The 259466-nt window shown below is 40.8% G+C and overlaps 2 protein-coding genes and 4 long non-coding RNA genes across 15 annotated transcripts in view; 3 read left to right on the top strand and 3 right to left on the bottom strand.

Annotated features, from left to right (window-relative positions):
* Positions 1-42649: 42649 nt before the first annotated feature.
* Positions 42650-43972, bottom strand: LOC147757552 (uncharacterized). The gene is made up of 2 exons (XR_015321865.1): positions 43390-43972; positions 42650-43263 (listed from the first exon to the last, which is right to left on the bottom strand). It is a non-coding gene; the product is annotated as an uncharacterized LOC147757552 (long non-coding RNA).
* A 4871-nt stretch (positions 43973-48843) lies between these two features.
* Positions 48844-161091, bottom strand: LOC111244675 (E3 ubiquitin-protein ligase RNF181-like). 4 transcript variants are annotated; one of them, XR_015321242.1, is made up of 3 exons: positions 160587-161091; positions 53144-53230; positions 48844-51803 (listed from the first exon to the last, which is right to left on the bottom strand). XR_015321242.1 is itself a non-coding variant. In XM_022791997.2 (3 exons), the coding sequence occupies exons 1-3, from the start codon at positions 70316-70318 to the stop codon at positions 51660-51662; spliced, it is 261 nt and encodes an 86-aa protein (XP_022647732.1). In that variant the 5' UTR covers positions 70319-70501; the 3' UTR covers positions 48844-51659. The 4 variants fall into 4 exon arrangements, 3 of the variants coding, with proteins under 3 accessions (XP_022647732.1, XP_022647731.1, XP_086836425.1); XM_022791997.2 differs by lacking the exon at positions 160587-161091 and adding an exon at positions 70289-70501; XM_022791996.2 differs by lacking the exon at positions 160587-161091 and adding an exon at positions 54265-54841.
* Positions 84332-98441, top strand: LOC111244876 (uncharacterized). 3 transcript variants are annotated; one of them, XR_002671100.2, is made up of 5 exons: positions 84332-84461; positions 92723-92890; positions 93072-93600; positions 94532-94678; positions 97233-98441. It is a non-coding gene; the product is annotated as an uncharacterized LOC111244876 (long non-coding RNA). The 3 variants fall into 3 exon arrangements; XR_015321243.1 differs by having other exon boundaries at positions 93072-93275; XR_015321244.1 differs by lacking the exon at positions 93072-93600.
* LOC147757553 (uncharacterized) lies at positions 154224-159662 on the top strand. Of its 2 annotated transcripts, XR_015321619.1 has the most exons (3): positions 154515-154801; positions 155643-156090; positions 156255-159662. It is a non-coding gene; the product is annotated as an uncharacterized LOC147757553 (long non-coding RNA). The 2 variants fall into 2 exon arrangements; XR_015321618.1 differs by lacking the exon at positions 156255-159662 and having other exon boundaries at positions 154224-154801; positions 155643-155782.
* Positions 161092-194213: 33122 nt separating the features above from the next.
* LOC111244221 (protein turtle-like) overlaps positions 194214-259466 on the bottom strand; it is an 81158-nt gene continuing 15905 nt past the window's right edge. Inside the window, exons 2-16 of the mRNA XM_022791056.2 lie at positions 224006-224386; positions 222186-222296; positions 220114-220326; positions 214096-214257; positions 212136-212270; positions 209128-209289; positions 208080-208285; positions 207160-207370; positions 205963-206215; positions 203645-203820; positions 203238-203268; positions 201467-201573; positions 200277-200644; positions 199362-199805; positions 194214-197490 (exon numbers count right to left, since the gene is read on the bottom strand). Coding sequence (XP_022646791.1) covers positions 197434-197490; positions 199362-199805; positions 200277-200644; positions 201467-201573; positions 203238-203268; positions 203645-203820; positions 205963-206215; positions 207160-207370; positions 208080-208285; positions 209128-209289; positions 212136-212270; positions 214096-214257; positions 220114-220326; positions 222186-222296; positions 224006-224386 — 3017 coding nt within the window. The 3' untranslated portion in view covers positions 194214-197433. The remainder of the gene's footprint in view (positions 197491-199361; positions 199806-200276; positions 200645-201466; positions 201574-203237; positions 203269-203644; positions 203821-205962; positions 206216-207159; positions 207371-208079; positions 208286-209127; positions 209290-212135; positions 212271-214095; positions 214258-220113; positions 220327-222185; positions 222297-224005; positions 224387-259466) is intronic.
* On the top strand, positions 215704-248091 carry LOC147757554 (uncharacterized). Of its 4 annotated transcripts, none has more exons than XR_015320647.1 (3): positions 215704-216397; positions 217080-217468; positions 246895-248091. It is a non-coding gene; the product is annotated as an uncharacterized LOC147757554 (long non-coding RNA). The 4 variants fall into 4 exon arrangements; XR_015320648.1 differs by lacking the exon at positions 246895-248091 and adding an exon at positions 220619-224405; XR_015320649.1 differs by lacking the exon at positions 246895-248091 and adding an exon at positions 224168-224405.

The raw sequence follows: 259466 nt of genomic DNA on the forward strand, positions 1-259466 counted from the left end.
TATAAATGCTCGGAAAGCCTCAGGAATCCTGATCTGTGCTACTGTTGCGATATACAGATGCGCTTATAGTAGCGGTCATATATGTAACTTTAGATTTCTCCACATTGTGTTACAACTATTACTCATATTAACGGATACAGTACTGTTAATTATAGCTGTACATATGGCTTATGTGTGGCAATCGTCGTTATGGCCGTCTAGCACTCTGTTTCTCAGACCCAAGATACGACTCTTATTGACGCTACTGTTGCTGCTGGCCCCCGACTACGGCTGCCCCTACAACTGTCCCTATTCATATTTCAGTTGTCGTTGATGGATGGAAAAATAAACAGCGCTTGATGGGCGATACATCTTTTTTTAACCGGACACTTCCTGTAACTTATCGTGCTATGAGTGCGAGTCTGCATGAAACGTGCGAAGTCCAGAAATTTTCGCTAATGAGCGTTCCATACATAAAGATCAATTTTTTTGCATAGGGTTACCAAAAACTGCAAGAGCCAACGATGTGATTTTCATACCGTAGTACGATAGCGCGTCTACAATAGTAACTAGGTCAAACAGTGGTACGTTAAGGAGCCCCATCTAAGCTACATATAAACATTACAAAAATATACATACATATCTATTTGTGTCCTAATAAATAACACAGGATGTCGGAACTATTTTCGAATGATGACCTGCCTAACCAAATGAACAGCAATCATGTGTTTTTTAAATCTATAGACTAAAAACCCGAAGACTCAACGGCTGGAGTTATTTGTTTTTGCATGAGAAGACCTCTTCGAGATCAAGTACCCAAAAGGAGATCTGCGTTGCACTTCAGTCCCGGCTGGAGTATGCGGTAGGGCCTTTTTTTGCGATTTGTACAGCCAGGACATTTGTACCTCGTACCACCTACGCTGAGTATAATTCTGCCAGTAACCTAGAAGCCATATGAAAAAAAAACACTGGACCAGTCAAGACTCGTCCTATCCTGGCTGCACTGATCTGTTGCTCTATGGTGGGTGTTGAAGCCCATTTTCCGAATGTGAAATCCATATATCTTATGTGCTTCCCAGTTTAAACGAGACGTAATATCCACATGGTCTGAACATTAGTCAGGGAGTCTGTTAGGCTAGTGTATATATACATACTAGGCTTTATTATCATATCCTCAAATTATATGGGGTACAACTTGTCCAGTAAATGCAGTTGGTATCGAGGCAAACAGATACAAGAAACTGACAGCGGCGCTGGCATGGGACTGTCGCTCGCGTTTACAAAAGATTCGAAAATATTCAGCATTTTGAGAACGCTTTTACATTGTACATAGGTATACAAATACATATCCGCAGGTAACGTATGCATAGCAAAAATGGAAGACAAAGTTAAGCGAGTCGACTGTGATCATAAGGCGCATATTTGTATCGCGCCGAAAAACCTTAAACGTAATGTGTGCGAATAGCGCAGTAGTTCGCGAAATAAGGCCATGTCCTAGTAGTCTTCAGCGAATGGCCACTGTTTAGTTCTTAGCCTGTGATTCTGCAAAAGCCTACTCTTTCATCACAAGTTAATTCTTCTTGCAAGCTGCTGAAAAAGATACCGAAAACAGGCAGTCGGGCTGAAGCAGACCACGGAAGTGAAAAGATGAACCGCAAGCAGAGCGTTCGCATGCCAGAAATACCTCCAGAAGCGCCCAGAATTAAATGCTGTGAAATAATTAATGCACGTTTTCCCTTCCAATTCAAATCAATATCTGTTTGATGTATTTATAAAACAGCTTTCTTTAAAGCGCTATTTTTCTTATCACATTATAAGCTACAACCGTTCCCATTACTTAGTTCGATATTTTTAAAACATCTTTCTTATACGTAACACCAGCTATCGTCACATCTTGTTCATGGTGACAGGTATAGGATTGTTTGTTCGGAAATGATCAATAAATGGCAGCTTAAAAATGGCACGTTTTTCTCCCTGATGGTCGCAGAACCTTTTCTGACATTGGATGTTTTCTGTCTCCAGAATTATCACCGGCCTAGTCGAGAACCTTGCTTGCTTCACTTTGGACCTTCTGATTCGTTGGTACGTTCCGGTTAATTATGTGCAGTACAAACGTGACTGGTAATAGGCATCCACATGAAACCACATTAGAGGCAATGATAGTGTCGATGATGTGACGAAACCATTTCGATTTTTCCCGTCCTACCCTGTGTTGCGCCTTCGTACCCGGGTCCACTAGATTGTCTGTATCATGGATGTGCTACGTGCACACCATAACTCGTACGCCATAAGGAAAATGTCTGTATATACACATATACCTACTCCGAGATCTTTATTCACTACTGGAGCAGACAAACGGTGGGCCTCCGAATGTCTAAGATTTAAGCACCAATAAGAGTCATCTGTTAAATGTCCACCGACAATCGTATCACTTTGGAAAGACTGTGAGGTAAGATGTGACGGCATAACGTGCCTAATCGTATACAGTCTTCACTCTGAGAAGAATTATGCTGATATGAATGTCCTAATGTGTGATAAAGTGTCCTATGAAGGTGCCAAATTTTCCGCCGGTTGTCCTCTTTTTTCTGTATTTACATTCCGTATTTTTACGTACGCATGTACGCTCCGAAAATATTAAGTTTTCGAAAACGGTGCCAACTTAATTTGCTTCTGTCATTAGAAATTACATACTGGCATATTTTGATAAAAAGAAGAAACACAACAGTATCATATTAAAGTGTTTCGTTGGTTGTATAGACACCTAGGTGCGTTAAGGTAAGCAGTTGTGCCCATCTTCTTATAGAAGACGCATTATAAATTGATGTCGACGTACAGCTGCTGCTCTTCAGTTATTCGTTTCTGTCTAGCCGCAAGTGCAAAGGATAAAAAGAAATATGCTATTGGCGCAACCGCCGGTATCATTTGGTTGGACTACGGATAGCTCTAGGAACAAAGCTGCTTCGCCTGCTGCTGTTTCTAAACGTCTTTCTGTTCCGGTCTCCATATAGAGTTCGGCCTTGGGCTTTTGTCCAAATATCTAGGCTAGCATGTCCCAGTTAACGAATACATGCCGAACGCACACTGACTTCGAAAAATCGGCATCTGTTCCTGCAAGCTAGGCTATATTAAAACGCCAGTGTTAGAGTTTGAAAACAAATAAAGTACAAGCGGTAGTAATAGAACTTGCGGAAAACCGTTTTTCTCTGCAATAGATTTGCGGTACCCACATACGGTACAAGTAGAAAAACGACGAAACATAAAATGTGTATACGGTCATATATATATATGCTAAAATGTGTTCCGTTTGTTAATTTTTGGTCGGCCATAATCGCGCTGTCATACGACAACCTTTCCTCTGCGATTTTTATTCACTAGTATTGTTGATATTTGCCTTAAGCGTTTGTTGTAGCTTGATCGTCAATAGATACTACCACTTTGTCCTTATTCCTCTTCCGTTGATGGTCTCCAGGCTCTTGTGTTTATACTGTAGCATTCGATGGTTTGAATGGCTGAAAAGGAAAAGGAACAAAACTGTTTTCTTTGCGACTGCAATAATAATATTATAGAAAGCCGGATCGGTCGTGGCAAAGAGAGTTGGCAGGAGAGCAGCCTCTAGAAAAGAAGTTACCGCCGCCACATCATTGCTGCTTGGGGCTCATCGGATGCTGTGTTTCTACACATTCTTCTAGTTCCAAGCATGAAACGAACGACGACGAATGAGAATCGTCGTAAAATGAACGTCTTTCAGATACCCTATGTCGCCCAAGGGTGTTTCTTCAAGCTAAGGTAAAAGTCACTACTATCACCTTCGTCCTCGCTATTATGCCTTGGCCTGGGCTATTCTTCGTTACTACTGTCCTCTGTCCGCCGTCCGGGCTGCCGCTAGTGCCTTCTGCAGAACATCGCGCTTCTCCGGTATCTATCCCCCAAGGAGACCCTACTGTTGACGGACCTCCCACCAAAAGCCACATCCGCAATTGCGTTTCACGGCCGTTGGCTAGCGGCGTTTCGCCATCGCTGTCTGCTCGTAGCCATTCCGTATCCTCCTCAACAGACAGATTGAGCAAAGTGATACAGCAATCTGCTTGGACCCCGCTTCGATGGCTGGCCCCTCTTATCCGTCGTTAAATGGAGCCACTCCGTTCGGACTCGGGCTACTTTCATGCATCCATCGCTTCCATTAGACGATCCTTTTTTCCTTCGTAAACCTTCTACTGCTCTTCTCTCTATGGTAATGTTTTATTGGTATTTGGCGTCAGAATAGCATGCCGATAGATGCGATGACGTGAACGGGGGGCGGGGGGCGGGGGATCTACAGCGGTTTACTTCTGATTGCTGGTTTTTGATCTCGGTAACGTTGAATTGTATTCGTTGGGTTTTGCTATTGCCGTTTGCCCTCAATAATGCGTGACGCAAAAGAGGCTATTTAGCAACTTGTAACATAATGTTATATTTAGTTGACTCGACTCCGACTGGTTGCTGTTGGTATGATAACTTCGCACGCTACCGTAGCATCACTCGAGATCCAGCGACACTTACCCGGTTTATTCTGTCAAATTTTTAATGTTGACTGAAAATTTAAATTGGCGACGCGGCACTTTTAAATTTTCGAGAAGAATGTACGGAGCATGGGCTGGCATGTGCTTAAGAATAATGGATTTACGTTAGTTCAGTGATGCCTGCCTATTCTTTAGCATTAAATGTTACCGTTAAAGTTTTTCTGCCATTACTAATCCATGTGCAATGAGTATGCAGATGTGCGACGATCTGCAGGATGGTTGAAGCTCAAGTATTGACTAGAAGCAGTACTTAATTGTAGCACTCAATGACCTCTTAGCTACTAGTATTTTAACTTACTACGCTCTTCTTCGGATGAAACGGTTTCTTACAACTCACCCTTAATTGAAACTATTGAGATAAACACAGAAGCGTGTTGTTGACACGCGTGAACTTAATGTTTGTTAATTGGCTAGGTTGTTTTCCAGCTTACTTCATTGACGTAGCCAAGACGTTATCTAATGTTATCTAAAAACTTTTTATGTTCAAATCAAGCATTTAATACAAAGTTTTTAGTATTTTGTACAGGTGTGTGAAAACTAACGAAATAATGATTTTTTTTAACTGTTCATTACGCTCTCAACCTCAGTCTGTATCCTGAACCTCAGCGCAACAAACATATGCCTCGTTAATCCGGCCGCAATACCGTAAGCGCAGCTTAATGTAACGTTGAGTGTCCGTTCATATGAGTCTTCGCTGCATCGATCGAGCTGAGAGCTACCTTACTATTTGCCATCGTTTCCTGATCCTTCCTACCGCTTTTAGTCCTTTTATATCAACTTCAATTCGGTTTGAGCTTGCCGCATCCAACAGGAAACCTCATGGACGCTTGACAAAAGGTCTAAGCTCTGCGTTTTTTTTCATAGGATATCCTTCGTAAGCACAATCGTAAAGAAAGGGATATACAAGTCGCATACACCAAAAGCAAGGCGGTCCGTTCCGCCTACTCTCACTTCCATTCGTCTCGAAGTTCGCTGTTCATGTTTGCCGTATCTACTTTGTGTTTTTCTGTTTTGCTCCTAGCCCTAACTTCCTCCTACCTTCTCCTGGTTTTTTGCTTGATTTGTTTGCTTTCCCGTTTCGAAGTCTCTCATTACTCCTTCACCGCTACGACTGCGCTTTGATTCGTTTTACCAGACCCTACTAGCCGCCCACATGCACTTCAATGACACCGGCCCGTAAAACACTACTTCCTTTTGAAACGAAAAAGCCACTTTACTCTTGCCTAACTTTTTATGTATCAATCGGTTCATCTTCATATAGCTTCATAGTTATGATGAAGTTGCTGAAAACAGAGGAACCATGTAGGTTTTGAACTTTGGAAGGATCCAAAGTCAGTCAACTTTGGCAAAGCTCTGGATGCCTGGAACCAATATAAAAATAGGAAATTCTTTTGATTTCGTAATTCTTTCATTCGTGCTACTAGAATGGGAATGACGTTTGTACTAAGCGATGGGGCATTTAGTGTCAGCCCTTGGAAAAGCTCATTCCAAATCCTACGCAAAGAGTTGAAGGATAACGCAAATGGCCACTTACAGTTTTAAAAGATGTACATCAGATGAAAATGTCTATGTACTGAACTTTCCTATGAGTAAGTGAAAACCATTTGGAAAGTAAACTAAATCACTTGTCGTTGCTGCTTTTCGTGCCCCGTAGACTACCATGAGATTATCCCAATTTCTACTATTCAAATTCAAACATGAGTGGGGCCTATCATAGAAAATCGGCGCAATCTGTTCATCCGGACGTTCCCCCAAGATTCGTTGTATTAGGCTGGCTGCAGCTGTGCAAGAGTCTTCGCAACTACTAGTATTGGTGTATCCAACAAAGCGAAAGGGATCCTGAAGCTCCTCGACGGCAGCTAATCATTCAGGATGGCAAAGTTCTTAACTTTGAGAGAAGGGAGTACGAACTTTACTAGAAAGTGAACATATTAAATTGAGCTAGAATAGAAGAACTTTTTCTATCTGCAACATTTACACTATGCTCTTACGCTCACTTTTCCACAGTCGTTCCTACACTCTTAGATAGTATCATCCCTTTATACTTATTTCCAAAGGTTCACAAATACACTTCCAATCAGTCACTAATACGTCTTGAGCGAGCGGGTAAGGGCTCCATCCGTAAGCTATTTCCATGATTGTTTTTGCTTCCTTTTTAGTCTTTCATCGACAATGGGCCTCCGTCAGATATAAATTAAGCGTTCATCAACAATGTGCGGCCTACGTTTTTGTTACTGATGACCTATTACTAATTAGGATCAAGGCTTCCGCTGTTTCTTTCTATACATTGTATCGTAATCATGTCTATTTGCACTGAATACGTAGGCGTAACATACGCCACCGGCAATGAGCCATGTAGCCACCTATATGCGTGCAGATCGCTAACGGCTGCGGGAGCTTGGAGAACGATGCGCAAGATCCTTCGAAATGGCTGTTCTTAGTGTTTACTGAGCAGTTACAACCAGTGTTTAGAAGTAGGAACTCAACTAGAGGTGTACTCGAGGTGAGGCCTTGCTCGTGATATTAAACAGTGCGCGTAAATGTCGATAAAAAAAATTGACAAAACCCCGCCCCCTCCCCCAAGCGTAAATCATTTAAGCCCAGGAAACTGAAGACCACTCAGGTGTACGCAGGACCACGCAAACTTTTCCAGCGCGTTTAGCTACAAGGATCACGATGTGGTTTTGGTCATACAACTAACGTGAATAGAAAACTCCTAAGTGTCCTTTTATACAAGGCTATCACGGCAATATATTGTTCCTAATGGTCCTCCTACCATTTGTGAACAATACGTATTGGCAAGGTATCTTCAAGGCCCGAGATAGCCACACAAAGCAGCATGGGCTTCACAGCGTATCCCCGGAGTCACTTAGATAGGCATTTTTTTTTCCAAAGAACACATGTATTCACCTACTTCGATCCTAAACTTGTAAATAGCCGCTCAAATGACAGGTTTATCAATTGGAAGGTCATACTATTTAAAGCTTAGGCTGGAATGGGAAATTCTATCAGATACGGTCCAAATATTGCTACCGGTCTACGCATAAGGCCTGGTTCTGTGTAATACAGATAAACTGTGTAGAAGTAAAAGTATCTATCGCGAAATCATATTGATTATTACATAATAAATCTTACAGTATAACACTGCTCAAAATTTGAATATTTATAATTGTTCTTTTTGGAGGATAGTGCAGACAATTGGCTCTACGTCCAGAAAATCTCGACTTCAACTTTAACACTCTTTTGATCCGATTTGACAATATAGTAACAAAAATATTCAGAAAGTACGAAAAACTGGTGTAAGTAGCGCACCTGTCGGTTATGCCAGCTCTAAATATCACCACCCATAATCGAAAAAGATGCTTTGGAGTCTTCGTTTAAAACCTGTAACAAGTTGCCGAAGAGCCCCATAGCTTAGACTCGCTGACTTTTTGACGCGAAAGAAAGCTCCGATTTTGGAAACATTGTATGTAGAAAATAACATGTTTTTCTGTTCGCACTTTCTGTTAACTAGCATACGATCCGATTCTAACGAAGTAGCCGCGATATCAAGCATGTCTACTTCGTTGCGAGACGGGTATCCCTCACAATTGGTCAAGGGAAAATCGAACAGTTCTGGTAAAAAGTAATCTGACTGAGTGGAATCTTGTAGGACGAGAGAAGCGCTTGTCTGACATAATAATTATAGTTTTGAATATATATATATATATATATATATATATATATTTTTTTTTTTTTTTCGAATTAAAATATAGAAAGCGTAAAATATATAAATTATGTCTAGAATTTTATTGATAATAACAAAAACTATTTCTAACGTGATCACTCCGACCATTGTTTTGCGCATGAGCTGGTACCTACCATAGTCCCACAATAGCGGAGTGCGTTTGTTGTGAACTGAATACGTAGCTGGATAGAGGTCTATTTTTTTTTGCAGGAACTGATCAAATCCTATGAGACTGTGGTCCATATGAAACTGATGTATCTTTACGCAGGTCCTCTACAGGTTCTATGATATACATGCATTTCTAAAGATTACATAATCAAAAAAAGATTATCTACAAGAATAATTTAGAATAAAGAAGAGAAAATTTTGATCCTTCGGGATTTATTTTTCGAGAATGTGCCACTGCCGAAACCAGTCGCCCTATTCCGCCGCCATTTATCGATGAACCAATCAAATCGATGTTCGATCTGAGGAAGTGTTGTTGTAAGTGAGAATTCGCTGTGCAGCATCGTATGCTGAGTGACTCATAACGAACGTCTCCAATGCAGAAAGCCTCACAGGCAATGTTCAAAATTGCTACCAAAATTACCATACACTACTAGTCGTCCTCAGTTAGTATCGCCGCTATTAATAGGCGTCTTTTGTGTACCTAACTCGCCATGAATTTTGTTAACTTGGCCTGGCCATCTGGGTTGTATTTGTAAAATAGATTTGAAAATAGCCTCAGTCAGACGTCGTTGTAAGACCTAACGTTAAGTTCGTGCAGTTAGAAGTACGACTATTATTACTGCATTAGCGCTGTCGCTGTTCTATCGTATCGAAATGATGAACTTTATAAAACATTGTAATTATTTTTACGTTATTGTTGAACCTACAATAATAGCAAGGTACCTCTGCCACTCCGGCTGATTTTTATTATGACGCAAATTCGCGGATCGCCGCAATAAAACGTGCATTACGATACAAATATGGAACGGGAATTTTTTTGCAACGAAACATCATCTTCGAAAGGATAATAAGTCAAATGGCTGGCCTATGCTGCTATATTTCATCCTACTACTGGTAGACAAGCGGTAACTATTCACGCAGATCATAGCTTCTGAATCATGAAACGTAATTCAGTTACAGCCTACCTAATTTCAGTGTTCCTCGTAGAAGCGCATGTCACTTCATTGGCTACAGGTGTTTAAGCTAATTATCAGTATGATAGCACGCAGTAAATCAAGCATGGAATCAAACAGCGAGGGAGTATTGGTCAATTTTTCCGGCCCTTATCGGTAGAAAATGTTGATTTTCTTCCATTGCGCAAAGCTGTATTGTAATCAGTCTAGGGATTGACAACGAACATTTCTTTGCAGGATTATTGGCATTCAGTCTCTAAAAGGCAAATTTAGCTAAAGACAGAGCTAGCTCACTAGTGCTCTATGTGCTCTATTGTGTTGTGCCCTTCACTTGGTTGTGGCGTTAGCTGCTAAGTGTTCACCGTTGCTATTAAAAAATAGTCAATGAACAGATGGGCTTATTTTAATAGATATATCGAGAAAAAAAATCTAAATTATCTCGGAAATTGGCCAAAAATTCGTATTGTGTGCTCACTGATAGGCGCCCAAAAAGTGCCCACAAGCCCAAAAGCACTTGACCTACATAGGGTAGGTAATTCATGTTAGTTATTAAACGTCAACTCGTGTTTAGCGTTTATATAGTCGTCTACTGCCGCTATATGAGTGGGTACTATTATATATGAAACCCAATTTAAGCCGGTATTACTATCATTGACTGTTGATCAAAGTATTGCCCAGAATATTGACATTGTGAGGCTTAATTTTTCGACGCCGACTAACAGACAGCGGTATATTAGAAAACAATTGCGGGCAATAACACCGATTTACTGGTTACACCTGCCCGTCGGGCTACTTACGGTTAACGGAAGAAAATTAGCAACCAGTCAACGTTTTATAATAATATCTCGTCTTTCAGTTCGACAGGAAATTTGGTTCACCATATAATAGCCATTGAACGCTACTGCTCGACAGATCAATTGATCGAGCGGGTCATCCGCAGAGATAACGCACTAATTCTTGTTAAATCGTACGATATATACCTGCAACTCGTATAGTCTGACTTACTAAGCAGGGAAAGATACGACTGATTAATTATCTACTATTATAGCATGTATTCACTGACTGATGACGCCTTATTCTTGGTGTATGCACCTAAGCGTGTTGATACGAATATTTTTGTTGGACTTCGCGCCCAACCCAACCCGGTTGAGATGTACCCCTAAGCTTGTGCTGGTGACCAGACACATCGGTCGAGAAACCCTGTGTGTGTTGCCAGTTACCGCTACAATCACCAGTATCACTTTAAGGACTATCTAGTTTGACGGAGGGGTCAAGATGCGACGTTTCATTCCCATAGATATCCGATATCGGCTAATCGGGATGATATTCACATGTATTTGGCTCGCTCTCACTTACTTCCTAACCCCCCAGTTCCTAAAGATAGCCAAACTTCGCTTTGTGCTTCGTCTGTATTTGGCCTTTTAGCGGATTCTGGTTAGTCGGCTAGGTCGAGTAACAGGGCAGACCGCTATGGTCGCCTTTTTCACCCCCCCCTGGCTGGTCTCGTGCGTAGAAGATGAAAGGCGAAAAAGGCTGGCAAGCCTAGCCAGCAATGAGTCCACTTAATCCGTTTATTCAGGGGACGTGAGTAAAACTGTACATGCTTGACCGACACGCAACGGTGATAAGTAGAAAGGAATGATTGATTCGATCGACAAAGCAATATATATGGAGACACTCGCTGTGACTGGTTGAATCAAGTTAGAACCGATACTTGGAGTAGGGGTTCCCAAGACACAGTCTTGATTCTAACAGAAAACAAGTCTGATGATTTTAGCAAAAAACTTGTTGGAAGCAGCTTGTAATGGCTGCGTGATACCGCTTATCTGATCGAACTCACAAACATGTAATTATTATATATTCAAGTAACAGTGCCAAACAGGCCTTGGGTCTGTTGTCCTATATAGGCATATTTAGTGACCAAGTCTAAATTTGAATTTTGCTTAAAACTTAGGTAGCGACCTCTGCGGCCAGTTTCCCTTAAATGACAGATTTGCTTGCAAAATTATAAACCTCCTTCATATCTATTCTAACTAAATTCCCTTAAACACGTGACATCTTAAGATATCCAAACGTTCCCCCAAGTCAACGTCATATTGCGTAGCGATACTCGATTAAATGTGTTTCAGCGAATTTCCATAACATATTACGTTTCAGTAGTAACTGAGTGTCAACGTAAAGCTTATTTTATTCTTTACACAAGGTCTAGAACTATGCTCTGCTTTTCCAGCAAAGATTTGAATTTTGGAGCAGGTCGTATACGACGGTTAGTGGGCAGCCATACCGAAGGACAAAATTATAACTTATTTAACAATAGCCCATAGAACTGAGTCCGCATCTTGGAGACCAGCTAAAAGTTATAGTTTGGGTTTCGGATACTTCGAGGTACTTCAAGTGTCAGACGTTCGTCTTCCTTTTTGATTAGCATAAAAGCAATTTTGAACGGATTAAATCAATGGCTATACTGCCATGCACACGTATTACTTTTAGCGAGTTATATCACGACAAGTCTTTATTTATGATAATGTTGTTTTTATTTATGATAACATTGTTACAGTCAGAAAATTCTCTTCTTTTATATACGAGTGGTTCAAAGTATCGTTTATTTCGAGACGGTACTTTGATATCATCACCCAATCTTCCAAGGCTATAAATACAAACGTTGAGTAACACTTTACCGGTAATATTGCATCCCCCTATTTTCCTCGCATTTGTTCATAACAAGCGAAACTTCGTCGACCTGATGGTCGCTTCATCATCTGAAATTCCAAAAAATCCTATTCTATTCAATGACGTAAAACAGCACCTCCAGCCACACCCGAGATACAATTTTCATACGTTGCAGAAAAGAGCTCACGCTACCATCTGAAACGAGACGTGCAACATTATTGCGCGCATAACAATATAATCTATATTTACGTAATGAAGCGGAAGTCGTTGAAAATGCCTTGAAGATCGTTCAGCAATAACGCCTTCTTCGCTCGGCTGTATTCGGCTAACTGTATCATTATTCAAGAGTTTAACCATCTAGCGCAGCCCGCTCATTGCACGCGGTCGAGCTAGAAAATTGTCGCATGAAGCGAACTTTCGTACTACTTTAAAGAGCAACCATTTCGAAGCACTTCGACGTACGCTATAGCCGCGCGTGCAGCTAGAACCAACCCAAATTGAAGTTATGTATATATATATATATATATATATATATATAGAAACTTACTGAATTAGGTTTAACAATTTTATTCGATTAACCTTCGTGTGCTCCTAGAATACTTCTTGTCAGAGGCTATTTTTTGTTGGGGAATACGATGCGTAAACTTTTCCAGCTTTATTGAGTGTGCATTTTGGCCTCGAGCAATTGAACAGATGCTGTAGGCGCGTTCTCTGGTCGTGCCGAACTGATGGTTTGGGTGGTACATGTAGATCTCTTTGAGGATTTCGCTGTATGCTGGCTCAATAGCTTAGACCTTAGCGTCAGTGGAAATTACTAGCAGATATTAATGCTAAAGGAAACAAATCTAGAATGTAAGGAATCAAAATAAGGCAGGCACTATTAAGGTTAGCGGCTGTAGTTTGACAGGTCTGATAGAAAAATCCTAGACAACTCCATAAATCCACGCCAGTTAAATTTCTAGTGGAGGCAAATCCTTGACGTCGTACGTAAAAAGAAGCAATTATGACGATTTGTTCAGACAAAAAAAAAAAACTAAAGGTGCTAAAACAACGCCATCAGGGTGGGCGAGCTCAGCAGAAGTCTAAACAATCCCGAATTCTGTTGTATCATCCATGATGTATTATGATGTCAACTTACACCGCAAATAAGACGTTTACCATTTATGTTCGATCATGTTTATATACATTGGTACGTGTGTAGATTATAAGCCTTGATTATTCAGACTGCGTGGGTCTCAAACGTGTGTTCGTTTACCTGAATGTAACCTCAAGCCTTTAAGCAGACTTATAGAGTACAGAGCGTGGGTAAGCAAAACATCGAGTAAAGCTGCGACTTTTGTAAACTATTCTTTTATCCCTGAAAGCGCTAATCGACGCTTATTTAGATAAACCAAAATTCGCTTATCGCACATAAGATCGAATCGATGATTACAAATCTTCCTTACGCTGTTCCAAACGACAACGAGGCATATCAGCACATATTAAAACCATGTTGAGATGAACTAAGCTCGGAATTACATGAGTCTCCCTCAACTGCGTTCCGTAAGTAATTCGGATTTAAATCATTATACCTAAAGCTGGAACTGCTACTACCCAATTCGTACAGACAGCATCATCGTATTAGGCGTCCGCTTTTCCCTAGTGGAATGAGCTATATTTGTACATAGTGTAGGCATTATTCTATAAGTGGCTGCTTTAGGTTGCCATGTAGGTATAAAGTTCTGATAAAGCTTAGATCAATTTTTTAACAAAAGCTACGGGATGCTCAGGACAGTTCGATGAATCAAGATTGTTGTTTAATCCATTGACCTCCTTTACATGGACGTAGTATTCTAATATGAAGATTATTGTCCAACATCATATCATTCGATCAGAGTATTGACATACATACTTAACGAACATTATTACCCCAGTAGCAGGTTTCCTCGATCCTTATGATAACCGTCCTATTCTCCCGGACAGGGAAATATCGATACATTATATATAGCTGCATACATCTTTGTATATACGTATGTGTGATGCCTTTTCTTACGTCTAGTGTTATTTAGGGCATTGATTGAAGAACTGAACAAGCCACCAATTGACCCGAGCGCATACGTGATATTTGGCTTTCGCGTCCCAGTCTGTTAAGGTTTAGCCTCTCTATATATAGTGAAATATCACTGTATGGCCTGGAGGACTTGAGTTGCCACGAGGGCAACGGCAAAGAAAAACAGCGGGTCGCTCCAATTATCCTTTCTTCAGTCTCGTATGTGGCCGACGAGGACAAGGACATCGTCTCAAGTAGTATTGCTTAGAAGAACCGATAGCACTTGCCGTTCTAATGCTGCAATTTAGTTTTTCTAATATCACAAGATGATATCGAGATTTTACTTCTATATGCGACCCAGCTAATACTTAATTAAGCATGTGAATCAGATCAATCTTGTTGCGTAGCATATAGTTACCATTTTATGCTATTGTCTTCATGAATGCTTCGTCACTTTGCCCCTTTGTCGTCTTCGGCATTCATCTGTTACTCTGGTCGAAGTACATCCTTTGTTTACGTCTCACCGAAGCGACTTTTCAGTTATATCTGATTATTCAGTGTTTTTCGCTCAACATAGCACAGTCAACAATGTGCTTCTGCACGCATCTTAAACTGGTGCTCTTTTTCGTTCCCATCGCACTACCAGGCAGCACCCACCATCTCGCGCGTACACCTGTCCAACGACAACAGCTACCACTGAGCTATACACAGCCGGACCTTTAGTTTGGCTATTATCAAACCTAAGGTTATGGTATCATAGGCACATTAGGCACGCTAGTGGTCATCAAAGCTTAATTAAGGTACGCACTGTTATTGGATCTCTGCTCGTAAAATATGGAAGAACTTTTTTACGTTAAAAATTATGCACAGCCTCACACAGCAGAGATAGAGAATCGACTATCGTGTCCCATGTTACCGGGTTATTTCTTACTGCACTATAGGTATGTGTGTATATGCGTTCGAAAGTGATGCAAATATCCTCTCCGAATATCTCCGCCTGGCAATCTAGGGAGCCAAACAATTTTTGTCCTTACTATTCAGGATTCTGAGTTTAAACTACCACCCGGCACTGTAAACGCCGGTACGTTTTTTTGCGGATGACGTAGGCCATCTTCGAAATAGCGCTACGCTAACCTCCGTATCTCCAGATAGAGAAAAAGCTGTCCCGCCATTGTTTTACCGTCAGTTTAACTGATTTGTTTCGCTGATGTTACGTTCAGCCTAAGGTGACGTTTCAAAGGGTCGTCAACACTACTAATTCAATGTAGCTTCAACCGATGACTTATTGAAGTATAGTGAGTAGGCATGCAAAGGATAGTGTTGTTGATTATGAATCAAACACGCTGTTACACTATATCTTTAACTTAAACTAGACGAAGAATATAATTTTGCTTTGTAGGCCATAATCGCATAGGTATGTATACCTGTGACTAGATGCGTCAATATGTTATCGTTGTTGGGACGCAAAGTATAATTTTATTAAAAAAAAAAAAAAAAAACTAAGGTCTTATGGTTTCTTATATTCGTATTTATAGTTAATAAATGACAATGCGAAGTTCATGCACGACGTGTTAGCTATGAATGATCAATTAATGCTATGAATGAATAATTAAAATGTAATAAACAATGATTAACTGAACATATTGCTAAGATAAGGGGACAGACCCCCCCAAAAATGTGAATTTTACGCGATGTTAAAATATCGCTCGAGGACTGTTTTTAAGTGTAGCTTGTAAGTGATAATAATACTTACTCTTTTCAACGATCGTTTCGTCCAAGAAGACTTTTCGGAGCTCAACCTTATACACCCAGGAAATAAAGTTCGAGAAGAACTAGATGAAAGATTATTTTAGAAATGTTCCACCAGCCAATATCGTTTAGCTCTGAGATAATTCGTAACAGATGATTCAAAGACATTACGTGCATGGATTGCTATCGGAGAGGTAAGAGGCTGACATCTTTGCATAAACAATCGACTTTTGTGGATTGTGGAAACTTCGAGGTATCCCAATAACGTTATTCGATTTTATACTTTATTTATCTAGTATTTAGTTCAATACGGACTGCACTAGTTGTAGGAAGCTACAGTACGAAGTCTTGTGTTTGAATGTCGAAATATTGATCGTCCTACAATATTTAGTTTGCCTTATTATTCAAATCGTTCTACGTGTACGGGACAGCCTCCGGGTTCTCTAAGCCCATTTGCAGGAGCAGAGAACTCACTCCAAATGCTTTTAGTTACTTGAGCAAATTATTAGTATAGCAATCGACAAGCAAACCTGACTCGACGCATTTGCGGACTACTTAGAAGACACCTATATATATATATATATAGTATATAGGTGTCTTCTAGATATAGTAGACACCTATATATATATATATATATATATATATAGTTTCAATCAATTGATTATTATGATAAATGTGAAAGCATCCGACGTTATAAAATTAGCAAAATGCTGAGTAGGCTCCCGTTTCTCATGAGCTTCATTTTTAACGAAATACGCGCGCCAGTAATATGTATTTTATTTATGGGTTAAGTTGATGCCAAGTTCTAGCATACCTTGCTAGGCATTCCCAAGGACACGCATGCGTATCCTTGGAAATCTCTACCCGTATTTACGGGGAAAAATATGAGATTAGAGTGAACGATTGTAATTTCTGGCTACCACTTAAAGTTGCGCACATTGGGATTTTGTTTTCATAGGCCACTTCTCTGGTTGTATCCTTACTCCTGCGTTTCGCAATAAATCATTACCTTTCGTACGTAAAACCTGTTGTACGCGTGTGAGCATGCCTTGTCCCATCGTAACATAAGCTCTAAACCAATGCGTACTCTTTCGTAACGTTATTCTGAGAAAAGATATGAGGTCTTGCAACCCACGAACGGGGAACGCTGAGGTGGCACCCAATAGTTGTTTCTATAACTTCGATTGGACTAAGACGGATTTTAAAGAGGCCATCATTGAATAGCGACTTTGTCAACTTATAATAGAGACATTTAATAGAAGTGGAAACTAAGAAACTCGATCGGTAAAACCATATGTAAACATGTAATGATGGTATTAAACTGTCGTGATCATTATCAATGCAAGTTTGTTATATTTGATATGGCTCACCATGAGTACAATTGATCCAGTTCTCTGCACGGAAAATGCACACGGCTGAACAGTACAAGGACGTGTATAGAACTTGGGAACTAACATTATAAAGAACTACCAGCGTGACCATATTGACATTAAACGGATTGTGTGCGGCTACACCATTATAAATCAGCATTCGATGATACCAGGGGCGGCCACTTGGTCGAAAGCAACTTCAGAATGACGCCAACAGAAAAATTGAATGTGTTTACATACTTTTTACATTTTATAAACTTGGTACATTCAAGATTTTCCTCAGATGGCTAGGCAGTAAAGTCGTCCCCTCTTGACCGTTTACATGGCTTCAGCCAGTTTTCTGACACCTTTTACCCCATCTCTAAAATAGCGGTACGGATATTTATCTTAAGTCGGTCTACCGTCCTGAAATTGTCGTAGTACACCTTGCCTTTTAAACACCTCTATAGAAAGAAGCCAAGCAGAAGTTTGTCACATAGTTTAGGAGACCATCTCGCCTGGAGATCAGCTGCTAACCAACGGACGCTTCAACAATGAACATCAATTATTGAATATGTGTAGGGGTAGACCCATATTATTCGAACCATATATCTTTTGAATAATTCGAAGTTCGAACGCCCGTGGTCATCTCTTGACAGCAAACGGAGTTTACAGTTTTGATGGAAACAAGGTCAATAGTGCTTAGCCGCCATATGCCGTCTGAGACGACCCTCTTCTGGGATATAAATCTGTTTTGCAGATCGCATACTAATTCCCGGTTCACAACAATGTAGATAGAACCGTATGTATGCAAAAAAGTGACCAAAAATCAAATCAAACGAATAAATGCCGCGAAATAAGACGAGAGAACTCTCCTTACTGTTGTCGTATTCATGTAAAAGCTTAAATGTATCAAGGTTGTAAAAAATAGGGCTTTATTTGAAAACTTTTAGTTGTTTCTTGTTAATGTCATCTCTAGATCAGAGCGGTGCTTCTGTACTGACGCTTTGTTTTCAGAAAGACGCAGACCTGTCGATGTGTACATTTCTAGTCAAGCTACATAATGGAACCGCTTTTAAAGTGGCGAAATATTAGTATTATCCAGTATTATGTCTACGTTCGTACGGTAAACGAATCTGATGAATTAAGTTGAAAAAAAAAACCAATAGCATTTAGCTTCGATGAAAATTTATCTGCTCGACACTGGCTCGGATATGTTGGGCATAATGTCAGAAATATTTTACGTAATAAGCAGACTATCCAAACTAACATTTGACGCTGTGCTATACGCCGCCTGGATTGATACGTACATGCTCGATCTCGTTAAATTTAACTTTCGTCGTCCAACTCCGTTACGGCTACATCATTGAAACGTCAAGCATCTGAACGTTCGGAACCTTCTAGCAGAACAGAGAAACAGCACGATACCATAGAACCGATCGCTGTTCAGATTCTTACTTCAGCTAATTAAATTTATTTAATTGAGTCACACACACGATTACTTTTATTTCGCTATGTTACCAAACACGGGAATAAGATCGATAAAAACTTCATATAGTGGCTCCGATACATAACAATAATAGCGTACTGACGCGCTAAAAACGCGTAATAACACACTGAGTCAAATGCTATACGTGCATTGTATGATACACAATCGTTACCTATATTGAACCAACGATGTTTGTTCAACGTCAAAGAATCTAAAATCTCTACTATACATTTAAGTATCGTGTTTGCTGGCCATTTACAAAGACAGCACGTCAATCTATTCGTATTAGTTTTAGCAAAAAAAAAAAAGAGCAAACGGTTTTTGCTCAATGATACATTTGAACCCATGCGACCAATCTAGTTTTGTATAGGCCGCATCCTCTACAGCCGATGTACTTTACAAAAGTTAGTGGTGAGGTGCAACTCGTCATCGACAAGCAACAATAAGCAAACCTGCGACGGTGATCTTTCTCGGTGGACTGCCGTCGCAAACGAAAATCGGAAGGCTCGTCGGTCGTCTGTCTGTGGTCTACATTGTTGTTATTGGTCATCCCACCATTGCTGGGCTACTGGAGTCGTACGCTCGCTTCCATTGCTCCAACTGGCCTCGAACAGAGAGGTGCTTGCTGCCCACTGGCGAGTGTCTAGTTTTTTCTGTTCATGCGCAACGAGTGGGGCAACGTTCCGATCACAGCAGTCGCCCCCTAATAACTCTGTTCAACTTTTTTCAACATCAAGCCCCTCCAGCCCTTTTTTCGGGCTGTCGCCAGGTCACGACGGACACGAGGTACTAAAAACCCTTTTTCGCTCATCCGTTTTTGTCCCTGTTTTCTTTCTTTAGCTCATCCTAAAAATGATCAACTCTTGTTGAAAACACTTGTTTACTCTCACATAATACACGTACGCTTTTTTTGACCAACTATTACATTCTACGTCTAGTAAAATATACATTTTGATTTATCAGCCCGCGCGGCTTTTCGGCATGCCGACCTGCGTATCGTACATTTAATGAGCAAGGAAAAATATATACATATATATGCAGCACATAGACAGTAAACAATAGCAGAGACATCTCATCTGTCAGCACGACAAGAGCCGTGCAGACTTATCTATAGATGAATGGTTGAGGGATGCAAAGTGGAGGCACAATAGGATTTGCTCGCTGTCGGCCGACACGGGATGCGTGAGTAGAGTTCCTTTACGGCTTGATTGCTGCGTTAGTGTTCATCATGATAGTGCACAGTAAAAAAGCAAACGAAGACATCACCACGCAGGTCGTCACTAAGATGATCCTTAGCTGTAGATAACGTACTTTATTATGAATGATTTTATATCGATCTTTGTAACTTGACTAGATAATAAAAACAATCATAAATTAAACATGCGAAGTGACGCTTACGTCCAGCCAGCCAACCCGCAAGAGCCGCACACGCCACGGTGTTCTCAACATTTGATCTGTCATGCCATAATTGAAACAACGTGCCAGTAGACGCTTTCGGTAGCCCCCAAACGATTGAGCTGACGTAGGCAAACAACTAAAATTGCACGGCAAGTCAAATATCTGCATGTCCCCGACTGATTGAGCCTGCACAGGCAACAGTAGCGTTAAACATTGGAATCGCTGCCGAATTTTGCCCCATGATGTTGGTCGAATAGCAATTGGTTGCCTTTATTCTGATATAAGTATCACTGCAGTAGGTCCCGACTAACAGTAACAATTGATTACACAGTACGTTACAACCGTTCTGAAGATCACGTCAAAAGGTACGTCAAGCTACTGAAGCCACATCCACAAAGGTCAATAATTCGATAAACGGATATTATAATTTTCTACCTAGAGTCTTGCATCATTATTACGGCCACAGTACTACGAGATATCTCCTGTAATCAGACGCAGAGAAGAACATGTGGAATCTGGCTAAATAAACGCGCCCTATGCGTGTAAACGTATCCAAGATGCGATCGATACCTAATTACAGTAACGTTCTATTGTAGATGACTAAATTAGAACAAAGCTATAGGTTTAGTAAAAGATCCCATTGACGGTATCATACGTCCTTAGTATCTTGTTTATCGATCATACACGACGAGTCCACTCCATTTATTATCTGAACAGCTGTTATGTTTCTTAGCTTATATTTCTTCGTTTTATATACAGAATGGACCTCATAGATAAACCAGCAATCGATTTTACACGTTCCGTACTTTAGAGATATGGCTTTGTGTTCGTTATTATTAATTCTCATCACGCTACTTGACATGCATTGACGATCTATCACATTATCTGAAGGCAGCTAAACACGCTCTGAGCTAACTTTGCATATGGCATTGGCACTATGGCTACTTTTGTTCAGCCAAATTTCGATTACGAACTCAGATCACTCAATTGCAGTACAGTTCCCCTGCAGACAGATGTGCAGAAATCCCCAAGTGGTACGGAAGAGCCGGGCTATGCCGATTTCTGCATAGCTTCCTTCTAATTAACCAGCGATTTGATCGATGATGCGTTATTATTTAGCGGCTGTGCGTGGGCCGCTAGAGCTCCTGTCTTACATACGCGGTTCTTGCTTTACTGGGCCTTTATTTATTATCTAGGTTTACGAAGAAGGTCTATTAGAAGGATTTTAGTTATGCACACCTGTCTTTGCAATTATGATAATTATGACTACGAATGAGGAGCTCTTTTGGACCACTTGTTCTTATGCATAATGCCGTACATTTGGCGATAGGACGACGCCCACTGTGCACGTTCAGGCCTCTTAAACTATTCCGAACAAGACCAGAAGCCATTCCTAAGTAGACAATTTTTGTTACAGCGCGTTATTGTTGTTGTTGTTGTTGCTTCTCGAACGCCCACGAGGTCCGTATGTTTAATACGACTGAAAAATATCTAACATCTTGGAGCACCCGTCCACTGTGTCGATGTTATGTATGTTATTAACTATTCCGCTTGTTTGATTTTTGTAGCCAAGGTAAATATCAGCGTTTTACGGCTTATTCAAACGATCGTGGGGTCAGCCTGACCCCATATATATAATTCAATAGGACGCCGTCAATAGATGGACATCTATTAAACTGTGTCGCTACATGGGTTACTCTTTCTAAATGACGATTCACTGTAATTTATACTCATATTGTGCGAATGTCATCTTCTGAAAGTTTTCGCCTAATCTACTCTAACGGAGTTCTAACGGATGCATCCCCGAACTTTTGTGGCCCCTGCTATCCCTGACTATTATCATTTAGTTTAGGCCTAGTAGGTCGCCTTTGATATCTCTTACAGTCCGTTCTACTTAGGATATTCTCCTCGTACTGCTGTTAAGTCATCTGAATTTTTCTTTTAATTCAGACTATCTTCCCGCGCTGTGTGTTGAAAGTGTGGGCCCTCTCGAACTGATACGTACTGAGGAAACGTGTTCGTCACTTTTCCTTTATCTATTCCGCCAAATTTGCATTCTGTTCCTATTATTGTAACAGCGATGCTAGTAAATGTGCTTGTGTTTTATCATGACCATCAAAAGCCTCTGGTCTATTGATTGTAGTTCTGTGAATTCTCCTACAGTTGAGGTCCGATGTACTACCGATCATCTCGATCCTTTTTGGCCTTTCGTTTCTATTGAGTAAACCACATTTTCACAAAAAATTGCATGAGAACCTCAAAAATCTGCGTGTAAATCTCCTGGGATATGTCGATGTGCCTATAAAGTCGACAAACATGGCTGATAAGCACACCGGCTAGATCTGAACAATCTATTTGTAAAGATAAATCTATAGACAAACGAAATCACATCATTAATTTGACTGTTCTACGGGCAGAGAACGAAGAAAAGGATGAACTATCAACGGAAGCAATTCAGATCTGAAGCAACCTCTGTCCTGATATCCGCGATAAAACTAAAGATCCCGACGTCGCACATGGGCCTCCTAAGTCTCTAAGGACACGGTAAATGATACTAAACTATAAAGGTGTTCAGAACCTGAAAGGAACCCATCTTTTCTGCTCAACAAAATCGTTGACAAAAAATTATTCTTGACCAAATGAAAGTCCTTCTCGTCCAGTGTAATACAATACTTGATGAAGAATAAGACGTACGGTAAGATAGAAGGAGCGAATCTGATCCTGTATTATTAGTCGAGTTCCATGTTCTCTTGAATATTTCCATACACTTATCTGAATTTCAAGTAAGACTGTGTTTTTTTGTTACTATTGTTTGCAGACATCGCATGGCTTGACTTTTTAGCTTTCAAAGCTTAAAGCTTCAACTTACTCGTTTGGAAAGCTGACACTCTGTCAATTAGGCCTGTGTTAGCGACTGTAGACATGCGTAAATACGTGCATCTCTATGTATGCCTACTTCGGAAATCCTCACTCTCGCTAGGTATTATCGAAATATTGAGAAGAGCCAACTTACGGGAATCAGCGTGGACACGTTTTGACAATGGCGTGCCTGGCTGACACATAGAGCTTCTACATTTTGCTCGGAAGAGTACACATACCGAATACAGGTAATGCCTTATGGTGGATCAGCAGCTTTCTCTATGCCTAACGACGGACAAGCGCCATTTTTTGCTGCGGAAACCAGCATGACGCATCAGCCGCATGGGATTAGGACGGACGCTATGACAAGATACATAAATTCAACATTACGAAAACTATTGACCAGGTACACGCAAAGACGTTAGCAGCATGAGGTGGAGCACTACGTATCTATCTAAGTTCCAACAACTAAATAGTTCCATTTTTATGTCCTCCTTTAGACATTCTCTCAGATGTTTGATATCTATCTAAGTGCTATAGAAGCACTTTATTCTACAAAAAATTTTCGAGAACTACTAGTTGCACGGTAAATATCAGTAAACATGTACAAAATAAATAAGTATCAATAAATGTGCATTTCATTAGACATAATTTGGAGAATATTTTTTATACGAGTGAGCACCGTCAAAAGAGGTAGAACTACCCTTTAGGTGCGGGTCAGACTATGTAAAAATGACTATCAGAGGAAACAGTTTACACTGACTAAGTTGCAGCGTTTTGGAATAACCCTGTTAGTTCATGTTTCTTATCACATACCAACGGATTGGAAATAGTTCAGATCAACTGAACGCTTAGGGTTCCGTTATAAAGCATTTGGTTAAAGCAGGGTCCCAGGTCTTCTTTATATCTCTCCTTCTTCTGTGTCTTTATTTCGCTCCAATGCCCGTCTGCTATCTCTTCCCCTACGTTCCTTTAGCCCAGTTCGTATGTCCCACCATTCGGTGATCTCTTCCTATACGACGAGGTCTGTTGTCATGTATTTCACCATTTCTTGGATCGTTGGTCCTCTAATCCCTACCGGGTGAACCTTTTCCCTTCATTTAGAGCCGCGTAACGTAAGACTGTATGTTCTACATTGTCCTCCTTTTCGATGTCGTAAGGGAGCGATACATATATTTGAGCCTCCCCTATTTTCACCATGTAGGTCTAAAATCGTCTGTAGTCAGTGTCAGATCGTCCGTTAGCTCTAATTTCGCTCCTAGGCATATACGGAAATCTGGTATCAGGCTTTTGGTCCAGCTGCCCTCGGTGGTCTGCCAGGTATTACCACTCTCCAAACCCCTTCCCAGGAGCCGGGTGGTGCCTTTTCTGGCAATAGTCTAGTCAATATCATCGTTCAGGAGTAGGAGGCCCCCTTTACCCTGTTACGAGGTCCCACGGCACTATTTTAACTAAGATGAGAAACGCTTTGCTTAGCTGCGCCTGATCGCCGGCGTCGTTTGAGCCGAACGCAGTGAGTCTCTATACTTTTCCGAATGCAATATGTACCCCCCACAGGGATCATGCATACAGTGCTATTGATTCCGCAACCGGGGCTAGGGGTTCGAAATCGCCCCTTGACGCTCCGCCGACCCTGAACAATATTCGACTCAGGTTCCAAGCTATCTACTAGGCTTTTAAGCCTGATCTAAATCTTGCCGATGTGAGTCGATTGATTGCTAGCGGCAGTGGAAAATCATTCAGTATTTTATACTCATTCCTTTGAAAAGTACGAACTACGATTTATACGAAATATCGAGCAATAATAAATTTCGTCTGATTAGTGAAACTCGAGAACTCAAAAGGCAGTCACTAGTATTACGTGCATGATAACTATTTTGCAGATAAGGTTCACGACTCTAGAACCATATTTTAGGCAGTTTATTGAACGATAATAGAAGTCATCTTAGTAATCATTTGAATGAAGAAAACCGTATTTTGGAAAAGGTATCTCTTGTTACACGCGTATGTTCTTCTTCGGTACTCCTGAAAGACTAAGACACCTTTACATTTGAATATTTTAAAACTTTTCAACGGATGTTAAGAAAAGCTCTGTTTCACCTAAGGAAACGGTTAGACACATCTGTGGTGTTAATAGCATTGGCCTGCTGTTGAAAATTGAGATAATATGTATATGTGCAAGATGCGTTGTTTCAAAAGTGGACGGCCTACTTTCTAAAAAATAGGTAAAAGTTCCCCGTGTAACCTAGTAGTGCATATATAGCACATAGGCTACATCATGGCCAGTGAAAAAATCTTGTCAGAATTGAATACAAACGACGTTATTTAATCATTCAGTATATTTTCTCTGTTTAATCACACCTAACGTACAGCATAGATGATCAGTGAGGCTTGAACACTCAATATCATCGGTAGTTGAGCGCTGTAGTTTCATTCTATCACAATAATTCTATTGCAAAATTCTAACTTTGTACAAAACCTATATTCTCTACATCCTATCAAGTGACTGTAACCCTTTGGCAGTGACGGATACGTCTAAGAGCGTTTTTTATTTGGATATCAGAGAGAGTAAGCCTCTTTGTCGAGCGGAACTGTTGTCACGTGCGCGTGCAGCGGCGAAGTCGATTGCTGCGACGTAATCGTATCGCGTGTCAACGACGAAGGCCGCAAACAACGCTTCGACTACGTTGGACGGACGACACTTCTTTGTACTTTCAGCCAATTCGTCTTCGTTGCCAGGCCAAGCCAAGCTAAGCTATTGACGTAAAATGATGTTGATCTTCGTTGACAATATTCACTTTATTTTTTGGTGGCCTGGAAACATTTCAGAAGCTGGAAATGAATCGGAAAAAGAAAACAAGCACTCAGATCACATTTTATCTACAGCCATCTCGGTATTGAATGCTTTCGCTTTATACGAACTAATGTTTAGTACGGGTAGGTGAGATCATTGTGGTTTGACTAAGGGAAAGTCTACTATGCAGTCGACGCAATCTCCGGCCCACGAATTACGAGGTTCCCAAAATGCTAATCCGTTGGGGTAATGACACACGACAATTTGAATTGATATATTTACGCTACGATTCACTCGTGTTGTCGTAGCAGAGAAATACAAGCTGTATAATTCTAACGTATAAACGTAACTCATAGCGCTACACGAAAACCTACTTCATTTTCCGATCCTTCTACCGTCAGATATATATCTATCGGCTTCTTTTGCTATCTATGTCCAATTAATAGAAAGCCAGTCCCTATCAAAGTACACATATAGAGCCTAGAAGAGAGACACCCAATGCGAACGGTCACGTTCCACAGCAAAACTCAAGCTTCATTATTTCAGATGTCATTTTTGCGATTTAAGTTATTAACTCCACTCGTTCCTACTTACTGCCAATTAGACTTTGTTAGATATCATGTAGTGTATATATACATTTTATATAGTGATCTGTTGTCTAGGTTAAACTACCGTCAAAAAAATTGGGACAACTGGACTTTATTACATATCAAGGTCGATAAGGCCGTCGAACTGAAACATAAATAAAAACAAAACTCCTTCTAACTACTATATCTGAGAAATAATGGACATATGTATGTATGTATGTATATATAGAAACACAGCCTGTCTTATGCAACTGTTTTGTACATTTGGTACCGTAAGGTCACGAAAGGAGGTCAAGAACAGTGTGTGTGATTCGAATCATTAGCCTAAATGAAACACGGAGGGTTATGGCTACTTTTAGCAACGCGTTTGAAAAGTCTGATGGTATATATGGCCACGCGTCCGTGGAACGCGTACTACAAAAAAATCTTTTGTTCTTAATATTAACACAATGTGTAAAAATATAAACAGTTACAACCATTTGCGTATGCAAGGGACATTTGAAATAGAAATTTCACTATATTTTTGCCAAGAAAAATAACATTTAAAAAAGGAAAGACCACATCTTGAGGAATAAACTCAGTACTCGCGAATTATTCGACTCGCAGATCCTGTTTGAAGAAGCAAAAACATATATATATATATATATATATATATGTTTTTGGGCGTCGATACTATTTGAATTTTACGTTTCCAGAACTCCATGATTGACGCCCGTTATAAACGAATTGCTTTGTTCACACAATTAGAAAGAAGACTGATTTGTGCAAAAGAAATTTGCCGGATTTGAATTTGGCTAGTAGTCCGCCCGATGCTACCCCCGTGCAAGGACGCAGCCGATACAGTGGGGCTCAAAACTGTATGCGGTTTCTCTTTCACGCTTGAATAACTGGGTCTAGGACGTGGGATGTGAAAAACCTGCATTGAATCTATTTTTCAAACAAACTGATCGGTAAGGCAAACACAACGATCACATAGAGATCTCTAATAACTAGGAAGGCTTCTGTGCCTCACAATTAGATGCCGTCTTGACAATCTTGCCAAACAAAATGTTTTTGAACTTGTTGCCTTCTGTTGAAAGAATCATTGTAAACAGAACACGCTCAACTATTATATCGACTAGGGGTTGCGCTAAAGGCTTTCTAGATTCATCTTTAGCAATTATGATTGGTCACACAATTTAAACCAGGGCTACCTACTACTTCGATCGAACTTTATCGAAAAAAAAAGCTTCTTTCAGTTCCGGTAATTTCTTTAGGACTAGCTTATTGTATGTATCATTAAGTTAGTATCAGCGAGCCATGGAACCTTAGGATCGCCCTTTGTTCTAAGATGTTAGCTATCTATAATTCGAAATATTTCGTTGATTTCATCGTATTTCCGCCGGACAACGGGCCAGTAATTCCAGTGGTGGACTGCTGAGCCAAGTTCAATTTGTATCAGCACAAAGCGTAAACAAACATGCTTTTCAATGCCGTTATTGGCTCATTCCCTTAGTGATGCGGTTCCCGCCGCCGGCAGTGCCTGAAGCCGTAACGATTTGAATCGACATGGCTGGGGCTGCATAACCTGTCTGTCAAACAGGCCCTTCGCTCATGCTGTGTAAATTGAAAAATAACAATATCTGAACAAAGTAGGACCAATACCGACATCGTGTCTTTGTCCTTTGAACAGCACGCGCAGTGTTCCCGAAGAAAGACCTCGACCCCACAGAACCTCTCCGATGCCTTCGAAGCTCGATAAAGTGCTGCAGGGCTTCCTTCAATCTTGTCCCTTTCGCGTTTCATCGTTTGCAATATTGTGACGTTCTGTTGTCTGCTTTATTCGCCAACACAATAGTTCATGCGACAAATTTAAAGAGTCGCACCGTACCAATGACACCCAATGGTGTGATTGATATTATGGCGTCATAGCTACGCATTGATAGACGCACGAAGAAGGCATGACGTCGCCTATGGGCAGACAGATTTCCATAGCTCGAGGAATTACTTGGAGCGACTTTTATTGTTTGGCGACTGCAATTTAAGAGTGGTGATGATATACAGTAGACAAAGACGAACTGCTAATTCCATAAAAGTTTATTTTTCAATAGTAGTGCACTAAATCTATAGGTAGCTCCGTACTACTGCCCGTTAAATAAGCTACCCACTACACAGACTACCTACATAGATCATAAACAGAGCTAACTGGGTTTCTCTTTGAGAAATCTTAACCCAAAACTATGTCTCAAGATGCTGTATCGAGGCTGAATAATGCAAGTGGCAAGATAACGTACTACATATCTAGTGTACCTACATCAAACACTTTTACAGCGCAAACTTCTACGTTGCACATTCCTGAAAAGAAAATATCCCTAAACGAATAGTGGCGCAACCTTCGAAAGAGAATTGTAGCCGATACTTTACTGAAAGCCGCTCGTGCCCATGGCGGCCTCGCTTAATCGGCGACGTTAATTCCATCTCCCCGCTCAGTCGAGACCTATCGAATTGGAGTAACTTGGCACTATTTCATTTATCGAAAGAAAAAAAACAAGCTGTACGGTACGTTAACTGCGATTTTCAGGCCGGCGTGAACGTCTTCATCAGTCGTATCAGTTGATGACACTTCTCAATGACCAGTCATCCCATGGTCGACTGCACAGGATTACATTCATCGACTCTTATCGTACGATACCAACTAGCTTTCAAAACCCTTTCAGAGCTATATAGGCACTTTTTATTGGTGGAGTTCATGGCAAAAAGATGGGAAAAAGATACTGCCTTTGAAAGACAACGTTGCCAGCGAGAGACAGCTTTTGAATGGTTGACGAATTATAATTTCGCTCACGTCGATAACACACACAGCCGCGGAAGTGACCGCTTAAAGTGAACGACCGCTCACGAACGTGGACACAGAGGAAGATCTAGGAGGATTATGTTATACGCCTTCACGTCATCAGCATCTGCGAATTACCAGAGAACGTTTCGAAGCTTTTTTGCGGCCTAGCACATTTAGCTTCTCTTCTAGAAGAGAGAAACGCAAACAGTGGATGATCTTGAAGGTACAATAAGACGTGTACAGGCTGTAAGCAATCTCTAAGCATTTCTCAGCAGAAATTACAGCAAAGCATGGTTTTGTTACCGCGTAACCGTGCTTCGAGATACTGTATACTAATGAGCGGCAGAATGATGTTTTCCATTATTATTCCAATTAAAGCCATCCCTTATAATTAGCTAAGGTCGGATGAAGCGCCGTTTTTTACTCTACCAAGATTTCAAAGTTGGGGGGTGTTTAAGAATTAACTATGCTGAGTCACATACGTTACCTTTAGGTGTACCAGCGCTTCAAGATGCGCGACATGCAACATGCTCGTCATAAACGAAAAAATAAATCACATTGTTTTTTGGCTAGAAATCATGTTTCGGCTGATACTTTAGAGGCTTCAAAGGTTTCCGCAAACAAAGATCTTTCTTTAACAATTGAACTGTTTTCGAGGACGTGAGAGCCTTGTTTAGTCCTGCTTTTGTTGTGAGAACCGATGAGGTCATTGCAATGAACAGTACTGCAAAACTGCTCAACGTAAAGTGAATTTTATATCACTTTTCCCTGTCCTTAACCAAACGAACACCTTTGCAATAGAAATGTTCGAGTCTAAAATACAGCTCAGAGTTCTAGCCTAAATTCAGATCATTATAACCGCGTATGTAAAATACTATGACAACCTGTAAACGCAATGAGCAATATGTGCGATAGAAGATGTAGCGTGATTAATATTAAGCCAGCATCAGGGTCCGCCTATGAAATGGGTCCGCATGAACCGTATCAATTGATTTACTCGTTAGTCATTAGTGTATCTCCCTGTTTGCCACAGGCCGGAACTTCGGAAGTTTCAACTCAAATTTATCATCGATTTTCTACGTATACTTGTCGTGAACTAATGGTCTTTATGCGATTTGAAAAGAAGAAGAAGCTCTAACATGCACGCTATGTCTTCCTCAACGCACGACAAATGTATGACAACTTAGCAAACCATTATTAGAGCCAAATCCTTGTATGTACTATCAATGTGAGAAACTCGACTTGTTATCTATTTTCTCATATACAGCATATTGCAAGGTATTCTAGTGCAATATGAAAGTGTTTACCGGTACCCCGATTATCCCTTTTTCGGAGCTGCCATATCACTGCGACCAGCGTCCATTGCTTTTCTCGCCAGTCCTGCGGGTACCAGTGATGGGCTTTTTGCTTACTTCTTTCCCGCATCTGTTGAGGATATTGTTAGCCTGGCCTGGTCTGGTCTGGTCTGGTCGACAGCGACTCACTTAGTGAAAATTAATCCGGCTGCACAGAGATCACTGAGCATCGCTAGACTAGCCACGAGATAGCTCAAATCGCATTCGGTCCCTGCATTCTGCTAACGCATTTGTTGCCATAGGTGATTGGCCTGATACCTATTCTTAGTATCCCTTTAGGATAGCGGCGTTCTGTACGTGTATGGGTGTACGAGCGTTGTATATTCATATGTTTGCGTCTTGCTAGCGTACGAGGGAAGCAAAATGTTGACGCCCCAAAGGAACGCGTCCAACGATTTAGCAAGGTTCTTGCCATGGCGGACGCGGCCGTCGTGACGACGCGCCACGAACAATGAGATCGTTCACAAATCTTGCTTTCAACCAAGGATAAACAAGCGGCATATTTTTCGTGATACTTGGATTTACTGCAGGCCCTGCACTCCTACAGCAGCAGGCCATAAGCCTTGCTTCCCGACAAGCTCTAAACACGGCGCTCGGAACCCAACTCTTTTATAGGTCGCGCGCGTCACACAATACGGACTGAAGAGTAGCCCTTTTCCAAGTCTTTGTATCCATCACCAGCAGCAATGATCAAGAACCTACTAAAGAGTTCGTGACTTGCGTTAGACAGACGATGTCGCCCATGGGAAGTGAGCAGCATATAGAGTGTACGAGCAACACTGGGGTCGACAAAGGGGCGAAAGGAGTTGAAGAACTGGAAATATTACACCGGTAAGAGGGTAAGCGGCTCACTGAAACCTCTGCACCAAACTTGAATATGTGGCATAGTAAATAAATTTTACCAAGGCTAAGATGCCGAGAATCAAAACGACAATCTTACTGTCCGTTGGCGAACTTTGCTATTATTGTGATAATAATTATCAAAAATTCGTCAGGTAAAATATTGTGACATTTGTGTCTACTACCTCAGATTAGCTTATTTTATAAAATAAGAGAAAACTATTATGTACACATTTAAATTAAATACCGAATTAAACATTGGTTAGCTTTCTAAGTCGTCTGGGCCTCTTTTACGCACGTGCGTATCTTGTCCCGCTTAGCACTAGTCTCTCCAATGTAGGTCATAAACATCCCGTTCCTTAGCTCGTTTGCAGAATATTACCTAACTGATACAGCCAGGCTCTATAGCGACATGTACGTTTTTGTCAAACTAACTGGTTGTGAAGAATGTAGGATTTTTTCGTAGGAACAGATTGCTATAGATTATCGAAGAAATAGACTGGATCGTTTATGTGTGGCGCGTGCACAACGATACGGAGATCTATTATCTAGAAGAATAACTTCACCGTTAAGTGTATACCGATGGTAACTTTTCGAGCTCATAGCCGTAACAAATTAGCGCTTGAACATTTACGGCCTACCGTAAAATTGAGTACGTTTAAGCTAGGTGTCCAACGGTCACTATTCTCTACCACCATATGATATAGAAGTCAGCCACTCAGGTGGATGCCGTCCGCGTAGAGCTCATTGATCCGACCAAAATGAGGTTTGCCGGGTGGCTCTAAATAAAATGCCATATTGATACTGTGCCGAGGTGGGATAGTGGGGTTTTTCTTACGTGTATTGAGGTCGTGTGAGCTGTTACTATTGCAATTTGATGTTGGCAGCGCAACCGCCAAAGTCGATAAGCAATACCTCCTAACATCCATTCTAGTATACAAGCAAAAGGGTCGTGAATTTGTTTTTTGAAACAACCCTACCGTTGTCCATATGCGTATACACGCTATGGGTGTGTGTGTGCAAAGTAAAGCGTAGTAACTCTTGTCAAAAGTAAAACAATATCTTTAATGCTAGTTGATAATTTAGACCGGCGGATCTACTTAGCTAGGTTTGAAAAAACGTAAAAGGCTTACTTACTTAGGACCGCTGTATTGGGGACAGGCGAGTGAAAAACATCGCCTAAATGAAGATCTTCCAAAAGAATGATTATAGCTACAAGTGGCTTTCTGCCTGCTCGAGCTAAACTATTGCGATTAGCTAGATACCTTGTTAGGAAATGACGCGTCATTGTATGTACAGCATCTGAGATAATATCCAACATATCCATATAATAATATGTAATCATACATCGTATGCCAATAGCCAGTGGTAGAAAAACGGTAACGAAAATTGTATGTAGGGAAATACGTGCAAGTGTACAACGAAGCCAAAGTACTTCTAGAAAAAAAAACGCCCAGGAAAATTCAACGCTAGTATCAGTACTAACTGTCAGAAGTTCCATATTGTTTTGGGTGCCGCGCATTGAATTGAGGCACTTACGGTCTTCGGCATCAATCGAACGATGCTAGCATATTCAGTCAATTGTCTCAATTACTGTTCTATTTAAACGACAACTGAAATTTGTGTGGTAGCGAAAAGCGTCGCTATTTCTTGAACTAACGCTGTTTTTGTCTAATAACAGACGTTCCTCAAAGCATATGTTTCTAGTTTTTATCTTAAATAAACTATTAATAGTTCGAATCTCTGTAGTGTATTCATGCTAGGTTAGGTTAGCGTTCGATTGCTCCTTTAGCGTTATCCTTGTCATCGCCGGCGATCGACTATGCCGTTTGGTATTATGATGCACGTCTGTATAATAAATACTGAATCGGGTATTGTTAGAATGATTGGAGAGACCATGGATACCGCCATGGACTCATGACCGATTGTTACGCAGGTACAGGCAACACAAGGAGCTCATCTCTGAGACGGCCCAAGTGGTGCGTTCTCTGAGAATAGGAGCAACGAACGAGCGATTACCGTACCTACACCAACAAAGCTTCAGACGGAAAAGTCGTCATAGTACTACTAATAGTAAATCTACACTGATCTAACAAATGTTAAAACGGACGAATAATGTTTAGCAATCACAGTTGCCAGTAACGGAATAGAAGACAAAGACATCGATAGCATCGCTAAAGGCAGATACCGGCTCGACAAACCTAGACGACCGAAACAAATATTAGTCCTTCAAGCGGCTTTACTGGCTTTTTGCTCAACAGTAGCAGCAGCAACAACAACAATAATAGTACCTTGAAAACTAATTGAACTATATCGGCTGTGGGCGACTGTGACGCGAATAGTCGTGGCTCAATAAACAACAAACGAAGCAACAGCAGTGAGGCCATATTAACGGATTCGATCGAAAAAAGTCCGCTCAACGAAACCAGTCGATGGACGCGTACATAGATCTTTCTATGTGTCTAACTGAACCTTAGAAGACCGAAATGATAATAGAAGGTCAGACCAGCGAAATCGTACACTCTTCTCTGGAGGCTTTTTCTGGTTTCTTCCTACTATACATGCAGACTTTTCTGGAGTCAGTCAGCTAACACTTCGAGAGTGATATCTACGCCATAACACCTTTCCCGGAATAATGGGCGAAAAACACCCACAGCCAGTCGCTCCGAATCATCATCATCATTCCGTAATCTTTATGCCTCGTGGAGCTGAACAGAAGGTCAAGATGTCCACTCAATTTCTAAGACTTTTAACTATAGAGCTTTTAAGCATGAATGATATGTGCGTTTTCGGTGAGTCGGAAGAGAATGAGTTGAGGATGGGAAATCAATGCGCGAACGATACTGCAGGTGGCAACAATTGCATAAGCTAAAATCTCTTCAGACCACCTTTTAACAAACTCTGTAGGCAGACCCATATGGGCTCTGTACACTGTAATAAATGCAAATGTGGAACTACAGAAGGCTAAGAGATAACGATAGTTAGTTAGACATTAATTCAAATCAACGCTAGGGTTCAAAAACACGCAGCTAAGTCACACTATGTTCTTGTTCAGTTTTTATGAACGGCCTTTTCTCGTTATTAACATCTCTTCATATACACGTTAACACTACTTGAATTAGGTCGCTGTGGTGGGTGTTGCGTCCTGTCTTCTCCTTGTGTGCCTGCTAAAACTCACCTAACTTCTAAACATAACAGTTGTCAAGGTAAGCACTCCATTAGTGCTGCTGCTGCTGCTGCTGCTGCTGCTGCCAGCTACACAGGCAAGTTAGCGCATCGCAATAGCAGCTCACAGCTCCAAATGACTCTAGGCGGCTGACGTCCTCAGCCATTTGATAGATGACCCATACACAACCGAGGACTGTTCCAAACGATTGTCCCGGCCTTGTTTTGCCGTCTTCTGACAGCGGCCTAGGCTTCATAGGATAAATCCCAACTTTGAGAGCTCGTGGTATCAATCTCTTGGCGAACTTTTTGGCTCGTAAAAAAAGTACGAGCAGGAGCTGCAGTGACCTCCTCAGCCTTCGTTTCGTCTCAGTTACTCCCGAGAAGCACACGACCTTGTGCTAGAAGATAGACAGTCGTCCTTCTTCGTTCTCCTTTTGCAGCTGCTACCGTTGTGGCTGTCAAACGAAGAGCAGATGCAGAAGTGCTGATCGCGTCGTTCTGACTACTGTTCCCAACCGCTGTTTTTCAATGACTGCCTTTACGAGCCTATGTCTGCTCTTGGCTGTCAGTTTCTCTATAGAGACACCGCTTCTGGAGGTATCGGAAATTTGTAAACTGCTAGTGGTCGTTTTTGTCGGAAGGCTATTCTGAAAATGTTTTATGAATGAACTAAATCGAAGAGATACCTTTTTACAGTAACGAGGATCAAATTTGTTAGAATGAACGGGACCAGCCACGTTGTAGCGTTTGTGAGTAGTACAATATGTGGTGTTAACCAATCACAACGAGCCAGCCTAGGTAATATCTATGTTAGCAGTTACAATTAAGCTTTTTTTCTGCTGGCCGGCCGGCCGGCCGACCGGCTGGCTGGCTGGCTGGCTCTATAGGAGCTGGCCGAAAACAGTTCACTAGCATAGCGAGAAAAAAATCCATAATTTTCTGTGATAGGTACTTAATTGAGCAATGTCTCTAAACGCTACAGATAACCAGCTTTAGCAAATAACAAAGAAATCACAATATGTTACTTAAATAACATGTTGCGTTGTCGGGTAGAAGCCAACCTCAGTAGCGCTAGCAGGAACAGTCGGTCGCTGGTAGCAGTCTGGTGCCAATGTGACGCCAAACAGCAGAAGAAAGAAACGTTATGCGCTACTTGTAACACTGTACAGCGAATCTGTACATCAAATTGCAAGCGTTAATTAGCAAGAGCGGCGATTGCCATCAATATGTTTGCTCTGATACGGTATTATTGACTGGGCCGACTAAAGAAGGGTGCTGTCCATACTACCCTTTACGCGGTCGTCGTCGCAGCACACCATTAGTTGGCTGAAAAATGGTCTTTAAATCTTCGCGACCGCGGTAATCGCAGCAGCTCCGCGACCTAGCTACAGGCGGCCACAAGCACATTACAAATAACTCAAAACGAGAAGAAGTGGTTCATGCAGATGCCCTGCGTAGCTTGCAGGGGGTCGCTGATCTGCAAGAGGCGGAAAAAGACAAAAGTTGTAGTTTAAACGGAAGTTCTGTCCAGGTCTAACCGAGAGAAGTGGGAGATGCCCAACTAGTACGTATGGGAAAGCCTGAGGAAGGCAACGAACCTTAGTGCTTGCCTGCCTGCCTGCCTCAAAGCCTCAGTGAAAACCCTAGGTTCCAAGTTGAGTCTAGTGGCATACGCTAGGGACACACAATTATTGTCACAATATGGCGACAAATGGAGAGAACAGGTGGGTGTGTGCTTTTTCGGTACGAACGTACCGCCGCGCCTCGTACGGGTCGCCTCTGAGACGAAAGGCAAGCTATGCTAAGACAGCGTGTTCCATCGTCGGCGCCTGACGTTGAACTGACAAGTGACAAAGCATTTTTTTCTGTACGATTTTTTAATGGCGTCGTTCCAATCAGTCGACATGTAGCAATTTTTAAATGCTGACACTCAACCATTGTATTTTATATAGCTTTGACTTAGAGCAGTGTTGGTTCCACAATAATAAATTGTATAACGAAGACCTTTGGACAAAAGCCTTTGGACATATACCTCGTGGAGAGTACAATATAAAAATGACGGTAAACATCCTGTAACAACTTGTCGAATTATTGAAATTTCTAAAATTAGCTCTTGGCACAGGTAAGCTTTAATGATATAAATATGATACTCTTTATTCGGAATGCATCGAAACGAACTTCTTCCGTGCCATACGTAATTCAAATAACTGATGGGAACGCTGACGCAAGGAGTTAAGGTTTGATAGGTCAGAATGTTCAGTGAATCTTTTACCAGCCAAAGACGCACCTGTTTTTTGAGAGTACAGCGAAGCTAAGGGGCATCTATTAAATAGATTTATTGATTGTTAGCCTCTGAGATGAAAAAAAAGCAAAAGAAAAGTACTTCGTTCAGCATAAAAAATGCGTATTGTCAATCTTAAAATTGCATATAAAAAGCATAAATAATAAATTTTTCGTAAAATTTTAACTCATTAAATAAATTGTTCTCATTAGACTATCCAAGCCGAAAACGAGCGATACTTTAATCAACTGTTAAAGCAGAAAAGAAATATAACAATTTCATAGGGTATTGATTTCGACTGAGTAGTACAGGCTCAGGCTTTACAGGGTACAGACTTTATCCGCACCCAGAATCGTATTAGCATTACCTTTGCTAACGTTCAAAATAACTATACATCTTCAAGACGTAGGTTAGCACGTATACTTCGGAAAGCAAAAGCGGAAACTGTGTTAAATTATATGACGGGTAACGTGTACATTAATATCTTTAAGAGTTCTGCCAAGGAGAACAATTTCATACGTAAACAAAATACATAGATATCGAATAGATCGAGTTGTTCAATATCCCACTTTCGCTAAACAATTTCTGCCTGAATTTTTATCCATTTAAAATAGCCAGTTACCGCCAAAAAACGGTTTTCTCCTAGCTATTCTTATGAGTTTTTGTCTTCCTTAACAGTTATCGAACCAATGGCTTTTAACGTCGTCATCATGGACCCACTTGCTTTAACTATCAGAGCAAGCCATTTCGAGGCAAATTTTAAGCTAGTTTTTAGCTGAGCATAATTTATTGTGCTAATCCTGTACACGTTAACCACTTAAAACTAGAACAGGAAAAAAGAAAGGCGCCCATTTCCTTTTCACTTTCTTTTTTCCTTGCAGGACCGTATCTGGCGAAAAGCGAACCTGAACTGCGGACTGAAATCCCAACAAGAAGATGCTCAGACCGAATTCAACATGTGTACGTTTGTCGTTCGTCTGATATTTATACCCCAAACGTCTTACATATGCATCTGTGCTATCCTTGAGAGCAAACTGCCCTAATCATATTAGCTGGATCTCTACCAGGCCTGACAGCTGGCGTAGTCGCAGCATACCCTTAAATGGTCGTCCACGCTTATTAAAGCTCGTCCTTTTAGTAAAAGAGGCACCTGTTAGGGTAGGCGGCGATATACACCGGCCTCTTGTCTGCATCTCGTTGAAGATTGGTCTATCTTCTTCCAGCTGAAGATGTAGTCGCGTCTACGTGCGATGCTTGCTCGTGAAATCGAAAGGCCTACCCATATTATACAAAGCTTTATTTCAACTCTAGTCTATCTCCATCTTGATCTTAATTGGGATGCATTTTTACCTACCAGCATTGTATAAGCACCAATAGATTTAATACGATTTTAGGTAGGCAAGCCTGTGCATACTTCTGCTATTTGTAGCAGCAAAACGCTGTGACAACAGTGTCTAACGAAACAAACAATGTTCATTCACGATTTCGCCTTGTGAAGAACTTCGCATGGCCTCTGTGCTGACACCTGTTGAAATACGCGAATCGCGTCCGCGTTTCGAAAGGCCATCAGTCGCCCTGTACGTAGAACATAATGGCACGATGAATACACATATATGATAAGAACACAGTCACTTACAATAGCAGTTCACAAACGAGTCCGGTCACGCATGATTAAGAAAGCTGCTTGCTAATAGCACAGATAGAAACAATAGTTAGCAATAATTATCAGCATTACTGTGAAACCCCTGTGGCGGGTTAGCGCTCGCGCGCGGACGTAGTTGCTAATGAAACGTTGCTAAAGAACGTTATAATTGGAATTGTTAATTATTGCATTCTGTTTTCATTGATTTTGCCACTGAGCTCGAAATTGAGCCCGCTCTCTTCGATTTCGTTACCAGCCTGGGCGTTAGGTCAATATCAGTCGGGGCAACGGTGATGCTAAGACCACGTCGATAATTGGGAAACCGCCGATAACAGCCGCAACGGCTGTTAAACAGTTCGTGTGCCTGCAGCACCAGAGTAAACATTCCGGCTATCGGAAGAAAAAGAACATTGGAAGGAAGCGGGAATAAGAACGAAGGCAGAGGAAGCGGGAAGAGAACGTATAAAGAGAGAAACACGACAATCGAAAACTTTGCACACGAATATTTCCAAGAACAGGCAAATAAAAAACAGGAACCGAGATTGCCAAAGCCACAATAAGCCATGTTTGCTTAATTAAAAATAGGACCTGATTAATGCTATTTTCTAACTTCCGGATGTCCAAAAAATCACAGCTTGTCTAGGTACACTGCGTCAAATTCGGCATATAAATAATCAACAGGACGTAGCGATTGGCATGATTTAATACTGACAAGTATCTCGTAATCTATACGTCGTGTTATAGGTTTTCGTAAAGCTACTGGATGGTACACCTACTAAAGCGAGCACAGAATCGCCAGGAAAAAAGCAGAAGCCATTAACCTTGAAGGAGACCTAATGCTAAGGTAGAGTGGCTAATACGCATGCCTTTACACGTGCTATAGTAACCGCAATTAGCAAGCATCATAGCTATTACTACTAGCTCAAATCTTAACGTTGTCAAGTGAATTCATTAGATCTACGATAAAAATAAATGGAACTAAAACACGTTAATAATAGCTATAGAAGCTGCTGATGTGGTCACTTTGCCCCCTTTTAGGTTTGCTGAGGAAACGCCAAATAAGTCCGTCAATACCTGTCCCGCCCGTCTTTGAAGTGATACCAAAAGTTTATTTAAATCATCTATCTTTTCGAGAAAAATAGCGAAAAGTGTACAAAAATAACATAACGTTTTGCTATGCTCTTTGTCCTTGTGGTGCCGTGCGTACGTGTCTGTCCTTAATCTTCGCGGCATGCTGAATAGCTAGTCTGAAATCGGGCGTAAGTACGCTCTATCCACTCGGTGTTGGGAGCCCCTTTTTCATAACAATGATTAAAGGCATGTGAAGAAATGGATAAAAATCAATTTTTGATCATCTAAAATTATAAAAATGGCAAGGACAACGTTTTATTACCGCCTGCTATAAATATCCCTCCACATTTCCACTTCCTAATTTTTCGCGGTCGGTGTAGTGTAAAAGGAACAATCATTATTACGCGTACTCCATATCGGCTGAAATATAACTATGGCGTAATGCTCAAACACACAGGTGTTAACTCTGGCGAAGCATGCCAGAGCGATTCGTTTGATGACATAGTGCGTGCCTACCACTGCCCTCTTTGACTTTAACCTTTGTTCTTCTATCCAGAAGGCATGTTTGTTTGATAGTTTTACGCCATGTACGGGCCTATTGTACATGATACAAACATCGATTTATATATCTAAGCAAGGGGTAACCAGCCCGGGCGAACTGCACTCCTGTCAATCGGCTCGCTATCCCGTATTACAATACGGTCGTTGTTCTATTTTGAGAGTGATTTTGTCCTATAGCTCACATAGACGCATATATACATCGCGTGAACTATTGCCATGATAATGCCTAACACGAATGGCAACAAATTAGCTTCATACATGCACAGATCTAAATATATGCGACGACCTGGTGCGTGTGTTACCTGCCTGTTCTCAAACTGATTGTACAGGTGCAATCTGCATTGCCGGCACGTCCAACACCCCCGCATCTGCTGCACTAAACGGGGTTATGGGATGTATGTTTCATCCTTTCTCCCCTTCCCTGAATACTCGGATACGATTTGTACGGATGTACACAGTGTCGTTGAAATGTTTCTAAATTTTCGATGTTCATTACCCCCCCCCCCCACGCTTTCTGCCAGATGGAAAACATTTAACTTCATTTCGTAGAGTACCCTACATTGCGGCCGGCTCTAGCCACCAGTTGCTTTACCGTTCGTTTTCATTCGCTTTCTTTATACGCCCACATCACCTGTCGGCTCTGCTCGCCCATCGGTACCGCTGTTTGTGCTACCGGCTTGAAGCTGTTTCAAGCTGTCTGCAACATTGGCACACCGTATCTCTGGTTTTTCATGCTTTATGCATAAACAATGTATGTATATATATATATATATATATATATATATATATATATATGTGAAGCAACACTCAATATAAACCTACATCGTAAACAGCCCACCGCAATTGGGTCGGTGGTATTACAGTAGATGGCTGTACGGTTAGAGGCTCGGCAGGCCCACGATATGCCGAGTGGGCTCCCATGGGCATATAGTTAACTATGGCAGAGTGAAGCTATGGGCGATGAACTAAGAGCTCCATAGTCGTTAATAGATGCGTCCAGATCCGCCAACAGCTGGCAATTCAGTGATGGCAGAGGTCGGGGCGTATGCCGCCCTTATCTTTCTTCTTCTCCGTAGCCAACTTCCATTCGAGCGAAAGTGTCCTGTGGGAAAAGACACGGCTGCTCGTTGCTTCCAGGTGGTGCTCATTTTATCATTACACCACTGATCAAGGCGATAGAAAAAAACGAGCAGAAACGGTCCGGATGTTCCCATGAATTGGTAGGTGATGAGTGTTCTCGTTTAGCAGAAAGGTGGAATCTATGCGTAGTCGAATGGCTTGTGAGAGATAGGCCAGACGAAAAGTCAAAGAAAATTCGACCTTGCTCGACCCATGAGAGCTACCGGGTTTGTTAATTCTAAGTTGAATTCATTTTTATGGAATAACTATATGGTATTAGTTGCTAGTGGAGAGAATCAAGGATTGACTTCCATAAGTTCAGAACCTTCAGTATGATTTGTTTACCATTCCGCATATGAGAAGATCAAGTGATTAGTCAGAGATTCGTAGGAAGTATGCGTACAACCGTGGACGAGTGGGTTGTCGATCAGACCATTGATCTGTATTGATGAGATTCAGCAAAAATCATTGTTTGCAAACCTATCTTTTGTTCATTTAGATAGTTTGTTGGAATAAATAAGAGTCGTCACGTTCCTTTTAGTTATACCCATAGGTGCTATAAAATTTTCGCAAAGTTTACAAAGTCTAATTTATTCACAATGCGTAACAAAATAATGATAGTGACCGACGGAACCGTCTTGCCGTTTAGGCCAGCCTCATTCTGAGTGAACTTCAACTTAAATATAATTAAAATAATAGCCCAAAGATATAACAGAAAACCTCAAGGTATAAGGATGGAGCCCATCAATCTAAGACGTCTGTAAAGATAAGTTACATCGGTATACGCTATGTACAATGCAATTGTATTAAAGCATTTTCTTTGCGGAGAAAAAAACACAATCCTTTTAGCTTTTGTTGGTCATATCGGTCGAAAAGGTAAAAAAAAAAAACTTGGTACTTGGCAGTCGGCAAACCTGGTTCGTATGACAGAATTATTTGAGTAAAATCATACGTACCTACTAAATGACATCTTATAATTAAACGGTATGATTATATAGCAGTCCTTTCATTTTCTCCTTGTCCGTTATGATTAATATTGGAGGTGCTCACCTAAACGTTTGTGGATCGCCTAATGTCGATAAACGATGCAACGTTTATTAAAACCTCTTCAAAACGACAGTGGATGTGCCAGTGCCAGCAAACCGTTCTGCTGTAGTCCCTCAGACGTTCTAGGTTTTCTAATTCACATCTGCCATAGTGCAAGATCAGGCCACTTTTTTTCAGTCTTGCCGTGACACCGGCCAGCAGCACATCAAGCGGCGTCATCATGAATGTATTTATCCTGGTCAATACAAGCGCACGCTCTTTAATTCAATTAATTAGTTTCTATTAAGTTAAATAGAAAACTGTTAGGAAAAACAATCGTTTGGATTTGTATATGTTCAAATTCAGGTTTCTCCTATAACAGTAATACGTATAGATGTAAAATGTCAGAATACGAAAAGACTAACTAGTAAAGATTCGGATAATCTTTATTTCATGCCTGATTCATCATCATCTTTATTGAGGTTTTTTGTGTTAAGGACTCCTAGAAACAGCGTTTGTCGCTGTTTCGCCTTTATACCAGTCATCATTGAAAAGCTTCTTAGCGAAATAAGCTTATATTTATCGTAGAAAATTGTATTAAAGGCATTGTACAGACTCATCGAAAACTAACGCAATAATGCTTACGTTCAAGCTTCTAAAATTAAGCAAATTCTCAAAGCCATAGTCAAGCGTCAAAACGACTTCAGCAACGCTCGAGGGCATCGGTTAATCTCTATTTTATCAGTACAATCAGCGAATCTGTGAAGAAGGTGAAATGTTTGTGCTTACTAAAGAATCGTCTAAAAACTACTAAGCATCAGAGCGATGGCTTAATGTAGCACTAAACAAAGGAACTATTTCCAATATGAAACCTTTGACGCTGCCCGCCATCACGTTAGAGCGTTCGTTCTCAGGTGGCCGATGTTTATTATGAAGTGCAATAGGCGTCCAAGCGAGGTTACTGTTACAATTGACACAGAAACACAGATGCGTAAAACGGCCCCCTGGTTTAAAAGCACAGCGCTGCTACGAATCGCACGGTTCCGGGATCAAGTTGTAATCCTTTACTATCATCCTAGAAAGAGAAATGGGCATGCAGGCATTTAAAAAATTCTGCAGCGGACATTGAAACGCTTCTATAATAGCCTCGGTTTATATACACAGGTTAAAAATGGTGACTGGCTGTCGAGGTTGCCGTTACCTGAAATATAGGTAGGAAAAGTCGTGTACTTCGGGATTCACACCCTTTGGCGAGGATTTGCAACTGGAGAAGCCGTCGATTGCAGAACGTGTCGGAGTGTGGACGCGCGATGCGGTTACGGTGGGCATGGTTTGATCTGAGCAGACAATAAGGGCACCGCAACGGCTGACGAACGGCACAAGGATGTTGTTTAGGCAACCTCGTTATGGGAAGTCTTTGACGACTATCATCGCATGTCTAGAGGTTTCGTGCGTTACAACTGCTTGAAAGATTAGCTCGGGGCGCGAATTTCTTTGAAAATCGTACGTTTAGACACATACTTAGTCCACGGGGCCAAATGTTATGGCGTGTACCGATAAAAGCTTAGATCATTTCCGTTACTATGAGACAAATAAATGGTAATTATTTCGGTACTATTGCGTCGCCGTTCTCCGTTTTCTACTCGTATTTTGCTACCTGATGTGCAACACCGAAACCAGCAGGCTGGACCACCTGTATAATCGCCACTACCTAGATATGGAAAGCCATTCCGTTAATCAGGTTTACGAGCTGAATGAAACAACAAGGCGCAACGCGAGCCGCCTTCACAACGAACTTATTTCGTCTTCCGACCTTTCAACCTTGAGCAGTACACTTAATATTAGTCGTATTGATTGTGGCCCTCCGTGCCATCATGAACAGAGCTACTCGCTCAGGTACGAGAGAAAACGTTGTTCAATTAGTCTTAGAGGAAGTATATTAAACACTGTTTAGCTGTGAATTATATGACCTGTATACACAATCTCTAACATTTACGACGATTGATCTATGACGAAAGGCCCAGTTTTTTTTTCTAATGTTTTTCCTTTTAAGTTCGGTCATTAGGCAATAGGTCAAACTGTACAACGGACCGATAAAACGGCATAGTAGCAACGGCCATAGAAATAGTTCGTCTTCGCTGAAATCTGAATTGGCCAATATCGCATAATCAGTTTGTCATACTCGAAACGTACTCAAAAAGATGTGCATCAGTCGTTCCATCGCCCCTTTTTGACCTGCTTGGAATTAGTTTTGGCTGTCACTATCGTTGTTATTATTGTTACTAAAGTCATCGTTATTTATTGTTATCATTATTACGATAACTACTATTATAGTTGTTAGTGAGAGAAGCTGATGACGACTGTTGACATTCCTTCGAGATAATTTGCTTCTGAAGTCATCGTTCTTCGTATTGCCACTTTCATTTCAACGGCATTCGCAGAGCGATGCTCTCCTCCTCAGGTTGACGTGTCAATCTGACTGTTCGCCTGTTTACCGCCCAACGACCCAGCCAGCGATACTTCTTCCTGTAGTACTCGTCCTTTCCCATATCCTTCTATACAGGCAGTTTTTCCTTATCAACATACCCATTATTATGATAATGATGATCACTCTTGCCAAGACGCCTCTGCAAAAAGCAGATTACTGCCCCACTTTCGCTTTTACCATCTCCTCATCGTCGTTGTCCTAGATGCCTAGCAGCCTTCTAGCACAGTCCATGGGGATGTGTCATCGCCAGACTATTGCCAAAGATAAATAATCATTTGGTGTTATATATGCGATGCCCATCGTTAAATGTATTTCTAGAAATAGTTAGTCGAGGGCACGTTTCGTTGGTAGATTTTATTTGGGCACCGAATAGGTACATCGAGTCTAATATATGAATGTCTACTTTGTATTGCTTGCCGAACGATAATCTTAAGCATTGGAAAACATCACGTATTGCAAAAAAAACATTGCTTATTTCGCAGCGTTCAAGGACTGATTTGTGAACATAATACACAGACCTTCATTGAGTTGAATAGACGGCCTAAAAAAGACAGAGTCACCGTATTGCGCCTAGAAGGCTTTCGCACAGAAAATATCCATTTTGAAAACCTTGCCTATAATTTATTAATTCTATTTTATAGTCTTTCCCGTAAATATTGTTCCCAAAAATAACTCTCAATCAAAAACACTATTTAACTTTTGCTAACAAGCGTAACGCTAAGATGTGATATACTTCCTTTCCTCGTGCTTTCTTGTACTCAATTGTAGCTCGCTAGACAGTAAAGTATAACAGAGTGATTTGGGCTACCTCAATAGAGCTACGCGGCACAGCTTTACCCTGGTAAGAATCCTACCTAGTACTGGCAATTCACAGGAAGGAGAGGACTGCTTTCCGTTTTAAAAGCAGGCGCGACACGATTACTATTATAACCCTCGACCTACCAGTGAGAGTAAAATCGAAGGCACATGATAGACTGGGCCCTCAAAACCGATGTCGGAGCTGCGCGATATGTTGTCGTCCTTCGTGCCTTCTGGGACATCGACGAAATCTGCTGGTAACACTAAACAGTCAACAATTGTGAGGCTAGCTAGGTGGCGGGAAGCCTACCATCCAGCAAAATTGACTATACGGCTATCTAGACCTAAGGCGCTATTCTCGCAAGCCAGTTCTGTGTAAAACAAGTATACCGTGACCTTCCTTTGAACAAGCACGGTATACGCGGGTCTATTGTTCCGGTAATGGCAAGATTAGGTAGATAGCTCGTACAGCTTGTAGCTAAAAGTTATAAAATGCGGGTACCTTAATGACAAAAGAGACTAGAGAATATTATTAATTGTTACTAAAAGAAGGTTGAAATATTTGCGGTTAGCAATGTTTAGACAACGACAGATTATAACGTTATACAAAGATGTATTTGTGGGTGTCATTATTCCAGATGGTAACGTCGTCACCCAGCAGAAAATATGAACGGCATACGTTTTAGAAGAACATAGCATAAGACCTGAAAATGCTCTTGCTATTAGTCAGTTATTAAGCTACTAAGATATAAATTAAGACTACATCCATATGTTGTTTCAATTCTAAGTTTTACCACATCGATAAGTATGACAGTGGCACATATACACTTTCTCTAAAGACAGCCTGAGCTATACGTCTGTCTACGTCTGTGGGTCTGTATGCAGCGGGTTAAAAGTAGTAGTCATTGTTAAGTTCATGGCACAGGCCCCTGTTCCATTGATTCTGCCTGCTAAATAGGAACGAGGTCATCGTACGCTGTCTCCAGAGGCACGCCATTGGCCGTACGCAACCACTTAGAACAACTTAGGTTCTTATTTTTGGGATCGACTCGAGGCCCACATCGTAATGACCAGCGCCCACTCGCGGAAACAACACTTCCTTCCGTTCGAGGTCCGCCTTTTCACCCGTCACCCTTACCACCCTCAGTTGGCCCTCTACAAAACCTTTCCCCGTACTGCTCAGCACATACCAAGAGCTTTTTACGTATGCAGCTTAAACCTGAAGTGCGATACTAATACAGGCTTGGTCACTTAACCTAGTACTGTTTTACTATGGAGCCTGGATGCGTAAATTATGCTGTGTTCTGGTGCTCGTAGGTATAGATAGTTCTTTAGCGCGTTCAACTGAAACAGGGTGGGCAAAAAAATAAATGTTACCGGATAGGAAGACCCCTGCAGATGAAACAGCGTACCTTGATCTGCCAGTCAAGTGGGCGGGTTCGGTAGCAGCCATAATGACGGCGATCGTTGATAGTTTTTTTTTTTTTTGGAGGTTAAGTGCAAATGCATTATGCAGACCGTGCAGACCGCAGATATTACTTTTTGTTGATCGATCTGTCATGATTGTTCATCACCTATGACCAAACCGGTAGCTGATTTGAAGTGTTCAGTACTTAAGCCACACTAATTTTCATTGAATACGTAAGGGACAAAAAAAAAGATTGTTAAAAACGCTTTGTATCGTTCTCATAAGAAATGAAAAAGAGTGGATGAAATTAGCTATAGAATTGTCAAAGTAGGAATACGTACTCGAAAGAAGGCTATGCTTAGTACATGCCAGCTAGAAGACAAAGGGGCAACTATCACGCGCCTTTTATAGAACGTTTAATGAGATTTGTAATGAAGCTGCCAAATACCTATAAAATGTAAGTGGTGAGAAAGTTCCTTGTGATGATATCGAAGCGAGAGCTGAAGGCGAACTATTACGCCATTTAAAAAAGCTACCTTGTACCTTGTACCGTATATGCTACAATTTTCTATGTTCTACTTGAAATCTTCAGGGCCTGTAAGTGTATGTAGTATAGACTGACACCTGTATTCCGTTGTATTTACGTGAAGAGACGAATCTTCTCTACACGCGCTATCGGCCTACAATATAATAAATAAAAGGGTCACATGGTCATATATGGGCCGTGATGGCTGTGTAAACGCATCATGTCTACCTGAAGCATTGCAGACGAACTCTATATGATGTTCCGCTCTCGACGTCAATGCCTAATAGAGATTATTAATAATCTCCATTAGCTGGTTAGTCTTAGCACGCACTATCTGCTACAAAATCGAAAGGGAACGATTAATGGCTTCTACCAAGCTCGCAGCGGGGGAAAAGCCGCTACCACCACGGTCGCAGCAAACATATATGGTAGCACCCAATAAAGCACGAAATATAATACCCAAATTGATAGTGGTTAACAGTGTGAGAAGTTTCACGCCGTTAGGTAGTCAGTGAGACGGCTGGCTGCTGAATGGGTCCCAGAACGATGACGCGAACCCATTGCCCAGAGAAACCTATCTTTCCTTTTGTCGATCCTACTGTTATCGGATCAAAAGTCTTTGTTTCCGTTTGATGAGGCGCTTAAGCGTCAATAAATACTACTAGAATACTTGATAAGGTGTGGCGTGCATGTAGTCGATTAGATCCATCCAGCTTGTATCTGCAGGCATGATTTATTTAAGTCGGCTTCTGACTATTTTCCTTCGGAGGCGGGCTCACTTCCGGGTTTGTCTGGCTCACGAGACGAGTCTAACACCAAACTTTGCCACTACGATGCGACTCGTACACATTTCATTCAGACGTGCAATAGACTATCTAACTTTATGATCTGATCCACTAAAACGAATCAGTCCCACAAGACAACGTTCATACAGATAGTTAACAGTGGGGCAAACTGTGGACTAGAAGTGACCGCGTCACGGCCACCCTCTAGACAATCAAAAAGCAAAAGGAACAGCTTCTACAGTTTGTAGTGCTGCCCTTCGCTACCTTCTGCCGCAAGCTCTCGACAACGAAAAAATAGGTTTCACATAACGACCTTGCTGCAGAGATGTAAACTAGCTAGAGTAGGAAATAAGTGAAGACGCGGGCGATCGAAATTTCCACATAGATATAGAATAGCCTCCACGATTGACGGTTAATTTTACGGTTTCGTTTACAAAACCCTGTTAATGCAATACCTAACAGCCGTAACATTTCCAAGAGCTTTGTTCTTCTCGAAATAATACAAATAAATATTTTACTGTTGAACCAACAACGACTATCTAGTGTGTTATTCGCTAATAAAACAGAGCAAGTTTTATTTTTCTAAGAATTTACAGAAAACAGAATGTCATCGAACGATTTTCAATGACTTTCATGTGTGATACCACTAACATGCAACACGAAAACTTTTTTTTCGTTTCATTCCAGACATTTCGTTCCGAGCGGTGCAGTAACAGGTCGAAAAGCGTGCTCTATTGTAATACCATCGATGATACCCTGACGGCCCAATATCGATTATTTCAAAAGCTTCCAAATCAAAGGCGGCTGAAAGCACAACGCTTATAATACTTATGGATAGTTAGTTCTATTTCTTTACTTATGGATATCTATTTCTATTCAGGTCGAATCAGATGCAATACTGAGCACAGCCTTTTCACGCGGGGTTTAATATAACCGGGCTCCTCAACCTCAGTGTATATATCTGCGTGCTCGTCTATTGAAGTGTTTGAAAAATGCAGAAACGGATGAAATCTAAAAGAGGGTACATAGACAGCAAAAAGTTTTTATCTTCAACTCGACGACTTCCGCAAATAGACGGGATTGGACGGTCGTAAGACGGTCGCTAGGATGTCCATCTTTATCAAAGAGATGAATCGTCTAAAACCAACTAGCATTTACCGCTTAAAGATGCAGCTTGCAGAATGGTCGGTGAGGAACTCCTGTATAGAGTGATTTGCCCTGTTGGCAAGCGCGTACTCTGCCGCCAGAGTTTGTTGAAGAAGTAGACGCTTTACTATACGTTCATGTTACTAGGTTAAGGTATGGTTAATGAGAGCCGATACCATGAACCAGGCAGAAAAAGTGCTAGGTTGCTTATTTTGTCTGAAAGATGAACTGGCAGTAACAGCTTGGATGGTATACTTCTACGCACAAGGTGCAAATTTGAAAGAAGCGCTCCCGTTAAAAATACATCTAAACCGATATGTAATCGACAAGTAGGTTTTGAACAAACAAAACACGGTACAACGAGATTTCATAGCTGGTTTTGTCCGGCTAGCGATCACACAAGCGCTTAAAAAGGACTCTGGTGCTGCTCGATAGGCCTGCGTAAGTATCTGAACCAAACCGAAGGTCGGTCAACGATTGAAGCTGACATGACTTTTTGGATACTCTGACAGGTTTTTAGGCTTTTAAAAAGCAATTCGTTTATCTGTATTCTTGTATGCGTTATGGCGGGGCGAGTTACGAAGCGTCATAGAGACGCTGACATTTTGAACAGATGTCCATACATTCTATAAACATACATTTCGACGTTCAGTCATGCATATGCATGCCGTTTCGAAAATGTTATAGATAATGCTCACATCTTCACGCTAAGTACATAACGTTTTTAGCTGGTAGGCGGCAGTAGCCTGAAGCATGAAGTACCTCTTGCATATTTCTTTTTGGCGTAATTTCATCTGCCTCGTTTGTGTAACAGGGACGCACGCCTCTTAACTCGTTATCAATCAAATAGTAGCTACATTATTAACGTGCATGTGCTGATAAAAGCATGTGCACTCTATACTCACTGCCCGCGGCTTGTGTCCTATTTTTCTTTTCACTATTAAAGCACTTTTGATCCATTTGGCCAAACTGGTAATGTCAGTCGTTGTCCTATAGGCAAATGATATTCTCCTATAGGTCGCAAGATACTTTCACTTATCGAAAGCGTTTCTAGCCTCTGATTTGCTTCCGTTTGTGATGTCAGAACCTTCCCCATGCTCAGAACCCGATTTCGTCCGTTCATGGACTCTATCAATTTCATAAGCAAGCCAGCTGTCCATCGTCTTGAGGCCTGCATCAAGGTCGAAACGATCTCTAACTCAACGATGCAACGAGCAGTCAGCTAAATTCTGATTGGCGTTGGAACGTCTTTCACAACACACACACACACACACACACACACATACATACATATACACGCACATGCTAATAATAACATAGCCATAAACGACACAATACAATTTCAGAGGTTCAGTTGGACGTCACACGTTCATCAGTAGCTTCTTCCTCATTACGTCGCCGTAGGAAACGGTGAAACACAGCGGGTTACCCAGAAGCATCACCTATGTGGCCTTCAGCTTGCCAGAGCTTTCGTTTGGTTTTCTCTCGCTGTCACACGTACTTTGCAGAGACCTCTTCGAATAACTCTTTCATGCAAACATATCCGCAGTTGTCCGTTCAGCACCGTCTCCTACCTCACGATAGTTCCTCTTAATAATAACGTCCGTTTCCGACGAAAGGCACAGTTTATCAACGTATTGGAAAATGCGATTTTTTGATCACATCAGCACAGCATCAGCGGCGATCGAGAAACTTATAGGGTCGAAATGGGAGCCCCACTCACATGAGATAGCTGTTCCTTGGGTCGTTGTTGGACAATCCAGTGAACAAACGCTTGTTTCGAAATTTAGGTTTTCTTACAATTGCTATTGAATTAACGTGCAGGGAGTTTCACAATGCATAAATAAAAAAATATCTCTGTATAATCCAATGACTCTGGGAGGTGTGCGCTGTTCCTCTAGGTTTGACAAAATTGAAGTATTGACCATATGCGTAGAACGACTGATCATATTAAATTGGTAGTTAACATATACATCAACAAGGACTCGACCGTTTTGCCGGATTCATATTATCACCATCAGACTCACTGACGGAAAACGATAGGGTGATGTAAAAAAAAACTAACAAGCAAGCACAATGAATACACGGTATAGTATTAAGCCCTAATTTTAATTAAACAAAAAAAAAAAAATCGCAGACCAATTAGTTACATTGTTTTTGGTCACTTAGGAACGTTGGGGGTGTTCTTTGATCCTTAGCGCAAATATCTACCTGCCAGGTTGCGAACATGGACGGTTATACATTATGGTTTCACACATACAACTACAGCTAAAGGCAAAAAAAAAATAACAGAGCATAACGTTCGAAAACTGGGAAAATATCAAGTTAGGCGTAATTGTGAGAATGGCTCTTTTTCCGGAAGAGCTTTGCGACATAGTGGGCATGTCTTCTGTTTTGCTAACCACGCGGTCAAGCAGGGGCCGCACAGGAAGTGCTTGCAGACATTAACGTTGACAAGGTTCACCTGGAAACAGAAGGAACGCGATTACAGAAAACTTCGTGCAACATGAATACACTTCATATATCTCAATCATAAACTAGTGCCCCGATTTAGCAGCAAGAAATCTGTCGCATTACATGTCGGCCACGTCCGATTCATCGTCGAAGTAGAAAATATCGTTATGCTATACCTCTAAGCCGCTGCTGTTATAATCCATCGTTTCAGCGATTTGAATTTTGTTATGAGCAGAATTTTTAGAAACCTGTAACTCGTTTTTTTGGTATTTTTTTTTTTGCATTGCGCAGCAGATTATCAGATCCACGAACTGCGCTACACTGATCCTATGGCGATCATTCCTGTAATGTACTTCCAGCCATGACATGTTATTGCTCGTACCATAAATAACGAGGGACCCACCTTACTTCTCTCTGTCCATTGTCTATCGAAAAATTCTAGGTACAATTGTTTCAAAGAAATCAGAACCTGTGCGGACTTCCTTAACGAGCGACGAGATGCCTGATGCAATAGACATACTAATCGATTTTGTCCTTCAACATAAGTGGTCGAGTGTCAACTTGAAAAATCTACCGCAGCCCTATCGCGGGTGTATTTCACGATGCTTTTTCTTTGTGGCCCTATTGTCCTGTATGACCTAGTTTCGTAGAAGGATGTCTTTTAGGTAGGTGGTCTGCTGTTGTTCTCGCTGAAGCAGTACGGAAGTACTTAAAACGGCTCGAAATCTGCTTTCAGATATACGGAAACAGGGCAAAAGGTACTGACAATAAAGGCTCTACCTCATCTGTAACGTCGATTGGAACCTTCGTTGGTGCTCTATCTGTATAAACTTCATACCGGTTTGTATTATCGAGACCATGTAGACCATGTATTATCGAAAACAGCAGTTCCGGTAATTTCAATTACTTCAGATACGAATTCAGCCGTCTACCTGTCTGGCTAGATAATCCATATTATAATTTACTTGACTGAGCGCGCAATATCGCCTTATTGTTACCGTTCGACTTTCAAACGTCTCTCAGACCGAGTAAACCCATAAAATTTGATTGTAATCATTTAGCTCTGATCTCATAATCAGTAGTTTGCCGATAGTAGCGAGTTATTTCACAAACACATACGAATCCTAACTCCAGTTAGAATCAGACGATGAAGAGAAAGTGAGCGGCCTGCATTCGTCTATATATATACACATGTGTGTGTCATTGATCAGTAAATTAATAACGTAATTAGATCATAGATTGGTATGGTAGAGTTTGACTGCAGCATTCGGAATTCAACTGTCGCATAGTTGTGAATAGAGATCCTACTCTATAGGTGATAGATATGACTTATATAAGCCTAATAAAGACCTTTTCAGATAGAAGCTCATCTAGATCCAGAAGACAGATTGGACAACGGATTGCGCTTGAGATACATTCTGTCTGTGTCGTAGCGTCCTGAAAAAGTAAATCGGAAATGAACCAAAAAGTAGCTTAAATAAAGGACCGCATAACCTAAAATAGCGTTGAGCTTACCGTAGACCAATGTTTTATTTGTTAGAAAAAAAAAAACAAAAAAAAAAAACCCGCTTTGCTATTATTTACACTGTGATTTATAGCCGTTAGCGGGACTGCAGCCCCTAGAAGAAATTCTAGAAAATTCTAGAAGAAATATAAACTATATAAATAACAGACAGTAGTAGTAATAGTAATTCTGAAGCCGTTGCTGTGAACACAGCGTTTTTAGTCTACTTTAGGCGGGTAAACATGTTTTGTTTTTTTCACACCGCTTCGTACCACTATCTGTTGCTGCACATGTTGCATTGAACATGTGTTCTACCATCGGATAGCACGACAAATCCAATGAGATGTCGTTAAGAGATCGAGTCCATAGGGTTCTTGGCTAAAACCCCACAGGCGCATACGGACCGATGTAGGCTTCACATGCTGGTTAATAAAGTACTATATATATTTTTATTCGTTGCGGTACTATTGTTGTCGTTAGCATCTTTCCCAATGAACACTCTTCACTTGAACGTTGCATTTACTTTAGCGTATAGAATAGTACGCTAGAAAAGACTATATTTACATTTGATATAACAGCTGTTTCGGCAATATTGGCTGGTAACGATTCGATATAATCAAGAGGACATAGTATGTTCACACGCCACTGGCCGTAAGTAGCAACTAGACGACTCAGCCTTGGGTTTGTTAACTCAAGCCCAGTGCCGTAACCGGTGTATAATACAAACATACCATTAGCATTGTTTATGATGCTCCTTTTTCGAGTCAAACAACAGCGTGGCGGTCATGATTAGTCGTGCGTTATGTGTTCATGTAAATGCCCGGGAGGTAATGATCTGTTTAGCGGGAAGTGGACACTTGTGAAAAGACGACTAGAAGGCTAGTCAGTGTTCGTAATAGGTCGACATGCTGACGTATAAAGGAGGAACATAAATCTCAAAAAAAACAAACAAACAAACAAACAGCACCTGCACGGAGCCTTCCTTGATCAATGAAACTGTTTTCCGGGGACGCTTGACAGGCGCAGACTTGTGCTTCACAGGCGTAGACTTAGGTTTTATGAACGTAGGAGTAGTAGTTACGGTTCTATTCGTTGCTGTCGCGCTTCGCAAGCGTAGCCTAATTGGTACTTCTTCAGTCTTTTTCGTACTCATCCTTAAATTGTAAATGCAAATGTATGAACATGAAAACAATCGCCATATACAGTATCGGCGGTGTCGAATTGGCAGCCTCACGCATGCATGTTCACGTATAAAATACGTTCATGAACGACTGCATGTGTCGTATGTCCTCGATGGCTTGTATCGTTGAAAAACTTATTTCTAACTAAAATCCATCATAAGTTGAGCGAAAAAGTCACTGATAAATTCGCCTCTAGTTGATCGAGCGACAACTGAGTTTACATCACTTCAAGTGTTCTAATTGTTGCAAACTTGTTGACGTTGTCGGACACCTCGTTGTCGTTTAATAGGCAGAGCCATGAGGATAAGTTATGAATATAATGGACAATTCAGACGACAGACTTACAATGTTTACCAACGCATAGAGCCGCTGTGGGCTACGAATTAACGGCAGCCCTGCTCAGCTTTATAATATCACTTCCCAAAGAGAAGAAAGCTAGCAAAACATCATTTACAGTCATATTGAACAACTGTATTAAGCTATTGTGCGGTGCGAATAAATAGGCAAAGCTGGCGCTGGCCTGGCTAATTCATCTTTTGCATGTTTTTATTGTCTACATATATTGCCTGTATCTGTAGTTTAATTATGTAGAGTTGGATGTTTGTCATCGGGCTGGCGGCGAAAAAAGGTCGCTATTAACTGTCAATCGTTGGTTTAGCTCCTACAAGCTTGGAATACTATTCCGTTATATGTGGATTGTTTGTCCTAGAAAAATATTGACCTATCAATAACATGAAAGAATTTTCAACATTTATCCAATAATAACGATGATGATTCTCGTATAATAACAACTTTGGACGAACAAGCAGGAATCACATACTTATTTAATACGTTCAATGGCGTATGTAAGTGCGAGGGATGTCACAGGAAGAGTCAGCTGTTCTCTAATTAATGGGAGAAATTACAGTGTTGAACTGGAGGGTACATTGAGGCTTTTGACTGTTATTGGTTGTATGATTACAGTGTGCCCCTAAGTGCCGTCAGTCTAATTGGAGAGGACTTGGCCTTTTATAGTTTTTGTCCCTTTTAAGCATGCTAAGCTAATATTAGCTGCAGAAATGTATATTCAGCTGAGCGAAAGTTTTCGCTTGTACCTCCTTCACCTAGGCCTTTTCATAGATCATTCAGTGAAGAGAACGAGTCCTGGCCAAAGATCACCCGCTAGAAAATTGGCCACCATAGCCGCTACAACTTCTCTGAAATTTTTTTATTTCCTTAGCTTTCATTACTCAGTAAGAAAACCTCCTCAAAATATCACCTGTGAAAACGGAACCCACATCTACCAGATTCGGAGGCAAGCATTTCGGAGGTTCGGGTACAGCTAAAAGGGTAAAGGCCATTTACCCTCTGAATATATATGTAATGACAGTACAAAAAAACTACTTCTTCGTCAGGGAAAGATCTACTTATCAGGGCAAGTGGATCTGAGAGCAATTTGCTGTAACTGATGAAGAAAATCTATGCTATGCTATGCTATGCATGGCAAATGAGTAACGTTCACGATTAGACATTAAGTAATATCGCAGACGTATTTCGCCTATTTATGCCGCAACCCATTTATCAGAGTAATCAGCCAGCATGGTCTTTCCGTCGAGCTCGAACCAGGCCAATAAGGCCTGGCAGCTCTATTCGAGCACATGTATATTTTACACACATTACTGACGCTTGAAGTTTTGAGTGAACGGCGGTGCCGTCAGAGAATTTGCGAGCGGCAATAAAGAATCGGTTATCAGTACAACTGCACGCCTCGTTAATCTCTACCAACTGTGCGTAAAACAAGCCTGGCGCTAAGAGAAACGACAAAAAAACGGTGTCCAGATTTCCGGGTATGTGCATTTGGGTTGCTTGTAGTCAGAAGAAAAGTCAAATGAGCTCTGCAGAACAAAATGATGAGCTCAACATTTTGTGAACTCGAAATGTGCTGCAAGTAGATACTGCGTAGTTGTCCGGTCTGCTAAAATAGGCCAGTCCTTTTATTGTTGGCCAGGTTATAGCTTAGCCCTTTGCGAAAAGCTGGTGGAAATAGGTTGCAAAATGCACGAAGCGTTTAGGTAAAGTCAATTATTTCGTACTAGATGGGAACGATCCAAACTCGTTCGGAAAAACAGAGCTCCAAGCAACCGAAGCAGGGCAAGCGGGGGCTCGTGAGCCCACAAGTATAATAATTCTATCTTTAGGTGAGACCAATTATGTCCTCACATTTTTTGAATCGCTAATTGTTACTCACCGAGTAATTACGCTTGATGAGCGGGAATATCGTCTTGTTCTTTAATCGTAGATTGAGTGAGATTCGGCTCCATCACGCTAGAAATATTGTCGTTCGTCGCAAGGCCTCATTACCGTGATGTTTCACCTCTCACAGAAAATAAGTTCGTGAGATCTGAGACAAAGTGAAAGAATAACACGGATCCTTGCGAACTGTGCATGCCGAAACAACAAATAGGAAGTTACTAGTCAGTTAAGGCGCCCCAAAGACCGTCAACGGTCAATGAAATTCTCCCAGTCCATGGGCTTCTGATAGAGTCAATTCCATTGCTTCAGCTATCAACCTGTATTGTTGAAACCTACATTAAATCAATAAGCTGAAAAAAAAGTCGTGGAGTGCGTTGTGTAGCCGGTAGTAAAGTTGGACCTGCGAGTATTTACTTGAGTGTGAGCTACTGGATTGCCGGCACCGTGACACTGCAAAACTAGGGTGAAGGTTGATGGTGAAATAAATTAGCCTTGTTCTAACATGTACTAAATTACTTTTATCAACTTCGTATGGGACGGAGCATACGTTCGTTGAAAGAACTAAGTGTTGCCTTATGGTCCCATTATTTAACATTTTTAGGTTTGTGTATAGGTACCTTTGAACATCCGGAAAGAGGACGCCCCAAATCAAAGCCGGGAAGCACTTCTTATATTTGGGAAGAGACCTGGTAAAGATCAGGTTGACGTTACTAAAAAACAGAAGCATGTACCCGCGACAGAGAAAAAGAATTGGCTCTTACTTCAAGGAAAAACAGCCTATTCGAGGTTTTTGTAAGAAACCATTTGTAAGTAATGGTCTATTTTTCACTATTAATTACAAATGCAAATTCCGGGACTGCCATTCTCAGCGGTTTTATCCCTTCAAAGCTGCATTTTAAACATTTGTATGTCTGAAACAAACTATATCGATAATACACCGTGTGGATTAGTAGCGATATATACTGAACAATTTCAGCGGACCTATACCAAATAGCACGTGGTCTAGCGTTCAATAATAAAGTATTCGAATAGATGCGCTTTTATAACGCAACTTTGGAGAAATACATCTGTTTGACATCATTCCGTTCTTCTATACACAATTCTGCACGAGGAAACTGACTAAGAACCTTAATTTTACTCACAATTGAAACCTCCTCTGGACCTTCGGCAAATCCACGGTAATTTTGTCGTCGTCGTCGGAGTGTCGAGGACGATTGCAGCAGGCTTTTGGCTGCATTTTTAACAGCTATCTTTTAGATTGTTGAGTGAATTCAGAGGTGCATGATAGCGGCCAGGGTTCATTTGTCTACACAGAGTTTACCAGAAATACGCAAACCTTGGGCCGGTGCTAACTGTATATAGGTCATATTTTACTGCTGAAGTAGCATCGAAAAATAACGAATGTCACAAATGCTCGAATCTACTTAGTTGTCAAATTCTTACAAAGGCTTCGCTGTTACGTGCCTCCTGCTCTGCTTTGCAAAAACCGAGTTTTGCCTCCTCGGCAGTCGCGCACTCGGTCACAACGCTATATGAAGCGTCGGTTTTTTCAGGTAACCAGAAAATTTCACGACATAAGTGCCCGGTACCTTTGATCAACGTTAGGGCACTGGGCAATAATTAATGTTTGCTAATAAACGCACCGTCGCTTCGGAATAATATTGCGCAGAAATCCCGTACGAGCTAAGGAGTTATAAGGCGAACAAATGAATGTAAGCTTTTTCTTGTTCCACACGAAACGGACTTTCTCCTAGGGAATAAGAAGACGGCCGTGTGCTCCCTAGGACAAATCGCTCGCCATAGTTTGTCTCACATATTATTATTTCTATCATCCTGTGTGTATTTTTCAGCGGTCCTTTCGCTTTCGCTTGATTCGTACGTGCACAACAATTCCATAAAACTAGCTTGGTTCAAACCTGAAATCGTAACACGCTACAAGATTATCTGCTTTACATTTCTAATCAGGCCCCCCAGCCACCCATCAACAATGGTCACTCTCAAAGCCATCATTGCTTTCTCTCTAATATGACCTTATTAGTTTTTCCTCATTGCATGCATGAAGAACGCAGCACAAGTTGGAAAATGGCTGTCGTCGGCTTAAACACGGCCATAATTGCCATTTTGTTGCCAACTGCCATTTATTAATGTAAATCAGTTCAGCTCAGATAACTGAGCTAGAAAAGCAAAATGCCATACTGAGTCCTCTTAACGAGGAAACTTAAATGTCCTAGTAATATATTTGGGAATTTAATGAGGCCGTCCGTTGACATGCGTTTCTTGGCCTTAAAGAGTTGGAACGATATTGTTCCTTGAAAGGCGATCAGCGATCTGGCAAGGTCGTTTCGCCGCTGACCTGGTTGAGATAGATGGCACTGGAATGGATTCCAGCTTCAAAGCTTTTTTAAGCTTATGTATGAAATTAGTTGAATTGTTACAATCGCGCCATCATTGCTTAAGATACTTCACTTGCTGCTAATTCTATATTTGCTTCCTATATTAAGGCACATTAAAAAAAACAGGCTCTGCTTTTCCGTTAGCATTACGATTAGATATGCTATATATATCGGGTAGGAATATGGATGCATCGACTATGACAGGTATCACACGACAATACACTTCTCGTGCATTTGTTTTTCCTTATCATAGATCGTGACTGGTCCTAAGATCATTAGCAGCCGGCTGTACGTGCCTCGTTGAAATAACGTGGCCTCTTGAGAGTTACAGTTAGCGGTACGTGTTTCTGTATCGATCTCTATGTACTGATTAAACTTAGCTTGAATTTAATCCCGTATCAACAACCTCAAGATTGCTTGTTTCTGTGGCTTCTTTTATTAATGAAAAAACAATATTGATGTATAAATTTGATCAGGACAGAAATTAGTCATCATTCACTAGTGCATGTTTTTACTTAGGTATGATTGATAACTAACTAAACTTGGGTGTACATTGACATACATATGAGATTGTCTGTTATATATCCTAACACGCATCCGTTATTCCTACTGAGAATAAAGCGTATCTTTTCGGCTGACGAATATTCTGGCCATTCTGGCGATGGGCTATAAAGTGTGAAACACACATTAAAGTTTTTTCGAGGACAACTTCCTTAAGAAAGGGATAGTGCGTTACATGCAGGACTAGGTAATGGCTTTTACACGTTACGTTCGTCGAACATAGCCAATCCCAGATTGTTTTATTTTTATAGAGGTTTAAAGGGCGGTAGTCGTGTCATAGTTTAGTTCGCTCAGACGGAGCATGAAAGAGTTGAATCAGTCAACTCAGATTTCCTCCATCTGCTGCCAGAACGTACATCTGCTGATCGAAATACAGCACGGATGATTGCTAGAATTTTAAGTTCACGTGGAATATTAAGATTTATGACCAAAGCAGACAGTCATCGAGGACTAGTTAAAATGATCTTAATAGATATGCTAATGAGATTGTGGCGTTGAAGAAATACGCTATTGTTTGCTTAAGCCCCAAGCTAGGATCTGGACGGGTCGAAGCTAAGGTTTCCTAACCTGTAACGAAAAAATGCATAGGTTTACTACTACGATTTAACCAATTCAAATAAGACCAATACAGATTATAAACAGTAGCGTTAGCCAGTTGTGTGCAATCCCTACTGTTTTCCTATCAAACCCAAGTCCTACACAACTCGCGCTAATAAAGCCTAGCTAATATAGTGGGTCCTTGAAAGGATAAAAGATTTTTGCATCAACTACTCATAACTTAAAGTAGCGTCTGCATTATAGCTCAAGCGTGTAATGAATACTTCGAAAAAAATTCTCGCTTCAACAATTGGGTCAAAAATTAAAAATGGAAACTCATCTAATGACGTCCTATACGGTTATATCTACCGCTTTATATTGGGTTTATTTTTACGGAAAGTCTACATAAAAGAGACTACGAAATCCGAGCTTAGGCCTACAAATATAAACATCTTTCAGCATGTGAACCATAATAAATTAGAGAGAAAGCTCTGAACCTCTGAAAAAATACTCAGAAACGTACCAGGCACATAAATGTCCAGCTAATTTACACTAGGAACGCAGGAAACCGGGTAGGCGTTCGTCTGTTTGTATGTGTTCAGTTAAAATGGCTATTTCCGGAGCTGTTTAGCGGGTCGAAGTTATTCGCAAAGCAATTAACTTTTCGCCTAGATAGGATTCTTTAAAACATAAAAGCAATCCAAGTCACACGGACTTACTTTTAAAAAAAATTGGAGGCTGAAATCATCGTTGGGACCCGTTTTCCTCCACCCAAACAGTAACTGAAGCAGGCGATAAGATCATGCGTTTTGGCGGACCTACTATGCTGTCTGCTGTCGATTACAAACGTGTTCCGTTTGTTCACGGCTCACTTTGTGAAATTATTTTTTCTGCTCATTTTCTTAATTTTCGGTGTTTCCGTTACAGTGTCTGTAGCACATGCTTTCAGAAATCTCATAGTAAATCGATACATTGTCTGTAGTTCTCTCTGGCTTAAACTCTTTTTGCAATTATAGCTACTTGTATTAGGTCTTAAGGCATTGTTACCGTATCTGTGGTCTGCAACCCTCCGGTTCCTCTTAAACTCCGTAACGAACGGTTGTTCCGTGAAGGCCTTTTTGCTTGTCGTTTTCACCGACCTTCGGTGGGTTTTACCAACGTTGTTACCTTGGGGAACAAACGTAATCAACTAGCACTGACTTTCAGCACTACACTATATGCTTGTTTCTAAGGTCATTAGATAGCCAAGCCTCAGGCTGCTTGAAGTCAATAGTACTACGGTTATTGTGTAACAAGTATACAGCTCGTGCGAATTAGGAGAAGTTATTTTTAACTAATTTTTTTTTTATAATGGCACTCAAATAGGTTTTAATTGTGAAATTTTCGACCCGATAAATCGCTCCGGACCTGCAACTCTATGGCTGTGAGTGCCCAATTGATGGGATGAAACGAGAACGGCTCCGAAGGCAGAGACGCAAAAGAAGGGTGATATGCACTCAAAAACTGAAAAAGCTTTAGCGTCGACGAGTAGATATAAAAAAGCGTGTATACCAGCATCCGCCTGCCTTGTAGTGCTAGGACATGCTTTTTCTTTCCTACTTATCACTTTCTCCATTCTTCTTATACTCGTCCTATATCTATGTAAGAAATAGAGAACTAACACAGACTGTATAAGCGTTCATTCCCCGCACGTCGATCCGATGACGCACGAGAAAATTGGTGATAAGTATTCGTCGGTGTTTCGGCCGTGCGTTCTTCCTTAGTCTGGGCCTTCGGCAGCTGTTGTCGACGTTGCGAGCGGTACCAGTAGCGATGATAGCAAGGAAGTTGTGGTTTGGGCACGATTGGTGCGATCCGATGTGTCGCGCTGACGCAATGCACGCAGTGGCTGTAGCAACAAGGGCAACGTCAACAAAGGCTAACTGACGAATTGCATAATATATCCACATCCGTGGCACGCGCTTCGTTTCTCATATGTTGGTTTGGTGGGAGTTGCGTCGAACAGATCAATGGCGACGACACGATGAGGTTTACAGGAACAGACGACTAGGATCGCTACTGATGCTATCACATGAGGCACCATTGCACGGACTAGGTAGGGGAACTGATCAATGGACGAAAGCATCTACTCAAATCCATGCGACTAGATTGAACAGCCACTCGTAGTTACGTATAGTTTCAAAAACAAACGGTCGGCAACATCACGAAGCTTTGTCACTACATGGCCATTCTCTCCCTATAATAGAACAGCCAACTGTACATATCACGTGAGCATCTCTGTCCTGCTAGCCCATATTTGAGAGAAGTTAATAAGACTGAAATTTTAAGGAAAAGCGCAACCCAGTTCACCTTTGAATAGAGTAAGAAATCATGAAAATTGTTGCTGCATATAATTCTGTATATACTAATACCAGTTCAAGCATGCGTTTTATCACCTATACATGTGCATATAGCAACGGTATACGCACAGGCGGCAGTAAAAGCAACCAAGTTGAAAGATCCATTTGTGGATGAGGCGCATTGTTCTCCGCTGCTCAGGACACTGACATTCAGATTTTACGTTGGAAGATTTAAATCTGATGCGCACTATTCCGTTTCTATTCTAACCGTCACAAAATACAGAGCTGCAAGCTGCAAGCTGCCCTAATCCCGCCAAAAACCCCGCAGTGAAAGGGCGTGAAAAGGCCTTTCGGAACGTATGATACGGTAAATGCAAGGGAAAAGTTATTCCTGCCAGATGCAGTTTGTGATCGCTGTGTAAGAAAAGAACCCTTCCTGTAGGAGGTAGTATGTTAGAGAGAAGGTGATACGATTTGTGGGACTAAAGGGCTGTGTTTCGAAAAAACAAAGAGGAGTTAGAGGGAAAGGCGGCTGGGTTTTAAAGCGTAGGGAGGCGAGAGAACAGAAAAGCAGCAAGATGAGTCAGTTGGTAGTAATCGTGGTGCTGCTGGCTATCTTCACCTTCTGATCGCGTGCAATATACTTTGGGAGCCACAATGGCGCCGTTGCGCCGGCGTTCCTTGCTTTGCACAGCAAGCATAAGGACAGCAAACGCTGAAGCTGAGAAGTGAGGGTTATATCTGTGTAGGCCAGCGCTTATGGCGACGACATCGGCTGTAGAGGTCGGCATTGCAAAGTAAGCAAAATTGCACTATAGAATACAGGCTATCGCTTCGGCCGTATATCCTATTCACCTGCTGTCACGTAGTCTAAGAGTCATGTAAAACCTACATTCTAAACTTACTCGTCCGCGCGGAAACCAAGAGTACGTACAGATTAGTAAGATCACGGGAAGAACATGAGTTCTTGAAAAGTTTCAGCGGACATCGTTAGCCAAATAGCAAGTATCGTATTAATACGTAATAAAGAGAGAAAAGAGGCTTTGCGGACCTTTACACTAGATTTGTCACGTTTCCATTTACCTCTCTTGAACCCCGTGTGGGGTTCAAGAGAGGTAAACGGAAACTTTGTCGTTCTTAATTCATTAAAAATTACACGAACTATAACGAGCGCATAAATTTACTTGCATCCTTCGTCTAATAACCTATGATTATTGGACATTTTCTTTTAATATACGTTAACTCACATCTAGCATAGCGTCAATGTCTGTATGTTTTTTTGCTAGCAGCTTTCTGCTAGTAGTCCTCCGTAGACATTATTATATGCCCATAATAGCTCGTGACGGGCTGTTGCAAGCGATCAGATTGTGCACATATCACTCCTTCTAAAATTACAGATATCTTCTACTTACTTTCGATACTTACCTATTCAATACTCTGAAAGTTCATCTTACCTTAGAATGTACATAGACATTGCAATAATTATAGTTAGCATTGTACGGAACTATGAAGTCTTCATTAAGAAGCCATATCGTGACGAGAAATGTTAACGCTAAAAATGCCGCACATGTTCATGCCTGACTACATCAACACAATTAAGTTGAAATGAGGATGAGGTTCACATAGATATTTTATTCAAATAACGCTGTCTTCACTGATACGTAAATTCATCGCTAGATAGAAAACCCATTGAATCACAAATATATGCAACCTTTCCTTTTTTTTTGGGGACTCATTTGCGAACACCAAGCTCTACCATTTACTTCATTTCGTAGAACGATGAAATTGTCTACCAGGAACACAAAATAAACGCATACAGTACTACACTGAGGCGTCCTAATCAGGACTATAAAAAATCAACAAACTACAAGCAGAACGTTTATTTGATGTCAGTTATTTTCACTGGTACCCCGTTCAGACATATGGTGCTTGGGTAATCGAACTCTTTCAACGGAGGATTTCAAGGAGATCACCAATAGGTTGAGCCAATGGTCATTATAGCTTCGAAGAAAATTGCTTTTGGCATGTCAAAACTTGTGTCCCGTCGTGGCTGATTTGGTCGGAGACACGTCTGACTAGCCCTGTTCAGCAAATCTTTTTAGTGCAATCCCAAGTTTCAATTAACAGTTTGCCGTTGGCGAATTAACCACCGCCAATATGTCCCTACGGACCAATGGAATCTGTTGAAAGCAGTATGTGCCATGCTACTTGCGAAAGTTACACACGTAGTACAAAGCAAAAGTAGAAAAATTTCATCCATATTTTTTTACCGTAACAAATCAACCAATTTTTGAAGCATTTTTACAATTAATTTGGCTTTCGAATTGTGTTTTTCCTATAAATATTTCAGCCAGGCCGGAGACTAGCTCTGATCTGACCGCTCCGAGCGTCTGCGGATTGACTGATTAATCGACCTAATTAGCGCTAGTTGTGTTGTATTTCGTTTTCTATTTTATCAAAATATCTACTTTTTACTATGCGCCACTTTAATATGTAGTAGACGCACTTGTGGGGGGTCGGCCCGCTGATCATCTCAATGAGTTTGATTCCTTGCTGATGATGAAATTATCTTCTTAACCTTTCATTTATAACATTATTGTTTCGCAATAATAGCTATTTTTTTATAACATTATTTATGTCGCTAGACAACTCTCGACTTTTTTTTTGTTTGTGATATGTTGGTTCTGCTACATTTCTACGACGACATCACTGGCTTCTCAATGCTGGTTGGCTTTAGGATGCTCGCTAGGTGGACGTCCGTCGACCAATTTTAACGGACGTATGTATGTGAATTGAATGAGCCATTGGTACTACTAACACTAAACATTTTGATCGATGGAGCTGACTAAATTATCGATCTCGTCCCGGTATGTTGTCGGGTTTTGAAAGTGTTTAATATGTAAAAACAGACATATCTACACATATTACATCAAATGAGGATTGCCTCTGTTTCCAGAACACAAACAATGCTCAAGGGCCTTCCTACCTTTTTTTTTTTTGGTCAATAAATACATGTACATATATTGCTTTGGCAGTTTGGATTACTTCCTAAAAATATATCAGGGAGAAGCTTATTGACAAACATCAATCTCACATTAGCAGCTTTAATTTTCCAATTGAAATTATTATTAAAATCGCTCAAAAAATACGCAAAAGCAATTCGAAATGTATTTTTATCTACTGATTACATAAGTAAGCCGGTACAATCAACAGAGGTATCGCTAGTTACTTTCAAAAACTGCCATTTTCACCTATTGGGGTTGTTTCGTATTTGGAGTCGGCCCGTTAGGGTATTTCCATTGTTAGGTTAAATGTTCACCTGTGAAACGCCATTACCAATCTGAATACTAATTTTTATTGCTAAGCTCGTCATCTATAGAAAGAGGTGGGAAAATATTTTTTGTTATGTTTGCTAAACATTGCTTTTCGCCACACTAACCGCTTCAACCTTCTAACTGATAGCTATCAGAGTTTAGTTTGCAAAAACATCTGATTTTTCGTCAGAATAAATATTCATCCACAGCCAAAAGAAGGATACAACAAATGCCACGTTTGGCTTTCTTCCCCATTCACGCCGAAACACCCACGTCAAATATAAATAAATATACTGAATTTGTTTGCGATTTGACAAAACATGTCGATTGTTAAGGAAAAAAATCTCTCTCAAACACGAAGCCATGCTAAACAAAGCGTAATTTTTACTTGAAAACTGATATTGAGATATCGAAACATGTGGAACTAATAGATTCAGCCGACTGAAGACCTTCTGCTTGTAAGAAGAATGACCCCTTTTGCGTAGACCTCCATGTAAACATTCAGACTGCCATCAGAAGATACTTTCTACAAGAGTCCCAACAAAATATAGCATGTCTCAGCTAGCACAATTTTCTAATGTAAGCGCGTATAAGATTTCATGCACGATCCCTCAAATTTAACACATTAGCATTCTAACCCCCATAAAAGACACGAACTACTTCTCCTATAAAAAGTAATCTCATATTTAAAGAAATCCGATTATAAATCATTTAGGTAAATATCACCGATATGTTCCTAAAATGCAAAAAAGAAGAATATCAAAAACCTTTGCCTAAACCCAATTCTGTGCCTAAAGCTAAGAAAAACAAACAAATTTTACGTATAAATGTGTTACAAGTAACAATTGTCGAGCAAGAGAATGGCTAATTTACTCAAGATAACATTACGCTGTATGGGATAGAAAAATAGACTTCCTTGGGAGAAACGTATTTATCCAATTGGCTTCACCACATGGACAAGTTTTCCCAGGACAAAAGCCTTCCAGTACAGAAAATTGGCCCAATTTGATTGTATTTGAGAAGATTCGAGTCTCGCAAATAAACTGACCAAGAGATGGGCACGAATTTTTAGTATAGACAGATAGATTTGTTAGTGAACACAAAAACTCTGAGAACTTTATCTAGGTGTTCTTTGCGTGTAATAACGAACCCTGCCCGTAAGTATTCTGTGGACCGCATTGTCCTGTTGTATAGAGGGAATACGAACGGTTGGAACGAAACTGAATGGAAACGCTTCTCTTTTTTTTTGCGTACGTAATCACTAACTTTATAAGACTGCCTAAATGGTCGCCATGTAAGTGTATTTCTGTCAGAATAATCGCAAATACTCTTCAATCAAAAATCTATTTTTACTAGCTGTATGTTAATTTTTTTTTTAAATGCATACAAAAGTCTTGTTGTTATTTTGAAATAGGTGTGGACAGACGGGCTGCGTCCTGTAATGCTTGCTGGGTAGAATCTCTTGCATAAAATTTTCGCTGAATTTTAGGTATACCCTCATATAAGCTCACCGCGAAATATTTGCTAACAGCTTGAGATTTGACCTGCTGTATATGAGGCACACCCATTATCGACGTTCAGACGTTTGCGCATATAGGCCTTCTACGAGGAGAATTCCCTATTCTTTAGAGACCACTTCTACCACGTACTTGAAAACACTATTAGCAACCTACACGGAATCGAAAGGCAGGGCCCGACATTAACAGGCCTCCAAGAAAGATACATACGACTTCAGCCATATTGTCTTGTTCACGTTTATGTGTGTAGGAACGCTGCCTACTGCATACCACAAACGGCACCATTGAATTATTCAGAAAATGTATTAGTTCTTTATCCGTTGTGTCTAGTTTTTACTAGATACAAATAACAAATAAGATAGTTAGTTATACGTAAAGAAACTTCAATACAGATAACTCTGGTAATATTTCAGCAGATGCGCCACAAACAATAAGATCCAATGTAACGATAACTCGAACTTACATTTGAAGCTCGTGTACTTGCTTGTCCTGTCCTTACTGACCAAATGGAAAAAAAAACTGATAAGTACCGTCAGGATATAATAACTGAGCTCATTGCGCAGCAGGCCTGAGTTCGAGCTTCGGTACGATTTAAAACAGAAGATCTGGACTGATTTGATACGTGTATCAGCCAGGTGTTTCTGCATCAAGTCAGAGCGAGGTCAGTAAACTGATACAGTTCGGCTCTGAGTTGGGTAAGACGATGGCAAAAGGAGTATGCGTATCAAACATTAAGGTGATCATTGTAATGCATTATGTATAAAATGGAACAATATTAGAAAACACGGGCCCATTGCAGAATTTCGAAAAAAGAATCGATCGCGTCATTACGCTACACAGTATCGTTCGAACATCTGCGTACATAGTCAATCAATTTAGCATTCAAAGCTATTTCTATCTACTGTATTTGGAAGACTGACGAAACGCGGAACCACTCCTAGTTATTTACCGTCACTACGGATATGCACAATGGCTGTCTGAAATGGCAACTGGTAACAACTGTTGTAGGTAATACGCCATGAGCGTACAGAGAAACCGACTGCGACATCAGCAAACCGGGACTGACATGCCAAATCAGATCATGCGACTAGAGAGCAGGGTACCGCAGTAAAATGCTGGCTTAAGACATAATGCTAGGTGACGTATTCTATTAGTTTATCTATTTATCTACCATCTAACTAATATTAAACCTATATGACACTTTCGAAGGAATGTTCGCTGCATGCGGGCGGATAGCACCTCACAATATGCTGCAACTGCGGGCCATCAGTTGATTGAAAAAGGCCACTTTCAATCCAATTAGGCTCTATCTACAGTTGAACGATTACGAAATGTACCGTTCAACTCTCATAAATCGGGTTTGTATATAATATCGATGTGCTTCAACGGTACGGTTCTGCTTTTCCACTTGTTCAATATAGCCAGTTACTCTGTCCTGAATATATAATTAGAAGACATGTTATATGTCGTCGCTATGGCTAACGTCATGTAACGCCAACATGTCTAATGTTCGTGTCCGATGCGACCAGTTAGATAAATTTCCGTTACAGACTACATAATTTATGTGAAATAAATTATACAGTCTGGAACAGAGCGCTCAACACATTCATATATTTACAGGACATTGCATTTACAGGATCATTGGCTTTACATCATAATCTTCGAATGAACTCGTCCGAAATTGGACGCAATGGACTCACATTATAGGTTAACGTCATCACACTTCTCGATACGGATCAGCACAAGCGGCAAAGAAAGAAGGTGGCAAACTTGAGTGTGTGTTCTACGACGATTTCGTAGCGGCGTTGGGCAATGATCGGCTGGTGAAAAAGGATGAGCCTATCTGGTCTCTACTAGCACAATTCACTGCTGCTGTTGCTATTGAAGGGTCGACCTGTAAGCTATTTCCGCCGGCTTACCTATTACCCTTACGTACAATTCAGTTTTAAATACACTTGACTAGTGACGCTGGTACGGCACGTACCAGCATGTGTGTCTAAAATAATCAAGATTTCATATTACGTTTGCGATTGCTAGTGACGTTGAAAAATTGAACAATTATGAAAGAAAAAAAAAAAAAAAAAAAAGAGTTTATTCGGGGGAGTTGTTTAACTTGAAGAGGGTAGTCATAACATAAAACTTTATTCTGGAAATAGACAAACGATAAGATTTCCTTGAGAGGAGAGTTAGGAACACAGTTCCAAGCTATGCGAAGCGGGCGATCCCGGGGCCTCGACCTGGCAATTAGTAACGGACGGTAAAGAAGAGAAAAATAAATGACGCGTAACAGGTAAGCCAGTAGAGCATATAATAAGGTTTTGTACAGTACTAAGTTTTGATGATGGATTGATTAGCAAGCTAAGGCACCGGGAACTGGTGGGAGAAAGCAGAAACCGCACCGAGAATTCAAAAAATACCACGCAGGGCATCATTCCATTGAACGAAGATGCTGGCATAAACAGAGATTTCTGAACAAAGGTAAGTTTTGACGGCAGGCTAACGGAACCGAAATATAAAAGGGCAGAAGTAGCACAGACACATTTAGAATGAGAGCCAGTGATACGGACTTATCAAACGGAACTGCAGTGTAACAGGAGACGGAAATAGGAGAGCAGAATTGCTTAACCAATCAGGGTAGCTGTCAATAACGGTTATGAGGGTAGCACCCACATTTACTAGTAAAGTCGTGTTATGAATGTATAACTAAAACAGTAAGATCTTATTTGACTACAATATTATACACTATTAGAAATTCTAGTCACAGCTCTAAAATTGCCTCGCGGAACGACGTCCGCCTCAAACGGATATAAGAGGTAAAAAAAAATTGAAGCCAGAAGCCTTTTGGGAAATGGTGGTGGTCTTTACACGGTAACGGCGCGGTGAAAATTTTAGTAGGAACAACAAAAGTTTTACTCACGAGTCGGAATAGGCCATGGCGTTTCTGCATCGTATATTACTCGTACAGGCAACCGGCGTACTGCTCGCATTTACGCTACAGGCTTTTCTGGCTGTTAGACGCAAACAACGACGTCGCTGGTCGTTAAACGGGCAATCGAAATAAGTTTCGTGAAGTCGAAGTGCGTCATTTACTCAGACATAATTTCAGCGTTCCAATTGGCGATGCGGCAACGATTTATGCCTAATTCGCACCTTAATTTCAATCAGAACTCTATACAAACATTTATCTAGGTCGCAAGATCTAGGTCGAGTGTTCCTGCAAACAATTTTATTATAACTATTGCAATAGTGTTGTGCCGACAACGAAGTCCTCTACTTCGAATTCGACAGACCATCAAATCGAAATGACGGCCGCAGTAGACACATTGAATCAATTAGATTCGGCATAAACGACACAGCTTTTGAACTACTAAGTGATCCAATTAGGAAAAATCAATGCTGAATGCTTTTATTGCCTCATTTAGTTGGTCTATTAATTTCCTTCACGTTGCCGTCGGTTCGTCTAACGCCCGAATGATGCTTTCTGTGCCATATAACGGTTGCTGTATATCCTGAATTGGCGTACTTCGCCTTCTTAGTTCCCCATCAAAAATAAGCAGTGACAAGTGTGCCACCCGTTCAAGGTATAGCGGAAAACAAATATAGCATAAGTATTTTCGTTTTAATTAAGCTAAAACTATTCGCTGTTTTGGCATATTGCGATATGCGCGAAGTTAATTGCAACTATGTAAAGGTCTTATAGTTCACCGCAATACGTCACTCCCTAGCAGCGGGATTTCGACGTGTCAGCCTGTGCTAACGTCAACACAAACCGACCCTTCTTAGGATTGCTACCTAATCAAGGCTAGCCGTCACTGGTTTTCGGCGGCGAACCTTGCGAGGGCCTGTACTTTACACAAATCCTTAGCCATCCTATTCAGGGTTATCTGCAAAAGTCAATTTACACTTGTTCTGGATCCATCTCGCTTATCCGCTCCTGTGATTCGAAATGCTTCTGTAGCCGCTTCGGAACGTTCCAGACTAAGTTTCGTGAACGGCCAGCCTACAGGTTCTGCAGGAAGTCATGATCGTATTGTGTATTATGCTCTTCATTTTATGAACTTGAACCATTCCATAACTTATATAAGATACGGAACGGGTGAAGATACTCTTTCGTATATCTCAATACGTTCGTGCCCTTCTGGCCGAATACGCGTTTTTCTTTCTTAAGTTTTCAAACGTACGCGAAATAAGACCAGCTACAATCTTTGGCGGCATAAGTTACAACGAGATATCTACATCGACCGTTGTTGCCTCTACCATTTTTCCTCCAGCCTTTTGCAATACCAAGTCTTTGCCAACAGCAACCATCAATAGTGGCGTCCTCTATGGCAGTTTTTTCGAAAAAACAGCAGCTCGGGCGAAAAAAATGTTTACCTCAAGCTACTTGTTCAATGGAACAGGAATTTCTCTCTAGTCTGTCTCTCTGCATAGCCTAGGCTAAATGTATTTTGCTATTATAGCACTGCTGATTATAGTCGAATACGACTTGCCGCCTGTTTCTGATGAGTTTGCCTCGGCATTTCCTCTTCTAAGTTTGATCGTCGCTTTGCCGTTATTGGCGAAAACCGCGGGGCCTACGTTAACAGGATTAATGAAGTCTGGATTCCTGAGTTTTTATTAATCAACGACTAAGGCCTTGTTTCGATCTTGACTTGAATAAGAAAGGCTTTTAGATTTTAAAAGTAAGCTGCGTATCGCTAAAAGAAAAAAACGATATACTGAAACCAATCAAACTAATTATAGACTAATTGAATTAGCAAAGGGAATTGAGAAATAAAATTTATTTTTGGGAATGACCATGTTTCCAACAAGTGTATACTAAACAGCCAGTTGAATGTCAATGTGTTGATTCATCCAAGATCAGAAGTTGTAGAGAGAGTATAGAAACCTGCTTCATCAAATGGCCATCGAAGGTGCTAACTATTGCATTGCTCCGTAATTTCAGCCTGTAATCTATTTTAGCTCCCTGTGATTGTGTGGACTTGTGCATACTGAACCTTTATATATGAACTGCCGTAAAATGCAGAACTGTGTCACATCACTGTGATAACTCTATATATAATCTATATATATATAGAAGCATCCCAGGACGATGCTATCTATCTAAGCTTCTTTAGGTCTTTTTAAATCGATTTGAGACGGCATACGTTAGGTATATTTTATATGAGTTCTTTGCAGAAGCACGTTAGTATATGAAGAGGTTAGGTTCTCTATATTATTATTCTCATAACGCAAGGCACCTTTCAAAAGATGTATAAGCTAGGGTAAACAAGAAAAATAATTGAGCATTTATTGCCGGGTTTTTGCCTCGAAAGAACTAAAGTTGTAAGAACCTACAACGTACCCCTGTTTATTGTGTATGGAGGGAGCTTAACGCTTCAGCATCAAGCCCAATCGGAAGCCACTGAAAAGACTGGCAGGTCACAAGCATATGTACATATTTTTTTTAATCAGAGATATATATATATATATATTAATCAGAAATTTGCGTATGATATACTTCGGAAACTGTATCTGAATAATCAGTGTGCTAAAAGCGTCAGTACTGACGTTCACATATGCTTATTTAATATAACTAACTTGCTCTCACCTCGATTATCGCTTCTTTAGGTAATTCTCAATAACGTTCCTTTGCTAATCCGCAGGTAAATGTTTTAAATTTAAAATTAAAATAAAATTTTTACTTTTTATGTGACTATAGGTCAAGAAAAATTGGTGTGTGGTTGTGTAGGTGTCGCTCAAATACACTGTGTAAGGAAACATCCAGAAGACTTATATGTTCCGGTGAAAGCGGGTCAGACGTCCTAAAAAAACACAAAAAGGTCTCAAGAAAGTTTGCCAATGAAGTTTATTTAGATGATTCATTTCTCAGTAGCGCCCTTTTTTTCGAAAATAGTGGTTCTTTCCATACCAAATATCGTGGACTATCCCATTTTTTTGGCATCTTGATCTTTTATTAAATTAAAAATTAACATTTGAAACCTTAAAATCTAAATCCTATCGAGGATCATTCGCTCTGCGTTACATATATCTTCCTCAAAGCCCCATGTGGGCTGGCAATAAGGTAACTTTGCAATGATAAGAAATCATTTGTTATTTTAGTACTTCGCGCGAAGGCATTGAAGGGTAGCTGAGCTTCGCCTTTATTCCCTTCCTGCCTCCGCCATAGTAAATATGTGGAAAAACAACTAGCTTTTCTGGCATGCCGGAAACAGCGGATGGGTAGATACATGCGCTGAAAAACAGCCTGCCGCTTAATGTTTGTATGTGATGTGCCCATTTAATTAGAATTGAAAACAATTATTGCCTAGTGAATTTAACAAAGTAGACTGCTACATATAAAGAGTGCGCTCGTCGTACATTGCCAGTTATGATGATTGGGAGTAACGGAGGAGGTCAATTAAAAGAAACTTGAACTAGTGAGGTGAAATACAACACAGCCGATGTATGTAAGCTTCAAACATCACGCCCGCCGTAGTAGAGCTGAACAGGACCAAAGCTGGAAAATTAGGCCCTTTAGGAATTTTACGACAGGATTATCTGAAGCTGTTGTTAATGCTGCAAAGCTATTTTGGCTCGTGAGGAAAGGACAGCGATGTGTTGCCGTAGTTGATACAGGGGGGGGGGGGGGATAGGGCTGTAGGACTGAATATTTGGTAATACAGGTTATGGCAGATAGGTCGTGTTGTTTCGACGATGTTCCGCTGGCCCTAGCGATCGATCATAGCGGGAATGGTGAGTTCAACATGAGGAGCCGTCTGCCACATGTAGCATAATACGCGTAGTGAAAGAGAGGCGCATGAATAGGAGTGTCTCTAGAAGCATTTGGTAGCGCTAACATTACCGTACATTTAAAGTGAAAAGCTGTTATGCCAGCAGTTTCCGGTATTACCCTGCTACCAGTAGCGTGCCAATCTATCATTACAAGCAGAAGAAACCTGTTGGTTCTTCCATAGCGCCAGCTATCCGATAGGTCAATAAAAAGTTGTGCGGGAATATGAATAATTGTATCATCAAAGTCTTCATTTTACTGTCGGCCCGCAGACGTTACTGCAACTACAAGTTTTGGGACACGCGACCAACGAACACACAGCACAGAAAGCTGTTATAGCGGTAAATTTTAAGTACTTCTTCAACGGGAGTCTAACAATTCGGACAAAATCAATCGCAGCTCGTTTCGATAGGGTTGGCCATAAGAGTCACTTTCTCTCATAGTTACTATGTGGATCTAAAAAATCTATAAGTAGAACTTTAACGATCATGCAGTGACGCTGCCCGTACCGAGCATCAGAGCGCTGCCTGACAATGGTGGTGTGAGACAACCTATCAGAACGAGATAATATTGCAAATATTACTATCAGTTAGACGAGATAGATGTACAGGGCATTTTCAGCTAAAGTAACAATGAAAACACGTGTCACACATACGAGGTTAAGTATACGCGGAAGTTTGAAATGCTACCATATCAAGTAACTGTTACAAAATGAATGGATATGACCTGTGAAGTTTACAAATATCATGGAATAGTATTGTTCATTACTGTTATTGGACCTGGGGAGTTGCATTAGTAGGAAGAATGAGGGTGTCTCACTATGAAATTAATGAGTTTTATCGGGTGTCTGTTGCTGTCTGACGGGTTGGCAATCAGGATACTTGAAGTTCATGGCAGTGCATAGTACGTAAGAATGTGGACATCCTCGATAATCTTAACAAAATAGTTAAACCGCCCCTTCGCAAGCCAGCTATCTACTGAGTCACTTTTTCCTTTTTTGAAGTGAAGCTCAGTTCTCCTTGTCTCGAAATAGATACCTCTTTGTGAAATTTCGTTCGGATCACTTAACAACTGACAACTACTAAGATCTGCATAAATAAAAGATCTACTTCTGTAACACATTCGTGTAGAAGAATCTAAATTCTTACAATTAACTATCAACTAAATTACATCTTCAAGCAAAAATGATTGTTTCATATGTAACATAAGTAAAGTGTTAAATTATCAAACAATTAAACAAATTATCATAGTGTTTAAATACTAAGTGTCATTGAGAGTCACGTTTTACAACGCAGTTGTTGATAATAGTTGCCCCATCGTGTCGATGGCGATAACTTTACGTTGGCATATGCGAGCGGCGGCCATATATAACGAGTTATGGTATTTTTACTCATTTATAATAACAATCTACATTTTTTTTTCATTCGAAACCTCCACCTATGTTTCTATATGAGACGTTGACGCTCAGTGTTGGGCAAATGAATCCAACTCGGTAGCGTTAGACATTAGCGCAAGCAATTTTAGTCGCCAGGATAATTTTATTAAGTTATTTGCTCACTATACAAAATAGGCTAGAGATAGCTTGGAACGATGCTCGTATACTTTTTGCCAGCCAACCAGCCTGAAGGTGAAAAACATTAGCCACGTTTTTTATTAGTTTATTACACTCAAATGCACGCGCTAGTGTTTGTTTTTAATTATTCTTATTATAATTGGCAGAATTTAAGTTTTCTTAATATAACAGCGCACGTATTTAGAAACCTCTGCCTATTTAGTTCACATTTTTGTATTGCTGTTTTTTAGTGCTATGCATATACGTATGTATATACATATGTGTGTATATATACCGTATATCGAGTATCCAGCCTAACATTGAAATGATTGAAGGAAATAGCGCTCTGAAATAACTTCGTTTGCAGAGGTTCCAGTTATAACGCTGACACTATGACCCTTACGACACCTAATAACTTACTTACGACGATATGCCCGGTATGGCCTCTAGTACTCGCAGTAGCACCTACAGCACAAAATAAAAAAACGTTAGCTACGACCATGAGAAGGGAAACCATTACGATGCAATGTACACAGTCAACTAGACCGCTTTTGCTGAGCGGTCCGATCAGGCCCATGAGGAGACAACAGTTATTCCAGAAGCGAACTTCTCATATTGGATTAAAGAAACTAACCATAGTATGCATCCAATATAAAATCCGCTGTTAAGTTGAATGAACTGGGTTATTTATGATGTAGGCGCAATAAAAGGTACATTCAGAGCTGTGGTTCGTTCAGTAAACTTGGTACTTGATAAAAGCCTTATGACGCTTTCGGGTGTTAATGGTTACTTATTCATTTTGGCAAAACTGAGTTATTTGAACGGCGTAATATACCCGCTACGGCAATACAGCACATCTGTGAAATAAGTGGAAATAAAATCTATTGGAAATACTCGTTGCAGAAAATAGAGCCCGTAATGTTGGGGTCGGGAAACGGAATTGATGACGGTGGCAGGTGCAGTCAATTTCAGCTCAGGAATCACAGGTTTAAATACATATTTCCTGGTCCAAAATTATGCAATGGAAAATACGTACGATGGCATTGTATTTGTACTTGGCCAGAGCATGATCTTGATTCGACGTATTTTACTGCACGTTACTTTAAATAGAAATTTTCAAATTAAAATATAGTTTTCGTCCGTTAATTAGCCTGTTAGTATAAAAGGTATCTATTGAAAATTTTTCTGCACGAAAGGTACGACTGACTACGACGTAAGTTAAAGACTGTTTGCAAGAGTCTAATTGGACTCAATCGACGTTTTCTGCTACAGTGGACCCATTCCGCTTCAATGATTTTGCCGCCTGACATGCACATTGCAACATAGTCATTTGTGACGAGTTGGGTAAGTTCTTCTTTCTCTTGCCCAACCTTAGCTTTATAAAACAGGGCATCCGTTTCTAGAAGTTTCCAACGAAATATCTTTTCACATAAGTTATGAAACTTTGTCATCCATCGATTCAAACATGGTTATATCTAACACGCACATAGAAGAATACCACGTGATGCCGGTATTGAATCGTCTCGTGTGCTTATAAGTTTTGTTTACGCATGAAGACAAAACAAAACACTTACATTATCTTTGTACACGCAATTAGCAAACATATGGCCCTTTCCGTATATCAATTATGTGCAAGTGTTAGAAACAACAACAACAACTTAGTAGTTCCCTTTGAGCTCGCTTACTCGCCTTGAAGTTGTCCTATTTAAACCTTTCGTAGTATTTAACAGACGATGTATGCTATGTATTTGGTCGTGAGCCTCACCTTGAGTTTCTTTTTCTATGCTACTTTTTTTTTACCATTCTTTTTTTACCTTCTAAATCTATTCGTCTGTGATCTGCGCTGATCAGCTCCCGTACCTGTTTCCTAAAACCAGTGTTAAAATAGGCGCTCTCATGATCAGTGCAAGAACAAAAAGCAGTGCAGATTTTCTTCGACATCTTAGCTTGTTGTCTGGTCTCGACCGAAACTGATTTACTCAGTCCTTGTTGTTTTTAACGAACAGCTGCAAGGTGGACAGAGGCGCCTACTACGTGAAATGGATTATTAAATCAAATATTCAATGAGTAAAAATAGCGTTATGCTGCAGTCAACATCACCTCATATATCAGCTAAGTTGGACGGGACGGCTGACTGGCAAAGACTGTGACCCGAATGTAATATTGAGACTGTACTAATTTTAGCAAGTAAGTTTGCTTTACTGCGCGATCATTTTCGTGTGTTTAATGATATTGTCGTCAACCGGATGTACACAGGATCTATCCTCGGTCACGCATGACGCTAACAGTCACTTAATTGTTTGCCAACCACCAAACTCTACGAGGTGCAATCAAATGTTCTTCGTAAACGAATATGGCTGTTCTTGCCTATACGAAGGTGCAGTCCTAACGGCGAGTCGATTTCGAAAAGCTACGAAAGCGGTCCGAGATAATTCGCTCATGTATGTGCCTCATATCTACTGGTTGAAGGTGATTTACTTAGTTTGATATGAGATCTTGAAACAACTGTCAAAAATTGGCTGAGGAAATGAAGTATGAGTAGCCGACTATTATCAAGCATCTTGGATTTACGAAATATTGTCGAAAATTACGATACCAAAGGTCCCGTAAACAGGGCGAAACGTACAAAAGACTTCTCGTTATATTTCGACGTTTCGCCTGCAACCGGGCGAGATGCAGTAATTGTTAAAGCTTCCCACGCAAAATACCCACGGGTAACAAGAAGGGTGTGTCAATGCCAATATGAAGCAGAGATACAGGTAAATTCAGGGTTTACTCAAACTTCTACCCGGAAAACATTAGAGATTACGTCTTGTGACTTGCTCGGGTATGCTCGACAGACGGGAGACGACCAATAACGATCCATCCTAGAACGTGTCCTAGCTCGTTCCGCCATACGAGATCATTATGCTGCCTAGTAAAAATTTGTGTGAGACGTCCGTTTGCATGGCCGTACTTTTAGGATATCGAATAAACAGATTATCACTTTCGATAATCACCGACAAATGAAGTTCACATGCCAATATGTGTATATGAGGAGTGTCCAGAACACTGACTGGACCAGTTTTTCAGCAATAGATCTGAGAATTTTTAGCAAGACAGCAGGCAAACATTAGTTTAACTAGAATTGGGAATCGTAGAAAGTGGTTGCGAGTACAAAGTAACTTAATTAAGTTTGTTGACAGGTGAACGAGTGGCATTGCCTTCGAAACAACCGAATGTAACGTCCTCTACTTACCTGCGTACTGGAAATCCATTTATTCAAGTATAATTTTGTTCCGTATAAGAAAACATTGTAAAAAGCAAATATATACCTCATAGTAGCATTTAGTAACTCTGCTAAGACGAAGGGTCTGAAGCAACACATTCTCATGAAATTAGTGAAGGTCCGATTATCAACATGGGTTTCTGACAGCCGGCAGGCAATACGGATGGCAAAAACGTCTTGTTTTTTTTTTAACACAGAAGGGAAGCGCCTTTCTCTTATCTTAAGCTGAACTCGTGATAACATGAAGTCATGAAAACTATTCAAATGTGTACCATGTGTCGCTTGTTATATTTTCGAACAGCATATGCTCTAGGGCCATTAAATAAACTATCTAAACGAATAAAAATAGAAAATAACTTGTGTAACCTGTGTGCAAAATGTAATCTTGTACATTGCAGCTCGATAAGTGTTGATAAGATATATCGACCTATTTGAGCCAGTGGGTTATCATCCTGCTGGATGTATGGTGCTATCTTTTCGTTATACGAGTTGTAAATTTGTCTACCAGCATCTGGTATCTCGTTGAAAAAACAATCTCCCGTTCCAGTGTCTGCCTCCATAGTCTCTATTCATATCTAAGAACTACACCGTATCTCGTTAATTTCCATTGACATAAGAAATGTCAATGGCAGTGCTATGCATGCATTCATCTGTGGGCCTGTAAGTATGCGACAGGTTTGCAAGCTTTTTTGTGTTCAAGCTCCTTCGTTCAAACGGCCTGGTGTCCAGCGAAGAAGATGCCAAATAATTCGCCCATTCCTAAAACCAAAATAGGCCACCGCTTTCCTTTTTGTGAGCCTCTACCATGGTATCGACTTTCTCGGACGGCCGAATGACATCTATCCGCGGTCAAGTCACGCTAACAACACAGAGAACGGTACGTAGAGATGCCTGCTCACTATGCGTGCCTGACTGCGTGCTTACATCGAGAACGGAAACAGTGGCCAACTTGTAGTCTATGTTTCCTCGAGCGTGGATAATGTCACAGGCAAGCGCATCGATACGGCAAGTATAGCATGATAGATAGCATGGCTGATTTAAACAGAAAGTCTCAAATAACGGTTCTATTGGATTGTCTTGATTTGAAGCTACGAGACGCATCGATGTAAATAGTCTGCCACATAATAGTTCGCTGTATTATCATCAACATGTGTGGCCTGTCTAAAAAGTAATCGAGGTTTTAGAGAGATCTTACAGATATCAGTTTGGACATTTCGGAGCCCCCATGTAAATTTATGGCCGGTCCAATATACTGGGTATATTGACACAAAACTTCAAAATTTGGCTATGTTACGAAGTTCGTGCCCCCTGCGAATTGCTTTTCTACGGGCCTTAAGCATTGCCTGTTGATGATGAATAGAGGTAGATTTACAAATCAGGCAGGAAGCAACCTTGTATTATAAGGTCCCATTCTCAATGGTAGAGTAACTAAGTGTTTTGAGAAATAAATACACACAACTTCTTGAAAGCAATAATATAATGCCACTCTACCTTTTTCAATTTTACTGACTATATATGTATAGTCAAGTGGTTTCTGTGTACGCAATATGCGCTGCTTTCCTAACGATACGAACATACTTTGGCTGGGCAGAACCAAATACTGTTGTACCTTAGCACGAGCACCAATGGCGTATTACCTGCTTCACTGCTCATTTCCCCACTACGTTAGCGGCATTGATTCTTATCTGGACCGGAACAGGTAAAAGCGGTAACGTTGAAAGCCCCAGCACTATCGTCCGAATAGAAGGAAATGCCAATTGGCTGTATCAGTAGCGAACCTACGTAGTAATTACTATGAAATAGTAACTATAGAGAGGTCACTGTGTTGATTACTCTAGCGCTGTTATCCTCCGCCGTTCGCTGAAGTGCATTGCCCTGAGGTCTTTGAATGCCTAAATACTTGGAAGCTCACATGGCGAAAAGGGCCTGCAATAAATTATGCTACGTGAATCTGGCCTCGAAGTCGCAGATTGGGTACAATCTTTTCGAACATTTGGATTTGTAGTAGACCCTTATCAAAATACTGTTAGACAGGTTCGTATCACGTAACTTCTACGCAAATCAGAGTTTAGCAATACACTACGAGGTAGTCGTCGGGCCAATCGTGGCTTAACTATTCCCATTCTTTTTTTTTGCTGATGGCGTTTATCGCAGTTTCAGTTCTGCCCATCCACACTTTCATTTTGATTGTATCAGTATCATCGTGTTGTATCAGCTTCTGATCTGGAAAAAGTATTGTAAAGGGAGGGCGAAATATAGAGGGCAAAAATATACGGCATATGCTATAACAGGAATCATTAGCAAAGAGGTCCTTTCTGGTCACGTGTCACTGCAGTGATTAGGCAATAATAATGACAACAAGGCCAGCATATATAAATTCGATTGGAAATATGGCTGTTACGCTTATCAGCCATGAATCAGTCCGGATATACGTACCGAGAGTGCGGGTAGATAACGGCACGCATTGCCCAACATCAGCGACAGCTTTTTGAATCATACAATGAATAAATAATAAATGAGACGCTGTTGAATTTTCTCGAGCAAATATATATATATATATATATATTTATCAACTGGATCTATAAAATATAGATTTATGTACACAAACGAAAATATCATGGAGCGCCAATACTTCAATTCAGATTACTCAGTGAACAGGTGCTTGATGCTATAAACCCTGTACGAGGCTACCATTTGTTTCGATAACTAACGAAAATCAATATCCATTTCATTTTTCCGCCTTTCAAAGGCCGAATATGAACTGAAGGCTGTAGGCGATAGGCAGGTATTAGTGGACGATAATTCGGTCTGTTCGGTAACCAAAATCCTCTCAATGAAAACGCAGGACCGAGTGTTACGCAATGCAAATTCTCTCACGGTGCAGGCAGGAACCGAAGTAATAGCGGTTAGCGCATATACTGTCGATTGCTTATGGCCAATTTCTGCCTTGTTGGCCGACTGGACAATAGCTCGTAAGGCTGTCCTTCTTCCAAAGGTTTAGATTTTCGAGATATGTGGCAAAGTACTGAAAACACTGCATCGATGGAAATCGAAGAAATAGCTCAAATGATCTTAGTGGTGACTGAGTCATCACTTGGCATCATTTTCTTACATTTCGTTGGTCGATGTAGTACAACGATATCAGACCACGACTTCGTTTTGAATCATTCTTTGTACGTAAAATAATAGCACGCTAGTACCGAAAAGGGAAATTTAGTGATGAAATTTGTAAAGATTATTTGTAAAAGAGGGCAGGAAGGAGAACAAACTTTTGTCGATAGTTCGCGAGCAAGGTTGCGAAACTTTCAAAAGCCAAGTCCAATCCGACGCATGCGATATACTAAAAATTAAACAGCATTTAAATTTAGGACATCTACAGGGTCAATGGCTATTGTTCCTACTAGAAATAGGATTTGCGTACTACGGTTCGCTTTAACACTCGTTCACACGATACTCCCGTTACGCACATTTCCCGCCTTTTCACATCACATATACCTTACTCACACAAATTTGCTTACTCATTTAGTGGATGGAATCTTCGTGAGTTTTTAATACGATCGTCGCTATTACGAACTTGCAGAAGTTCAGAAATACTTCTCAATAGAAGTCCTTAATGCTAGTGCCAACTTCTTTGTCGTGAACTATGCTTCAAGATTAAGCTACAGTCTAAACTTGACGTTTCAACATGATTTTAAGTAATGCTAAACAGGACTACCGATAATTAGGATACAGAGTTGTTCAAAGCTGTTGCTAGTACAGGCGTGTTAAGTAGACGACACGCAATGTATAATAACAGCATTCTTAGCATGCTACGTGCATACGAACTACACAGACTTATCATGCCGTGAATGCCGCAGTCCCAAAATCTGAATGTCCATATTATTTCCAGAATCTAAAGAGATCCACTAGCAGATTAGTACTGTTTTAATATACAGTTAGGATCATCTCTGCCCTCCGGTTTTTCATACTGTGATATACAGATATTCTCGAACGTGCGTTACGGCTCACTTTAGCGTCGTTGTCGACGACGGCGACGTCGCCGTCTTCGTCCTCCTCATTCCCGTTGCTTTCCATACGATACTGCAATAAAGTTTATCAATTTTAGCCAACTCCCAAGGATGAGTGGAGCTTGAGGAGCAAGGGTAAGAGAAGTCTGGCTGACTAAGTCACTGGCTGTCGCGGCAAGGTAAGCAGTAGTTTAGTAGATGGTTGAGGCCGGCGGCCGCAGGTCAGGAGCACGGCGCTGCCTGACTCAGTATAGGGTTCGCACACGCATCCGTTCTTTCCCTTCCCTCTCATCCGCTCTGCAGCAGTACTAGTCGTGGCGCTACTCATGCGACGATACGAAACTAACTTGGAGTAAACTTCCAGCGTTGTTCGCACCAAAGTGCTATGTAAGCAAAGGTGTAGAAAGCAAATCTTTCGAAAGCGTTCCTACAAGGCAAGGGAATGCTCTCATCGCCTTTATTCGTCCCACAGGCAACTGAACCCACTAAGAGTTTCATAGCAACACGACGGGCGCTCAGCTGGCCTCGAGGGCCATGAATAGATGTTTTCCTTTGGCAAAATTAGTTAATACAGCCTGGAGCTGCCCCACCCGGGCTAGGTTTATCGGGAAATAGAATGAGCTGGGCCGTACTTGTCTTTTGTACTCCCTGTCTCAGCATTAGCACTGCACGCCTCCTCAAGTTGTGTATATGAATGTATGGCTATGTACAACGCAAAAAAGGTGGCGCGCGCAGTTCGTCAGCCTTTATAGTTAATAAACAACAGTAAGTGTTTTAGCTGATTCGTCAATAAATAACAGAAAATATAATTTACTATTTACCACACATAAAGAAATAACTATCAAGCGTGTCAAACGGATACGTAAAGTCATACAATACTTTTATATCTCAATCAGCTCCTACATCAATATGGAGCTAAATTACTAGTTTTATATCCTGGATGCAGAAAGTATAGAATTGGACATGGTGCCGTTTCGCTGTCAAATGCTGAAACAGTAGGTGTCGGCCAGCTGAGCGAGGTGAACAGTTTCTTTCACTTGAGGTCTCGCGAAGAATGTATCGGTATTTAGCGCACCATAACGCGATACGATAAAAAAAAAGTCGTTACCTGGGTAAATAAAAAGAGCCACTATGTTTCATCATACGGATTATCTTTTTGTCAACTTGTTTTGATGATTTTCAAAATGCATCCTTTAATTTGCATTTCTAATCCGTCATCGAAGAACCTTCAAGCTGTTTAGATTACTGAAATTTTTGACATCAGAAACGGTGAGGATGTTACTTATTTTAAATATTTTACGGTATTTAAAACGTTCCCGTAAGAGAAAGCATCTGTTTACAAATATTTCGTACATTTAACTATTGCATAGAAGCATCTCAGCGCCAGATCAAGGGATATAATCATAGGAATAAGTCGGAGCAGACGCCTGCGCGCTCAACATTGATTGAGTTCAACGGAATCGCGACACGAATGATCGACCGTTTCTTTGTGTAAGTAGAGCCGGACAAAGCAGCTGAGTAGAAATGATCTCTTTATCCTTTTAGTTATTTACTAATAATGGTCCATGAAAGGCGACGGCATGAAGTAGAAACGTTCTACAATGTGCAAACAAAATTCTCAGTCTGTGCGATGTGCTCATTGCAAAAGTTCTTGCTAAATACTGGAAGATGCCTTGGAAGCCTGACATGTCAAAGACCGTCCTCTACGTAAATCCACTCTCCTGCCAGAGTAGTAATTTAACTTACCGTAAGTTGCTAATTTTAACTGAAATCTTTCACAAGTGCTGATTAGAGTTCGGTATTACAGTGAGCGAGGAAAACAGATTGGTTTGTTTATGCATACTGTCAACTACTTCCGATAAATCTTCCCAGTAGGCTTCGTTATGGAACGTTCTTCTCTAGAGATTATCGTCCCGTTATTAACATATACACACGGCTGTTTCTGAAAACAGCTAGCTGCGACAGGTGTTGATATATGGCCTCCAGGATTTGGCTGATGCCGTTCTTCTCGTATTATTATCTCGTTATTATTCCCGCTGGAGGGAATTTCTCGTAGCCTTCGAGTAAACTCTTTAAAGAGCCAGTTCCAACTAGGCTGTACGACCTGTTTTTGTTATGGACCTCTCTGTAAATCGAATGTAGAAAATTTAGTGGTTCGTAGCGTGCGACACAGTGGATATAGGCTCGACCTGCAAACTACTCTCCAATCACCTTTACTATGAGTGTGATAAATGTTTCGCCGTGGTCAACGTTGACTGTTCAACTTGTGATCCAAATAAGTTCGAATCGTCCTTTGATCCGCAAAAACTTAGGCGTAATGTTAACAAGATAGCATCAAAAAATGGGCACACAGCAATTTAAGACAGATTATTATGATGGTATTTAGAGATATAGAAAGGCGCTACGTCTTTCTAGAATTATGTTGTATAATCGCCAATTTATAATGCTAAACGCGACGCATTCAAATTATGGGAACTCATTGGAGAGTTTTCTAATAGAAACAAATCTAATGTGATTTAATGATCTATGTTTGATCCTAACTTTAGATATCAACTCCAAAGTCCTCAGGGTACCATTGGTGAACTTAAAAGGCACCTGGACCATTGGTTCTTCCATCCATACTTTCCTGACATTTAAATGACGTTAGGACAGAAATAACATCGATTTCAGTACGTAGATTAAGCTAAATTAGATAAAGGCTTCCAGAAAGTTTGGAAACTGGATGGGGATGCGAAGCTGCTAAAACTAGCTAGAGGGCGACAAAATGCGTAAGCATTTGGTCGTCCTCTAGCTAGTTTTCTCGGCCTTAGACACGCTCTCCTTTCCTACAAATCAAGGATCTGAAGACTGTTCCTCTATTCAAGAGCAAAGGAGGCCGTGCTAAACACCCTCTAATATTTCTGGTCGAAACAAGTTGTTTTCGAAAAACTTATGATTAGCAGACCTGACATATTTTGGTAGGGGTCGTAGGTTCTCTGTGGATGGCTCCTTTGCCTTGAACGGGCTGTTCTCTATCCGTAAAACATACAGCGTGCGTTCAGTCCCGCTTGTTTTTAAAAGATATTTCACGATTGCTTTGTTATTAACGAATCGAGTAGACATGATCTTGCTTGTTATAATAACGACGATGCCGCAATAATGAGACGACGAAAGTGTGTGATATTTGGCCTAATAGGACACTTTTGTTCATGATTGCTTTCAGTGATAACTTAAGCGTTGTCAAAATTGTAGCTTCAATCGTAAATTAACCAAAAGTTTGAATTGAAATTGACCGGGAATTCTGCTTGAAACAATGTATACATTGATACAGGAAAAATCAGTAGAATATCCTTTACCTGACAGTAACACAACTACCGCATAAGAAGAAATAGCCAAGATATGTCAGTTGCATTTTCTGTATGTTCACTGATGAAAGCTCTCTACTTCGTTTAATAGAACTATATTTTAAATACTTACTTCTTACTATGTATATTTATTTCTTTGCAATTCGTTGTTGAGAGACAGTAGAGGTAACGACGATAGATATTGCCGTCGCCACCATTACTTGCAATAGAACTGGAAGCAGGACGTAAGCGTGTTTTCAGATAGTTTCAAGCTTTGAGAAGTACCGTGTACCATAGAGACATTTTGACGTCTAAAGCGTCAGCGCTGAGAAGGATGCTAGCCATTCAAAGAAGGATCCCAAAGAGTTGACTGACATTCATCTGTGCTTCAGATGCCCTTCGGGACATATACCAGACGAAAGTCGGTTTCACGATAAGATTTCGAATGGGCCTGAACTACCTGCGCTTTTGTCTAAAGATACTTTTGTTTTGATATGCGCGAAAGATGTTTTACCAGTCCAACGCAGCGGGCAACTGCCAGAACGGCAGAAGCACCCCACCAAAGCAGTATACAGAAACGCTTCATGGGCCCGTAAACTCTTAGTACGACCACGAACTCCAGTACCTATTTCTGGCTTGTAAAATGGCGATAAATAAAGCCCATAGCTCTATTATCACGAATACTATAACCATGATGTTTCTTTCCAACTATGACGATAAGCTGTGTGTGTCAGCGATAGTAACGGTACTCTGTCTCCGAAACAAACAAATAAAAAAAAACACGGCAAAAGCATCCATCTCACACTTTAGGCTTTTATGCCAGGGACGTAATCTTGAAATTTAAAGGCATTCTATCGTAATGCACAACCAATAATGGTAGATAATGTAGCAGTTAGCTTTGAGACGTGGCTGCTTCGGTGGGAATGATTTTAGAAACAGATTTTAGCTTTTGCTGTTTCTCCCAACGTGTTTGTTGAAACATTTCTAATTTTCTTTTTAAAAAAAAACTTAAGAAGTAATGCATATAACGTATTATCTATAACGGCAGAATACATTTCAATAAGAAATTATCAGTCCCGCGCGCAGATTTTTAACATATTTTATGGCTGTCGGCTACTTCAGTGGCAATGAAAAATAGTTAAGCAAGTTCTAAGTCGATCACGTAAAAACAGTCCACCGTGACCACAATTACACATTTTCACTCCTGGTTTTTGTCCTGAAATTAAACTGATTATTTCGACGGCCACTTCAAATGAACCATCCTGGTGAAGCTTACCGAGAGAGACGCATACTGATTTGATACATTTTACGATTAAGCTTGACCACTATGCCTACGTCTCTACATTTGAAGATATGATACGACTAGTCGCTTTCTGTTGAGACACGACGGCTACAGGACTCAGTAAAGGTCACCTGTACGAGAAACTCACTTTCACTCAATTAGGCGATCGCGTTTTCAGGTTCGCCCGAGGTTGACTCGTATTCCGTAGGCATAGCAAATTAACATAAACAGGTTGGCCTTACCTTTATTGATGCGTGTCAATATCAGACTTCGTTCACTATCGAATCCACTTAGGATCAGCTCAACTTTTAAAATGTGTGATTACCAGCATACAATGAAACGGCCGTGCGCAAATGGCCGCTACGGTAATGTGATTTTGAGACGCATAGACAGTGTTACGTTGTTTGATAGGTGGCAAACGACATGGTGCGAGTCGATATTGTTTGGCAAATTTTCTATGAACTCAGTAGACATATTCATAACTATTTCCACACGTAGCTACACTGAAGATGTGGGCATCTTAAGCCAAATGGGAACTGAACCAATCGTTCTTGACGGATGGTAAGTTTTCTGCTGCGTAAGCTAAGCTGCCGCAAAGGCTTACAATTCTCAAGAGTATCGTTAATTTGTCCTTGAATACGTATTTAGTACCTATTTTAGGCTTTGTATTTACATTAGACAGTTGGACATTAGATAGATGTGCGAAGACATCGCAGAGACCGAGCGCACAATAGGCAACGCTATGCGTTAAGTATACTTTAATTATTTAAACCTAGCAACCATTTTATGTCTTTTTTTGGGTTTGCTAATGAGGCTTACACATCGTAACTTTAAAAATTGTACAACTAAGTAGGCAGAAATAGGATTTGTTCATTGCTGCATATAAATAGCGGATCCAGACACTTTATTTCAGAGAAAAGCAAAAATTGTATTTAGGCTTTCAAAGAAAGCCGTGCCAGGAGGGGGCAAAGTGGAAGTTGTCTCGCCTCTTATGCCTTCGAACAGACTCTACTCAAATTTAGAAATGTATGCATATGAAAAAGGTCACAAGACCAAATCAAATGCTGCACTTCGTCAGATGTAGTTTTCGCAGTAACAACATTTACATAATTCAATCTTAATGTAAAGTCATTTCTGCAAACATTGTAGATTCTGTCAGAACAGAGAACTTATTTATTCAAAATCATTATAATCTATCTTTTCCTTTAATTTAAACGTATTATATTCCCTCCTAGAGTAGAGATAGGGGGGTGCACGTTACGATGAAAGCCCTTCACGCAGCGATGAACAGTTAATGCGTGTCCCCGACAAGATCAGACTTCTGATCTTCGTTTAACGATGTTATTATTAACACATAGAAAATCAACAAACACGCGCTGCTTGTCCTAGAGGTAGCTAATATGATCTCTATATGTCGAATAACTTCTATAGTAGCGAAGTTAGCTTTTTATTTGCCACTGTACATATCACTAGCTTTCGCTACAAATAGAAGTCAGTCGGCATGGCCCTACGTTTCAGCTACGGTTGTTGTGTACCATAGGATGCCTTTTGCCTTGCACCGTTCCCGAATTTTCACATTTCGCGAGGATCGCTGGAAATTGCTACACACATAGACTAAACCAGCATCGCATAATGCCCCCGCTGGACAGAAGTTCCATCTGGTGCTACGCATAAAAATAAATGCATGCCGTATCTGTTCCGAAGCAAATAAATGGAAGTCGAGAAAACCTATCAGATAGTGATCCTGAACGAAAAGCCGCATACTTGCCTCTATTTCACTGAGACCGGCCAAGTTTTATCACTGACATTGTCTGCAATTCTAGAATAGTATCGTTATTATTATTTCATATTGCGCGTATGTATGTGAGCGGTGGTTAAAGGCCCACAAAAATGCTTTATTCAAAATTCCGATACGGATGTATGTCTTCCCTGCAATCGAGACCAACAGAGTACGCACAACGCGTCCTCTGATCCCGCTGCTATTGCGGCAGAGGTGGCAGCCTACCTTTTGGTAATTTTTCTACGTTAAATATAAACACAAGCCACATATTTATCTAGAACATTCTAATTGACCTTTAAATGAGATCTCAAGAACCGCAATAATAACTTATTCTTTCCTGTCTAGCATTTTCGTCACTTATTTCTCCTTAGCACTCACAGCCGGCATTGCATCTTCTAATTACTGAGAATATCGGTATTCGACTCCGACTTAGTAAGTTTCCTGGTCGGAGCTACGAAGACCCACTGATGCCGAGGCACCTTTAACTGCACCTTTAATAGCAGCAACAACAACAACAACAACAACTACTGTACAGTAAAGCTGGAACAATAACCAACAATCTTTTTTTAGATCCAACGTCTATGTCAAAAAGCACACAAATCTCCCTTTTGTCCATTTCCACCTGCAAACACGCCACGCCCCTTACCTACATTTCCGTTTCCGTCTCCTCTTTGGTCTGAACCCAGAAAACAGGCGAAATGGAAGCAGCACAACAAGACGAGGAAAAAGGCCGATGTCGGAAAGGACCACAGCATTACAGCACTTAGCGTAACGCTGGCCAACAGAGGATAACGATGCCACGAGCGTGGCTCTAAACAACGGTGTGCTTTTCCAGTATGGATTGTCATTATCCGTAAACAATCGCTCAGACACGAAGTAATCTGTAACACACACACGACCTGCGCACAATTGCCAACACAGACATGTTTGACAGAACGATGGGTAGAAAAATTGGGTGATGTATAGCCAACGACGCCGATAAAGACTTCGACGGATGTTGCTGCCAGAATGATGAACATGTCAGACCAAAAGAGATACCCCCTTTTTCCTGTTGCCTGTCGAATCACACGTTCTGTAAGCCTCCGTGATAAACCTCCTCGTGAAAAAGGCTCTGAAAAGCAGGACGGCACTGGCGTAACAACGTACCACCATAAAAGATGAGACTTGTTTTCCTTGAGACGTTCCTACATGTACTTATAATAATGCTAATGAAATCTTTACATATCTCTCATAATATGACTGCGCCCCTACGTGTAGTTTTACCCTATAGTTTTGTTTATCTACAAGGACGATCATCTGCTCGCATCTATTTCTTAACAAACCTTGCAGCTTTCCCTCTGTCTCCATACGCCACATGTTTTCACGAAATAGTAGCATACTGCCTATGACTTCACCGTTAGTGGTCTCAGTGAGTAACGACGAAAATGAGTTTTATATTTGCATGTGGAAGATAGATTTTTTATTAATGTCTGCAAAAGACACATCTATTGCGAGTGGCAGTATGACAAAAAAACCCTATTAAGATTCACCATCCGGCGGCTTTGTAAAGGATTTGACAAAACGGCTCAGCTTTAGATAGACATAAGCCAGGTCGTGTTTAGGGTTAGGACAAAGTAAAACGTCGATTCTGTGCAATGTAGAATTTAAAGGAAATTCAGGGCTATCCGGAAAGCGTCGTACCCAAAACTGGCGGTTTCGCGAGGACCACTACACATCGAATCGTCAAAGGAAGCTTAAAAATGGCCTCTGATAACGGAGGGTATGTTTAAGTTAGTTCAAATAAAAAAGTTTCTCGAGCCTGAAAATCATTCACTCCGACGAGACTGCTAGCCGGGTCAAGCCGAAACAGAAAAATATTGGTATACGTAGCAGTAATTTACCATATAGCAAAATAGATTTTGCTGCCTTGGACGCAAAATCAAAGCCTCGAGCTACGTACTCGTTCCGTTCGCATTATCTTTGTAGAATTTAAAGCTTTTTATATTTTTGAGTAAGTTGTTTTTCACGCACGGGATCATCCATAAGTTAATAAACAAAGTCATCTGAATCACCATGCTTAGGAACAATTTTCTCTTTACATCCTGTTCTAATGTACTACCTTGCATACAATTAAATCAATTCGAGTCACGTGCATAGCGGCCATCTAATTATTTTCTACCTAGTATTAAAGCCTTCTTCACACGAGTGATATTATGCTCTAGGTGTTCACTTATTGACGGTGGCTTCCGTTCACCCTTTATTCATTTATAGCAAAAGCAGACGTTGTATTGTTACAGTTGCAAGTTTTCCATACTTAACTATAGCACTTACCTGCAAAATATTACTTAGGCGTGCTCCCTAGGGCAGATTAACACACACTTACTTAGATAAGGCAAACTTTTCCTACATTGTGTAGTCGAGCAGGATACTAGTCCCTTACTAAGCCCTGTGCCTTTATAGATAAATAAACCCTTATCAAAAAATGTGAAACACACAACTCAGTACCTGTGTATATATAATTCTTTGCTTAAATATGAGTGAATCGTTCCAACAACTGCTCCATTCAATAATCGCTTGCAATTCACGTTTGTCTTGTTAAAAAGTTTTGCCAGACCTAAATGAAATTTCATAACAATCTGGCGCAATCTCGAGCGTTTTTCCGTAAGATTAAGTTTTCGAAAAAAAGAAAGGTAATAATAAGCATTTGTGTGACAAAAGACAGCCGCATAGACATTGCGGAACATTTTGTAGAACGCGTTCGGCAACCAGGACTGAGTAAGGTTCAAGCAAACAAGCGCTTTCGATGAAGAGGAATCGATCAGGGACGACCCTCATCCTAGAAGGCCTGCAACGGAGGGTAACAATAAAGAGCCTCTCATATACAGTTGGAGAATTATTTATTATGAGTTTGTTGAGGCGCTTTAAGAAGATTGCACGAGTCCTTCTGATCCAACAGACCCAAACTGCAACATTAAATGTCCTATTACGACAATATATCGGTTCACATTTTATTATACGTACAACGCTTCTCGAAAGGACTTCATATGTGTCTTAACCCAATTTCTTTAGCCACCAAACCTACCCCCCCCTGCGAATTTTTTTCTATTCCTAAAACTATCCCAGCGGTCAAATTTGTGTAGCAGTTGTATCCGGAAGCGGGGGAGGGGAGGGGGGACTTGGGACTATTAAATAAATATTTATCAAACCGGAAAAAATGACTCATTGAATTTTCAACAAAGGTTATAGCTAAGTTCCTAAACATATAGCATTTCTCCGAAACATATATTTCTCAACCCTCTAAATATTTCCTATCTGTCAAGGTTTGCACAGTTCATGTGTGATCCAAAGCTCATATTTTATGTTATTTCTAATTACTTTGTATTTACAGCCCGTGTGCCATCTAGTTGGCTGGTCAATTCAAGAACGTTGTGGTTCGCTTATTGCTTGAGACAGCTCAATGCAGAATATTCGTAATAGTCTCCTGTTGTTGATCGCGTCCCACCGACCATTCATTTAGTTACCTTCATCATAATCATCCGCATGATATAAACAAGCGGTAAGGTCCATAGACTGCAACTTGCGCCTGCTTGTTATTTTCTCTACGTTTTTTATTTTCCGTTGACGGAATGCGATAGGGCCACTGGCCTGTGAGCTGGCCTAATTTATGTATCTCATTAAGAGTTGCCAGTGACTTTCGTTTGCAATTATTATTTTGGCTATTGGATCGGGTCTTACAGCACATCACGAGGCAAGATGAAGAGTGTTACGTATACAGCAGACATGTCAACTAGCGATATCGCTCAACAGTTTTTCTGCTGGTCCTCTAGCAACAACTGGCACAGCCTTCACCCTTACCGTCGTCACTGTTATAGAAGCTTCATCGTATCTGCACAGAAGCTTTGACGGGCAGAATAATATTTGTTTACTCAGCTGCTGATCTTGTACGTATTTATATCCAATATACTCTGTGCGCTGGTCGATCACCCTCATCGTTATCGTCATCAGTGAATGAAGATGACCCACTCTGTCTGTCTGTCTGTCCGTGTGTTCATAGCGTTCGGTTCTGCTAACAAATATTTACCATCTCCTGTGCCTTTGTTAGTTACATAGGAGTCAATGTGTTTGTTGCACATTACCAACGTCCACGTGTGTTTTGTAAACTTCCCACATAACGTAACTCACTGCTTCGGGTATTTAGCTTGTGATTATTATATGAGTTGAATTGCGCGGATACGAATGTCGGAACGTAAATAGCAAAAGATTAAGGTAAATAAATCATATCGGTCGTAATAGAAATCAGAGATTTGCTACATGTAATTCCTACCTTGAAGCAATTCGACTAAAGCAAAGGCCGCTTGTTAAAACTGACGAACGTTGTGCAGTAGTTTTTCGTTTGACCTGTTTTATGTAGGCGGCACACGCTTAGTCAGAAGTCTGATTTTGCAGCCACCGTATATTTGATTGCCTTAGACTCTCAATTGACAGCTGATAGGGACACTAACTGACCAATTCAAATGTTTGTTTTTTCCTGCGTTTTTATACGAAACATTATACCTAGAACAGAAAAAGAGTGTATCCGAAATACCGCCTTCGAGATGCTACTTTCTAAGGCTACCTGACAAGAATGCGACTGGTGCTGGCGCTGAGACGATATTATTGTTATGAATTGTCTAGGTAGCCCACTATGAGCGATTTATTGACCTAACAGTTTAGTCCCCGCTGATTAAAGTCGATCGTCTAAACGAAGCAACCTGTTCAGCGCATGCCTAAGTGGGAACTCTTCGATCCCCACAACATTGTTCGATTTATCAGCGACGCATCTTGTAGAGTTGCACAATATGCTCTTCTTAATGCCAGATTGGAAAAAATGCGTCCTATCTGCAGGCAGGCTTTATGATTCGCTTCCTTAGGTCCTAAAAAAATCAGGATAGCTGGAGGAGACGCATACAGCTGGGTTAGCGATATCGGAGATACCATGAATTGGATCGGAAGCGATACGATTTGATCACAAGCGGATTGGACCACGTCTCCGGTGAATCCTCAAGCCAACCTAGGCAAATTGTCTTTGGTTTCGTTCATATGAAACACTAGCTATCTGAGCTGTTTTTTTTTACTTTGCTATAATAAATTATGTTTTTCTAGATCATATCTCGACTACGGCCTGCTTTTTTTTCGTACTATTTCTCTTATTTGTTAGGCTGTGACCTCAATTGAAAGCTGAGACTACATCTCGAACGTGGAATCGGCGCGCACAAGGTGAAAGCGAATTGGAGCTCCAGTGCATCCCGTTGGTTGGCTAAATTCGATAACAGCTTACTGCTGACGTCGACTTGTAGCTCTGCAGGTATATACTCAGCACGTAGTGAAACATGACATGACGTTAGATCTCGTCTGCTACGCCCTCAAAAAAGCGATTTTCCGATGCATCTGATTTCTTCGAACGATCTTGACTTCAGGCTGTGACGGGCCGAGGTCCGCGGGATGCAGAGCTTTCAAAAGGTAAAACCAACTCTATTTCCGCTGCCTCAGTAGAGGAAGAAGGCAAGAGTATGGAGGATGGTGGAAATGCATCTGACCGCCCTAGTTTTGGACACCTTTCTATAGTGTAACTCAGACTTCACAGATGTCGATGCACCTGTATATTTCTATTCAGCAGATAGCTGAGGATACGCTCCCCTTGAAGGCTGCATCTTGAAGGCAACGTAATGGAGCTTTTACAAGATCTGCACACATTCGATGGACACAACATCACCCCAGCGTCTGATAACTTAATGTACTTTTTTTTTTTTAATTTAAGGATCATTATTTAACGGATCTTGGCGTTTACCGGATATGCTTTAGTACATCCGTTGTGCTCCCAAGTAATGGAAGCAAGTAAAACAATCCTGGCACTCATGGTAACGTTGCCAGAAGTGCATGTATTATTGACGCACCAACGTTTTAATTCTCAATGGGTCTGCCAAAAAGATAAGCAGATGTAGCGACGCGAAATTGCCCAGAGCAGTTTCTAGACCAAAGTGAGGTCCTACAGTTTTTCCTTTAGCTAAGGTAATCCTAACAATATGCGCTATGAATGAATAGTCGTTGCTCATTTATGAATACGAACTAACACAGCGAAGGAAATAAATGGTTGGACAGCGCTATAACTCGAGAAAAATGTACAAAACATATAAATTGATTTAAGACGCTAGACACAGATAGACTAGCACATTGTTTTAGTGCATAACAGCTTGTCTAAAAAAGTATATGTATTTTCAGTTTGGTTGAGGTTTAAGCCTAAGCTGAAAAAAACGTTGATCCCCATTCAATTCAGCCTAAGCAATCGTCTACATCGCAATATTGATTTGCTCGCAATACAAGTATATCATCAAATTTGGTCGGCACTCACAAAGTAATCATATTGGCTCAAAGCTAATATGTTCGTAGAATTCTCAAAAACCTTTCTTATGACCAAAAACGCTAGCCGCCCAGGCAAATAGTACTACATGTACTATTTGCCCTTGCATTGGATACTGCGTCCTTGTCTACCGCCCAAGGTAGACAAGGACGTAGTGTATGAAAACACTCGTAGTAACGCCTACACTTATTCAGCGTATTATCGTCAAACTATTTTTTTTATTTTCGGTATATATATATATATATATATATATATATATATATATATATGCTTCCTTCTTAAAATCGCATCTAAGAAAAACTATTTTTTTTTCTTGTATATGTTAGAAGAGTCATTTCTGACGGCCACGCATGTTAAATACACGACCATACGCCGCAACTACAACCTATCTTTAAGACCTAATCACTTCTAAAATATTCTTTTTACTCTGCAAATGATATTTTAACATACACTATGCAGATATTCCAACAAAGTTAAATTTTGACAGGCCAAAGTCTTAAAAATGAAAGGGTTTAGGTAAATAATTTCAAGAAAGAAATTAACAGTTAGACCTTATTTAGACGACCCAGCTGGCAATTAATATCCTCCTTTCTAAAATGGCTGTCTCTTTCTATATTAAACACCCAGGTGTACTAAAAATGGCGTTTTAAGCTATTTTGATTAGCTTTTAGACCTTTAAATCTGGATTCTACTGAGAATCTTTGAATTTCGAAAATCCTCCTCGAATTTTTAAAAAATTGCGTGAAAACAAGGAGGGCGTAGACTGTTGGTTGTAAGGAATAAAGACATTTTTTTAGTCTTGGTAGGGCTTTGCCCAGTGTAAAAAGACTGCATTAAGGTGACCTTCGCTTAGTATGCGAAACCGACGCACTGTCTTCCACCATGATAAGCCCGCTGTTTTGTTCTGGAAAGGACTGGCTTTCTTATGGTAGCGAAAATGTAACGTATGAGCACAGGGCTGCCACGACAATCAGCCCGGTGAAGCTTGTCCCAATTTAGGTTCCGTATCCTATTCGGTATATATACGTATACCTTGTCTGTGCGCAACAGCTGTGCTCTATTCGGTAATGGTGGTGTCCTTATTGGACACGATGTAGATAATTCGTATATTACACATGTACCATAGACTATACACTAAGGCTGTAATTGAAAATGCTATAGGAATTACGACCTTAGTAAAGACAAACCGTTCGGTTGTTGGAGTTGCCACATACATTATAACTATCTCAAACACTTTTTTATAGCTCGTATAACTTCACTACATTTAAGTGTAAGTAATATATCTTAATATACCTACTTTATATATTCATGGCAGACTTTACTGTTTCCTTGGTGTGCAAAGCACAGCTTTTCCTACTGAACAAAAATTAGACGTTCACTAAACTCATAATTAAGTTCTCGGATAATCTCTTAGGTGGAACTCAAAACTTCTCGTTTATTTTTGTATATTTGTTTGTTTGCACAGAAATAAGTTTCTCCATTTTCGTAACTTTTTTTGAAGTTTCAGAGGGATCGAAACCTTTACCTGGAATTCGCGAAAACATCAGGAGAAGCCAAGGAACGCGAACAACTTACGTTACGTCACTGTCAAAAAGAGCACCCTATCTGCCAAGGGACGCAAAGCTTCCCATCCCCTACAAACGCTAACGACATTGAGAAAAAGACTGATCATAAACGTTATAATTTTGCCGATAAAAAATCGTGTAATACGTTAAACTAAAGGTGCAGTGCTCCGAACGACCTAAAATCTTCTTAGTTCCCTAAATAAAGCCATATGCGTCTGCATACTCTTGTTGTTTTTGATGCAGAAGGATGGACCTGACGAACCATTTATGGTAGCGGTTAGTACATGGCTAATTGTTCCAACTAAACACAAAAAAAAAAGTAAATGACAAATAACGGAGCAATATCGAACGCCCTGTTCCTAATAGTTTCAGTATTGCATGATAACCCTATAGTGAGCTTGTTGTACACAGTTCGCGGAACGGATCTTGCAGTTTTACCTGGGAACTGCTCCTAGTTATTGTTTCTACAACAACAACAACAATTAATACATTTGCAAATGAAGAGTATGGAAGATATTTCCGTGTTGGCGAATCTTTAAACACTACTTAATTAGTCTATGGAACCTGCAGTAGGCCGCTGTCTTTTTCAGCGTCTAAACAATTTTCTTCCCAGTAGATAAGTGAGAGACGAGTGCGACGAGGCGAGCAGAAATGATAGCCTTCTTTATCACGTAAATCGCTCTAGTTAATTTGCTATATGACTGCACATAAAGCAAGCTTCATATTAATGAGATCGTTTTAGATTAGAAACTCGTAATTGGTATACTATAAAAAAAATATATATATACTGGATGCATAGTTCTCGATGAACGTTATCGTGCAGGTAGGCATCTGACACGCTTTGACGTCAGTGCACAAAGCACGCGGGGATTTACTAGCTAGACTGTCAGGACTTAATACATGAACAAGAAGAAAGCTTGCATCGTGCTGGATCAGTTGCGTCCGCCAGCTTCGTCTGCTGTTTACCAATGCAGCCACCGCAACAAGGCCTTCATATAACGATTTGAGTAGTTATTGTCGAGGTACTATTTGCTATCGTCAATCAAAATCATGAAATATTCTCTTAAGAGTAGCTGTTAAGCGCGTGTATATCATAATACCAATCGATGAAAATTAATTAAGAAATTATTAATAATTTCCTACAATTTAGCAAAAACAATAAGCAATTGTGTAAATTGTGACACGTCGTAGCACGTACGTGCCAGGATAGGTTAACTCTCGTCTGTTCATGAACAAAATACACATGCAATATCGTCGGAAACATATCTGGGCTGTACGTTGATGAAATTAAATTAGGGAACAAATAGGAATAAAGTGGCATCCCCATGATGGCGGAGTGCGTAATATGTTCGTCTATTGAGCCTAAGCAACATGCGCTGGTCTAAATCTGATTTCGGACATAAAAACACTCTTTTTCGTGATGGGGGTCAGCCGACTAGTGGAACACCTAAAGCCTGTATAGGGCATAAATATCGACACATTTAGCATATTAAAATAGCATTTCGGAAATGTAACCTCAGCAGATATCTCGGCGCCTTGTTACTTACGCGTATGTTTAAGAACTGGACGCAGTTCCAATAAGCTGTGCGTTGGAACGTGGACCCACGAAGAAACGTTACAGAAAAGCTATTTGAACCACACTTTGTTATCGGATAGTGTATTCACACGCCCCTACAACACAATAACCTATAGAGAGAGAATTAGAGGTACCAAGGAGGCAAGTGTTGCAAAGCGGGTCATCATAACGTTTGGAGCGGGACATCAGCCGCGATTCACTTGAGTCGGCCTTCACACAGAGAGAGATAGATGGAGGGAGAAATGGGACGAGTTCATAGGGGTGAAGAAGAGAGTGAAGGAAAGCGGTTATTTTATCGAGACAAATGATTACACAACAGCGAAGCTAATTGTCACGACACGTTCCCCAACTATTTAGGTTGACATATTCATGGCATCTTCTTAGCTGACGTCAAGTGTGAAGCAACAGCGGCATCAAGTTAATGACATATAAATAGCCAATGCATCGTTCTGCGAGTGTCTAGTATTACTAATACGATTGTTTTTTTTTAAAATATTATGTCATCTATCTGTCTATTTCTTCAACAAACGATAGTCTTTTACATCGGAGAATTCGTTGTTGACGTTGTACACCTTCAAGCAACTATATTTCTGATCAAATAACTGTAGAGAACGAGATGTATCACGATTCGTATTATAACATAGTATGAGTCTGCGCAGTAACCTGTCTGAGCTTCGTTTCAAGATGTTTTTTTAAACCGGTAAAGTCTACGACGATGAACAAAAATTTTATAAATGGTAAAATAAACTTTTTGCCATAAAATTACCGGACGATAATTTATTCTTTTGGATATAGCATACATCATGCACAAAGTATGAGAATAAAAGAGCTATTATTAATGTATTTCGAATGTGACTTCTAAATTAACATTAAGGCTATGACCTCACATGGCTAGTTTGTGTGACCTGTAAAGGGTATATCTAGGCTAGAATACAAAATAACTGGAAATCGATATAAAGATGATTTTTTTTCTACGCACATCAAGAACCCTTTACCGATGGTATTTTACGAGAATATTTTGCTCTTACAGCTATAAAGTTGAAAAAACTTATCGTACTGCACAATCTGTGCCTTCCGCCTTGTAATATAATATTTTAATGTATTTTTTTGATAGCGAGAAATAATACGAAATCAAGCCACGGCTTTTGAGAAATAGCATACTCCGAAGCATCTATACCAAATTACCAGTTTATTAAATAATTCTCTATTTTAAGTTATATATGAAGAAGTTAATGTTTCTAGGAGCAAGCCGTCCATGGGATGCTGCCATGGTGATGGCGCAGTGGGGAGCGCTGTCGTATGATAATATGTGGGGCACATGGTGCTTTCGGTTCGAATCCGTGCGTAAACGTGGCGAGTTTTGTACTGCAAGCTAGCGGGTCCAATGACATGAATCACAGCGGTGTGTCAGACGTCAGGAACAATGTGGGGAAACATTGTTTCGCATAAACAAATCGATCAATATTTTAAAAAATACTGAAAAAGAGTCATACTATGTGCGGTTATAGCCTGCTGTAATATTCAATATGTACATTGTATAATGTTTTGATTTGCGTTGGTGTTGGGCTATTGTTATTACTCAAAAAAAAAAAAAAACAGAAATAAGGACAAATATTCATCCTTTGTGAGTGCGAAACGATTTAATGGTCATTAATTGCTAGTGATCCTTATTATTATTTTTTTTTGTTCATTGATCTATATTTTTCTTTGAGTTCGTTCTTAATTCTAAGATTTTTTAAGGTGTTTGGCTGGTTTTTTTTTTTGTTTAGAGGTTCGGATGTGAACCTGGTTCAAAGAGCCCTTTAAAGATTTCATGGCTACGAATATAGTATTATAATAAGAGAGTGAAGTAAGTAACTAATTAAATTACAGCTATTTATTTTTATATTTACAATATAAATTTTTCACAATTGCTAAAAGAGTGTTTTTATAGTACACAAGAGGTATACGCTCAGAGTAATCTGCCGTACAAACGTTTAATTCGGTGTCGCTAATTTATGTCGTGTTTTTTTCAGATAAGGCAGTTACTGTAACTATATGAAAAGATAAAATCAGTTAGTAGCGAAGATGACACTAATTTGTTTCTATTCTGACCTACAAATTCATTGCAGGTTACCCAATCCTCGAGGCACACCTATCATGCTGGACTGGCAGAAGTCAACGTTGCTACATCATCCCCGCATCAATAATATACTAACATCATATAAATCTGATAAAACTTTTACAAATATACCTACAATTTAATTAAATGTGTAAATTTAATTGCTAGACTCATAATCGTGAGGTCCCGAATTCCCAGCCGATAGTTAGTGAGTGAATTTTTCAAATGATCCTAATTCTAATCTGAGCTCACCGCACGGTTTACACCGACGCCATACTTATTTCAATACAGTCCTTGCTCGTAATGTACCCGGGACCTATCTTGAAAGTTTCATTGGAAAAAATAAGCTGCTTATATACGGTACTGGTCTGTAGTATTGGTTGAAGAAAGTCCAGGTGGAGTACGAGTTGAATTAGTAATAATAATTGAATAACTTTAAAAATGTAAGTGTTTTATTTTTTCTATTTGACACTAAACATATCGATATTCTTTTCGTTTTCGCTATATTTTTAAATTATTATTATTACTGTAAAAACGATTAGATATTTAAGCTTCAGCAAAACTTTGCCAACGGTTAACTTCGTGGCTATTGAGCGATTGTTTCGTGATTTCGTTATGCCCTTGTACAACCATGGTATATATATATTAAGGTGCAAAATTGTCCGAATATCTACTTGCATCTACATGTAACTATAATTGCTGATGAAGATGATAACATTTTTCAAAGTGGAATGAATCGTGGTATAAGTCGAATCGTTTAAACTGCACGAAATAGCATATACTAAATTTAACTTAAGTGTTGAAAAACGAGGTTTAATCTATAATCTTTTATAAGTTCGTTTATTTACTTCAAGGCATTATCTTGCCAATGACATCAACAATATCCAAATACTGTACATTTTGGTCTGAGATGGGCTAACTAATTAAGAATTCAACCCTGTCCTGAAATCTAATCAAGTAAAAGTTGTGATAACAAACTTGATAAGATATGTATAAACAATGTAGCCAATCGATTATCCAACTTTGTACAAAATACGCAGGACTATATAAAGTAAACAATATGAACCTCCGAAAGATTTTTTTCAATTGGAGCAATGTCGAAAGCCGACACGACTGCTTGATACTCTTTTGCGTACATAGAGAAGCAACAATCTATAGAGCTTCACGTATGTAAAAATACTGCACTCGTATAATCCAATTATTTCGGTAATCTCAAAGTAAGCGTAGCCTCTTCAACACAAGCATACAGGTCCACTTACTTAACGGTATCAGGCCTTAGAGACTATTTTTGGGGATCAGTTGACGTAGGTACCGTGTTAATTTAAGACTCACCTGCTGGAGCATACCGTATATTTTCACTAGTTAAGTTTAAACTAAATACTCTGAAACGTGTTTCGTCGAGCGTACACTGTCGGCACAGGCTTTCGAGCTTTTCCTCATAAGTTGTCTTTAAAACTATACTCGAATGAAATGCTCAATATGTGTAATAAGCGACATTCCCGGCAGTTATACTAATTCATTGTTCAGAAGGTATCCATTCTCAGATAACCCTTTAATAGTAAATGTGCATCAAGCGACATCGATAGGTGTACACAAGATAAAGTACTGGCTAGACACGCTGCATGCGGTAAGGCCCAGCGGAAGCGAAATTTTGCCGCGTAAAATTCTGGACAAAAAAAAACAGTTTAAATCTTTACTCTTGGTCGGCCTACGCCTTCATTCGAGCAATAGCAGGTGGAAGCATACCCGTCACTATGGACAACCTAGCAAGACTGATCTGAACGTAAGTACTTCATTTGGTTTGCGTAACTGTACGTTCTTCATTGCGTGTCCTGCGGAAACAGATATCGGCCATATATTTACTAGAGTTTAGTTTACTTTAAAAATCATCGCTGAAATTTATTTACTAACACGCTATTCAAACGATTAGAATCGACATGAGGTAAATAACCTAAGAGATAATGGCGCGCTTCATGTCGGTCTCCTTTAACGTTATTGCTTAACTCTGTTCGCATTAAGCAGATCTGATAATAATCGATTTTAAATCTGATTAAATAAATCGATCGGCTGGCTAATCAGCATTGGCATCACCTGTTTATTCAACGACAGAGTGAAACGTTCGATGATCTTGTAGGTCTATCGTTCCTTCAGCATTGCGGACATTGTCAACGTTTCCATCGGAAGTCAGCTTACCGAGTAGATACTAGTCGTCCATCTTCGGGCAGAAAGAAGCGAACGTATCGTTTGATGTCGGATGTGCACTATTTCAGTAGTCGCTGCTGACACTATGGTGCCCCCCACTGACTACCTGCGGTTTCCAGCGTAGTCTTGCACGAATTTGCGTCTCTACACGGTTAGACGATTTGTCTAGACTCGAAAGTTTTCGAAGCCAAGGGGCAACGGTGAACGAAACAACGCACGCCGGCACAAAGCGTGAAGATTGCGCGATTAAACTAAGCGAATGATGGCTAGGCAGACAGAAACAGCATCTATTCATCAATTGCGGTGCTCGCCTTCCCGAAAAATTAGCTATACCCTATTCCAGACGAAAGGGAACATCTATTGTCAGGCGAGCAATGATAGCGTAGACGGAGATGTCTCGTCTAGAGTATATCATAGGACTTAATCCTCGTTCGAATTGATTTCTTATTATGAATCACGTTGATGCTAGCAAAGTCTGCCCGCCTGTGGTAAATTTCGTCAGAACGGACGTGTGTGCCCGATAAACGAAACCACCTAATCCCACATTATCTACGAGGAAGTCGCAATTCACAATTGGTGATGCGTTATCACCGCATCCAGTCGTTTCTGGTTGCACGTGGATATATTTTGCGGGCATAGAATATTTTGTAGGGGCTTTATGAGTTGTGTTGGAACACATTAGAAACGAATTCATATTTTGTCCCAAAATCGATATTTTTTTTAAGATTTTCCTAATAAATATACAATCTCGATGGATAATATATTAAGAAAATGTAAATGTTTTCATAGGCGGCCGATCACGTTGGAAAGAAAAGGTGCCTTATAAACATCTAGTTATTTTGCCCCTTTACCGAGGTCAAGAAACTGTTGAAGAAAGCCAACACGTACGTTCGTCGTACGGGGCGAGCTCTGTGTTTGAGAGGACTGCTTAAAAGTAATTTGTGAAGTTTAATCACGGCATTTAAAACTGGTAGATGCATTTGTCCTGATCGGTCGTCCCAGGTCCATGAAGGCCTCTTAAGAGAAAAAAGGCGGCATGCAAACAATTCGTGAACTGACTGAGAGAATGAATTCCAATTATCTAGTTACCGTAACACATCGTGAATCTATTGAACTTACTGAAAAATTAGGAGCTTAGACGAGCCATGAATTGAGTGAAGGACACAAGAGAGTATGGCCTTTCATTTCCTTGAACATACCGCCCGAAAGCAGGCAAAACGCAATTACAAAGTCCGCTTACTACACAGAATTCCTATCGGTAGCGAGAAGTAGCATACCGATGTCAATACGAAATCAAGAGAAGGACTGATAGCTTCAAGAGATACGACTAAGTCCAAAGCTAGGACAGATCTTCACCTTAAGAAAGCTTATTTTCGCTTGATGGGACCGCAGGAGCCCTATGTGCGGCTAAATGCGTGAGAAAAATAAGATGATCTACATGTATATGTATCTGTTCGCGAAACACCTAACAGAAAAGACCCGATAGACAAGATTCTTTTTCACCACAATGCCATAGCCCTTAAGGCAAAGGCCGTTAAAGCCGTCCCGCAACAACCTGAGTAGGAAGTTTTTGTGCCCCCGATATTTTCCAAAGTTCGGGTTGAAGGCTTACATTTTCCAATCACTGGCAGACAAAGTTTGTATCGAAAAAATTGACACTGAACAGAGTATGAAAAATTGACTCTTTACTTGGAATCTTTGGTGCCTGCGAAGGCAACCAACAGGGATGTAAATAAAAATATCAAACTACAATAGTCCGTTAAAGTCTAATTCTTGCTTATTTGTCTATTATTAGGAATAAATAACGGCTCACTTAGCGCAAAAATACTTAGCCTCTAAGTAGCATCAGGTGCTTTCTTTGAAAGCCACAACCTGAATCACCAAGTAGAAATCCTGTTATGCGAAAGATTCGAAAAATGCGAATTCGCAAAAGGACTTCATTTGTTTGCCCGAAGGCCGACCGGACCGGACCGGACCGGTCCTATAAAGGCCTCGTTGTCGAGAAATTTGCTCTACGTTGTTCGATCCGAAAAAACGGTCTAAATTTTATTGCACATTTGCGGCGCAATGGAATAGAATGTTACTATAAATGCTGCAACAGCGGAAGAACACCGACCGTCATATTAATATGCCAGCTCAAAATAGTTATCAGTCTGACAATACACGCTCGTAACAACTAATTCAATTATCAACTCGAATTTTGTACTCAGGATTTATATCCGCTGAAAGCCGACAGTCATCGATTAGTAAATAAAAGTGAGAAAACTTTTGTGAATTTGTTAAAAATCGGTCGTTGTAATCATAGTATTTTTTTTAGATGGCTTTCTCAGAGAAAGGAAGAATTTACGCGATCTGGGAATGATGGTTAACGAGCAAATACATTTTTAAAAACGGAATGATTAACAGAGTGAATAGTAGGCAATGTAAAATTGTAAATATTTCGTATTTTAGCACCGAGAGCCCTTGTGCAACTAAATAATGGTCGAGGCTTTTGAGGTTTTTCATTTATGACGATATGGGTCGTTATTCACAAAGTGGCATTTTAAGCCCCAAAAGCAAGATAGAAAACTTTGTTCGGGGCATCTGCGGGCAAAAACGATCCGGCCTGTTTCTGCAGCCAACACGCTTCAACTAAGTTAGATTTAGAATTATTTTAATGGACCATCATACAGCCGAATAATGGGATAATTGGCCTCATTTTTAGGCAATGAAAGATGCTTGAATATGCTAAGTTAAGTTGGACGGAAGATAATAGCAGTGATGATGTTTATGTAAGTAGCTGAAACATGAATGATATGTAGTCATAATGCTTCAATTTATTTTCGATACGACACGAACGCACTCACATAAGGCACTTTGACTACTACCGACATGGGGCTGACAATAACAAAGGTCTTGTATTAGTCAACAACAGAAACTATGCGGAATGGGGAAAATCAGCCTAATGCGAATTTATAAAAAGTCTAAATGGCTGCTAGTACATCAACTAGAGTAACAAACATCCGTCCGAATTTTATCGAGCGACGTGGAACGTTGGCAAAGCATTGCGGCAACTCCTAAGAACCGAAACACATAGTATTTCTATGAATTTTTTTTTTTTTTTAATACGAGGCAATGATCGACTCATATTCATAATAACAATCATAATAAATTCATTCCCGCCACTATTTACGATGTGAACGTGTGATGTAACTTCATGCAATGCATGCAACTTCATAGATAAATATTTTTGCCAATAAGGCTAATACGAATGTAGTACTTTGGAAAAACACCCCGCAAAAACAATAATGTACTATTGAATTATGTGTGTTTTTGTTGATATGACTTCTTCCGTAACACAGATGTCTAACGGCAATACGAAACGTAGCTAAGAGGCCCAACCGCACATGAAGTATGAGCACTTTCCTGTGCAAAGGACGAATAGCTAAAGAATATCTAAAAACAAATAGGTTAAATTTTAGATAGCCACATCATCACTGCGTTACCATATTAGCCCTAGCTTCTTGCAATGTTGTTATTCTCTGTAACGGTGAAAACAAGAAGCCAGTTATACGCGAACGGTAACGGACGCCAATCACATGTTGTAAGCATTATGTCAGAAGATTATGAGACACGTCGCGTTGTCTGTATAACAGTTACTCATTAATACTACTTTATGCCATTGTTGCTTACATGATTTAGATACGTAATTTTTTACGCTATAAACTTAAATCGCGTCGCTGTAACAAACTTTTCAAGAAAAGTCTCACTATCTTTGTATGAAACACTTCGTCTAGTGTGAAGGACACTGAAGTTTTGCGAGGAGGTAGAAAAGTTTCGTATCGGTTTTGAAGCGGAACTATCGCAGAGTCAGAAGCCACAGGCAACGTATGACAAAAATATCACAAACGAGTCCGCACGCCGTTTGTTACACTGATACGTTTTTAATCCGCTAGTAACTCTACAAAATGTCTTTTTAGCAGACGATTAAGGCATTGCACACATACATACACAGTGAAGTTTATAAAGAGCTGTATTCAAAAATCTTCATCAACTTTTGCCCATATTTGTCATATCGTCACAGAACCTGCCTCTTTTTTTCATCTTTTTTCTGCGTTCCATTATTAATAACAGTAGCAGCAGTATCCTAAAGGCTAAAATGGTCGAGACGGTTTCCCTTTTTTTCTTGTCGTGACGCGTAACGCTTCATAAGCCCTCAGCAGCGGCATCAACAGAGGTCTCACGCTGACTTTTAACTCATTCGCAGCTCACCATTGAACGCACGTTCGATTCTATGACTTACTACCGATGAGCGTATCATTAAGTGAGCGGGTGCGACACCTCTTGCCCACCCACGCATCAATGATTATCACTCATTATCGGTGTCATTAGAGTTCGCACATTTCCGTTATTCCAATTATATACATGCTCAGAGACGCCGGGGAGGAAGGTAAGCTCTTTGAGAATCGCTACGGCAGGCTTCCTTAGTCCTCTTGCTTGTTTTCCACCTTTTTGGAGAAATCGAAACATTACTACGCGGGTAGCAAGCGAACCCTATTGGTTACTTGTAACTAAAGATTACATCCTCCAGAATGATAACTTGCGTCGTCACCATTGTGTTTATAGCAATGTATAGTCGGACGTGAATGACAGCGTGGAAAAGCGATTAGCTACGTCATGATAAGCCTTGTGTCACACTAGGAAGGCATCGATCGCTTCGGATAACTTTTGAAGAAAATGTATGGTGTTCCACGCGTAGTTTGCATGTGTATACTTCGCTGCTACATAATTTTATATATCGACAAGTTAGACAATGCTGTACATCCGCCACGTAGCTAAAACGGCTGGACAGCGTAAAAGCACACAAGTATATACTACTTCACCCTCGACGACGTTTTCTCATCGTTCAACCAACGTGAATATTCCGTCTCGCCCGGCATATTTCAGGTCTGGTGCTACGAAGTTCACGCAACTTCCTTTAGTATTTCTTTGGTCGTATACAAAAACTTTACAGTCCTATCAAAGGCAATTTAGGGTTTTTTTAGGACAGTGATACCGCCTAACTCTAGGCTTAGGCTCATCTCGCAACGCTTTCCTCTCTTTTTTTTGCTCTATATTGGTGTAGACCGCCAAAGCTACAACAACTTTGTATAACAATTTACCTTCTGGCTGCGGGTCGCTCTGTATCGAGTAGTGTTGAGGAACAATGAAAAACGTGTTTTCGTCAGCCGTTTATTAAACTAATGTAATTTTGAGTAAAATTTCATGGGTTCAGCATGCTTGACAATAGTTGAGCGTTTACGGCCTAGCATATGGGCCAGCTCGCAAGTTGTTTGCCATCTGAGGCCCTCAACGATTTCGGATAGCTCATCGGGGTCAGGTAAATCCTCTAGATCATCCTTCATATCTGGTCTCTGAACTAGGCGAACCATTTTCGAGCAGCCCTGTGAAATCCTTACTATACATGGCGCAGATTTTTCCGGGCAGCTTTTTGGCCCAGGCAAAGGGTCACATAGAATCCGTGTTGAAAATGCATTTTTTTGCTTGAAATATTCGTATTCGGGTTCAAAACTTGAAATAAAATTCTGTTAAGTGTACAGTAAACTATGATTGAACCTATAAAAAAGAAAAGCACCGATCTACAAGTGGAGTAACCAAGAGAATTTTGTGATATATTTAATTTATCGTGCAAATTATCACGACATATATTAGACAAAAACAAAAACAATTTATCATCTACGATTGGATCATTTTTTAGGCATTTGGGACAAGGAAAAGTTATGATAGTTGGACGACAAAGGCGTGCTATATTTTAACATTACCTATTATGGCCAGTGCGCTGGATGTTTGCTTCATTCAAGAATGCTTATTACGAGAACAATATATTAAATAAAAAGGTCTTATAATCTTCATTAGTGATAATTAAATTGTAAAGCGCAGAGCCAGTAACAATACTGAAAGTTAAATTATTTCAATAGTTCCTTCAAACTTTCTAAATAATTTTGATAAATAGACCAATGGAAAATTGTTATCTGCTTTTAAGTTTAAAGAATAGTGAAATATATGATATGTTGAAACCTTTGCAATCCACAATCTAATTTTCATTAACAAGGTTTATTTTTATAAACTTTTTATATAAACTACTCCATTTGATCGACACGGTAGCTTACATAACCAAGCTTCTACTTTCGAAAAGGTCGCTGCTTCAAGTCCCGCAAACGTATAATCTAAACGAGGAAAACACGTTTTTTTTTAGATATGGTGCAATATTTAAAAAAAGTCTTAAATAAAGACTCGTTTAAAAAATATAATAGTGTTACATATAGGTCTAATTATGATGTAGAGAAAAGCGGCAATAGGAAAGAAAAACAAGACCGAGGAAGTGTTTGTTTACTTTACTTTGTGGCTGTGAAACATCAGTCGATCAGTTCGCAGCTATTAAACGACTTACGTGCTTCGTGTATTGACGAGAACCTCACTAAATTCGGCATTAACTGAACGCACTTTTAGAATCGTTGACCAAACTTATGAAGTATCCAAAGTCAACTAGCTCTCTTCGAGTTCTATGAGAAGCCTTCCGAAGCCTACTCACATGTCTGCTGTCTTTTGCAAATGGTTGAGGGACGACAGCTGAAACTAGCCTACTTCGACGGCTCTTAGGGCTCTACTGTGGGTGTCTTAGTGTGAAACAGCAATATTTTATATTTCAGCCTACTCATGCTTAGGACTTGGCACAAGGTGTATGCTTGACTATCGTCTTCAATGGGACATTTATTACCAGATGTAAAAGAATAAGGGCTATATGAGCTGTTCTCTTTTCCTCTACCAAAGTGTTGTTTAAGTTAATATTATCAAACTTTCAGCGTTATTAGAATACACTCGGGTTGGAAATTTGCTGCAATTTAAAATGCTGAATTTTTTTCTATTAAATTTCAAATGGAAGTATAATTTCGGACAACAGGATACTTTTGCTCGCATCTTATGGAACGTTTGTTGATTGATTAGAAGTATATCTCTACCACAGTTAGACTAGTTTTACGGCAAGGCAGACTGAGAGCATCTTTTGGTTTGTAAAGGTTACAATACTAAGTAATATGGTATTACAACGTTTTGTGTAGTATATATATATATGCAAAAAATAGACTGACTAAAAACCCGAAAGCCTTGAAGAGAGTGTCACAAAGAGTTATGGCACAGGACATTACTAGAGAAGAGCTCCAGAGAGCGCTTCATGAGGCCTTTCCAATGGCCTGTATCTTTACCACACATTCCAGAAACCGGTGAAGCCAATATACTGATGCAATACAGGCATCGCTGACACTAAAAGAGCATTTCTACAGATTCGCAGGACTTTTAAGAGTCAGAGGAAGTATAATTAATGAAGTCCAGGTTGGCGAGCCATCCTGAGACGTTTCATCGCGAACAGTAAGAAAAAATGATGGAGAGAGCCACTCGAAGAGTTTAACAAATACCCATGGAACCGCCCAAACAAAATCATCAGAAGCAAAATGATAAGCGCCCGCACGGTTGAAATTCTCAAGAAGTAAAAAATTCACATTCCGCCTAAGCTATTCGCTGAGCACGATGATGTCAGAAATGGGGCATTTGAAGAGGCAAGATCTGATTCAGGAGAGACACCCATCGCACCGAATCGGGAAAGGCTCCAAGTTCAAGCGGCATACCGCGCGAAGCGGTCAGAATCCTCTTCATCAAGTTCCCGGTGGTAGCTGTGAACCTAGTGCAGAGTTCTCAAGGAAAGCAAAGAAAGGCCCCAAAGAAAAGTGAGGAGATCTCACTCAATCTAGAGAAAAAAGTACGGCCAATCAATCTTATCTAAATTATCAACAGGCCAGGACAGTAAATCGTACAGGATACTAGGGAGTTTATTTGGACAAATATTTAATAGTAGTTTAAATATTAAAAGGGCTACAACTCTCCAAAGCATACATGAACCAAGATGTACCGACTGCAGCAGGCTGTTGATATCGGTTACGGAATCAGTCGCCTTGTTTGGAACTTCGAGGTGGATGAAGGAACCATCTAACACGAAAAGGAAGAGATAGCCACTTTGCAAGACCCAGAAAATGGTTACGCTCTGGATTACACACACATGTCGTATGGTTAGCGCCTCTGCAACGCTAGTTCTAGCTAAGATACCACCCTGGGATCTGAAATAAAAACGCCTGTGGAACAGAGGCGTCAGGCTGGCGGAAACAAAACAAGCATAAACGGATATTACTACAGATAAGTGGGAACGAAAATGGACGGCCATATCAAGAGGCAACCCTAGATCACTCATCAGAGACCTAGTCCCGAATATCAAGAAACGGCCGGACCGCTCGCGAAGCGAAAACCAATCGCTTCCTTACCCCAGTCATACACACGGCAACTTTCAAAGCTACATTCTTAAAATCAACATTGCCCCGTTGAAAACTTGTTTCCATTGTTATCTAGGGGGCAAATAACCACCCAGCTCACACCTTATGGACACATGCCCGGCACTTGAAAAAACCAGAAAGGCAGGAAAAACCAAATGAAAGTCTAAAGAATCCGAGGTTGCGACTTGAAGAGCAAAATTATATTAGCAATGCGGAAAGAAGGCATACAAAAATTTGTAGACCTCATATACAACACCATAGGTGGCTGGAAGGGTGACTCAACGACCACAACAAAGGTATTAGAGATACGTAAAAGAGTGAGATGAACTTATAGTATTAAGAGAGCCAGACTTGACCCAGATTATGCAACTACAAATATGACATAATGCGTCAGGATAGAATATATGCGTCAAATACTCGATTTTTTTTTGTCTATTTATTATATCCCTTCTAAGCCCATTATAGCTTACTTTTATAATTTACTTCTATAGTCTATCTTCAACACTTACTCTCCCTCCTTTTACCCGAATCATAATTCTACCGAGACGGAGATACTGTGCTGAATACAGCGAGGATTGCATAACTAAAGGAACTGTATGAAGGCTGTTCACTAAATTCAAAGATAAATTTTTGGAGCCTGAGCTATGCAGCTCGCGCCCCCTCTTGGTCCGACACGCCAAGCCGATGAGAATTTCAGAGGCTAAACAACTTGTCGGTTGGTCAAGGAGCTAAGCTGCGAACAATCGACATGTCGGACCTATGGGATTTTATGAAAAAAAAAAAAAAATTAGCAGCCTGAATACCCTATAAGCTGAGGCCCGGATGATCAATTAATTGAAGTTGTTGATTCCCTATAAACTGAATAGCATAAGGGGAAATATGTTTTTACATTGTCTTCCACTACTTCGTGCGACACTCAGCGACACGCCGCCGCAATGACCGATTGGGTGTTAACAGTTTTACGAACCTGTCGAAATAGATTACAAAACGAGCATCTTGAATAAAGACGTATTTATCGAAGATCGCCTTCTTCCTTCAGTAGCATAGGCTGATAACTACTAGGGGCCGTAGAGCCAGCCAGGGTCACTAACCTTGCAGGTACCTTGTATGGTATATTTGCTGCGGTAAGCTTAGTTACCAGTTGCCATTTGATCGCAGGACACAAAAAGCAAAGCTCACGAGTTTTTTGCTATTCTGGTCTCTGGACAATGCAAGTTCGTTCGTCTCAGCTGTCGAACCAAATTAATTCAAGAAACTTACGTAGTCTAAATATGTATGCTGTTTATTTGGCTATTAACATGTCTTTTCCTTACATAAGCTAAGAAGTAATATCTATTCAACTACTGTTGAGCTAAAAATTGTTATAGCGATGTCTATAGATTCGAATTGTTTTAACTGATGTCTTAGCAAAAAATACTTGACGGTCCGTATAACCCCATCTCAGATCCGTGTAATTCAATGGCATGGATGCCTTTCACTGATATTTTCCAAAAAAGCAATAGGCTATTAATCTCGCGTAGCAACAGTTATTTTAAATAATCGCGGGTGGCTTAAAAATAGCACCAAATCTTGGTTCCTATTCTCCTATCAGCCCTGCCACAAACATTGAAGCTATCAGGATTTCGGCAACAAAGGAAATATTTCAATGATATTAGAACGCTAATGCCGATAACGGTTACCATTACTCCAAAACGGACCTTTTAATCCATCGAGGTTAGATCGACTAAGGAGGTCATATATGCGGTAGTGCGCAAACTTTGCTTATACATTCAACGGTTGGCTTCGCGGCGAGATAATTAACGATTGATTGCCGTTTCTGCGTCGATATGTATTAAATGAGGTCTTACACACATTTTGTTTCACAGAGGGTTGCCATTGTGTTATCGTGCTCTGGTACGGTACCTTTCATCGTAACAGCCGAAATAACGGCTTGGGTCACCAACTAGAAAGGGAAGAAACTTTTGTACAAAAAAAATTAAATTATTTTTAAAGTTCGGTGAAAGTTTTAAAACGAATTTGTCTTGAATCACGGTTCTTTGCCTTACGTTTGGCGATTGCTCTACGGGTTCATGTGCGAGAATTCATATAGACACGAATGATCTTAGAATTATCCAAGCAGTTATGGATTTCGGATGCAAACCAGCTAAATATGATTTGGTATTTGGGATTTCCGTCCATTGAAAAAGTTCGTCGTAAACCCTAGCCATGTGGAAGCGAGAAATGGGTTATCTTCCACACCTCAATGAAGGTGTAGAAGGTCTAGTTAGCATGTAAGAGGTTACTCAGTGGTAGCTATGATGACTGCACCTGCGGTATTTATCCTTGGCCAAAGATTAATATGTTGCCTACGTTGGTTGTGTAAAAAAGGACAATTAGACTGTTAAATACTGTTACTGTAGAAATAAACGAGACTCGGCATAAAGTCCCAGTAGACTTCTAGAGACTCTTAGAGAACAGTTCTAAGAGATCAGTGTTCGAGTCGATCTTTAGTCAACAACAGCGACGAGAATGATGCTTCGTCGCCATCCGTCTGCCGGTGCTGGTTCTAAGGGCTTGGCGGCATCTCGCAGACTCCTATAACATTTCATATTTACAGGCGTGTTTACTTTGCGTTTACTGTATAGTTTTAGTGGTGTCAAAGGATTTCGATATATCACATGTTTGCTCGTTACCTCTCGAAGGCATCCGCCATCACCTACTATAAATACCGAACGGGGATACTCCGGTGTACTCACTTTAGCGAACATGTGACTACACATTCTGCTTAGGCAAATGTGTACTTGAGGTGCCGCTCATACTGAGGAACCTGAACATTTCCGTTTACAAACTGAATTTTTCGGATTAAGTCGGCTTTGCTCCAGCTAGGGAATATTTATTCACGTAGCCCATGTGCGGGTAGTAGCATAGACACGAATTTCATCATTAAACGACTAGATATTAGTTGGGTAATATTTGAGACTTCAATAGATCTAACAAGATCGCTAGTTTTATGTATAACAGCAAGAAGCCGATATTATTACCCTTGGGGTGCAATATATAATAAATAAATAAAGATCTCTAGCTTGTTCTTAGACAATTCAGACGGCTGGCTCAGGACGCTGAACACATTGTGCTTAGGCTGCTAGTCAAGCTATGCTGGGATTGCGGGGAAGTGTACCCAGGTCAGTTACAATTGACCCTAAAGAAGACTGCAGCAGTGCGAAAAATGTCTTCATGTTTGGTTTCCAAATAGATGGTGCCCTTATATCTAATTGGACTGCTTAATATCGAAGGACCTTGGCTTAGACCTGAAATGTAGCTGGCCAAAAAAGAATTGACGTTCGTATCACCTAGCACTCGAAAAGTCAACACCTTAACCTGAAAATTGAACTATCTAGGCGCTACTAGGGACTACATGATACCTTAGATACGTAGTTTCTAAAGAAGATTTCATCCATCGTAAGGGATAGGTATGTTGAAGATGATTAAAATTTAAGAACAACTTTATTTAGCCTATAATGAGCATTGGTTTATGACAGATAATAAAGAACGTCGCCTGCGTGAACAGCCAGGAAAAAGGGTAGACATTGAAACCCATCAATTCATCTCTATTCGAATGTTTCTGCTGGCAAGATGGTGCACTAAAAGATGATAGAAAAATTCCGTTTTATCCAAGTCGAAGTTATCGAATGCTAAACTTATCAAACTTTGTTGCTAGAATTGTTGTTTGGAGGCCTTACTTCCTTACGACAATAATGCAAGCTTTATACACAAAGTGTCGTACGTTTGATGTCGTGACTGAAGAGAAGTTGCAACATTTTATATCGTAAATAGCCTTCTCGTTTGATTCGTATACTATTCATGATTCTACGAAGATGAAGTGATCGTACAATATTTTCGGATCAATTCTGGGTCGAAGCTGTCATCGGACCGTTTTTCTTTTATTCACAATTATAGAAATATACTGAAAGGCTCTTCTTGATCGAAATTGAATGAGCTTAATTTCGAAAATATATATAGATGACTCGAGCGCCATCTGTTGCTTTTTAGCAGACTGCGTCTGAAACCAACAGCCTACATGTCCTATGTCTGTCGTAAGTAAATGATATAGTCCAAACATTTATGCTATACGTAGATGTCCTCAAGAAGTAATCAGTATAATAAAAGAGATAATTAATTACACGTGATTTACCAAAACCCCGAACAGCCTAGTTAGTGGCATAGCATGATATTCATATTTACGAATTCGATTATTATATGAACTAAATAACCCATAATATATTATAGAGTTTTGCATAGAGAGGACTGCAATAAGAAAAAAGCCGTATTTCTTTCATTGCCATTGGTACTTCTTACTTTCGAAATAATGATATTGGAAAAACTCTGTGTTAAGTGATGCTACCGAAAACACATAATCTACACATGAGCAAAACTCTCCTTTGGCAAAAAAAAAAAAAAAGAAATACGACCAGTGTTCGTAGAGACGCTAATTACACGTTTTTTTGCGTTTTATATTCTGTATTCACGCCATTAGGCATCACCTTAAACGGCTGACTTTTGCCAGCATAAAAGAATGCCTGTTTACGCTTGGATTTGAACCTAGGCCACCACGTATCCTTAAGTTTAACAGACAGTACGTTATCACGTACGGTACAATGTACGCGTGAATGTAACTGAGCTTTTTCATCTTTTGGAAAAAGTGGGGTTACTTGATTGTATCGTTAATTGTATCTTGTGTTATGACTGTTTTTTGGCAACGAGCCGTTATTTTATTTAGCTATGAACAAGGCGATCAGCTAGATTCGGATTGTTTAGATACAAGTTTTAACTGCATGACCAACGATGCCAAAGAATTTTAGAATAGTGCAAAACAATTTGTCCTCTGTGCACTACAAGGGATGTTGGCTTCAGATGAATATGGGAAATGCTAGCCAAAGTCCGAAGACCAGCAAAATACTCGCTGTTCCAAACATACACATTGTTAATATTCACCGCTTACTGCATCTCATCTGAATATCATTCTTGTACCGATATACACCGTTCGACTATTCGAAAAATGCTTGGAAGAATCGTGTGCTCAGACCTGCAACGGTAAACATTTTAGAAGTACTGCCAACGCAATGTCCACTTCCTTTATCTGGCTACCGCCGTGCCTATGTCACACAGATCCTATGGTTGCCCTTTACGTATGGCTCGCACGTCGACGTCTCCGGCAGTTCGGAAAATGTGCTTCAAGAAACCTTTCCGATACGCTTGCAAGTGAGCATGCATTATCTTCCATGTAGAGGTATGCTCTAAAGGTCCATTGTTTAGGCTTCGCCCCGACCATCTGCTCGCCGGCGAAAACTTACCAGTGCAGCCACCGTTCTGACCGTCAACCAGGTCCAAGCCGCGGGAAGTCTCGGAGAGCATGAGGGCGTGGTCATAATCACCCGGGTCGCTCGAGTCCAAACCCAATTGATCTAGGCTTCTACAATGGAGTTACCGTAAACTGCGATAACAAAGTGGAACCGCTTCCATAACGATCAAAGAATCGACGATTTGGCGATCGTTGAGCAGCGGCCTCGATCGAACTCGCACGTTCATCAGAGACATAAGGGGAGCTGCGCTTGGTTTAGGTCGAAAGCAGCGAAAATATACTGCCTGGGGAGCAAAGAACTCATATGGCAAAGGAAGATCGCTCATTCTACGTATCCATGAATGCACATACATACACAACACATAATCTGCCATTGATTTGAAGCACACGAGCGACTAAGGATTTTCGTACTTGTCAACAAAGTGCTTTTTGAATTGTATTGTAGGGTGATAGATGTTGCAGCCAATCACTCAACAATGACCAAATCCACACTTCCAATTTAATTTATCAACGAACCCGCTTGAAAAATGTTTGCCTACGGTTTTCATAACGTATTATGCCCCCATTGAGTACTAATTCAGGGCAGAGACCAAACCGAAGCTAGATCAGACATCGGTCTTCACCGCGTGCCGTTGACTGGGAGACGGATACGAAACCCTTTGGCGAAAAAATGGTTTTCAGTGGGACAACACCGAGAAGCAGAAACGAATACCGCCAACAATACGATGACGCACAGCGCTGCACACCATTGAACACGTCTACACCGTGAATAAATTGTGCGATTTGGTGCTCCATCTACGCAAATGGGTATAATAACTGTAGAAATGCTCACAGCAGATTAGAACTGCTCTTATCATCACAGCTGTCCAGTTTCTACATTCTGGATCTTACCCATACACGATATATTTTGTCTCATCATATGTGTCACAACGCACCGCGTAATGACCGGCTTGGTTGTTATGTATATGAAGCCCACAGCAGTGTAGAACACTATTGAGCTGACGAGATGCGTCCGTCGGACCAGGAAGTAGACAGTTGTTTTTGGGGACATGAAAAGAGGACTTGATTGCCTTACTGGAGCAAGAATAACAGCAGTTGCCGGGACGGTCGTTAGTGAACCTGTGGTTACGTACCGCACGTTGAAAGTGTAGGCCGCATAAACGATAGATTACGTTCAGTAACTACAACATTGTTGAATTGACACTGGAGCATTATCTATTCAAACGCATCGTTATTAGGCCTAAGGGAGACGCTTGCAGAAATTCACACTTTTGCTATGATCGCAATGTTAAAGTGATGTACTACTTCCTCTGCTGTCTGTCGAAATCTGTTACCCTAAGAATGGCCATGTGCGAAAACATCAGTTTACAGTAAGATTACGTTTTCGAAGCGCTGCACATAAACAGTAGTTTGTTAATCTTATTTGTAAATACCATATAATCGCATGAACGCATATACTATAGCATTTTGTTAAACTTTCTGTTAAATAAACCGTATTATTCTGGAGCGTATTCCCAACGGAAGGGGCCCATACTGAATCTTATAGTGTTTGTTTGTTAATAGTTTAGCCAAACAATAAGAAAATACGACTATACTCTACGTACACAATTAGATGAGTAGAACCGGGTTGTGACAAACGTTTTGTGCGATCTTTTTGCACATAAACTTGCATAGCCTGACAGTAAAAGGGTAGTCGGTATTGAAGCAGGCAGGATGACAGCCTAAATTTGAATAGAGCCCGCCAACAGATAGCAACTCGTTTTTACAGTACAACTATACGAGTGAAACTTATGTATAATAACACGTATTGATCATCTTACGGATTTAATCGGTAAGATATGATACTAAACTGTACAGATCTACATAGGTATAAGGCAAAGGTACGATGCAACCTGCATATTTTCCTCCGTACAATATCCTATGAACGTTCCTACACTTCAGTTTTAAGATTCAAGTATCTCAAAGTTCCTGCGAATCAATTATTTTAGTTATTTGTATTTTTCAATGTTTGCTTGATTCTATGCAAATATATCATTGGCTAGCTGTCGCCTGTAAGGACGTGAACGAGAGGTTTTGCGTCGACCATATTCTCTAGACCCCTGACCAATGGATTACCACCTTCTCTAGTTATCGATAGATTAAATTATTAATAGTATATATGATGATGATGATAATAATAAAGAATGTTTCAAGTTAGCCTAGATTTCTTTTCGACTAATCTAACATAATACTAAAGTAACTTTTATAGCCGCTCTCAAAATGTTATTAATAATGTCGTCTTGCCCGTATCATATAATCTAAACATAGTGATTGTTTATGCCTTTTTGCTTTCATAGTTTTTAGAGGGTCCAGTAAGTTCCCCAGATTTAGATCGAGAAGTATCGAATCATAGCAAAAAAACAAAACAGGAAGCTAACTGTGCGTGCAATTTCCATTATTTCAGTCCATATTTCCAGTAGCTAAAACAGGCCGATATGAACCTATCGCTTCGTTGACACTATATCTCTGCAATGTACGCAAATGTACAGTATGTAAGTACAGGCTCTGAACAACAGCATCCTCTTATGTCTATTTTGGCATAGGTCCCCCTAAATTTCAATAGTACAAAAATTACTATCACGTTTTCGGTGTTTTTTCGTTTTCGAAAATTTTTATCGGCGAAAGATAGATGTTTGCCTTTCTCGAACCCACTGTTGACACGAACCTATACATTGTGCATGAACGGTTGCCTCTAGTGAAATGGTTATGGGTTATTGAGGTACGATAGTGATTCAAATAATCCCTCTATTTCGAGCTTATTGGCTTTAAATGGCAGAGGAGTTAGCACTTATTAACACTGAAGTCTTTTTTAAGTCGAATACTTCTTATCTCAAGTACTACCTGTACAAAGGTAATTGTTTCATTTTTGTCAAACATTGCTATTTGAATACACCTAGTTGAAATCGCTGGTTATGGATCCAGCTTTTTCAAGATAAATCTCAGTTCATTTTAGAAGGTCAAGGGTTCGTTTGGCACTTTGTGTTATATCATTTGTGTTTAGCTTTTCGAAAGATATAAATCGTCTTATGTGCGCTTTCTTTTTAATTAAATTTAACGTAGGAGATACACATTCGATCCTTTCGTTATATCTCGATGTGATTAAAATGTAGCAGTTATGATTCCGATACCTCTGCGTAACGTAGCGAAGGGCAACAACATGCACGATAGGGTTAGTTCCGACAATGGGTTTTAGTCTTTTTTGCTCGCGTATTTGGAACGCGTTCGCCCGGCCACCATGTCGACGGCGTACCCTCGCTAACGGAACCACGTGAAAACATGCCATTTTTGCTCTATATGATGCGGTGTGAATTTTAACTGGAGGGAAAATTTGCTGCTTACAATTAGGTGAGGTCTTATTCAAATGTTCAGCCGACACTTCTAGCAGACGAAAATGTGAAACCGCAATGCGGGTCTATGAAGGAATAACGCTGTCGCTACATGGCAGCACGACCCTAAGACAATCAACTGTCGTCAAGACCTACAGTCACCGAGACGACGTCGACTGAACAAAGAAGCCGAGATGCTCACCATACTTCCTATAGTAGAGACTATCCTAGCTGGGTAAAACCTTATCATTTTGCAGTCTCTCTTCGGCCATGGTTCGTTGAAATCTGGCGCGTCGGTTTTTACCACCTGGCACAGCCACTAATCTCATACTGGCATCCCTCTTAAGGCGGCGCACCCGATGCCTGGTTCTAGTCCTGGAACTAGACCAAGGCTTGGAGTAAACTTAAACGAGAAGATAAGCAGCTCCGCTTGTTTTCTGTGAGAGGGTCAGCCGGCAGCTGGTCAACGGCGCTAGCGTCAAAGTAAACGGATCCGTATAGCGGTAACTGCGTTGCGACATACGTGTGAACTAAAAAGGAAATCAAAGCTGACGGTGCGACATCATCAAAGCCGTCCTTCTCGTGTGTCTGTATATTGGATAGATAAGAAGGTGGAAGAAAGCAGTATCAATTTAGTGCATTATTTTTGTAGTTTGATTCTTCAATACGATTAATAAAAAGCCAGCCATGATGGCCATTACGATTTATAGACAGGTGAAGGCCCAAGAGTTTATACATCCACGAACTAGGAAGCTAGCATGCATTTGTTTAAAGATTTCAATAAGTTCGAGCACTTACGTGGCCTGTAATAAAATATTAACAAACAAAATAATCGATGATAGTGCTTCATGCCAGTGACAAAAGTACAGATCTCGTTAATAAGGGGATTGGCACATATGACATCAATGGTTTTAGGTAATACCCCGGTGAATTTTCTAATTCATCTAAAATATTTGTAGAAAAGACATGTACATTCAAGTCAAGTGGTTCGGATCCGTATGCAAAATAGAAAACTAGAACGGTCTCTTCACTTCAAAAACCCTAGGTATAATTAAAACATATACTTAACTTTATTGTTTTCCAGAAATTATATCTTTTTACAATATGATCACTGACAAAATCTTCAGAGGGCTTGATTATCCTTGACTTATTATATTAGCTCCTGTTATTTGTGAAATTATAAAAAAAAAAATGAAAAAAAAAGTTCCTGAATATTTTATTAAAAGCAAATAAATATAATAATAATAATAAAATTACAATTCAACTGACGACAATTTTCAAGATCTATTCGTTGTGATCCACGATATTTCAACGTTTAGGGGGCTGTCTACTTTCTCAGGAGAAGTTGTCGGCCCGGACGACAGAGCATAAACTGTTGTTAGAAGACGCCTGGCTGATTCCGTCTACCTTTAGCCTGGGCTTGTTGCGTTACGGTATAGACAGAAACAGAAATTATGTTTAGGATGACCTTGTCCGATCTTTTCTAGATACTAGACGCTCGGTCAATGCGAGACTAGCAAATGAGACAGACTGAGAATGACATAACATTACCCAAGAAGACTTTGCGTAGAGAAAGCCGAGGATTGAGAATTGTAATAACTTGAATCTGATAACGTACGTTAGCCTAGCTAAAAATGTTCGATGTTTTTAATTGTATCTACATACAGGCACGTAACATACAATTCTTCTTTCGAGGATACACGTATTCGTACTCAAAAAAAACTGTTTTCACTACAAAACGTAATACAGTTGTACCAACGAATAAAAAAGACTGTCCCGGATGATGTCTGCGCGACGTGAACCTGGATTTCTAACTGACGAAAGCTGTATAGCATATGCCATATACGTAGATGAGAAACTGTGGCGTAAATAATTCTTGAGATGGGATACGGGTACAAAGATAAATGAACAGGGGTTTAACCTGTATACCATTATATTATGTCTTTGAGCATTTTAGCGGATATTCAATAAAACGCGTAAAAATAACGATTGTACCAAATGTACCTTCGATTATTTTTTCTATGTTCAAAGGTATTTGTGTTCGAACAAATACATACCATCATCCTTTCCGTAGTAAAAATTCAGCGTCGAATTTTTCAGGGAGAAGATTGTTTTTACGTGCAACTTACGGAGGCCAGAAGTGGTTAATTAATTATTTGAAAGTTAAAAAGAACGTATCATAAACTATAGTATATTGATAAACAGACAATAATTTAATATGAATAATTACACAAATCTCTGCCGAAAGTCTCGATTTTGGCCCCCTATTTTGATGTCAGTATCCACTAAAAGAGCCGCATTATCACTATTTGAATTTTTTCCATTATCAGAATACAAAGTTATGATATGAAATAAATACATCTAGTATGAATGTACAATCTGGCCGGCTTGCATTGATTTAAATTATAATATATATATATATTGCCTGGTTGGTTACATGCCCAAAATCTAGTTATCACTAGATTATGCAGTACTACGAGATTGACAGGGGGTGTAGTTTCCTTAAGAAGTAGCTTTGCAACTTCGGAGAAGCACGATTATACTTTCTTTCAGCTCTATAAAGGCTGTGGCGAAACTTAAAAGGTCAACGTCCGAAATATTTGCACGGTATCCTAGCGTGAAGTGCAATCAGGGAGTATTACTTGCTGTTAGTTTTAGAACTTCATCGTCTAGGTCTGGTCCTAGTTGATTTCTAGGCCGGCATCCGTTATGTGCTGCTGGAGGGGGGCCATCGTCCGCTGAATTTCGAAGCGACTTACCCCATAGATCGCGAGATCATATATATGAGAGATAGACCACAGTTAAACATCGAGAACATGCAAACACTGATATTTTAAAATATGGACCGTTGAACTTGCACTATTGATGGATCGCTCTATTTTCATAGTATTGCTAGGCAGACTTATCTAGCCTATGTGGGAAAAACAGTCCAGACAATATCATGTGTGTTTATAAACGAGCCAGTCGTAACTCGTATTTCTCGCGGCTTGGAATCTGTGCCATAAAGCAAATTGCTTTTAGCATAGAAAATTTTCTGCTTCTGGGGTGTACATTGTTGCTACTATGTGTCGTCTTCAAACTGCAACAGTAAACTATTAATAAGCAACAAAAATAAACTTCATTTTACGCACTGGTTAAACCTTACATGTTTGACTGTTACTGACGGAAGACAAGCAAAATTCTGGGGAAGCTAAAAGCCTTCGCCTTGACCATAACAGCAGGCCTAAGTAGGGCTAAAATAGCCATCCAGACCCATGTTTAGTGGTCATAAGTTACGCATATGATGTAAATTGAAGCAAGATACTTTTAAAGTGTAGCAATCGGTCATCACTACGTGAGTTTCAAACATTAGATAAGAGAAAAGTGGTCGCTTGAAAGATTAAGCCCCTATGAAGTGTTCGCCGGGCGTGAATGAATAGAGATACGCCTAAAAAAAACACCGTACAGGGCACATTTTTATATGCAGTCCGAAACCATCTGGCGAACCAGAGTAATGACGATCTAGCAAAGGTTACTGCTTAAAGAAAGTAAAAATATAACATAAGCATTATATTCTTCAGAAAAATGATATCATGCGGTATCAAGCCGAATGTTCCATGGCGGGTTCCCCATGACGAGACTGTAGTCAGTCGTTATTTTTGCAAAAAATGGTGACATCATCGGTGCGCTAAGTATGTTTAACATTTTCTATACATACGACTGATTTGTCAGCGTTAGAAATCTTACAGAAGACAACAGGTTAAGTTCACATTAAGATACAAATACGCTTCCACTCGTCAGTCTTTTTACCTCAAAGCAGCCATTAATGTTACAAGATTTGAGTAATCTTCACTTTCACCGTTATATATCTCCTTAGCTTAGTATTAGTAAACTGGCTTTTTAGTAAATTTTTTTTTCAAACCTAGCCAGGCCCTTCGTTTTTCAAGTGAATTTCCGACATTTTTGGATTAATTTGGAATTAATTGGATGTCTAACTCTGTCACAAAGGCACTACTTTGGTAATGATCTACGCTCTGTTTCGTGAACCTTTCTATGAAATATTTGTCTTATACCCTCTTGGGTAAATTTTCGATGGCCATTACTTACGGTATAAGTGGACTCTGTTTTCATTTTAAAACAACAAACAGAGGAGCACAACATTGTTCTATCGACTTCGGACATTATATACGTATATATATATTCCGTTTTTGCATTTTCATTGAGTCATTTTTCGTTGGCCTGTCATTTTTCATTTGGTGTAAATCATACCGTTCGTACCAGCTGCCAGCAACCTCGTCAGGGCTGCAGTGTGGAATGGAGTTTGCAGCTCACATAAAATTACTGACTAGTTTGCGCCAACGAAAGGACGAGACAAGTAGAGCGAAAAAGAAGCTCGATCCAAGGCGTCAAGCCATGTCTCTTTCGCTCACGGGCTGAACCGACCAAATCTGCTGCTGGCTTCTTCTGTGCACCTTGAATGTTTTCTTCACGCCATTTCAACGACGCTGGGGTTCGTCTTTCGTCCCGGGGTTCGATCATTTGCTCGCAGTTCATTCGCTCCTCCTGCACAGACGTTCGTATACTTCGTTACGGATGTTCCTTCCAGCTTTCCCTGCTCGACTGCTGCTTGCTTCGCCATGTCTTCGTACGGCTTCTTGATGGCCTCCTGACCGCCTCCGTCAAACGTCTCAAATGGATCGTTCCTCGCTCGCTCCCGTGCCGGCCTGCGCCCTCTTCCGTCAACTCCATCATCATAGTATTTCCGATTGGCACTCTTTGCCTCTAAAATTCCGCTTCACTTATCGTTCGTTACGTTGGCCAGCGTTCCCACGACCTCCATGAAGGATGAAGGATGCCGTGGGTTTGCATTGCATGATTGAATTCAGGGTTCGTGAAGGTTGTGACGGTGGTAGTATGGCGATTATATTGTGAGTATAGCACACTGCTTCGTTTTGTGCTGTAATATATGTGCGCTTCATTGATCCAAGCCTGTTGGTGAAACCAATTTTTATAAAGTCTATAACATGTATTAGATCTATGCATGTTAGAGGCGCTAATCAAAGGGAGATCATAAGGCTACGATCACGTTTTTACAAGAAATATTAACTTCTGATCAAAGCACTTGTTTTTAATTATGCATTCATTTGACCTTCGCAACCGGCCAGTGAACAACCCCCTGCCCTGCAATCATGTGATTACATACATTGTTATTGCTATATGTATGCTATATATATACTGTTATTGCTATATGTATGCTATATATATACTGTTATTGCTATATGTATGCTATATATATACTGTTATTGCTATATGTATGCTATATATATACTGTTATTGCTATATGTATGCTATATATATACTGTTATTGCTATATGTATGCTATATATATACTGTTATTGCTATATGTATGCTATATATATACTGTTATTGCTATATGTATGCTATATATATACTGTTATTGCTATATGTATGCTATATATATACTGTTATTGCTATATGTATGCTATATATATACTGTTATTGCTATATGTATGCTATATATATACTGTTATTGCTATATGTAGTCTAAATTAAATACTCAAAAAAACTTCTATGCAACTTTTAAATTACATTCATAACAAGGATATAAACAACTTACGTCATTCACACAGTTGTATATACGACAGCGGTAGGTAAGTTAAACGTTCCTACTTTTATAGCTCATAGTCTTCAAAGGTTCGGCTATGTAGCAAACCTATATAGAGTGGACTGGATTCTGAAAAATAATATAATTTAATTACAACTTATGATGCTTTAAATGATTATATAATAGACGCGAAGTAAACTGGAGTCAATTTTGATGATTAGACCAGGTGTCTAGCCATAATATTCCTTTTTATTGGTGATCCCGGGGTTTTTGGCGCAATAGCTAAAGAGTGCTCAGAAAGCCTTGAAACCCCTATGGTGTTCACAAAACTTAAACGACTCGCTATAAAAACGCTAAGCACAATAAAAGCCACAAGTACCAAACAAAAGTGTAATTTACTATACCCGTAGTCACCATTTTTGGATGTCCGAACCGAAAAATGGCTTCTATGATCGTTTTTTGATCTGTAGAAAAGTTTCTAAGTTTTTTTTTTATTTCGAAAGAGGGCAACACTATCTTGGATGGTTTGGTTTTAAAAAGTATTGTATTATCGAAAAATTCATTTTATAAACCGACCCTGTATATGTTCAAGCAGATAAATGTCTCTTTGGTAAAAAGGCATCCATATGCGCGCATAATATTTCAGTTTAGGTCTAACCAAAAAGCCTCATAACCTTAGATTTGTCTTGCACTATAAGGACATTTTGAAAATCAATGGCTTATGTGAAAGCCAGTCGTAGCTACATAAATGACGAATCATTTGCATCTTGAACGTAAGTCTTAAACCTTGGTAGATAATTACGCGTTAGACAGCTTGCTGAGCAAAGTAGTGTGCTCTATTGTCAGGACGGTTTTTAAGATAGCGCTTCTAGAAGTAATACCTGCACTCGATTTACCTTATACCTAGAAGGGATGCAGTCAATGGTTCTCTAAATCATTAGTGTGTCTTTGATAATGCGAATCTTCGTGCGTATTTTATAAGTCATCAGTGTACATTTTGTATGTAACGTCTAACTGATGGGGCTGCAGACCTGTGTTTTGCACAAAAACTGCATGCAGGAGTAGGTTGAGAGACAAATCCTGATGCAATCCGGATAGACTGGTAGATTGGAGAAACATAAAATAACGAACTTCAACCATGAAGGTCTGGTCCGTGAGGTACGACTAACAACAATCATCTACTTTAACACTAATCCCTTCAAATGCTAGAGAAGGACATGATGGTCAAGACCGTCAAATGCAAAAGAGAAATCGTAGCACAGTTCATGCAAAGGTACTGCTCGGCTGTGTGCGGGGGCCCAGTCACGGCCCATTTCTAACTGTGTGCTGGTAAGCCGCCTTTTCTGAAGGCCCCGCGTTGTCGGAAAAGCAGCCGCTTGTATTATGACAGAACGTGGTAAATGAAATCAACAATTATTTTTTCCAACGTGAGACATTCGTATGCAGCTCTCAATAATAAACTTCCAGTTTTCCGGTAACAAATGGGATTTTTTTTGTGAGCAGCAGTGATAAGAGATTTGATTTGAGGGAACTATACCGTCCTCAAATTGCAAATGAAGAAGAAGCGATTTAGTAAGTACATTACTAGGTTTAAACCCGGACTCGTTTTTCTTAGGTAAGTACAGCATCTTCATTAGACAAATTACCCAAACAACACGTATAACGCATGCCATTTTCAAACTAATTAATCAAGTATTTCTACTTAAATGTCTAGTCAGCAATTTATCAAATCTAACTGATGAGATCTGAAAAGGATATATAAATATGATTTTCCCTTGATACGTCTAACAAAAGGCAGTGGAGTCAAATTGCTCCGCAGGTTTATCTCCCATCGTCGTTATTACCTCCCTTTAACAAAGTGTGTCCTAGAAGTTTCACACCAGGCAAAAACCTTGACCCACATACATACGCACATTAGACTTGTTCTGGCTTTGGATGTGCCAGGACTAGGGGAATGTCAATTTGTCATTTGACCATTATAGCTTTGCGCGTATGAAATATTGAGATACATCGGTGTGGAGCTCGTGTATTTGGCTATACCCTGGTCGTACACTTGCTAGGATTGGACAGCGGAGAAACGAGTCAGAGACAATTAATTTTACAAAGGTAGCTACAGTGTCCTCCTATCCACTGTTCGTTTGTCATGGTGTGCAGCTCCGTTCTTCCGGGTCTCCCATCAGCCTACTAAGCCCCCTGTAGTCAAAAAGCCAACAGCGTTGTCGTTCTTTATCTAGCGATATTTATTATAGCGTCTTAGATGGGTCATATTATCGTTGGGTGAGGGTCATTTAAGGATAATGCTGCTGCCGATGTCATTGTCTTCCTATATACAGAGGAAAAGTTACATACATTTGTACACCTCTAAGAGGGGCCTTCTGATCAATGTGTCATACAGAGGACCACGATAACGATATCTGCAATATGCTGCGTGGATAGGAACGAACCCCACCACAATGACTATCCCGATAACCCCATTCGAGCAATTCCCTGAAAGCATTGTCATAGCTGCGAAACGATGGCAACGCACCATCTCTCATCCTCGCCTCACCTTTAAACAACCGACTAAGTACCGATAGAAGTCGACAAAGAAATACTACGCTATGGCCATGAGCACGACGAGTATGGACATCTTTACACAATAGAGTCTATTGCTTATGGCCCCTAATAAAGCAAGCGTGCGATTCGTTATGGTGCCTTGTACTTGGGTTTATAGTACCGCCCGTAACGCTGTTAACACAACCACTACTACGCGTGATACAGTCAAGTATGATCGATCACTCATTTGATTTTGCGTGTAAATGAACAAGGACACAATACCGAAGACATAAAAAGAGTCACGCGGGCATGTAATGGTCTTTAATATATGTCTTGACTCTTCAGCGTTCCTTGTATGTACAAACAATGTGTATTCGTACAAAGTCTGGATACCCATCGCCGTTTAACGTAGGCGATTTTATGATTAGGTCACGCGCTCTCGCCTATGCCCTATCTTTATTACATATGATTGTTGTAAATATATAACTTCAGCACTATCGAATCGATGATTAGTAAATATAAATGAATAACCAATAATATGGTACCCCACAAAAAATACACTGCGCTTTGTATAAGTGAGTCGTTTCGCCATATAACATCACTGTATTCAATCGTGTAAAGGTTGCTACAAGTTAACGCTAAATAGAATTCACATTTCAGGGGGTGAGTTTATCAGGGGGGATTATCTATTTTGTTCATAAAGGGCTTAATGTACAAAGGGTCTGGCTGATTGAAGGAACCGATTGTATGAGGTCAAAATGAAATACACTTAAACCGAAAAACGTTCGTAGGAGGCACAAACTTTTTTCAACGCGTACCAAACATTGGCGCATATCACTACTTCAAGATGCGACATATCCTCAATTCCCATTACATATATAGTAATTTTTTTGGAAGTGTCCTGTGTAAAAATATTTAAATCAAATTAACTGGAGACATAACACACATTCTATAATCAACCAAAGCTTCCCTTATATAACATTACCATAGAAGGTAATTTTATCTGTACGTAAAACCGTTTGGTATATGTAGTATTGAGATGAGTGCTATCAGGACCAGCCCAATAAGCTTCTTCAATTAGGCTTAGTATAAGCCTGGTTATGATTGTTATTATACCTCATACTTTTAAAATTGAACTATCATAAGAATTTTACGGCCGCCGGCCACTGTTCTGTGGTCATTAGTCGTCAGATTATTAAGCATTAATTTTTCTATTTAGAAGTTATTGGTGTGATCTTACCGCTTAAAATGTCTATCGACTAATTGAGCCAGTTCTATGCCATAGTTAGCATCGCATGAAGTGACTTGATGTTTACATATGAATCGCCTTTGCAGTTCATTGGAAGACTTCGACTCTGAGGCGTCTTGTTGAGTGCTTTCTCATCTCCCCGCCTAGCCATCTAAGTGTATTTATTTATGTAGATGTTATCCTTCGACGGTATCTGTGTTAAAGTGACGTCCATAGAATTCAGCGTTGCACGGCGGGCTGTAAAGCGTCGGCGCCATTTTTCCTCTCTCAGACTCACAGTCTTACACGTCTACTCGAGTTAGGTGTACATCAAAACGTAATGATAGTCCTTCGTACGAATCGCTTTCCCTCTGCGCTTGTTTCTTTTTCCTAAACATGATGTAGTTATTTCTTTTGAGTACGAACACACGTTCACGAGGGTGTGTTTACTGAAGTTAGGCAAAAGGGCCTCTACATTTGCTTGACTCGATGGTCTCAAAGGCCGACAGCAACCGTCGTCTATCGGTATAACTATCGTTGAGTAGCAGCCACGAGGCCACCGATCGTTTCCCCTCATCCAGAGAGATGTTTGCCTCGGGCGGAGAAAACGTTGGCAAAAGGTACCGAAAGGCCTTTGCAGTGACTTCTCATTAGAATTTAGAAGCTTTTATCTCAATACCTGTTGCGTTCATTCGGGCCTAATCATACATCCAAATAATACCGTTTTTCAACTTAATGTAAATATTTATATGAAAAATGTATGCTTACTATAAATATTGTTAAAATGTTCACTGCCATTACGTGTATGTAAAAATACACAAAAACTGTGACAAGTGTGGCTTCCCGTGCGACACGGAACGTTTCTTTGCACGCACCGCTGCATCTAAGTAAATTTAACACTACATCTTTTTGATATCTAACTGTGCCCTGTATACATGGCAAGCGCATTTTGGTAACCAAGATATGCGGTAATGAACGTCCCAGGACAGATGATCCTCATTAGCGAAAGTATACGAGTTGTGCCCCTAGGAAATATTGTTTTCAGCAAACGTATTGATTTCAATCGACGCGAGGTGCATGTAATTCACATTGATGTGGTCTCGGGCTCATCCCTCAGTGGAGACTCAAACATCTTTTCAATACTAATTGTAACTCATTGCAGAGTTACGTTCAGCACTCTCGAGTATATTCACGCTCTTCGCTCATAATACAGACCCAAGCAGTAGTCCGACCATCAGTGTCTATTGCCGGCAGATCGGAGATTTCAGTCATTACGAAAAATATAAAAAACGGAAGAATACGTTCCTTTTGTAACAGGCAAGACTTTTCTAGGACATAATTACTTCGTATCTAACTGCATGATCTTATAATAGCAAAAAGTTCGATATACGTTATAAGGTCTCTGACGTCTTGGCTTGAAGTTCATACGGTTGCGTTTGAACATAAACTGTAGGAGGCGTTAATACTTGACGACCGTTTGACACGCGTGATAGCCAGTTACATAAAAGACAGCTGTCGAATTTAAAATTTACGTAGCCAGACCAGTCAATAAGAATTAGTGTATGTATAACGCGATAATTCTGCTTCTGAATAGGGACGGTTGCAGGGACTGTGGTACGGTTCGTTATTAGCGTCCTATGTGTAGTCTTCTTGCCTATTCATCAACTAGCACCATTATAATAACAAACAGCCGAGAACTATAAATCAACGTAAAAAAGTATTTTTAGTTTTGAATCTCTGGTAAGCACGATTTACCTTTACTACTGACTAAAACGTAACTACCACTGTATCTAAGACAACAGTCTATGAATACATGTGTTGATAAACTATAATATCATTAATAGTTGCTGTTAATTATATATAGAATACTACACGCGGAACTGCAGGCATTGCGGTGAAAGTAAAACGGCTTGTTCTACACTGTGTCCTGCCAACCGTTCCAGGATTGCTCTTTTTTTTACTGGGGACTGACGCTAAACGAGAAGACCTGGCAGAAGAATACAGAATCGAGGAATATCATAGGGAGCGCGAAAAACAGTTTCTCCATTGGAATCGCTCACCACAGAACAGGTCGCGTCGCTGAGAATAGTTCTGCATCTGAACTCGTTAAAAGTTTGGATAATAACTATATCAAACTGATCCTGACGCTCCCCGAAAAGATCAAAGACCCCTCAAAGGGACCCAAGACGCCGCTCGACCAAGTTGAGTCAGGCCGTGATAGGTCGCGCTGAATAAGCTGCTAGAACGAGAATCCGCCCGTCTTCGACCCTGGAGGTCACCAAACGACCCTCTTGGGAGCCACAAGAAGGCCGATATGCCTCCACTACCCAGCGTCGGGATAGTTTTCTGCCCAAAGGGAGAACAAGATCGTGACTTCATCGGCAATATATCGTATCAGGGCAGATAGCAATTCTCCCATAAATAGTCCATATACAAACACACGCCTATATACGCGAACGCAGGTGGCTCACGCTTGATCATAGTTGGCTTTTTCACACATTTGGATATTAGCAGTATTTGTCATCGGAACTAATGGCGTTGTTGCAAAATCATCCAAAGAACCGTGAAACTTATTGAAGAGATGTATCGCGGTGATGGCACGTTTTCACCTTTTAAACTGTACACCTTTAGTCGTTTTTATTATAGTTTTATTATTATAATCGTTATTACTATTATAGTTTGTTAAGCAAATATAGGTGTGTAAATACGATTTACCTTCTACATTACCTGCATTATACTGTATTTGCATACTACTTTCTTGATTTGATCACAGGAAACGAAGTACGAGCAATCCGTGCACAATACGTGGAAGACCCTAGACATATATTTTCACCCAACTCTTCAAATGGCAAGTCAAGTCCTTTTTTTAGTGCACGTAATCCTACAGTCTTGCTACTCTCAAGGAATATAATGGCATAGCAAATGGTGCATAGTATGGTATTTAATAGGCAGCGCTGTTCGTTTTTGCACATACACCTCCATTCATCCCTCGAGATTTCCAGACATCACTTCCAAGGTGGTTAGAGCTCAATAAGAGAAGCGTAGCGCTTCTTGCTACAAGTGCTAAGAATGAGGTCGAGATTTTACAGAGTCTGACATTGCCCAGAGGATAATATCTGGCGGTACATTTCGAAAAGACTTATATAGGGGTTTTTAGGAAGGTCTTAATAGACGGTCAACAGCCAGTGTGAGACTGCAGACCGAGAACCAAGACGAGAAAAGATCTCCATAGGCCATCGTGATCACTCACTACACGCACGAAGGGAGCTGTGTGTTCGCCTGGCCGAGGGTTAGTCTATAGTCCTCAATTCTTGGGCGTATCCTAAGAAAAGACGCTTTGCGGTTAGAAACTGTGGGCACTGTGCACTGTCCTGCGATTGCTCGCCACTGCTATGGGGCGATAGATTTAAGGCAGATATCTGAGTAGAAACAGTAGGAATTGAGATGGTTGGATATAGATAGGAACTTATTCTCCATTAAAGGAAAATTGAGCAATATCCCAAAGTAGCTGACCAGGAGACGATGGACGCCAAGCGGCTTGAAAATCTATGGGCTAAAACCTACATTGAACTTGTGCCCCTGGCCCGTTGCAGCCGCTCAAACCATAGTAGACTCAAGCAGAGGTTGTATGTGCCAACATCTCACTTTCGACAAGATGCACGATTATATTGCATATCAGCAAGGCTCCTGGTGCTGATCATACGTGGGCTATAAGAAAAAGCCTCTTTTCGATTGTTGCCGAAAATACATGTATCATGTTTTTAATACGACACATACAGAGCCGTGCAACGAAGCAGGCGTGAAGTACCGACGACACTATGACAAAATTGCACGCAATGCGGTGTTGTCTCACGTATAACGAGAGCGGTGAATACGTGTCGCAGGACGAAGAACCGGAGGTATTAACGAATGACGTTACCCTAAAGTGATTAAGCTTCAAAATCTCTTGGCTTGATCTTTCGCCGACTACGCAGTCCACAAACGCATAGTCTTATAATTTTACGAAAACCCACATACACATATTCGCAATAGACTAAACAACATATTGAGTAGGTAGCGGCGATGATATAGTCGAGAGCCAGAGGAATCTCTACTATAGCTTTATATTACGGCTTTAATTAGGTTAAGAGCTAGTAATACAAAGCCCTGTGAGAACAAAGTCTCCCTGTATTTTCTCGCTCGCCGTTCTTAAATTACAAATCTACAAAGAGTGGCCCTGGGTATACTTTTTAAGCAAACTGAGCATTTTACATGAAATGCATGTTGGTCGTTTTTCTATTGCTGGCTGCCGACGATTCTAGCATTGTTTCTTATACGCCCTATCATAGATAGCGAACATGGCAAACTAGTACAATTTGTTTGTAGCTATGTTAGACTAAGGTGTTTTATACAGGTCAGCATAGCCACGCAATCCACTGTCACCGGTAATATTTTCTTGCTATTTCAATATCTCGTCGCGACTGGATTAATGTTTATTAATTGGCATTTTGACAGTGCGTCTAGCAGTGCGGTGAAGGGTTCAGGAAACCCCATTCAGAACATGATCACACTCGAGTGATTCAGTTACTTCAGATAAGCTTGTCAGTATTCTAAGGCAGCATCTTGTAACCGAGTTTGATTAAAAACCTGTTGCACAAAGGCAGCGTCATGCTCTCAGGGCTTTTTTTTTGTCCTCATATACTTATTTCGGCTAGCCTTTTAATGAAAATATCCTGATTTTCGCTGTTATTCTTGCGGCGTAGATGATAAAAACGCTGCTTATGGATAAAATGTATTGTATACTCCACGTCACTGCTATTGATATCAGCAAGACGGTAATAAGAGGTTTCACAGCCCACAGATCGTAAAACTCTGGCGTAAAAAAAGTCACTGCAGATGTTAGGAATTGCATGTTGCTGATTGCGACATTTATAGGGGTCATAAAGTTCAAATTAGGTTGACAGTAAAAGACGTACGATCGTAAAAAACATGTTGAAATCAAAATGTTAATTTACTACCGATAAGTTTCGATTAAATTCTGCAGAGACGTGAGCTATTAGTAGACGACCTAGTGTCGAAAAATGGGTCCTATCTCCAAAAACGTTGATGTCGACACAGATTCGTTAAAAGAAATTGAAGCAAAACACCGATAATCTTAAAAATTGTACGACAGATAGTTCTATCGGATTACAATAGACTTGACCCATCAAGTTAAATGAGGTAAGTAACATATCTTTTTAATATACATAATAACATAAGATATATGGATTCCACCATTTGCGCTTCGACTTAAATCAGCAAACTTCTAAGCGTTCTATTGCATAACAAAAAGCTTTCGTGAACTCGATACAAAAAAGGGAAGCTAGGAGCCAATTAAAACAGATCACGGCAAAAATAGCAGCAGTTCATTAATGTTGCATTATATAAATGCAACTTACGATAACGTTTAGCATTAAGCTTATGTATATACGCATATATTAACAACGTGAGGGCAGTAGGCCTAGCTTAACAATAGTGATACCGTTATGGGGTTGCACAGGTTCTTTATAATAGCGTTCGGTAAACGATAGTCGATGTGGAAACTTAGGCCCACTTACGAAACGCAGCGCATGGAACGCTGGCAAACTATTGAATTCAGACAGAGGCTAAGATCAACACCTATACATACCTTAGACCAGGATTAAAATATAAAAAATTATACTCTTATTGTAGAAGCACGTATAGGCTGGGTAAAACGGTTTTCTATTAGGAAGTTAAGTCGTGTTAACCATAGAGTATTCCCGGCGTGTTTTTTTTACCTTCGCTGCAACGAAAATGTGTTAAAATCCAGTGTTATTACTGACATTATCGATTTGTTATACGAATATCTATTCGGATATGTTAGAATGTGTGTGAGAGAGATTTAGGGTTTAGAGGTATTTTTGTTACAGTTTGACACTCTGACACAGTTATAGAATCAATGCAACAGACAGCCAAATTTTAAGTATGTTATATGGTATTATTAGATTTCAGTTTTGTAATAGCAATTCTCGTGGCCCCATTCTCATTTTTTTCATACATTGTCAAAGTAATTGTCCCTCCGCCCCCAGCGGATCGTATCAGTGCCAAACGCCAATCTGTCTTCAAAAATCCTATGTCATATTGTTAGTTTTTAAATAATATCTGTCACAACAAAAGCTAGAATGTCCTCTATCAAATCTCTCTGCTAAATGCTCGCTTGTTGCCATTGAAGAGCTGCATACTTGCCGCCGCCATTAGTAGATGCTCCCCTATGTCGATCACAACTGCTCTATATATACTCTTAAATTCTAAAGTCAAACGCGACAAATTTTTACATAGGGAAATATACACAGAGCATCCTCGATAGATGCAACTGTGAAAAAATATGTTTGTTTCATATGCGACTCTACGCAACATTGATAGTCAGGTGTAGCTGTAATTGATCGATTATTGGTAAATTCCCATATTGATTCTAAATGGAGAAAAAATGTATACCAAACAACATATAAAGGAGCCAAACGTTCCCCATTCAGTATTCTTTCTTTCGGTCCTTCTTAAAACGAGGTAAAGCTGAATAGTGTCACCCCTTAACAATACCTGACTCTAATTCAGAAGGTTCCGCTAAGGAATAATCATGAAAATTGCCCTTCTTCGTATATTTGCTCATCTATATGTACCGAAAACGTTTCTGAATCTGCTATTATTATGAGAACGTACCTTTATTTATCTTTTACTTTTACTTAGAGAGGATGAAGGAAGAAAAACAACAGCTGCAATTTGAACCGAATGTATGACAAATAGTTCACACGCTTTCGTATTATAAATTAATATAAGCACACTCGTTTCTATAGCCTAACATGAATGGGTGTATTAAAGCAAACCAATAACACATTCATCCTGTTTATCTGTTATTGGAAAACTAACAAAAAGTAATTACTGATCAAGATGGTTAGACGAAATCGTAAAATCAGAAATGATCGTTTTTTTTTCATAGTACTCTCTCTAGACTCTCTGATAATAGCAGCAACGATTTTGAGTAAGCACAATACTCTGTCGTGAGAAAGACTTTTTGGCCTGATATCCTAGAATCAAATGTTGACCTCCACTCCCAACCGGAAATTCTAATTTCAAACGAAAGTAAGCATCTTAATACTTTTTTACCTAGTGTCAAACATAAATGCTATTTATCCGTGTTGTCTTTGCTAAACGAGCAGTGTGTGCAGATAGGCTTAGCAGGGCGCCCTAAGCAAAAGTTCCATATGTAGCCAGTGTGTCAGGGCTAGCATGTACAACTTAAACTAATACTTGCTGGCAAAGCGGACCATAATACGAGATTGGCAGGTAGGCACGTTCTGGTTGGCTGACCGTACACCAACAAGGCGGACTGACTAGTTGACTATCTGTTCCGAAACCTGAGAGAAAGTATTACCGCGCTTCCTGCTCTTTCATCATTACCCGTTTTCAGAAAAGCAGGTAGAACCAATCTGTTCCTCTTATAGTTGTGCTTTACTCTTCTGGCGTTCGCAGGTGAAATAGCAGTAGCGTCAGTCGCGACTGTGCAGCTTCGGATTCCGCCCCCGGATCATCAGTAGTGCTTCTCAGTGCTGCATCGTTTATGGGCGACGCGAAAATAAGGACGACAACAAAGAGATCGAGGTTATGAGAAGGACGGGTTGGAGCTAGATTATCTGGCCGTTGCCGCCACGCGAAGCGCACCATTCAATGGTCACTAAGCCCACTTCGCTTCTTCTGTTCCTTTTTCCTTAAAGGGCTGCTTAGCAGCTCCTTCTGTGGTCGCCATAAATCACGTCAGCTAAAGGAAAGAGCGCTGCCTGTTCGCCTGACTAGTCGTACCGCACCGGGCTAAACGGAAAACATCTATGTCAGCTTGTACGCGGACCCAGCTCAGAGGACCTCCCCTAAAGGCTTATCCCACGAAGCTGCCGTTTCTGAGAGCGGTTCCTAAAAGGCGTCATTTTCCTTATCTATACCGTTATCCTGGCTAGTATCGTCGTGGCTTGTTTTTGGTATGTTGCTTTGGCAAGCCAAATGAAAAATAAACCGAAGCCGGGCCCGTAAAGGATGTAGGGTCTGTAACCAACTACGTCTAATTCGGTACGCTGATCTGTCGGTATTAATCGAAGTCCATGTTGGTATTCTATATATGGCTAGCTGCGTAAAGGTAGACTTGTCTGTGGACGCACTGCGGCCTGTCCGTGGACAAGGTGTGCGTTATATAGAAAAGGTCTACATGTCACTGTCCATCTGCGCAGCAGACGACCAATCGCTCGGTCAGTGTGAGACGGCGTTTAGTGTATAATGGATCTCTAGGGAATCATAGAACGATATAATACTAAGTGATTGTTGTGATTTCCATTGTTGCTGCAATCATTATATGGCCATTAAGTTATTTAATAATAATTACTGTGTGGCAAGGTACGGGTACGTCAATAACTATGATAGAAAGCCTGGTTTCGGTAAAAAGTAAAATTCATAAGTGTACTTTTATTCACCGCTGGTAATACGGTATTTGAGTTTGTAATATAGTTTAATGCAACATTGTGTTAAAAACGTGCCGTGTAGACCTAGCCTGTGTCTACATTGCAGCCAATGCGCGTTTATGAACAAACACGTTATTTCTGCATAGCGTTTTGCGTTGATCCGTTACGTTTCTATAGCACTTAGCAGTTTGCTTTGAGATCCATTAGTGCAATATTCAGAGATTCAAAAAATTAGAGTGGGCAAATCCTAATAAACCAATCCGCCGCCCGCCCTACCCAACTCTTGACGAATTCCGGCCAAGGTATACCTTAGTACGCCGGGATCCTTATTGCTTGTGTGCAGGATGGGCATTTACTTCAGAGAGATGCTAACTTCTCACCTAAATCGCTGTAATTATGTTATCTCTGCATGTTGGCTCTAGATTTGTTTGAATGATCGCTTATATAATGTGAACCCACGGAAACTAGATTAAGAATTAGCTTCTGTGTGTTTCAATCAGATAAACCAAATTCTTACCTATCTACAAGTACCTAAGGCAAGGATGATATTCAATTGTGATTAGTCGCGGACATTGTTATTTTTTTGACTATACTGTGAGATGACTTCTTGCGAATTGCGTCAGGCATGGATTGAAAACAAGTTAAAATGGCTATCTTTAATAATTTTCGATTACTGGTTTAGGGATTTCGATTTCGATTTTTGCCAATACTACTGATCTGCGTAACTGCAACATTTAGTCAATTCTTGCGCTACGAAAATCTGACGTTTTTTTCTTTCATTTTATTGTTCAGATTGGATATTATATGCTTAAAGGATATGATTATATAGAATTTTCCGTGTCCGAGACCAAGCCATTTTCGAAAATTAATGCGAACACTAAACATACAATACTACCAGAAGCAAAACCTTAGAGAGGCCAAACCGCTGGCGCGCCTGGCGGCCATACAAATAGAACTCCAGCTCTCAATCTCCGCCGTAAAGCCGTTACAGTATAGAAATCTGGCAGCCAAATAGTCAATCTATTATTATTTCTGAAAAAAAAACAAATTCTCCCGAATCGATGTTGTCTCACGTCAAAACGATGAAGTACTTAGATATCCGAATGTGTGACACTGGTTCAGTTAGGTCGAAAATTAACTGTGGCTTTTTCGCGCAAAATTTCAACACGCATCCTGCCGAAAGATGCTGATTGCGTCTACAGCGAAGTTGGATCATTCAACAAAGATAATTGCAACGTTTATATCGTTGCTTCCTCGGTTAGTTTAACCCAATGTGGGATAAAAATTCTCTACTATTTTGTACCCAACTTTCCCAGGAAACGATTGCCCCTTATTTTCTTTCGAATCATTTTTGTATAGACTAAAACAGTCCAACGCAGGTCCACAAGCATAAAATAGGCCCCAATAGAAAATGATAGCGTGCGTGTTATTGCTATTTAGAAGCGATTCGTTTAGGCAAGAAGGCATTTTTTTAGACTATTTTGAAAAATGCACAATATGTTGCTAATTAATATAAGCGTACCGAATTGCATACTGTTGCCAGATATAGATTCAAATAGTAAAAATACTTTCTTACTTGATTTTTTATGTCTAAACGAAAATTGCTCGCTAGCTTCTCAAGATTCCTTTAAATAGAGCATTTTCTAAGCTCCCCTCGCACGCACGACGTGGACACTGAACAATCACGTTACTACGCCAAAACCCTTTAACCGTCCTGTGCTTTTGGTTCCATTTGTGCTTCGTCATCGACTAACATCTTTTTGGTTCTTGGCCGAGGCTGGCTTGTCGGTAACGCCTCATAGCTTCTGGCTGGAATGATTCTACAGAAACCGTGAGGAGCGCCTGACGGCCACGCAACGTCGATGGGTTCCTCTGGCACCGCTAGTATATTTTTTTTTGTTTCCTAGAAGCCACCTCTTCGTTTCAATATAGATCTTTAACGATCTAGTCTCAAATGATGATCTTCGATCTCGCTGTACACATAGATCGTTTCTCGCAAAAAAAAGATCTCCGAAAATCTGCTGAACATAAATTTATGACACACCGGCTTATAATACAGCCTCAGACATAAGGTATACGCAGGCCTGGCCATTAGCGTACAGCTAAGTAGATTTACATGCACTTTGATGTAGAAGTCAACACCAAACTCATCGTCATCGTTCGAATTATCACTGGTATTTAAAGCTCCAATATTTGATGTTCTGTATCTCCATGATGCACTTGTTTATAAACACGCGGGTTATTGTACTAATCATTCATGCCACTTACTGTGTCGGCATTCACCCAGCTGAGCGCAGGGCTGAAATGAGATTGAGAGACATTGCGGAAACCACTTAAAGAGTAGGTCACTACTCGTTGCTGTTGTCTTTCTGGATGCAAACTAGCTTTTTAAGAAAGGCTAGAAAGTTACCACCATGAGAACTGCAACGATGAAAGGTTAATCGTAACCGCCTAGTGGACATCACTAGGGGTGCAGATCAAGCCAGAGCTGTCAAGGACACGACCCCGACTCCGTATGCCAAAAGAGCCTTCGCCTTCGACCCAATACGATGCTCCTCTCCATCATCGAAACCCCCCTCGTACGAGTTCTGCATAAATAATCAACTGACAAACCGAGTCAATAATTAGCATAATAGAGCACAGATGTATACGCAGTATGTGTGTGTGTGTGTGTGTGTGTGTGTGTGTGTGTGTGTGTGTGTGTGTGTGTGTGTGTGTGTGTGTGTGTGTGTGTGTGTGTGTGTGTGTGTGTGTGTGTGTGCGTGTGTATGTGTATGCATGCATAGATAAGACACTGAAAGCAGGAAAAAAAATGAGAAAAATATAGCAAAAAAGCAGCAAAGGAGATTTGAACGCGTTACCTACTGTATGTTTCATATAACGAAAGGAGATAACCCGGGTGTTATACGCAGGTGCACGAACCTTTATTTCAATTCTCCTAAGTTTCCTTTTCAAAGACATCAGCTCAGTACTCTGTCATGCTTTATAGAAGAGGCTAGCTCAGCAAACTGATACGCAGCAAACTATGATACAAAAAAAAAGAACTTAACAGTGAATTTTTTTTCATCTGATATTGGACAGAGTAAATGTGTGCTACTAGGTTCGAGCGGTGACTGAATTTCGCCACCATAATATATTGGACCGCAACTTCTTTCTCTAAACATATCAAGACTGCTTCTAAATGCGGTGAAGCCATAGTGAGTTACCATACTCCATTGGGCATATTTAAATAAGTGAAAGTTTTGCTCTTGTGTTGCTACAGAAAACAGTGCTACTCCTAGCAGATCACCGATATAGCGAGTGCTGTCATTTGCATAGATCTCTTTCGCGATTCACGGAATTCTGTTTTGTGGATCGTGCGCCGCATTGCACACCTCTGCCAACGCCATAGGACTTCACTACTGCTGCCGTAGACACAGATGAGAGAATTTTGCAAACGTTGTTCCAAATTAATTATTACTATAAGCTCAAAATATAATTAAAAAAAACTTTATAGGCATGTATTTAATGGCAAATTTCCGTGCCCGGCTTCCACCGTAAGTGCAATTTCTGCGTGGCTACACTTACGCTTTTATTTACTTAGCTAAACCTAAGACTATTATAGGACTATTATTAATAGAACCTAAGGCTTTGTAGTTGATGTAATAATTTCATTAGTATAACAGCACGATATCTAAAAACAGAGAAGTTTTTTCGGCGCACAGATCGCTTCAGTTTAACTATTATTACGTCGTAATCAGCAGAGGTTTTACCAGAACTCTAATTAGCTGATAAAGATGCTAGCTCACATTGATCAGAGCGTGGTCTTTGATCCGGAGAAGTTAACAAATAAAAGCGGATCAAATCGATCAGTAGACACAGATACGTACCAAAAAGTATATGCACTATTCAGATAAAGGCAATTACATGATTAGATTCTATGTCAGTGTTGGTTGTGTCGTACGTTACCGATTGTTCGCGTAGTCTGCTCTGGATTGACATTTTGTATTTTGTAGTAAACGAGCCACACTGCGACAACGCGTGACAAGCATTCTCAATTGGACGGGATGCTTGCAGATAAGCCTAACGATTCATAAAATATAGAGCGAATTCATTATGTGTCGTGTAGAATGAACGAAACACCGCCTTAGCTACCCTAACTTATATATATATATATATATATAAAAAATTTAGTCACGCGTGCCCGCCCCACGTATAAGGCACATCATTGTACTGTTATGACCTTGTCCTAGTAGTAAAAGAAGACCCGTGGATCAAGTGTACCCACGTTAAATAGAACAATTAGAAAGGAAAGCAATTGCTGGTCTTGGTATATACACAGGAACTATGACTTTTACATTCGTTTTACTAATTTAACATTCTTCTTGAGAGGCCATTATTGAAGCTTATCGAAGTCAACCATGAAAAGAAACATAGATTAGTTACATTGGTTGGATGCACCAAAATCAACTGAAAGTTCTAAGGGAAACAGCGCAGTCTATGCCGAATATGATCACAATGGATACCTGGCGGGCTCTCGGTACCTGTCGCTTACAGCGAAGTAGTATTTTCATGTAAACTTTTTTCTTAGCCAGTCAGGCAACAGCTTAGGTGTACGATATATCGCGAATGATCACTATTGCACGTAAATGTACGTGCCATTAGTGTTAGCCGACAGTAACAGACATAAACGTGTCAATTTTACAATTTGCTCTGCAATTAAATATGTTAGATATATCTCTGAATTCATAACCTTTGAATTTTTGTTTCAACATACTAAAACAGAAGGCTACTCGCTTATGGGTTTGACCAATGTTGGTGACTAGAGAACAGTGGATGGTGGTGGCGTTCGGGCATTGGTGTGAACCTTGCAGTGGCCCAAATTTATCAAGAGGATTTCTGGAAATGAAAAATTTTCGATATAAATGTAAAAAGCTCTTTTAGTCAGACGTCGACGCGGGAATCGCAAAATACTGTGTTTGATAGCATAGTGCCTTAAGAACCTCTGCCAGCGTTTGATCACTCCCTTTGCTCGCGCACAGCGAAACCATTGGTGAATCTTTAAAGTTCCCAATGGGCATAAGCGTTGCGACAGATCTGTTTGCAAATGCTTTTCATCAAAATCTAACGTGGGCAAACCAGATTTCGAGATTTTCGGGTCTGGATATTGACAAAGATCATAGAGAGATCTGCTTTTTTTTAAATAGAAATGTTTCCAAGTTGAAAGAGTTACGTGGGGATCTCGTTAATTGCTGTGGCAGGTGTTTGGACTAAATACAATAGAAAAAATCGTTTATCAGACAAATTCTGATTAGCCCGTCTCTTTGCAGGTCAAAGGGTATAGCAGATGCGGTATCAGTCACAATATTTCTGCAAATTTTCTGCCCTGTCATTCATCTTCTCTTCCTTTGCGGTTTATTGATCCGGCGCTACTAGTCAAGCAAGCGGGAACGATAAAGTGCTATTTGAAGACGTAACATCGGTTATTTCGGCAATAGCGATTATATATATATACACACACACCTGTGTAACATTTATTGATCCACAGTTCTCATAAGCATCATGGTGGTCAAGAATCCAGTGATTTAGTGGAGCTCGTTCGTTGTAGAATCGAAAGTGGTAACCCCTTTACCAACGTCTTCCTCGGAGTAGGCGAGGGTTCTTTTAGATGGGCTCTTTTACTTTCTTTGTGCAATAGAATTGTGCAACAGCAAATAGCAAACGGTTTTTCTGGATGTCAGTAAACACTACCAGAGCACCGTTCAGATGTCTTTTTAGTTCTATATTGTGTGAGAAAAATTTTTACTTTCTATAACTATTCCCACGGCAGGCTGGCTCGCTGATCATATGGCCCTTCTATTCCGAATAAAAAACAACAAAAGAGCGGAGGCAGTTGTCAGCATGTATAAGGGCCTAAACAATGCCATAAGGGTATTTCTTTCGCTTCAGCTAGCATTAAGCGTATTCAAGATGCAAACACCCTTTTAAGTCCACTCAGTCAAACATCCAAATGAATGACGGTAAAGTTGTTATAGGTAATTAATCTATAAACGTGACCTTGTCGGCACCCGTCTTAGATCTACCATTGCAGATAGATGTGAAATGACCAGAACGTCACTTATCTCACGTCTAAGGGCAAAGTGACATAGAGACGCTGCTTCTGTCTTTGCGATGTAAGTGCCGATTGAACTTGCGTTGCATAACTATACTGCAGAGATGGTACTTGGAAAAGGATCGTCTAGTCGTTTTTTAAGCTACGCTTGGAGCAGCCGGTTAAGCTCAACTGGAAAAAACTTCCGTCAAGCGTAACATATTCAACGCATACAACTTATTCGAGCATCATACAGTGAGCCGTGTTTTCAAATAGCCGTCTGCCGATTTGGCCTACTCTTTCGGAATTGCAGTCCTACAGTTTAAATCTTCGGCATAATCGGGCGGGACGCTAGTTAGCCCTAAAGGTAGAACTGTGTTTGCCGAACGTAAGAACGTCGGCTGTAACAGCGTGGATCAAACTTCCATTATTGTTAATTACGAAATCAAACAGCCTCGCTAAATTTCAGACGAAAACTAAAAATTACTATTTGAAATTGACAAGACACTTTTTACATTAAATGGACACAATTCAGATATAATATTTGTCATCTAGAAAGATGGTAAAAATCATATCACCGGGTCTTCAGAAAAGTCAACCAAAAACCAGGAGCATCTAATTACTTATGCAGTTCTCTATCAAGGGCAAAAAAAACGTCACATTAATAAACGACCTGGGGGCACGATGACGATTAAGCAATTAACATCAACATCTGACGATACGGTTATGGATCTAACGATGATTTTTTGTCATGGTCGATATATCATTAGTTCAATTCTGGTACGAGGTACTCGGCGCTAATATATCGCTATAGGCTTATCGTAACAGACCGTATTATTAGCTCCACTATCGTACAACGTTGCGTTCGTTTCTTGTCCGAAGTGTCGACGTACCTGATTAGATACGAAAGCAAACAAGCAAGCAAGCTTAAATTCACACACAGTTCTTATAAATTAGTCTGCAGTCTGTTTTTTTTTTTGTTTGCTTTGATTTCTTTTAATAGGTCGCGCCTCGACCTTTATGATCATCATGATGTTGCAAGCATATCAATCTATCAAACAGTGAATAACAACCGTGTGTTGTAGCTGAGAAGATTATCAGTCTGCTTTTTTTATAACATGTTCTGCTGTGTTTATGCGGCAAAAACCATGATACATCTAAGCGATGGATAAAAGTGGCCGCCCTAATAATATCGCGCTAAAATAATTTATTAGTGTGGCTGTTTGTGTTCTCGTGAAACTTTTCTATTATTAAATTTTTAATTTAATCAGACTTTTCAAAGGAAAGCCCCACTGTCGGGCTTTCGGTCAGCATAGTATGTGCCTCAGATGCTACTTCAGCCATGCGTTGAATACGCTAGCTCTATAGATGTTAATCTACCACTTTTGATTGATTGTCGTTAGTGCTGGGAATTGTTGTTCCCTAATCGTTAAAACCTAGTCTACGTTGCCGTTCTCTCCTGAAGCGCAATATGGCGTAGTCCTTCAGAGAGATAGGGCGAATTAAGGTGCCAGACTTAGGCTGATTCAATGACTTTGTGAATGGACCAGCCGTTTAGGACACGTTGAGGTAGTGTGGGGGTTTTTCTGAGTAGAAGCTGGCTGTAATAAAACTCCACGTCCCAGTTTCGGTCATTTATTTCAAGTTGAAGGAATGTTGTCGAAAATCCTGTATCCAAACCTATCAAGAGTTAAAGCGTTCACTATAGAAGTAAGTAGAGGTGCAGTAAGGGATCGCAGTAACTTTGTCATGAACAGCCCTCACTTTTTCTAAAGCCACCTTGAAGTACAATAGTAAGTTGAATGAAAGCATTAGGACTAGTTTTTTACCCGAACAACGTGTTTAGCTTAATGTTAGCTCAAGTGGGTCTCTGGGCCTCCGCGTGCGTGTAACGAGGGCCCCGTCGTGTGGTGGGAAAATTGAATCTCATACTCTATCGTTGCGAGTTCTTCTTTTGTCTAGAACCAATACTTCAATACCAATTTCGAGGCATTAATTTTTTTTAAAGAAAACTATAGAAAGAAATTGAACCTTGTATCTAATGAATAAACACTGCATCATATGCTATTCAGAATGTCTCCAATGAGCGATTTTTAATACTTGCACAACATGGCCATTTTCCCTGGAAACCTATTCACGGACGCGCCGAACTTTGACTAGTGACAGGTGCAGGCTTCTGAAGTCCTAGCAGCCAAATAAACAACATGTACCACCTCTTTGCCCACGGCGAATAGCATTAAATAGAAAAATTCTATTATTTTTTCGGTTTTCCCACATACGTTTTTTAATCATATGTGATTCAATATTTTTTCTCGCGGTACATATCGTAATAGCTCTCTACCTGCACAATTTAACTATACGCAAATAGGATACTTTGTCTTCTACCTCCCATCGAAAATAAATTACTGCCTATTGCTCACCGTACTATGCTAATTCGTTTGTTTGATAACGGTCTATTTTTGTTCGATACGGTTCATACAGGGAAAGTTTACTCCTGACTATATACATACAGATCTATAACATAAAATCAGAAATGAGTGTATAAATTAGAAATACTGCTTTTGGATATAATAATTGTTAGGAACTACTCTATAGAACCGGTACAGGATACCGACGCTCGCGGCCGTGTCCATTTGCTCGCTTGATACGACGCTGAACTTAAACTTCGCAATCGGCATATGTGTGTAACTCGTACATTTCTAATAGGATGTACATGGGAAGAGTCTGGATTTAATATTCAGATTAGGGTAACCCCGTCACTTTTTTTGTAATAGTTACACACAGCAAGAATCCATTGGGAACCTCGATGGGCGGCTTAACGTGTGCATTTGAGCGTGGTCTAGTATACGATACTATACAAAATGTTGTTAGACGATAAGTCTTGTTTGGTTATCGGGAATAAAATCCCACTAATAATAATAATGCTACACTTAGAAGTGTTTCGTATAGCATTTATAAAGTAGGTCAAACAATTGGCAAATACAAAAAAATGAACAAGCGAGTTGAACTTTGTTACTCGGGTAGGCTCTAATTTTTTGAAGAGCAAGGCAGAATATCTGAGGGTGACATTTCATAGTGATTGTGAATATTTTATAAAATATTCTATATGCTAACGCTGAGAGTGTCCAAAAACCTCGACCTTATGTAACAGCTTCATTCAGCCACCTCTGAACGTTTCAACGGCGAGTCTTGTAGTACACGAGGTGCCTCGCAAAGCGATTTACTAGAAACCCGCCCATTTCGAAAATAACCTGTTGCGCATGTATGCTTCAAATCCATCTTAGCTTCATTCTTAGGGAGTGAAAGCGAACTCCTCACAATACACTTTTCAGATTTGTGCCGATATAGTACAAAAGAAAACAGCGCAAACGTCCATTATTTTGCTCCGTCAGTTATTTGTTGTTATTTTCTACCAGGCGTCACGGCGGTGTCAGTGATGGAAATTTATTCTTCTGTCTTGTGTAGGCTCCTGATTTTTTTCAGCTTCTAGGCGTACGTCGAAGGAGCACGCGCATCACAAAAAGAAACCAAAACGTGTTGCCACGAGATAAAGCTTATACGTTCCTTTCTCTTTTCCTGAAGGCGTTGCAGTGACAATTTTACAGCGGCCAAGTAGAAGGCCGAATTTCACGAGTTCGGAACGTTTCTCCGTTGAGGGTGGCCCTCATCAAGCTTTAGCCAAACTCTTCGCCCAGTGCCATGACCCCAGGTCGTAGACGCGAGCCGTTATTCACTGGTGGAGTTGTAAAAATCTTTTTGTTTGCTATTTCGCCTGTCTAGCCACTACTCGGCGGCTATATTCGCGCGATTCGAACCCTTCGCGGCTCAATAAAGCTGCTCGTGCTAAATTCATACGTCGTAAAATCCTCTAAAAGGAAAGGCTAGTGGTTGTGTTCAAGATCACACTGGGGGCTAATAGATAAGTCGCTTTTCGTTCCTCTGGAAGGAATCTACGTCAGAAAAATGAAAACGCACAACGGCAAAGAATACTAGTAAATGCAAGTAAAATATAGATAAACATATAAAGCGTTTTAGTTAGCTATATACTACTACTACTACTAACGCTAGACAGTGTTATGAACGCGCGTATCTACATAACAATTGCAGAGACCAGCTAGAAGTTTTCTTGCTTACGCTATCATCGAGTTTTATCTACATAACAATTAAAAATAGCTCGTTTTTCCAGCTAGATGGCAATTAAAATCACCTATTTCAGGTAACATCATAGGTAAGTCCCGTTGAATCGACATTGTTTCAAAGTTCAAGTTTAACAGTTGTATATGCACTAGAATTGGAGTCGGACTTCAACTGATATGTCAAATTTCTGCAAAGATTCGCTATATTTTACCATTTTATTGTGTTGCCAAATGAAGAAAGCTGTACTGTTTGTAGGCAAGATATGTTATTGAAAGGAACGACCTAAATATTTTATTCGATATCAACAATGCCCGCCGCACTGATCTACCAGTTACAGAAAAAAATGATGCACGACCGGTACGGAAGCGGCTACAGCACTGCTAAGAAATTAAACGTGCATCACTAAACGATTTTAAAACACTTGAAGAAAGCAGGCCATTCAGTGTTTCGATATGACAGGGGTTGATGCAAAACAAGTTACTTGACCATGTTTTTATTTGTAAAACTTTCCACAAACGCAAAGACATTAAGTCATTTTTAAGTTGGTGATAAAAAATGGATTACGAACGACGATAAAAATGCGCAATTTGTGACAAAAAACGTATCGTCTTTTGCCATTACAACGCTCGACAATTTTCATCTTAGCCGCCTGGTAAAAATTAAACGGAAATTTTGCATCCGCCGTATAGTGTGGATCTTACACCATCAGACTATCATCTGCTTCGGTTTCTGCAGAACTCGGTTAATGGCGTTAATTTAGTTACAATGGAAGGATGCCACATTTCTGGCCAGCAACTGCAGAAATTTTGCAGTGATGGGATTATCGTGCAACCAGAAAAATCACACAGCGCATATTTAATATAGTAGTCCTAACAGAAGCGAAGATTCATGTGTGCATCGGCAAAGATAGAATATCGCCAGTGTAAGGCACTTTGCCGTCCCGGCACGCTTGTAGTTCACTGATAATATGCGACCAGCATGGACTTGCATGCTCCAGATACGACTCGGGTACAAGGGGGTATATTTAGCAGAAGCACTTCCGGAGCCATTTCCGCTCATAGCGTGTCGTCATCGTTGTCGTCGTCGTCGTACAGCCAAGACAGACACTCGACCAGGAGCAAACAAGTAGACTATCCAATCAATCAAACAGCCGAGCGACCAAGCGGGCCACGGAATCAGTGGTCAGTAGTTATCTGCATGAACATGTGGTACTACTATAACCCGACAGAATACATACAACGCTTGTTTGTGCGCGCAAGAGGGCGTGGGCTGGCCATACTAGCACGGTTTTTTCTGTCTAAACGCTATAGTGTCGGATGCAGCGACCGCGGCAATGGAACGTGAGAGCTCCGTCCAGAAAACGAGCAAACAGAGGGAATGCACCGGAAGAAATGTCGTTCACCTGCCGTTCGCTACAAGAATCTGGGTTTGTGTTAAAACGCAAAACCATCGCCGAATAGTATAGGTACGCGAGGCTATTTTCAATGTACGCTGAATAAATGTACGATGCAAATAATTTTTGTATTTTTAAGTCACGAATACATTGGGGCCTTTGATTGGCCTATATTAGAGTTTGTTATTTCATTGCCGAAATTTTACACTGCTTTACGTAGAGTCTGCACCGCTCGTAGAGATAATATACTTACGTAACATAGTAATCGAAAGTAAAGGGTACATACGTACGGTTGTTGGGCAATCAAATAATGCCACCTAGAAATTAAACATAATCGAAGATACCCGGGCAGAAGATTTGTATCTGTTCTACGTAAAACCTGCTTCCCTCCACATTCGACTGATACCGCTTGTGACAACACTGTCACTGTTTCTAAACTGCTGTCGAAAGAGGAGCACTTACTAGGACGTATTGCGTGTACGATGGCTGCATAGTGCAACCCATTATGCACGATGGCCATCGGCGTCGTCTCCTTCCACTCATAGAGAAATGAATATATTTTGAGATATAATTACCATTACCCTCATCTATTTGGTGGCAACGACGTCACTGCGACCACAGATTTTTTTAAATAAATTTTTCTGTACCTTGATCACTATGCATGAACAAGTAACGGGAATAACAGAACAACTTCATGGAAGGACACTTATAAAAAAGCCGTTACGAAGAGAAACTACTGAGTGGGTCGGAACATTGAAGTGTGTAGTTGATAATGTACCCCCAGAAGATAAAGGATACGGTGCCTTTAGGAAACGATAGGAAACAACAACAACAACAACAAAAGAAATAGGAAAAAAGATAGCACAGGGCAGGCAGGCAGGGAGAATCATACCGACCGCGCTACGAAAGACCGATTTGTAGCGGTTCATCAACCGCGTCATAAGGTACCAAGGAGCGGCGTCACTGTCTTTGTGTTGACGCTGTATCGAGATGAGTGATTTTAGCTGTCGTAAACCAGCCAAAGGTCTCCATGCACAAATATGCGCCTTTCAAATTGGCTAAACAATTCCAAGATCGAAGAATTAAAGACTGAAAATCAATCTGTTTTTCAGATGAAGACGTAATAACGACTGACATGTCTACAAGTGTTCCGGCAAAAGATCCCCTAAGTGCATTTGAAATACACAAAATAGTTGCAGCAGTGATCGCAAGCAAAAAATAGAAGACCTAATACTAACTCAACTGTTTGTTTCTTCCATAACTGTTCAAAATGCTCTTTAATCGACATTGGCCTCACACAACCTATCATTAGACCAGGGAAAGACACCTTGCATGTCGAAAAAATACTCAGTTCGAGGGTGGGAATTTTGTTTGACCATATACGAAATTTCCAGGTGGCCTTGTTCGATTGGCCAACAGTTATAGGTGAATTAAGGGATGCAGGACATTTGGCGTTGGTTGAATCCTTCGTATCTTGTGTTCGTGCCATCATTCACAAGCACAATTTTCTCTTTACAGTATTGATTACCATACGTCTATTGAGGGAAGAGCTAACTAGCTGTAAGGTAGACTTTTGAAAACGCTATTTTACGTAAACGGGATATTTCATTTTAGTGAAAAAGACCACTTTGCATCTTCTTCCTCGGAGGTGCATATCATATGTTCCGATTGTGCAGTCGTCGAAGAACTGATTAAAGAAGCATAGATCTACGAAAAGACATTAGTACCTCAAAGGAGTGACAAACACTTCCAAACAGCCTGCTAATATTATAGAAAATGATTTTATTACCTATGTATAATAAACTATATCTTTTTTTTTAGAGAATCTTTAGTAAAGATGCGATATGAATGATAAAGCAGCGATAACGAAATTATGCTTACAGAGGCATAAAGCGCGCCTTCTGAAGGAAAATATCTTGTAAAAATAGTCTCGTCCCATAACCGTTAATTTATAAGAAGCTATTCTACCAAACTGTGTTGATCAAGACAAATTTAAGCCATCCTTAAGCTTCCAAGTAGTAATAGCTAAACATTTTCAGTTTGATTTAAACAGTACCCGCTAACCCGCTGCGGCAAAATTATACTGATACGCTATACAGATATTTTGCTATATGTTTAACAAAGTTGGAAACATGAAAACTTTTTTTAAATTTCATAAAAAAATGCCAGACAAAAAACCGATTATTCGTCATCGCAAGAGTTGCATCTGTATATATGTTTCGAACTTCTCTTACTGAAGTAATGTGTAGGAAAGTTAATAATGTTCGAGCGCGAAATTACTTTTCAATTACAGAGCAAAAAAACCTGTAAACAGCTGTTGCAGATTATTGCTGTGCGACGGATATATGTGTCGGGCCCTAGTTGTAAGTTACCTAGCTGTTCAGACTTCTATTCTAATCTTACCTGCGCCTTTAAAAGCAACGACCTTCCTGACGCCAATCGGTTAACCCGACCCGTGTTCTCATGGTAGAAGTGTCCTTTGTGCCGCCCACACTTTCGACAACAGAAACTCTTACTCTAATGAATGCTATCTTTATTGTATTGCTTTAAGTGCTGGTGGATCTATATAATCGGATACTAAACAGTGCAATCAATAATGCCGTAGGCGACAAAGTCCTCTATAAAGATACTGGCCATTCTGTCAATGCTCAGCTAGTAAGTTTTAGGCAGAAGTAAGTCTGGCATAAATACGATCGGTTCCTGTCTAAAGAAGCCTCATACGTTTCTCAAATTGAAACTTTCTAATTGCTATACGACGGTTCGACCCATTTACTCGGCAGCCAGATAAGCCATTACCGAGTGCAACATCCGGCTTAATTTGTGCCCACTATCGTGTTGCCAAGCCCACCACGCTTCCGATGTACACATCCGGTCGATGTTTCGTCCATTATCGAATAGTTCCATTCATTTAAATATAGTCTCGTTGCTTATTTCTCGACCAGATATTTAGCTGGCATCATTAAATGTGTACGTCAGTCGAACTGCACGCTATTTATTGTTATATCTGAATGTTAAGTTTTCGATAGTTAATTCAAAGCACTGCTCTCATACTAGCATTTCCCTTTTTCCATAATTCACAGATAGTGAGAATCCTTTATAACTGCAACTTATGCCCGATTGTCAAAGGTCGTGCGGCAGACCTTACCGCCGTTCTGGGCAAAAGGTCTAGAATGGATTTATGAAAAATCCGATGAGACAAATGCAGATATGCATAACATTTGTATTAATAAGGCCATATTTAAATTTCGCGCAACGAAATACATGCATTAGAATCTGATTTACTCAATTCATCACGAGCTCCGCTACAAACCACTCTTTCTCTTGCCGCTTTTTGCTGTTATCGGTTATGACAACGCAGCGCCAGCACCGTTTCATCATCTGCGGCGATGACGACCTTCAGTAGCCACTGCACGTGCTCCCCAAACGTTGAGTAAGTACCTCCATATTTTTTCGATAATTTTGAGCTCTGGTCAGTAAACAGTCCGCGTAAACCTTTCACGTAGCGTATATGGTAGTCATATATATATATATATATATATATATATATGGTACATATGTACACAAAGCGATTTGCGTTTACCACATGAATCTATATATATCTGTTGTTGTCGTCACGTATCGAAACGTTTATGCGGGGGCCAACAGGACGAAAAAGCACTTATCCTAAAGGCATCGTAACTGATCATACCACTGATTCTGAGCGAGCCGTACGCATGACTACTTCGATTACGACATCCGTGCATGTTTCGCCAGAACAATTGAATCAATAGCTTAGTCTTAATGTAAAGCGAAGACCTTACAGGGCCTTAAAATACAAAGATCTACAACATAAATGTTAATTATTGAGATGACTGCGTCTTGCCATAAGGATTAGGTGGTAGTGCTATTGTGAGCCAAAATAGTTAAAACAGAGGTTCCCGAAAATATCATTGTATCTTGGGGGGTGCTTTTCGATATAGTTAACCACCGCGCATTATGGTAATAATAGTATCGTATAATACAAATAGGGCCGGCAAATTAACTAAAATCCGTTGGCGCTAGTGGACAAATGCTTGCGCAAAACTTTTAGATTACAAACAAACTATAAAGATGAACCTACTTGCAGAAATCTTTATGCGGTTGACCAGTTTTTATGTTTGTGGCTGCAAAAGTTAGTCACGGATATATAGAAAAGAGATTTTAATTGCCCATCCAATAAATAACATGTGCTCCGAGGTGTAATCAATACTGGGCCTACTTTGTACTGCGTTTAGGCACGTCGAGTGCGATGCTCTATTGACGTTCAAGAAATGGTTCATAAACCTACTTCATTCTAAGGACTAGTCAAAAAAAAAAAAGCCAGGACAAGGCTATCACGTGATACCTGTGAAATAATAAATGTTTTGACCTGATTTAATTGTCGGCGACGCCATGGCAAATTATGCCTGCCAATAAAAGCGTACATACTGAGCGCGTCGCAAAGTAGTATGCGTTGCACATATGTAATTATTTGTGACAATCGCTTATGCCCCCATTTTCGACATCTGAAAAAGCCTGACGGCTATTCAAAATTCTATGATTAAAACGCCATTCGTGAAACTGCACGGAACGCTCACTAAATGTGAATACATTGCAATAACTCTCTCGTCATCGTGTTCAATTTAACTAATTGAAGTAGACTCATATTGAATCTAGTGTTTTATTTATCCTACTATCTTTCACAAAGGCTATGCTTTGCTATTGGGTGTGCTGACACTCACTCGCCTGTTATCACAACAGGGGTATGGCAATGTCACGCGCCATCCAAACTACGAAATGGTGAGCTTAGCAGACGACGGTAATGACATACAATTGTTTTCTCAACATAAGGTAAACGTTCCACAAGACCGCCACACAATATTTCGCGGGGAATTTTCGTCCACAGTTTTCGTCTGCTAATTAACAGTGCCCGCGCTAGAATACAGTGCGCCTCTATTGTCACTTAGACATTTGTTTACTACCAAAGTACGCGTCACCAACCAGTGTTTAAATCCTCGAAATCGATCTCAGAGACAATAAAAAGGAATATTGTCCAGTTATTGTATTTCACTGTATTAGGCGCGGCGGGTGAAACTTGACAGGAAGGGCATCAATATTATTGTAAGTGGAGAAAAATTATAAAATATGTTGATACTCAACGATCAATTTAATTATGATTATTATTAATTTTATTATTTTTTTTATTATATATATATATATATATATATACGCAAACATACTAGTTATCTTCACTGAAAGTCCAGATCTCATACTCGTTGTAAAGGACAGCTACTTGATAGAGTGAGAGGCCAATTGTGCATAAGCTTGTATATACTCACTTAGTGATAGGCTCGATAGGTGTGCGCATCGAATTCAGGCCCAGTTCTAAGTGAATCGATGAGCTATTAATTACTCGGAGCAGAATAATTTATCCTTACGCATATCCTAACTGCATTTGGGTTAATTCGTCTTGAGGGCGACGTTTGGACTTTCTGAGGCGCTTTTGAAGTCACTGGACGAAAAAAGAGACATTAAATGTAGCCGCCGTAATTGAAATTGTAGAGTCGCTACGAATGCAATCCGATTAACAGTTTACCGGCATAGCTTAGGTTAATCATATACCATGAGTTACAATTGAAGAGCAAGTGCTTTAGTCGGCCCTGTTATCTATGCCTTTCATTTTTCTTTTTATTTTGGCATCACTGAAACTAACAGAGAGTTTTGTCCAACTAACTAGTAAAAGTTATTCGGTTGGTCTAGTGTGATATAATGAATCATATTACTGCTGAAACGTTTGCATTCGCATTACCCTTTTTACGTTCGTCATATCCTAATAATCACTTATATTTAGCTGGCTATGGATATTTGAACACTCGTTTCTCCTCTTAATTATAACATAATCATACCATTCTGTGAGTACTCCTTGTTGAGGTAGCTTTGACAGCAAGAAATTTTTTTTCAGAAAAATCATACACGACAAAAAATCAATATGAAGCAGCAACGCGACAGTAGCAGGCGGCGCAACAGGCTGATGATGCGCACCATCCTGTCGTTTTATAATTAACCTAATTTTTCTAATAAATAAAAGTTTTTCGGCCTTCATTGTCATTTTACTATTTCCTTTAATAGCTTCTGCCATGGCTTTTCAAGCACTAGATCAAATTAAGCCACTGCTATGGCACACATTTATAGTACGAGGCCTAACTTAAGGTGATATTAGCGCGGATCAATCAAAAGCCACCCGCAACATAGAGTCTCCGATTTTGAAAAAAGCTGGACCCTGATTCAAAATGCAATTTCCCAGGTATTGAGGGGGGTCATCTGTGGTACAACGCACTGGCAGCAAGTTCATTGACTTCAAGGGAAGAAAGCAAACCTGTTTAGTAGAAACAACTTCTTCGCGCAATTTCGTATGTACAAAACACATCGCATAGAAACGTATTACCCCTTACGCTGTCCGCAAAGAATATAAAAGAAGCCTACAGAGTACACTGTTCAGTGAGAGTCGGGAAAAGTATGCGTGCAAATAATACATTCTCATACGAGCTACTTTATCTCGTGTACCTTACGACAGGCTCTGCTGAAGGCGAATCCGTGTTGCACGATATGTTGACAAACCAACGAAAATGAAGCCTATTTGATTAAAGTTTAATGTGCGTAGGCTCAGCATCATGTACGTCAGCGAAACAAAGTTTGCGGCACCTGTATAACTTAAATGACGCCAAGTATTTTAATAGGTTACTTTGTTGACTCATAGATCTTAAAAAATGGTAAGTAACCTATTCCAGTTCTTAGAGCAACTAGAATCTGTCGTTATTTAATTTCTTGAGACATCAAACAGGTTATATAGGTGTTTTTCTGCTTGGATCTGAACCAAATAGACGCTCGTGGCGGCTTGTTGAATACCGCTGCTGAGTGTTCGTCTAGTTGGCTGACTTCCAGCGGCGTGTTTGTGCTTGCGAATCTATTATATCAGGAAAATCTAAGGACCATAAGACCTTTCGAACTCTGTGGAATAAAGAATATGCGACGACCTGTGCGATATACGCAACGTTATTTTTGAATTCCATTTGCGTATCTTTGATACTTGAAATGTCGCAATTGGCTGCAGTAAACGCCAATAATACGTCTCTTTTCGTTAACTAATCATCACATGTATATAAACAAGATTTATTTGACGAACTTCCCGCCAAAACACTCGTAATCCACTCCGTCAAAAAAGATCATCCTACTAAGTAGCCTACGCGGTCTTCACATGGGATCTGCTAAGCAATCGTCTCTTAGAAAATATGTGTAAGCTATCGTAGCGTAGCAAACAGTAACCGCGAAGTCTATTTGTTCCTCCATTTTCTATACTTCTTTTGCTGGTAGCCAGGTGCTATATAGCACCGGAGAATTATGTTTTTGCATGGGGTGCCAGTATAACGTAAAATATAGCTTCTTTCATCTGCAATGAATGATATGAGTTCATATAGAACTGAAATCTTTCGCAAACAATGGAACTCACTACTTCCACGTGCCAATGCTCTAACTGTGATACTGGCTTAAATAGTACGTATACAGTATTATGGTGGTGACAGTGATACTGTATATACAGAATATCCGATATATTTACTCCGTTTATAGGTCATAAGTTACTCATCGTTCCGTCTTTCAAAATGTGATTCACTGGAAATAATGCTTAACATAATAAATTAACTTTTGTAAAACTACCTTCAAAATGCTATTGGAAGTATAAAAAGGTAACAAAGGTACAAAGGCAATATTACAGGAAGTTTCAGGTAGATTCGCCTGGGCTATTTGCAATTAATTGGATAAGAGATAAGAGAGAAACGGATAGAACTCTTCAGGAGGTTCGGAGTCAACGTTCTAAAAAACCAGTCAAACAAGAACGCTGGAAGCTTACAATAAACATCATAAGAACCTAAAAGACAACCAAGTTATAACTTAGCATTAGTGAATCAAAGATGCATTGTATTTGAAGACGTTGTAAGTGCAAAAGTTACGTTCCGGTAGCGGCACATAAAGGCGGTTAGTAAAGAACTAGAGTTGGAAAAGCAACCTTGCGAACGTCAATTGGAAAAATGTGAATAGGATGCGTAGTTTTCGAGAAAGTTTGTTCAGGCCAATGAAGTTACATCCGAACTCAAAGGTACAATTAATCGACATAATTGCATTTAAAAGGCAGCTGCAGTTTCACAATTTCGTTGGAACACCAGGTTTAGATTCTGCTAGAAACCAAGGTATGACACGGCATCGGAAGTAGAGGATTAACGATGTTAATTCTTTAGACGTATAGGGGCTGGTTTCAATTACTTGAATTCACTGCAAAGATCTATTTTACCACGGATTTAGAAGTACGATGATTCAATGGTGTAAGAGCATATATTAACGAGAATTCTTCAAGTAGATGGGTTAGAAGCTCCTCTAAACTGTCCTACCCGTTCCCCAAGCCTGACGCTCATCATTTGCTTATTTAAATTATGCATACAGTGTTTTAAGACATCATATTTAATAGTTTCCTCGTCTTGCTCTACAGTGGTGAAAGAACATTAAGGCTCGTTTCTATACTTCAAATTATCGATCCTATGTGTTTGAAATGTAATTTTTACCAGCTCCGTGTTCGTTTACAGGTACTGTACATCTATGACGCCATATTTGTTAGGTTTCGAAATTAAGTGTTAGCAATATTTCTCTGCGGAGATAGTTTAAAGCCTCGAAAAGAGCTCCCTAGGATAGGTTTTTTTTTTCATTCGATTTGCGTAATGTGCAGAGGAGTTAATAGGACCCATTGTAGAATGATAAGTGGCTTGCATTATCTTAGCACTTAGGCCGATAATGGTTTAACAAAATTCTATTAAACTAAGCCTGACTTGAGGCTACCCGCTTTAGTGGTTTACTATAAGCGACGTGGCAGACGTAAATGACCTACATTTTAATCTATGCAGGTTCAAGTAACTCTTTCTGCTTTTGTGTCTAAGTTGGCCGCCGCGATGTTTCATATTCTGGAATAACTACTACAATCTAAAATGATACCTTAAATTGGTACTTATGCCAATTTTGGCCCTAACTGATTTCATCTTACTTAGTCATATTATGGTATTTCTACGAGCGTCTTGCGTTCTACGCTTCTTATCCATTATCGGCAAACGTTTCGTTCGCTGAGACATAGTGTTTTTCCTTTTATTTAAAGATTGACAATCAACTGAAGAACTATATTGTCAGGGAGATCTGCAGTGTATTATTGTCCAGTCGTTGCTTTTCATTAAGAAAGCATACATTTACCGTGAATGTGGTGCGATGCTGATTCTTCCAAGATAGAAATAGAACGCATTCGTAAGCTTTCCAAATTTACCTGTGACTGAGACTGCAGAATTGGCTAGGTAATCTATATGTATCTAAGCACTGAGCTTCGTGCAGAATGAAATCTACTAAGCAACCTTACGTACATGCAATGCAATTTTTTTAAAAAATATAATGGAATTTCAGTTTACCAAGCACAGAGAACGTTGATAGTTATGAAGAAGTATAAAGGATAATAAAGGAAAATCTACTAATTAATAGCAAAGTGTGTGTTTCGTTAAATGTATTAGAATAGGCACAAAAACACGGAGCAGAACAATAATATGTTGATCCGGCTCGATCGGAACTGCTGCGATCGAAGGCTGTAACCATAGGAAATATACGTGGAGAGGGACGTAAACAGTAACCATTGTCACACTGTAGACCTGCGTCACCCATAACAAACGTTCGTTCACAAACCGATAGATATAAGGCTCTTGGTTTAGTATAAGGCATAAAAGTAGAGTATCAGGAAACAGCAAAGATATATTTCACATCAATATGTTAGCTTCGTAAGCAAATCGTGTATTATATCATAACAAATACGATTGAATAAAGTCTTCACCTGGAAAAGCGATTGTCAATGAAACGGTATTTCGTTTAATCAATCTAAATAATAAAACTGCGGAAAGTATTAAGAAGTGCGAGACCCCACGAAGTGTGTCTATTTTCAATTGGGATAGTCCCTATAGTTAAAATATAAGCTTCTTACCTGTTCTCTCTTTAGGTCCTGGTAATAAGGACACCAAGACGCATCGTCGTTATTGATTTTTTAATGTCAGATATATTACTTACGTATGGTGAGTTTCGATTTGAGCTTTTTTTTTTTGAGATAAGGGTATTTGGAACTTTAGATGGAGCAGACCCTCTTCCCGGGGAAATCTCAGACAAAGAATGGCCGATTTGGGAATATATGACTGATCCTTTAAGTGAGTTGTTCATTCTTAAAGCCTGAAACTTTTTTGTCAAGGTCAAGGGCCCTATTTAAAAACTCCCGTGTTCCCTAAGGCTCGTTTCACTTTGATTCGATATTCATGACATCGATGATTCCCTACGGGCTATTCCGTAGACTGCCTTTCAGGCATATTTATTGTTGCTACATACTTGTTACAGAATCTAAAAAAAGACTTTTTTCTAAAGGTATTGTAAATTGCCTAGACATACGTTTTCAGCTGGGCAACATTCACAGCACAGAAAAACCTGCGGTTCTTTTTAAGTTAGTTTAGCGACGGATATTTAAAATCAATTTTTAGCTCAGATATCGTGCCACAGCATGGAGCGCGTGCGCAGATTCAATATGTCCTTAGGGCTTCCAGTGAGTTGTAAATCGAATGCATATCTGTGTGCATATAGCCTCAACAGAATAACATAGTGGTACTTGAGTAAACAGATAGATAAATTACATCAATAGTAGTTATTCAGTTCTTCTCATCCGATAGACTGGAGACCAAATGGATTGGTTCACCATGAAAAGTTCTCTAACTCGTTCGCGCGCTCGTTCAATCTACCGATCCAAATAGACCACCAAAGTACAGCTATGTATATATATCACTAGAAGACCTACCTCCTTCCGACGATTTTGACCGCTTTATACGATATTGTAAGTCGTTCTTTATACAGATGCAAAGGTGTTATATTTTTGCGGCCTTTGCCTGCCGTTGGCAACACTGCATGCAGCGATGGATCAATCGTCGTAAGGTGCGCGTGTCGGTACTCGTCTGTGCGTTGATGTGTCCCTAGGAGGTGGAGCAGGTCAAACGTAGCACATGGCAGACCACGCACGGTATTCCAGGAACAGGAAGAACAACAATAACTGCAGCTGCTGTGCAACGTATAGCTATAGAGTAGAACAAAAGAGCATCCGGAAGTGACCGTTATTGCGAACGGTCTCACAAAGAATGAAGGATGAGCTCTGCCACGTAATGGGCACTGGCAACAGTCGGTCGGTAGATCGGCCAGTCCGTCAGTCACTCTGTTAGTCGCTAGTTAGTGCTGCACATAGAAGGCAACCGGTTACCATTACCGCGTCGGCAATCAAGCAAGCGGCGGCCGAAGAACATAAACATAGCGGGAACGGGCATGGATATTCGTTAGACACACTGTTGCTCGAACATTGGAGGGTCTTTCGTATGATGATCGATAGTCATCAATAGTACGCGAACAGCAAGTACATTTACGTTCTTGAAGTTTAAGAACAAATCGATATTGTTCCACGGGAGCAGCGTCAGAAAACCAAATTCAGAAGTACATAACCTACAAGAGTTAATCAAAAGAGTTATTATTTTCTAATATAGTTAAGAAGTCGTGTTTTCTAGACATTTGTCGCAGATCTATAGGAGCCTACTTTTACGGTTGAAAATCTGATTGGGTTAACAGGCTTATCGGTGGCGTATTAAAGCAAAACAATAACATGAAGTGGATTTAATTATCTGAGACTGTTTCACCATCAGATGCCAGATTTTTAACGCCATTACGTTTTCAACTGGCCAATATCAACAGCCATCTACTTGCCATTGGTATTTATCGATATGTACATTTTCCGGCCCACCAAAAACAAAACTATTTCTCATATCAGCTCTTTTCTAGCTATTAGTTTCTAGTCCCAAACAGAGCCAGCTAGCTTTCCGTCACTGTTCATCTACTGAAATTTGTTAGCATAGTTAGGTAGTTTGTTAGACTGTTAAGGCTTTTTTTCATGCTACGAGTGAAACTAATAACATAACATAAATTGCACTCCGATGATTTTCAGTTTTGTCATAATAGTTATTATGCTTTAAGCAACTTTTTTTTCTGCTTGCATTTGCTATTTGTACTACGTATAGGAGATATTTTTTGACAGCCAAACCGACTTCAACATTGTTTCATTATCATATTGAGCAGTCCTACCCTGAAAAGCTCCTTATGTGTCAACACGCAACGCAAATCTGCCGTACTAGAATAGCAGGCAGTCACGCTCTTGTTGCGTTATATGTAGGATGGAATTATCCAACACGTGAAGATGAAATTCATAAAGCAACCTATACACAGGGATCAGTTCTGGTAGCAAGCAAAATAATATATTTGCATCAAATTAGCTCTATTTTATTATATGCCCTGTATAGTGTCGAGCTACATATATAATGGTTTGTTCCCTACTAGGCCTACTCATAACCCTTCGAAACCTCACATTTCCCTGTCCCCGATACGATGGCATAGCAGCAATGAGATTTAAGACGGTACGTAGCGTTATTGACCAATGCAGTGTGACACAAGGATCTCGTGCTTCTACTGGCATAGACTGAGTATACGCGACATAGACCAGACGCAAAACACCATTGAGAATAGAGGCAAACAATCTCATCGGCGCTGGCTTAGAAGAGGCAAGAGAAAATGTTACCGGCCTCCTTGCCTTTTACATCTCTACGCCGATCGCGATAGTGCTTCTTAAACTGTTACGGTGACATTCTCTTCAAAAACTGCAAAGGAAACAAAAAAATAACACTTCTAGAGTTGGTAGTGCCTTGCCGGCAGCTGCTCGGGCCATAGGTCGTAGAGAGCTTTGTGGACGTCCTTCTCGGTGTGGGATATCTTTGTAGATCGAAATCGCCGCTGTCTATAGCGTGCGTCGATATTTGCCTTTTAATTTTGTGTTTATATTGAAAAGCGGTGTAGTCGCTCTCGGATCCTGGACCACGGCTCGTGGTTAACGGCGGCGTCGACTTTTACGCCGACCCTTATCTGCACACGTTTTCCGACTGATAATCAGTGATAGATAGAACTGTTTGACTTTTTGACAGAATATACAAAATAGCAACTATTAGGTCTTGAACGCAATGTGTTCTAAAAATTTTCATTTTTTTGCAATAAACGACCACAACCATTCCATTGTGCTCTTAGTTTGTGCAGGCATGATCATTAGGTCTGGTTACTTCTAAGAAGGTGTGAAGGCCTTTTACATTTTCAGCATATTGAAAGCGGCGACGAAAGGGTCTATCTAAAACAATTGATTTTAGGCTAAAATTTCTAAAGGTTCAGGCTTATTCACAGAAATGAACATTACAATCACTGCCGTTATTTAACTAGTATTGTAAACATGAAGCTATAAAACTGCTTCACATAATAAGTATATGAATATTCTAATGTTATTTTCAATATATGCTGCTTTCATACAAACTATAACATCAAAGTTTGCTAGTTTCAGTGAAGAATAGGCTTTAGGTTAGAAGAAGCTGATTACCCTTAATATTTATTCTTCATATAACATGCTCCTTTCTTATTATTTCAGTCAAAATGGATTTGTATCTTTTTGTACTTGATAGTGTGCTAGAGACAAGCTAAAGACTGTTCCATAGGCAGACCTTCTATGTTACTATACTCGTCACTTGAACAATACCAGCAATGTTGCCATAAACGTCGGTTGAAGGAGGCCGATAGGGTATATTCGAAGTTTTTGGCACAAACGCATATAGAAAAAAAACGCAGATGTTCGTCTAAATTCAAGTATGTTCGACCGTTTTGAAATAGCCCATCATACAAAGCACACACCTAGGTTCTGTTTTGTGTCCTTAAAGCTATTTTGCCACTGGTTTCTGTTGCCTTCTAAACATATACCTAATATCTGTTTCCGTTTCGATTATTAACCGTTAAACGTGTAGCTTTTTTTTTCTATAGATTCCCGTAATAGACACATACAGTATCGTTGTATGCAAGGTAGCAGGCTGTCAAACGCAATAGCGTTCTAACATAAGGGACGAAAAGCCTCTTTCTGCCAGTTCGGTATTCCCTTGGGGTGATAAACAATCTAGGTAGCTTCCTCACAATATGAGGACTATAATTCATAATTCACTTATATGTTTATATATATATGTACATTGTTAGTGACAATGTTTGTTCGGTAATCAGTACACACAAATGATAAAAACGATAATATAACGATCGAGGTGAAGCTGCAATCGGATCAGGGCTCGAGTCAGGCTACTAACTCTTGTATCAGTAGGTTAGGAATAATTTATAAATAGCAAATATATTATTCATAGTCGTTATATAAATTATCATCAGTGCGCAGTTTCTTGTTGTTATTATTAACCTGTTCTATACACGGTTCTGTTATCGATTGTTATTTAGTTGAACATATATAACTTAAGTGTGTGTAATTTTCCCACATTATATTGGTACTTAAATGGCACGTCGTAGTAATAATTGCTGCGCTCATATAAATGCATAAAAAATCATAAAACAAAAAAAATGTATGTATGTAAGTATATGTATATATACGCGTAGTAAAAATTATAGCCAATGATGGGAATTCTAAGCTTAGCTACTTATGCGCAAGCGCTTTCGAATAGCACAGAAAACTGTGTTTGGTTGATCATTATGTCTTATACTTCTGATGATTTGAAATCAGGTTCATTTTGAGGACAGATAAATGTTAATCGTTCTCATATTCGTATTATCATTGTCTGCAAGCACTGTCAATAGAATTTGATCGACTCAGATTGTCTTTCGCCAACACGTATGAGCCGACCAAGTCAGCCCGTGTATAGCGATTTGCGTGAAAAATATATCATCGTTCTACGTAGAGATCTCAAGTGAAATAGGTTTGTTTATATATATATATATATATATATATATATATATATATATATATATATATATGAAGATATTTAATTTATCCCTGTAAATCACTGTAGTTTGTAAAAAAAAGGTGCGTATGCAGGAAATATCAAGCTCATTGGCTGAATACATAATACGCTCGCCTTTGTACAAAGAAGCAGAAATGTACCTACCTCTTTATCGTATCTCCGCGTAACTGTTCAGTGTTATAATTCACCAATGCCGTTCAAAAATACATTGTTTTAATATAATTAAGTATTGAATACAATACCTGAGCTCTGCGTACATTGCACATCTAGCGATTGCAATTGCATGAGGTGGCACAAGCATTGAATGAAGGCCTAATGAACCTAGCAGGAATTAGCATCCGGTTCATAGAGCCTGATGATTTCTAGATCGTCAAACAGCTTGTTCTAAGATCATAGTGCAGCATATGATTACGCTGTACAATCATTAGGGAGACGTAGACTATATGGTGGAGATGAGGATCTCGATAGGTGGGACCATCCGATCACTAGTTTGCTGAGCAAAGAAGCTCCCATAATATATATATATATATATATATATAAAGTGTATAAATATAATATAGAAGGCTCAAAAAAAATTTAATCACTTCTTCATGAAAGGAGGATTAGTTGGGTCTGCCTTTGAAGGTATTAATATTATTATTCTATTAATCCGATATACAGACATAGCTAGACAGAACCATAACTGCCTCTGTGTTGGTAGCTAGGCGCTGAAGCTGAATCCGGCTAATATTCGCTTACTGGATTTAGGATGGAGTGAATACAGGCCAACGTCTGCTCCTTGGTTAGGAACCAGCCCAGCAGCGTCTTGGATATCGCGAATATAGACGAAATCTATATTGATTCATGAGCCTGTATATTACAATACAAGTTGCGTTTTTTTCGTTAAGTTTAATTTGCAAGGTTTCCTAAGTTGTCAAATGAAAATAGAGCCCATAGGACTTGTTTCGGACTTCGCTGAGAAGTTTTTGAAGCACACACGCGATCCGCACTCTAGAGTCTGATTAGAGTGACAATCTGTGTCAGCGCTTTTACGTTGACGTTTTTGTATTTGCAAACTTGAATATTGAATTACACTACTGAATAGAAGAATTACGGTGGAACACTCAATGAACGACCCTTTGTTCACGGCACCAGTAGCCACTAGAACAAAATCTTTTAAAGATCTAGGGAATATTTTTTTTCTATCAAATCACGAGAAATTCTGCAGCTATAGAGTAAACGAACAGTGATAACTTCTAGTTCATTTTGCTGTCAAAGCACCCCTGTTTCCGGTCGTTTCAAGAGTATACACGGTGTATCTTTGGTGATCTGCGTAAGACTACAAGACGAAAGCCTTTGCGGTTCGAACTTCCTGTCCAAGACTGCAATCTGCGTGTTCATTTCCTGTGAAAGTGAGTTCTACGTCCATGTTCTCCCCTCCTCGGTATGAGGGACGCTGAGGCTAAGAAGAAAAAAACGCACAGATATTTTCAGTGTGTACGTCTGCCTCACTTAAGATCCCCTGGCCATGCTGAACACTTGTAATATGAGCAACCTTCATTAAAGGATTATTCGATACGGTTAGATAGGCGTGCGTACTAACGCAATCCGTAATACCAGATGGTATCTAACATTATTACTTAATAACATCAGAAATAAAGAGATATATAATATAAGCTCTGATCAGCGTTTGTAAGTTAAAGTTAGCTAACAGGCTATACCGCAGTCCTATAATCTTAAGAATGTCAAATGCTATAAGAAGAGTGTAGAACACAGCCGTCGGTAAATCGACAAATGTACCTGTACCTTTGTCGTGTCCACATTTTTTTTTGCTGAAATGTCTACAAGGCCGACTTGAAAGCTGATTACTAACCAGCACTAATTATCGATTATACCTTATATAATACGCATCCAATCTATTGAAAGGTCTTCACATAGAATGGTTAGTGCCGGCTTCAAGTGGCCGCTCGAGGCCATACATAGAAGACGGCAATCGCGTACACAAAGATGTCACACAGATATGTCGACTTGTTACTGAGGTTATGGATCGTTATATTTACAAAATAAAATGACAAGTATAAAAAAAAAGAGCACGCAAACGTCATCATTCGGCTCACGTGGCGCAATTTACTACCATAATGCACAATTAGATCGCATGAAACCCAGAAGAACTTTGTTCAAGTACCTTACTTACGTCAAATGTCAAAAATGTAAAGCTACACATATGCATATGAATCCTCAAAACATCTAACTGGAGAGCCACTGCGATTAACGCAGAAATAGACATATTTGTCTGTCAAGTCTCGTAAAGGTTAACTTGCTAGTAATTAACAGCTACGTGCAAAGCAGAGTATCTGTTATTTTGGCACAAGGCCGATTTTTTAGCGTTGAAAATACTTACAATATCAAGATAAGATAAAATACATGCGCAAGAAACAATAATCGCAAGCTACCTTTATGAGCGTAGGCATATTACTTCTGGGTCTTTGAGTCCACTATACAAAAGTGGACAAAGGATAGTTAGTTAGAGCATGCATTGCGGAAACAGCAATAGAACGTAATCCTTCTACGTACGTAGGTCGACACTGTCCCGAGATGTGGACTCATTTCTACTTACACCTGTCTAATGTTATGAAACCGGTAATAGCTTCGCATCGTTATGCACAACGTCAGCAATATACAGGCTACAGATAAAAGATGCAAGAATGAGAATAGATCACTCGGATGCTGTAAGCGCTTGCAAATCTCTTCATGCTTGATCCAATGGCAAAAAAACAGAAATTAGTTAATGAAAAGGAACTTGTAACTAGGCCCGTGAGGGCAGCGGAAATTTCACTGAGCTGTTTTGTATGACTGACTACAGGTTGACTTAAACATTGTGTTAAATATTGCCCCATATCGCATTTGGATGTAAACTGAAATGCCGCCCATTCGTACATGTTTTCTAGCTTTGTGCACGAAGATCAGATGCATGTCCGGCGCACGATTATGCAATGATTACGGCCTGCAGGCACTTGCACCATTCGACATTGAAAGTATAGGACTAAACTAGAAAATTGCAGATCGATCGTCTGTACCGTATTGAGTTCGGCTCGCTGCCATGACACTCACAGTCTCTCATATTTTATATGAGAAGTGGATATTTGAAAAGGTACGATGCTTTTAGGGATTTGAAGCCGAGTCGTTAACGTTTTTGTTCTAAGACTAATTAGGAAAGTACCTAAAAACTTGATACAGATAATTAAAGATAGTGGCATAAAAAGTTGAACGCAAGCGTAGGCAACGTATTGTGAATATTTCATGGAAGGTGCGACTGTTTATGAACAAACAATGCTCTGTTTGTACGTGGCATAGCGGCATCTGTCGGCTGATAACAGGACTATTAACATATATTCGTAGCTAATTTGCCAGTCAAGAAGCTTGAAAAACATATGTAGGGCACATCTATAAACAACAATAGCTTTCGAAACTGAGGGCATTTTGCTGCATGAATATTGATTTGAGCTGTAAATAAAAATTTGTCACACTCGATCAATAAACCGCTAGTGTTTTTTTTGCTAAGAGAAAAACCTATTTTCACCAGGAGCTTTTCGGTGAGAATAATAGTATTGGGCCTTAAATATTCATGTCAAGCTTACATATCATATATGTTTATATTATTGTATAGTACTAATTTATTGCTAACAAAAAACTAGCCTCATCTATAAGCAGGCGAAGTGTAAAAATATTTGGATTCTGTTGCTCTAAGAGGAAGCTGGGAACAAGATGGCTTGTAGCTAATATTGCCTTACCAGCTATAGCAAACACAACTCCAAAGCAATACGGTAGTTCGCGGCCACAGAATCATCGTTAGGTTAGCTCCATTCAATAAACAGACGTTATAAAAACTTATTCGTAAAATTATTAGACTTAAGAGGTTTACTCCTTCGGACGCTGCAATACCTCGAAATTTTAGAAAAAAGACGAAAACCTCTTTTGGCTCAGAAAAGCTGGCGCTTTATATCCCGTAGTGTTTTGTAACCGGTCCATTGTAGCGAGATCCTGTTCGGTGAAAAAGAATGTATGGGCGTTTGCGAGTCAACGAATTGTCCAAACGAAGTTATCAGGAAGTTCAACGAATCTCTCAACGAGTACAACGAAAGCTGTATAAATCTATATGATTTTGGTTACAATATGTTCAGATTGCTTAACTTCGTCATTGAACACACTCTTATTTGATAGACCTGAAACAAAGCAGATGATCCTATCGTCAATCTGTGAGAGTGTCCATTTTAGTAAAAAAAAAAAAAAAAACAGCAGTAGAAATTAGCCGGTGTAGATAAGTTATATTATAGACTAACAATTGTAATATGAAATATCAACGTACAGCTTACGACCTTAGACATTACCGGCGGGACAAGATAAGCAGCCGTTAGGAATCACTTCAACACGCCTATGTACCATTAATTATAGATAACGCTTCTGAAGAAGTGTAGATCATTGCTGGGCGAACTAATGACCGATTTTTACTTGTACAATGTACGTATGCTTCTATATAAAAGGTAATAACAAAAGTTAATCTAAGTTGATGATCACTTCAAAGTGTTTCCTGTCTGTATTGTATAGACGACGCTACGTATCTCTCTTAACTCTAGTAGTTAGGAGTAGTTAGCCATACTGTATTGCGCCAAGTTTAACATGCGTATTGAAAGCGATTCCTTGAAATCAAAATTAGATTAAGGTCTTTGTTATCAGTAAGTTAGTACATAAATCCAATAAGTCCAGTAAAGCGTCCTCTATAGTGGAATTGTTAGATCGAATTTCGAGCGATGTTCCACACATTACCCAAGCCATAGTAAAATTTTCCTTTCTGGATAAACCTTTCTGGATTATACTATAATTTCATCTAGTAGAAAACTTTTCATCATTCCAAGAAATAAAATTTTGCTCTAGGAATGCATAGTTTATTACAATTCAATTCATCAAAAGGTTTCCATTGGCACAAAAAATATACCATACGTAGACACATGCTCCCGTGTAAGCATGCAGCTAGCTATCCTTTCACCTCGAATTTATTTAAAATTATTACATAAAATCCTATCTCAAACGTAATCCTTGTTTCATACCTGCTTCTGTCGTGTTCATTCGTAGTAAATGCTCCATCGAAGTCATCGTCCAAAAAATACACAACTAGCAACAGCTTATTGTTCAGGTCCCCTGTGATGTTTCGTTGAGAAAGTGAGAAAGACTTTGTCTATTCATTGTAAATAAAGCGATATGATTTAAGAAGCGTGATTAAATAAATAGTGCCTATTGCAGCCTCACCTCGACTGCGAGTCGTCTGCTTAATATTCGATCATTCGAAAAAAAAAATGCTTGACCAGTATGGCAATAAACACTTCGTGTTTTCGCTATCATGGCTGTATGGCGAAGCAAATACAGGTGCGTACCCTAAGCCTGGTACAGTATTGTAGCAGAAAGCCCATCGCAAAATAATCTAGTAAATGTCTCCCTTTGCAATGTATTGCACTTTACAACGCCGGCATACGGATGGGTGGAGTACGGGGCGCTATTTTAATGTAGACTCGATCGAATTAACTAGATCATGTTTTTGATCAATATGTAGTGGACTATTAAGACAGTTCTTACGTCTGTCTCGAAGATACGTTTTGTTACGGTCGGAGAGATAATCCATCTTCGTCGCACTCTTACTAACCGTGCTAATAAACATCTTCATTAGATCGAGTGGCTTTCTATTCGTTTGTGATTTCAGCTCTCCTCTAGTTAACAGGATAAAACAAAGAAAGAGCTTCAGCAACAGCTCCCCTTGATATTGTTACTTAACTCAACAGCGCTCGTTTGCTTCATTTTCTGCTCAATCCCGGAATAAACGCTCTCCACTGCTGCATTAAGCTATGAAAGTTGCTGCATTCGTAAAGTGGTCCATTTGCGTGACTTGGACCGTATACGAAACCCTACTGCTCGGTGTTTTTCATATCTGGGTGTACTTGCATCGTCTGTATGTGCTTGAATGTGTGTCTATTTATATAGTTACGTAGCAGGCCCCAATTAAGTGTCGTTAGACATTAGTTATGTTCTCCGCGTTCTTCTTCCCCACTTGTCATCTCAGCTCGCTACGGTAGCAACAAGTTCTGTTTGTTTTGTTTGCAGGAGCCGCTTTAAGGGCCCGCCGGTGACAACGCCACCTACTCTGCTAGACTCCTGGAATGCGTCACGCAGCGAGTAAAGTCCCCGCCGGGGATCCCGAGAGCCGACATGGAGGACTTCGCGCGCCGCTGAACCTCGCATCATCATTATACACGCTATTAAAGCTTTCAATGAGTCCTTTATTACACGTTTTTAAACTCAGCAAGCAGTGCAGTAGTGCTCTTCTTCATAACTATGCCACGTAGCCTCGTTTAGTCCTTATTCGTTGTCGCCATCTCGACCAAAGAAGCGGAACCTCCCCTTCGGTTGTAATAAGACATGTTTTGTACACGTACATACCGAGTTGTATGGACTGCTTCGTCGTCTGCAGTTGAGGCCTGTTGTGTGTGGCCTTTCGTGGCCGCTCGCTAATGGATACTCTAAGGATGGTTTCTGTCGTCAGACGGCACTGTTTTGTACGCTCCTGCCTCTTTCGAACTCAACAACTCTATCGAACTACCTGTGGGACGAGTGTTGAAGAGTGAAAAGTGGCTGCAGTGGGCTCATCTCGCTGGGCTCAGAGACAAACCTACGGGTCTTGCACGCGTTAGGTCGGCTGCTCCGCCTTCTGGTCGCTACTTGAAGTACTGGGGCTTGGTGCATGACGCCGGCGCTTGCTGCGGCAGCTCTAGAGCACGGAACCGACTTCAAAGTACAGTTTGGTCTTCCGTGCACTAGCTCCTCTTTCTCTGACAAATGGCATTGCTGTAAAACCATCCTGCGCTTGACTGCGCAAACAAAGCATGGGTCGCTGCCTCCCAAGTCGTTTTTCCCGACTGCAGTAGTAGTAGCAGTGGCAGTAGAGGCAATATTGCTGGTTTGTCTCTCTACCTTTCTCACTCGCTTTCTCTAACGATCAGTCTGGCGTCCTCGCCGCTTTCCGCCGCTGCCCCTACTGCCGTTGCTCATTCGTGACGCCTACGGTGTCTTGGCCGCCATTGGTACCCAGCGCCCGCCGTTGTGTTGAGCAACGCCAGCATGTAGGTTGTTCACCTGCATCCGTCTGTGGCTAGGTTGCTGCCTGGACCCTGCCCTTCAGTCGTCGACTTCGTTGTTCGTCGGCACATTTTCGCACAGACCCCGGCAGTAGTTCGTGCAACTGCGGATGTGTTCTCAAACACGGCGGCAGTAGCGGCAAGAGCGTTGTTTCTCCTTTGGAAAGGCACGTCTTGTATACAAGCCAGACACCTGTTCCATTCTTTCCTATACCCGATGTTGTCTGGCTCTTTCTTTCTTTCCGGGTGTCTTCAGCGTAGGGGGATGTTTAGGGCCCGATGGGGCGAGACTGCAAGAAAAAACTTACTTGATCCTAGGACCATTGGGATGGCGAAAGGCTATGGTAGGAAAGGTAAACGGCGTCAGTTGTCTCAAAGCAAGCTGCGGATGCCTGTGCAGCTTGTTCGCTGCCCCAGCTACTGCAATTGATTCGTCGCATTTGTTTTCTTGTTCATCGTTCTACCGTTCCTTTTACAGTTTCCGCCTTGAGCTCACGCCACGTAATCCGTCCTTTCTCCTGCGGACAGGGTGCCGCGTTTCGTTGCCTCCATCCGCTACGTGACGTGAGGTCGTTTCGTTCCAAACGGCGCTTTGCTTTTTCAGAGTCTCTTCCGATCAGTTAAATTTTTTGGCCCGACATTGCTTATAGCAAGAGATCAACGTTCAGCTTTCGATCAACGCAGCGCGTTCTCATAGGCAGACGGAAATCGACATACTTCAATCGTTTTTATACAACAGCTGTGCACGTACTGCTCCAAGAGTAATATCGTCGTTTAAGATTGCCTCTAAACACTTTTAAAAGCAGTTAAGCAAATCCCGCATTGCTTCTTTATCAAGCTAGTCGTAGATGTCACGTAGCACAGATAAAGCGGTTAATGCAAAAGCTGTTCCCATGAGCGTTAATATTGTTTACAGGTGTATATGTTGTTTTTGAAGTATGTTATAGTTCTGCAAATGTGTGTCTATCGAGTAATAATCCCCCATCGTCTCTCAGTGATTTAAATTCTAGGCTGGTTCTTTACCAGCTCACACTCATCCGGTGGTAACCGTTGACTGAAACATTTACAGCCGGTTTGTCGTGCCCCGTATTGTAGGTTCATACAAAACCGAATTCTATTTTGTTCAAAGTATGAAGAAACTGGACATAGCAAGCTATTTGAACTCTTAACTCGTTGCTTAGGTCGTTGGCCAGTAGTATTCTGGCCACCGGTAGGCCTGCGCGTCCGTTCGCGCTCACAAACGGTGGATGCTATACGCGTATATGATCCTACACAAGCCCTATCGGCCTACGTAGGGTGCAGTGCGAATAAACGGGCTGTTCTAAGCAATTATTATGTACGAACGGTGCTGCGCGGTAGCAAAACAACCCGCTAACTATACTCAATGTAGTATATCGTGCAACGTATTAAAGTACAGGCAATAGTGAAGCGTATAGTACGCGTCTTCCATACCCTATACAGATCTAGGTAAAGCTAACAGGCAAGATCCCATAAAATAAATCAAATGAACAGGTAGTTTATTGATATTAATATGTTGATTTTATCGACCGCATAATATCTTATGAAACAAAACAACTCTTCCCTATATATAGGGTAGGAAAAAATTTTGGAAATTATTGTTAAATGATGCGTAATCTTAAAAGTTGCAATTAACTCTCAAGAAGAATAACCTCGTTCGGTACTAAACGGCCTATAATCGGGCATGAGAAAGGATTTGGCGTAGAGATGCCAGCGCCTCCTATGAGCCGCGATGATAACAAAGCTGTCACGGCTAGTTAACGCTGTTATAAGTCACGAAAACCGGAAAGGGAACAGGTTCAACTTGAAAGCTGCAAAAAATACTAAAGTAGCCAAGGCAAGTGTTTGTCAGACGTGTAACAACACAACGATAGAATCTTTATTTGCTCCTTAGAATCAATGCTTTTATATTGAACGAATCAGCGCTCATAGACTCTGTCCATCATAGACGTTTCTCATAATTACGGGAGCAAGTGTTTGTTATAAACAATGAATTCAGCTTGTTCAAGTTCTGTTGCATCTGGTAAAGGAAGATGAAGGATTTTATCAGATTAAACGCAAAATTGTATTATATTATTTATTTTATAAGTCTCCTGAGCGGGTTGAGATGTTTCGGCAAGTGTAGAATTTGGAATTTCCAAGGATAGGAGTCGTCGTCCACATATTTGTTTATTTATCTATCAAAATGTTCCAGGCTGCTATCTAATGTATGCTTCAACCAACAAGCCTGAAGGAATGTTAGCTAATTTAAGTATGGGTCTGTTCCGAAAGTTCTATTATGATAGAGGATAGTTTGCTACCTGTTAATGTATTAGATATAAACAAACATCAAATATATATTTTGGGTAAAAAAAGTTGGCCTCTTGCAATTGCTTCTACTTGTTTTTCAAATCATCTATTAATGAGTTGGATCCTATGGTAACGATATTGCACGGAAGACCTAAAATTATTACTAGACATGTACGGAGCTATCTATGTTCAGCCGACGGCATATAATCCAGTGCAGCATTTCTTGACACCTCCAAATAACTGACTTTTCAATCGATCCTATTTATGAATATTGCGCTTAAAAAAGGTGCCTATTCAATTAAGTACAAAAAGCGCACTGGGAAACTTCTGCATGTTGACTAGCATCAAGATATATTGGGAGGAGATTGGTGCTGCACTTAACAACTGCGATGCAGTAAGTACGCCATCGTGAGACAACAAGCTCAGCAGCAACAACTAGTATCGACTGCAAGTAGAACCTTCTTCTTTTATTACTGCCCGAACCAGATTTCTGTCAGGTTTCTATCAGAACCAATCCGTAGGCAGATCTACGCGGCTACATTATACCCGTAGGTGGGTGACTTTCTCGCCTTACGTGTTCTTTCCAAGTCCATACCCTTTGAGGATTTCTTCGTAGGTGTTTGTATAGGAAAAGTGCTGCTTTTGTACAAGCAGGACCAATTCGTAGGGAAGTGACTTGAACGCTAATACAGCGGTTATCAATCATATACTCTATCAGGAGAGTAACGTTGATAGCAATGTCCGTTGCTGATATCGTCGAACTCGGTTCGTGTACCCCGAAATTTAGTGTCGGCCTCGCTCGCATAGGATATGCAACGTCTTCATCTGATCTAATTATTGTACGGTGTACCATGCAAGTGCTCGCAAACGCTTTTGTCTAGCAAACGTGCCCCTTTTTGCCAACATATTGTACAACATACATTTACACTATGCGGTCGCAAAGCTTGAAGCGCATCATACCCTCAAAACTAAGGGGACTAATGTAAAAGTTTTTTTTTTTTTTCTTTAAAAGAACTAGAATTTCATTTTAGACCTTCCCCTTCTAGACGTTGCGGGAATAACACACTGTTTTTTTTCCTTTAGCCTATGTGTTGTGCCTCGACTGTATTATTAGTCAACTTATGATCTATAAATATCTGTTTTTAACTCTAGCAGGTCCTTAGATGTTAGATGCAGAGCGTGAGAGAGTCAAAGAATGTTTCACATATGTCGAATGCCTGTTACTAATAACGCCTGAACGCCTCTCTGTGTTTTGATCCTCTACGCCACAAGTAAGTTGTGACACTTGAAGGTTCATCATGAATCTGTTGCTTACCTCTGAAAATATGCCTACTAATAAACGAATAAATAAACCGTGCTTACAAAAAAAACTCCTTAAATTTGATTATGCCTGTACGGTATACTCAAAAAAGCAAACAGCCTATGATGTTATTAAATATCCTTAACTGTTGATCCTTTCTGGAGCGAACTAGAGTTTCATTCAAGTTCCCGATAGGACCTTGTATATACAAGCAAGAATCCATATTACTATCCTTGCAAAACAAGTTCGTTATTTTTTCGGTCCAGAAAACACACCTATCCCGTTTTCATTCGACAGCTAACTAAAACTGCGAGAAAAAATTACTAAGGCTAAAACACCTATTTTATAATAGAATATTTTTACTCAGTGATTTTCGATGAGGCGCTTGTCTATATACAATCAATTTTCAATTGTATAAAATATGTGGCTCGACTGTATTGCCACTGTCGCAGTGTGTGTTGGCACACATTAAAATCAAAGGCAAAATAAGCTAGCTAAGTAATTTGTTTGTTAAAAACGCTCTGCAATACACTCGACTACTTTACGGCCGCTTAGAACGGAATTTGACATTAGCTCAATTGTAGAAGCTGTTTTATCACTAGGTTGCATTGTAATCACCTTTGTTTCCAAAGGAATAGCGCCTACGCTCAGACGAGTTCTACCAAAGTGATTTTAGACTTATACAAAAGCCTCTAATTAGTTTGAGCGTAAATAACTAAAGGCAACATACATGATTGCCCTAATTGTAGCTAACGAATGGCCGGACAGATAGCTTGACGATTTTTCCACTATGGATGCGTAGTGGATTCGCTACTTTCTTCGTGTAGAACTGTTTAAATCTGAACAAAAGTTACGTGGAAAAATACTCAGAGCGGCTGGAAGAAAGGACAAGTTCGGTCCACGCAAGTGCTTAATATACAAGTGCTAACCCCTATATATCAGGACAATTATGTGTAAGAGAACATTTTGGTGATCGAGAGGCTAAAAAGATATGAATTAGTTAAATAGAGGGTTTCATAGTCTGAAATATCAAAAGGGTAGCTTTTAAGAAAGGAGGAGACTTTTTTTTTCTATCGGTTATTATTTTACCGTAGTATCTATGCGCTATGGACATAATGAGATAGTTATGTGTCCTTCATTTTATAAAGTTTTAATAATAATAGTAATTGCATAGAGCTAACTTAGCTTGCTTTTACAAGTCGTCACTACGCCTCCGGCGCCGAATATACGAAGGCAGAAATCATATAAAAATGTTTCAATCCCAGTAACAGTACAAATAACAATAATAATAATAATAATAATAGTAGTAAATCTTTGTTTACCTCGATTAGATTCGACACCACGAAGCATATTAGTAAAAGACCTAAAAAAAGTTAGGTAACTTGTAAGGCGTACGATGTATAATGCGAGTGAAAGTGCAACAACGTATCATGATACTAAAAAAGTAAATAATTATTATTACTATTTACATTATTAGTATTATTATATATGATACAAACACAGATGTACTGATGGCAAGGTGGATCAGAAGTTAAACTTAAATTGACAGGAATTGGGTAAGATATTGTTACACTCAGTTGATGAATTGTAAGTAACAAACAGTGCTTAAATTTGTCTTGACAGAATACCTTATATGAAACAGCCAATTTCGGTAGAGGTTTAAAATGCTTCTATCTCAGTTCCCTAGTCGGCACGAAATAATTTTCGACTAATATGTTCATTTCTAAAAAGAAAATGATGAACCATCACATATTTGTTCGTCCAGCAAATTATTATCATTTAACTTGTTGGGCAATGGTCGCATGATACTTCGATTCAAGTTACTTCAAAGTAATTTAAACGTAGCCTCTATATTCAGACCTTGATCTTATGGCGGATACATTTTCAGATCAACGGCACCACTTCTCAGACGATGTAGAACGTGTCGAATAATTCACGACTAGCATTTTACACAGCGCTCAGGCTCCAAGTCTAATATGTACAAGTTGTATTAACTAAGAACGATGTACATAGCAATATGACATAATCTTCTTTTGATTCGAAATAAAGTTACGGTTAGTCTTCAAGTATATTCACTTGCTAATCAACTATTCTTCGGAGACAGTAAAAAAAAAAGCCTGTTTTAAAGCGATGTGTTGCATAGAATTAGCATCTGCTCTTTATCAATTCAGCGAAATCGATGTCCATCGGTACGTAGTGGAAGCTTCAGCGCTTACTAATAGCTCTCGATTATTACGTCTGAGGACGTATAGGACATTCATGCGAGGAAGGGGTTATGCATCTGGGCGAAAGGGAAAAGCCGATGAAAAAAACGAAAATAAGCCAGGCCAGGTAGACTAAGGCGATGCGAGCCAATTCGCTGCTGGAATTCTGGTCCTTCGGGACACGCACTTCGTCGAAGTCATAAATTTGGTAAACTACGTCGCACTGCCAGCTAGTTTAGCAGCCTGGTGTAGCAGGAATTCCAGGACACTGGTATTGCCATTGGCGTCATCGCACTGACCGCACGCCGCTGTAGTATACGTTGATTACGTCTGGGCCAACATTGTAATCTCTGTGCCTTCGGTTGAATAAGAATTATTCACTCGTTCTTTCAATTTAATGAAGAGACTATAAATAAAATTTCTTCTTTTTACATGAACAACATCCCCCGATTGTGAGGTACCGAAGCCGCTATGAGTTTGCAGCTGTAACAGTGCAGTGTCACTAGTTTACCTAACTATGGGCAGATTGGCAGTTCGTGCAGGCCTAGAAACGCCAATTTAATGAAAAAATGTCGAAAGGTCTTAAACTAACTGTCAAACAAAGGTTAAAGTAAACAATGTTAATTTGTACTTAAATTGAAGTGAACGAGTTGGGAAAAATACATGTACCTTCTTGACTATTAATACAGTAAACAAATCTATAATTAAAAACTAGTTAGTCGGATTTGTACTTATCGGTCTACCTAGCTGTGCCCTATCATAGATGATAACAAATATAGATATTCTTGAGAATTTCTTACTAACAGATACAACAGATAAAAATACCGGATGGTGTTGACAGGTAAAAATGTTTATAAGCGTGATTTGTATATTACTAAAAAGATATCCACGAAATGTACAGGGGCAAAAGTGAGGCTCGAATTTTCCATTTCAAGGTTGACCTTCGCTATTATTATTGAATTGCCGACGTGAAGAAACACGACATACGCTCTAAGAAGAGGACGCAAAGGTGGCAGTGGCACCTCTAAACATTCTATTTTCTATAACGATAATACATGCAGCGATGATAAGCAAGTAAGAGAGGAGCCCACTTACACTCTAATGCGGGTTAGATGATCTTAGCCCAGATTTTTAGTCTTATTGTCGGATGATAAAATAGGGACGTTATAAAAATATCGTTGCTATTAGCGTGAATATTGTAGACTGAGTAAGGAGGACAGTAGTATAATTGCCCTAGAAAGGATGTCTGTAGGCCAAATTTGTATGGCAGGAGAAGCCGTACTACAGCATATTACTAATATTGTTAAAATGAAAAAAATTTGCAGAATGATTCGCTTCTTTGTTTGCTCTTTAGCAAACTATATAGTTCAATCGATACTAAGGACATCTTCTTAAGCATATCTATCGTATCGTTGTACGAGACGGATTTCTTGTAAGGAATATATTTATCATACCTGTATCTAGTTTTGCCCTACAAAGTCTATAGCGCGAAATCTAGACCACGTGATTGGAGACCCAGAAATTATATAGGACTCTAGATACTGTGGCACATCGTGCGGAAGTCGAACCCATGATTCGAGCATTCCATTTGTTAAACGAAAATTTTAAGGTAAAAATATGGCGTATTACAATAAAGTTAATGTCTCTCAACTACATTGAATATTGCTGCGCTATTCGGGAATATTAATTGAAGATTCAGAGAACTCGTGAAGCTCTTATGGAAAATTAATCTGTATTAAGCATGCTACGTATTCGTTCACTTGAGCGAAATTTAACATTTACGTTCGGAGTATTGAAAAAAAATAGGCTTATGGAAAAGTCCGCATTATTCTTGTAAAGTCTATTTTTTCTTGATCTCTTTTAGAGCACTGCTATAAATCTACTTCCAGGCTTTCCCTATATACTCACTCTGTATTTATTAAGACTTATACAAACTTGCTTAGCGTTGCCACCCTGTATTGTAAGGTCAGCTCTTCCGTGTTGTCCAATCATATCCTCATACGATTTTCGCTGGCTCAACACGATGGATTCCTCTTGCCTCGCTTTATTGGTCAGTGGCCTAAACTGAATCTTCTTAACAAAGTCCAGTAGTGATGCATTGTCTCAACGAAGAAGGACACGGTGTCTTGATCAACACGGCGGACTATGTTGAACACATCTGATGATAAGGCCCCACGTGTTGTCTATGTGTGCTTGCTTAAACGCATTACCAACAATCGCTCAATAATGAAATGTGCTGGCAAGAAGTTCCACGATAGACGTTTTTGTAATTGTTTCGTTGCTCAAATTAGGACAACTATCAAAGACGTGTTTGAACCCATTAATAGTTAAAATTAATACCTACCAATGAACTTTCTCGTTTAATTTTACCAAGTCTCGCGGTTGAATTCAGTGACCTATTTGATTTATTTCAATTCAAAATCCACATGCATCTTGCGGAACTAATAGTACCAAAGGCTTAAGGGACCAATTGACTAGTACGCAGGACTTCATTAGCGAAACTATCAATGTACTTTCAAATAAATAGGCCACTACTGCCAAGAGACCATCGTACAAGTGAATTGCCAGAGTATCTCTTCCTCAATACATTCTTTACCCATAATTGCTTTTCAGACGATCTAGTTTGTAATCCTAATAAAAACGTGGCCCTTAATACTATTTCTCTGCTAAACTTGCACCGAATATGCTGCCCTGTTATGTGTATGAGCGAAACAGGTCGCATGAGCAATGGAGCCACCGTTCTTATAAATGATAGCTGGGAAACGTAATGGACGGTTTTACGCACATGATCTTCAGGAGTGGAGGATACAACTGCCAGTTGCAAGATCGTATGCCCCTATTTGACGTTGGAAAGGAAAAAGGCAGTAATCGCTGGTTAGAACAGACCAGACCAGCCACAAATAACCGCGTTCTGTGAACCCCTAGAAGAGCATGGGCTTCATATTATCACAGTCTCGGTGTGTCAGGTCAACTGTGATAAGACCTATTTGCAACAAACGCTCCAAGTGATAAAGCCCGCTACACAATTGTTTCTAACTAGCTTTTGAGAAAGTAAGATGTTAGCCTGACACTAGCCCGGTACACTTGAAAGTCAATCTTAGTAAATTCAACGATGCCAAAATCACTATCGGAAGAAGCAACAGGAACGCTTTATATATGGCGACGACCTTCTCAACTATTGACAAGATTAGCGAAGCTGTATCTGTAAACTTCCATCTAAGTTGTTCTTATGGTAACGAAGTCATTATCTGGAATACCGTTAAGAGTACAATATGAGCAACATGTGTTTCGCCCAGGTAGACCTTATCGACATGTAAGATACTGTTGTATAAGTCAGAGGACACATCTGGGCGCCCTAAACAATTCCTTGACATTTGTGGATTTCAAGGCCGCAGTCGATTCTGGATTGAGAATTATGAACTCACCAATTCCCCAAACTAAGTATATATGTTAACATTGTTGGAACTCGTGAAAAATATCCTACGGAAGAACACAATAGCGACCGACAATAGAATCGCGTAAAGAGATAGGGTTCAGTGTAGTACAGGATTCGCGCGAAAAGGATACCCGTGAATAACAACGTACTGCTTCAATTAGAACAACAAGACCCAAACAGAAGTTTCGTCCGTACGCTGATACACCTGCAACTATGAGCAGAGAGATTGAACCCCAATATGTGGCGAAGGATTTACTCGAAATAAACGAGACGAAAAAGGCTCAAATAGGGTTTAAGCAGGGGGAGGAAAAACGAAATTCTCCGGCTAGACGGTATTTTTAAATTTTCAAAATTAATCACATGTCTCTGTATCATATAACGAGACCGTCATTGGAAAATTTTAGTGAAGAATGACTCCAGAAAGCGTAAGTGGTCTCAATCCAAGGACCCCTTAAACGCTCGCGACAACCGTAGTAACAGCTTATGTCTAAAAGTGGTACCCAGCGCTGTTTAATGAGTCCCCATAATCTGACAGGATCTCAGAGCCCGCACTCCTGCATCGTCAGAGTAAACCAAATCGAATTTTCTAAAGCAAGCGCTGCGAACGACGATACGCAGTCGACTAGTATATATATTAATCGGGTATGTCAAAGGCTCAAACTGCCTAAGGCTGAGACTCACCAAGTAAATGTAGAAGCACAAAATCAGAAGAATATTAAGATTGACGCACCCTTCTTCAAAGCTTCAGCCGCAACTGATAATAGATCGAAAGTGTAAGCTCAATAAAGGACTCGCGATAATAGCATACGCATGTACAAGAAGGGCTCACTCATTTAGTCTGGTCAATAAAGGTCTTTTATGAGGTTTATGAGATTTAAACATAAATAGTGCAATGATAATGGTCAAAAATGTCACGCCGGTGTCTGTACTCAGGTGGGATCCAGCTTCAGTCAATATACATAACTCGATCTTATATACAAAGCAGACTACAAATTACTATTTTCTTTTGAAATGTATTATGGTTATAATAAGCGTTGGACACCATAGGTATTCTCCTCATACACGCATAGACATCGCAATTATGAAGAAAGTGCAGAGTAAATTCGATGGATAATTATGCTTATAACTACGGACTGATTGCTATTGTTAATATTTCCTTAGAACACGTAGCCGTAGTGCAATGTATTGCGGTAAAACTGTGCATAAGTTCCGATTGTCGATCGAGGTCGGCAACTCTTTAGATGTCCTGTGAATGTAAACAGTGCCCCACGCGTCCTTACTAGCCTCATATTAACCATAATCGGCTTCGAAGCTTGCTAAATTCAACAGATCGCTAGTGCTTCGATTACAAATCATCAAATGGGTCGTTGCAGTGACTGTGTGGGCTAGAGAAGCATACAAACAGCTATGCCACGGCCAGCCCTCGTTAGAACAGGGCAATGAAGGGAAAACATACAACATCAGGCACAGCGAAAGCCGAATTCTCACCGCAACGGGGAAGAAAAGTTGCCAAAGAAAAGACTGCGAAAGTTGTTTTGATTTATTGCGGGTGCAAAGAGGCGGCCACCTGCTGTTGCCTGCACAAAGACAGGCTCTGCTAACAACATTTCCGTTCCGACCCGAAATTCACCAGCACAAACAGCCATGTGGTCCTCCCGGTACGTAGAAGAAACACATTTGTAGTTCTGTTACATAGGGCCCTTAGGGAATTCGTGAAGCTGCCATCACTTTGGCTTTGCTATGGCGATGGCAGGTTTAGCTCACTGGTAACAGTCCCTTTCGGTTTCACTGCTACCAAAAAATACAATAGCAATAGAACAGAAAACGAATAGATACATTAGCTGTTTAGCTTCGTCTTTAATGTTTACCTATGTGGCTAAATTTTGCACAAAAAGAATTGCACAATGTATGTATTATTAGGAAAAGGATGAGGTTATATTGGTTGCTTTTTTCCGTAGAGAAAATACAAGTGAAATTTGTAATGGTGTCAAATCCATTGCAAAAACCGCAGACAACGAATTTTTAAAAGCTTATTGTAACAGCATCATATTAGAAGCACTTGGCTGAATTTTAAAGTCATTGAAGCTAGATATGTCCAACGCTATTCATATATACATCTGTAAATCCACAAGCGGATACGTGAAAAAGGTCGCATATTGACTAAAGAAAAACCGTGTGCAGAATGTTATTGATATCTGATTTAATTACGTTAATATATGTTAATATTATTGCCTGTTCAACGACGTGAGTTTGTGTGTACTGTAGCCGGCGTATATATCTATATACGGTCCGGCCTGCGGCTAACCAACCAATTTGGTAGGAACGTTTGTTAATAGAAGAAGCTTTGAGAAGAATGAATCTATATGGACTTGAATTTTTCTAAAGCTATCGTTGAAAACAACTCGTGCCACGGAAAAGGAAAGACTTATATTAGAATATTTTCGAAAGCTCCTATATTATATAATGGAAATATGCCCACTAGCATTTGCTCAATTTCGAAAAGTAATCATTTGAAAACAACTATGTCGTTGGCCTATATAGCCCCGTAAGATAAGCTTATATGAGACAGAGGCGGGACTGTGTGGGCTATTAATGACTCCGTCTGAGTAAGTTAGTCATTTAACGAAACTTTCTTCGTAGGAAGGGCTGTGACTAGGTTATAAAAGCCGATGCCTCACAATCGTTTACTGCCAAGTGAGGCAAATCAAGCATCATAGTTTTGTTGCATAAAGTCCTGTTGCAAAGTGCCAAGTAGACCTTTGAATGGCCCAGGTAATGGCACTTCACGAGTAAAATTTTTGCATAGAACAAAGGATGAATGTGCGCTCTGTTGTCTCAAGCCGAACTGGCTGAAATGAAGCTAGTACTAACTATCATGGTATCCATGATTCTGGTATATGTTCCCATGGTAAATTCGAATTTATTATTATCATGATTATTTGCAAATCAGTGCATTGATGATACGTTGTACAAATAAAGTAGTCAAAAGTAAGCACATGTGTCAACAACATCATGTAGCACAACGAGTGAGGAAGAACGATGCTTTAGTTCCGTTTAACACACATACGTATAACTGAGTTATATTCTTAGTTCTTTTCTATTTTTCTACATACATGTATATAAATTTTTGACCGGTTTTATACAAACCGGCAGTGGTCCAGCTTATCCTAGTCCATCGAGTGGAGATATAACATAACTGACTGTAGTGAGGTTTATAAAACGTGGTACGCTTTCAGTCCGCTTTTGAAAACGCAACTTTGGGACATACAAAACAGGCGTTTTTTTTCCAAAGATTTGTTGACTGATCTTGTCAGAACAAAAATCTGATGAAACGTAAATAAGTACTTGACTGTCATTCATAACCATAGCTTTTAATGTATAATAAAGAAAAAAAATGCAGTAAAGCAAATCACATGACTTCCTGACCCGTGTGCATGTGTCTAGACGACTTCGTAATAAAGTTAAAGTAATAAAAGTTTCAAGTCAGCATTCCCGTATTATTCTACCTTACCTAAACATCGTTTTCGGCTTTTTTGATCGTTACTTTTTTGCAAAACTGCCTTCATAATGGTTTACAGCATGCAATACCGGCTTGAAAGAATTTCCATTTTTGGTAATTGGTGGTTTTTTGGTTGGTAATAATTTGGTGGCTTCGTTGAACGAATCCAAAACCACCACTGTGGAAGGAGAAAATGATGATCTTTATAGTTGCTTACTTGAAATGTTGCCGCCACATCAATGGTCATATATCGGCGTGAAGATCAAATCGCCATTGTATACCCGGAATTCTCATATCTTCAGAATTTTGCTTATTTGCATGCATCCTTCGATTATGAATTCGCAATGGACCTATTTGATCGAAAAACATCGGCTGTTATTTCTGCTACATAATATTACTACATGGGAGTTTATCAAATAGGGACTACATCTGCGTGTAACAATTACGGTCGGAAGTTTCTAGGATTAGTTATTACGCATTTCTGCGCTGGTATCTACCAACGTAGTCTACAACTGATCGGACCGGAATGATATGTTCAAGTAAATGATCTCTCGAAGACCCGGCAACCCGAAGGCGCGACCTTGCCATTAAATGGTACAAAGTGCCACCACGAATCACTCTGGATAGCTTTATGTATATGTAAACGGTTTTGTGAAGCATGAGATTGCAGCATTTTATCTAAAGCAACTTATCACAAATCAGCCAAACGTGACACGGCATAACACGTAACTTTGCCTAGTGCTAGTACAAGGTGCTCCGCTGCATGTCCACATATAATCTAAAAACTACTACAATTGTTCCATCGTGACCTCACTGTGAAGGTATATTCATGTAGTTTCAGATTCAATTGATAGCTCTATACACCTCTGGTGGGCTTTTATATATCAAGGTATAGCAATTTCTGTTTATCGTTCGGCCAAACGTCACAAACTACGGATCAGGCGTGGCATTGTGAGCGCGATTGGTAAAGAATGGTTCAGGAATCCTTAGAAGCCAAGATATGAACGTTTCGCTTGAAGAACAATATTGGCACATTTAGTAAAGAGTAAGTTATATTTGCATAAATGTAACAACGTATGATAAGTTCAAATCTAAGCCGATCTCGGCTACACATCCGAAGTTAAAAGATACCATATTATACAAATAACTTTTATTTTCGTATTTTTTTGTTATGTCTTTTTTTACCGAAATTTGTAGTGGAAAGTGAGAAGCCTTAGATTTTTATTAACACACTACGAACACCTAGGCGAAATGTTCTGAACGAAAGCTTTAATTATTTGAGTAAAACAAATTCCGACCTATGGAGTTGTTAACCGTTGACATAAATAGATCAGCGGTTATAAGCTTCAGTTGGAAAAGTATATAACTTTTCCGGATAGCCTGCAACTAAGGGCGCATCTTGAAGTCTGTTAGCGCTCAAAACACTTTTTTCGTTAGCGTAATTGGTCGCATTTTCGAATGTGCAGTCGAAAGAAGTTAGACAATGAATAAGTGCTCTTTACGCTGATTGGGAAACTTCCAGTGTGTCGTAAAGCGGTTAAAGCTTTTATCTATAATCTCGCCCAAACTAGCAGCTTTTTATTATTTCCATAACTAACCGAAGCCATCAATGGTGAAGCAGCGAAGTGTTTGACACTACAATGATGGGTTTTGAGTATTTGGGGCGTAGTGTAAACCTCGACAGAACCAGCTTGACCTAGTCGAAGACAAAACCACAATGGGCACGTTACGACGTGGCGTTCGCGACGGATAAAAGCATGCGCGGCTGCGTGGCAGCCGTCTAACGGATCGAACGAAGCGAAAAACCTAGAATTGGACGGAAACAAGCTGACGAAGCGAACCGGAACGGTAGGACGTCAAACGGCCCAAGTACGTTGGCTTGAATTTTAAATTGTACAGAATGTCGCTGAGGGACGTTGCGCTGGTATAGTTCGGCTACGAACCGACCGAGGCGGTCATACGGCAGGGATTTGGGAACAATCTCGCGGACGAAGGAGCTCAGGTCCCCCAAAAAGTTGGCTTCTTTACTGCCCGGAAAGAAATTTCTGTGAACTTCGTGCAGGCCAAGCAAGCATTACTCAACAATGTCAGGCTAAAATTCAACTTTGAAGTGCTTCTAACGGATAAATGGCAGACAACAAGTTATGCCTCTTTTGCTGACTTTATCACAGCAGTTAGAGTCAATTCATATAGCAGCAGCTATTTCGTGGCTCACTTATTCAAGATTAATGTTGGCCAATCGTTATAAACCATTGGAAAAGGCTTGCTCAGAGTTCCACAGGGCTCTTGTCAAGGTCGTCGTCTTCTACACACAATACTTTGTCAAAATATCAACCTTCTATTCAAAGGCATTTTTATTACACAGAGTACACGCTAAAAAAACTGAAAAATCCACACCGGGATAAATAGGGCATCAGACGTATTTGTGGTCCGGGAAGCGGTCCTTGAATCCAGGCCAGAAAGCGAGGAAATAATATTATGGGTACAATAGTACGCTGTCATCAGCAGCATTTCACCCGGCGCACTTTATCTTCTAATGGTGATCAGATTTTATTTGTACCGACAAGGTAAGTAAAGGCTGAGATGTAGCGCCTGACTCTGATCTGTTAATCCTTGACGCTGATAGATTGAACCTTCAAGCAGTAAAATTGGCATCACCACTGCGCAACTTTATACAAGAAGTGCCAGCTTTTATAATGCTCTCGTTGTTCCCAGATCGCTGTGTTGCTACTGCTAGCAATATATCATAATATGAAGAAAAATATCCTACGTTCAAGCGTTTCTGCAAACCTCTCTAGCGTAGAGATGTTGGCTGTCTATGACATTACTAAACTGCAAAACGCTACACGCCTATACAATAAAAATAACCGTGTGAACACACCTTAACTCATATGAAGATAACTCTACTAGCGACTTCTTTAGAGATTCGAGAAATCAGTCTAGTACTTGTATGTTAATTGGTCTCCGAAAAGTAGCGACTCTTGACACCGTCAATAACTTGTTTTCATGGTCGATGAGAAGACTGGTTCGCGAGCAATTCCTTTTTGTTACATTGCTACCGTTCTGTACAGATCTTGATTGAAGGAAACAAATTCAGTACATACGTACCCTATCGGGCCTCTTATGTTTGTGTCTGATTTACGTGTACGCTTCTTGATATTCTTGCGGCTCAATGTATCAAGACTAGGCAATGTATATGATGATATGTTCTTGCTGAAAATGTACAAAATATTTTTTCTTACCTTTCGAACTACGGTAATAACCAAAATCGCCGCAAATGCCGATCTTAAATTTATTATATATCATGCATAGTCCTACAGGTCAGATACTTGAAAATGAAGTAATACATTGAGCCCAGAATTGCAATTATGCCTTGCATCCCTTTTTAGATGATTCCTGTGGTAATATTTTACGGTTCAGATCAGTCAGAAACCGAGATTCTTTACCTCGATATAATGAAGACCTAGTGTAATCCGTCTGTTGGCAAATCGCAGGCCAAATGTCAGAGCGTGTGCTCAAACGTTTTGTAAGGCATCCGAAGTGGGTGATTTTTTGTTGTCTCTAGCTTTCTCAGATATCATATAGAAGCTAGTGTAAAGAAAAACTGCATTATCTTCTATGTTAATGAAATTACTCACAAGTGGAGTTGAGATAGCAACAGGACAGGAACCCTTTTTGGGATGAGGCTATGCGTGAACGTCGACTGTTCGAGTACTGCGAACGGTTTTGAGATAGATAGCAAAGCTTTGAAAACGCTTCGGGCGATCTATCGACAGCGAATACGGACAGAAACCTAAGGAGCTCAAAACAAAAACTTCGGCTGAAAAAGTACCGAAGCCTTCTGTCGTATAGCAGGAAAGTTCGATATTTCTCATGAGTCGTATTGACCCATTTGAATCGATACTCTGAAAACTTTTCTCGCTTTGATGAAGCACCAGAACCCTGGTCGCTTTTTGCAAAAAAAACTTTATACCATCAGTGCTTCAACTACATCTACTCTTCAGGTGTAACTTTTTTCCCGAAATTAAACACCTGAAAAGGTAAAGATTAAAGACTATCGGAGAGGTTTAAAAAGACGACAGCACAGCTAGGTTCTTTTCTGATAGAATTCGAAAACTTCTTTAAGAGTTTGAAAAAGTTGACACACGTGCACAGAACCTCTTAGGGATTACTTCGAAAGGCGCAAGGAAGATCTGAACGGTGAAAGCGGGCGCAGTTGGTGTAAAGCAGTGGTACATGCTGTATTCAAATATATCTATGATGAAACCCAATGAAATCGAAATAGAGTACCGTTGTTTTAAATAGATAGTCTTCTTTCGTAAAATGGTGCCATATGAAAGTCGTTATAGCACAGAATAACTATATAAGTAATTTGCATCTAGTTAATGGTAAAAGGCACAAGGTAAACACTTGTGTGGTTTAGAATGATGCGTAAATACATTCTATGGTTTTCCAACAGCTTCGTCGAACGCACTCGAACCGGGATTTGTTTAGTTACGTGTGGACGGGACGATTTCGGCGTATGAGTACCTGGAATACAATTATAACGCTTGTCTTAGGGCTTTCGACCGCTGCTGCTAATGGTTTTTCTTAGCCGTTTCATCCTCCATTGTCCATTGCGAGCGGATCTTAAGAGTGAGAATGGGTCCCGGGCGATCTCGTGTAGGCGCATGCAAATATGAGCGCTCTAAGCTTTGCGTGCCGCATAAATGTTATTCGTTATCGATCGTATTCCGCTATCGTGCACGGCTGCCAGCGAATTAAATCTGTACAGGCCATTTTGAAGCAAGGGCTCTGTTGCCAAGTGTCGCAGGAAAACGCATCATCGCTGTTTACCAAGTCCATAGCGGCGTAGCTTAGGTGAGCGCATTGCCACGCCAAGTATGAGCATGTGGCCATAGCCGGTTCAGATTTCAACGTTGGGGTGTGGTTATTATGGCATTTGTTACCATGCCGCTTCATAAATCTGTTGGAGTAAAACCCAGTTAAATCGAGTAAGACCCGTTTCAGGTAACGCCTAATTACCCAAGGAGCGGATGAAGAAAAAATACAAGCAAGCTTCGTAACAACCTCTTCAAAGATTAGTTTCTTCAATGTCCTTTTTAGTACAACCCAGTGATTAGCAAGTAACATATCTGTGGTAGAGGCTGGAGCCGACTAGTTAATAATATCGTATTGAATAAAATTCGGGTATTCGACAAATTTGTTAGGTTCAGTGTGCAGTTGCCGTATAGGCATATTTCTTTTAAATCAGCGTGCGCTTGCATTTCGTGAGGAAGTCTTACTTCATCGTAACAAAAACGTTATCGACATATTTTAGAACCTTATTTGAAGATTATATATGTGTAAAATAATAAACTCCATAATGAAGAAGGTACGAAATGGTGCGGGCTGAATCCCTAATTAGCTAGTCGCTATTAGTGATGATGCATTACCTTCAGTCCTCAGTTGGTCAGTCATTAACTAAAGCCTAATCCGCTATGATTATGCCAATAGAGCAGTTCGAAATGCAGGCCATTTCGAACTGCTCTATTCGCGTGTGTTTTGAAGGCAAGGAAAGGCTTCAACATAAGGCCTGTTTGTTGATTTGTAATGGCCGAAATGACATTTATCTACGGCGCAAATAAAATGCTTATCGTTTTGACCATATAGCACAATACTTGTCTGGCAAGTGAACTGAAACAGCCAGAAGGGAGGTTGTCAGAAGTGTACGCCGAAAATAGGCAGAAGTGTACGCCGAAAATAGGCAGAAGTGTACGCCGAAAAAGAAAATAGGCTTTAGCTATTCGTGTGCGCGCTCTACTGCCGTGAATAACGCATCGTACGTCGTGTCACGTATTTGCTTCATTTTGCACAGCTTCTCTGTTGCTGTTTACTTTTTAGACAAAAACTAAACAACATAAGGCCGTTACAAACGAAAAAAGTTGACCAAACTAAAAACCTCCTATGCTACTTCCTAAAAAATAGCCTATCAAAGTTAGACAACTGTTTTTTTATGCGCTGTAACCTGGTAGCTTCACTTCGTTCCAGCTTTTTGCTTAGTGTATTTTCTTTGCCCCTAATTGCCCGAAAAACTTGTCCAACTAATTTCAGGCTTCGCCATCAAGCCTCAAAGGTCTTGTTTTTTATACGCAGCAATAGCAGTAGCCTAAAACTATACACAAAATATAAATAAAAATAAAATAAGCTCACTGTTGTAAAAATTTGCTCTTATTATTTTCTCTTTTTGACAAAATTAGATATTCAAAAAAATTATTATTTGGGAAAGATGTACGATTACATTGACAATTAAAGAGTATGCCTATGTAGCTACGGTGAATCAATGGCGTCATGCTTGCATATAAATATACATATCGTGTTTTGGCTGTGTAGCAAACCAGCCCATTTCAAAATACGAATTTCTTGTAGATAGAGAATTATCATTACTGTTTTTAACACAGATTCAACAAGGTAACTAGCCTTTTATACGTCGAAAGTTCTTTTTTTGTCTATTTTTGCCCAACTTTTTGAAAGCTTTAGTTTTTTAAGCGTTCAGACATTTGGATTAGTGCTCCTCTATACTCTAAAATGAACGGTTTTATAGTGTTGGCAGCGCTGAATTCCGGATTCTAGGTTTAGCTGATAATATCATAACAGTGTATGGGCCAAGGTAATATTCCTCTAGAATACCTGAAATGCGCAAGTATCAGGGTGGGTTATTAAGTTCGACAATAAAAACCCATCGAGACTTATTGACCTGTATAGAGTCAGGACTGATACAAATGTTATTCTTCATCAAGCATAGCTATCTTGTTAAGTTCCGTGGTCGTTTTCAACTAGAATTTGCGTATACCTTTAAAAAAAGTATATGCGCTAAAAGGAGACATGGAACGCTCCGTCGAATTAATCTAACACCACCTATATATTGCTTAATCGTTCTATTTTGTAATATGAAGGTGATCTCGGTCGATTTTTGTTGAAACACGTATTCTAGATGTCGTACGATTTCGCTATTTTCAGTGGTACACATGCTACTTGAGGTAGAGATAAAGGCTTCGTAAATATTGAGTAATTTATTCCGCTTCGTAAGAGCCGATAAAACTAGATTCACGCAAGACCCACGTAGTTAGAGCGCATTGAAAGGAACCGCGAATCAGCTGGGTCGTGAACGCTTTTAACTAACGCTATTTTGAAATTTACGTATAAGATAAATCCTAAATAGTTTCAGATAGTAAATAACGAAATAAGCTAGGTCGATGACTGTAAATGTTAAACCTATTAATTTAGCTTCGAATTTGTGTATCAGTCATGGGCTTCTTGTTAACTAACGACTACATTAAAAGTAAACATCGATAAAAACCATAGATAAACTGATACAGCCTTAAATAACGGTACAAGCAATGTAGCCATGAAACAAATCAATTATACAGTATATAAGTAAAAACAATTTATCTCAAAGCAGGATAGGCTTATATAAAGTTACTGCTCTGTCACTGTTGAATTTACTGAAAAATGTAGTATAGAAATATCTTGCTAAATTAAAAGCGTGAATAGCAATTTTCAAAAACGCAACCTTACAAGTTTAGAGGAACATTAGACAAGATGACGCCATTGGTTATTATATAAACAGTACATAAGAAGAAAAGTGCTCCAAAAGATAAAAGTTTCTTCAAAAAAATTAAGGTTCGCCCAATATATGTGTATAAGTATTGCTTAAGTAAACGTTTGAGTGTTTAGCTACATATTAGAAAGGCAAAGCTCACAGATAAAATTAGAATTATCATAAGAACTCATATTGTTTATGTATATTAATGTACTTTGCCCGGTGTTACAATAACTTATTTCGTGAATATTTACCAGTTTTAGGTGGCCAGTGTCAGGCGCGAATACCATGTTCCCACCAAAATCGATTATAAGACAAATTGAATAAATCACTGGTTGTAATTATGTTACACGCTCTCTGGGGTAACATTTGCTAGCCACATTAGAGGAACAAATGGCACCACAAAAAATTTATTATATAATTGACGAGGGACTAATTTGGATAAAATGATAAGCAAATGGGGTTTTGCCTTAGAGGATTTTACACGGGCGATGACGTTGAGCGGTCCGCTTGCCGTTATTTCGTGTCATTTTCGGGAATCGTGATGTCTCTATCGCGATGATGGTAGCACAATCATTATGCCATACAACCTCATTTTGATCCAACTCTATGATAATCAGTCACTCAGCAGTTATGTAAACGAGTCACCACTAGAACATACAGTTACATATGTCTACATATGACGACTGTGAAAACGGAGCCACTGAATCGGCAATTATATGCAAGAACACCGCTGGTAAAGATCGGATCGATTCTATAGAACTAAAAAAAAAAAGCAATCGATAGTGATTGCTTGTATCTCAGGAGTACGCTTCATCGGAAGTGGAGTAACGACCTATAATTGTCCCGTATCGACTCTGAAACCGCGTATCGCTTAAAGGTTAGCAGTCTTTCAGATTGGTTCGATCAGAGTTTAACTAAATTCATACATTGTATTATACTAGGGAGCAGCAAATGCAGAGGCAGCTTAGTATAACTTGTAAAATAAGCTTTTTTTTCTTTTTCTTTTTTTTTTTTTACTGCTTTTTGACTCTTCGTGCTGTATACGCACTTTTCGGAAATGGCAAGTCTAGCCGAGGCGGGTCATGCTTAAATTGTGTGAAGTTCCTCCAGTAGACCTACGAAACAGCACAGTGACCCCAGCGATCAAAGCCAAATCCTATTCGAAAAGTATGTACTCATGAAATGATAAATACCCATGTTAGACATGGTGCGTAAGCTTGCTGCTTTTTGTTAGAAACTGATCTGTGATGTATACTTTTTTCGTTTTACTGGCAGCGGAGGTTCGGGGTGTGAAAAAAGCCTCTTCCAAGTGACGTTTATCGTTCTTATGTCTGATCTCGGTTCAGGTATGAGATTCATACAATATATATATATCCTATTCGTAAGAAGCCGTGTGTTTCACATAAATCGTATAAAGGGATAGAAATATGTTTAATTAAACAACGAACGTAATACGTAAAACTCACAATAGAAAACTAGTAGAGACAACAAATTTACTTTTCCTAAGCAGTAATTTATTACTGAACATTTAACATCAATTTCCTAATAAAACATATCTGATGGAAGGCTTACCTAGCAGTTCTATGTAAAATGTCTGCAGAATCTCTGTGCACAGAAAAAGTTCCGTTTAAACGTTGATATAGTCGAATCCTCTTAAATTTGGAGTGACTCTTCTGAAAAATAAGCCTTCGATTAGTGCAGGTTTCTCTAAATACATATATGTTCTATTAAGTTGCCTTAAGACACCGCTAAGTTTGCCTGATTGATAATAGTTTTAGGATGCAGTCTTATTTGAGTTGGCATTGAAAATCGTAAGCAACCTACGTTATTACACACTAAAAAAATAATTAGAAGTGCATATTTTCCCCAATATCTATTTGACCAAGACGATACAAAGCACTTAGTCATTTTAGCGATCTTCACGCATCTAAAAACAGCAACAAGCTATCGCCAAAAAGCGCCAGTTCAGATTTTTTTCTCCTGGGAAAAGGGGACACGTTATCGATAAACTCATTTGTGAGCATTTTCGAGCTTCTGAATTTTACTGGAATCAACTATTTGATCAAATAAAAAGACCCGTTTATTTTTTGTCTGAGGACATGTTATTTATTTTATTTACTTGAAAAATTAAAGTTCAACTTTTTTTTTGTTTTGCGTACGGTATCTACGATCATCTGATCAGCATCTATGTACATAGCTGGATGTATTCCCTTTTATTCATGTCGGCAGTCCCCCTCGTCCTTTGCCATTTTACTCGTGCTTTGTTTGTCCAATTCATTTTCCTGCTCATATTTATGTCGCCTTTATTATCATCATCATCATGCTGGCTATATTTAATGTATTTTTTTTTTAAAAAAAGTGTTATGGTTTAAATCAATAGATGGCCGCAGAGAAGTTCGGCTCCCGTTCTCTCGTCTTTCTACATTTGACTATAATTGAATGAATCCTGCACGTCGTGGGAGACGACTGTAACTCAGGATCTGTGCATGTGTATGTGTCTCGGTATGCTTAAAAGGAACACATTGATATTTGTTACATGCTCTCATCTCACGTAACCCTTGTCAACTATCATCAGTATTCTTCTTGTTAAGATTTTTATTATCACTATTCATCGTATATTAATTATCTAGTATACAACAGATTATCATAGCCTTTTTCTTTCTCTCGTGTTAAGTATTTTAGCGTTTTATCGAACATTTGCCATCGACTAGCTTTCGTTATTGTCGAAACCGGCAAAAAAACTAGCCTTTCTTACATTGTTATCTGTATCTTTTCCATGATACGACTACGTTTTCCCTTCACATCTATGCTCGCTTGTCTTTTGTGCTCGTTCTGTCCTTCCGCATGTTAAATCGAGGCTAGTTACCTTCCCGTTACAGATTTTTTTCCCATTGTTACAAATAATCCGATCAGCCCCGATGTGGCCGTTGCTGTTTTGCAACTCGTCTGCATTGTGGCAACTTTATTGTTGGTGGTTTTTTCTTCATCCCTGCTTTAAGCGTTATCTATACGAGCTGTATAAGATACCTAAAATTGGACATAAAAAAAAATATATATATAAGATCATACGAGCATCTTCAATTGTCAGAACGGAATCATTCGAATCACAATGATAATGCGCTTTTAAACGATCGTTCACTGAGATCACATTGTAGATAAAGCCGTCGTCACCAAATCGGCTGTTACTTGTCTTCAAATAATCACTTTGAGCAACTAAAACTGTCATCTCTACCAGCGTTTCGGGAGTCGTTAATCCACTTCTGATCAAGCGTGACGCATCGCGACTTGTTAGCTAGCCCGCAACCAATTGTCGAGATAGGTAAGCGTCAAATATTATTTTATCGTTTATCATTATAATCGACCTGGGCCAGTCATTTTTTTTGACCTTCAGGTTTTTCCAGTTAGCAGCTTGGGTAATCAATCCCGTACTAAGTAGTGTGTGCGCGCACGATTGTTTACCTTATGAAGGCCTTAACAGCCACCTCCGGGTTACGTAGCTGGCGATACCGAAACATGGCGTACAAGCTGTCACTGGCTCCTGCCTAAACCTATGCATTTACTTTGGACTAGTCTTGTTGGCCCAGGCGTAACGCAACAAGCAACATATTCTCGCGTGTCTGTCCCCTCGCCGTGTCCATCTGTTTGTTTGTTTATTTCTATTTTATTATTTGTATGTTTGTCTTCGTCGGAAAGACGATGGCGGAGGTAATGAAGGTTCCTGGTTTTGGCACAACTCAGAGAGAGATATACCGCTTACTGTGCAGCCATGTGCTTCCTACAATTTGTTTTACTGTAATAGTAGATGTAGTAATGTTCCATATTCTGCGAGTGTGGGCGCGCTACCAGCGATCAATAATTTGCTAAACAAATGTGACATGGATGGGCGGTCGAGCAATGCAACACGTGAAAAAAATCGACTACTTATTCTGTGCTTGTCCTGTAATTACTAGTTATGTTCGTTTGTAAGCACGGGATTGTAGTTTTTGCACGCACAAGAATGGAAAAACGATATAATGCAATTTATCCTTTAACCGGAATTGTCTGTTGTGCAATCGTGCCGGTTTACGAAGGTCTCAAATGTATTAACACGCAACGTTACTGACGACGTAGTTCCATCGCGATGGTTAGTCAGCTGATACTGCAATATGATTAATCTTGCTGATGTAGTTGTTGCTTTGTATCTTTCGGGTTTCTTTTTGCTAACAGTTTATCTCCTCTATATATATATATTTACTGTTATTAAAGTTAATAATTATTAACTAAAACTAAAATATATTAAATATAACTAAAATAAAATGACATAATATGTAGCACTTACAACTCCTTGTCTTGTCAAGCTTCTTAGTTATATCTACGGTTTATGTACACCTATTTGTTTCTATCTGAAATTTTCCGTCATGTTTGCTTTTACCTCTTGTTTTATATGTTCGTGTATGTTCCGAAATGATATCACCACCGCACAATGGCCATACTTACTAGCCGTAACGTCATACCTGTTCCGCTGAGCCCTTACCAGAGCGGGGACTAAATATTTCAGCCCCACGCCTCTTGCAGTTGGTGACGGTGAAGTGTGATGGGACCAGAGATGATTTCTGTGACAAAGGCGACCGAGTCCCTTTGTTTTACTTTCTTTTTGTCTCTGGCCGCTTGTTACTTTTCCATGTATTTTCTGCGTTGTGTTGTGCTGCTTTCGGAAGGTTATCGCCCTCCCGATACCCGTCCGACCCACTAGGTCCCTATTCTAGTACAAGCAGCTATCCTACGTCCGAATACACACACAAATACAAATGTCGTCGCCATCGCCACTCATCTGGTCACAGCCCAGTTGCTCACCACAGACACACCGGTTAGCATTCACACCTGACTACGACCGCTTAAAACAGAGAGCTGACAAATTTCACTCGGCCTGATGAGCAGACATGGTATATGGGTTCAGACCCAACAGGAGTTTTGTTTTCCCTTCGTAGCTAGAGACGACTTCCGTTATCCGTCTGTGTTCTATCTTCTGTCCTAGCTCGACCTAAATCTACCTTTTAATAGTGTGCATTACAGTATTACGTTCGCGTTATGTTCAGTCTTCATCCTTCTCACTCTACATGCGTATACGTTATCTTCTCGCTGGTACGCTCGTGAACGCATTAATGACGTTGCTTATATTTCTTTCATTATCGCACTGTACATTATATATATAATTCTGTAAGTTTGACGCTTCAGTGGCCATAAAGGTAGACGTTGGGCTCAATAAGCTTGTGGTGCCGCTGGCCGCCAGGTCATCGCCTCCGATTTTTATAGACGTTGTTCACACAGGGGTGGATGCGTTCACGTCGAGCGGATGTTTCGTGACTCCACCCATTAACTGAAGAAGAAAAGAAAAACAAAAACAAGAGGAGGGAAAGTAGATGAGACGATTGTCAAAAAACAAATTAAACGAAAACTATATGACAGGCAATAAAGCAAACAAAGAAGTCAGCCCTGAAGTCTCTACTCCGGGTACCGCTGTGTAAAGCTTAACGAATATAGGAGCCTAACCCCATAACGCAGCTATGTGTTTGATAGAAACTGGTCACCCCACCGGGTTAAAGGCCTTGCGGCCCTTAGAGTAATCGCACATTAATTACAAACAACTAGGAATTTGAATCTCATATATTAAGGTAATCAATCATCTTCTAGCTTTTATTTTTATGAAGGTACGTAGTAATTCAATATCAGGACTTGGTATTTCTAGTCCAAGAGTATCTATCCTACAGCGTACAAATGTACGCAATTCTAGATTTGTACGTTTAGGAAATGTTTCTCAGTATACTCTATGTTTACCGTTGCACATAGACGTCGTCGGCCATCAACAGTTTTTGGATTACCAAGCCGGGGAAAGGTGAGGTCATACAGGACACTGTTTTCTTCTAATTCTAATAGTATTAAGCTTTTTGAATTTTCGAAATGTACATAGATCAGAAATTGGTGCGATTCGTATCGTTGGATTTTTTATTTGTGGTCAAATTTTTGAAAAAGTGGGGCCATATAATCCTATCTTGAAAATATGAGCCCATACAACTTCTCTCATATGGAATAGCTCTATTGAGCTATTCCATATGAGTTTATCGCATCTCATCGAACCTATATTGAATGATAAAAAATGAAACTAATCAGCTCATTTCTCTGTCATGATTGTGCCTGCCGAGGAGTAGAACATGACATTGTCAAAGGCAATTCGAAAGCGGGTTAGGCTTTATAGACAAAGCTGACTACATTACATACCGTCCTGGAAGGCTACATAGGCTGTAGTGAGAAGGTCGTATAGGCCATTTTTGCCTAGAGCATATATAAAACCAGCAGCCGGTGATGCTAATTCTACAGAAAACGGAAATAAATGGCCTCAAAGTTCAACTCAGCTTAATGGAAATGCATTTTTCAAATTTACCTAAGGCGTCGTACTTACGCCCTATTTATACTGCACGTCATTGTCATAGTCATGGATCAGATTTTGTCATTGCTGGCTATTTACATAAAATTATACATAGCCCTGACAATTATAGGGACTTCAGTGTGGTCGAATCGATTTTGAAGAACTGTACATACATTTATACCATTTTTCCTCTCTGTTCGGATAAATTGCACCTCGTGGATGTGCCACTACTTAAACTTCCCAATGCGCAGCAGAACTTCGCGTGTAGCTATCGCAAACGAATGATAATCTGTCGAGCTAGACAGTAAATCACTATAAAGCATTGTATCTTTTCGCCAAGATCACAGCCTTTTCGAGAAAAACGAAAGCTACAAACATAAGCTCTACCGAAGTAAGTTACTTTTTTCACAGAATTTCTATCTATGCAACTTTTATACATGGACTCGTAGCGTTTTGACGTCTCGCTAGAGATACACACACTCTCTTATTGCATCCCTGAATTTGCTTCGCTCGCGTACATCACATATAAATACTTGACCGACGATGGTTCATATAGCTTGCCACTTCAATAATATGTACGGCGCACTTATCCGTTTCTTAACCTACGAAATATAGGTTGGCAATTATGTCGTGCTATACTAACGACAACATGTGGGGGCTTACTATACGTATTTGTATTTGACTTCTACCTGCGTTATGCTTGATCTACGTTTAAAACGCTAACATGGATGAATAAACTGCGCCATTTTGAATTATTGAGCCATCATTACTAAAACACTTGCCACTTCGTGTCATCATCGTTGCTATTTTATACCCGTGCTTACCCGTTGAGTGACAGTGGCCGTTTGTATCGTTGGTCCGTCAAGCAATATCGGCGTCTGCGTCTGGCCAGTTGGGGTGGACGAAGTCGTCAGAAGCTGATTTGTCGTGTGGCTTACCACATTGGCAGCCTGCTGCATCATGATCGGCGTACGAACGTCTTCGAGAAGGTCGATGTCGCACTTGCCGCTTGTCAGCGTTAGCTGGCCAGGCAAGGGTGGCATTGGTGGCCGATCGAAGACGACATCAGGACTCTGAGGCAACATAGTCGTGGGTTCGAGCTGACCAGGTCCACTAAGGTGGCCGCCAATTGGGTTTGTGACAACTCCGCTCGCCAGCCCGTGCTGCTGCTGCTGCTGCTGCTGCTGTTGCCTTATTCGTACAGGACATAACCGATGGTTGGTGCGTGGTAACGACAATTCGGCATACCTCAACAACGCCGAGTCGATCTGTTGAGAAAAATAGAAGCTTTTTTAATAGTAGAACAATACAAATTAAGATGCCGGATGTAGCATCCGATCAACGTACAATTATAACACGTTGGATACCCACTAAGGACCACAGATATTTCGACAAGCCCACTTTGGAGAACGTGATAGAGACACGAGCCCGCATAGACTATGAAATGCAACATAGGCCCATAGGTCTATGTGGGCGTGTGACTACGTAAGTATCATCTACTACGTGACTGCGTAATCTATCGTCATCCTGGCGTTCTAAAAATAACACAGTAAGGTTGACATAATATTACGGTGTTATTACGACGTGATGTTTCGCGAACACAGAAAGCAGGTGAAGAGTAATTCCCAGCTCTAAAGAAGTAAGTTTTACACATTCAGTACATGAATGCACCCTTTCAATCATAAATCATCGTAGGCCTGTAACAGGTCCTGCGCGTACCTTACTGATCTTCTACTCACTTTATTGGTGTTGCAGAGCGAATTCTGCAGTTGTCGACCACCGTGCTGTTTTGGGTTTCGCATAGTCGCCATGTGAATTGATAGGTCTTTCTGCCCACCACCGTCTAGGCCAAAGGGCAGGTCATGGTTTCGACCAAGAGTCATCGTCATAGCCTCGGGGCCGCCAGGACTCAGGGGTCCGCTTATCGACCCCATCGTTGGCAGTGCGCCACCTGCCGCAGCAGGATATGTGAGCACGGTGCAATTGCCACCCGGCGGGCCCCCGCGTCGATCTAAAGGCGTTGTAGAGCATGCACTGCCATCGAGGGAGAGGTCATTGCCGAGGCACGAGCTGAGCGTCGTTTCGACCGCGACCTGATGGCCGTACTCTAAAATGTATCGTTGGTACGCAAACACATACACATATACCCGACACATAACACATTATTCTCTGGACCGATTTACAATCCACCTATTTGACGTCGAATGACTTAATAACTAACAAAAAATGGAAAGAGAGCAGCGTAATAACTATTTTACACAACACTTCTACCAAGACATTTCTGTTCGAGCGAAACTTTTTTGCAAAACATATTTTTTCTACAACACATAGATTCGACTAGATATAGAGTAGAGTGCGCGAACGTGTAATATACAACGGTTTCAAATCCTACGAAGACCGCACGAGATAGAAACAGAAAAGTACACAATAAACCCATGCAAAGTGACCTAACAAGCGTCTATTTCTTTTAAGGCCGAGTAGTTGTACCTGCTTTCATCTATCTAGGACAATGCTCTGTAAACGGGTAGGGTGTATCGCGCCATGTTTTGGCAACGGGTCAAAAAGCTCGAGGCTAAAAAATGCTGCAGTAAAACATTACACATGTGTTAGTTACACAAAATGTATGTTACACAAAAGCCGAAAGATAAGCACCTGTATTGCTAGAAAAAACGTATGCACGTGCACACCGGCCTGACTGACGTTACCTAATTCCGTTTGATTGCTCATATTCCTTGTCATGTTAAAAAGCTAACTGTGTTTTTCTAGTTATTAACAGCTACTGACCTCTAAGTGTCACACCATTATATTACCGTTGCTTTGCTATTTAATCGCATCAATGTTACAGCTATTATTGTGTTGGCCAATGCAACTTTCTTGGGAATTGATCGTTTTCCAAGATTCAATGTGTACAATGCCGGGAAGCACCCACCATGTGAATTGTCTGGGGTGAACGATGTAATGAGCTTCTTGTTTTGCACTTGTGTCAGCTGGATCTCTTCGGGGGGCGCTTTCAGGCTTCGGCATGATCCGCTGTTCCTGCAAAGGCAATCATGTTGACGACCAAATCGCTAGATAACAAGTGGGGGTGGTTGGCGGCGACCGTTGACATCGGTTGCATACCCACACGCACACACAGGAACAAAACTAGTATTACATAGACCACTAAATAACTGGAACATATATTAGAAGATAAACACATAGACAGTCTCATTCACAAAGCAGAGAGAAAAGCGCAATAACGAGTAGCCCGTTAGGTCGGGCCGGACCGGACCGTACCACGTTTGTACCAGGTACCTCTTTTATTAGCAGAATTGTGACGGCGCAAAGCAGCAACGTAACCTCTCGAACCAACAGAGCGTGAATCGCTCTGCATGTACGGATAGAAAGAGGAGAAAGGGAAGAGGCCAACTACTGGAGACCCCCGGTGTCAGGGCAAGCTACAGCCATCCGCTTCTGCACAAACCGAGAACGACAAGGCCAGCTGCGAGCGAGCAAGTAGAAGGTAATGTTACAGCTTTTAGACGATAGAACTGCGTGAGCCACTACACAGGGTTGTGTGTGTGTATATGGGTTTTGGTGGCATGTGATATCGTTCTACGGAGCAAATGCTGTTAACCTCCCTGCAATAATGGCCTTTTCCTGCTATTGGTTTCTGAATGAATGTACTATTAGGAAGACACGGCTTAGAGATGAGACCTTATAGGTTTGGCGAAGACTTTGAAAACAGCGTGCGTTTGGTAAAAAAATTTGGGTTAAGGGTAGCGCCGGCGCTCCAAGGTGATTTGCGGAAGCGAGAGGCGCCGTGTGGACTCACCCGGCCAGGCAATGCCGAGCAGTAGTAGCAGAAGTAAAGATATTGGCGGTGACGGCGAAATCATCGTTGTTGTCACCGTCGGCGAGAGATGAGACGCACAAGGATTACAAAGGGTAATCAGAGAGACACGGGCAGCCAACGAAGTAAGGAGAAAGTGAGACAGGGAAAAGTGTGAATAGATATTGGCGAAGAAAGAAGAAGACAAAATAAGCGACGTGAAAGCGTAGAGGGACTAAGCGATAGAATAGGGAAAACACCGCGAATTTATATCACGCGAATTCGGGGAACATATGTGTGTATTGCCGAGAAAAGGGAATATCAGAAACTGCGAGTGGAGAATGGATAGCAGAAAATAGGCCGCTGGGTTGTAAGGCTGAGAGGTAGTGCGGCTCCTATAGCCAGTACTATGCTGCAGTGATGTCCAACGCTATAGGGACGATGAGGTTCAATAGCGTAATATCGGCAGACCGACAGACGATGCAGAGCCGATCGGATTTGGTGGAAACAGTTGTAGGATGTGGATTGGCGTTAGGCCATGACAGGAGCCGTACATGGGAGTCTTTTGCTTCAACAACAGAGCAGTAGCTGTCTGCACTTCATCCTTTTATCGCAAAAACGCCTTCTTTCTCTATTTTTTTCTATTGTACGCCGCTTATCGTCGAGCTATCCGCATAGAGCATGTAGTACAGGATGGAGTTTGTGGTAACTACAGAGCAACTAACTCTGTCTGATGGTGCTTCCTTACATGGTTTCTTCTATGTAATAAGCGCGCTTTTCTCTGCTAGATATGCATACGGTCACGCAAAGGAAAAGAACCTTCGATGGCTTTGGTCTCGTTCGAATAAACAGCTCTGAAATTAAGTATATCTGTGCTAAGAGTACTTACTTTTCGTTGAGATTTGTCTGCGGCGGATTACCTGTAAACGTACATGAACGAGAAGGCAGAGTGTATAAGCACTCCGCAGTATAAACTTGAACGTTTTCATTATGTCTACAAACGTAAGTTTGGTATTCTGCTCTATAACGTATGTCACAATATTGCTTAGCTATTACAAACGCAGTAATGTATGCGAACAATTGCCAGCCATTACTTCGCGTATTAAAACGTTCCGTTTGCCTGTTCGCGTTCGAAGAGTTGAACGTTGAAGAGTTCGAATGATTGGAGATACTACTGAGCGAAGCAATGTAGATATGGCTTCCGACATGAACTCACGCTGAAGTAGATATAGTGCTAATTCAGTCTATTTATCATATGAGTCGATCGATAAATTCAAAATTCGACTACTGACTTACCCTTTTCGAGAGCATCGCGCCGACGCATGATAAAGATCACGATAACAACTACGACAATAAGCATAGAAATACCCGCAACGAGCGAGAGTAGTACCGGGCTGAAGAGCGATGACAGCAAATCCGAGTCAGATAACTCGTCATCAGGGGCGGCCACCGTCGAAGATATAAATGAAATACTGCATGGGTAGGTCAGACGTAAACCAAGAAGATTAAGTTTCAGTTTTAGTGTCAACCATTATACCGAAATTGCGCCAATTAAAATAAGATTAGCCAGCTATAAGAAGCAATTATAAGATTATGGTATCTAGGCGGAATCGCTGAAGCTGATCGAATTTTCACGAAACACGTGATGTCGTTGGTAAGCATTTTCTATGTCCAAATTTAGTACTATGCTACTACTAGCCAAGTAAGCACTCGCTCGAGCTATACGAAATTCTGGTTGCCACCATATATTATACAGATGTGATAGGAACTCTTTTTAGAAAGAACCACGACAGAGTAACTGTGCTACATCGTTTTTGAAGCATCTCAGTGAAGAGCAAAAAAACAAAGTAAAAAAACATAAGAAGGCAGGAATAGCAACATGGTCCTTGGCACGGCGATAAGATCCACTAATTGGTACAGGTTTTGTTGAGCGCCTATTTAAGCACAAAAAAGCTCCATATCTTTTTCAGGACTTTGATCGATGCAGACGCTGTCAAAACTATTGTCTCCTACAGTGGTTCAGTGTCGCCAATCAGCCGGAACCGAAGTGCTGGCTAGAAAGCAGCCTATGGCGTAATAAACTCTGGCGACCGGTGAAGCTTACCGCCGTCCGTCCCGTTGATCAGGAAACGGGGCCCAGTGAAACGTAGACGGTGAACAATTGAGAAACGGAGCAACTGCGACGAACAGCCGAGTGGCCAAATCCAGCAGAGCCAACAAAGGCTATAAACAGTACGGCGACTCTCCTTTGAAGAGGAGACTGGGCGATAGTGGTTCTGCCGTTGTTCCGGAATCAACTGAAATCTATATATAGGGAGAGTCGCTGCACTGTTGCACGAGGTAAGAATACCGAGGGAGATGCAACGGCAGCGGCGCTAGCAGCCGTGTGACAGGGTACCCAGTTTCAACCGAAGGTCGTAATGAGCGACCAGCGAGGTAAAAAAACGGACACTTCCCTCCAAGTTGTCCTATTAGATCAAGGCTCCTCACGTTCGTTTACTTGTACTGCTAGCAATAGTAATAATAGTCGAAGTGGCTAGCCGGCAACCGACGTCAGCCTGTTTTCTGTGTATTTTCGAGATGTGCGCGAAGGCACGGCCTAATCAAAGACTTCACACGATTTACGCGGGTATACACTCAGTAGCACTGGCTGGAGTGGCAACCCTAAAGGGCGCCGTGACAAAGAAACAACCTGGTATGTTATGTGCAGCAATGGCGATTACGGCAGGAGCAGAGGAATATTGTGCTATGATCATCTGTGTTCTGCTATTCTACCTGACCGCCAGCTCCTACGCTTAACAAAAAATGAGCGTGAGTATGGGACACTACTCAACCCGACCCCACAGAGACCGATTATATTTTTTTTCGGGTATTTCGCATTATATGTCTTGCTGTAAGGTGCATTTTCTGGCTGGCTAGTAGACTGTTTCGATCGCCGGCCATCAATGGGGACGCGGTCATCGATTTAGCTCCTATAAGATGGTCTTGTTAATAAGAATGACCCCGATTAGGTCAATGAAGAATAGAAGACCAGGACTTGAAACATTGTATATGATCGGCTGGTTACACGTGCTAAGCATATGCTGAACTTGTTTTCTAATGATCTACATTTATTCAACTGATAGCAGAATTCAGGTCTCCTTTGTCGTTCAATTTATGTCAATAAAAAGCGATAATCATAATAGTGAAAAAGTTCACTTTTCTCTATTATCAAGCAAATATCCTCTATTTCTTAATAACAATCAAGCAACCCTTATAACACTGTTATGCTTTGTACACAAAAGTTTTGCTCCGTCTAGATGGTCCTCGAAGTTCACTTCACTTCACTACTAATCACTATTTAGGAAAGAGATGTTACAGGTACGTACGTACGGACGTACATACACGTAACATTATAAAAATAGCTCTTGACGTCTGCCAACAGTCACTTAGTAACAGTCACTTCTCAAAGATTCTTTTTTGTAGTAGTCGGCAGTATACGGGCCATAGAATTCGGTCCGCTCAGGTGGTAAGCGTCAACGTTATTGCCGCGTCATTTTAGGGGGTATAATCGTTATATCCAGTTCTAATCACAGCCGTAATTCATGTATTCAATCGTATTGATATGTACTTACGTGTTAGAGCGTCCCTTGGAGTTTGCAGCGTAAAGTAGAAATATGTACTTGGTGTTTGGCGCTAAATTTGTAACCTGGAAAACGGGCGCATCTTGCTGTGTCAAGTTAAATTCGAGATATTCCTGAATAAAGTTGAATATCTCGAGGTGAAACGATTGGCGAAGCCCGCCTGCCTCGCCGGGTTTACATTCCACCAGAATGGTACTGAACGTTTCATTGCTGGCAGAGCAAGCACGTAGCTGACCCGGAGGACCTGGGCAGTGGGAAAGTGATCGGTGAGCCAATGATGTACTGATGTTGATCATGGTTCTCGTGATGATAATGGTGATGGTGAGGATGATAACGCACACATGCACACCTCTTTCGCTCGCTCGCTCGCTCCTATTACAACAAGGCACCACACAGACTGGAGAACAATAGTTCTCGACATACACGAATCAATATTCATTTCCATCGCCAACTATATACATCTGTTCACAGTAATCCCTGTTCGGAGCTTATGCCGTCCTTTTTATTCGATCACGAAACAGACAAAACCTTTTTACTCTAGGCTGCACAGAAGGCTAATGCTGAGCAAATGACTGGCTATCTAATAACAAAAACTACCATTGCAAACGGCTCGATTGGGAGCACGCTCGCTTTTAGAAGCTGACTAGATGAAACTGAATCAGGCATGTAAGCTCTGATCGTGTTGCACCGTAGCAATGCAATATCAGAACAGAGGAGATTCGCCAAAATCTAGCGAGATTAGCAGACTTACATATAAACGTCTAAGTAGTTGAGCTGTTAGTTCAAACACTGGACGTTTCAATTCTCTAAATTGCTATCTTGGGACTTATGTAAGTTTTATATTAAAGTTTACATAGGATTTGAGATAAGGGAGATTAATCGTGATTAATCGTTACCACTTATGGGCAAGTACACGTGAACACTCATTGCCAGTGTGGCTATACTGAGGTTCTGATGGCATGGTGGCCACTAATGCGCATACAAGGCGTGAATCCTGATGAAAGCTAGTTGGCTCGCAAGGTATGCTAGACCTCGCAAGGTTCAATGGTTAAGCTTTTATTTGTGTTATCTCTAGATTTCGCGAATCACTTCTTTGCCGTAAATTTAGAATTCATCACGAATCGAAATAGTCTGCCGTGATAAAGTTTTACGTTCAGACGTTCGCATGTACCTTTATCTAATACTTACTAGCAGGGACAACGTGATATGCGCAGGGTTCCTTTTGGGTACCAATCTGATTACTAGCCCAACAGTATAGCGTGCCGTATGAGTTGGCGTATCTCGGCCTATACGTGACAACCGATTTAGTTCCGTTGAAATTAAACGTCTTCACATCGAACAGTTCGACGGAGTTGTTGAGCGCCCATTTGAAGTCTGTCGGCGGAGGGTCAGATTCAACCTGTGTTGTTTTGGCGGAAACAGAAATAATTAGCGTTGCTCTGCTAAATACCCAAACAATTAGTGCGCTATAACTACCATCACTATTAATTGTCTATATCACTTGTTGCATCCTGCCAGCGTTCTCTGTCGTTTTCCCCTACCGCAGGCCATCCAGCCTAGCCTCTGCGAAGCAATAGCCGTGAATCTTTTATGAAGACAAGCAGTAAGACCATTATCCTCTTCTCTAAATCCCAGCAAAAGTATCAATAACAACAAAATCTAACAAACCGCAGTCCAGTAGCTGTGGCAGGGTAATGTCCTGATCAAGGTTCTATTCGCGCTGTTACTAAGAAGCAGCGACTGTCCCCTCACGCCTTATTGTAAGCTCGCCCATACGCTTTGGGTATTGCGAAAACTATTGTAAGTGAATTACTAAAAATGGGAATTAAACAATGTCAGAGAATAGGTTAAGTCAGACTATGCAGTTTACTTCTCTCGGGATCGTTAGAGGAAAAGGATTGCCCAACGAGCCGCTATTAGCTCTACGGATATAGTTATTGGCAAGATATAAAAAAAAGAATAATATTAAAGCGAATCTGGGCGAAAATAGTAATCGACGATAACTGCTTTTCTATACTAAACGGTAACGTTGTAGTACAGCGTAACAAAAAGACTGTATTGGGAATAGCTTCACGGGCCATTGAGCATTACATTTACATTATACTTACGTGGCACGGTATTTCGGCGTCTTCGTCCCTGGCGACGCCGTAGATGAGGTTCTGCTTTTTCCTGCAGACGGGGGCATAATGAATACGCAGCAAGATCTTGTCGCTTTCGGCTTCGCCCTCGGAGTTCGATGCCACACACTGATAATGGCCCCGGCTTTCGCGGCGAACCTTTTGCAGGACCAGTGACTGGTTCGTAATTATGATACCTATCGCGGTGGCAGCGACATTCATTGTAGTTTTAGCAGTAGTAACACCAACAAAAACAACAAACGAAAACACATAAAGCGCCACGATCAGGACAGTTCTTGTTGAAAACATAGCACCGACAACAATTTCATAGTGAAGTTAAAAGTGGTTGTACGAATATGCATTATCAAGATCGGCACGAGGGAGCGCGCTCTATATATCAAGACCGGGGAACGGTAACTGATTTCTTCAGTAAAAGCGACAAACGTGAATGGCAACAGGAGGCTGAGATCCAACGGGGACTGTTATTAGTAATTGGATCGAGCCTTGCTTTGCGCGTGGCTTGGTTCCGCATCGAATCCGGGAAAAGGTAATCGATATTATCGCCTTCCTTTATCGTCTCACCATTGTCCTATTCCGGCGAAAAGAACGAAAGGGAAACACTATTCAAGTTGTCCTCCTTTTACCCGCACTCCAGAAGAGTGCGCTCTTATGTTCATCTCTTACTGCGTACACCATGTAAATAATTCTGTTATCACTGGCTGCTTTTCAAAGATCAGGGAAAATGTAGGGCAAAATTACTTGTGTAAAAAATGACCGTTGACAACCGAAAGTTAGCGAACGTACTGGAATAAGTTAATTTATGTTAGACGAGCGTATACGCATAGAACGCTGTTAACATCTACCACATCTAGCAACTCATAAATTAGTCTTTTTAAGCGCAACTATGATTTACACTATTGATAAAATCAGTGAACAAAGAACAACAGAGGTAAACGCCTGTATTTATGTAAATCGCTGTGTCGGAAAAAATACAACAACGAGCGTTTCGTTAGGGATTCCCTTCGGTTGGTCTTTTTACCCTGGTGTTTGTCAGGATATAACGGCTGACCCTCGAACTTCCAACCGATCTCGGTGACGGGAGGGTTGGCTCGTATCTTGCATTCGAAATATACATCGCCCCCTTCGTGCACGGACGGATGCTTCATGTTGGCACCGATCGACACGTCCAATTGAGGGACATCTGAAAGAGACAAAGTTGCACAAGCGAGACTGTCAGCGATAGACGGGGTCCGCAGTAGTAGCCGTCCCATCAGCTAGACAGTGAAATAGTGTGCCACAGATAAGGCAAGGGTGATGCGAGTAAGAGAGAGCGAGAGAGAAAGGAAGGGAGATAGCTAGAGAGAAAACGCAGTGGACAACACAGGGGCAGATCCACACAAACATTAGCCATCTATCTTGCTACCTACCCTGTAAACTGACTTCTTTTAGAGATAGTACCGGTCATGTCGAGCTACTCTGCACTCGAAAAGCCTAGGCCTAGGGAATCCCTGAAGAGTAGACAAACCCAGTTTTCCCGATACCAACTCCGGAACCGTTCGAGCTTCGAACCCTGGGTTTTAACCCTCAAACAGGCGTCCCTTTCCTGCACTATCGCGTCTCTGCAAGTGAGGCGTCAGAGACTAACTAACTCCGCAGCTCCGGACATACCACCCAACATACATCCACAAACTTTGGGTTATGTGACAAAGTTCCGACCCGCCCAGCGGGTTCCAGTAGACTGAAAGCGTCCGACTACCTCATGCTGGCAATTCGCTGCCATCAAAGAGTTAGATCCTCGTTTGGCTAGTCCAGCGTTCACTACAGCTCTCCCGTGTCTGTCCAGCGCCAAACATTTCGACCGACCTACCGACCGCTTGACCAATGACCATCACCGCACTACAGCGAACGAAACCCGTTTGCAAACACCACGAGGAAAGTTTCTCATAGGCTTTACTCCCTATTTTTAACAGGCCATGCTTAGATCACTTGGCATGAGCGGCTAACACATTGCGTAGAGAAGAACGTGTTGAGGAGAACCGAAGCAATGAAAGAAAAGCCTACGGGTTCAATAAAAGGTCAATCAATTTAATGTCGAATTTTCGAGAGGCACAAATATGCTTTGAACAGCATCATTGTTGTCGTCAGTACCATAATAATTGAATAAGTTCTAACCTAATATAAGTATGTAATGAGTCTAGCGAATAATTTCCAGAATTGCAACATATAAGTGACCATCTAATACGTACTGTGCACTGTACTTGGATAATTAATAAGCCACAATAGCCAACCTATTCCCATAGTGATAAGCACAATTTGCCCGCCTGTGTATACTGTTGTGCAAGCGTATTCTCAGTGCTGAATATCGTTAACTTAGAATAGAATGGTGATATGACCTGCGAGCTTCGTCCCGTGCCTTCTTACCGTTGGTTTAACTAATGTGACCCATTGATATCACACTCAGCTCCCATAGCCCTGCTCCAATTTGACGTATAGCCTCATCGCAGCTGCCCTAACTCTAAGAATCCCGTTGCCATATAGCAGCGACCCCGTTCAGACACATTTTTCGAACGTTGCACCTCGCACTCGTTTGTGCGTTCTTTGTACGTTTCGGAAACCAGAAAGATTTCTAATACAAACATACTAAAAACACTTAACGACTGCGGAACAAACCGGTCGACAATACTTTGAATGGCTCAAAATTGGCAAAATACTATTTTTTGAAAAAAAAAAAAATATATATATATATATATATTCAATTAATCATTAAAGCTTCGCGCACAGTCTACCCGAGGATAGAACTGTGTTTGCTTACAAAAGGCTCCACCAGAGCGGTCGCTACAATTTTTCTCGATTAGACAAATACAGACAGACGCACACATACCGATTTGCGGCTGATATTCGTATTATAATAGATAGATGAATAATTCTGTCGGAGATGCTATATAGCCATTAGGTCACGCTATCACCCAGTCAGTGAGCCTTTGTAATAGCAAACTGTTATACTTCCCTGCAAGCCGGTTGCCCGGCAGACCCTAAAATGCTAGAAGGCTTATCCGGTTCGAGCATTTTACCATCTTTGTTATACATGGCAGCTGGATCATTAAGCAGGGCATTTATGTGCCCTACCCTAATCAATTTCCAAGTCACCTATTTTAGGAGAGCGCTGACTTGACGGGAGGAGCGTTTGCAGCCAGCGTCGTCCTTGTCCTTGCCAATCTAATAATCTCATCACATCGTTTGAATAGCGCCTGGATGGCAAGGTCTGCTTTACGACGAGTTCGTAATATCTGAGAACCTGTTAATGTGGATAAGTTACGGACGTCTACACGTCATATCTATTAACTATTATACTATAATATCATCTGTACTCGAAATCTTCGACTGAGTAAATTTGTTCTGTAATCTATTCTAAATAATCAAACTCCTATTAATGCTCGACCAAACACATTCTAACCAGGGCATAGCTAAGTAATTGACCGAAGCATCTTATAGCGTCTCAATGGTCGAGCATTAATAAAACTCGGCTCTATAGATGTAGTGGTTTGCGTATCAATGGACAGAGACGAATCTCATTCATATTTTTTTACACCTTGGCAAGGATGCCATGCAGTCTAATATCTTTCCTCTTGAGGGAATACGTCCTCAAGTATCAGCTATGTATAAGGTACGCTTAGCTGATACGTGGATTTCATTGTTCGACCTTACGAAATTATTATTATTAGCCAAACGGAGCCTACAGTTAACTAGATTCGTTTATACCTATCCATATCTTCAAATCCGTGAATGAACGCGACATCTAACGTAAAGATTAACGTAGCCCGATTGCAAACTTGTTATCAGAGTCAGTAACAAACTATTACCGAGGTAAAATCATCGGAGCTAAGACTTCATGTAATTCCGCATACTAAGCAAACGCAAGCCGTATCATGGACGAGTTTGCTAGGCCATGCTTCCATCTTATGGTAACTAAAGGCAGGTATCTTTTGTTCGATATATATATATATATATATATATATAGAGGAAAGTCATTGAACATAATGTACTTACAATGGATGTTTAAGGTCCAGCCATCCTCGAGACTGGAGTCCGAGAGCAGGGGGTTATCCGCACGGCACGACAAGAACTTCCCGTTGTCGTGGATGCTCGGCAAGAACGCCACTGTATTCGATGTGTAGTTGTCGACTGTAAATATAGAATGCATACGTTTGTATATTTAGGTCAAGCCATATTTAATGGTGAGATGTAAGTTATGAATAATATTAGGAATTAGAACGAAGTTTATCCGGTTCCCATTCTACAGGACAAAGTGCTAATTTTTTTTCGGGTAACTAGGATTTGATGAGTGACAAGACGCTAACAATGGCATATTGTACGACCTAGGCCCGCATTGTAGAATGCAGTTGGCTCGAACAAAGCTAATAGTTGATGTTGGAAACCGCCATGAGAAACGATATTCCTGTAGACCTTACGATTAGTTTTCCCATCTGGTGCATGCAACAAACAGGAGAGCACGTTAACTGGGGACTCTGGGAAGGTCTCAGAGAACATTGATGATGCGTGCGTTAGACCTGTTAATTTTAATTAAGTTCAAATAAAAGGCTGTGTCGAATAGGAGCCGCTACCACGCGTTAAGTCTTTAGCCACGCGAACACAAAGCTTAATTTTACTCAGAGAAACAATTGGTCCATCGTTTCAACAAATTCAATGTCCCATAACGCTTACAAAATTTCTTCAAATCTCACCAAATAGTAGGTTTTAATGCTTCTTAATATTTGTTGAAATCACTTATACAGCGATCTGGGCACCACCGAGCGTCTGCAGGGCGGGGGCAGCTTGCCGTTGAAAAGGACGAGATTGTTACCGGCTCCCACCCCTTATTGAAATTTGAGTCGATCTATAGGGAAAGATGTAAGCGTCCCACTATCCGGCCAATAATTAATTAAATGGAAATTAATCAGCAACAACAGCAAGACCAATATTCACATCAATTTTTCTGCTAGTTCAGCAGAGTCAGGCCCTCATCCACACGCAGCCTCTTCTATTGTCAGAGCTACGAATGAAGACAAGTGTTGAAGAGCAGCTTGGTTCAGGTGACTAGCTGGCATCGTTCCCAACACGTTACTACAGTGACCATGGCCAACAGATATCTCGGCTATCAATGATTTAAATTTCAGCGTTGCCAGAGTATAACTAAATACGTAAGAAGGACCAAAGCGAATGAAACGATATAGGTGCCCTGCCTTCTCGTGGATTCATTAGGGAGAAGCCAGATTAGTTCAGCAGGACACCCTGGCGATCTTTGAAACAATGTCGAAAGATAATTCCGAGGACTTATCCATATCAAAGGATAGTTGAGAATCAACTCGGGGTTTGGGCTGGCCGCTGCGGATTTTTATTATATTTTGTGTAATATCATTAGATGAGTGAAGGGTGCCTGGCTGTTCCACCACTTGACGTTATTTCCTAGCTACCTACGCTGATACGGGTGAAAGCCGACAGGACACCAACTTGCTATGATACTATAAGCCGACGTCTAGAAACGTTTCAGGGTAATACAATAGATCTAGCCATGTACAGCTATCGTATGGCGTAGTTGCATAATTGCGCGTAGATACCGCATTAACAAATACATGTACTATATACTGAAGAAGAGCTGAATCGGACTATATGCAGTCCGGTAGATGGATTTTTTAGAGTTAGACACTAAATAGCTGGTTATTTCTATGCCCCTGTATAAATCGTTAGCCGTCCTCCTTGGACGTTATGCTAATATTATAGAAAAATTTTATAGCAATATTGTGAAACATGGTTAGACTTAATTAATCAAATTTTTGCAGATGTTTCAGCTCGAAGCGTAAAATATGCCCGTGAGAAATTACTACACGTATGAACATCTAGAGAGATGACAAAAACGGGAACTCAACGATGTGCGAACCGAAGGCACATACCTAGCACGGATTTCGGCTAGTATCAATAAAACATATGTACCTTGTATTCATATACGTACCGTCAGAGACGTTTTCGCGAAGGACGCTGAGCCTTCGTTGACCAATCCACCAGGTTAGTTGGGGTGGCGGTCGGCCTCCTGTAGAGCGGCATGTGACCTCTGTCTCTTGGCCCGCCGATAGAGGTCGCTTCATGGTGCTGATTCGTACATCGAGTGGACGCACTGCAGCGCGAACAAAAAAAAAAAAAAAAAAAAAAAAACTCATTGTTGAAAGCATTATTAATAAAAATGGTCACTGGTACTTTACATTGACATTTTCCAAGCGCTTTAGTCTTATCGAATTTAATAAGCGTTTCAAATTAGTCCGCTGTAGATAACAATCACTTCGTCATCAAAGCAAGCAGTAGAAGAGGTAATTAATGCAGTGAACACCATTATCAGCAAGAGATTGTGATACATCCGAGTTGATTCAGTCTAAATCACCACGATATTGGTAAAGTATAAGAACGAGGTTATGATTTCTACGGAAGGTGGCCCCGTGTGTCGGATAACATTTTTGATTGTGTGTGACTGGCGACCCAATCTAGCTCTATTTAGGTCACTGTAAATGCGCATTAACCCATACGGCTTTACCAACTGTGCGCTCATCCTACTCGATCACATTATAAATGGCTGTAGTGATCGAAAAACCGAATCAGTCTCTTCCCCTGATCCACTCAGCAAACCCGACCGCATATAGATTAAATTATCGTCTGGCAGTGTGCCCTTCACATCATGCAGCTACATCTTTACATAGACATGAGAGGCAGTACCCATATTTAACTATGGGGAAAAATTCTGACGACCCATTGTGGAAACTGCGCATTGTACATTACTTCTACGCGAGTAATTCATTTTCCGTCAGTCGGCTGCGGCGGATTATGGATAACTTCCAGGAGGTTGATAACTCTATTTTTCTAAGTTGTCTCATAAGGTTTAACGTGTAACATATATTGCGTCTGTGACTGACGTTGCAAGAAGACTCGCATATGTATTACGTAGACGTGGACTAGCTAAGTTTCACATTGTTACCGACTTCCTGCCAGCGCTAGTATTACCGCCGCAACCGTCATGGCGCGGATGGATTGCGACGGATATAACGAAGCTTCGTTGCCCACTACTGCCGCCGCTGCACCAGAAATGTAGACAACGAAGTGTTTTTTGTACGTCAATGACTACACACTGTCTCTAGCACAAACGATAAGGTATGAATCCGGTAGAAAGGATAGAAGCTTCTGAGTGATTGTGGCGAGCAGGAGCTGAATGGCAGCTATTTACCGGGAGGAGTTGAAGCGGCGGCTTTCGCAGTTCCACTAGACATACGATCCGTTTATTCGTCCCTATATTTACGCTTACACGCTTACGATGCCCTTTTCACACAGATCAGGCAGAAATAACGGAAAAGGCAGACAGATATAAATGCAGGTAGCAGGTGGCTCATGTACGAAGCTGCCGCCGTTGCATTTGGTTTCCGCTGCTGTCTTTTTTGCGTAGACGAACGAAAAGGAAAGGGTGTACGACTTCTCTCCTAGTACTTCCTCCGCGGCGTAACAGCCGTGGAGAAGGGGACACTATCCCTTTGCAGTCCAATTAACATAAATTACACTTTATTACCACTGTCACCCTAGCTGTAGCTATGTAAAGTTAAATGCCATGGTTCGGCGACTAGCCACATCGCGTCCGCCGTCCAAGGCCTGAGCTGACCGGTATCACGTCGTCTACCTAGAGAGAGAGAGAGACAGAGAGAATGAAAGAGATGGAACACTGCGTGTCGCTGCCGCGTATGCTGCTACTCTTGTACGGATGTTGTTGTTTTTGTCACGTAACAAGTAATCGAGGTCAGTACATTTCTCTCTCTTTGTCTTTCTTTCTCTCCCTTGCTCGCTTTCTACCTCTCGATAAGCTAAGGGCGGCTTGGTAGTGATACTGACGGCGCCGGAAAACTCGAGGCAGCCTCTAAGTCCAACGACTCAAGCTTAGGATGGTAAGGTCATACTGTGTCTGTGTACGTTTGTCGCTGTTTTTTCTCGTAAGCTGGCAGAAATTACCGGGGACGTATCGAGCCGATAAAGCGACTTTTGTGTTTCATTTGTTAGACAAACGCGCGCCTTCCCATTGTATAATCACAAACACTTAGTAGCAGCTCGTGCTCTGCCGGCAGATAGATATTCTCACAAATAGTGAAGATCGGTAGTCAAGAGTTGATGAGTCGACTGTTGTTCGTTTTTCCGCTTGGACGGTTTTGTTGCGGGCCATTAGAGAGCTTCATAAGAACATGAAGTCGCGAGCAATAAAAGCACCAAAACAGCAGCGGGAAAGAGGGGTGAGTGAGTTTCTATCCAGCAAAGATGGCATTGCAATGGGTTGCGGTTCCAGTTCATATGTAACACTGAATAATTGCAGTGGCGTATTGCACAGTCTACGAGGCCATGGAGTATTATTGAATTCCGTAGGTGCTCGCAGACACTCAAACGCGGTAGCCACTCTAAAAATCAATTGTCTACGCTGGTTAGAATATATTTGATAAATTTATGTGGTTCATTTATGGCCACGTATGTTGTTTCAGCGCTAGTTTACCAGGACAGTAGTTGATATTAAAGCAGTTCATACCGGTTTTTATATGTCGAGTTATTAAATTTTGCAGCCATCAAATAATGTACACGAGACAATTCTCGATACAAAAGTACATTCAGGAACTGAAGCGTCCTCCGAAGTAGTGATAAAGCGGCACCTAACGAAGGCTTGCTAATATAGCACAGAAGAGGCATAGATATATAGCATTTGGTAATAAGGCTGGATCTAAACGAGTTGGTCCGTTTAAGCGCAATCAAGTATCTGGCTAGAAAAACCATAGCGGCTGGATAACTTGGCGTTACTTTGAACCCACCACAGTGAAGTGTACTATAACCGCTCTATAGGGCTGTGCTATCCCCAGCCTCGCTGTTTCTAATACTCTTTTTGGCCCTCGTTCTTTTATTGACACGATACACCTTTGAACCTTACAGGCCTTTACGAATCTAGTATTAGCAGTTCCATCATGTGAGATACTACTAGGGAACGATACGGCCTACTCAACAACAACTGCCACTACCCGAGTCGTTCGTGCTTCGGCTCGTTCGCGTTTGACGTCCGCATCTCGTTTGACCTTCGACCTCTTTTGCGTTCTCATACGACGAGATCACGTAACGGACTTCGCCTGAACGTATTTTATCCACTGCTACTGCTATCAGTATAATGCCCGACCATGGTGAAGATTGGTATACCTATGGTTTTAGGGCCTGCTCAGACTGTGCTGCTTTTGGTACGGGCTACATACGAGGAGGTAGCCAACGACGAAAAGTCTATAGACAGACGTTGGCGATGAGGAGAACGAATGCTACTAGGCTACAAGCAGGTAAGATCAGGGGCGTTATTGTTGACGTGACGTCAGGAAGGCTATGCTCATGACTTCAGGCACCTACCTTTTTCTCTTAAATATCGCTCTATGTGTTTGCCTCTAGTTTATTCGATCTTGGTCTTCCTTTATACATTCAAACTTCACTGCATTCAACTTGCTGTTAGAATCTTCATAGATAATAAAATGATCTTTGAAGCATTGACTTGGAGGAGAGTTAATCCTGACATCACACACCCACATATACGTATGTGTCTCTATTCAAGACATACGAATCTCACAAATTTATGTTTATGCATATATGAAACTTGCATTTCTAGTCATGATTAAAGATCATTTTCTCGAAATACTGAAGGTTGCAGAGAGAATGGTTAAATTTATTATGAAATAAACAATAAGAAGCATTTTCAAAGACGGAGTTAAAGTAAGAGCACGACGACAAGGATCTTGTTGAGCTGAGAACAGCCTAGACGTTTATATTAAATATCTATGCCGATTTCCATAGGTGCGACGATTCTAAAGGGAATTTCAAGGAGGTTTCAAGATAAGGCGGCACACGGCTGCTTAGGTAACACAACGAATGCGACATAAGCCTTTGCTAATGGAAATACCTGTTCATTTTAAATGCGCTAAAATCGACATGTCCATAAGCCGCGCACTCGTTAAACACTCGCATACAAGTGCAGGTTTTATTAGGGAAACGGCCTAATCCGATTCAACAAGCTTAGGTGAAATTCGCACGCGCCAGCATCAATGTTGAACGCAGTATCCTCTAACCCTCATTCACTGTCCACTGACGTGTAGTGTTAGCATAATTGCAGCTTTTCCTTCGGCTACCCCCGACTCTATTCCTGACTTAGTCTGCTATAAGTCACCTCTGCTCTTATGGCTAACTGCGGGTCCTCAACTCCTACCCACAAACGGCGTTTCGCTGGGTACAGTCTGAATCGACGCTGTCGATAGACAGACACAGCGATGGGTTAGTAGTCGGTTGCGTACAGCCGTAATCATTTGGCTAAATGGAAAACAGGGTCCATAGAGTGGAAAGAAAGGCTGCCGTTTGCCCCCCGTAGCCGCTTTCAGTCATTTACTCAGCCCCAAAAAAAAGAAGCAGAAGAGAGATAACAACTTTCCCTTCTTATCCAAGATAAATAATAATGACAGATGGTCGCTAGCATCAGCATGATGAGGTAGGCTGCTTGCTGCCGTGTTAGTAGTCCCGCGAGTTGACAAACGGCCAGGAACATATCCGAGATCGTTGAAAGATTGAGAACTATTTGGCTGGTAAATCCAAATCGAACCTATTGCTTGAAAACAAACACCGTCCGTCACAAGTGGCGACACGTAGTGATTCATTAGCAGAAATACAATGGGCTATTTCGCAAAAGACCATATCGGCCTTTTATGGCCTTCTCAACTATATTCATAGAAGAGAAATAGCAGGGTCGTATATGCAAAGCAGAGCTAATATCTGCTATATGGGCAAGGTGCAATATATATCCTATATTCACGGCCATTCCTGGGCAGCGGTCAGAATGTCCTTTTTTATTGATGGCACTGAGTGGTATCGATAAAGCGCAGCAGTCTAGCTTTATACAGTAGTGTTACGTCAACAGAAGGATTGAAAGGGTAAGTGCCCATACGAATTTTGACCCATGTTGTCGATAAATAATCAGGTCGACACCGTTCACTTCGTAAAATTGACGAGAGTGAACTACTAGTAGTGCTATACCATATAGCTCATGTAGACTAGAAATGCTATCGCTGTTAGTCTAGTTTGAACATGAAAAAACCGTCTGTCTTATGAGACATGGAAACAACGTCTATCCCAGTTCGGTCCTTCGAGCTGCTTGCCGCTAATCATCCATAAGATATTCATTCATTCATTCATTCATTCAACGGTGCTGCCCTGTGCATGATAATATGGCATAGGAATCTCTGGCTGTTGACGTTTTTGCCTAGTCTAACGCCCAGCTGAATCGCTATATGTGCACGTTTAATTTACAATGGAGTCTTCACCACAGTGGCAAAAAGACTAGCAGCAGGGGCAGTTCTACCATAATGATACGCATCCCTAGTGGTTCTTCATGCAACGTGCGTGACGGAAGGCTAGAACCGTGTATGTGTATCGTCACTATTTTTTTATTTAAAGGTCAATACTTGTTGCATGGTCACTGTCAAAATTATGCGTGTGCCCTATTGGTCCACATGAAGTTATTGGCGTACTTTGCTAACTAGGTAGATTAAGTCACAGTCGGCGAAGCTCGATAAAAGTTAGATAGAAATTTACGCGGTGTCGTGCTATAATTATGCACGGAATCTCGAAGCACACCGTGAACTGTAAGGGCATACATGAATGATTCGAATGTTGAGCTTGCTGCACGGTTTCGAAAGTTGACTAGAATCTCTCTCTATCTATCAAAGAAGGTACACCTAAGTTCTAGGCGTACCGCAAAAAAATGATTCCACGAATCTACGCAATTAGTTGTCATCGCAAGCAATTTGTACTCTTCCGACCATTAGAATCTGATGAGTACTCGAAGATGAAATAGCGCACAAGATATATACACTGTCGTCTACCGTTTTGCTTTATGAAAAGTAGAAAAATACGCAGGTTGGCAATAGTATAACTTTACAATACTCACGGTTCATGTCAATGATGACGCTAGCGGTGCGCTGTGTATTGGGATTGGACATGTTGGTGTTCTCGGCTTGGCACGTTAGTGCCGTTTTGAGATCGTGCCGCTGTAGACGTTTGATGACGAGCTCGTTGCTTACAAGTCGGTGGTCGTGACTCTTGTCTGAATCATCTAGGAGCTCCTCCCCACGCCACCACGTTACGCGGGGACGTGGTTTAGCTGAAACAAGCCAATAATGATTATACGATAAAGCAACTAAAATACGTTTATTCGCATTTGAATATCACAATGTTTACTGAATAAATTTTGGCAATAGAGACAAAGTTCCCGCGTATATAGAATAAGGCAAAGATATGATAGTTTTTCCGCTTTATTGAGTATTATTGTACTCTCTGTTGTGTCAACGATACGCTCTATTTTATTTGACTAAAAACAAACTTTACAGAGCAGAAGATGTGTGGTGCGTTTATAGCAATTCGGAAGCTGTAGATAAACCCGGTTCAATTTGCAGATGACCGACAAATTGCCTGAGAAGAGAAAGCTTGCATCGTTATCGCGCCTCTACTTAATTCAGGAAAGTTCATCATCGGCATTCGACCATAATTAGCTTCTTTTTTGCTTCGCTTGACCATCTTGTCATACTGCATTTAATACAATGCAGCTAAAGATTGAATTTAGTTCATAGAGGTTGCGGCCCTTGTTAGATCTTCAGCTAGTCATTGTGAGCCAAAACTGTTCATTCGCAACGATATACAGACTTTATATATATATATATATATATATATATATATATATATGCACGCTGCTCGTCGTCGAAACTAGAGGGACGTAACATAACAGCAAAAACGGCAACATCGTCCATACAAGTGGTTCTAACAAAATATTGCCTACAGCGTAATATAATAGTAGATACACTAGAAGTCTCATATAGATAGGATCGAAGTAAAAGACGTAGAAAATAAATGCATTTGGAAAAAGGGAACGATAGAAGCTTTCTGAACAGAAACGCTGTAAACAGAAGGGGTGGAGGTATCAGGCAGTAGTTAGAAACTCGATGTACCGCCTCCTCTCGTCTTGCTGAAACGGTTAATGACGAAACACTATTGCTTATAAATAGGATCTGCGCGGTATCAGAACCTGTTTTTATTGCTATGATAGTGCAATGTGAAGAGCCTGCGTCGAAGAAGGCCAAACGATATCCTTGCACATTTCATGCCATTAGAGCCTTTGAATTAGCTGGCTAACTAAGGAGTAAAATATTTGCCGTCTGTCGTTGGTGCGCCATCGATGTTTGGTCGGATTTAGCAGGTTTAGGATAGGCGAACATTGCTACACTAAGCCAAAACGCGGGCAAGGTAGTTCACACCACCTGTTACGGTATGATATCTTTAGCGATTGAGGGTCGTTTACACAGCATTGGGTTAGACGCTAGAACGGAATGCGACGATTCAGCCCACTCTAAACATCTTCTAGTTATATGTGCTGTTATCCAAGCACTACCATTAAATTTGCTTTACATCTATCGACCTTCTACGATACTAGATAAAACATTCGATCGTTCGGCCTCTCCATAAAGCAGCTAATCATGTGCGTATTTTCACAGCTTTTTACGCTTACTGTGTACACTATTTGTGTCCCTCGCGTAGGAAGCTGACGTTACGGTATGTGTATATTTGACGCATGTCGAAATATCGATGTGGACCCGATACGACATATCGGAATGAGGGAGCCCACCAAGTAACAGAAAAAAACTGGCTTAAACTTTATAAGTTGATAGAACAGCTGCTATCGACCCGTTCGATCGGATCTCATTGCGAAAAATTCAAAGGAGATCCTGAGAATAGACTGAAACTAAATCAGAGACCAGACTATTAACCTACAAAAACGCCGACTGAAATGTTATATGGCTCCTTATATATAATCTACATAAGCTACGATTGTCTGGGGTAAGTACAGGCTGCGTGTTTTCATAACGATCTGTATATTTGGCACAAATGTTTATCGTACGACAGAAAGGCTGTGATAGATCTTCTGTAGATATAATAGATAGAACTTCTAAACAAGTGAATGAGTCTTACCGTCGGTTGCCTCGCAAATGAGTACTAGATGGGATCCCTCGTCGTAGGGTCCGATGACGCCGCTCAGAATCTTTCCTTCCGTATTTCTGATACGGACGTCTCTCGCAGGTACTGCAATATGAATGAAAAAAGATCGCTCATTATAACAATTCCCATTGTATTGCATCGCATTGACTGTTTTATTGTCTGCCTGAACTGTATTGAAAATGAACATGTAGAAGATGTATGAAGTGCAGGAATACGCATTTCTTTCTTTCTTTGAAGAACAGCTTTCGCTAGAAGTGTAGATTCGTTAGAGAATTTTCCCGTAGCTGTGCGCCACGCATCTTTCATTATTTTCCATTATATTGAAAAATTACACCTCGGCGATCTATGACATTTCCTAATGGATTAGCTCATCTATTAGGGGGTAATCACCTCATACGTTCTTGGTCAGAACGTTGTCTTGCTTGTATTTATGCTTAAGTTAATTTACGTCAAGTCGCCTACACAAAAATTATCGATATTGTCTTGGCGTAGAAGGACAGCCACCACAAGTCACGTACCAAATGTCTAATAACCCAGTCTAATAACCCTTCCGATATAAAACGGTTGGTTTTTAATAGATTTAAATAATAATTTTTTTTTCGGTCGACAGATTCCTATCGAATGTCTCAGTTCTGCAATTGGGAGAACTGGCTTTACTTCTAGCCCTTTTACTATGGATTTGATCCGCTTTTTACGGTTACAATCCACATCTCTTCCTGATTCTTTTCTATTTAAACCAGTTTATAGATTCTAGAGGGTTAAAAGCAGCTTATTCGGGATTTGTTATCTATGTGGATATTTTCAAGATGCTTAAAAGGCTAGCATACATTAGGCGAAAGGCTGCTTTCGTTCGTTCAAGAGGAGACGTCATTTTTTATTAAAACTTACCAATTCAAGATGTTAGTTTCGATTGCAGTAGGATGTAAATGTAAGTCTGACACCATGCCTGACTGTAATATAACTATATGCCACTATACTCCAAATAAAACTTTCGAAGTAGATGTGACTTCTAGAAGGAAATTTTAAATAGCAATGAAAATGCCCCTGAATTTCAATCGACTGTCTACCGAGTCAAGCAGGAATCGCTGCCATGCTAATTGAAAAATTCTCGATCGCTTCCGTTTATTCTTTCCCCGCCATGTTAGCTAGAAAGAGCATATCAAATATCTATTAAAGCTTCGAAAAAGCAGATTATGGTTACGGTCACACCACGCTAATCAGGCATTTTCCCAGTAATTGACGCGTGACGGAAGACAACAGGAGTGGCTACCAGCTATTGCTTCCATTCACTTCAAGAAACACAATAGTTCTACGACTCACTAGAGAAACCCCGTGGCCCGACACGGGCTTCGATCAGTGTCGCGCTACACGAGCACCATTACGGTGTTTACTGCTGGGCAGAACATTCTCCGTCTATAGAGTGAGCATTACATAGCAGCGCGGAAGCATGCGATGCGAGTGGCCACTTTATTCATCTGGCAGTTCAGACGTTTACTGTCTCCGAACTGAGTCTCCTGTTGCTTGAACATACACACACGTAACTGTATTATATAACAAGGCTCCTGTTACATAATACATCAAGGTATTATATGGTATAGTCGTAATATTCAACAACGATATAGACGCTAATGTAATTTTGCAGTTTCTAATGGAAAGGTTTTTCCTAGGCAAGGTTTGCTCCCCTGGTCGTTCAGTGATCCGCTACAATTCCTAACTACTACATAGCAAATGCTATTAAGTAGAGAAGCAAATGTATACTTCAGTGTAGTCAGTCGTTTGCTCGCTCCACTTACCGACGACGTCTAGGTATACAATTCGATTCTGTGTTCGCTGTCTGCTGTAGTCCACTCTGCAGCGGTATTCGCCAGCGTCCGTCTCTTGAACGGGCTCAATTTTGAGCAGGGGAGGGCGAGCGATCACATCGAAATACGCCCGATTATTGTATTCGGCACTAGGAAATGGACGTGCACGCGATAATGGCAAATCCCGAGCATCCAGCGAGTAGATCGGGATGCCACCCCGTGAGTGAGAGTCTCCGTGATACCAAAGAATCAACGATATGCCTCCACTGCTATCCCCGTCATTGGCATCGCTTCCCCTCTGGGGTGACGGCACTTCGATATCGCATGGCAGATGTGCGCGACCGCCGACGACAGCTCGAACCGTTGTTACCTCTGCAAAGCAAAGAAGAAATGCATAAATAAAAAAAAAACAATATGCCAAATAGTATTTGTTTTTATTACGATAATTATGTCTAGCACGTAAATTATTATGCGCACGTAAATCTGCATATAGAAAGAAGCTGCACGATGCTGAATATACTATATGGCCGAGCATGAACTATCTATTTTTGCTTTTTTTTTCCAACTCAAAATATAATCATCCAAGTCGTCGCGTATATACATGCACATTGTGTAGAAGCGATAAATCTTGATAATGATTAGGTGCTATTTTGCATTTATCTAGGAAACAATGAGATCGGTACAACAATTGGTCTGCGAGTTCAACTGCGTCATATAACTGGGCCAGTTAGATTTTTATAATTAAGAGATCTCGATATAAATTTTATTTTTTACTAAGATGATCCCGTTTGAAGGACTCTCAGTTTTAAGGAAAAAAATCTGTTGCACTTTTTTGCGCTAACATTTTTTGGCTGATTTCTAATTTTTCCTTATCTTTGGGTCATCTGTTTTCCGATAACATTCAAGATGGCGAACTAATAATATTTCCAGGTTTTTTTTTCGCTTTCAAGGTAAAGGCGAAACTTCAAGTTTATAATTACCCGGTGTAAACATATTCTAGCGTTGTCGTTGTATCACATACTGCCTTTTTGCATTGTCTGACTGTCATATTATTCCTCACCGGTAATCCGCCTCTCATGACCAAGAGTACCGTTGTCCTTATTACTTTTTCGCTTGAATAGGCCAACTTTCTTTTAATGACTTGGACTTCACTGGTCGGCGGCTGAATCGACGAAAGGATTCAATGTCAGACTTGTGCACAAACTTGGCAGTCTAACGTCCTGTTCCCTGAAGCAATGCTTTTACTAATAGTCATTGACTGACTAATTGACGTGTATCCATTGTATGGGCGCCGAGTTGGGAGCGGATGACATCTGCACGAAATGTACTGTTTCCTTCGCTGAAGATTGTTTTTTTTTTTTATCAAAAATACGCTGGCATCTCCTCAGTTCATGATTCCTATTTTTTTTTTTATTCTTGCTCATCCAGCTTTATGGCATTATGGACATGCGCGTATTTCTCAACGTTACATCTATATAGCACGCGCACTATTAAACGATATGTTTAACGTTTATTCATTCGTCTAGTGCGTATTACTACACCGTGTAGAGCTACGCTCATTTTAGCTATGTTTATTTGTCATTTATACGACAGTGACACTGCACGGCCGAAAGTTTCAAATTTGGGCATGGGCACACTTTATTCCGTCCTGGGAGCCAGTCGTCTGATCAGATACCTAACCGCGGTAACGGACGCAAAGTCGAAAGATTTAAGGTAAATTAAATGTACCCGAGCTGCTGGAACTGATAAGTACTGCTGATCAAACAACAGGGGCGCCGATGACTCCACAGACTCAAATCGATCGCTACAAGTCGCTATGGCTGCTTCCACACGGGCTGCCAAAGCAGCCTGTGTGTTTATCTGGTCCTCTGCTAAAAAGGAAAAATGCTCACCCCAAATTTCGTTCTAAGCTACCTGTCTCGGTACATCTATGTGCGTTATGCTATGTACAGCCACTTCATGCAACTGGCCAAGAGCCATTACGTCGGCGGATGATGATCTCTCACGCGTCAAATGGACAAGTGTGTGCCGTTGATTTTCGCATGCACAGCGTATTCTTGTGTGTATCATATAGGCTAAAATGTGTAAGCAGCTGCGGTAGCAGCCATTCAACTGCGGCCACAGCGGTGGTTTAAATCGAAAAGGGGACTGTAGATAGCGGACGTGCAGATGCTTGGCAGCTTATGCCGACATTTCCATACGCGCGTTGACGGCTACCGCTGCATCGGAGACGTAACAGCTCGCAGGCAACGAAAATAGTAGAGGTATTTTGCTGCTGCGAAAGTGGGACCAGTAATTTTTTTGTCCATCGGTATGCTTCAATTCATACGTGCATGGGTCGAACATAGACGAATAGCGGCTTCCTATACAGACATGTAAACAATGGCAGTCCAATTCCATGCTCGATCTATTCCTATCTAGCCGAGGAATATGCGCCGCTAGCGGAGTCTACAAGCGTAAACTAGTAGGGCGACGTAATCGCATTGCTAAGTTCAACATGGGACCAGTGTTTTTTTTTTGCGCTGACTTCCTCCTAGCGAAATATCTCCATGACGCTATTTCATCTTCAGTAGTAGCATGCGCACTGGGTATGGACGTCTATCTGCCTGTTTGCCTGCTTGTGAGCTATAGCCCATGTGACTAACGTGCCCTGCCTGTACTTTTTGTGTGTATTTTTTTAGGGGTAATATTTGCTTTTGTGCTTCCGCGAGTATGTATATTATACCTAGGTGCACAGCTACTCATATGCTATTGCGTTGCAACAACTGCTAGCGTTCCAGTTGCATCAGTGGCTCGAGCTACTGTTCTTACTGCAACAGCGGCTTGTCTGCTTCTTTTTCGAAAATGCGTTTTCGTCGCGGCTCGTTTATTCGCATCTTCTTGTTGAAATGGGACTCGAGAGAAAAGGATAAGGACAAAGGTAAGGAAAATGAAAGGTGCTTGGTTCGACTACTGTGAGATATACCGCACGCACTCTACTACTGCTGGCTCACGATGCTTGCCCTGGGGAAAAGGACGTAGAATGTTGGAGATGGTATGTACTGTTCCCCACTCCATGGTTGATTCAACTGGATTTTCAGATGCCCCCTTAAGCCCTGTCTAGGATCAGGAGCGGCAATAACAACACTTGTTATATCGGCGTCTGAATCGTACGGACACTATGTGGCTGTATCCGGACTACATATGACGGAAACGTCTGCGAACAACAGGGAATAAAGAAACGGGAAAGTGTCTTGCAGAAAAGGGCGGCACTGGTCAGCGCCGAAAGTTAGGGATACTGGAAGCATAAAGGAGGAAGAGCAAACAGGGGGCGATAGCAATCGGTGTTGGGTGTCTAAGGTTGGTACGTTTGCCTCAGCAACGAAGCGAGTCAAGCCGGATAACGTTATGGTAGGAGGCACTTAATATAAGCCATTGGGCAAAAATACGTTGCGAAGCTGCAGCTGCTTCCACCGCCAACTAGGAGCTGTTAGACCTACGAACAGCAGCTTTATCGGTGAACCCAGAACCAAAGGCATCTCTGCCCAAGTCTCGAAAACCCAGTCGCGATCTAGCGAGCCAGTAGAGTAAAATGGACAACGGGTACTGCTCAGCATGGTGATACGTAATGGCACCGTCTGTTTTACTTGCAACAAATGCTAAGCTCAGGATGGCGCGAAACAATTGGCGGCCGAGCTTTATCGCCCCCGCCGCAGTCGTAGTTGGCACTGACAGCGTCACTGATTTTAGTGCTCTTAATCCTTTTAATCTAATTAAAAATGCTTAAAGATAGCAACCATAAACAGTGGCCCAATGCAGAAAAGTCAGCGATTTGTCTGGATCAGTTGACTAGTAACCAAGAACCATTGTTTTGTCAGATCGATCCAACTCAAGTGATCGTCCGATCGTTGAATTAACTGAGCCGGTGGCGGTGTCTATTAGTTGTTACATCCCTACATATTGTTTGGTAATGACAAGGCTGTTCAGAGCAGACCGAATTGTTGTATGCCTTTAGAGCCACTTAGAGTGTAGCCGGCAAACTCGACGTTTCGAGCTAAAAAAGACACAGAAAATAGAAAAACCGAAAGTGGATCCTCTACTCTCACTCAGCAAAAGCAACGCGCAGTATTGATCTATTGGCGCGTATTCATCTTCTCATAGACGGCTATATAAGCCTATGGTATAATTCTAACTTCGAACAACTAACCTAAGTAATATGATTCGTATATTATTAGAATTTTCTTAAACTTTATATACTCTATCTGCACAGTTACGCCCTTTGTGCTTTATTTAGTAATCATAGATTTTATATAGCGATATTTAAGCATTCCATAACCGTCGAATCTTCATATCAGCTTAGCGCAGGCCAACAAGCATCAATTATATGTATTATCATATTTGCTTCGTAGCGATGTCTGTATAGCTTTTACGTACAACAGATAATTAACTCCGTTATAATTTTTCGCTTCGAATTAGCAATTTTTTACATTTTACTTATTAAACTCTACTTGTAAACGAGCGAACGTATTGTTGTTTGTTCGATATCGATCCTGGTGTACGCATCCGTCCGTAGAGCGTGGCCGTCGTGTTTTTCAAACGTATTTAGAGACGAGCGTCGAGACGTATTATTTTATAACAATAATAAAATACGCGACAGCATGCCTGTGAATCCGTTACGCACTGCAGATGAGTACCACTATATTACCACACCGTACACCACAATATTACGACCATTTCTAAATATATGTAACTCTCTTGTGCGTAATTTAATTCGTGTTCATCTCCACGATTTCAATGGATTTTTTTTTTTTTTTTATAGATAGTAGGCATTTGTAGCGCGTTTTTTGCTTGAAAGCAAAAGATCCGAATGGGTGCCATTTAAAGTCTATATGTACCTATATATATGGATACGTGACAGTGTAATAAAACAGCATATCCGTGCGAGCACACACATAACCGTTAATATGTTGTAGTGCATTGCCACAGAGACATACGCTTCCTGTATGATCGTCAGCTTCTCATCTTTGCCACGATCGTTACATATTAACCTAAAAAGGTCCTATTTGCGGTCATAAGCATATTAAACAAATCGCTATAGATTCTGATGTGCGGGTAGCCTCCAACGGCATAGGATAATAATAACGAAACTCACAGGTTGCAGAAAACAAATTTAACTAGAAGGACAAAGAGGGATGTAGGCATAGTTGACAGACACAGCCGACCTCATCGTAGAAACGAAAAAGGTGTTTATTGCGTTGGTCACTGACGCCGCTACTATACGGAGAGTGGTCATCTCGCTGAACATCTCTTCCTTACTAATAGTTTTGCAAATAAGGGGAACTTATCTTACACTTTCTCAAACAAAAAAGATGTTTCTGTGTCAGCAAACTATGTAATGAAATCCAAAGAGAACAGACGCAATCCGTGCGATTGGGGGCGAGAAAAAGCGTTTTGACTAGGCAAAAGCAGGTCTAGGATGGGCTCCTTTACAACCTACTAGCGTATATTACTATCCACATTTTAACCTGTTAAACAGAGTGATGAACTTGATCTGTAGCAAAACAGAAGTATGGATAGAGGAACAGGACATTAAAGGAAATGCGAAATCCGTTTACAGCGACGTCGATCGTAGAAATCGATATCGACAAGGGCAAAAGGATGATATGTGCTTCCATTGATGCTACAAAAGTATATGAAAGAATTAAACGGGATTAGCTCCTCTTTGGTTTTGCGTAATACTACGCATAGAATTGCGTTGTTGTATGTGACAAACGTACTAATCGTATGCAAACAGTATGAATTCGAAATGATGAAGAAACTATGATAGAACGCCTAATATCGGCGATCTTGTTCGCGCTGTATGTAGCACAACTAGAAAAACAACTGATAATCTCCAAGGAAGCATTTAGCGCTTACTACTGGAATTTTCTCGAAAATTCCAAAAAAAAAACAAGCCATTTGTATATTAGGATTATTGGTCGGAGACAAATTAGTTTCAATCGCGTCTATCTAGCAGTACATCAGAGACTTACAGAATTTTGTAACGCATAGACTTCAATTGATCTCTATGCCATCTAAAGGTACATCTTTGATCCTTTAAGGAAGACCAGGACTGTGAATGCCTATCGAACTAGGACAATCACTAAACCCGTGAATAGGTTAAATCACTTGGATTACATGTCAACTCGTCGAAGGCCTTTACTAGGTTCAAGAGTGCAATTTTCTACAAGGCTGTGGGGATATCGGGCCTAACGAACGGAAATGCGGCGACAAGCGTGTTACGAAACACTGAAGAGGTGCTCGACGGGACCAAAAGAAACGTGATAAGATGTACCCTGAAAGTACCATGAATATCCCATTAAAATCTCTAGATAATAGTTCAAGTTTATTCAAATATGTATTTACGAATGTGAGTGACGACGAGCTACGTTGTCATTGAACCAATAATTACACTGCAAAAAATGCCATCTAGCGATAATTGACGAAAATGGCTATAGGCCGTTAAATGACGAAGAGAAAAGTCTCGCAAGATATAATGATTACGCAAATTCGACGACTACCATAGGCCATATTGTCGTAATGACAGAAAAACTTATTACCGGCACTGGCCCATGCAGTTACAGACCGGACAACTTTATCAACGCTTAGAGCATGATAAAAGATACCAGTATATTCAAATTCAAAGGTGAAAAGAAAAAAAAACATGCGACACTATACGAACTGACGAACAGCTTCATAATATATCAGAGAATATAACTTCAATGACTTATGTAACATATAGATCACATTATTATTTGGCCGATAAATAGGGTATGACGGACTTAGAAGTTCAATATCTGAGATGTGTACGAAATTAGTCAATCCAGTCATCATACAAGAAAGCTGTTATAGCGGACTGCGTCAGACTGCCTATGATCGTAACATACTTAAAAAAAAACAAAAAAAAAAAACACGCCTGGCCTTCGAGCAACTGGATAGCAAAGCGGTGAACTTCCAAATCAGTAGCGTCGCTATACAAGAGGAGTGAACGTCCGTCTGGTTAACGCATTTCCGACTAACTACAAAGAGACGCTAGGCACTTGGTAACTCTCCAGTGAAGAAAGATTTTGCCCATTTTCCTTTTAGTGAATGTTTGTAAATGGACCACCGCATGAGCTTGAAACTTCGTGTAAACAGAACTTACACGTTTTAGACGATGGCAGATGTTTGCGGTAAACTTATTAAACGTTCCATTAGAAAAATTGAACTTGAAATTGCCGGGTTTTAGCACGCAGCGGCATCACACTAATGACCAAACCTCAGTTCGAACCATCGATTAGAACTTATTAATTATCAGTACATTCTGCGATAGACAGACTTCTTCATAGAATATACAAAATAGAAACGACTTACAACAGGCCATTCCTAGTCTGTAATCAACAATTTAATATGAGTATACACAGTTTATGCAAGGAGTACGAAGAATCGTTTACTTTAATTGCTAGGTAACTCAAGTTTAACTAGTAGATTTTTACCGTATGTAAGAAGTTCCCACAACAGCCTGCATAAATTTGATTTACAAAACAACCTTAAAATACATATATTTATTGTATAAACGATACCACATCATAGCCATGTCGAAAAGCCTCAATTCTACTGAAAAGTGTTTTCTATAACTAGGATGTTTCCCAGTCCGTTAAACGTGAAGGACCCATTGACGTTCTGGTTTTATGTGTTGTATAAACCGCAGCTGATTCCTTCTACAATCATTACATTAAGACTAGTCTACAGAGAATGAAAACACTGTTATAAAGGTGTTCCTTTTTTTTTTATATCTTATACTAATGATGTTTAGTTGGACGGTAGCACAATTACTCCTGCTACTTTGACTATCACATTAGCGGACTATTGTAATGCCGGTAAATTTACAAAGATACACTTGGGCAAATGGGTAACGGAGTCATCCGTGGCTCACTCATATGCTCTTCCCTCCGCTCGCTCCACCCGACATTCTCGTTATGCACACTCCTTTGGCGGGCATTTTTGAAGTAGCTTTACCTTTTTTCCTACCTCGCGTCGAGTGGCACACGGAGTTATGTGTAGCTTGCACACGATCTTGTCCGCCTCGCAATATCTTCTTGACTAATTAGGTTTTTACTCTGCATCCTTTCGCAGACGAAGGCCTCTTGAGTTGGGCGGCTAAAAGCATTTTTGCTTGTGCAGCGACTCGAAGGACCATGAGTTCCTGTCGTCCATGAGATCTTGCTTTCAATTTGCTATTTGTACATATACCTGCATAGATACATTTTTATTTCAAAAACGTGTTCTTTATCGAAAGATCAGTTCTCGTTCTTGTATATGTCTTCCTCTGTTGAAACATGAGGGCGCGAACGATATGTAGGATAAAATGGTGTCATTTGTCCTGCTTGAATGCTCACTTGCTCGAAGATCAACCAGACCGCTCTGTTTTTTGTAAAGAAGTTTTTTTCATTTTGTGGCTGTTTTTAGTACCGCCGGTCAGATCTTAGGCGCTTTTGAATCGCCTGCTCTCCGCCTATTCTAAGCCAAACTAGGCCAAGAGGGCAACGCTGAAACAAAATTTCGGTTAGAGTGCTTGTAGATAGGGGGACATAATTAACAAGCGGGAGCGCCTGTGGGGGACACCCCTACGGAATTTGCTGCATTTTGCATACAGTTCCCATCAAAGGCACAATGCCCATTTCATCGACTCAAAGGAAAATCCGCCAAGCAGCTTTACACATTATGTGCAGGCGTGTGTCGTTATCACTTCTCGCTTACATGCGGAAGTAAAGCGTGCAAGACAGCAGGCTTGTTTGCTGCATGCCCCAGACCGCAAGGCTTGCGCTGGTTCAGCCTAGGCTTGCCTAGCATATAGGCTAGACAGGTCTAGGCGATGTAAAGCTTTGCAGAACTAAACCTTAACCGGCTGAGTTAGTTAACGTACGATACGAGAGGCTCTTGGTACCTGCTGCGTTGGATGTGTCCGTTCCGCAAAAAGAGCCCCGGTTCACGGGAGACACCAAGTCGCATGTTCATCACAAATGAAGCTTTCTTTCGTTTCTTCCAACCAGCACCATCACGAAAACTATTATAGCCGTAGCTTCCTGAGTCAGGATAAGACTAGTATAAGCTTGGAAAGGCACGTCCTTGATGCAAATAGTTTCGTCGTCGGTGTCTAAGTGAACCGAAATATACTCACACAAAGATGGGTCTTGGCAACAACTTGCTTGGTAGTAGCCGAATCTTCTTTACATATGTAACTCCTATGTACGAGTGTGCATACTAATCAGTCTATCGGTATAGATCCTACGTAGATATATCTAATGTACACCTACCAAAGGTGAGAAAAAAATTCTACAATGTATTTACGAAAATGAAAAATAATTCACATAATGTATGCAGGTCATATATAAAACAGCGTATTACGCTTGGAATTTAGTTATTGTCCAATGGGCCTCCAGAAGAAGTGTCGAATGATAAAGTCAAAAGTTGCGCTACATTTGCTGTAGAATTACAAAAAAAAGAAAGGATACTGACACCTTTCTATCACTTTCTGATGAGTTCTGACCGAGCACAGCTCGACGGATAATGGCATCTACCACAGACAAATGTGTCATGCTCTCTGTTGTTTGCTCGTAGTCTGACTGGTCATCTGGTAGCCTCTTCTTCGAGGAATGCAATACCCAGCGGAGACAAACACTCAAAGCTGGCATGCGTCCTGGATATCGTCTGTCCATTGCCAGCCTTGCTTGTCCGCTTGAAACTGCTATAAGTAGGCCTGAGACAATGCAGGATATGACTCTCCCCGGCTAGAGCAGATGCCTTCGTTTGAGTTGTTCCTGTTCCAGCGGAACTAGAACAGAGGACGTGGATTACTGTGACTGGTAGAGAGGAGGAAGTACTGGCCCCCGTGGGGGTCCCATGATGACGTGTGGCGAAGTTTCCATGGGGCAGATTAGGTTGTGGAAGCAAACCGAGCTTCCTTAGTAGAAACACTGTTGATATCCATGAGTAGCTTATTTGTACGCGCTAGCTGTTCATGGACGTCGCTGGGTTCTTGGCTGCATGGCCGTTTGTCAATGCATGCTGTGTGGATACCATCAGTCGTTGCTGCTAGTAAATGCGGCTTTGAGGGCGACAGCGGCCCTCCGGTCCCAGGACTCTAACCGCGAATGGCCTTTCAGGCTCTGTTCAGGGTATATACAAATCAACACGCCATAAGTCTAACCGGCATCTAGAGCGCGCTGACGTGGTTGTCCATACTGCGCCTCGTTACTCCGCTGACTCACGGATTCGCTGCAATGCAGGAAGAGGATCCGAATCGTTGCTGGCTCTCAATCGGCAGCCTGCGATCGGCAGGCAGGCAACCAATGTAACTTACACCGTACTGTGATGGTGCAAAATGGCTGTTCCCGAAGGAGTAAACCATCCAGCACAAGTCACCCAGGACCAGCCGGCTTACCTTCTGAGCTGCTTTTCCGCAACCCGCCATGACAGTGGAAGCAGACAACACAGCCACCAATACTGGTTGCTTGTTTCCCAATGCCGCCAACGGTTCCTACTGCTTTCGACTCTCTGTTTAAGGTGGATCAAGGAAGGAAGAACGAGGAGCGAGAGGGCGCCTTGCGCTTCTCTGCTTTGCTGCCACTTCGGTACTACTAGCGATTGGCTGTTGTACGGCCAGCTGAGATTCGGCATAACAGCCTTGAAAGCTTCAGAAGATGAGAAGCAATGCCGAACCATAGTCTTATCCTGGAAGAACAACCGAGCTAATGACTAGCTCCCTGCCTTGCACCAGCTCTTCCAACAGTCTAGTTAGCTTCGGAGGTATTCGCAGATGCACTTCTTTACACGCTTCTTTTAACTAGCTTTTCTCTCAAGCTATGGGGTATCAGGGACGGTTTTGCCAGTTACGCAAATAAACATCTACACACGTACACGGTCGTAACGTTAACATACGTAAATAAATACACAATACACTCAGATACAAGCAGAGACCAACACCAAGAGAAGGCTATGCAAATCGTATATGAACACTAAGCACTGACACAAAGGCCGGGAGCCTTGTAGTATGTGTAAAGTATGTAATACTAGTACATAGAGCACCTAACTTAAATTGTGCCAGCAACCAAACGAACACAATAATGCATAAAGGTTATGGCATATAGACACCCCCGTGGCTGGCAGACATCTGTGGCGGACCTAGCATATTAGCCCGCTTTCATTGTTGCCCTTGTTTGATGCTGACGGTACATACACTAGTGTAGATATATACACATAGTAGAGTCATGCATGCCGAAAACGACTGGCGGAAACAGGCAAAGTCAAGCGTCGTCCAATGATGGTGCCACGTAGTGCAGAAGGTAAAAGTGGTCTCCGTTTTACCCTTGTAGCCATGCTTGCCCTAGGACAAGCGAGTTAAATGTCTGAACGACTTTCCTACGATACAAACAGTGAATAACTACCAGTCGTAGATAGACACAACAGCAGCACGTATGCGTAACCTACCACAAAGTAGTTACGTCACTGAAATTATTTCACGGACTGTGCCGTCTAGTTTCTGCAGCCTGCAGTGCTGTTACAACCGCTAGTTCAGCTCTAGTAGGAAACATATTCAGTTTATTGCCTGCTTTTCCCGCCACAGCCACGTAGAATAATACACAAATCTACGCAATCATTGTACTGGCATCACTGCTCGCTTCCTCGTGCCCTAGGCAAGGGAGTCGGCGGACTATGCAAGTACCTTAAACTCCTACCACATTTCTAGCTTTCACCGAATAGTCCAAAGCTGTCTAACCTGCTTCAGACTTAAATTGTTTGTTTACGGCTCCTTAGTAACATTAACAGCTCTGGTAATATAAATCGAGAATTTCTGAACGTAAACTCAGCACGCAGTATTCCAGCTTTACTCTACTGCTAGTGTGGAGTACAATACGTTAGTGCGAGCCAGCAGCAAGCGGCGATGTTCTACTTTTTATGGTAATTCCATTAGGCGTAAATGATTCGTAGATCCCTGTCAGTCATCGAAGTGTCAGCCTTCTTGGTCACGGCAGCCATACATGTCAGTAGAAAAGCTCCATTCTTAGCCCCCTCTGTGAAACGGTAGGGACCCCTCGACAACCCACTTCTGTGTTAAGTTAACCCTGTCTGTTTCTAAATTCCGGAAGACTCGTTTTAAATCTCAATATAGATAAAGAGAAAAAAAAGTCACTAAGAAAAGGGGACCGAAAAAGAAACAGAGTGTGTCTGTCTAGCATAGCGGTTAGACGCAATATGACGAGTAGGCCAAAATCAATGAACATTCTATTCGCATAATGTCAGCAGCAGCCTTTATGGGCTGAATGGATGTCTTTTTGGCTTTTTTGGTTCCAATAGGTGCACTAAGCTACTAAAACTGTTAGTCTTGTCTGATATGTATAGGGTTTTCAGGTGAGGCGTATTGACCTTCACCAAGCGACACTAACAATTAAAGCTCAGTTTTACACAATACATAGAACTTTTGTCAGTCACTTTGTCTCATTATTTTGTGGGCCATTGGGTTTAGCTAATTTCATTTCTGGCTGTGGCCAGGCGTGTCAAATATCTACAGACTATTGCTGCTATACTACCGCGTGTATGACCAGCCGCGACAATGGATCCGCATAATCACGTTTCGAGAGAACACGGTCGTCGGGTCGCATGAATAGGGAACGCGTGTGAAATATAGGTAGAGTTTGCGATCTCCCAAAGAGAGCAGATACAATCGGTGTTTAAGCAGCGCCATATTTACAGGCATGTTAGAGGGCAAAATAACATAAGTGAAGATTACTTATCACGGTTACGCTCATGAGTCGTCGTAAACGATGACCACGTGGACAAAAGCTTGTGTCATCTATAGAATCTGGACCACTCTTTGATAAATAATAGAATAATTTACTTAAGTATATTATATTTAACTTAGGGTGATATGAACAAAACAAGCATTTTTAGAGCTATTCATTCAACATGAACCTCTACAAGGACTGAGATCTCTCCCCATCAACACTCCCTCAATGAGCAACATTACTAAAACACATTGTTTAATATTCAAATAGTGACCTCTTTCGAGCTTACACTGATATACAGAAAGATCTGTGATTCCGATATTGGCAGTTGTTGCTTATACGTTTGGGGTAAAATCGGGAATTTGGGTCACGTTCAGCGCTTCGCATAATACCGACTGATATTTACGGTAATTATGTTAAAAGAACTGAATGTGGTTAACATTAATGGCAGAAGTGATCTTAATAAATTTTCAAACTTGTATTAAATGTAAGGAGCATTATAACGTTAAAACACTTTTTATCAGCAGGATATTGTCCATTTAAACAAGTTATTATAATAGCATATAATTGTATGCCGTAATCTAGAGGCAAGCTCACCCTTAAATGAATCGCTATTGATTTTCTTTTAAGTAGTGAATGCACCCAACGAGGATCTTGCATCAAACATTGGTTTCAATAGAAAAGCGTGTATTATTCGGTCTTGGTCACTAGGTTGAAGTGTGGAACCAACCAGAGCGCTACGTAGACAGCGGATTAGACTCACAAAGCCCTGGAACAGCCGTGTAGCTGGGAAATAAACGCCGCATCTCCATAGACTAGCCTATTAGATGTAAACCCATGAATCAATGGAATAGTAATGAACTTTATGCCTTCCACATGCTATGTATTTTAGCGTACCGCTGAGGTGATCAACGATATGTTATCAAAATTAAGCGAATAGGTCCATAGTCTTATAAAAACAGATTTCCTAACTAGAAGTATTCAGTAAAAGCGTTGGTAAATCACTTCTTGGCAACCTTCATTGTTTATTTAAGTACAACGTATTTACAATTGATGTCGTCGGGAGGAAACCGACCTTCACTTCAGGCCCAGCTCCAACAAAAAAGTTCAGTAGCTCGTGAACCAGAAGTATTAGATCCAGAACAGCGGTGAAAGTGCCTCGAAGAAGCAAGAACGAAAAATTTGTTATAGTTCATACGTAGTTGTATCTGGTGCAGGGGTAGTACTTGTTCTGGGCGTTCTTTGGTAATTGCGCTGTTGTGCTTTTTTATGTCATTTTTAGAGGCGTAGAAGAGATGCTGCCAGTTAGAACACAGGTCAGAAATCGAGCTACATGATGGCAGCCAGTCATTCTGTTCTTCACAACAGCTGTTCTTAATAAATTAACGAACAGGCAGTGCTCTTCTCCCCCCCCCCCCTCTCTATATATATATGTCGTTTCTATTGACACGCAATGTCACAACATGCATTGAACGGGCGTAAGTTGTTGGGCGTATTCCACGGACTGTCCTACTGTTCGAACATCATGGCGCTGAGGGTGTCTACACGGTCATAAATATAGACCAGCCCTTACATTTTTAGAATTAGTCATATTTTCCTCTCTATCTGAACAAGACAGCTAGACTGAGTTAAAGCGATTTCTAAGACAGGTGCATAGATGTACAATAGATAAATAAGGGGATAAAATATTATTCTGGAAGAGATAATATGAGGAGGAACCCCCAACACCGTTTCATAGGTCGGTCGTACGACAATTGAGCTGATATCTGTCAAAGCACGCTTTTACTATAACTAAACATGCAATAAATAGCCTCATTGCCCTTTTGCCGTCGGTATTTCTTACTCGTGTTGACTTTTCAGCTGTCCAGGGTGACGAAAACAAGGCCGCGCAGTAGACATAAAAGCAGACTATCAATTATGAGGGATTGGCATTGCAAGGTATTTGAGTGGCCTGCGGTTTGCCAGACTTTACGGGCGTGCTCCTATATTCCGCCTACCAAGTTCCCTCTCGTTGCCTTTAGTGCCAGTAGCTTATGGTGATTAGGTTTTTTAGCCAGCTGTTGCGGTCAAAGCCCTACAAAGTCATACGAACTACGCCAAACCGCTGCTGCCGCCCACTAGTGGTATCAGTAACCGCTAACAAGGTAGCAATGCTGCCATCAAACACCAGAAACTGCGGCGTTGGTACCCTATTTTTGATACAATAATCAAAACTGTGGACAGAAACGTCGTAAAGATAAAAACAGGGAGCAGGCAGCCTGGGATGCAGCAGCTCGCTACTCTGAGATAGCATGGCCGTGTAAACAGGAACAACGACCACGTCGACAGCTCTGCTTACGCCGCTAGTACCGTCTGTTCTCACAACGTGCATGAGTTCCCTTCGTCGAATAAATGCCCTATCGCTGGAATCAATCTTGTCGGCTTGCCTGTAGCAAATGCAGAAGAATACGCACTGTCAATTGTTTTCGTGAAATCCTTTTATGAAGACGCAAAGCAACACCTACAATCACTGCTACTACCGGTTCTAAAATGAATGTTATCTGTAATTCTATCGATCGCTGCTATATTTCCAGGACACAAACATAATAGAAGCGGACGAATGCTTCAGGCCTTTAGATTAATCGCTTTTCAAAATCTCGAAAAGAAGGACCATGGAGCGAAAGCCACTGCTTTATCTCAGCAGCCTTAGCTGAAGTGAGAGCCGCAAGGAAGGAGGAAAAAAAGAATACAAGTCGGGCCAAATCTCATGTTTCTTTCTAGCTCTAGAAGAGCACGTGATACTAGCCGGCTTAATATAAGCGTACTTCAGCTGGCTTTCCTCGTTTTATTAAGGAAGCCTTGATTAATATTGAAAGTCTTTTATAGAGGTACACTGGAGCGTCGCAATATTAGCAGTAAATATCTACAACCGCTACGTTACGCGTCACTTACTGAGCGCTTTACTAATACTTACGCCGTCAGTACTATCAGTAGGAATAGAAAATACATATACATCGAGAGCTACATTTTTTCCTCTGTCTAAGAATGAAATCCGTTCTGCCCTTTTCAAATTTCTATCTCCAAATCTATGTTTAGCTGTATCTTTTTTTATTCTAGCTCAACACCAGAAAGCTAAGGAGATCGCACGCAGCTGTGGTCCGCACGGAGAAGTGGCGTGCAGATATGAGCGTGTACCGTTAACTTTATATGAACTGTGGCTAGGTCACTACGTGGCGGTCTTCGGGATAAGGTTGGTGACGCTAATGACGACACCAGTCGGGGTCTTGATAATAATAATGCTGCTGTTCAAATGGTTTCGGTCGGCCGCCCGTAAACAATAACCTTTCTCTGACCGAGAAAGAGAAGAGTTCTGTCGCATAAGGCTTTGAGATAGGACTGGTAAAAGGACGAGATAGAGAGCCACAGCAAAAAAACTCAGTCACTGCACTACAAGCATGAGAGCATAATGATGAAAACCGTATCACCACTTGCTGGCACATGCAGCTGGTTTCCTTGAAATGAAAGGGACGGATCAGTGCAAAGTAAACGTACTGTATTTCTCTTGTTGGTGACTCGGTCGATACGGCGACGCTGTGACGATACAGTTACGAACAGCAGCAGTAGAAGCATCTACCGTCACCACCGTACCTTCTGCGTCTTGCTGGAGATCTGAAAGCATTCAATGTTTTGTCACATGTTTGTCCTTGGGTGGTTGTCCTCAGCTCGCGAAACACAAGTAGCAGCCTTTCCCCGCACTGTTTTTGCAGGTGTTTCTCGTTCTGTTGGAGGCGTGGACACCGGACATGGGCAGTTGTACCCTTGAAAAGAAATCATCCTGTATTATTCCTGTCTTGCGCCGACAAACAGCGTTTTTTAGCGTTTGTGGTGTCGCTGCCTTACCAGCGCCCGCCATTGTCGCCGAAAGCAACGACAAACGATCCACTCCTCCTAAATTCTGTCTTCCTGTTCCTCCCAGTTGTTAGCCATTTGAGCTAGCTCTCATTTAACTGGGGAATGTTAAGTACTTTGGGCCATAGAAGGAGAAACGGATCGACCTTTGATTTACCAGCTGAGCCCAGAACAGGCATCGATGGTGTTTTCTTCGCAAGTGTGCAACCATTCTATGTATCATCGCACTGCTGAGTTCTTACTGAAGTTAGCACAGTTGGTGCTGCTTGACAGCGATAATCGATAATTAGTGTCCCCTTGTAAATGAGTAGCGGGATTGGGAGTTAGGCCAAGTCCCGGGGTCGGATACAATTTTACATATTCTGAGTGTCGCAAGGCTGCTTATCACATTCTCCCAAATAGCTTACATTGATAGACTGCGCTTGATTGAGTAATTCTTTATAAATAGAGCACAACAGCTAAGGTAAAGCAGAGAAGCATGTTGTTTCGGTAAGTTCATAGGATCCTACGCGGTGTGTGAAATAAATGTGAATTTCTTTTTTTACTTGATGATGAGTTAATAAATGAAGAGCATCTTATCTCTAGATACATCGACGCGTAGTTTATAGGCGCTCAAGTGAAACGGTAGTGGAGTGATTGAAAATTCGGAATTAAATCCTTCGTTTTGCTATGTAAAATCAAGTGGTATCCTTCTAATAATAATAGTAATATATATATACGGAATTAATAAAATAGGGTACTATTTGCAGTCCGTGTGAAAGTGGAAAAATACTGTAATCCATGATGCACTGTATAGTGATCAATCAGTAGCGAGTAATAGATTCATCGAACCAAGTTAAAATTTACTGCTATTGTACTAAAGCTGTAATAGATAAAAACGGAATGATGATTGTTGTGGATGGGAATAAAAAGCGTGTTGATTTTTTTAAGTTCTCCCAAGCTTTAGGGTGTTCAGATGAAAGCTGGTGCCACTAGTCCGCCAAATAGGCTGGTTAGTTTCAAAATGTATTGAAAGCCACCATCCACCAGCCACGTGGGTGGCTTACCTAATTAGCGCATCAGCGTTCATAGTGGAAATGCTTGTGTCAATGGATACCACGCAGAGCACCCTTTTTCGCCGTAGCATACGAAGAAGGCATCTCAGTACAACGCGATACTTTTCAACAAGGCTTGGCAATACGCTAACTATTGCAACGTCTTAGGAGCACTAAGCAGCAAGAAGGCTACCAATCCAGATAGAGTCGAATATGAGTCTGTCAAATGCATCGTTGTTTTGCTACCCAACTGGACAGCATTGTCTACTAAATGTTTACATACTGGTGCACCCTCAGCACAATAGGAAGATGCTATCTTCTTAGTAATCCCCAAAGAAAAGGGCTATTCAATCGCGCTGTGCTACGGGGAATAGCTAAGAAAAGCGTTTGAATGAGACCACATAAATCCAGGAGGAAACGGTCCATAAAAGCGGCGTGCAGTATCCTCATGGCCGATGTAGAGGAACCACTGGCCACCCCATACAATCCGCCAAATGTGGTATTCGTCGAAGGCCAACTTGGCGCCTAAGATCAAGGTTATGCTTGCGCTAACTAGGTGGGTACGCCTCTGATTGTGTTCAGTCTTCCTGTTGTGATTCTATATGGGAATAAAATGACCGTCGACAACGGAATGGCCAAACTTCCGCCTTTCTCTCTACCTGAGGTACAACCTGAACTACTTTTATCCTCCATCCTATTGAAAAGCTTCTCTAGTCAAGTAAGAGAATTAAGGGCATTATCAGTCGAAGTCAAACAGCTGCCAAGTGCAGTAAGCTCTAGCCCGGCTACACGTAGCACTCATAGATTTGGGGCTGATTGTGGGCCTAACCAAAGTTTTGACACTTTAAACGTTGGTAGGTTGCCTCTTCCCTATATGGTCCGGATTCCGTATTTGGAATTGTCCTTTTTCGTGAATGATAGTAGCTTCACTGCGAGAAGAAAGACCGCTTTTCTCTCACAACAGCTTGTTCGATTTCCAGATAGCCCCGATCGTAATGTATATGCTACGCGTCGTTTAGGAAGCTATTACAATAGAAAAATCTGAAATAACTGAATCGCAGAGCTGCACGACGACATATAGTACCTCAAATCGTTTCGCCCTATCCGATCCGGTGGCGTTGTCCTAGGGCCTACGTCTTCGCGTTGAACGCTTAACAACGAAAGTCCTATTGAGTCCTATGAACTGACAGCGAAAATCCGTGGAGGTTACGATGGGGATTACATTGTCTCTGGTGCGATTAGAAACAACGAATGGAAAGCGACGTCACTCACTTTGCTGTACATGGGTTTATCTATAAGTTTCGCAGAAAACTGGGTTTCCTGGGAAAATTGGGAATACTGGGAGTTTGAAAATACATGTAGGTGCTCTAGGAAGTACGGAGGAAATCGTGATGGATATCATGCCCCTCGTTGCCCTTCGACACCATATTTAGAACATGCGGAAAACTTAAATTTTTTTTATAATAAACTCAGCAAGACCTATATAACTTATATGACATAAGGTATTTTAAATGGTTTGAACGGTGATACATACTCTCTCTGATATTGGGATACTGTGTTGTTGATTTGTGTATATGTATGTAGTTTTTTGCAACCACTAGAAAAAGTAAAGAAATAAAATTAAAACGTTTAGCATTAAACAGAAAAGGCATCAAATTCACAAGATAATTGATATGAAGTTTCTTAATAATAATAATAGGCATTTATTCTTGTTAATACAATAATAGGACCCCTTCAAAAGAGTATCGTTAATGTGACGTTTTTATATGTAAGTTTCCTATCTGCACAACTTACCATATTTCAAATATCATTTCGTCATAACAATAAAGAAATAGAATTTATTATAATACAAGAACTTTCAGTAGCTATGATACTATAAAACTGCTTAGGTCAACCTAGCAGTTAAATGAAGATATTACTACTATTGGCCGTAAAACACTACTGCGGCGGCAGTGGCGACAAGAAAAAACAATGTGTATATAATGAATTTGGCCGTCATGATGACAGTGCGCTAAAACGAACCAAAGTAACCATTAAGTAGCATCCCCTACTAGCTATATATAACAGACAAGTAGCGGGGACGGGCGCCACCATTCCAGCGTCATTGGGTCGGATGTTACCGCATAGCCAATCGCTATTGCTGCTAAATTGTCATATCAAGCTCATAGCAGTGGTTTGGAGTCTGCAATGTCTCTATTATTCATTTCTCATAGGTTTGTTAGTGATATAATGCGTATTTGTTCATATTCAGTCGGTGTGGTACGGTCGTTTATACACTGCAAATTTGTGCCTGCGTACGCGATTCGGTTAAGTGCACGTCCCGTTCACCTATAGTTCAGCCCTCATTCTGCTCAGCTCGTGTTCCCCGATCTATGACTATTCGCAATGTCATAGAAAATTATAATTAGCTTTGTCTTCTTCCCTACTGCGACTGATACGCCAGCTCTGCTGCTTCGGGCAGCAGAACAGTCGAAGATGTGCGTTTATAAATATGCGCATATGAGCCCGTTTCGCTGTGTGTGTGTGTAATTGACTATACCGTGTACTTCAGTGTTTTTATTATCACACACAGTATAGGTAAGCCAACTGCTTCGTGTTGTTTGCTTTTCGGTTTTGCTCTGCTCACCCCCCTCTTACTGTTATAGGTGTTATAGACGGTGTGTGCGCATGACTCCTTGTGTCATCCTTGTTCCGTTACCCTATCCTGGTTAGTTACGCGGCATTTCCCCGCTATCCTGGTCAAGTATCAGTTGATTCCATGGCAGTTCTCCTATTACGAACCAACAGCATCAGCAGCACCGAAAAGCAGCAAAGGTACAATCATCATGGCAACACAGCTTGATGTTACCAAAGGGGGAACTCCGATGTTATTGGCCTCGTTGCCCGTTTCCACTCAAGACCTTTTGTGGGGGCCTCGGTCGTCGTGCTTTTGGTGTTACCGTCAACATCATGCTTTACATACGACTAGCTCAGCTCGCCTGCGGCCACCCAGGGAAAGTCAGTATCTCTCTTTTGCTTCCTTGCACCTTTCTCCTTTCGTTCTTGACCAATGGTAGTTCCTGTTGTATGCCAGCGAGCACTAACCTTCTCGTATCGAGAATGAAATGCCTGTTGACGTTTTTATGTCTGTTTTCCTGTCGACTCGCCGATCGGCTAAATACCTGATGTCTGAGTCTCCTTGATCGTCTGCTCCAAGGCACCGAGGAAACAAGAAGGCTGGAACGAATGAGAACAGTCCAATGCCAACAGCTGACTGATTGACTGACTGACCTGCCGTCTCCCGTCTTCATAGAAGCAAAAGCCGACCAGTGTGCTGGCACGTGAGATGGGTCAGCTCCGGATTTTCCGTGCAGTGACGATAGCCATTTGCTCATGACCTGGCTTTCCGTTGGCCTGGCGAGGCTTTTTATTCTGTTTGCTTGCTTTTCTATCAATGCAACCTTCATCTTGCTGCTGCTGTAATACCAACCCCCGAGATCATACGCGTTTTTACTGACCGGTAACGCCCCTTAGGTGTTGCGCACGCCTTGCACGGCTGTTCTCTCTTGTTCTTTCCTCTATCACGCTTATCGTAAGTACCATAAACTTAAGTAATTCTTTTCTCTAGGATCCTCGGCCAATACAGAGCGCATATCAGGCGACTTGCGAGGACAAATTTGCTGAGTTGCTTGTCCAGCTCCGCATAGAAGCCCTCTGGTTCTAGCCTAGTCCAGGTCCAAGCATCGCCATGTGGGATGTCCGGAGGCAGCAACGGCGAATGCTAACCCGTTGATTAATGATCTCCTGGCGGTGTCGCCGGACTAGGTCCGGCAGGGCTTCCATTGGCGGCGTGGCAAGATGAAGGAGGCATAGGCTGCTTGCAACGCTGATCAGCTGACGCCGATGCCAAACGGATCCGCAAAGAGCGACGTCATGTAACGAGCAGGTCATATACCTAGGACCTTTATTGATCCTGCCCTCAGTGCCTTGCCATGCTGATGCTTAAACATGGACGACAAAACATTGAGGAGGAAGGCTTAACGGCTCCGAGTATCGTTGCGCCAGATAAAGTCGTTTTTTTTTTTCTGAAAAACAGTATGTATGCATAAAAAAGCGACATTTCAAGGTCATGGCTGAGTTAGACGCAGGACAGATAAAAGATTGCACGCCAACAGGTATATGTAAGAATGAGTGACTGAAGCGTGTGTATGCGGCCATTAAAGCGCTGGTGGCAAAGAATTTGAAAATATTCGGGCTAACGCCTCAACGTGTTTTCAGAAGATGTCATCGGCTGCTCTTCATGATGACTGCGGCTTATGTGCGTCTATATTGTAGATAAGATAGATACGGGAAAGGATTTTCTCTACCTATCCAAGCAGTAGCTTTTTACAGTATGCAGTTGAAAATGACTGTGGCAGCTCTGCAAAGCACCCGTCACTGCGACGGTCACAGATTGAAAATGCTATTTTTGACACGATCGCTAGAGCGATACTTCTGGTCTCACTACTTCTCTCTATTGTAACTGTAGACGATACATTTAGCATCAGGAGTGACGTCACTAGTATTAACACCGGAGAGTAAAAAGCAAATCGGTGGTAGATTGAAACTCGCTTAGCTACACCGATATAGTCCTGCCAGGATTAGTCAAACGTTCAGCCAAACGACTGATTACAGCAGCTGGTTCCCGCCAAAGCGAAGTACAAATAGCATAACACGCAGCTAAAAAAAACAAAAGACCTTTCCTTTAATAGCCCCTATAGAAATAATTGATGTAGATAGTAGGGTATAAAATGTATGTTTTGTGATTTTCTATATTGATTGAATAAGAAAATATGCTGGATCGACAAAAATTATTTTCTAGAACATTTTTGCTCATGCCGTTCCTGCAGTGCCAGCTAACAGAAATTAATTTTTCAAATGTGATCTTTATTTTCCTCTAATAAGACAATAGAACAGCTCGCGAAACGCATTCGTAATCGAAGGGACTAAGATTGACGGCATTAGTCGATGCAAGCGAACAGGATCTGCTTAGGGTAATCTCGCTAAACCGCAGACAGATTACGGAAAACCCGGAGGAAAAAATGGGCCGTGAATGTGTTTGTACAATCGTCTGAGAGGCGCTTAGGGTGCATCCCTGAGATGCCCCGCTTTCGTTTAGTAGTGTCATAACTCTATGTGCCATTCCCTTTTGTTACAGGTCGACTTACGCGAAAACATCGACGCCGAAACCAGGGTCGGACAGCAAAGGTTTGAAAAATAAGAATGTTACGAACAACAAACAACAAGCATATTCTCTTATTATGTAAAATCGAAGAACGTGAAGAAATGCAAGTCCAACAAATACCGTTTACCAAAAAAAGGGGAAAAGACTCAAGTTCGGCGATGATATTTAAATAGGCCATCAGCACGAGCATGTATTAGTTCTAACGAGTATAGCTCTCGACGATTCACAAGGCAGGCGGCGGCGGCAGCAGCAGCACTGTGAGTCAACTGCATCGATGACAGCAATGGGTGGCTGACTGGCTTACCACTTGGTAACTGTGTATTTTCTATGTAGAAGATGATAATGATTCCATCGGCGTCAGAAATTGTCAACTGATCAAGAGGCAATAAGTACGTGTCAAGTCAACTGTGCGGTCCACAGCCTCGTTTGGCCGAGTGGCCAAATGAATGTTGCATGTCATCATAACTTTCCTTACGAGATGTGCCTGTTTTTCGCACGACGACGGCCAAAATATGGGCTCTGGCCTTGTGCCGTGTTCGTAGAAAGTCCTAACGAACGCTTTGTTACGATTACGGACTTACAGCGGGTATCGACGCTTTATAACCGACAAACGAGCGAACGGTCGCTATAGCACTCTGGCTGCTTCCAAGTTTGTCAGTTTACATACACTACAGCTTCTGTCGTTGTTGGTAAGATAATTAGCTAACAAACGATTAAACTTTACTCTTTAGCGTGCAGCAGAACAGTAGAAGACACAGCAGAAGAGGAGGCAACAGAGATGGTGGCCAGCCGCTCACTCAGGGGTATAATAACAGAGCTCTTTCAAGAGCAAAGGAGAAATAGAGAGACTTTCCCTAGCAAGAACATGATGAGGCAACGATAACGTGCGTGCTTCAGCACTCCGATTGTTGCTATAGTAATAGTTAGGACCTTGATTGCTATCACTTGCCATCGCAAGAGTCACCCACAACCAGCGTCCTGCGCAATTGCTTTTAGGGCCACTATATGCGCGCGTTCCCCTAGAGTTATGGCAGTTAGCGCTTTGTGGCCCTTCTTCTTCTGCTAAAAGAAATAGATAGCAGTCTCAGCGATAGAAGGCTTTCGTTGACCTCCTAGTGTTAATATTATATACAGCATCTCCGTGACTTGAACAAGCTGGGGAATTTCCGAGCAATGGTCTACTCTACTTAGGTAATGCTATCCGTGAGGACGAAGTTTTCACATTAAGTTTACCGTGAGGTAGGTCTGACCAGTCCCTGAAATTTCATTACGTAATTATAATATGCAGCGGTATATAAAGCAGCAGAGGGAGCGTTGGCTCGTGTATACCAAGCGTCAAGAAAAAAAGAGACCACCAATCGTTTGAACTTCCTCATTATGCAAGCCTTATTATACGAAAGTACAATGTTGAAATATATCTCTAAGAGGATTATTTCAAGTTCGTTGAGCAAAAAGTACAGGCTTACAGAGGTGGATCTTTTTCTTCAAGCGATAGATTACGTATTTAAATAGCAGGAACGTGCCTAGATACGGTTGGAGATTTAGCTTAATTTTCAAAAACGTATCCATCTGGTGCTGTCTGCTATTTATACGATACAAGGTGCACGTTGACTAATCTGTCAGAACGTTGAAACTCAAGCAAGAGATGTGTGAACGATAGAGATGTTTGCAATACAACAAGAATCGCTTAATAGGTTACAAATTCAAGTAATACATTTCTGCGAGCCCGTTAAATAAATGCTGCCTCTACGGGTTCTCCACAGAGAGCAGTAGACGGAAGGTTGTAGGAAACGTCACTGTCAATAATTCATTCAACATACGGGCTATTTGTATAGCAGGAGTACTCTGCTTGGAACAAGAACTTCAGGTAGAATACTTTTTTCTTCTTTAGGACTAATTTACATTTCAGGTATACTTTAGTTCTTAAGTTATTCGTTTGTTCTCTAACCACCTGGAACCGTTTCCGAAACTGTACCCGATCACAATAACATCGTTGAATAGCAACCACGTTCATTTATCACAGATGTGTCCTAAAAGGATTAAATGCTAAACACGTCTATTTGCCTGACAAAATCAAACCTCGACGTATTTCCGAGTAGGATCCGACGTTCAGCTCAAGTCGATAAACCTTTGGATGCTTCGTTTTAGTTCAGAAGCCGTACTTCGCGCGTTGTTACATTATAAACGGATATTTTAATGCATAAATAGAACAATGATTATAGTATCAAATCAGTAGTCAAATTATAAATTTTTACTCAGCGTTCGTTAGTTGTATCACTGCTAGATAAGCCTAATTTTCGTACTAGTCAAAAAGCATTATCACCGAACAGTCCGACGCCATCACGATAGTATATATTTCATCGGAGTGGACAACACATCAACAATGTATGCTTCCATAGAAATATCGATAAAGCTGCTTGAAACTGTTTAGAGCTGACTGTCAACTCTTCCTTTCACCAGGAGCCCTGCTATCGCTGCTTTACATTGCCTCATCAAGCAATCAAAAGAAAATTTTCATCAGAACTATATCAGGGAGTACCTCGAAGAGAACAAAATCGTGATTACACCCATCTCGTATTCGATTGCTCTTCTGATCTTTTATAGGGAGTCAAAGTGTGTCAGCGTTTAGGTCGACAATGCTACTTGAAGACAGCTTTGTTTATCTACATTAGAGTAGTGTTTTTTTTTATTGTTTCGTGATGGTTTGCTACACTTTAGTTCGGTGGACGTATTAATTTATTTCAACACAGTCTCTCTTACGGTTGGGTCAAATATTCCACTATAATTCTATCAATCTATTTTCGTTGCTGATCTCAAAAGTGGGGCCTCCTTTAACAGCCAATGTGGAACATACAACACGGATCTGCGACGCCGATAGGGTCTGTAAGGTAGGAGGACCTCCAGCAAAATACCGTCTCCGATAACGTTAAGCAGTAACATCGTATGCAAAACATGAAAATGTTCACACAGTTGGCGCTGCCGTCATTTCCGCTGACCCACAACCATTTTTTTCTCTCATTTTCTTATTTGCGAAAGGTGTTTTTTACTGTTCTGAAATGTATGCGACGCCTACGAGAGACAGGGGAGACTGCGGACGAAAACGTCTAGCTGAGTAATGCAGAAAGCGAGCCATCGAGGCACGCTAGCTGCTGGTATCGCTATCGCGGCAGCTTGTGTTGCTGGCGTAAAGGTAGCGCAAGGGCGCTATTAAACGAATGGTCCTTTATCTTAAAATCGCAGCCTAGTGTCGCCAAGTGCAGCCCACCAATACCAAGCCAGCACAACCCATAAACCAACGTCAGCAGCCGAATGGCCTCACAAAGGTTTTTGTGTTGTAGGCACTAGGCCACATGTGGCGCAGGAAGCAGGGAAGCACCAGAACTCATTCCAGAAGCAATGGATGTTATAGGGGATGCCCTACCAACTACTTGAACTACAATGGAAAGCAGACCCAGCGTCCCACCTAACCCCCGTTTTGCTGGAATGCACCTCATCGTAGACTCTTGACAACGCACCTTACCACTCTTGCAGCCTGGAGAGACTATAAAAACTTTTAGAAAAATTTCAAAGCGGAAATATTGTCACCTCGAAGCACAGTATCTACGAGCAGCAACAAAATGTGTTGAAGATTATGCTGTAGGTAGTGTAGGATAGTACAATACAGCACATTACCACAAGGCTAACACTTCTATCGTAGAAATCTGTGGTGAGAATGTAGTCGGTGTTTTTATCGAAAGGCGAATGTGTTGAGAAGACCAAATCACAGCGGCTTCCGGCGCCACTTGTGGTCCGCCATGCCTGTCTACTGATGCTGGAGTTGCTTGAGGCGTTCAAGGTTTCACCGGCTACCCACCACCACTGGCGGCTGCCAGTTGGGATGGAATGCGACATTTATGAACCACTACCTGTTCACTGGAAGAATCGCCATTGTACCATCGAGGCTAAATGCAGCAGAACAAGTTGCTGCTGGTTGACTGTTTGCTCGCGTACTGCAACGCACCCACAGGCAAAAGGTTTAGCAACGAACGAACCAAACCAATCTTCTTGCCGCGTATTTCGTCTGCTACTTCTCGATTCCTGGCTTACACCCCCAAGTCTGCTCAAGGGATCGCGAAGCTATATGTATCGTGAGTATTAGCTCCTCGACAGATCCGTGTTAACTACACGAGCCCAAAGAGGATATATATATATATATATATATATATATATATAATAGGGGCTTAATTGAGTTTGCAAAGGCAAACTGCATAGAGACGGATTCAGTACGGGCGGTAGCAGCAGTGAACGTTGCTGATTGCTGCGTGCTCTACATTGAAAAAAAAGAAGGGTGCTCGAGAATACAATGAAAGTAAAACGGGATTGGGAAAGTGCAAGCCGGAACCTTGAGGATTTTCGTTTGACTCAAATGTCGTCCTGTCCGGCTCGATCTCGTCCTTGCCAGAAAGGCTTTTCACCGGGTAGGCTTACTGGTTTGGGGCTCATGAGCGGAGCTTTAGCCTCTAGACCTCCGAGCGGCCGACTAGCTCTGCATGGCCGGAATTTTTATTTCTGTTTTTGTGCTTGCCCCCCCCCCCCTCCCCCCCCCCCGAACTTCTCTTTTCGCTTGCTAGGAAAAACTGCGCCTTAGCAGCCGACCGACCCGGGGTTACTGTTGCCGCCATTTCCAGCCGCATTTGAGCAGAAACTTGACATCGTTTGCGGCAACGAGTTTACTAAGGCATAGTTGAAGAGTCTTCGAGTAAAGAAAAGCAATGGCATGTAGACGTATGCTTGTATGTGTGATGGCTGTTTGTGATGGCGACGAGCAGCGCGATGCATCGTGTACCAGCTGACTGGGATTTTACGCTGGGTTATTCTATACGTAAATGGAATTATTCTTACTTTTTAGGAAACAAAGGATAACGCGTGTAAGTGCAAGGACATAATCATTACAGTCTAGGAAATATCAGCCGTTGAGTGTGAGCGAACATGTGGCCAAGGACAAACCGCATATAATGTTTTTTCGGAGGAGCAGAGGATAACTAGGTACTTCCACGTTCTTTTGCTACGCTGCCAACTAGGTGATGGCACTCATTGTTAATATTAAGGTCGAATGCCGTCCATGAAAGCGTCAAGTTCTGCTTCCTTAAAATGCTCAGTTCGTTGTTCAGTCGATTATAATTTCATAATCAACTTCATGGCAAAGTTAGCGCACTGCTGAATAATTAGTTAGTCTATGTTCAACACATAATTGACCACTTCCGCTGAACGCACGCTAAGTATAGCCTAAGTCAATTATGTGATTCAACCTAAAAATCATGTTTTTTGTAAAAAAAGTCCTTTCTTATCGGATCACTCTGTATGTGGTCTAGCGAGGGTCGGCATTTTGTAGCGACGCCTGAGCGTGGAGGCAAGAAGCTGGAACGCGATTTCCGAGACACAAAGCTCCGACACAGCCGCATTCCAGATCAATGTATAGTGCTGTCAAGCACCGGCTGCGAGGGCAAACAAAGTTGTATTGGAGGATGCCGACGTGAGTAGACTCAGATGGGGTTTTCTTGCTGCTGCTGTGGATCAGCGTCTCGTAGCATCGTTTTCACCATTTGCATTCCCCGAGTCTTTTGTTTTTTCCGTCGTCTGACTTGTTCATAGAGGTAGAGAGCACGCAGCCACTAAGCGGAGCTAACAGAAACGTTTTCCGTACGCACCGAGAGGCCAGAAACTTCATCGTTAGTGAACATCCGTCTTCAGCGAGGATAGCAGTTAGCTTAGCAAGTAGCCTGGCTAGCTAAAAGCTTCTTTCTGGTAAACAAATTATGGTTAGACCAACTACATATCTGTAATAAGTGTATAGTAACAACTAAAGTGAGGGGGGTATCGACGTTCTACATATAGCCTTCTTGAGGAATATGTCGCATATATGCGAATCACACAGTGAAAGTAGTAGAACAAAGTGTAAATGAGAAGGGCTGGGAGATTGAAAGCGATGTAGGGAGAAAATAAGGACCAGGGTAGTGATCTTCATTCTATCTCTCTCTTATGCTCTTTCTTGAAGTTGTAGGTATTGGATTTACCTTGCAGCTGGTCCACAGTACTCCATGCTTTACCCCGATTTCGTTCTTGCTCGCCCGGTCGGATATGTACCAACACTAACACCAATACCATCATTGCAATGTAAGCCCATCGTCTTGCGGTTGGTAGCGTTTCCTGTCTCTCTTGCAAACTGGATTCCCGTAGCGCTTGCATCACTGATGAGACTAGGCTGGAATAAACTAGGCACTTACGGCCACCACTTATTATGTGGCACATATGGATGACGACTATGGCGTCGGTGTTGCCCGAATCCAAGCCCGACATAAGCTGCGGTGGCTCCAGTTTCAGCCGTCGCCACTGCCACTATTCCCCTTCCTCAAAGAATTCCCATCTGACCGTTGGTGGTTATAATCTCCGAACGCCATATACAAGAGTCATCCTCAGCCACTCACTAATTCTGGCAGCAACAGCACCATTATTCCTTGTGGAAGCATTTTCCACCATCGCCAACCTTTTCCCATCACTGGCGTACCAACCTACCAACAAATACTCACTCGTCAGCTTCTACCATCCCTGCCATTGTTACGGCTACATCGATGATGCTCACCCCTAAATCTCAATCGTTCAGCCTTTTCCGCTCTTTTTTCCTTCGTTATGCGCATTCTCTTCCGCTCCCGTCACTTTTCGAGATTCCCAGGATATCCAGGATCGGCCCAACGAGTGATAGCATTACGAGTGCTGCTAAAACCACTGTTGTAATCTCGGCTGACCAGCCACCGCACACAGCCACATTCCAGCATCTATTGGCAGTATATTAATCTATCAGGACGGAAGAGCACAGGAAGCAAGCAGACTTTTCATGGTGTAGATCAGGTTCCTTCCTGAAAGGCTCTTCGATCCGTGGCGGAGAACTGTTACCGGTAGGCTGCTGCCAAGAGCTTCAGGCGGTGGCCACCGCTCACTGCTGGTCTAGCTCATATTAGCTCTGTTAGCCCTAGCAGCAATGGCAGACCCAGAAGTATCTAATTCTTGTACGCTAGTTGGGCCAGCACTGCTCACCTATGAGGGCCCGTGCGACAATTGTATCCGATCTGTAGCCCGGAGGAACTACTGACCTCCAAACGAACAGCCCAGAAAGACACTGCAGCAGGCGACAAGGTCAAGCTCACGCTCGAGCGACTTACCCTTTCTTTCTGAAGTTTCTGCTCTTTTTTTCATTTTTCTTCTTCTAGCCGTCGATTTGAGCTGCCTAGTAGTCTTTGGGAGCAAAACAACTTTGGATGGTTTCATACGTTCGTACGCATCCATATACACGTGTTGTCGTCTTCTCCTGTGCTTTTCTAACATCTATTCGAAAGAAGTTTCTACGTTTAGTTGAGCACATAATCAGTTACGAATCTACCGACGTGGTCTCCATGTGCCATATTACACTACACACGATTCGATGGTAGAAACAACAACGATATAAAAGGTGTGGTACTGTGGCTATATTTTGAAGTCGCTTGTGTTATTCTGATTCAAAGATGGGCACTCTTACCTGAAACGGAAATTAAGAGCTGAGCTAATAAGCGGCAAATTAATGGATCATAAACGAAGGGAGAAATCACTCAAGGGCTATGATTGAAGGCTATCGACGGCTGGATAGAGAGATGATTGCCCAATCAGAAAATTCTATATATTGTTTATGCGTTGTTAAAAAATAGACATGTAGGTTTAGATACTAGTTCGTATGAAGTGAATAATTGAATTCAATAACTGAGGTTAAAAAACTAAAGGCTTTAATTTTAGTATGTCTCCCATAAGGGTCCAGTGACATTAGAATCTCTCTAGTTCCGCGCTAACTTCATTTCATTACGCGGCTTTAAAACGAAGTCATCGTTCCCTTCCCTTTGTTCGGAAACGACAGAGCAAGACACATCGTCACGTTCAAACAAAACCCGCGACGTTTTGCGATTCGCTCTCTGCTGGGACCGCAACTATACTAATGCAAGCGCTATCCGTCCCGATGTCAAAGACACTGAGGTCCCTCTTAGCAAAAGCTATGAAGAAAAAAGATTCTCGCTTAGAATAGAGGGCCTTGCTCTCTTCACATCGTGGAGCGACTGTGCTGGCCTGGTGTAAGCATACCATTGTATGGACCTATGAGAAAGAAGATTCGGTTGTTCTACTTGCTCGTACTACTATAATGTCCCTTCTCCTGCCTGACGTTGTCCCTGCGGCTTCCTTTTTAACGCAGAAAGAGAAAAACACCAAAAGCATACCCAGAGGCAACGTTCATTGTGTAAACGACCTGCCCTTTGGTGTAGCAGGACAAAGAAATTGGGTGAAACGGGTAAGAGAATAGGGTGTGTCAGTAGAAGCCTGAACAAACCTCCGCCCTCTGCTTAACGAGTCTGAATAACTACCAAAAGAAGAGTTTGGGAGAATTTGAAAAATGGAGAAACTTGGTGTTAGGCACTTCGCGTACCTTTTATTTGCTGTAATGGCAAGCCTTTGTATAAACTCGACTTAATGACCGCTCAACCGATGGCCAAACCACTATTGAAAGCTATATACGGACTATAAGTGCAAAGATAACCAGGATGCACAATGCTATTAACCTAAGCGAATGCTGGATAGCACATGTGATGGCTTTAGCCCGTGATGTTAGTCAGACTATATAAAACAACATTGAAGTTCCTTAACGGATTTCGTTGGAGTGGGCCTAGGTTATTTCGTACATGGTGTAATTGTTATTTATTATCTAAATATATTTTGGGCTAGGCTGTAAACTATAAGATATACGTATATATTCTCAAGCAACCGATGTGTTATAAATAAGCGTAGTTTACCGTCATTGACATAACATTATATTAATCGTTTTCAACCGGCGTTTCTGGCCGCGCTCTCAGATACTACATATCACTTTGCCTTTACAAACTGGAAAATTTCATTCAATGTACACGCGTTTCAGTTCGATCCGCCTGAGCTGATGCGTGTTCTCAGGTGCACGTAGGCCCAGCAAGACGAAGCGATACAGGTTCGGTGTGCGAAAGAATTAATGAGTTACCACCAGTATTACTATGTTTTGCACGTATTCTCACATGTTGGAGTGACAAAGCAGTTAGAGTAAGATGTGAATCAGCCGTAAGGTGACAAAGTAATGAAAACGTTCAAAAAATGCTTTGAACGCTTGTTTAATGCCGCACCTGTGTACATTGGCCTGAATACGCATACAGACGAATACATTAAGGCCATATTTTAACTTATACTCGATCGCGTAATGAAACGCAAACATGAAAAGGAGAAGTAGTCGTCATACTTTTATACCTCATGTATAATATTTTTTTCTTATGACAACAAATACATCCAGTCGATAACTGCGAACTATCATACATAGGTTTCACGCTAGATTGAGATGTAACGTGACATAGCGTGTAACAGTTGTATACGCATTACACACACACACACACATGAAGTTTACGCTAAAAATTAGACGAGGAATAGAACGGCCATCGCAATTTTCGCTCTTACGAATCGTCAGCCTGCCTGAACTAATAAAAAGTAAAGAATTTCCCAATTTTCTAGATGATCTATTTGATTTTTGTGATTTTACCCGTTACAGACGAGCCCGTAACGAAGCTAGTATGTTAACTTATTTTTGTCATACCGTTGCACGACACTCGAACCCGTGAATAATACACAGACTAACCTGATTCAGTCGAACCGACGTTTTGTATACATACATGAATGTGCGTTATTAGTCAAAAATATAGGGATTACGTAATTGTGTAACTTTTCCGAAAATTACGTTCAGCCACGATTCAGGACAACGTCTGAGAACTGCCACAACGCGTACATCACTTTATGGTCTTTCGTCTTAAGTCGACACTTCGACTTTTTTTTAACAACGTGTATAGCCGCTTGAGTGGACTGAAGTCCATTAACATTGAGGACGATAAGGTGTGTAAATAAATAACCTGACGTTATCGCCTCTACGGGCTGCTGTGACACTGCCTATAAATCTGAAGCCGAAGCTAATCCCTTACGCAGTTTTGGTCTATAGAATAGACGCCTTCTCACTATATAGGGATCGATTCGGAATGCACGCATATGCATCCGACTTTACAGTTGGCTATCTCCTATGTAGTATAGTTATTTGTCAACATATGCTACCAATACGGGCAAACATGTAGAAACGTATAAGGGCCACGTAAGATTACCCTGGACACATATGTGTAGCTTTATTTGAGAACCGCCGACTATAAAAAGTAAGTCCCGTGCAAGTTCAATAAGACTCACTGTACAGCGCTTGCAAAAACACAAAAATGTAATGATCAATCAAACTTGAACTATAAAAATGTTCCAAGGTTTTTACTAGCAATTTACTGAATAAACGTGCTAATTGGCAAAAGATCTCAAAACGGAATTTGAGTAAATGTTTTAGGAAAATTTTTTTCATAATATTAACATTATAGGATTTTTTTTATCAGGTAGCTGCTTTGTTGATTAGAAATTATAAGTCAAAAGAAAAAATATATATATATTGCATTAGTTTATTTATCGAGCATTTAAGGCCCAACTAACTAGAGGAGCGATCCCTACCAATTTTTTGCCAGGAGAATAGAGCTACAACGACCCTGTTAGTGGGGTATCAGTGACCAATTCGTTCATCCAGGGTCGCGTACATAGCTAATTCTTTATTCTGTGTGGAATTGGTCAGGGGTATTCGAACGTGGCGGAGACAGTCGAGAGGCCCCGTAAAAACCCAGAAGCAAGAGAAAGGCAGACGACCCCCTGACAGTCCTTGAGCTGAGTCCTAGCTTAGCCCAAACGGGCAAACAAATCTGCCGCAGGAACTCTATACAGAGCTCCTTTAGGAAGAAGAAGCTAATATAAATTACCCATTGCGCGACTCCCCTTCCAATGTTGGTGCACCCTCTACGCGATATCGCGAAAGCTCCCAAAAGAGAGTAACGCCGTTTTGCTGCATGAGGTAGGCGACCTTTTCTTGAGTTCACTTGCCCAGCAACATCGATATCCAATCGGAAATCTCAAGTTGGCAAAGGTACACTGTACGATAAAATGTCCCCACTGGGTTATCGCTAAAACACAGTCATTTTTGACGTCGGCAGAAGGAGTAGAACATTTGCATTATGCTTGCTTGTGTAGAAGACCTGTTCTACTTAAGCGGGAACCGGACGCCTACGGTAGGTTACAGCGTCTGCTGTTGCCAACCCAGATCAGCAAAGCAAGACATTGCTTTTAAGCATGAAGATAAGAAGCACTTGTAAAAACACGTAAGTGTTCTGAGGTTGATGCTGGAGTTGTACCAAGAACATAGCCTTCGTCTGAAACCTGGGCGGAAGTTAATTTCATTATATTGGGAAAAGAGAATATTAATATTTTGTGGCCAAAGGAACGCACCTATTCCGATTTATCCTTACTTGACCTTAATGAGGTCGTCTTCTTTTATCAGCATATTAATAGAGGCACTCTAAAGGCAAAGCTTATTTAATAAGAGCTAATTTAAGGCTAGAAGATACAGGAAATAGAAGATTCGATCTATTAAAGAGCCGATAACCGACAAGCTACATTAGCCTTATCATCAATAATGGTAGTAGTTCGTCGATTTGGTTCAAATTTGGATAATGTCACAGTCATATCAAGGTGGCCATTACGGGCCTGTACAGGTAAATTAGTATGACAATGGTTACATGCGCGTACCTATTCCGAAAACTTACGGAAATGGTACGGACTTAAACGATATTACCTTAAGAAATTAAAGCTTAATAATGAAAGTATAGTTACGTATACACTGAAAATTAATTTGGTAAGCAATCTTAATTGAGGCATTGCCAAGTAGTGCATTTTATCAGAGTTTATTGAGCAAAGTAGGGAACAAATGAAGCTTTTCCGATCCCTAAAAATGGTATTGCGAAAATGTTCTGGTAAACATCGTGCAATTCTTAAGGGTTTGCGTTCCTCAAGGTGCTACGACATCACCTCGCCATTGATCTAATTAGAGTATGTTGTATGACAACAATAGACTTATTATGTGCCGTAGTATAGGATGCCGTCCTTAGTGGACGATGATTTCGTATTCGAAAGTTCGTATCTCATTTAGCATGTAACTTATCTTTTTAATTCATAGCAACGAGAAAATTAATTATTATGTTCATAGAAAAAATATCATCATCTAAACAAAAAAACAATGAGCTCTCCAAATGTCCACTGGGGCTGATAGCACGCGTCCAATAATTTTGCGATAGCTCAAGGCCATTCTACTCCTGCCATTGCTATTGGAACACAATCATATAATGTAAGCTACTATATAACAGAGGCCACTGCATAATCTGCACTTGCGTCGACGTTGCCCCATGTAAAATCGGATCGTTCGCCCTCTGTAAACAGGCGTATAACCAAAACATCGTTGTGACGATGTTTGCTCAGAGCGAATAGAAAGTGGAAAGTTGGCTCAAAGTACGTGATCATTTTTTAGTTGCCTAAAAATGTTTGTCAAAACCAACTATTTTGGTACATGCGCTTGTACT

This window comes from Varroa destructor, unplaced genomic scaffold (genome assembly GCF_002443255.2).
Source record: "Varroa destructor unplaced genomic scaffold, Vdes_3.0 BEIS01000002.1, whole genome shotgun sequence".
Taxonomy (NCBI): Eukaryota; Metazoa; Arthropoda; class Arachnida; order Mesostigmata; family Varroidae; genus Varroa; species Varroa destructor.

Excerpts from the sequence above, each read along its gene's own strand:
- LOC111244675 (XM_022791996.2), bottom strand. The coding sequence starts at position 54,450 with ATGAGTACGAAAAAGACTGAAGAAGTACCAATTAGGCTACGCTTGCGA. Across the intron at positions 53,231-54,264 it reads TCAAGGAAGGCTCCGTGCAG|GACGCTACGACACAGACAGA; the intron begins GTGCTGTTTGTT and ends TTACTTTTTCAG. Across the intron at positions 51,804-53,143 it reads ATGAGCTTCTATCTGAAAAG|GTGAACCTTGTCAACGTTAA; the intron begins GTCTTTATTAGG and ends TTCTGTTTCCAG.